The sequence below is a fragment of the Poecilia mexicana genome, unplaced genomic scaffold (assembly GCF_051168715.1).
Source record: "Poecilia mexicana isolate PSO_F unplaced genomic scaffold, ASM5116871v1 scaffold_7, whole genome shotgun sequence".
In the NCBI taxonomy this organism is placed as follows: Eukaryota; Metazoa; Chordata; class Actinopteri; order Cyprinodontiformes; family Poeciliidae; genus Poecilia; species Poecilia mexicana.
In genome coordinates, this window is record NW_028263376.1 from 23,541,470 (window position 1) to 23,759,029 (window position 217,560).

At 39.8% G+C, this 217,560-nt stretch overlaps 3 protein-coding genes, 2 long non-coding RNA genes and 1 other non-coding gene across 11 annotated transcripts; 3 read left to right on the plus strand and 3 right to left on the minus strand.

Moving 5' to 3' along the window:
- The first annotated feature begins 3,168 nt into the window (after positions 1-3,168).
- LOC106924575 (uncharacterized) lies at positions 3,169-58,014 on the plus strand. Of its 4 annotated transcripts, none has more exons than XM_014998362.2 (9): positions 3,169-3,541; positions 36,776-36,975; positions 41,426-41,480; positions 41,658-41,748; positions 41,891-42,330; positions 43,982-44,146; positions 44,609-44,770; positions 48,169-48,306; positions 53,427-58,014. In XM_014998362.2, the coding sequence occupies exons 2-9, from the start codon at positions 36,848-36,850 to the stop codon at positions 53,940-53,942; spliced, it is 1,695 nt and encodes a 564-aa protein (XP_014853848.2). In that variant the 5' UTR covers positions 3,169-3,541; positions 36,776-36,847; the 3' UTR covers positions 53,943-58,014. The 4 variants fall into 4 exon arrangements, with proteins under 4 accessions (XP_014853848.2, XP_014853849.2, XP_014853850.2 ...); XM_014998363.2 differs by having other exon boundaries at positions 41,661-41,748; XM_014998364.2 differs by lacking the exon at positions 3,169-3,541 and adding an exon at positions 37,638-37,707 and having other exon boundaries at positions 36,887-36,975.
- trnai-uau (transfer RNA isoleucine (anticodon UAU)) lies at positions 30,575-30,647 on the plus strand. Its single transcript has one exon. It is a non-coding gene; the product is annotated as a tRNA-Ile (tRNA).
- On the minus strand, positions 47,806-51,184 carry LOC148158434 (uncharacterized). The gene is made up of 2 exons (XR_015763816.1): positions 51,055-51,184; positions 47,806-48,295 (listed from the first exon to the last, which is right to left on the minus strand). It is a non-coding gene; the product is annotated as an uncharacterized LOC148158434 (long non-coding RNA).
- A 2,678-nt stretch (positions 58,015-60,692) lies between the features above and the next one.
- slc2a4rg (SLC2A4 regulator) lies at positions 60,693-101,871 on the plus strand. 2 transcript variants are annotated; one of them, XM_014998366.2, is made up of 9 exons: positions 60,693-61,162; positions 63,197-63,432; positions 82,378-82,478; positions 84,964-85,196; positions 89,739-89,839; positions 92,145-92,418; positions 93,181-93,330; positions 94,417-94,544; positions 95,366-101,871. In XM_014998366.2, exons 1-9 carry the CDS (start codon positions 60,911-60,913, stop codon positions 95,475-95,477), a joined length of 1,587 nt encoding a protein of 528 aa, XP_014853852.1. In that variant the 5' UTR covers positions 60,693-60,910; the 3' UTR covers positions 95,478-101,871. The 2 variants fall into 2 exon arrangements, with proteins under 2 accessions (XP_014853852.1, XP_014853853.1); XM_014998367.2 differs by lacking the exon at positions 93,181-93,330 and having other exon boundaries at positions 60,694-61,162.
- A 519-nt stretch (positions 101,872-102,390) lies between these two features.
- zbtb46 (zinc finger and BTB domain containing 46) lies at positions 102,391-190,253 on the minus strand. 2 transcript variants are annotated; one of them, XM_014998360.2, is made up of 9 exons: positions 189,711-190,253; positions 163,750-163,970; positions 162,709-163,642; positions 128,577-128,858; positions 117,820-118,157; positions 112,525-112,567; positions 112,314-112,439; positions 107,559-107,734; positions 102,391-106,632 (listed from the first exon to the last, which is right to left on the minus strand). In XM_014998360.2, the coding sequence occupies exons 2-9, from the start codon at positions 163,933-163,935 to the stop codon at positions 106,198-106,200; spliced, it is 2,520 nt and encodes an 839-aa protein (XP_014853846.1). In that variant the 5' UTR covers positions 163,936-163,970; positions 189,711-190,253; the 3' UTR covers positions 102,391-106,197. The 2 variants fall into 2 exon arrangements, with proteins under 2 accessions (XP_014853846.1, XP_087863414.1); XM_088007288.1 differs by lacking the exons at positions 102,391-106,632; positions 107,559-107,734 and having other exon boundaries at positions 108,433-112,439.
- Positions 190,254-213,369: 23,116 nt separating this feature from the next.
- LOC148158435 (uncharacterized) lies at positions 213,370-216,010 on the minus strand. The gene is made up of 2 exons (XR_015763817.1): positions 214,659-216,010; positions 213,370-213,958 (listed from the first exon to the last, which is right to left on the minus strand). It is a non-coding gene; the product is annotated as an uncharacterized LOC148158435 (long non-coding RNA).
- Between the last annotated feature and the right edge of the window lie 1,550 nt (positions 216,011-217,560).

The window sequence follows — 217,560 nt, forward strand, 5'->3', positions numbered from 1 at the left end:
GATTCTTTTGTTGATTTGCCAGTATGCTGTGGATCTTTATCCTGGATCATCTGAGACTTTTCCATTTTCAAGCTGAGTCCTCAATTTAACTTTATATATTTAAACAGTGGGTTAAACTATGTCTTCTAAAAAGGTTTGTAAGGTCCGGCCTCTCCAACAACAAGCACTGAAGATTTAGTTTGACCTTGGTTGACATCTGTTGGAGTTTTGACAGTTTGATTTTTCAAAGTTTGTTATTATTAGTTTATTACTTTTTTATTCATTTATTTATTTTTTACAAGGTTTTATACTTATTTACCAGAACTGCTAAGAAATATTAGTGGCACTGTGATGATTTCAGTAACTCAGCAACTGGATGTATTTTGCAATTGCATTTACAGTCTTTATTGCATCAGCTGGATTTAAAAATATAAACACTCTTTAAATAAGGGTTGTCAATTTATATGAATCATTATTCAAATAATGAATATTCTTAGGTCTTCATAAGACTTTAAGATTTTAATACACGTTACTTTAAACAAGTTAGAGCAGGAAGTAGGCTTGCAACCAGAACACAATCATTCCTTGCATTCACTATGTTCACAGCTGCATTTCTTATGAGAACATCTAAGTGTGTACCAGAAGATTATGAATGTGTGTGTGTGTGTGTGTGTGTGCATGTGTGTGTGTGTGTGTGTGTGTTCGGTGATAGCTGAAATAAGGTCAATGTTATAGTTCTGACTATTTGAAAGCCTGATGGAGGCTCTACTGTGTGTTCCCATTTTGCCCGACACCTCCTTTTCTCCTTACTCTTTGTTCGTGTGTGTGTGTTTCTCGACCATTTCTTTCATGACAAGTGCGGCCCTCCGGGGCTGCTGTTCTCCACGAAGACGTTAATATGAAGTGACAGGACAGCCAGTGGCGTTCTGCTTGGAGGGGACTTGCTTTGTGGAGGGGACCTGAGAGTCTCTCTCATAGTGGACAACAATAGAAAAAAAGACCTTCGAAGGACAGAGTTTTTTTCTTCTTTCTGAAAGCATCTTAGTGCTGTCATTTTTGTTTCTACTCTGATTGTCTCTCTTTTTCTTTCTCTTTTTTTCCACACGTTTTAGAGATTATGCAGACCTTCATGGTTCCTCATGCAGACACACTCAAGATAAGTATGTTTGCTGGTGATTAAACATCCAGTTCATCCTTTCTAAGGCAGATATGTGAGAGCAGAGCTGATTGTATCGACTCTCACACATAGGAGTTTGGACAAATCAATTTCCAAAATGACTATAGTGACCTAGAATTCATCTTAGACTGAAATGATTGTATAATTCATGCTGAAATACTGTGAGTCTCATGAGGGCCTGCTTTGGGTGACAGAAACAGGTCAATTTTCATTGGCTGAAGTCTGCTTTATCGGAACTAAAACAAGCTGCTCTGTTTGGCGTTTCAAACATCAGCATCAACACAAACTTGCTGACTTGCCTCAAAATTGTTGCCTTTGCTGGCTGTTGAACAAGCACATGAATGCTTTCTTTATTTAGGTCCATCTAATGAAACTTTAATATCATGCATGTGGCACTGGATGTAACAAGGAGATAGATTCTGTTCTGAGTTTTTTTTTTTTTTTTTTTCCTTTTTGTTCCACCAACATCCCAGACTTAATGAAGAATAAATACAAAGGACGATATGAGGAGGATGTCAATAATTCATGACTGGATTATGCTTTGCTGAGGAAATATTGGTGGAATCCTTTTAACATCTGGTGTTGTTCTACTGTTTGCCGCTTGGGGGCCTTCTTTCTGGGGCCGTTTTAAATTGAACGATGGTGCGTCAAAGGAAACACAAGCTAAAGCAAACAGGACATTGGGAGGTTTTACTTCAAAATAAAAGAAACATGAGCTTTGGTGGCCTTAAGGCGTATTTATAACACAAAACGAGATGAATCCCACTGGTGCAAATATTTAAAGTACTGCTATTAGATAGCAATTTATCAAATTCACATATACAGGCAAGGAAAGATTTGAACCGCAATAGCTCCTTAAAATATTGTTTTATTTCTCCTTAACTGGGAGCTGCTTTTCATGAGCCATTCAGCTGATTTAAAGGAAGATAATTATGTCTGCATCTTACTAAATTTACAAAAAAAAGAGATGTCTAAGGAGTTCAGATATATGATACAAGTCCATCTCCAAACATCTGTGCCCAGAGATGAAAATATTATTTAAAAAAACAAAACAAAACAAACAAAAAAAAACAGAAAGTTAATGTGACTCCCTGGATGTGGATGCAAGAAGAAATTCAACCACATATTTTCAGATTACTCACGTAATAGAAAAAGAGCCAAAGAATACAGTAATACATATTAATACCCATTGACAAGTCCCAAGGTTTGAAGAATGTCTTTTAACCAGAAAAGATTAAACTAGACCTTTTTGGTCATTCACATCCACTCTGCCAGCCCTTAAAATCTGAGACATCTTGTGTAGTTTGCTCCGAAATAATGAGAATAACAAGTTGGCAAAGAACAAAGTGAGGAAAAGTGGTCAGTGCTGCTAAGGTCAGTTTTGTTATGTTAACCAGTTAGTTTGCATGTCACAGTTCAGCTTTGGCCAATTCATCAGACTTCTTTTAAGGGCCATGTATCATAATGTGATTTGTGTGTGTGTGTTTTATTTTAATTATTGGGTAATTAAGCACACCCTTTTAAGAGAACAATTAAAGAAATCATGTATTGAAACATCTGAGAGTGTAAGAATGAATGGATTGAAGTCAAACCCAAGCTACAAATGTTCTATTCAATATAATAAATAAAATAAATCACACATCACATCTAATCCTTTTGAATCAGACAGCAGTTCCAGGCCTTATATAAGGACTTACTTCCACCTGAATATGTGTTTTAAAAATTACAATTCTCACATAAGCTACATTTTTACAAAAGGTGATCAGTTTGTTGATATTATTGATACTTTTACACATTCACAACAGTTAAATGTTTCCATAAAAATGAACATTGGAATATGGCATGTCTTGTATAAAAATTTAATAAACACACACAATAAAACATGCTTGTAAAAATACAAACTAAACGGTTGCGGTTATTTAGATGTATACCGTGATAGTTACATCTTTTTTTTATTTTGAAAGTCTCAACAGGAAATCAAAGCAGCTCCTGGATGAGCCTTGACAGCGATGTAAGTCACATGGTGTTCTTAACGGAGAGCTGATGGAGCCAGATGAAAGAGGCAGGAGGCGAGCCCCTCCGCTTGCGCGTCAGCATCCCCTCAAATAGAAATCCGCTGCTGTCACTTCAGCCCCGCTCGCATAGAGACTGACGGCTGCAAACGACAATTAAAGGCTGATCCCGTCTGGGTATGCAACGTTTTATTATTTTATTGAATTAAAAAAAAAAAAATTAAACGTGATGCCAGAGGAGGAGAGTAAAGGGAGGCTGTGAGGAGCGCTACGGAGAATGGTAGTGAGGATCAAGGCGCGCTGTCCCAGGAGAACTCATCCGAAGAGCTGTCCGTGAGAGACCGGGATGCTCCTCTAACACCACCCGGGGCGGGTGAGTAGCCCATAGCGCATCTCTTAATATCTGAGTTAACACGAGAGTTTAAGGGTTCTCGCTTCCTCTAATCGCTCGACATTACTTCCAACTACATCGATTCCACCTGTCTGATCAATCCTTAATATGCTTTCCCCCCCCTTTTTTTTAAGTGCACGCAATCGGTAGATCAACCGCGAGTGAAAGCGGCTCCTAACTAGAAGAAATAGTGCGCTCAGCCCGTGCGCACGCCGGTACCTCACCGTGGTGCGCGCACACATCCTCGGGGTTGAACGCCATGCAGTGCGCTTCAGCGGGGGGATTGCGGGGTCCGTCGTGTCTCTTTAAAGTTTTGATTAGAGTGAACATGTGTTCCACACAGCGGCCTCAGTGGCTAATTAATACAGCCTTTGTAAGGGGGGCTTCTCCTATCACAGACGCTCATCATTAATCCAATGATGGCCCGGAGGGCGTGGGTTGGTGTCCGCGCTGATAAGAGGAAGCCACCAGTCCTGCTCTCACACTTGGGCTGATTAATTATGGACTCTGGCTGTGATGTCCGCAGAAATGATGCACACATCTCAAAGAGTCATAGCAGTTCATGTTAAAAAAATTTTTTTTTACCATTTTTTATGCGACAGTTTGGACTATTACCCCAAAATCCACCCAAATTACCAACACTGGGTTCAAATGTAGGTCGTCCTTCTGTCCTGATGCCGATCTGGATGATTTTCTTTTCTTATTTCTGGTGAAAATCATACAATGCACACAGTTTTGCTAAATATGTAGGTGTGGGTGTGAGACGAACTTCCACATGAGCCCCAGTGCATGCAGATGAATAAAAATCCACTTACTATGCTGCAAGGGTCTCCGTCTGCTGTGTAGACGTGTGTGTGTGTGTAGCTCACCTCATTACACTCATTGTGTTGACTTAAGCAGTAGGGTCACCCCTGAGGCCCGTTCACCTGCCTTATTGAGGAGCGATGCCCAGAATTACACCACACACCGAGGTGGGAGAGGCTTTTCAGCTTACATGATCAAGTTCAGCACCGGTACTCCAGACTGAAGCGTCATGTATTAATCTGATGCGCCGTAAATATTCTGGCTGAACTGGATTAGGCTGTTCCCCAATCCTCACAAATGTGTTTTGACGAGAGGTGCTTAACTCTTTTATCTTGTCTTAAAAAAAAAAAAAAAAATTGTGAAAGAGCTCCAGGTCCTGTTTGACTCCTGAGAAATTATGTTTGCAGCCTGCCCACCCACACATTGCACTCGATTTCTCCACAAAGTGACAAAACTAAACCATCTCCACTTTACAGCTGCATATTTACAGAGAATTTCTGATATTAGACATCAAGCAAAATCAAACTGAAAAGCCTGGGGGACGAGGAACTACTTTTTTAAGATGGAGTCGGGCCTTCAGTTGAGGGTGATAGAACAGGTTGTTATATTTCACCAGGCAAAGTACAAATGCTGATGCAGTCAAGGTGACGAGCCAGGAGCGCGCCTTCCTCCTCATCTTATTCAGTTTCCATCCTTATGTGCTTTACAACGTTTCATCCTACAGAAATACTCTTCATTTGTGCATCTTTGCTGCGGTGTGTTTTCCACATTTTCGTTCCTGGGCTCCTTGATCGCTGTGATGCTGTTAACTAGCTAACAACTAATACTGAGATCAAGTAACACACAGGTGGACTCTATCTGCTAAGTAGGTGACTTCTAGAGGTAATTGATTAGATTTATTTCATTTGGGGATATCAAAGTAAAAATGGCTGAAGAAAAATGCATGCCACACTTTTCAGATTTTTTTTTTTTTTTTGGTATTTTAATTCAATTTTTATAGAAGTTTGGAATCAGACAAAAAAAACAAGCTTTTCCTTGAATGTGATAAACCATAAACTGAGTGATAATAGTTCCACCCGTTACAGTCGCTACATAAAACTCGTGTTGCTCTGTCTGTGTTGACCAGAACTGTTCTGTTTATTTGCCAGATTTGTTTTGGTTCGTCTGCATAAGACTTTAGAGTCCAACTTACAGAGGCGTTGTTTTCCATTCTTGTCTCCTGCGTACATCTGAGCCCTGATCAAAGCCAGATCCTATGTCTGTTAAAAATGGACCAACCTTCAAAGCCAACAACTTCTGGGCACCTGGGACTCAGAGCAGGCGACCTCTCAGACGAGATCTGAAAAACTTTCTGGAAAAATAAAATAGTTAATTCATTCACTAACTTTATCCATCAGCCTTAAGCTGTTCAGGTTTGTGGGCAGATGGAGATTATCTCAGCAGACAATGCATCGCAAGGTGAACGTAGAGATGTTGCTAAACATCAATTAAGAGTGACTAATTAGCGCGGCACGCTTGTTTAAAACTGCGGAAGGAGCCGGAGAAAAGCCAAGCAGACACAGAGATAACACGCAAACTCCACACAGAAAGGCTCCAGCTGCGAGCCGCTGGAACCAGCCACACATAAATCATACTCTGTTAATTCTCCTTTCAAGGTTAAAGGGATAGTTCAGATATTTTGAAACATGGTTCTCTGGAGTAGTTATCCGTTTTGGCTCCCTTATTTGTTGTAGACAGATGTCATGTTGCTCTGAGTTTGCATGAAAACGAAAACCTGTTCATTTGTGTTGCATGTGAGGAACCCGTGCAGCTGTGTGCAGGGGTCAAAGTTGAAGAAATCCCAACTTTTACTGTGACACATGGCCAGTCAACATAAAATATATCTATTGAACTGCTCTTGATCAAGCAGGAAGCAGCAACTATGTGTGAAAATGAAGCTCCTTCCTATTACAAATTGCCCAAATTGTAAGACGAGACGAACGCATTTTCATAACATAACATAAATCATAAATCATAGCCATTTTACATTACTGTTATTCTCATCTGCTCCATGAAACTATACTGGAGAAATCAAGGGTCACCGAGTCCTGCATCAAGTTCAGCAGGACATGCTGCTTTGGGTGTGAAACCACATAGCAACTAACCAAACAGGCCACATTTTAACTGTTAGCAAAGCTACATTTATCTGAGGGATACAATGTTATACTAGCAAATATCAGTTGTCTACACTTGCACTGCAAACAGTTTCTAGGTTTATGCCATTGGAGGTCGACGCACTCAGCTGTATCAATCTGGAACTTGTCAGTCTGCTTTTTGGTAGCCGAGAGTAAGAAAACCTCTTAAATTTCTCATCAAGCTGTAATTTGTGCAACTGAATCAAAGATCAAATTGCAAATTACTTTTACAGGATCTATAATTGGTCAAACATAATCTCCGCAACTTTGAACCATAACACAGTTCAAATGATAAAAAAAAAGTAAAGCATAAAATATGCTAATATAACACTGTATCCCATGTATGTAAACATTTTGAGTTTGAGTTGCTATAAATAGCTAAAATAACTCAAAGCAGTGGAACCTTTCAAACTAAATGTTAGCCTTTCTTCTCTCTGAGGATTTCTTCTCTTTTCTTCTAACACAGATATAATACTAGGTTACTGCACAATATCACTTCAAAGCATGAAATCTATTCTTTTAAGTAAATCAGTCTTTTTTTAAGACAGCTCAACTCAGTAGGATGGACTATTCCTGGTTGTCCCATTGCTTGTTGTGGCCACATTATAATTAACGTCTGTCAACATCACATGGTTGATCTGAAAGTCTGTCAACTTTGCAGTAGTCACTGTGTAACCACTTGCAAAACTGAGTAAGGAAGTGGGGTTTTTTTTTAAGCTTATGACTCTCATTAAGACAGTAACAGCTTTGTTTTGGTTTGTTCTTCCTAGGTGGTCCACAGCCCTGAAATGCGAAATAACAAAAGAACTGGTTCATTTCTGTTACAGTTTTGAAAGATATTCATGTGTTTCTAGTTGTTCCTAAATGTGCCAAGATGAATAAACTTCCTTTAAATGTAAATGTTGCTTGAAAGTCTGTTGGCTTTCCCAAAAACGTGGTGAGCCAATCAGAAACTGAGAATGCACCTTTCCTTTCAAGGAAGCGCTCTCCTACACTCTGATAATCCCCTCACTGTGCACAATCATCTTCGTTTCTCACATCATACTCATTTCTAATGCAGCCAAAACACTTGTAGTCTTCTGCTCACACTTCCGTTGCATACAGATTGCCAGTTTCATTCACTCTCACGTTATTCTTCTTTAAATAATATATCATCTCCGAATTGTCATCGGGCTGCCAAACAGAGAAGAGCAAAGTGCACGTTGAGCACATTGAGGGTTTTGAAAATGTCAGCAATTGTCCGTGGCCTTTGGTTCTTTGTAAAAGGTGCAAAATTGTGATGTGAGCTTCACAGATCACAGAGCAAATGGTCCATGAATCCTTGCAGCGTGCACGTGCACATGCTTGTGTACGCGTCAGCTGTCTGTTTGTGAACGTGTGATAGCGCAGAGACCACAGGGCGATGTAAATTGGCCAGTCAGCCGGACAGATGTGCCCTGGCCCGGGCTTGGGAGTGCGGGGCTTCGAACTGGCCTGCCATCCAGAATTAGTGCCATGGAATCAACAAGAAAGAGGAAACACTAAAACATAAAAAAGAATTATTCTTGTTTCTCCAACATGTGAAAATAAAAAAATAAAAAAACTCTAGTTTTTCACTCTGACAGCTGTTGAGCTTTGAATGCTTCTTTCTAATTGTCGGGATCTGTGTCGGTTCAACTATCTGTCTCGATCTGAGCTAAATACATTTCAAGCTCGGAGTGGCAATCGGTTGCCATAAAAGCAGTAGCACTGTAATTCATAACTATTGATTGGTGTCTGAGCAGCGTTTCAGCAAAACGACTCTGAACACAACTCCATACAGAAGCGAGTGGAGTAAATAAAGCAAAGTGGTGGTGATGATTTACATAGTTATGCTGTTATCTCCCCCACCCCTTTTTCTTAATTTGGGATGCACTCGTGGTGCAGGAACGTTAAATAGTTCTTCCTCTGAACATTGCTGTTGTACTTAAGGTAGCACAGATGATGCTGCACGTCGTCTGCTGCCTGTAACAGGGACTCAGAGCTGAAACTATTGAAGCATAACCCGGCTACTGGTATTTAAACCCTACTAGCTTTAAAAACATAGGCAACCTTTGAGCACTGAGCAGTGGCTTTGCATTTAGGCAGAAAAGGTGTAGCCATAATTACACAGTTTTAAAAATATATTTCTATGATTGGGGTGTAACATACTGACGAGATTTCAGAAAGTGAGTTAAAGATCAGCTGGAATTTTGAAAGCATTTCCCAAATGTGCTCAAGTTTTTCCCAAAATGTTGCAGGTTTAGCTAAACACTTTAAATGAAATATCCAGAAAATTTGATCACTTTAATTCTCAATTTGAAGTGTTACTCTACAGGGCAGCTGAGGGAATAGTTCAGAAAGTCCTGTTAGCATTTTGTTGAAAATGTAATTTGTATCACTGATAGCTTGTATGTCAACATGAAACTAAACATACATATAGCATTTTCTTTGGAAATAGAGGCCAAAACCCAGAGTGGAGGCTTGATATGTCAAAAAAGTCAAACTCAAAAAGCATTTCTTTTTTCCTCTTAGTGGGTTGAATCTTGATTATCATTTCTGACGTTTGTTTAGTTCTGCGGGATGTAGTGTGCAAAGTCTCTATTTTAAGCAAATCTATTTTGCACATATAAGCCTTAGGATATTTGACTTGCCTTGACCTCGGCACTGTGAATCCATGACACTCTGTTCACGTCACTCTTGGTTTTGTAGCAGAATTTGCTCCATTCAGCGTTCGGAGCACGCTAGAAAAAGGTTCACAGCTCAGCGAGTGGGGAAGAATGTTTTCAGCCATTTCTTACTCATACTCAAAGTTTGTCACTCACTGTGGGTGGAGAAGTGTTTTCCCCCCAAAACAGTTTAATCTGCACAATCAGAGCAAACCTTCGGGATCTCATTAGCAGGGATGGGATGCTCCTCTCAATTGCTGCTTCTTTTTTTATCCTGTATGTCACATCCGCATTCTCAAAAAGGCAAAAGAAAAAAGTTACACGCTCTCTCTTGTTTCAAGACAAGGAAGCATGTTACAAAACCAGTCTAAAGCACTCATTTAAGAGTCAAAACGTATTGTCATTGTGTTTCAGCATATTCCATCCATCCATTACCTAAACACACTTATCCCTGCAGGGCAGGCATTGGGTGAGAAGCATGGTACACCCTCGAAGGGTCACCAGTAGTCCATTGCAGTGTTTCAGCATTATTTTACACTTTAAAACGTTTAGAAAGAAGGCAAAACACATAGCCTTAACAAATGCCAACAGTGGCTTTCACAACTTTTTTTGACCCTGTAGAATACGTCAAAATGCTTTTCTGTTCGAAGGACACAAGCACAAAAAAGCTGCAACAACCTGGTTGCATAACAGGGCAGACTCTTGTACTAATACTTTGTGGAAGAACGTTTTCATTCAATTTTAGCATTCAGTCTTCTTTGGTTGGAATCTCTCAGCATCCCACATCTTCACTTATTTGTGATCCCACAGACGTGTTGTCGTATTTAGCCATGGACTACGGCTTTTCCACTCCCAAACTTAAGTTTCTCTCTTATGAATTTATTTTTCTGTGGATTTGGACAAATTTGTCGGCAAAGCTTAGGGGGGATTGTAGCCAGACAGGCATGTTTTTTTTTGGTGAACAACAAAAGCCTTCTGTCCTACAGCCCTACTCCTCAGCTTAGTCATAAAGCAAATACAGTTGGTTTTCAGTACATGTAGAACAGAACAAGTAGCTTGTTCCTACAGGTCCTTCAGTGTTGTTGTCAGTCTACTCAACCAGTTTCTTTTTGGGCTCATCAATAATTTTGGATGAACATTCATAATTTGTGATGCTCCTGCTGTCCTATCCATCACTCTTTCAGTATACTCAGGAGAATGGGAAAGCAGTGGGAGGGGGATTGTCTCATCAGACCAGGTAGCCTCTAGTAGCTGTTCTGTTGTAATAGTGGTAAGGAGTGTGATCTTTTGTTGAGTAAAGATTGCTCAACAAAAGGTCTTTGCAAAAGTAACTCCCTGTCTGCCTCGCTGTACAACAGAACAGAGTAATAACCAAGTACTGCTTCTGAAATGAAAGAAAAATTAAGCTTCTGAATCGCTGTAAATTACGGCAATCAGAGACAAAGAGATGAGATGAAAAACGTTATAATTTATTGGTCATAATCAGGAATCAAGATGAGTAAACAGAGGAGTTATCAAAACAAAAATGTTGTGGTCGTCCTAAAATAGCATGGGATGATTTACATGAGTCAGCTGGACACCATGCCCATGTCTGCTCATATTATTTATCATTAGTTTAATTTGGTTGCTTTTAATGTTATGTTGCCTGAAAGAACAGTGGATCATTGATTTTGAACATCACCAAGCTGGTGCTTGGCTTAGATAAAGATCTAAATCTACAAAAAAAATAATAACAAATCACTAATGTTCTATTTTCTAAACCTAAACGTCTTGAGAGTGTTGTCTTAGTCCATGTACGTACATTATCTAGAGATTAACAATTGGTAATGTTCATGTTATTATTTTAGGAAGACTGGATCCAGTATGTGTTAAATGTAGACTTCCTGCCATGTAACTTATTGACGGGTTGTAGGTTTTCAAAATTAAAGCTAGTGGCCAGAAGCATTTGCCAGTAGTTGAATAAAGAAAGTAAAAGTGTTACTCTGTTGGTCATAAAGCAGCTGTGAAATATTCAGCAAACTGAAACTACATTTCTCCAATATTCCTGCATGTGTTATCGTTTTTGTTTTTGATTTTTTTTTTTTGTTCTCCAAGATGCCAGGTGGGTAATTTGTATGTGTGTTTGATTGGCCAATTTAGGATTACTTTATAGGATTTGAGACATTCTGACAAATTAGTATTGCGTCATACCGTAGGTTTTATGTTTCTGCACATTTCTGAGCGTTTTGTCCAAGACTGTTTGAATGCATAAACTTTTCTTTCTGTTGGAGGCACAGAAGCTGGCTGTCTAGTTCACCTTTCCAACCTTAACTGTTTTATCGATTCCTTTGACAGTCACACAGGTGTTGCTGATGCAGGATCAGCTTCTGCACTCAAAAGATGACAGTGGAGCAGTCATGCTGAATGCTCCCTTTATTTATTCATTATAACGCGGTTCGCTGCTATGCACTGCACTCTCAGAGGACTTGTCTCACCTGCTTCACCTCATGAGGTGTCTGGGACGGTGAGGCGTTTGGTATCAGATCTATCTTGGGTTTATTTGATCAAAGAGTGCTCGCTAAAAAGCCACAGCCTCAGCTTGAGCTCGCCATGAATGAGAGAAGCCGTGGGGACAGGGAAACTTAGAAGAAGAATGGAAGGTGGAGCCTAGGGCTCGGGGGATGACGGCAAGGCAGATCCCGTATTGATTGGTTTAGTAAGAGAATCCTCCTTAATAAGAGGAGCTTGTGGAAAGAGAGATCACATCATCTGAACTCCACTCCAGAGGCTGTCTTCAGCTTTAAAAATAATTTACCGTGGTAACAAAACAAAAACAGAAAGGTCAATTCAATTCACTGCATGAGATTGGAAGTGTAGTAGAGAGAAAATGTTTTTGCCATTTCTTCTTTGCAAAGCAGCTCAAATTCAATCAGATCTGCAGAAGAACAGGAATGATCAAGTCTTGACGGATTCTCAACTGAATTCAGGTTTAGACTTTGTTCCATTTGAACTAATGAATGTTTTTTGATATTACTTTCCTCCTGGAAATTTCTTCACCTCAGTTTCAAGACTTCTGCAGCCTCCATCAGATTTTCTACCTGGATTGCTTTGTGTTTGGCTCTGTTCATTTTCTTGGCAAAAGCTTCCCCGTCCTGCTACAATAAGACATCCCCACAGCACGATGCTGTCACCACCGTGTCTAACGCTGGGAATGGTGTGTTGATTGCAACATGACACACAAAAGGTTTTACACTGAATCCAATAACTTTCATTTCAAGATTTTTATTTGTAAAAAAAAATATATATTGAAAACAATTTATTATTTTCCTGTTACTTTACAAACATGCGCCATTTTGAGTAGGTCTGTCACATAAACATTCAAATAAAATATACTGAACTTTGTGGCTGTAATGTGATAAAGTTTCCATGTAGTGAACATTTTGTGCAAGGCACTAAAATCATCACCAATCTTCTCCACATCTTGCAGCTGGTTTTTTTATGCGTGCTGTGGTTTGTTTGCACTGACGTATAATTTCCTCTTTTTTCACTCTGTCTCTCCTTCTGCACCCATGCTCTCCGTGTATCTTTGTGTTAAGTCAAGAGCCTAGTGTCAGAGAAACCCTGAGCTATTTTAGGAGGCAGCTGAATGTATTGAGCGAGAAAGCGAGGTGACACAACCGGAGTTGAGATTGCTCGGTGTCTGAAAACCTTGAAAATGTCTTGCTTTAGAGCCGTACAACCCCCTCACCCCCCAACCCCACTCAACACCTTGCAGGTTGCTCGAAGCCACCATCAGATAATAGCTGTGGAAGCAAGCTGCACATCAAAAGCCTGAAGATAGCAACCATTTCACAGACAACTGCTTTTCCACATTGCATTGTGGAACACTGTATGTGGTTCATTTATATTTTGGGGCGTCCCATATAATATTGTGCATATTTATGTTATCACATATCTATACCTATACTACACATATGCGGACAGTTGATTGTGCAAAAAACACCCCAAAAAAACAACAACCTGAAGAACATGGAGTATCGTCTATTTTTGTACAAAAATATCAGTGTGATAGCAGCTATTTTTAGGGCTATTTTGGATTATTTAATTTTATTCTGTATGTATTCACCTCTACATGAAAGAACTGCAGTCCCAAGCAATTTCTGTCTTTTTTTTCCTCTTCTCACACACTTTTCTTCTTTTCATGTGCTCTCATGAAAGCAGATTGGTGTTTGTGTGAAAAAAAAACAACACATTATCACATTTTGCCCTTGATTTGATGGGCAATCTACACACCTCTGTCTCCGCTGAATAGATTCACAATAGATTTGAGTATATATGCACTGCTTGTTTATTTATTTATTTATTTTAACAGTATGTGCTTGCACTTGTTTAATGAAATCATCATTCCCAAACAGACACTCAGCCTTCTTTCGCTCCTCTGATCAATAGCAAACTGAATCTGTCATTATGGTCACTGTCATGAAATCTTTGCAAACCCAACTTAACCAAACTGTGCACTAACTAACTTAGCAGCGCCCTCTTGACCTTTATAAACCCATCTTGCACTGGAAAACATGTAGCTCATCAAACCAGCAAAGCCAGCAGGTCAGAGTCTGGAACCGCTACTCATTTCATTAACTTCTTCCGTAGTGAACACCGATGTCTCTAAAATATTATATGTGATGTTGTGTTTTCACACTCTAGCCACACAGGATGTAATTTTTATTGGTTCTAATGTTGTGAGTGCTTAAAATAAGTCAGGGAGCAAAAATACCAGCCCTTAGAATATTTTTGTGTGGCCCTCAATCATAATTTAAAAAAAAAATTACAGAAATTTGGTTAGTCAACTCAGGCAGTGTCTACACACACACACGTATTAAACATGTTGGGGTGAAATTGTCACTAATGTTAACCCTTTCAAAAAAGATATTAGGAAATTAAAATCTTCATAAGATGTAAATGTAAGTTAAGAAATTTTTTTTTGCTTTTTATTGAATTTGATAGTTAGTAGAGCTTCCATTTGAATTCAGATACAAAAAAAATAACCAACTCTTTGGACCAGGAGTCAGTTCAAGTTCATGTGGTTCAGGTGACATTTTCACTGACAAATTAAAATCTTCTTAAGGTGGAAAATAGAGATACATATAGTATTGATATTTTATTCACCACATTGTTTGGCTTTAATTTGATACCATAGTAAGTCGGACCATCCAGAGACTTCTACTCAAAATCAAACTTGGGTACTTTGATTTATTATAACTGAATATAGAGACTAAAGTTTTTTTTCCACACACAAACAACAGAGCAATCCATCCCCAAATTAGGAAAGAATTTGCCTTTTCTTTTAATAAGAGAAAGAGACAATTTTGTTTCCAGTCTACAATAATTTACAGATACTTTTAGACTTTAACAGCTATGTTAGATGGTTTGTACATTGTTGAGAAATTAAAGAAAAAAAAGGATCTGAAAGTAATCATGTTTGCATATTTAATTATGAAAGAAATTATTTCGGTGCACATGCACTTTCAAACTTGTTAAAACGTTTATACGCTTCTGCTTTAGCACCTTGGACTCGCACTTCATTAGCATGAAAAGATTTGTAAGTTTACACTTAAACACTGAATGCTGTCAATTTGTACACAGATTGTGCAAGTTGCTTTGTGGACCATCAGGGTGCTGGTACACCTGGCAACTATGCAACTTTATGTTGTGGTGTCTATATATATATATGTGTGTGTGTATATATATATATATATATATATATATATATATATTCCTATTTTTGCTTGGTGACTGTGATCAAGAAGTCACTCATTGCATTTTCTCATTGACATACAAGCAGAAAACCTAAATTGCTGTAACAAGAATATTTCATTCTCAATATGACATTACTTGACAAAGACAACTGACATGGCATAATGATATCCCAACTAACATTTGTGGGTTACAGCTTTAAGGAGCTGCAGGTGATGTTTTTTTACTGTAGCAACAAGCACTTCAGCATGATGAGATTTGTTATCTGTGACTTTTCTGCTGTTTCTGAGGTTGTGAGTGGATGAGAATGCGTAGTAACTTGGCAGCAGCTGTGCGGGAGTGGAGGTGTATGGTAGGTGGCCTTGGACAAGAAGTGTAAAGAAAGGCAGAGTGACTCACCAAGAGAGGAGCCTTCAGAGTCCATTGACAAGCAGCCCACAGAGCTTTCTCCATCTGTGCTCTTGTGTAGGATAGTCAGAGAGGCAGGAGAGTGATGGGGAAACATGTATGTAGGTTAACGTTTCAGGAATTCACCAGGGGTAATGGTTTTTCCATAAGCTGCCATTGTCGAGGCTGACCTGGCTTTTAAGACTGAATCAAATCGATGGCTTCTCCGTCTTTGACTGGGGAGGAGCAGCGGCGGCTCTCTGTGTCTGCAGAGCCACGATAACGTTGCTCAATGGGCACTAACCACCTTTCAAATGGAAATGGAGCATCCAGTGAAATTAGACACAGCCATCTGGATGATACTAAGAACAAGGCGGTGAATGAAAGATGGTAGTGTGGCGGTTGAGGGTGTGTCACGCTTTGAGACTTTGTTGTGTCAGAGCTCAGCTCTGCTGAACATTTGAAGTCTGTTTTGCTTTGACTAGGGTTTGTTAAAATGTGTAACACAGTGCCTTCATATCCCAACCATAAATTTATATTGAGACGCGAATGTGATAAAAGAATACAGACTTTTCAAAATTTGTTTCTGAAAAATGTGGAAAGCACTGATATTTAGCCTCTTTAACTCTGATACCTGATAATACTTTACTACAAACCGTGAATTGGACATGCTAACCATGTGGAAGAATATGCCATGATCAGATAAGAACGAAACTGAACTTTTTGGCCTACAACAACACATGTGGCAGAAAATTAAGACTGCAGTTACACGGAAAATCGTCAGAACTGATGATAAGAATAATGGAGTTAAATACCGGACAAAATCTGTTAGAGGCTTTTTTGCTTGAGCTATTTTGCTAAACAAAAGTTTAGTCTATTTGTACAAAGCTGGTAGATATGCACCTGCGAAGATTTGCAGCTGTAATTGCTGCTAACGGTGGTTCGTACAAAATATCATCTCAAGAGGGCTGAATATATATCCTGCACATATAAAAATAAGTACAGGACACATTTTTAATTAAAAATACATTCAAATACATTAAAGTTTGTCATCATACGATGACTTAATTTGAAAAAAAAAAAAAATCATGAATACTTTTGCAAGTCAGTTTAGCACAAGTTGCGCTGCATTTATAGAGCCATTTCAGAATGGATGCATGCTTGCAAGTGCAGAGAGTGACTCACCCTAAACCACGGGGGGGGTGTTCAGCAGACAGGGTGCTGACTTACAGTACACACTCATCACAGTGCCAGTTTGTTCTTCCCATGTCCCCCCCCCTCTCCTCATAAGTCAACATCTATCTCTCTCTCTGTCCCTCACTAGGCTGCTTGCAAACACACATGTGCGGTCAGTCAAATTTCAGCCGGGGGGGATATGGGGGGGGTTTCGTAATTTGCTGACACAGAAAGCGAGCGGTATGATCATGTTGAGCACCGGCTCGATCCTCTAAGAGCCCGCAGGGAATCGTTCAAAATAAATCACTCACAGATACTGCTGGCCCTAAAGATTAAAGTGCATACGTGTGTGGCATCTCTGTGAATTAAGTCTGTCTGCGTGTGTGTTGGATGTTTTTATACAGTAAATGGCTTAATCCAAAGTCGCAATGTTTGTGAGCTTTGCATACTGTGAAGGCGATGCAAAGAGCCTCTGGGTCCGTGCTGCTGCCGTAAACGGTTGCATGGAAGTGTCTACACATGCACCAGCACCAATTGGCTCACAAAAGTTGTCCTCGGGGAAATAAGGGCTGCAGCACTTTGAGAGATACACAACCACTGTATTAGAGTTTTGTGTTGGTCTAGTATGTGCATTATTTTGTGTTCTTTTGTTAGTGAGAGAATGCAGGGAGTGCTTAAATTATGCAGACGGTGTTGTGTGTGAATTTATTTTGTCTGCGCATAATCCTGTCTCTATTGTTTGTTTGGGTTTGCATGTACAATATGCATGTGCATATGTTGACATAATGTCTCTGCCTAAAGGCCATGTTTATGCAGTGTGTTTTCTGAGGACTTTTTTCTTTAGCTCCATATGGTGTCAGAGGTGATAAATTGGCTCCAGGGGCAGCACTGAGCAGCTGTGAACGTAATGCTGAACGTCGGCCTTTACACTCCACGGTCCAACGGTCTGTGGCTAAGTGAGTGCTAATAAACCCGACATTCGGTTTGCTGTACTGATGCGAGAACAATTCCACACATCTTACTGCCCTCAGTCATTGTCTTTTATGTATTGAATTTCTCTTGTGGAAACTATAGAGTTGGTTTGGGTTGCATGGTGGCACACTTCCTTTCTGGTGTAAATTTCATCCAGGGGATGCATGGAGTTTACATATTTTTCCCATGCAAGTGTATATTTCCCCAAGGTGCTGTTTCTTCATCTTGCCTTCCAAAAAAACTTACTGTGTTCCCCTGTGCAACCCTGCAAAACCAGGCAGCCATAGAAAATGATTGAATTGATAGTGGTGTTGCTGTTTCATTAGCTTTAGGATTGGTTGAACCTGTATTGAAACAACTGAAATGCTTGAGGCTAACCCCAGTTGTGTCATCGCTTTAGTCAATAAAAGTGCATTAATCAGCATTTAGGCTCGAGCTAGGTCTTTTTAAGACAAGAAGCAATCTTCCATACATTAACCTGATTTGAACCTACAACACTGTGAAAAAAATGCCCTCTTACAGATTTCTTTCTTCTACTTTACCTTTTTTCGGTCGCACTTGCAATGTAATACTAATGCCTGTATTACATTTGTCCAAAAGGCATCTTAATGGTAAATGCCCTGTCCTTGTATAGTGCTTTGTCAATTCCAGAGAACCCTGATCCCCAAAAATATTCTGTGGACTATTGATGGAATCAAAGGACTTAAAAAACTTTAAAAAGTTCTGTATTAAACTGCTTAAGTTTTATGCAGCCAAGCAATGATCATGAATCACAACACCAAGTTAAAAATGAATGGTTAAAAAAAGGTTTCAAGTGGTCAAGTGGACCCAACCCATTCAAGATGCTGTGACATGACTTTAAATAAGTTGTCTCTGCCTGAAACCCCTTCAGTGTGGTGAAGTGGTTTCAAGCTTAACTTTGTACAGTTAAGTTTATCTTTGTAAACTTAACTTTAGAAAGATAAAGTTAAGTTTCTTTAAAAACAAAAAAGGGAAAATAAGACTGCCAAAACTTCAGTAATGACAGTAAATGTATGAATTGACAGAAGGACATATATTACTTGCACCATGTGATATTAGCAGCTGTTCAGCTCATGTGTGCTTGTGTTTTATGGGTTCTGACTTTGACTCCATTCTAATATTTGGAAAATAAACTTAACCAAACAGCAATTAGGGCATGCACCTGAGAGATTTTCCGATATGCATCAATAAAATACTGAGGGTATTCACAGCATCTATGATGGTACCAATGATGCCAACCTTCAGATAACTGCTTGAGCCAGAATGATCATATGGCGTTAATATCAGTATCAAAAAATTATTCTTCAAGACTCCACAAGGTGTCTATAAAATCTTCCCATGCATAAAGGTTTAACTCTATCGAATTTAGTTTTTTTTTTCTTGTAATGTAAAAAGTATTTTTTCTTTGTAACTGTTGATTGAGCTCAAGAGGATTGGAAGTTGTGCAGATGGCTTTGAGAGAAGATAAGGGAACTAATTCCTCGCCTTCTCTCCTCAGGCTCTTTGATCCTCACCTCCCGCTTCATATCCCTTTGATTGCCATGTTTATGACAGCTCCTTCTTCCTTTTCTCCCCTTCCCTCTTTGCGTTCTCACTGTGTGGCATTGGCGCGTCAGCAGTTCGAAGTGAGCTGCTCTCTCCAACGCACAAACACAGAGTCAGCCGCACATACTCAGAGCAAGACACACCCCGCCTCCATTCTTACAGAGGTAAAGCGAGTGCGCCAGCATCCGTGATGAATAATTGAGTTATCTGGCTCCATGCAGAAATAGCAATCTCTCACATAAGTGTGAAAACATTACTTGCCACCAGAGACCTGGGAACTGGTGCTGCCACGTGGGTCTACACGTGTATGATGCGTGTGATCCCGTCTGCATGACATTTGTAAGGAATTGTTCCTATGAATGTGAACATTTTGAAGAGGCGGGATTCTATAGTCATCAGCTTCATGACGTAATAATCCACCTGTCATAAGTTGGAGCTGTTATTCGTGTCATGGATAAGGTTTTGAACTATAGAGGAAAAGAGAAAATTGTGTGACAAAAACTTTTTGAACATAGGAGTTACTTTATACATTGTAATTATTTAATGGAATCACCACAATTCAATTTACGTACTGGTAATTAGAATGTGATGCATAACATCTAATTCAATTAAAAAAAAAAAAATTCAAAAACTAAATGACCAATAATGCCCAAAGTAGCCCAAGATAAAGACAGATTGGCTAAAAAAAAAACTAATCTAAGAAATCTAGTTGACTTCATCTAATCATTGACATAGCAACAATCTTTCAGCTGCGAGGAACGATTTTGACACTTCAGCCTGACCATGTAGGAAATGTGGTGAAAATGGTAGAAAGCTGGCAACTCTCAGCACCAAGAGCAGCAAAAGGATAGATGGTCTTTGCTCTGGAAGGCTGCAGCCATCCCAGCCACACAGCCCCTCCCCCAATGCCCAAATCTTCATGCTGTCTCCACAGGCCCCCTGACTAAACTTGCTGTTTTACATTTTCATGACATCCTTCTCTCAGCTTGAAATGGAGTCCCACATCGCCTCATCACCAACCCTTCAACTTACCCTCCCTTGGCCTAGCCTTCGAGGTCATGAGGGTCAGCACTCCCAAGGATGCAGCCTCTGAACGGGGACACAGAGTTTATTTTGAAGCAGATTGACTTTGCTTATAGGTTCTTCTACAATTATAACATTATATATTTTCATTTTTAAGTAAAGTAAAAATTTATTGAAGTGATATATCGTAAATTGTTTGCACACCAAGGTATTAATGGACATAGTTAAAGCATTTTTGACAAATTCACCTTTAATGCTAAATAAGCTACAGTGTCAGTGCAACACAGAGTTTGATTCTTGTCATTGCATCTTTAATTCTAGCTGTTTAAATAATCATCTCTATCATTTAGATTAGATAGAGCCTAGGCATCCCATCTGTCTTGGAGAGAACTGACCTGATGTTGATCAGCTCCGAGGCCTGCCATATACTCTCCGTGTTAGCAGCTCCCAGGAGCCCTCTGAAGCGATCCGACTGGTGACACAACAAAGCTGAGGGAGTGGAATCACAGGAAACTGACAAATAAGGCCAAATCTGACAGGCGAATCCTCCGAGCAGCTCCGGAGTCTGACAGATCCTTCAGCAGAGCAGCCAACGCCCCTTGCAGCAGCAGCAGAGACATTCATTACCACGGTTTCATAACACTACAGTAGAAATGATGGTGTTGATGAGAAAGGCGCGAAATGGTGATGATCATGTCACAGATTTGAGATAAAGTAGTTTGAAGTCAGTGTGCAGGTGGGGTTTAGTGGTGATGGTTGGTGTCCACAGCAATAATAATGAAAACTGGTATTTAGTGAGGTGCAGCGGCAACAAGGGGATGCGGGGAGGACGTGGGGTTAAACCAACCAGCTGTTAGGTCTAAAAGCTCCGAGCCTCGTTGTGGGGAGACGGTGGCAGATTAAACGGCAATCCTGCTGATCCAGCCCACACATATACTCTCCCCACTGTCACACACACGCGCACACACGAAAGAGGAGGTGTTGCTACGAGTGCTCAACTTATTTTTAGCTCTGCCGTAATGTTTTTAAGAGATCTAGTCCAAGTGTGTGACAGACCACTGCCATAATAGGTAACAGACTAGAACAGGCTGGACGGGACAGATGCTGGACGTTAGTGGGGTTAAATCTGGGGCAAGCCGCCCCAGCGCGGACGGCTTCAGCAGCTGCTGATGTAGTGGGGGTCGACTGGGAGAGATGCAGGGACGAAAGTGATGTAATGCTGACTCTGGAGATAGCTGTGAAGAACAAAAAAAAAAAAATGTTGGTGTTGGGATCTAGTTTTAAAAGCGCACTGCCCTGTGTTTGGTAGTGTTTGTCCAGCGACATGTCAGATTAAGAATGGGTCAGCATACATACTTCAGCTCTATTCTCCTGGACTCTCCTTTCCTTTGAAATCATTCATTAATCTGCTCTATGGAGACACATTTAGACCAACCCGGGAATATCATTACATGGAAAAACATCCCTGGATCATTTGAAATCCTGTTTAAATGTTTCGCTAGATTGCAACTTTAAAGTCAGCCACTCCTGGTTCTGCTATTCACTCTCACTCATACTTTTGTTCTGGTCTTCCCACTCTCCTTCGTTCTCTCTCATTCCTTTTCTCCCCTGATGTTCTTGCTGTGACTTCTGGTTCTGCCGTCTGCCTGTCTCCCTCTCGTTTCTCGTTTTTTTTTTTTTTTTGGTGCCAAATGGGGGATTGGGAGGGCTCCTCCAAATTGGCACACAGATGAATAATGCATCTGAAGCAAAAGCAGAGAGCTGGGGTTGGGTACAGCTATCTTGTCAGACTCTTTTCCACTGTGGTACAGTTAGGTAGGGAGTTCATCCGATACTTCAGTGGAGGAAAACTGTCTTCCTTCATATTGCTTTCCATTCACATTTAATTTTGTAACTGAATGTTTAATTGCATCAATTATGCAGTAAGAAGACTTGACACATGCTATGAAAAATTTGGGGTGATTTCTTGGCATGTTCTTGACAAGACCCCGTGTTTTTCTCAACAACACACATGCATAATGCATGCTTTCGTTTGATTCTGTGTGACTGCATGCATGAGTTTGTATTTTGCTAGACATTCCCAAACTGCAGAGTGGAAAAGCTAACCGCACTCGCGAGCATAAACTCACAGAAGAAGCATCATTAAAGTAATGAGCAGGAAGTTAGCACTGAAGTCTACCATAAACAGAGAGGAAGAGCGGCATCAAGGGAGAGAGACAGAGAAAGGGAAGAATTCCTAATCCCATAAGGATAAATCTTAATCCTGAATGTTGCTTCTGACTCATTCTGGTTAATTAAGTCGAGTCAAGTGAGAGGAAAATGGGGTCTTGCCTTCTCTAAGTCTGTAGGATCAGCACAATACTCTACGTGGAGCTTATGAGGTCTCTCATTGGAAGTGTCCTCTGTGTTCTCCAAAAGCAGAGATGGAACAATTCGTATCCAGGCTGTTTTCATAAAGCTCACTCTAAGCAGCTCTTTTATTTTACAGGAATTTCACTCTGGCTCCCCATCAGGTCTCATATTTACATACACATCACTAGTTCGTACCCTCATTCAGTGTTGGGTTGCAGGCTGTGTATGCTAACATTTTCATTTATCACACTTTATCATTTAGCCCCCATTTATCGTAGATGTTATTGCTCTGCACATCCGGCACTCAGCAGTTAAACCATGCACACACACACACACACACACACACGCACACACACACACACGCACACTCGCGCGCAGACAAACACACACGCGGCCTGAAACCCAGAGAAAACAAAGAAATCTGTTGAGCAACCGATGGGAATTTTCTTTTGTTGTATTATGGTGGAAAGATTTCGCCATGCGACAAAAGGATGAGGCAAACAACTGAAATGTCAAGATCCTGTGTAGCTCTAAAAATAAAAGACCTAAGGGCTGCCATTTGAGTACATCTTAGCCACGCCGTAGTGCATGAACAGAGGAAACAAACATTTTTCTCCACCCAGCAGCAGCATCTGAAGTAGAGCTGCCAACAGTTCTCTCCTAAAAATAGAAGAAAGTGGATTTTGAAAATGTTTATCTACTTAACATTTAGTGCCCTTAAGAATATAAATACATGTTTCCAGCATGTCATCATGACATATAAATGTGTATTTTCAAAGAACAAGCAACCTAACATGTTCAACAGCATTATGCAATTCATAGTAAAACTGTCATTATGCAATACAAGTTTCCTTTTCTCTTGTTCTACTTATTAATTTATAAAATGCTAACAATGTAATAAATTTTTTTTTGAAAAAACCCTAATTTTTCACGCAAAGAAAATGTGTATGTGTTCAAGATAAGTACAAATGAAACAACAATTTAACGATAACAAGTGGGCGAGGCCAATGCTTCATTAGTCTCCGGTTTAACAGTAGGAGATTCTTCATATGATAACTCTTTGAAAGGACTTTATTCTTTGGGAACTTTATGATAAAGAAATCATAGGCCTTTAAAATTTATACAGTAACCTTCGTGGGTTTTTTCAAGAACAATCTTTGGAGAAGAGAAGAGATGAAACACTAGAGTAAAAATAGAAATGTATGCTTGTTATTAAGAGGTAACCCTTTACTTGCCACATCAATACTTACTCATTAAGAGACGGATACTGCCTAAGGCTTTTAGCAGATTCCAAATCATATTTGTTCTGCTTATGAGATTAGAGCTTTAGTGCGGGACAAATAGATCCGCAGGTTAAGTTCATTGGATGTGACCGCTGGCAGCAGGTCATTTAGGGGAAGGCAATAAATTACAATCTGAATTTCCAAGTGTCTGCACAAAGTTTTTCTACCCCATGTGTAGGTGTCTGAGGGTTAGAGATAGGAGCCTGGAGCTGATAGCAGAAATGTCACAGGGTTAAGCTGCAGCCCATCTTACCTCAGGTTTTCTCCTTTTCTAACTCCCCTACTCCTTCATTTCATCTTGTTATGCTGTGGACACAATGGGATTTCATGTTCCCTCTTATGTGCTGATGGACTTGAACATTTTATAGGAGATATTTCTCCCCCACACTTCCCCTCTGTCGACTTTTTATTTTTGCCCAACACGGATTATCTGCACATCGCTGACTGTTAGCGTGATTGATTGACTCAGAAGTGGAGCGTAAAGAGGGCGCAACTGTTTTACAGGTTGATTTTACTCACAGATCAGTGGCGGCGAGGTGATGTGTGCAAATTTTTCACACAGGCAGGTCAGAGCTGTTGGCCTTTTAATGGTTTCTTGGCACGATGGGCACAGGCAGTACACAAACTCCTCTGTAGCCGGAGTGAAATTCACTTAAATGGACTTTTAATGTGATGACAGAGACTGAGCTCAGAATGGTTTCAGCCAGGTCAAAGTCTGTTTACAATTATGAAAATTGCAGAGATGCAGGCTTTTTAATCCAGCGTGAACCCAAAGGAACAATGTTTGCGGTTGGTTTTTAAATGATGAGTGAAGGCAGCTGAGAGAATGAGGAGACAGTTATGAGTAAAATTACAAAACTAATGAAAGAAAAAGAAAAAAAGCAAGTGAAGCTACATTTGAATTTCATGGGAACTTACATATCATCATTTATCTATCAAGACAAATGAAAATATGAGTAAATAGGCTAAACTGCTAATGGTTCCACATTACACAGTGATACATTTTCTGTGCATAGCTCAGAATAAGCCTCAAGATGTCAGTTAAAGAAGCTGACTTCTCAGACTGCTCTATCAGAAACATTAATCAGAACACTGATTGGAAAAGAAAAACTAAATAGACGCATAACTCCAGCAATGTGAGTCTTGAAAAGAAAGAGATCATGAGAGGTTCAATAGAAGCTTACTGCAGCTGGAAGCAGTGTTTCAAGAGACACCACAAACAGGCTACTACTGTGGCATTTATTGTGTATGCAACTTCTGAACCAGAATACCAAAAGTTGTGAAAACTCTACAGAGCCACCGTGGAGTATTGTCAAAAGAAAAATGAGCGACCAATCCAACAACACAAACAAGCTGAAGGTCGCACTACTAACGCGCTAATTTATTCAAAAGGAGCCCCTCATAAGTATTAAGTGCATATACTGAACAATGAGTAGACATGCTTTTTTTCAGAAGAAACTTATGATGTTAAATTCTGATTTGCATTACAAGAAAGTAAGTCATAATCATCAAAATTAACAGGAATAAATGTTTGAAATATACAGCTCCTTGATGATAAATTTCTATAACAAATGAGTACCAGTAGTAAATACACAATAATATTCAAATATACTGAAATTCATCTGTACATGCACTTTATTTCAGGCTCTGGGATTACCTGAGGGAATTAGATCCAACTAAATAATGAAGGTTGTCATGTAATGTGACCACATTGGGAGGTGAGATAAAAGGAATATTTCCCGTACTTCATGAAAACACATGATTGTAAATGCTATAAATAGATTTCTGAGAAGCAGATGTGTGCGTTGGTGTTATATGAATGTATTGTTACTTTATCTAAAGCGAAACTACATGCCTGTCTTAATGCAGATTTTACTAAACTAGAAAGCTATCTTACCTCAGTGAGAAAAAAAAATTTATGAGGTTTTGAGATATCATCTTTGAAAGTTTTGGGATGAATGTAAAAATGTATTCCATTGGCTCTAAATAGTGTCTTAATGTTGTGGTTGGGAGATATGTTTCATGGACAAATTAATTTAATTTTGCCTTCATTATATAGTCAGTATTGAAAATAATACCGCAAACAAATACCAGCAAGTTTACAGCAAAACCTAGAAAGAAATGCATTAATAACTGCAGAAAACAGTTCAAATAAAATGAGGATAAATGCATGCTTAATTACTGCATTTTAGTTTGTCAGGATCTTCTAGCTTCACCAGTGAATGGAAACAGTAGTATTTAGCATGAGATCTTAACATGAGAATGGTGTTCTCTTTTACCTGAAACCAAGAAGCTGCACTTCCTGAACCTAACCATAAGATTGAGTTGCTTAAGTGAAACCAAACTTTGCAAACCTAAAGTCTACAGTGTGACAGAAAGCAAGGGACAGATACACAGCAAAGAAGAAAAATCACAAAAACTCAAAACATTCACAAGTTACATCAATCCAAGTTTGTTGGTCAACTCAATGAGGACCCCTTAAATCATCAAAATAACCGTCATACCTTTTTTCTTTTGCTTCTCAGATTCCTGGAGCACAGTCCTGTTGAGCATGTGTCAGGAATGGAAAATATTTTGTATCTTGGTTAGCTTGGCAAAAAAATTCAAGGGGTATATTTAATTGAATAAGGATCAACAACATAAACTTCTGAAGAGCAATGTGTTGAAAACACATTTGAACAGCTAGCTAGCTAGCTATAACAGCTAGCTTACTGATATGCTAGGCTAACTGTGTTGACAGTTGTCAGCGTAGCAGGTGACGTGATACAGACAGACAACATGTGACAACTGCCAGTGCAGTCTTTCTTTAACTGTGATCATCACACTTAAAAAAAACTTTTATTGTTGGGGAAAACCCAGACTTCTTAAATCAGCAAAATAATGTACAGATTGGCAAGTCGAGCACACAAACGTAGGCCGTGGTTTTAATATAACGACTGTGCAAAATGTAGCGGCATTGTTTGCTGGCTAACAATATGGCTGGCATAAAAATTACAGCTAGAACACACACATCAGAGACTGATTATCAAGTTTATTAGAGGTTTTAATAGCTGTCTTTTACAAAGTTCATTGATAGGAACAATACGTTGGATCAGTTTGGGACATCTGACTTCCAACGTGTTTACTGACTATCTTCTGACCACGATGTGCACCAGTACAGACTGTCTGATGTGAATTTCAGCATTTCCGAGACTGTTTCTTCTCCCAACATTGCCAAGCAGATGTGTGTGTGTGCACCAGATAAGCCAGATTTGCCTCCTCAACATGGAGTTTTCTTTACATCTGTTTCCAAATTTGAGAAAACCTCCGGATGATTTTCCCAGAATTCCATTTCGCGAAGCTTGTCGATCATAAATCAGGAAGGGGAAAGGAAAGCCTTCCAGCAAGCAAAATCAGTTCTAAAAGTTCATAAATTTTGCATGACTTTAGGGAAGCACCTGTAAAAAGCTTAAGTTAACCTTAACAGGCTTTTGTACTCACCACTGTGCAGAGCTGCCCACTTTGTGCTTTCTTTTTCTTTTGGCTAGACCTGAAGTCACCGCTGTTTTATGCTTTGCCTTTCCAGTAATTGCCTTTCTGAAACAGGAAGCTGAGCCAACGATTTCCTGAAGATTGAAAGTTCTCCTGGAAACACAATGTAAATAAAAAAGTTAATGTCATCCTAGAAACACAGCTTAATCAGGTTAGTCCTATTTTTAAACCTTTAAAAAGAATGTCCCACTTTGATAGGAGTCCTGCTCACTGCCAGTGCAGTACTTCATAATTTAAAAAACTGTTTAGGGAACTGCTGTTTAATCAACACGTTTTTTTTTAAATATATATTCGCACATCAGATCTGTCTTTGCTTTCTGAATAATTTTAGCAGACTATGTACATTTTTTGGTGTCTTTACAGTTTTTCTCTGTCGCTTTGGTACATTTCTGAAATCATACTCAACAAAACAGTAAGTGCATTTCTCAAAACAATTTGTACAAATACCAAAGCACCGTGGACTGATTATATGCAAACTCCAGTCTGTAATAGCCATTGTTTTCATAGAATAACAATATTTTATGTTAAAAAAAACTAACAACAAAACTGACAAAAGTGTAATGCTCCTTTAATGCTGTGTCTCTTTTCCAAGGTTCACACAGACAGCCATTGCTTACTCACCAAATGTCATATTCATGAGATACTTGGCAAAGTATCTCATGAATATGGTTTATCTGGGTTTTGCAATAACCCACATGTGTCAAACTCAAGGCCCGCAGGCCACATGTGGCCCGCCATGTCATTTTATGTGGCCCGCCCAGCATTTTATAGGCCGATGATTGACTTACAATAGGTTTTGAGCACGAATTGACTACAAACTACATCTCCCACAATGCATTCCGATTGTTACCAGCTAACATTACGGCTTCTCGCCACTAGAGAGCAGCAGAGTCACCTCAAGCTGCTTATTGATTTTCCCAGCGAATAAAACTGAGACATCGACAAGCTAACATCAAAACGTCCAAGAAAAGAAAAATCGATTTACAAGTAAGACTGTGAATGAAGATGTGTGTGAGTTGGTGTCAGGGCGGCAGGTCGCGCTAGACGTTATCTTGACCGACAACATAAAAAGAAATTGGTCCTGTACTATTTTATCCGTGAAATTACAATCATATTAACATCGACTATTTAGTCGCATTTTATGCGGTTTACTTAATATTCACCGTGAATCTAGATCCCATCACAAATTAAGCAGATAAATGCATCTACATTTTTCTCGTAGTGACAAAAACCACCCCAATAACTTTTAATAAATTGAATTAAGCGACTTCACTTAAATTAGCATCACTTCACCCGCTGGGGTCTGAACGCACTTCCTCCTGGTTCCCATCTGCAGAAAAATCTGCGCTAATTCATCAGTCAGTTGAATCTGTCTGATCCAAACAGATCAACTGAACTCTGTGAGTGTTTTACACCTGAGTGTTTTACCCAGGTGTGCGCTTTTACCAGGATTATTTATTTATTTATTTATTTATTTATTTTGCATGGTTTCGCTTCTCCGAAACGGACAGATGTTACGTCTGCAGCTCCTCCAGACCGCCGCTCTCCTGGGTAACGTGCACCAAGAAGGCTCCATTTGTTAAATCCGCTGGATGAGTTTCTCCCAGCGGTTTCTAAGTCTTCGCAGCGGCGGAGCCACGTCCGCAGTGGTTGAGCTGCGGACTGCGCATGTTACAGTCTAATTAACTTTTGCATTGTCATTTATTTCCTCCAGATAAACTACCGGCTCCTCAAATGGATTAACACAACGTTGCATTCTCTTTAGTTTTCTCTGGTCTGTAATTGAGACTTGAATTTAACACGCCATTTCAACCAAAGGTTTGTAATGCTCTTCCTAACCATTTTTTATTTGTAAGTATTGATTTTATTTTTTAGCCAAGCCTCTGTCTCTGCTAATGACATCTTCAATACATTTTTTGATCCCAGGCTTAGTTTATGGACTGAACAGACAGAAAAAGTTACCATTATACATTTTGAAGTGTTGATTTTATTTTTGAACCATTTTTTTTTATTGTAAAATGTTGATTTTATTTTTGAACCATTTTTTACTTTAAAGTGTTGATTTTATTTTTGAACCATTTTTTATTTTAAAGTGTTGATTTTATTTTTGAACCATTTTTTATTGTAAAATGTTGATTTTATTTTTGAACCATTTTTTACTTTAAAGTGTTGATTTTATTTTTGAACCATTTTTTATTTTAAAGTGTTGATTTTAGTTTGAACCTTTTTTTAATTTTAAAGTGTTGATTTTATTTTTTGAACCATTCTTTTAATTGCAAAGTGTTGATGTTATTTTTGAAACCTTATTCATTTTGAAGTATTGATTTTATTTTTGAACCCTTATTTATTTTGAAGTGTAGATTTTATTTTTGAAACCTTATTTATTTTGAAGTGTTGATTTTATTTTTGAAACCTTATTTATTTTTGAAGTGTTGATTTTATTTTTGAACCCTTTATTTTGAAGTGTTGATTGCCTGAAAGACCTTACACATGAATTGGCCCATACGGGGTTTGAACTGATGACCTCAGCATTACCAGCACCGTGCTCTAACCTGCTGAGCTAACTCACCTACCTTACAAACTGTTGAGTTTCCATGGATTTAAGAACTTACATGATCATACCACAATGGAGATTTGATAAAAGTGCTTATATTCCGATGTTTTTCAAAACGACATACATAATATTTTATTTTCCAGAGATTTTGTATTTTGAAGTGTTGATTTTATTTTTGAACCATTTTTAATTTTCAAGTGATTGTATTTCAGAGATTTTTTTTATTTAATGTCTTAATTTTATTTTTGAACCATTTTTTATTTGTAAGTATTGATTTTATTTTTTAGCCATTTAACCAATTCTCTGTAGAACCATTTGTCTCTGCTAATGACATCTTTAATACATTTCTTTGATCCCAGGCTTAGTTTATGGACTGTAATGTGAAATTGGGCACAATTATAAGTCTGACAGTTTGTTCACCAAGTTACTGTGCTCTCTGAGAGGATCTGTGGTATAAGTATTTGACATTGTTCTATGACCATCGTTGACATTAGTCTCTAACAAAATGTGGATCATCTACCAGGTACACTGCAAAGAGCATGAGTTTCTGTAGTGTAGTGGTTATCACGTTTGCTTTACACGCAAAAGGTCTCTGATTCGAAACCAGACAGAAACAGATTTTGCATGTTCTATTCATCACAAGTGTTTACTAAAGGTCAACAAGGGTTCTGTGGTGTCATGGTCTGTACTCAGAATCCAGGCATCTGAGTGCAAACCTCAGTTGAAATTTTCATGCGTTGCATCTCACATCATCAACTTTGGAACCTCAAACTGAAACAAAGCAGAGATGTTCAGTTTCTGTAGTGTAGTGGTTATCATGTTTGCTTTATACGCAAAAGGTCTCTGGTTCAAAACCAGACAGAAACGGTTTTTGTAGGTTATGCATCTCTTGGGGTGCAGTGAGACAACAAGAGCCTTCCTCTTTTGTGATGGTTCATTTGCCAATCGACTTCAATGTAGGCTTCTTTGAAATCGAAGCTACTTTACTTCAATTACCAATTGGCAGTTCTATGGCGTAATGCACATGTGTCAAACTCAAGGCCCGCCGGCCACATGTGGCCCCCCAGCATTTTACAGGCCAACGATTGACTTAAAATAGGTTTTGAGCACGAATTGTCTACAAACTACATTTCAACCAAAGGTTTGTAATGCGCTTCCTAACCAGACGCTCCAAAGCGTCCGGTCCATAAATCTTCAACACGCTGTCAGCTCCGGTCAGACAGATGCATTTAGTTCAGAGACCATGAGATGATATTCAGAAAGGATTTTTTAAATTAATTGATTTCAGTTGCCTCTGAGACTAAATCTTTGCATAAAGTCTATAATGTCTGCCCATGTGACTTGTTTTTATTATTTGTTTGCTTACCTTTAAACACTGATTTAAATATTGTAATTTTTAAACTGAGCAGTAATTTTACATCCATGGAAACTCAAATGTAATATTTAAAACTTCAATACATAAAATCAGTTATTTAACAATATGAGGTGGTGCTTAATTTATTTTTAACATTGTAGTTTTATACATTTATGCTAGAGGTGCCAAAGTGTAGTTTTCCAGAGCTACCATCTGCAACTTTAGATGGATTCCTTCTCTAACACACCTGGACCATTGACTCATTATAAGCCTCTACAGAACTGAATGAGGGAAGTCAACCTTTTGTCTGGGGTGTGTTTTAGCAGGGATGCACTCCTGATTTGTACCGTCAATGTGGCCCGTTGAGGGGGGCCAATATGCTGAAGTGGCCCTCGGTGACATTGAGTTTGACACCCCTGCAATAACCTATAAAGAAATGTCTATTTTACTAATAAAGACACCAAAACAATCCATTTTGTGTGAGAACCATTTCAAAAAAGTCCAAAACACAATAAGTTCAAAGAGAATTTAATAGTCATTCAGCTTTTTCTCAGCTAGCTCAACACACAAGTATAAAGTCCACCAGCATTAGCATTAATTAGCCTCGAGAAATATGTCCCGTTTTATACACAACACTAATCATAAACTGCTTAATGTGACCATCAATTTAATAACCTCTTCAAGACTAGAAGGTAACCAATATACATTAACATACATTTTTGCTGACCTGTTATAAGATGAGATACACACGTTAAGCTTTCTTTAGCATCGAACAGGAAGGTTTATTCTTCTTCTGTGTGCCCAACCTTCTCTATGTTACAGGCGCCCTCTAGCGGTTGTATGTGGAATCACACTGAATAAATGAAATAACTTAGAATGAGAAATTAAGGATCGAAAAAGAAAAATAACATTGAGATGGATTTTTTTGTGTTTCCATTTACTTATAACTTGTTTTAAGTTATAATACAAAAGTATGCGAGAAAGTATACAAAAACAATGCATGAAGACCTGTAGAAATTGCAGTGCAATCTTCCTACCCTGGTTGTTAGGCTACAATTTTCATCCACATGACAATGGGTATTTTTTCTTGAAGTGTAGTGTGGACAGAATCTCTTAGAGTGTGTTATCCAGCCTCTTCAGGCATCTGCTGTGAAATTATCACATGCTCCAACCATGGCAGCCAGAAGGGTCATCTGTGTGTGTGGCTGGCAATCACATATTTTCCATCTACATGCTGAGAAAAAAAATCCTCAATGGGGTTAAGGAATGAGGACTAGGGTGAGAAGAACTCCATCAGCATCTTGTTGTGGGTTGCAAACCGATGATGGCATATTTATGTTCTCGGCCTCTTCTGCCTACTCTTGTGTTTTACCTCCTAACTCCTCTGTCACAGCTTAGCTCCTCTTCCTCTTCCTTTTCTCTCCGGCTGTTGACACCATCCAAATACATGTCCTTTTATTGTCAGAAATGCAATATCGTGTTGCGCTGTGGCTATATATCCCATACTACCAGTTGAAGGTTCATGAGACATACCTCTGAGTTGTTTCAGAAAGTTCATTGATCATTGGTTGATAAACCAGTTTGTCAAGCATTATATGCTTGACATATTATGACAACTTGTTTAAGCATTGGATGGATGGATGGATGGATGGATGGATGGATGGATGGATGGATGGATGGATGGATGGATGGATGGATGGATGGATGGATGGATGGATGGATGGATGGATGGATGGATGGATGGATGGATGGATGGATGGATGGATGGATGGATGGATGGATGGATGGATGAGATGTTTGCTAAAGTGAAAAGTGACAATTATTCAAGGTTCCAAAGCTGTCTTTTCAGCTGAAAGTAAATTTCATTTTCCTTTTATTCAAAAAAAATCAAGATTGTAGGGCCTGGAGAAAGGTGTTCAACCTCCTATATGGAGTTTCTGCAATCATCGGTGATTTGCAGAGCTTTGTCATCTTTTGGTCCAATTTGTTTTAGCAAATCCAAAGTCATCACAGTCTTCAACCAGAGTCTTAGAGCACTTCTTGCTTCCCTCTGCTGACAAGCTGTGTGGAGAAGGTTATTTCATTCCATCCAGCAGGACTTTGCACCTCCTCACACTGTCAAAAGTAACAAGGCCTGATTTAATAATCATAGTATTAGCACTATGCTTCATCTGTCAGCAAATATGCTCATCAGACTCTCTGTAGAGAATATTTTTAAGAAAAAGACTAGAAAGATCAGACTCAGCAATTATTTGTATCAAAACTGTATTTTATAGCCAAAAGTTTAAGTTTGATGTGTTGCAGCTGAGTAATTTTTTTCTTTCTCTGTCTCTCTGTATGCTGCCAGTCTTGGCCAAGTATCTCATGTAAACGAGATCTTTTGATCTCAGTGGGACAAACCTGGCTAAATAAAGGTTATTAACCTAGATTGGAAACTCTAATTAACTTAAATTAGACACATATTGATAAATAACAATAATCAGCCTGCAGCAGCCTCTCTTCCTTCACATTCAAGGTAAGTCGGTAAAAGTGGTTGCGAAACAAGACGATTTCTGTTAGATTGGCAACGGCGCCATGTATCATTTTATGCTGTGTGCGTTTTGTGCGCGTTTGTTCTGGTTTGTGCCGGGCGTGTGTGATCTCAGAGGAAACCTTCCACCCTGTGGTTGAGCTGCACTGCTGCATCCTCCTTTCTTCTGCTGCTCGCATCCGTCCCGCAGTGTGTCTACGCAGCGCTCACTTTGACCTCATTATCACCCTCATTACCATCAGTATTAGCAGCTGCACCCTTCTTCATCACCATCATCATCGTTGCCACCATCATTGACATCTTTATCATAATCGCCCCCAGCAGGCACCACTAGTGCCATCACCGCCCCTGCCATCACTCTCAATATGCTGCCGTTACCACTGTCATCGTTTTTGCTGGTAACGTTGTGAAATGGAGACAGATGCTGGAGTAAACACTCTTGCACCCTGACCGTGTTGCACTGTTGAGCGTGCAGCTGCAGGGGCGTCATGCAGAAGCCGTCTCCCCCTCGTCCTCGGTCCTTTTCGCCACTTGTGAGGGTTGCATGCTGTAAAAAGACATGCACTCCCATCTCGCATCACGCTTGCCGGAAAGGCAACCCTCGTATGTGTTTCTCCTCTGAATTTGTCAGGAGGAGGCTGACAAATCGCACACAAAAACATACCAGTGATGACCTCCTTCTCATTTCCTCCTCTTTTTTTCCCCCCTCACATTCTCCCATGGCTTGCCCGCTTTCTTTTTCTCTTACACCGTCTTTAGAGTCTCCTCACTATCTTTCTTCTTCTCCCTCCCCCACTGTTTATGATCCCCTCTCCTCCTCTCTCCTCCTTCATGTTTTAAGTGAGCTCCCCTCTTCCCTGTCCTCCTTGCATCTCTACCAACTTTCATCCCACTCGCTCTCTCCTGTCTGATTACCTCTCCCTTTCTCTCCCTATTTCATTCACCATTTTTTCCCCCATCTTTCCTCTGTGGTGTACTCCCTCTGCTTGCCGGCCTGCCTGTCTGTCTGTGGCATAAAGGGCTGTCTAAGGCCTCTGCTCTGTTAATTCATTCGCTGTGCATCGCCTCACATATCTGCAGGGTCAGGCAGGCAGACAGAGAGGAAGAGGAGGAAAGGGCATCTGGAAAAAAGAGAGAGAATGTAGAGGGATCAAAAGGAGAAGAAATAATTGTAAAAAAAAAAACAAAACAAAAAAAACATGGAGTGTTATCTGTAAAAACAGAAAGCCAGAGTCAGAACCAGTTGTTGTGTATCCCACAATCTCTCCCCCACAAACTTGCAGCAATGCATGAGTTATGTCATGACCTGCTTATGCACACTATGTGCGTCTCATTGTAAGTCAGACATGTAAACATGCCTGAATTTGAGGAAATGTGTTCTCATTTGTATAAGCAAGTTTAATTCACTGGTTGGCTCTCAGTCACTTGTTGTAAAAATATATATATATTAGTAGCATTAAAGGAAATATGTCTTATTATTTCACCATAATCCTGGTTAAATTTTGACACATCCAGTGGGGACAGGGCGGGGTCGGCAAAAATGTAAGTATATATGTATATATTTTTAAATGACTCTTAACATAAATATTGTTGCATTTAGATATTGTATCAGAAGAATTTCTGTGATTTATATTGTTGGCTTATGTATTTCGAGACTGAAAATAATAAAAGTTCTTAGTTTTGAAGGATTTAATAGTTGAGCGATGAGAGAACAAAAAAAACACATTTACTATTTGACCTACTGATTACCAATTAGAGCCAAGCAAGAAAAAATAATGGCCAATTTCAACCTCTGGCCCATTGATCAGTGTATCTCTAGCAAAATCACTTGGATTTTTGTTCCAGCTACAACTAAAAAACAACAAACATTCCTGGAGCTAAAGCTTAAACTTAAAAGTCAATGCAGTCAAGCCACTGATAGGAGTTGACAAATGTATGTTTTTGGTAGGAACATTGTTTTGTAGTCCTGTTAAATGAACCCAATTAACTCTGGGAGAATGTGATGAACCGACAGCCGACTGTCTATTCATCTGCAGGAACTCTGCTGCTACGCTTGTGCTCTAGAAAATGTTGATGCTAAAACCTTATGCTTGCTTCGTCACACTCCTCGTGCATGTTTGCGATTCAACATGTATCACTAAAGCGCCCTGCTTTTGTTTTACTTCCTTTAATCTGTGATTATGGAAGCACTGGCTGCATGAGTGCAGAGGGTCGCTGGAATAATGACGGCTTGTTAGCACAGCTGGGTAAACCTGAGCTGCTTTTAGAGAAGGTTCAGGGAGAATGGGAAGCTACTGCAGACATAACCTGGTTTAGACACTGTTTCTTTTCAATGCTTTGTTAAGAAAGTATACTGTGAATGTGCTCGAATAAAATCATATGCGATTTTTACATTTTTCATTATAGTAGTCAAATCTATCTCCACTAATCCAGTCGTGTAGGACCAGCATGTAAATCTGTCCAGAGTTAATCTTGTCTGACATGAATGAGAATTGTGTATGTTCGTGGAATAGGTTTTTGCGTCAGAAAGCTAAACAGGCTTGGAGTAAACATGCTCTCCTATCTTCTGTGCAGCAATATTACTATGGTGCATAATCTTGTCTTCTGTGCTTAAGCCTGCTGTGACTCGATTCATACCCCCAGCTGAAGTAGAGCCGCAGAGCATGCGGTCCCACTCTTGCTGCCTATAAGGAGCTCAGTTGCGTCTTCATTCCCCTGTTAAACTAACACAAGGTTCTCTCAGGCTTAGAGAAAGGATGATCAAAGTGTTTTTGGCATGCTAGCTGCTTCCTTGCAAGGTGTTCTATTTTCTGTGCATTATTCGAGAAAGTCAAAAATAGAAACTGATATGTCAGAAAAAGACAGTGATAAAAAGCCAGAGGCAAGTGTGTCCATGCTCACACACACACACACACACACGCACACACACACACACACACACACACACACACCCACACACGCACGCACACACACACACACACACACACACACACACACACACACACACACAGACACCATCTTTCTCTGTAGTTCATGCTGTAATTTTTTTTTTCTGTTTCCTTTTATCTCCCATGTCACTCATGTGTTCTCTTTTTCCTTGTGTCCCTGCAGGTTTTCCTGATCACAAGGTCCGATTTGCAGAACTGGCGCTTGACTGAAAGTGAGCAAGACAGAGTTTGTGTCATGGCTGACAAGGAAGACGCAGGTTCAGAGCTCACCTACCAAAACCTGCTGGTTCTGGGAGCAATCGCAGCAGCCTCCGCCTTTGTGGTCACCATCCTTATCGTCCTCGTCTGTGTAGGTTGCCAAAGGTAAGGCTGTTACTTTTAGTGAGAAATAAACCTTCCAAAAGTGCAATAACAGATCACATTGTGCTTATTAATTGTTGTTATATTAACTTATCATTATAAAAGTTAATATAAACTGATTAGAAACTAATAGTCACATAAAATCAATACACTTACTCACAATATTGAGCTCCCCCTTTGAAAGCCTGTATGTTTTTTTTTTTTACATATCCACTAGTATTTCTAAGATAATAGTGTTATCTTAGAAATATCAGTCCGAATAACTGAAAAAGATCAAGACTACAATACAAAAAAAGAAATGACCTTTTGAAGTTTTCTTAAAAATAAAAAAAGGTCAAATTCTGGTGAGTGTGTTAGGTTGCTTTATATATCAGTGCAATGGGAAATAGCGCCCCCTCTCTGTGTGGCTGGCTATATGCTGCTGCCTCCTGTAATCAGTGCCAGTCTGCGAAAGCTACGCGGTAAGTGAGTTGCATTTTTCAGCACACCGGGTAGAAAAGCGTTAGCGACACATAAATACAAATTTTTATGAACTTATATACATGGTGTGTGATGAATATGTACTGGATGTGTGCCTGGCACCAGCTTTTGTACTTTCAGTTTGTTTAATATTGCGAAACACTCCGCATGCTAAAGCGAAATGCTAATGCAATGCTCTGTTATAGAGTGAAAGCTGCACGAGAGTGTGAAACAGAGCCGATTGTACTGAGCAGAGCCCGATATGTTCTCATTCAGGTACATCATTTATTATTGTGTTTTTCATTGCACATTGAAAATATTGTTACTGTGAACTTGGCCAGTCTGTGAAAGCTGCACCAGAGTGTGCTGTGTGAAGCTGAGCCATTGCACTGATCCAAACCCCAATATGTTCTCAGTCAGGAAATGCCCGATCACCCAGAAACACCTTTTTAAAAAATCAACACAACACAGAGTCGTTGTGTTATTCAGTGAAGCAGAACTCGCTTTACATTAGGACACCATCACATTTAAAATAGTTAATATCACAAACAGAGGGATGACAACATCTCTACTTAATTTTAAGGAGGTTTGTCCCGTTTAAGCTTAGGGCATTTAGTTTGGTTTGCTCCTCTCTGTTAAAATTAGAATAAACAACATGGTAATTGGAAAAGAACTGTCTGAGGCCTTCAGAAAGAAGATTGTAGCAGCTTATGAGTCTGGTGAGGGATTTAGTCTCCAGTGAATCTGAAATCAGCCGTTCCACTGTAGGGAAAGTAGTCTGAAACTGGAGGTGATTCAAAACGACTACCAACACGCCCGGGTCTGGCTGTCCAAACAGGCAAGCTCTTAAAGCAGGCTGATAACAGAAGTCTCCACGAGGAAACATGTTGTGGGTGATGTGCAAGGACAATGAGACAGATGGACAGCATAGAGGTGGAAGTGTTATGGTTATGGTTTGAGAATCTTTTGCTGCATCAGGGCGTGGCTGGCTCACCGCCATAAAACTCAATGACTTCTACTGTTTGACACGGGTGAATTAGGAAAATGTGAGACCATCTGTAAAAAGCAAAGCTGAAGCAGATCGGACTCTGCAACATGACAGTGACCCAACACTTACTAATAAATCCAGTAAGGACCGACTAAGTAAAGCATTTCACTGAAATTACTTCAACAAGAGAGGGTAGGGCCGGCTACTTGGGTGTAGAGTGTGCATGGTGCATGGTGTGCTGTCTCAGCTAGTGAACGTATAGTGTCAACAAAAAAAAAATATTTCTGTTTCAGTTAGAAAAGAGGAAAAAAGAGCATTAAAGTTTTACAAAGCTTTTCCACAGCACTGGAAAAGAAAGAGAAAGAGATAACAGCCAAAGTTTTAGCAAATGTGCTGAAATCTTCCCTTGCCCCCTCAGATCCCTCTGATCATCTGCTCCTTTCTCTCTGTTTTCCTACTTCTTCTGAACTCCCCTCCTCCATTATTTCCTTTCCCTCTGTCCATTTACTCTCCGTCTCTTTCATCCCCGACTTTGAGCACAGTGGCAGTAATGAATGTTAATGGCTGTGAGTGTCAGATGAGATGAACCGATGCTTACAGGACAGTGAGGGGGAGGCAAGCCAGAGCAAGAGCTACCCGAAGTCACTGCTCTCCAGCAAACTCCACAGCAGGCACGCTCACTGGGACACCCCACGGTTTAAAGAGGATCAGACTCAAGGGAGGAGCTTTTTTTTTTTTTTCTTTTTTTTTTTTTCCCCCTTCAAAATCCTCAGGGACCAATCAGCAGCTGCATTGTGCCTGTGTTGCCATGGGAAACGCATATTTGGATGTAGAGAAATGTCAAACCAGCTTATGTCATCTAAAGAATAATATAGAATTCAGGCTCCCTGCTGGATGGTATTGGATGTTGAGTACTTTTCTTGTGCATAACCAGTTTGTCACAGTCAAGTGCTGATTCAGATCCAGATTGGTTTGTCATATCCTGGTAAAAACAGAGTCAGCAATGCAATGCAATGAGAAGAACCTTTCAACTTGCTGTAAAATCCAGACCTACTAATAGCATGCAGCTGAAGTACAAAAAAAATAAAATAAATAAATATATGTATATATGTATATATGTATATATATATATATATATATATATATATATATATATATATATATATATATATATATATATATATACATATATATATACATATATATGTATATATACATATATATATATATGTATATATATATACATGTATATATACATATATATATATGTATATATATATACATATATATATACATATATATGTATATATATATATATATATATATATATATATATATATATATATATATATATAATAAATATTATTTTACAATATTTATTTAAAATAAATATTTTACAATATTTATTTTGTACTTTGTGAATATATATATATATATATATATATATATGTATATATATATATATATATATATATATATATATATATATATATATTCACAAAGTACAAAATAAATATTGTAAAATATTCTCTGACCTATTAAAAATAATCTTCTAAGTTCCAGGGGAATTATCTTTTTTTTCCCCCATTTTGTCATTTTTCAGCCACAAACTTCAACGTAGTTTATTGTGATTTTGTCAGATAGGCCAAGTGTAGCATAACTGAGAAGGGGGAAGAAAATGAAACATGGTTCAGCTTTCCTTTTACAAGTTATGAAACTAAAAGTGAAGTATGCATTTTTATTCATTGCCCTTATTTTTGTAAATAAAAAATTGAGTGCAGCTACATGCCTTGAGCACTTTCCAGCACAGCTATTAGTCGCACATTCAAAACAAAGCTGATATTAAAATAAAGCAATAAGAAGTCATGTTTGAAATTTGGGGAACACAGTAAACACGTGGAAGAAAGCAAAATTAAACGTTTTGACATGCATAAAAAAGCGTTTGTGTTAGAAAATTATCACTTCACGTTATTCTGAATGCACAACTCAAACTCCGCAGCACAAACTCCAGAAGAAAATCCAATTTAAAATCCTTGACAAGCCTTAAAATGAGATGTTCACAGACTATACCCATCTAGTCTGACTGAGTTTGACTTCTTTTGCAAAGAAAATAAACTAAAATCTAAGTCTGCAAATGAGCAAAACTGTTTCAGACTTTTGTTTTGATATAATAATCGTAGCTGTTCTCTGACTTTGTACTTCACTGTCATCATTTCCTGTAAACTCCCTTCTTTGCATTGTTATGAAAATCACCAGGGGAGCTCTCTTCACCTTCCCAGGATCCCCCTGGGGGCATGATGACCATATGTTTGTACAAAATGGTTGCAGTTCGCCGGATGAGACAATATCGTGCTCCAGTAACATGGATCTGACACAGTCTTTTGCAGCGACTTGCATAATAGGATGACGCAGCAGGGACTCTGCACCTGTTTGCAAACCTGAAATTCTATTTATTGCTTCACTGTGTTTTTGCAGCACAGCAGTAGGATCTCTTGTGTTACGTGATGCACGGGCGCCTCACCCTCCAAAGCGAGAGAGAAGAGGCAGAGGGAGGAGCGCTGCTCACAGTCACACCTGCACAGCAGAGTTTTTTTTTTTCTCTCTCTTCTTCTTCTTTGACTTTGTCTTGTTGCTTTGGCTCCATATCAACTGTTTCCTGTAGTTACAGCCACCTCCAGGGATCTGCTCGCGTGCATAACACTTATCGGAATACATTTGTTTTACAAGTCGTCAACCTGAAGGCAGAATAGAGCAAAGTACAAAAGAACATTTGTGAATTTTATCTGATTTTATCTACGTGTAGAAAACGAAGGTCGTCTTTGCCTCAGTAAAAAGCCAGAGTCATGCTCCATTCACTGTTCGACTGGGCTCTTGTTATCAACCAAGGACTTCTATGCCCTGACCACAGTTAGATGCTGATGGTATCTATCTTCTCTCTGTGTGTGTGTGTTTTCTCTTTCTGTCCACGGGCCTCTGGTGACCTTCCTCACTTTGATGTCGTGTCAGAAAAAGCAAGAGCAAGCACCCCCCGGCCGGAGACAAAGGGACATCTGTAAATATGGTGAGACGTGTTTTCATTTTACAGGCGTCCCCCCCATCTCTCCCAAAACTACCCTCCTATGCCTGTCACCATCCACTTCTACTGTTTTCCTTCTAACCTCCCTTCTAACAGATGCACATGCATGTGTTTGCATGTTTTATGCCTCCATTAACAAGTCTATGTGTGTATGTGCGACAGCAGGGTACGCTTCGGCATCCAAAACTGAACTCCATGAGTAAATCTGACACCAGGCTGCATGAGATCAATCGCTTTCCCTGCAATGGAAACTGTAAGTGCTAACTAACAGGTTCAGTGTGATAATAAATAAAATACACATCCGAGCTGTTACACGTTCTCAGCAGTGCATATTCAAATGTTTTCTCTCTCCTTCCTCCTTCTTCTTCTTCGTCTTCTTCCCTCTCTCCGTGCAGCTGTTAGCAAGAGCCGCCCGGCCAGTATGGACCTCCTGCTCCTCCACAGTCGGCGCTCCCAGACGGACCTGAGGCCCTCCCATGGCCGCCAGCTCCCCCAGATCCCCACCAGTCCCCAGGCATCTGGCCAGGGAGGCGGAGGGGGCGGTGGCGGAGGGGAGGCGGGAGGTGAAGGAGGAGGCGGGAGCGGAGGTGGAGGCGGCGGAGCGGAGGCCAGAGACCACACCTACACTGAGGTCGGCCTGCGCAATAACCCGACACCCACCCGTTACCTGGACGATGGTCTGTACGAAAGCGTCGGGATCCGGGAAGGCGAAGCGGCTCCCAGAGTGCCCTCTGCTCCGCTGACGTCATCAAGCAGTACGCCATCGACGGTCAGAGCCACTCAGAGCCCCCCAACTCTCTCAGGATTAGCTCGTAGTGGGAATGGGCAAGGAAACGTACGTACACACACAGAGAAATTAAGCAGTGATGCGTCTATGGTCTGTAACTTAAGAGGAAAGAAATGTTGCTCATTGACTGTGGAACCTTAAACTGGATTTGTTTTAAGTAGGTTTTCTGTATGTATAAATTGGGTGTAGTACAACACCTTCCACACTTATAAGCACATTTGATAAAAATGTAAAAAATACTAATTGAATTGAATCAACGTTTTATTGCAGTTACAAAATATACAAAACTGAAAAAAATAAATAAATAAAAATTCAACCTTAAATTCAAGTCGATTTTATTTCAGTCACTGGCACAACTCCTGGCTCACTAACGATGGCTACAAAATAAATGTAGCAGAAGTTTTTGTAAAAATGCATTTATAATTTATTTATTATTAAAAGTTCCAAGTTTGACTTTTCATTATTAACCCATGACTTTGTTGTTCCCTGGTCTATAAAAACAACATTTTACTTTTCCACTGCTGTATCAGTCAGACAAGGAGCCGTGGTAATATCACCACCACACAAAATAAAAATGAAGATGAGGGGAGATTAAGAAAAAAATCTCCAAATCTCCCTTTTGGAGTACTGCTGCAAAAAGTGCCATCTCGGAGGGAAACCAGGTCTCCATAGTAACCATTAGACACTGTCTACATGCAAACTGGTATTTTGGAAGTCATGCCAGAGCAAAGCCTTTTCCTGCCGTTGCAAACATAAATATGTAGAGTTTGCTTAACTGGGGTTTCAACTGGGACCAACCTATGTTAAAATTAATCAAAGACCGAACTCTTTTGGCAGCAAATAGACCCGGCAGTTTTGTCATTAAACATAGAATGACTATGTGGAAAAGCAACTCCCACTCACTGTTAAGTATGATGGAGGTTTTGTGTAGATGTGAGTTTGGCTGGGTAACCCCACAGGAGTGCATTTCCTGATAAACGTTTTAAAATAATTAGATATTTTAAATAGAAGTCCTGTGGACCATATGAGAACACATTTAAAATGGTTGGCCATCGGATTATTTACCTTCATATTGACCGAAAACATGACGGAACCGAGACAAACAGGTTTATCAGAAACAAAATCAACCTTCTTCCATTGGCCATCTTGACACCCAGATCCTCATTCTGTAGGAAACCTGTGGGTTGACAAAGAGAAGAGAGAAGATGAGCAAACTAAAGAAACTGACCAAGATCCCACTATTTGCAAAGGTTGCAAAGTGAAAGGTTGTTGCAGAAGAATAAACGCTAGCCTATTGGCATAAGGAAGTTTTACAAACAGTATGCCAAAAAGTTTGGTTCCAATGATTTTGTTAAAAGAAAAGAAAAAAACCCCATCTTGTCAACATATTTATTTAAGAACTAGAAAAATTGAAGTTAAACTCCTGTGATTAAATAACTATTTAATGAAGGGCTTTTTACTCATCTTAACAATGGTTCTAATAAGTTAGAACGGTGCTGTAACTGTTGCTAATAAAACCCAAAAAATAAAGTCAAATTAGTTCTAAGCATATTGGAGCTACCGCTCCCAGCAGATTCTATTTGTTCGAAGATAAGCGGGATCGGTGCACATTCAGGATGCATTGCATCGGTTGTCTTTCTCTGTTTATGTTTGAGACAAATGATCAGTGAGAGACTAACCTGTCTGTTTTTGTTTTCAGGCTGGTAGAGGGAACGGCAGAGGAAACGGCGTCACTAATGGAACCATGGCAGGGAGAGGAAACGGAGCGAGCGGTGTTAGCAGATCTCCTCTGTCCTCTGTGAATTCCCTGGTCAATCAAGATCCAGCTGCAGCTGAATACGCTTCCATACGAAAGTATAAAAAGGTAGACATACAACAATTTCTTATCTATGGTTTAAAAAAAAAAAAAAAAAAAAGAGAAGAAATCTGAAAAGAAAACGCCGGAGGATTTAACTGATTTAGCTGGATATCATCAGCAGTGTTTCATCTTTGAACCTACCGAGAGCGTTAAAGACTGTCGTAATGCATCTTATGTAACTGTAACCGTGTATTAGATTTCACTTCTGAAAAAGAAATATTAACGTCAGGCTTATGTGAAGGTGTCACAGTTGCTGTGTTATCTTTAGAGACTTTGAAGAGCTGTGAAAACTGTCTACAAACTCCAGTTTGCTTTTGGTTTAAAATATTTTTGAAAGATAAATTAAAATCAACCTACATTGTTCAAGCAACATCGCTTACTGCTTGTACAATAGAAATGAAATGTTTTATGATATTTTTCAATAAAATAATTGACTATAATTTTGTCAATCACAATACAAATTTTTAGGTAGACAAGTTAAGTCGGAAAGAGAATAATGGAGCTGACAGCATGTCAGACAGCCAGTCGAGCGTGAGCGACTCCCCCTCCGCTGGTCCTCTTCCCCTACATCGCAGTCAGGAGTTTCCACGCAAGCCGCTGGAGCCGTTCCATCTGCACTCTTTCCCGAAGGTACCGAGAAAAAACAAAAAAAAAAAATCATATCTTCTTCAAATACATAATCTGTTACACTCCTCAACCAGCCACATTCTGACAGTTGTAGGAGAGCCTCATGACCACAAGAGGGCAGTGTCCACAAACAAACATGTTTAGCCATGCAGGTTAATATGATTTAACTGGTTTGGTCTTGGCATGTTCTCAGTTTTCATAGCTTTAGAGCACAAATATATTGAGTGTAGGTTAAATGTGGATACCCCATTAAGTTTTATTCACTTTAAGAAGAGTCGAATGATGTGCGTAAGATAAAATCACAAAAACTATTGTTTTGTTCTGTCACATACTTCATATATTCAGATGTCGATAAATTACATTATCATTGAAAACGTTCTTTATGTCAGCAATTCTGTTCAAAAATAAAACTTATATTAAATTTGTTGCTCACATAGTGATGTATTTCAAGCACTTCAATCAATTTTGAAAATAGCATAACGCAATTTTTTAAAAGTATTTTTAATGTAGAAATGTAATTTTGTGATGTACACAATTGTGAGGAAGTCTGTTCTAATTTGACTGTTATTCTGACATCTCAATTCTCTTAAGTGAAAAAGCTGTCTGTTCACAAACTGCTGCATCCAAGCATTTTATTGGAATATTAAGTTGAGGGAAAAAGTATGCCATGTGAATATGTTCAAAACACAGAGACAACTGAAGACTAAAGAGGGTTGTGAAGCAAAGCCTAGTTTGGTGAGATTTGCAGGATTTTGCAAGGCAAAGACTGGAACCAGTACTTTACTGATTGCTACTAGAAAAACTCATACCCAGGACAACCGTCACATCCCATCTGTAAAGCCTCTTCTAAACCAGAAACAACAGTGTGTCTCTCCTGGGCCAAGTAGAAAAAAGAATGAACTGTTGCTCAGTGGTTTAAATTCCCCTTTTAGTGGTTTAAATTTCCTCTTTTTTCATCTTTAAGAGGAAGGTGAGAGACACCAGACACAACAATACAAACAAGCTGAAGGCCGCTGTTAGAGCAAACCGGGGTTCCTCAACATCTCAGTCATATCTCAGGCTAAACGCCTTCATCCCTCGCCATTTTGATGCAGTAATTCATGCAAAATGAGCCCAAATCAAATGTGGAGTGCATGTCTTTTACTGTACATAGACAACTTTTAAGTGAGGCAAAATTTGTGTTGTAAAAATATTTTCTATTAGGGATCCATTTTATTTACATTTTCTAAAAAAATCTGGATGTGGCCTTTTTATTAGCTGTAAGCAATTATTAGAATGAAAAGAAATCAATACATTTATGATGACTTTCTGTCAAAATGTTAAGCAAAGCCAAAACTCTCTTAAGATGAAGAATAAAATCACTGCTGATGTGATTTGTTACTGACCAGAACTTTTAATGAGTGTGACACACCTTTAAAGTGTTTTTTTTCCAGTGTGTGTGTGTGTGTGTGGTGTGTGTTGCCTTTTGCCCGCTTTGCATCAATGCAGTGCAGCACACTATTAGAGCAAAGTGTGGAAGCATGGATTATCTAAGAGTTTGGCAGGCTGCCTGGTTGCCAGTGTGTGTGTGCGTGTGTGTCTGTCGGTGGGAGTGCTCCTGTTGAATCAATCAGCACGTAATCTAGAAACATGCTCCTGTTGAATCCATCAGCAAGTCTATCTAGAAACAGCCAACAGGTAGCCAGCAGCCTGAATGAGAATAAATACTGTGCACATATTGAAGCCATTTGCTATTTTAACTCAGTCGGGCTGCGTGGGGGGGCGGGCATATAAAAGTTTAATCATCCTCAGTCGCATGTGTGTTCACCAATTTGTGGTTCCTAATTGGTTACCAATTCCTCTTAAGACCTGTAGCTATAAAAAGTTTTGCAAGAGAAGTGTCATGTTGGGTCATTCTTTTATGACATCTATGTTTGTCTTAAGCCACCCATGCACAGTAATATTTTCCAGATAATGTTAAAGGTATTGAAAAGAGTAAGTCAACTGTTGCCTGTCAGTCAGGATTTGCTAAGTGCAGCAGTTAAAATCTATGAAAGGCCCAATCATTTCTCCTGAATACAGATTCCTATCTGACCTCTGCCTCTCCTCAAGTCTCTCTGAAATCACCACCACCAGCAGAGTTAAATGGAGGTTATGTTTTGGCAGCACTGTCTGTGTGCCACTAGGTCTGCCTGTCTGTCAGCAAGTCATATTTGAGTTTGCAGATTTGCATAAAATGTCTTTGGAACTGTTGGTCGCAGAGCAAGGAGGAACTGGGAAAAAAAACAACAACAAAAACAAAAACGCATTTATGCACAAAGCTGCCATTTTTGGCTTAACAGAAAAAGTGATTCAGTAATTTAATGTTGTTTTTATGACTACACAGATCTTACTCTGAAATCTCCATCTGAAGAGCCAGACAGACAGCTAATTTCAGGTTTTAACTGATGTCAGATGCTTGTTAACAAGACAAATCGACAACTGTTTTTGACATTTGTTTGATCGTCAGTTAAATAACCAACCTTTTGTCCAAAAGGCCATTATTTCATGGTGCTTGAGATGATGTCATAATGTATGTTTAGCCTGTGATGGACTGGCCACCTGACCAGGGTGTACCCTGCCTCTCGCCCATTGTCCTCAGGAGATAGGCAAGCAGCACCATTTTCAATCCCAATAGGACTGAGCATGTAAGATTATGGATATTTAGCTAAAAAGTTATGATTTCACTATTTCTTCAAAGCTTTCCAGTCAAAATGATCCTGCAGGGCAGGTGAAGCCTGGAACTGAGTTTCAAAGTGTTGTTTTTAGAGTATTGTGGTTATAACAGCAAAAATCCTAAATAACAATGCATAAACTTTTGGTTTTTAGAAAGAACAAGAAATGTTCCTGGTGCTGCTAAAAGAAACATGTTATTATATTATCTATTTTATGTTATTTTTGAGTTTAATACAAAGAATTAAGCAAAAATCTAGACTAAAAACCTGAATTCAGTTGTAGTTTTTAAATCAAGTTTCTTATTGCACAGAATATTTTATATTTTACCTTCTTGACTAATAGAATAATAGACTTTACCTATCTTTATTTCCAATTATAAATCTTCACATTTACAACATCAGATGTCCAATCCATAAACATCCAAATCCAGATGACACAAAATGGGAACTAGTCATGGTCTGAAGTTTCCCTGATCCAATCCAACTTTGGGTCCGTGCAATCCAGGACTGACTCCTGGAAACTGGCCCATTCCTCAAAAACACACATGAATAATTCACTTGTTTTTGTTCATCTGCTTTTAACTCACACAGAGGGAAATATTAAAACATTAGAGCTTTTATTTGCATGTGCACCTTTGCACAATGGCTCACAGATTCTAACCTCACAGCAGCACTTTATGAAGCTCATCATTTGACTTTGTTTATCAGGAAGCGGTGTTCATAGGCAACGGGGAGCAGTACATCTGGAAGCCTCCGGAGGACGACGACATCATCACCTTGCACCCACCTCCACTCCGGGCAGAGAACGGACAGCCGGGGCATCCATCGCCTCCAACTGCAAAGGAGGTAGTTTACCTACAGTATGTGTATTTGTGAATGGATACATGTGATTTTAGTGACAAGCTGGGAGAAGGAAGAATCAATACAAGACTGGCCGGAAACTCTCCAAGCAGGCAGGAGATTCAGTCTCTGATTTCTGCTGTGTTTACCGACGCCGGCACCCTTTTGATTGGGTACGTCGTCATAACACGGCTGCCTCACGACCTTCCTGCCATACGTGGTTTCTGCTTACAGAAAGAGGTTATGTTACATGGATCCACAACCCCCACCGGCCTGCCTGAACCTTAACCTCATTCGCCCAACCCCCCATTCATCTGTCGGCCTTCAGCATATATCTGCACAGACCAGGGTTGGCTGTCACCTGCTGTCCAGTATAGTGTGTGTGTGTGTGTGTGTGTGTGTATTTATGTATGTAAATGTATGCACACATCTGTTTATGTTTTAGACAAACTATGCAGTTAAAATAGAAAATTCCAACTGAAACTCGATTTAAGTGAAGTCTTAGTTTGAGTGCAGCTTTTCTGCAAACTCCTGGGAGGGTTCCTTACCAAGCAACCAGCATTATAATAAAGTTGTGCAGTAGTTTAAACCAGTCTCACATTAGTAGTTAATAGACCCATGATAACTCTAGAGGAGCTGCAAAGATACACAATCTAAATTAGATCATCTGTGAACAGAACAGTTATACACATATTTTTGTGTTGGAAAAGCCTTACACGGGGGTCTGCAAACTTAACAAACAGGCATTTTTGCCCCCAATTCTATTAAATTCAAACTTGTTTAGAGCCAAAAATATTAAATGAATGTGCCAATGTTTTGTGTGAATGAAGTTGGACCAAAATGGAAGCTGGAATCGTTGGGTAAATAATGAAATAAGTTACACTAAAGAACTCAAAAAACAACTTACAAAAACAGAGTCCGGAAAACATGAGGCAAGCAGAAGGAACCAGCGAGGAGTAAGTGAACAAGAGGTGGCTAATTACTGGGGTGTTTGATTGCTGGAATAATGGACCAAGACTAATTACAAACTGAATGCAGCTGTGAGGGAAGAGCAGAACGCAAGCTGAGAGAGAGAAAAAAATATTAACCGCAACAAAGACCGACTAAACTCAATAAATAAATAATAAACGTGATCTAACTAAGTTACCAAGGACAAACTGAACGAGAATATAATAGACACAAGGCTGATCTACTCAAAACAACCCAAGATCATGACACTTTGAAATAGGACAACTTAAAATTTTTGATTATTTTGAGCTCTGGTAAAACGATTTTTTTAAGTATGTTTTATTGGTGCTTTTAGGTTTTACAAGAAAGTAAGACAGAAAACACATGCACACACATATATATATATATATATATATATATATATATATATATATATATATATATATATATATATATATATATATATATATATATATATATATATATATATATATATATATATATATATATATAGCATATTATAATGAAGTATTATCCATATATGGATAATACTGGAGCCAAAGGTTGCAGACCCCTGGCTTAACACATGACCTAAATCCAGTTGGGAATCTTGAAAACTGATGTTCACAGTCACTCTAGATTTAATCTGACTAAGATTGAACTATTTTGCAAAGACGTACTGGACTAAATTTTCGGATCTAGATGTGCAAAGTTAAAAACACTTGTTGGTGTCTCCATATAAACCCTGCTTTTCAGATTTAAGATTTTACTTCCTTTTTTCCCACTTAACAATTATGCTCTAGTCTATCTTTGTCTTTCACATGAAATCCCATTGAAATACATCAAAGTTTCTGGTTGTAAATTGACAAAATGCTAAAACTTTTAAAGAGGTGTGATTACTTTTCCAAGGCATTCTATATGTTTGAGTGAGTGAGCTGTAAACAGTCTGCCTACAGGTCAGAGACAGTCAGTCTAAATAGCACAGGGGTCCCTAAAATAGACAAGTGTTTATTTTTACTCCATCACCACACTTCTCCATGCGTCCCAGTCTCAGCTTAAACACTAAACATTTTAAACACTTTATGATTAAAAAGGCATGTTATAACAAAGCAGTAGTTCTAAAGGGTATTGTTGTTAGTGAGCTTATCAAAGGCATTGATGAGTTTAGACCCCCCAAAAAAAAGGATGATTTATGTAGTAATGAAAGGGTTAAGTCTCTGCGCTTTACTGCCAGGAGCACTTCTACGTTGTATGTCAAAATGCACCACAGAGCAACTGGCCTTGACAGCGTTTTGCAGTCTCTCACAATTTCTTTTTTTTTTTAACTTCTTTCTCTATTTTTTTTCCCTCTGTATTAATGTTTTCCCCACTCGTTTTGTTTTCTCGCTTCAGATCTTGTTGTTGCCCTAACATGCCCCTATGCTCTGGAGTTTGTCAGTTGCAGCCGTCAAAAGGTGTTGAGTTTCCACTCCCAACCAAGTCTCCTCCTCTCCTTGGTGCTCACTCCTTCTGCTCCACTCCCTTTGTGGCTATTAGGAGGCCCTGCCCTCCCCAACCAGTCACGTTGCATCAAGCGTGTCCCAGCAGATGAATATCTACTGCTGCAAGATCCTTTTGAAAACTCTGCGATCCTTGCAACTCGCAGAATCACGACCACGACCAGATGCGTGAGTGGCGCACATAGCCGCTGTATGCAGAAAGTGTTGCTTATCGAAGCCTTGCTCAGAGCTGGAAGCTAAGAACAACATAAAGCAGTACAGTCTGCTGAGAAGAGAAAAGAAAGCATACAATAGCAGGCTTCCTCACCAGCTGTAGCTCAGTTTTGAAATCCCCATCATCTTGTGACTTCCTTCCTTCCTCTGTGCAGAGTTGCACACTCTGTGTCCACATAAATACATGCACTTGCGCACACACACACACACACACAGCACGTTGTCTGCACGCACTTACAGCTTATGCCGGGGTCTTTGTTTATCCAAAAAGGTCACACCAGAAAATTGTGGGGGCAGGGTGTGTGCGTGCTCCACTTCAGCTCTGCCTGTAACACAAGGAGCGCAGAGAAACGGCGAGAGATACTCACAGAGGAAGTCTCAGTCACATGCACTTTATTTACTTTCCCCCCAGCACGACCAATCGATGTGACATATAGTGCAAGGTGAGCACACATAAAGAAAGGGAGTCCTGTCATGATTTTGGAGGCAGGACAAAAACAAGGTTAATTTGTATGTGTGGTGGAAAAAAAGAGTCTGCATAGGCAGCGTTTCTCAGGCCCAGCAGAGCAGAGCTACTGGTGTGGGTGTGAACGATGAGGGTAAACATCACCACGGCCCACAATCCTTTGCTCTTTTTCACCACTTGTGGAATTTTGACACAGAAATGCCAGAGGTCGCGGAGCTGGTTTATCAGAATTCCTCACACATGCTTTTCAGTTGTGAACCCTAGCTATCGCTGCAAACCAAGCACGTATACACACACTCTGTGCAAAAAAACCCGGCATTTATGAATGAGGACGTGCAGTCATAACACCTGCAGTGCATGCACAGCAAATCTTATACCTACAAAGGTCATTCAGGAAAACAAAACTTGCTGGGCCTTTTTTTTTTTTTTTTTTTAAACTTGGCTCTCGTCCAGATAATTCAGTCCATGCTTTGTCGCCCTGTTACCAAAGCAGTGGTGTGGAAATTTTAACAGGTTCATCCACTGCACAACTAACTCTGTTGTTGACTAGAAATCCAACGGACTGATAACAGAGTTTACACTGTCTTATCCTGCTCGGTTAAATTAGGTCAGGTTACAGCAAAGAGCAAGAGCTGTTAATGCATGTGCAAACCTCTGTGTATAAACACACAATCCATGCTCAGGCAGTTATTTGCATATTCCATTTTAGCAACAGTATACTTTTACACTTTTTATCACATGATGCATGTCGGTGATATTTATATACTAAGACGTAATAGTTAACGAAGCATCATGAGACTTGCGATATATAGCAGAAAATGTTTAATTTAAGTCCGACTCCAGTGCAGCATGTGCATTCTGCAGTGCCTTGAAAAAGTATTCACACCCCTTGAACTTTGTAACATTCTGGACTGCAAATTAAAATGATTTTATCCTCTAACATCAAACCCGGGGCAGCTAATTTTGTTTAAATTGAATCTTATTACTTAATAGAGTTTACCTGTGTGCAATTTAATCTGAAACGGTTGTTTTGTGAAGGCTGCAAACTTTTTTTTTGTATTATTATTTTACAGAGCATTATAATTAAGATCAAGCAACACGCAGGAAGGGTCAGAGATACAGTTGCAGAAAAATTTAAGTTGCAGAGTTAAATAATGCTGCAATATCTGAACATCTGATGAACCACTCTCCAGTTTGCCATTTGACAATTGAAAGAGCTTGGCTCAAATGCAAACTTACCAAGACATAACAGTCTACCTATACTGACAAGCCAAGCCAGGAATTTAGCTAAGAAGCGGCTAATGAGCCCATCATCTCTCTGGAGGGGTTGCCGAGATCCAGAAGTAAAATCATTGCTGAAAAAAGCTATAAAAAGTTTGCAGTTTTCCATTAGCTAATACCATGCAGTGAACATGGTAAAAAAAAAAGAAAAAAAAAAAAAGTGCTCTTGTCAGATGAGACCAAAATAAAAATTTGCAAAGCAGTGATTAATAGGAGCTGATTACAAATGCATGCCCCACTGATTTTCATTTTTCAAGCACAAATTTGTGTGATTTTCCTTTCACCCGCCACAATTTTTTTTATGCAGCCTTCTAGACTCTAGAGGGCCACTTTAATAGACCCTATTTGATAACTGTGGTGTGCATGAGTATTATTTAATCAATCAAAGGGGAGCCATTCTTAACTGTGTTCTGACAAATTACATCATTGTATAAAGATGTTCAGTATTGTTGAATTTTAAGAAGTGAATGCAGAGGCAGCTACTTATAAATGTTTCAGCAGTTTAATGTTTTGGTTTTTTTTCTCACTATATTCTGGCACAAGTGGTTTGAGGCACTGTTAGTAGGTGGAGACGTTGGCCCTTATGAACACTGCAGTGAAATCTTATCACAAGATATGTCACCAGTAAACAACAGGATAGGTTTTGACTGTAGCTCTGTGCTATTAACTCATTAACTGACACCGTGCTGTGTTCTCGTCCTGTCTGTATGTGCCATCAGATTGCAGACACTTACTCCATCGTGTGCAAAACCCAGAAAAAAAAGCCTCCCATGGAGCACAACGGAGCAAAGACCCTTCCGCGCTCCTTCGGAGGGGACAGGGGAAACCGAGGCCGAGGCCGAGGAGTCCAGGGGCAGGCCCGTTCTCAGGAGGAGCCATGCTACGAGCCTGTGGGGGACCGGTCCTGGTCCTCTCCCGTGGCCGAGTCAGACCCTGCATACGCGAGTATCGACGCCCACAGGAAACGTGAGCAGGGAGCAACCAATAACAGCACAGGTGGGGGTAGCGCCACTCTGAAGAGGAAGAAGCAAAGCCCTCCGCAGCAGCAGCAACATCAGGCAGCACCAGCAGCACTACAAGGCTCAGGGCCCATTGCTCCTCCAGCCAAAGGCCTCCCCGGTGGGGAAAACTTCTATGAAACCATCAGCGATGTAAAACAGGGAGGCAACACTTCTGGCACTACCACCATCTTCACCTTCAACGATGGGATGGAGATGTACGTCACCGGCCTGTAGCATCCTCGTAGAAATCCACTGGTCCAGATTTCATGGATCTTCAAGCAGGTTGCTGTACATAGACACAGGCCCTCTACAATCAATGAGGATCCATTTTGTGTTGACATCAGGTACAAACAGGGTCTTAATCCAGGTTCAGACTTCCTTCGATTGGTCTGCATTTCAGAACCAGCCTAAGCCTAGTCCAGCCCAAAAATGGACCAGATACATTTGAAGAAAAACAACAACAAAAAAAAAAAAAAATATATATATATATATATATATAAATATATATATGTAACTGTGTCACTTGGCCATACTCACCCACTTGTGCATCATTTTTCATTATATCTTTATTTTTATATGAACACTGTACTCTTGAAAGAGTATGTGTTTCAACTCACAACCTGAGAAGAACACTCTTAAAATATATATGGAACAAAAAAAAATAAGAAAAATGTGCATGCATTGTGCAAACTCACACAATAGTAGACATGAAAATAGACATTAGTAGCAAAGAAAGTGGATGTTTACCGAGTATAAGGTAAGCAATCGGGTCACCGGTGCACAGATATCCCTCATCTTGGGGTGGAGAATAAGCGCATTAAAGGCACAGTTATTTGTGGTGCTCCGCTCTACCTACGCAAACATAAAACAGGTTCTGACGCTCACTGACCTGTCGTCTGGAGGAGAGTGTTTGCGGTGCTTTGTTCAAACACAGGCCTGTAATTTGCAGGCCCCCTGCAAATTACAGGAGTAAATTACGGTCATCGTCTTCATTCTGCAAATTGTCATCAGTGTCAGCTGCTAGTAAGAGCCCTCGTGATAAAATTAGAACGTGAGCCTTTGCTCAATAAAGGCTTTAGATTAAGACAAAAGTTGAAAATGTTCCGTCTCGTTTGGCAAACTGTTGATGGAGGCATGCTGACGCCACCCAGATGCACACGTATTTGGCAGAGTCATGCAAGGTGAAGTGATCAGGTCGAGGGCAGCAAACGGCTTGTGCAAGAATTTCTCCAGTGTGATCATTTCCCAATGAGAGAGCTTAACTGTACTGCAGGGATAAATGAGATTAGTGTTTTTAAAAGAAAATGGAGAAGTGAAAGAGTTTCAATACCACTGCAGGATGCTTCATTCTGTTCAGTTTGTGTCATTTCTTATGCGGATTGTAAACATCTTATTTCATAGTCTCTGTATTTTTGCACAGGACAACTGCCTGACTGCTGAGCCTAGCTGTACCCCTGAAGGGAATATTAAAGCACATTTTTGATTTGCTCTGAGCACTGAAAAAAAAACAACAAAAAAAACTAGAGCTCCACGTAGCTCACTAGACTTGAGTCCTGTGGTTGAAATAGTAACAGAGGGGTCTGGACTCCAAAGAAAATAAAAAGCTGGACACAGATATTACCATTTAGTGTCTTTTTGAAAAGTTGTTCATCTCTTTCTCCCCGGTCTCGTTTCTAGTTTCTGTGCTGGGTTCTCTTCCATCATAAACAGTCTTTCCCATGTAGCTTCGGGAACCAGTAAAAAAAGAATGCAGGAAAAAAGACTTTTAGGGCTTGATGCAGTGTTGGGAGAATGTATTTGCCCCTTTATAGATTTGCCCTCTGTTTTTTTGGAGTTTTGACTAACTTCGGTCTTTCAAATTTTGAAGCAAGTTTAAAAAAAAAAAAAAAACTACTGTAAATACAAAATTCAGTTTTCAAATGATATTAAATATTAAAGAAAGTAAAACATCTAAAGCTATCTTGGTCTCTTATGAAAACATATTGGTCTTAAACCTTATAGCTAGTTTTGCTACTGTAATCCGTCAGTCTTTTACACCTCTACAGATGAATTTAGAATGCTCTTCTTTGCCGAATTGTCTTAACTCAGCAACATTGGAGGATTTTTGAGCATTAAGGGCCTGTACAGAGATAATGTTGCAGTGTATGTTTCTAACCTAACCCCCCAATTTTATCTACTCCCAACCCTTCAAAACATTGTTTTAATGTTAATCCAGGAATGAGCTTAGTCTGCTAGATAACCCAAGTCAATTGAGTTTAAGGTCACAAACTGATGGCTGGATCTTCTCCTTTAGGATTTCTTTTTTGCTAGAGAGCAGAAATCATTAATCCATCAACTAAGGCCACTTGTTCAGGTTTTGAAGGTGCAACCTGCCTCATTACCCCGACTATGTTCACCACTGTTCTTGGCCAATGTTTCCCCCACTTATGGATAATGGCTTTTGGTGAGACTACCTGGTCCCAAAGTCTCAGAAATGGCTTTTCAACCCTCTCCAGATTGGTTGGTTTTTAAGGACCTTAATTTTTGTTTGTTTAGATCATTTAGCCTACTTCATGGTGTTTGACAGGTTCTATTTAAGTGATTTTCTAATTGTCTTGGTTCTCACAGTAATCAGGTCAGGCTGTGTAAAGTGAAAAAATACCCAAACGAATGTGACTAATCAAAAACATTTAATGATATAAGAAGGGGGTGAAATTTTATCTTCACGCTTGGTTAGGTTGTTTTGTTCCCCTAAGTAACTGAAATCAACATTAGAAAACTGCTTTTGTATTTACTCAGGTTTTCATTGTCTGATATTAACATTTTGATCATTTGTGTGTGACAAAGAAACTAAAATAAAATAACTTTGTTTAGGGGGTAAATACTTCTTTGCAGTACTGTAAAGGGAGAATTGATTAAGTTTATTTTCTATTTACTTGCTGTGTGACAAAGATGGGTTTAAAGAGGTTTTAAGAGAAATATACAAATGCTACTGTGTCAGAAAGTATGTAAAAACAAATGCACACTGTATTTTGAAGCACTGTTTAATTTTTAACCTAACTACTGACAATACATTTGGTTAAATAGCTCACACCACTGCCATGAAAAGAGTATATTTATGTTGTTGATGCTACTTTTCCTTTCTGCTTGAGCAAGTAAGTGCATGCCTTGATATATGGAGATGAAAACAAATAGTGTGTTACTTATCTCTCGTTTCCATTTTATGTTGTACTTTTTGCCATGTAATGTAAAAGCAGCATTTTGTTTAGCCAAAGCAACAACTTTAACGAGCAAAAGAGAGAGGAAGGGATGGCGAGGAGCCATTGGGAGAAAATGGAAGAGCTGTTTATTCTTTTCCCCAGAGGGAGCAGGAAAGCAGGATAGCGTGGGGTTGGGGGTGGGGGGGGTGGGGGAGAGATGCACAGCTAGTGTAAAGCCAGATGAGCGTCAGTGCAAATGGACACGGACCCAGAGGGCTTGCCCCCTTCCGGATTTGTTTTTGTTTTCCACATAGAAGACACTCCCTCTTTCTCCTGCTGTACAGAGGAGGACCCTTTGATGTCCTGTTCTGAGGGTCTCCAAGTAATACAGAGATCGAGGAGGGGAGGTCGGGGGGGTTGGGGGGGGGGGCGGGGGGTGCAGGCAGACCCCAACCTCGCATCAGCAATGCACCAACGGCTCGCCTGTCTGACTCATGAGAAATGGCCAACAGCTGAGAAGTGATCTCTCAAACAAAATCGACTGGAAATTGCCGCCGCGCTCCATGTTTTCCCCGTGTGGCTATCACCTTATGTGTTGCATTTTACTCTGAGAGAATGGACTGATCTGAAATACATTGTTGAACAATGTTATTCACTGACAGAGACAAATGTTCGTTGCACAAACAGTACGATGATGTAAATGTGTAAAATACTCTGTTGCTGTTCTAATGTTGTTCCAATGTAACATGCAGTATACAGTATATTTGTTGCCGGAAAAAAAAAAAAAAGAAAAAAAAAAAAAAAAGAGATGGCTATCACAGACACGTAGTACTTTGTGTATGAAAAAATGAGAAAACATTTCATGCTTTCCATGCAGATACAGATGCTGTTTATTAATTGTCTTAAAATATAAATACGGGCCAGTGCTGCTGTGACAGCTGTAGCCAATGTTGTATGTTCTTAAAGCACAGGGTTTAATTTAAAAAAAAAAAAAGAAAGAAGTAAAATTAATAAATATAATATAGCGTGACAGTGCAAATATGCAAAAGATTGTAATGTTTTATATTACCCTTCATAAAATATTAAAGTGAGTTTTTACTTTTCTAATAAAGTGGCACATTATAACATGCTTGTGTTACCTGCATTTTGTTGTTGTTTTGCAGAGGGAATCCAGCTAAGCAGAGGTTTTCCCTCTTTGCTACAGCCTGACATTAATAACTCAATCTTGCAATAATGCAGGATGCAATAAATGTGTGTTTGTGAGGGATTGGGCAATAAAGCAGAAACCACTGGTGTGCACATTCTGGATCATTGAGCAACAGGTGTGATTTTATTTTCACTAACAAATATACACTGACAGCACAAACAGCTGGATAATGTAGTAGTAGTAGTACATCATGGAGTGAGAGTAGGGATGGAGATTAAACTCTAACTTAAAATGTCTTACTGATTAGATATATTTATTTCTTCTCCCCGTTGGGGTTGACTGCAGTGATATTGAGGCAAGTGGTTTTTAAACTTCCCAGTTTTTGACCCAGAAAACATTGCTCTACTCTGACAGTTTATATCACAATTTGGCTCACATTGAAAGCAAAATACATTTCTACATTTCACAGTGAAATCTGTGTTTGTTTGCATGTGTCTTTTTGACAATTTTCCTTAAACTTTAATAAAATCGACGAAGTCTTCACACAGAAAACTCAGATGTTTTGCTGCAGTTATACAGAATACAAGTAAACACATTTAAGGGTATGTTTTCTTAAAAAAAAAAAAAACAACTGTCACCTCCAAAACACAAGCCAACGGGTCGTTGAGGACACCACTGTCCTTATGAGAGGTAAGCAGTTTTAAATAAGATGCTAATGAAAATAAAAAGAACTACATTATGTTCAATCTTATATGATGTGACTAAAGGACTGCAGAAAAAATACTGTGATTCAACAACAATTTTTAATTTGGAGCATTACAGTGAAAACCGTAGTACAGCACTTGTGAAAGAGTAAGTCTGTTGGGCTACTCTTTGGCACTCAGACAACAATTCTGAGCTTAACACTGCTGGACAAGGCATGTTTTTTATTTTTATTTTTATTTTTTTAAAGAACAGCATTTTTAAGCCAACAGAAACCATGGCATCCTGTTTTATAGGCTCCAAAACTATTTCTATTGTTTGGAAAGCATATGAGTATGCTTTAAAATGATTGGTTTCCAAAAGTATGTCATGGAGATTGTTGTTTGAAAAGAGCTGGAGATTTTATAAAATATTTTCTAATCAAACCATTTACTTTACTTTTAGGGTATTGTAAAGTTAATGAAACTTTAGGGACCCCTGAGATTGCATTGAACTCAAACCAGTTGTATTGATTGATTTACCAATTTTAAATTCATAAGCCAGAGTTTGTTGTGTCTTGTTTAAACTCATTATGTAAGAATTTGAAGCTTTACAGCTGAAACTAGTACACCCTTTACTCATGCACCAGAGGAAACTTGCAATTTTCCTCTGCAGAGCTACAGTGCATCCAGAAAGTGTACACATTGCTACACTTTTTCCACAATTTATGTTACAACATTATTCAAAATTGCATTAAATTAATCTCTTTCCTCAAAACTCTACACAGAAATACTGTATTATGACACTGTGAAAAAAGGTTTTACAGATTTTGGCAAAGTCATTAAAAATACAAAACCAAGAAATCACATTTATGTAAGATTTTGCTATGACGCTCAAAACTGAGCAGTTTCCACTGATCATCCTTGAGATATCTCTACACCTTAAATGGAATCCACTTGTGTCAAATTCAGTTGATTGGGCTAGATTTGGAAAAGCACATAAGGTCTCTATATAAGGTCCAACAGTTGACAGTGCAGGTCAAAGGTCAAACACCAAAAATGAAATCAAAGAAATTATCTGCAGACTTCTGAGAGAGGGTTGTCTGGAAGCATGAATCTGGGAAAGGAAATGAAAATATTCTGCTGATTTGGAGTTCCCAATGAGCTCAGTTGAATCTCATTGGACATCTCTGGATTTGAAAATGGCTCACAAGCATCTCCATCCAATATGATGAAACTTGAGAATCAAGGATAGGTGTGCTAAGCTTGTGGCATCATAAAAGACTTGAGACTGTAACTACTGCTAAAGGTGGATCAAGGTGTAGGCTGTGGCTTAAATGTGATTCTTTGGTTTCCCATTTTAATGCATTTGCAAAAATCTCAAACTTTTCTCCACATTGCCATAATGAGGTATTTCTATGTAGAACTTCCAAGAAAGAGATTAATTTAATACAATTTAGAATAAAGGTGTAGCATAACAACATGTGTTAAAAGTGAAGTGCTACAAATACTTTCCACATGCACATGACTTCCTTACAATATGTCGCACACTATTTTTGTTGTGTCTAACTACTTCCCGACCTTACGTGAGGAGACAAAAAGCATAGTAATTTGAATCAACAGTTAAAATAAACTTTATCTACCATGATTTTAGATCCACTATGTCGCCGGTTAATTTGCATAAGCGTTACTGCGCAGTTTGCTTCTGGGGCTGAAGGCTGTTTCCCCCCTGCTCAACACCGGCTCTTCGTCGACAAACACCGGCCGGTAAACTGCTGCTCACACCCCCTTTTCTTTTCCTCCCACACTACTTGCGTAAAAAAAAAAACGTGATTGACACGAGCAAAACAACCAATCAGAGGCAGTCTCGATGTGGACGCGTGCCAAAGTGACATGTTTATGTACGAGTCGGACCAATGGGAGCTCAGATGAGGGGGCGTGGCATTGGTTTGGAGGAAAGAGGCAAAACAATCTTTTTATCCTCCTAACCGGGCGGCTTTTTGGATATCCTGGGCTGCGGCGGTGACGGCAGCGGTGGAAAAAACTTCACATGTAGACTAGAATAGAAGTTAGGATTCAAATAGTTCCCATCAAATTGCGACAATCCCGATAAATGTATCTAATTCCCGCAATTTGCACTAAAACCCTACAGAAAGCCGACATTCTTCCTTTAGTCTCCACTCTCCTTGACTAAATATGGAGTCCAAATGCATTTTGGAAAAGTCGTCGGTCGGGACAAGCGTCGGCGGTGTCGTGGACTTCAACTACCGGCCGGGTCGCTACAACAGCCGGGTCCCAGCGGTGGCAAAAAGCAGCTTCACACCGGGGCCCATCTTTTACAAATGCGTAACGGACGGAGGCTCGACGGCGGCGGTTAAAAACGAGCGAACTTCGTCCGTCGGTAGCGGGCACTCACCGGGCGTTGGAATATTACAAAACGTGGAAAAAGTGAGTTCTTTCTCTAAGCTTTCAAAGTCACATGTATACCCACGTAGCCACGCAGATATCACAGAGTCAGACGGGGTTAACATGAGGGTATAGTTTGACATATGCCGCTGATGGCTTGTAACGGTGACGACCATGATGCTCGCATGAGAAAGCTACAGCTGTTGGCTTGTTTTTACATGTTTTTTTATTGGATAAAGTGGTTTTTTAAAGGGCCAGTTTCACTAAAGAGTCAATTAAAGTGTTTATCTTGTGTTTTAGCCGCTTTAAATGGCTACTTATTCTGTGAGCAAAGTTTACAGCATAAAGGGGGGCAGGGATTCTAAACTACATGATTTACCCCCTCCCCCATGACTTAAGGGTGGAGCTACAACGTGAGCTTCCTGGCTGCGCAGGCCCGGTTCCTTCACCAAACTCTTCAAAACACAAATTTGATTTATATGATTATTTTTTTTATATATATCTTCATTTTGTCCTTTGCTTCTGCTTTTTATTTGCACCACGTTTGGATTTAAATCACATTTTCAGCCATTAGTTGCTTTCTGAAAAGAACAAAATAAAGACATGTTTTTAGCAGTAGAGAATAAATTCGTTTTATTAATGTATCAGTCAGGTTTTTATGGAGGCAAGACCGTTGCCTTGCCGCGTGTTTATGTCAGTGGTTCTTGCTGGGGGCGGGCCCCCTGGAGGTATATAGTTACTGTAGGAGGGGGTGGGGAAGAGCAACAGACCGACGGCTGGAGAGGGATATTAAACAAAACTAGGTTAAATCAATATGATTTATTCTATGGTGTGACCATTTTCATATACCATATGCTGAGCTTGATTTTCTGTGCTAAAATCCACCTAAAACACACAGTTCCATCACAGTTGTTAATGATTGATTGGGAGAAAAAAAATGAGCCAGCTACAGTACCGTTTGGGGTGGAGTGAACTTTTTATGGCTTCTGCAAGAGAGAGAAGGGGGGGGGGGCAGCCTGCCAAAGTTTTGAAAACGTTGGTTTATATTAACATAGCTTTCTGGCATTATCTCAAAGGGATAGTTTGGATTTTCTGAAGTGAGGTTCTGTGAAAATATTAGTGATAGTTCTACCCGTACTGTAATAGAAAAACGTGACTTGCAGTGAGTGTGTGGAAAAATGAAGAAATCTTCAGAGTGGCAAAATGCCAACAGCTAGTCAGGCAGACCAAGTGTTTAGCTGTTTTGGGGATTTTGTAACAAGTCAAACTGAAAATGTTTATCAGTGGAAAATTGGGCCGTAATAGCAGATATTAAGCACTAATATTTTCATGAGAGACAGTTGCTAGGTTTGTGATTTTTCCCAACCAAGCAGCACGGTGTTATTGACATTGCTTGCTATCTGTATAAATCCACCTAATCAGCTGTTCCACCTGATCAACATCCTCAGGAGACCTGGGAAAACACAGGGATGTACAATTTTCAGTGCTGTTGTACAACTGACAGTCAAAAAATCTATAATGTTACTCAATTCTTGGCAAACTTAGAATGATGAGTAACATGAGGCATATTTATACAGTTGGTAGTGTCAACCGGAAAAAAACAGTGACAAACTTACCAGTCGTGTGTTGTGAAAGTCTCTATTACCCACCAATTTACCAGTGTCTCTTTAAGTAGCATTTATTAAACCATAAATGCTTGCTAACATCTACTAAACAGGTTGAATAGCTCACTGTGATATGATATCTATTTACTACAGGTAGAGGAACTGTTTCTGATAATTACATTACGGAAACATAATTTCAGTATATCTGAACTGTCCATTTACGCATTGTAGGTTTTGTGAATTCATTTTTTACGTAAAAAATTTCATTTTTTCCAGAGACTTCTGCAGTTAAGATACTGTAAAAAAAAAACTGTTTCCAACAGTTTGAGCTCACTTAAATGAGAAACAGATCTTCCAATCTTCCAATATATTTTTAAAAATAGTTTTTGCTATCCCAAATACAGGTTATTAGTACTTCAACTACTTGGGACTGATAAAGGGAAGTTCAGTTTGTTTCTGCTTCATTTTCCAGACAGCCGTCAGAGACCAAAAAGACATTGGTTCCACTGGGATCCTGAAGAGGGCCAGTCCTACCCTCTGCCTTGGCATGGGCAGGCAGTTGCCAGGCAGCTCCATAAGTTTGGACATCAGAAACCCAGGAAAACAGGCAGAGCTGGCCAACAGCATCAGGCCAGCACAGGGGCAGAATGTCCCACAGGCGGAGATACAACCCCTTCCCTCCTCCCACATCCCAGTCCCCAGAAACAGGTAGGAAAACTGAGGCCAGCAACAGTTGTGGACCCATTTATTTTTGGTTGTGTTTGTGGACCGCATCGTTTAACTTGTAGACAAAGCCCCATTTTACATTTTAGCACAAATACACTCCTCCTGCCAGCTCATAGGATTCTGAAGCACAGAGGTATTTTGCTGTGGGTGGCTCTTGTGCCCGAGGGTAATTTGGCTGTGACTTTGTTGTCATAAAAGCAATTGGCTCTGGCAGTTTGTGCATTCAGCTCTGACTTGTGTTCATAAGGTCTGAAGAGAAGTGAAATACACCATCTGCCTATAACCGTCCAGTGGTTTTGTCTGAATGGTGTGGGAGTGTACTGGTTAACTGACCGCATGTTTAGTGCTCCATCCAGAATAGTTTCGAAATACTATTCCTTTGGAGAGCCAGAGTTTGCAGTCAGAGCCAGAATTGCTCAATCTGCTTGACCGAAGGAGGGGAAAAAACAAGGAGGCAGGCTACTGATAAGTCAGTTTAACTGCTTTTGGGAAAGTTTTTTATTAGTCCAAAGTCATCATATTGACTGTTTTAAGTTACATTCCTCTCCAGAGTCCAGTTGATGTGTTAGCTGCTTTCTTCATGTACATGGGCAGATAAACTTTATCGTTTCTTCTTGTATATGCTGGCATTGTTGTTTGCCTCTGTTTTAGCTGTTTCTCTTCATTTTCCAATGCAGTTGTATCCACAGCCTTCTCGGTGTAAGCTACACACACACACACAGACTGTTGTCTGAAAAACAAGCAGAACGAGCATGCAGCGATAAGCTTAATGCACTGATAAGTGATTATGTAATATGAAAGAGGACTGGGAGTGGATATCGGTTTAGCTTTAAAGCTTTTAACCTTTTTCTTTACTTAGCTATTGGTTGCTCTTTGTGTCAAGTTCCTACCCGTTTGTCAGATGACTCTTGGAGATTATTAAAATGCCTGGAGGGCGTACAGTGTAAAAACTAAACAACTTGATATTTTTTCCTTATTGTCTGTGAGCTCAGTGTAGTAGATGTATTCCAAAGTAACTTAAAAAAAACTGATTGCTGCTGCACTGAACAAACATAATATTTGAGAAAGGGTGTGAATGGCTAAGGGGGTTTCAACACCACACTCATTTACTTCCATCTCGACACGTGAATTTCACGTGTCAGTGATCATTTATACTATGTTGTGAGTGAAAGTCTCTTGGGAGCCTGCAAGACTGAGTCTACTTTTAAATCGGAACAAACTGCTTGAATTCAACATAGTGCCTATGAGATGGCCAAGAAAGCATCTATTTTTGTCTCTTATGTACACATGCTGACCAGATGTAAAGCTTTAGCACAATCATAGCAATCTCACTGAGCACACTGCTACCACATTAACAAATTCAGCGTTGACATTATTCAGACTGTAAGAGAGATTGCATAACATTATATAACGGTGTGGTCATAAAAGTGAAGTCTGTTTGTTGCACTGTTGACCTTTTCTAATATTGCAGTGAGTTTGCCAGACTAAGATTTGTGTTTGTTTTGCATTCAGTGTCAAGGAACTATGTTTTTTTTTTTTTTTTTTTTACAATTAAATCATATCATAGTGATGATACCTCTTCCCTAAGTGGCTTCTAATCAAAACCTATTAAGTTTGTTTTAAACTGGATACGTTTTCATGGATTCTGTTAGTTTATCTTTAAGTTTTCTTAGATTACTGAAAAGAATGACAGTCTGGATAAATGTATCTAACACCTGTCGAACACTAGGGCATGTCTTCCTGCCAACTGAACAATGCATTTATTTTGAATTTCTGTTTAATTTAGCATGAACTTAAATACATTTTTGTCCTTGATACCAGCGATTGAAGAAAAAACTATTTTGATGCTACTTTACCCCAATATTGCAATAAAATGAATTCCCTGAAAATGCTTCAAAACTCAGTAGTTTGAAGTTAAGTATGCTTACACAATTTGATTTAATTTTGTAATACAAGATCTACTGTGATTGTGTTTTTCTTCACTCGTTCACCACTGACTTTTTAGACTCTACGATATCCGTTTTTCTTGATGGTGAAAAATATTTAGTCACAAGAGTTTCTAGCAGGAAAGCCTTTTGTTTCTATTTATACCCAAGTAAATCTAGCTACAATCTGCAACAAACTTGTGTTTTACTTCTGTTGACAGTTTTTATGCAGGGATGTTTTTGGAAGTGCTAAGCTATTGCTAGCATTTTTACTTTCTGTTTTGATATGACTTGTTGATAATTTAGCTCCTGAGATATTTACATGGGGTTCAATCAGGAAATTATCGTGCTTCATAAACTCAGTGATGTCTTTTGATCATAGAAACATTGGTGAATAGTTTTTAATAGTTTTTCATTGTTGTTGTAACTCTAGTGGGTTTGAAACTTTCCTTTTGATGAGACAAACCACAGTAGTTTCAAGAACCAAAATAATTTGCACACAAACACACGGATTTAAAAAAAAAAAATCACAGAGGTATTTTGCTGTGGGTGGCACAGCAAACTACGAAAAAACGAAAAATGCGTAAATTGCGGGAACCTGATATCGATCATTTAAAACACTTTTACTTGGACATCTTAGATATTGAAAAACGAGCAAAAGTTTATCAACAAAATAGCAGTCTGATTTAAAAATTTGCGAGTTCATTTAAAGGTATTACTTTGGATTTGGTGTATCAGGTGAATAAAATGTACCTTAAATGGACCAAGACTTCATCTAATTCTGGCTCTGTTTGTTAACCCGATGAGTATGTGGTATTAATCGCAATTTACTGGAGACCCACTGGTCAGGCTTTTCCTGGATGATACAAATTTCTGGTTTTGTTAGAAATGTGACCTGATTCTGATGTTGTGCTCTAAGAACTGTATGGGAAACATGAAACTTTTTTTTTTTTTTTTTAGAAAGAATTTTTAAATCCAACAGAAAATGAAAGAAAAAAAAAATTGTATCATCCCCCATATATTCATCAGTGAATATATGGGAGAAAAAGTACTTCCCAAAAATCAGATTTTGAAAAATTTCACCTAAAGAAAAAAATTATTTAATTGTAACGATGGGGAGGGGGTGCATGAAATATCAATCCTGTTAAGTTTGCAAGCTTCTGCGTTTAATGGGCGTAACCAGGAGTGCGTTTGCTGCACTCTGTAACCTGCTTCAGATAACGTCAACAAAACCATTCATCTTCATTTGTTTCCCAACAGCTTAGTTAATACTATTTCTGTGTCACAGGATTATGTGTGCTTAAGGAGACTTTTTGCTGGAAAGACGTGGCTCGGCCCTCTGTGTGTTTTGTATTGGTTCCCTTTTCTGCATTTTGTATCTTGTGCAAAACTCTTCACTTTCACGGTTTGTCTTGTTGGTTTGCAAACCCTGCAAAGTAGGTCACTATCCCTTCGACAAGTCTGGGCAAAAACCCTCGCAGGATGAGAGAGAAAGAGCCAATGCACCCACTCACATGTGTGCTTATTCGATTAACAAAACTAAAACCCCCTGAAACATCTTTCAAAACTCCCACCCATTTTGTCAACTGCACCCCCTCCTCGGGGAGTCCTGTGTCTGATTAAGTCTCTCTTGCACTCACACCCTAAAGCAAAGCGTGTTCGACCTGTCAATTCTCATCAGCATGGGATCCAGTACCCTGATATTGAACAGAGACTAGTTGAAATGAGCAAGAAAAAAAAAAAAAAACAGTAAGGCCTGATGAGATGAACAGGGGAGGGGTTGCTTTATTTTGATGAGAAGAGTTTGTCTCTCTTATCTGTCCTTGGTCAGGTACACGGTCGGCTAGCATGAATGGAAAACACTGAGTTGGCATAAACAGGACACCAAAGCAATCGGCAGTGAAGGGAGGGGACAGAGGATAGGATTTGTGGTGTATCTCCTATATTTACTGATGCGCTGTTTGGATAAAAGTCAATGGGACTTTTTGGGCAGGAGGGAGTGAAGTCCACCTCTCAAATTCACCTGGCCATGACCATTACACCTACCAATTCTCCCCTCCCAGAGGAGACCTTTCAGCTGGTTGTTGAAGGTCAGAGTCGCTGAAACGGCGCCCCACCCCCCAACCTAGTCTGGGATGACTAACCCACATTCAAACCCCTGACATTGCCCCCTGAGAAAGACAATCCACTGCTTTTTAGGTGACTGCTTTCTTACATTTCAGTAGTTTGAACTTGTCAGTGTTATCTTTAGTTTTAAAAGAATTCCTTCTGAACCTGATGATCCGTTTTCACATGTCGCGTCAGCCCCTTTTTTTTCCCTCTCTCTCTCCCACACCGCAAGAGGTTGAAGCTTTTGCACTGACAGGCAAGGGTGAAAGGTCGTCTCTCAATGAATGGAGCTATGCAGGAGGGGCGGGCCCAGATCAGGACGCAAACAGGCATCTGGCACGTCTGGTAGGTCAACCTCAGGATCTGGGTCGCAGAGCTGCGCCGGCAATTTAAAACCACAGATGATAAGTGACAGCTCATCATTTAACACTGCAGCTTCATTATCTCCAGATTGAGAGGCGGGTGGACAAATGAGAAGCTTGTATGTAGTACATATTTTGACAGTGTAGTATCATGTTTGTGGCTCAACAACCACTAAATAAACCGACTGATAGAAGTTCAATTTAAATGATTGTATTTAAAAAGCAACAGTTCACAACAACATATAAACAGACTTTACTTTCAACTCAAGCCTCGTTATAATACAGTGCAGTCAATCAGTTTTTAGTGCAAGATGACTGCTCATCCTTAGTAAGCATGTAACACTGACAGGCAAGCACATTTTTATTTAATTTACTGTGTGCGAGCACAGTCATCAAATTAGTAAAGGGCTGTTTTTGGTTTTTTTTTTAGCAAATTGATGTAAATAAGGATAATACCAGGTCCAATTCAGCTTGTTTTGTTGCAAAAATATTTTTAAATGGAGAAAATCTAACCTTCATATAACCTATGAAACTGTACATTGGTGTAAATCAATGCTTCAGCACTGTGTATCTTTTCTTTAGTGCAGCATCTCTTAAGGACCAAAAGAAGAAGAGGAACTTCCTTTTTGAACAGCTCCTGCAGTCCTGCAGCAAAATGCTTTATCTCTTGCTCACCCACACCAATAGTCACTCACATAAGACCTCCTGTTCTGCCACAGCAGCGTTTAGAAACAGCTCAGTCGACTGTCATTCCTTCTTCTCAGTAGATCTTTCTGTCCCTCTACCCAACAAAGTCTCCATACCAACCAGCAGCTGTTGTGCGCCACTCCCCCTCCCCATTTCCACCAGCTTCAGCTGCATCTAATTTTTCGCCTTCTCTCAACTTTACAGTATCTTTCACACAATTGTTGTCACTCTTTCATCAGCTCTGGTTTCCTATGACTGACATGCATGCAAACAATAAAACTAGGTGCAAACAGATTTATTTAACTTATGATTTTTTTTTTCCCTGTTGCACATTATTTGTAAAAATGAACAAAATTGGTTTAACACTTTTCATTTGCCTTTTATAACAATGCATCCAACTTTGTTTCTCTTGCCCTCTTTTTTCCTAAAAGGTAGTAGCGTAAATCCTCTTGAAAGCCAGAGAAGATGAAGCGCAGTATCCCATCTTCCTGTTTTAGCTATCAGAAAGTTTTTTTTTTAAATTCTTCATTAAAATTTACAGTGAGGATAACAACTGTATTCGCTGGAACCTATGAGATGGGAGCTCCTCTGCATTAATGTATTATTGTATTCTCTCTAACCCTCGATATTAAAATTCATATGTAAATTAAAACATCTGTGTTATTTCCACTGTACTTCTCAGTACAATGGTGAGAGACAAAGGTAAGAAGTGAAAGAATGTAGGAAGATCCAAAAAGAAATATGCAAACTAGGGTTAATCATTGCTTTTGATGTTGAGGGTCGGAGACTGGAGCATAAATAAAGTTTAAAGTAACGGGAGGGACGTACTAACAATATGTGTGTTACAACCTGAAACATGCCCATGCTCAGACATGGTTTTTATGGAGAATATTGCAATATTCATCTGCATAAAAAGCTAAAATTAGCTAGTTTATAGCTTTCTAGCAAATATAGGGTAATTTTAATGGTACCATGCATCTCTTCCCTCTGTTGTCCGTCATGTAAAAATAAGTTTGAAGAACTAAAAGTTAACGCGTAACGCTCAGTTACCTTTTTTTTTTAAAATTTGTGCATGAGGCGACTGGTATTATGTCCCATATGTGAGCTTGTAATTTAGACACTGTACCCTGTTTTATTTTGTAGATTTGAGTAATTATTTAATTTTATTTGTGTCTCCTCAAACATGTCAGCTATACCAGCACCTCACAAAAGCAGCGTTTAGGAAGAGAAAGATTCACTGTAGAGGTTTCTTTCTACACGCTGAGAAACTTCAGCTGTCCGTGACCTCAGTTCCACCTGAAGGATTATTGACATTGCTGTCTTTTGCTTTATTGCGGAAGAGAGCAGTAGTGAACTTCTGCCATTTCAATCGATTTTGTGGTGTAAAGTTAAACATTGTGGACAGTGATTTGTCAAAATGCCAGGGCCTCAGAGGGAGTAAGTCAATCAAAAAGTGAGGAAACAACTCAAGGGGAGTGTGTAGATTAAATATCTTTTCTTGTGCTTGAAATAACTTCACCAATACTCCACTTTGAAGATTAAAGTTTAAATCAGCATATTTAAAAAAAAAACATACAAACATGCCACACCCAAGCTGTGAAAACCAGTAAGCCCAGTTTCTTTTAAGCTCCTAGAATCCCCCCGTGCTTTGTGGAAGTTTCTTCAAGTGTGCGTTTAGACATGCACAATAGGGCTTTGTTGGATGGGATAATGAATTATACCCGTGCCCTCCGACAACTAGTGCTGACAGACGGGCATTGAGTTCTATAAATGAAAACGGTTGTGTATTTTCCAATTTTAACTGACATTGCACATCAGAAGCACAATGCTAGGATGGCAATTTATGCACAGAGTGACATAGTTGGGCTTCATTATCACATATTTGCTAGTGTTGCTGTTGTCCTCTAAACTCCTGGCCATTGCATCATTGGAGTGTGCTTGCTATGTACTGCTGAACCACCCCAGCAGCTCACCTGTTATCATATCGGGCCGGACACATTTGTATGGTTCTTCAAAACATTTCAGTCTAGATCGTGACTGAGGTGACTAAATCCAGTTTTAGTTCAAGGTGTTTACCAAAAATATAGCAAGAGTGGGTTGAAAAAAACCTGGTCTCTGATTATTGCCTTGATAAGGTAGAGTGGTTTGTCACTTGGAGAGTTCAAACTGTTGTGCTCAAACCCAACATAAACATAAATTATGTTGGCTTTGAGCACAAACATGCCACTACACAGAGCTTAAATGTGTGAAGCTTACCTCTCAGATGCAGATCAGTGTCCAAATAACCTCTAGAAGTCTCAGCTCATCTGCGGTGAAGCAACACTGAGAGGTTTTACATACTGTATACTCAAACTGTTTCCTCATCAGCTGCTTTTCCACCCACAGTGGGCTTTAATACAAAACTCTAAAAGTCTGTTGTTTTGCTTTGATGGAGCAATAAACACTGTTGTAGTGATTCCCAGTTTAGAAGAATTGAATGAAGTCTCTCTTGTTTGTAATTTGGAATCAGAGCGGAAGAATGATGATCCAGTAAGATGTTCAGCTGCTTCAGTTTTTCCTCGCTCTTGCTCAATCTGCTCCAATCCGGTTTGAACCAAGAATCAACACCGCGGTCTCAGTTGGTTGGATTTACACTATGTTTTACTCACCATAATTGCACCATAAGGAAAAGATGGAAAGAATGAGGCTGGGAGAGACCGGAGTAAGGGAATAGCTCAAAAGTCTTTGGACACTTACAGAAAGAAATAGATACATCATCTTTGAATGTGAACCATTAAATTATGTTCTTTATTTGGCATTCATAACTTAGCTTAATTGGCCTCAAATTACTGAATGATGAACTGGCAATCTCTCCAGGTAAACCCCACCCCAGTGACCGCTGCAGATGCCCCCTTCCTCCCCCCTACATCCCCACCCTCTGGTGACCCTGCAGGGATTAGCGGATACAGACGAGATTACGTCTTGTGAACAGTTCAGTGTATTCACAAATAGAGTAAAGATGTCTTGAATTATTCATGGTTAAGAAGTTAATGAAGATCATTGCTAGGCAAATTTTATCAATAAATTTGAGAGTGATTTGTCTAAATTTAAAAGGGGAGTTGCCAGGGCAAGGGGCTGCACAGTGGCGCAGTTGGTAGAGCTGTTGCCTTGCAGCAAGAAGGTTCTGGGTTCAAGCCCCGGTCTTTCTGCTTGGAGTTTGCATGTTCTCCCTCTGCATGCCTGGGTTTTCTCCAGGTACTCCGGTTTCCTCCCACAGTCCAAAAACATGTGTGTCTGCATGGTTGTTTGTCTCTGTGTTGCCCTGCGACAGACTGGCAACCTGTCCAGGGTGTACCCTGCCTCTTGCCCAGCACGATAGCCAGAGATAGGCACCAGCAAATTAAAAATTTTAAATTAAAATGCATTTACCTTGTATGTTTAAGTCTGAGAGAGCAGGGTAAAACCCGACTGTTCAACAGACGGGACTCTTCAGCCATTTACAAGACATGACTTTTTTCTCTGGGCCAGAGCTCAGCTTGGCAAGCTCTCCCATCTGGCTGTCAGTTGGAATTTGACTGCATGAAAATCCACAAATGTTGCATGGCGACTCACCAGTTGTGTCCAGCTTGCAATGATTCTTTTCCATTTTTATGAAAGTAAGTAGTCATGTTTCAGCTTTTCTTGCAACAAAGAATAAAGAATATGTTAATAAACAATGGGTTGTATTGCCCTCCCAGTCATTTACAAGCAAATTTCTACCTCTCGGCTGCGGTCTGCAAGGATTATGCTCATTTTATGATTATTGTGTCTTTAGTGTTTCCATAATATGCTCTTATTGCTTCCATTTTTCTTAATAACTGTCCCTTTGTTGGCACAGAAGGTAGAAATTGAGAACCTATTGCTTTATGTATTCCGAACAATCAAAATGTTCAGTGCAACATTGATCCAGCGATAAGTTACGTTAGTTTTTGGGACTGGTCTTTATAAGTTGCTACCTACTGTAGTTAGGAGTAGCCAGGGCTTGATCTTATAGAAATTATGTCACATGTAAAAAAAATCCAAACAAAACAAAACAAAAAAAATAAATAAATAAATAAAAAAAAAAAAAAAAAGATTTAATCTTTTAAAAAGTTAGCATTAGTGATATATGAGGGAGGAAGTGCTATAAGCTGAAATTTTTTCAACTTTCTTGTACTGCATTTTAGTTGAATAAAAAATAAAATAGCATAAACTTTGGTCATTTAAAATCCATGCCAATATCAAGAATAATCCACACCTGTACAGGTAATCAATCACCTTAAATGTGTATGCATGTGTTGTGTAAATCCAGTCACTTCTCCACTAACTGTGATTGATTTAACTAACTGATGGAAACAGCTGCTCAGATTTCCTCTCTGACTCTCGCTTAAACCCGGACATCTCACAAGGTTTAGTCTTCTGTCACCACTAAAATGTTGGCAAAACACTTCAGATATTGATTTCGTTATCAGACATCCTAATAATTTCTTACTTGGCCTACATAGACAAATTACTGTACAAAAAAGAGTAATATTAAACTCAAAAAGGCTAATAGTTGACTAAATTAAAGTAAGTGTTATGTTTCTGGCATACCATCTGAATATATAAAGAAAAAACACGATAATATGCACTAATACATGTTCCGTTTGGACGTTATCGCCACCTTGTGGTTGAAAATATGCATTGGAGTCGGTGGCTGGCCTTGCAAAGTAAGCTGCCCTCTTACTGGAAATGTCATAAAACATTGTCGACCCTTAGGATTAGCTGCAGCACATTACAGGCAGCTACCATCGTAAGCTAATTTATGAGGCTCAAATGTTACAAATTTAATTATCCAAAGTTTTGCAAATCAGCTGCCTTTTAGAATAAATGTTCAAGGTTCACTCTCTTCAACATTTTAGTTGGTTTTTATTTATGAGATATATTATAAAACAACTAAGCAATCATGGATTTGTCTTTGGTTTGGAAATGTACATAGAACAACACGAGCTATTCTTGATGAAAATAATGCAAGTAACATCCACTTTACAGTACGTACCAGTCTGCTGTGTCAGGCTTGATTGTGCTGTTTTCCTTAAAGGAAATGCGAACATTTTGTAATGTGCTGTGCTATCAAACATATTGTAACTTCTTAACTGTTTAGCTGGTGGCTTTTATGCTTACTTTTTGTGGGTCTCCACCTTCCTAGCTTGCACTGTCTATAAAAAAGATTGTAATCAGTTTTTTAATGACTAGAGACTTTCTCTATCTGACACTCGCCTGTGGATATTTGGCTTTGTCGGAGAGGGGGGAGCAGAATGGATTGCTAACAGCAACAACGATGGTTTCCTTTCACAAAACACAGGAAACCAGGCAAGAACCTGCCCTGGCTTGTGGTGGCAGCAGGGCAAATCTCAGGAGTAGTAGGCATGAGTGGGAGTGGGATGTGAGGATTGAGAAACAAAGTTGGAGCATGAGTGGAGAAAGACAGCTGACCGCAGTTGAGGGTCTCCAGCGTTTACATTCCTTTCTGTTTCAATTTAGTCCTCCCTGTCCTATTTCTAGCTTGTATTCGAAGTCAATGATTTTCTCCCAACTATTTCAATTCTAAGACACGACAAAGGGGATGGCATTTTTTTTAAAACTATGACTTAGTTTTTCAACTCTGTCCATAAATAAATCCAGTTTTTCCATTGCTGGTGCAACCAAGGATGGTTTGGTTTGTTTAGATACATGAACAGCTAACTTGAATGGATGTCAAAATAATGAAAAGAAAACAGTAATTTGGCAAGGTTCTGTGGCTTGCCTCAACAGAAATGAAGAATGACATGCTGCAAGATAAGGAAGTGGTGTTATTGTAGACAGAAGGGCCTATCTTTTTTGTGGGCCTCAGACATAAATAGGAAAATCAGGCTAGAAAAGCTAAGACCCCTGCTCAAAACAAATTCCTTGCATTCCCTTAGTAATGGATATGCTGGTAGAGAGGAGTGCCTGAAGTTTGGGAGGACATTAATTTAATCTACTATTTGATATTATAGCATTGAATGTACAAGACATTGGTTCACTGTCTTCTGCCCAGCAAAATGATCACAAATGGTGTCTTCTGAACGAGTTACTTGTAGATGCCTTCATTTACTTCCTGCATTTGGAGGCAAAGTTCGAACTTCTAACTTATTATTTGATGAAAACGGCACTTTAAAATTGCCTTAATTAGCAGCTTGCATAGCAACAATCATCAATTCTATTGATTTGAGCTGTACAATTCAGAAATGTTATGTCCGTTTTCCAATTTCTATAGCTTTTTTTTTTTTTAAGTTTCAAGTTGCTTCCATCAGAACTGATTAGCTGATTCCAAATTGTCTTTAAGGATAAGAATGCCACACCTGTGAAGTTTTTTTTTTCCTTTATTTTTTTTCCTTACCTTTTTGCTTCACACAGTAATTAATTACTTCAGGTTAGTTATATTACAGGTTAGTTTTTCAGACACATCATAGAAATGCCTTTTTAAATGAAAATAACTTATTAGATACCAACTTTCTTATGACTTTATTTTAAACATCCTACCGATACCACAAATTATTAACTTTGAGTCTTCTTAACTCAGTAACACCATCCGAACCCAAGACTGTGGTTGTTTGCATGACCTGGAAGGTATGATGCGTTAACTAAAATTGGATATTTAAGTTTTCAGCGGACAGATCGTCAGTAAGGGCAGATTAAGCTAAAAATTATCTGACCCAATCACCAGCTTTCACATTAAATTGTTTTCATCTACGCATTTGCATCTATATGTGTAGTTTATGATACATTTAATAAGATGGAATTGAAGGAATCATCCTTTTTGCTCCATGTGTGTCCTATATTTTTATTTTTTTATTTTTTGCCAAAACAAGGCTGTTTGTGTTCATGTCCTGAAGGATACAGATTGCATTCTAGGATCAAGAGAGAGAAAGAGAGGCCTTTTTGTGTTGAGACTGAATAGCCTCCACAGTGAGAGGCCACATTAAAGAGACACGGCTCCTGCCCAACAGCCCTTCCCTCTCCGGGGGTTCACCGCCCGTGGGCTTACGTAAGGCCTGACATGTGCATGGACTGCAACGAAATGGACGAGTTGTAAAAGTAGGAAAGACAGACAATGAAATTCTTCTGCATTTTTAGACATGAATTTCGATTTGTTATATTTTTCCAATATTTTCTAGCTAAGGTTGTGTAGAAATACAAAGGATCACTGATGTAGACATGGGTTCTTGTGTTGAGTCACTGGCAGACTGTTTAGCTGTCGATCATTACGATCTCCTGCAGCTAGCCAGCGACCGGGGCTCCTGGGGGTCAGATGACATTACATAATGCTATTGGGGTCCAGGCAGAATGATGGGGCACAGAGGAGGTTGCAGGATTGAGAGCAGTGTGTGTTCTATAAATAGTGGGTTTGAATGAGGCGACACGCAGACGATTGCCAACACCAGCCTCGTCAGACCTGGTAGATTCCCAACATTTCCCTATTATGATATTCCAGTTTGACGACAGCTCATCTCTTTCTGACACCTCTTCTCCACTTTACACGTCAAGTTTTCCTAAAGTCCTCATCTACATCATCATGGGTTGTTATGATTTGAAATAACGTGCGGTGTCTCTCGTCTTTATAAACAAACTATAGACAACCAAGATCCTCAAAGCTTTGAGTTTGAGCAAGCTGAGAGGAAAAGGACTGGGATGCATATCCTGGCATATGAGAGACAATATTCTGTGGCTTTGGGGGTAGCATTCCTGTCAGCCTCTTTAACTCTTAAGAGGGCATAACTATAAATGGTAGAAAACAAACAAACAAAAAATCCACCAGATCAAAAGTGCAACTGGAAACATGCCCGTGTTTATAATCTGCGATGCTCTGGCCTGGTGTGCATTTGCATTTGTTTGTGTTCATAATAGATAAAAAGAAAGCGCAGTGGATGTAAATTTCACCATGACTCCAACAGAGAGGTGCTTGATCGCTGATTTTAGTCATGAGTTTGCGAGACGGTGTTTTTAAACTTTAACTATAAAGGTCAAACACCAGCTGCCTCGACACTGTTAGGCACATGCAGCTGCTATGGATATTAGGAAGCTTCTACACACACACACTGGGAAGGCATACAAGCACTACATTATGATGTTGGTGTGGGTGGGGGTCGTGTTGATCACATGATCACACGGGATGAATAAGTGATATTTAAAGCAACTACAGCTAAGCTTATAAGAAGACGGAGATCATTGTTGCCATTTTGCTGCAACAATGCGATCTAGACCGTCCATGTTCAGCAGATATTCCAAGCAATAAAGCTGCCCACCAGCCTTCCATCTGTCTCTTCTTTTCTGTTGACCTTTAAACTAACCCTCATGCAAGCGGCCTATGCGATTCGGCGGAGTTTCCTGGAAAACAAGATACACATCTAAGTCTTGTCTGTGGTTTTCAACTTTATTGCACCATAAAAAGGAAAAAAAAAATAAATGAAAAATTGCAAGAGGAAGCCGCTGGAAGTCTTGCTATGGAAAGCAGAGCAGAGGCTTTGCCAGAAAGGTGCAACAAGCAAATGAGTGTTGCAACTCTATTTGGTGGAGGAAAAAAGTCGTTAAATTCACTCAGGGTTGATGAGCTATCAAATAAAAAGCCGATTTCTTCATAAGTCTCTATAAAAAGAAATAAATGCATGAAATGACTTGTTTTCATTTTATTTGTCTCTTCGTAAGATGAACTATGTTGGGTAAGATAAAAGCAAAGACCTTCAGAATACCAGCTGTATAGGTTAAAAGAATGTGCAGAGTTCCCTGAGTGGAGCAGCTGGAGGAAGCTTGCAGTGCCCAGAGATATGGTCTTTCAGGATATGAGTTCATGACAGTCCAAACATCCCCACAATGATTAGCTTTGTTTTTTAGCAGCATCTAGGTCTAATGAAGAGGAGAAACAACTTAAAAGCTTTAGAGCTGCTGGTAAAACTTCTGCTTTCTGTCTGATAGGGTAACAATATCTTCACCACCCGCTTGATAAGATCTGTAGTGGTACTGCAATGCAATTGAATCCTCATGAGCATAAAACTGCTCAGTAAACTGCAGCATGTACAGTAGTATACTAGGTGGAAAAAACTCTGCAGCTTCAGGATTTTATTTTTTTCCTCCATAAATGTTACCTAAGCTCTGCAAGTTAATTGAATCTGCTATGAGATGTTCCATTCAGACAAACTTCATCCAACTGTTCCAGGACGTTTTCCTCTCATCATCAAAACATGCTGTGACAAATTTTATTATTTTATGTTGAGCTTGGGGTTAAAAGGTTTTGTATTCATGATAAAAATGGCAAAATCTCACCGTAATGTTGGTTCACCTCTCTATAGCTCCAATTTTTGTTCTCTAAAATGTGATCTAGAGAAAATATTTTAAATTGTTAACCATTTTTCTGATCTTTCAATGAAGGGGGGGAGGAGAAAACTGTAGTGGGCCTGAACAGTTGTTGGACAGCATTGCAGTTATTATTTGTAGTTTCCAACATTTCATTTTTGGAAATTTTTGAAAATTACAAATATTTTGTAACCTTTTTACAAAATCTTGTAAAAAGGTTTTGCGGTTTTGCGACATAGTAATATCATACTAATCTGCAGCTCTTCTCAGTGGATACAGTACTTGGATGCAGGATGGATCGGACAGTGGTTTCTTCTTTTTGAACTCTGAGCTTGTTGTTGCTGCTTCTTGTCTTGGCTCAGAGCAGAAGTCTCTATATGTGCCTGGACCTGGCATGTTGACTTTAGCCGGCCCATGTGTTGTGCTGCTGCCAGAGAGGTGTGTTCTTGGCTCAGCTAAGGCCAATCCAAATTGAAAGTGGAAGGAAGGTAAAAGTGTGTTTTGAGTGTGTGGGTGTGTGTGAGAGACTGACTGTATGGTTCTGTTTGTGCATGGACTTAAATGGGCCAAATGTCACACATACAGGGCCTTGCAAATGCAATCCTGCTACTTGAACCTTTTCACATTTTTCTGCAGCATGCATGCATATTTATTAGGATTTTATGTGAAGGACCAACACAACATAACACACAACTATGGCACAGAGTGAAAATGTTGCATGGTTTTCAAATTTTGTAGCCTCTAAAATTTTTAAAAAAGGTATTTTTCAACTGACAGCTTTCCTGACCCCACTAAAGAAAACCATCTCCACCACATAGTGCTGCCATCACCTCGTTTCACCTTGAGATTTGTGTACTCAGGGTGATATACAGTTAGTTTTTGTGTAGCATTTTCAATGTAGGCAAAAGGTCCCATATTTGTTTCATGAGCTGAAAATCTCTGGAGCTCCTCCAGAACTGGTGTCTTAGCATTAGTCCTTCGGGATGCACCGATTGCAGTTTTCTGGCTGCTCGCCAATTACCGACATTTAAAAATCCTGATGTGCCGATTCCGATTTTGGCCGATTCCAATTTTTTTTGTCTGAAATGCCGCTAAATATAGCAAGAAAGTTGCTGAGTTGGCAACAGGGTGGTGACTTTTGTTAACTGCAAACATGTAGAGATGATCGGGTGGGCTGGTCCATCAGTCAAACCTTTGTCACAGGAGAGCAGAAGAGGACAGTGGTTGATTTTTAGACCTATGTAGATAAGATCGGTGGATAATATCAGCTTCACATTTAAGTATCGATTGATCAATTCCTCCCAGGTCTCCCAGAATTAAGGAAATTGGTCTGATCCCAGAACTTTTTTTGTTTCGAGACAACAGCGCCACTTATTGCAACATTGTGCAGAGATTACATTTTCAAATCAATCATTAGTTATACTTATAAAGCAGTTAGTTGACCTGAGCTTTACTCAAAGGTATCCTAGAAAATAGTAATGCACAGTTTTCAGGTTGTTTAAAGACAATTTCAATAAAACACAATTCCTTTCCCACTGCTTTACAATAATGTACATTTTATGCACAAATTTTTCTACCACATAAAGTACAATAGCGATCAGTTTAGTTCAGTTAAATTCTAGTGGCTGCATAAATTTGAAAGGTGTACTATGTGTTACATAGACACACATGTACTAAAATGGGATTAAGCCTTCTCACTTAAAGTAACTGGCACCTCATGAAACCCTTGTCATTGACGGAGTTAAATTTAACATCTGCCATGAATGGCTTCACCACACCCAGCAAAATAACATAGTAACCACAGGCTACTTATGTAAATTCATTCAAATGAGTGTAAAATTTATCATATTATCTTTGAGTGAACTGTGCTTGCAAACATCCAAATTTGAAAAGGTAAAAAAAATTCCCCAAAACTTAACCTCATCATCCTCTCAACCGCATGTCTAAGTATAAGACACAGAGACAAAGTTTGTCTAACGCAATATCTGCTTTCCCTAAAAGCAGAAATTGCAGGAAGCCTAAATAAAACTATGTCCAGTTTAACTTGCTTTAAAATAAATCCTGCTATTAGAAGGTGTAAACAGATTTTTAAAGACCTTGTTGCAGTTTTTGTGCCCTCCTCCTGTTCTGCTCTCCCACAAGCTTTAAATATTTCATAGTTATTCCACAGACAGATGAGACGAGGGACCGTGTCATTTAGGGCCGCGCGTCCATCGAAGTGAGCGATAAGCGGCGATGGTGGAGCAGTTATATGTCTGAGTTAATTTTTATGATCAGAGTTGGCTTTTATGATGGCAGAATGTGGCAGCCATCTGCTGTAAACACTGATATCAAAACCGGTCGAGGAGCATCAGTAAATTAGGTCATCTGTTTATTAAAAAAAAAAAAAAACGAACATCAGTTGGCTTTGTGTAAAAAGATGTCTAAAACATGTCCATGTGTTGTTTTGCTCATCACATCCATACAGAGAAATGTGCACCAGATGTAGAAGCTGTGGTGACTGTTAGGGATCATGGTTGTTCTGGGAAGCAGAGGAAGGAAAGTGCTCAATGTCAGGAAATCGGGCTGGGGATGGAAGGTGGGTGGTAATGGTGTCGGTTGTGTCTTGGTATCTGTGTTTGCAGGCACACGTGCACTAGAGGGAGGAATAATAAAATTTTGATTAACTCTGGTTTCAACCAAAAGGCTAGCTATACTTTTAGCACATTTGCTTCCTTATCCCCTCTAAATGATATGCATGTAGGTTCCAGAAAACAGACTAAAGCGGGCTTAACTCTCACTTTTAAGAATAAATTTTACTTCCATGTTCAAACTGATAACACATCGCCTGTGTTGATGATGAAGTGGAAACAAACAGCAGAGAAATGAGCTCCATAAGTCATAACCGTGTCCCTGGCTGGCCCTGTTTAGTACTGAAAACATGGCTAATGACTGAAACAGGACACAGCTAATCTTGTTATCTCTTTATCTCTTGGCCAGACTGTATGTGTGTGTGCCTACATGTATTTGTCTGTGCTGTTTATACATATTGCATGTTTACTCATTTTTCTGTAGTTCTGGTGTCCTTTTCTGCAGGACTATTATACTCTGAATTTTCTTCAATGACTGTGAGCACTCGGGTTCGATTTGACAATGTAGAGGAGTAAAAGCTAACATATCTTAACACTTTTCTTTCTGTGTGGAGTGTGGTGGAGTGCTTTCTTTCTGAGAGATATCTGGTACATTCCGTTGGGATGTGTTTGCTCCCTATCCAGCAAATTCTCATCAGCGTGGGAGCTCAGCCACTTACAAACTTTTTTTCTGTGCTTCTGTAAAACTCTTTATAAAGTAAACTTTTATTACACAAAGTGCTGTTTGTGCAGGTAGATGGAGGGTTGATCACTTGAAGCGCACTTCTAGACATGTTTGTAGAAGTTTTTTTTAAATTGATTGTGTGCATTTGTGTGCGCAAGCTTGTATTAAAACTCACTGTGGAGCTTAGCCAGGGCTTAGGGCTTGGCTGAGAGAATGCCTCAAACCAGTTTACTCTGGTTGAGTAGTGGAGATGTCAGGGGGGCGGGACAAGAGCCTTTTAAAGCGCCAGGCTTCCTTTCTCTTCACAAGAGTTGGAGATTTCTGCCCATTTTTATTGGTCTATATCGCATATATACAGTTCTAAAATGTGCCCACTTGACTACGTACACTAGGAGAGCTTGCTATTCTACCTAACGTAACTTGATAAAACAAATCCTGTTATGTGCGTGTGTGTGTGTGTGTGTGTGCGCGTGCAAATGTGCGCAAGTGTGTGGGTGAGTTCTTGGACCGGCCTTAAACAATTTTCCCCACATTTCTCTTTCAAGGACGGCAGGAACCGCAGCGGAGATTGCCAAATACAAGCAATAGAGAGAAATGGTGTGTGAGAGGCAGATAAGTTTGTTAATGTTTGCAGGAAGCTTTTCAGTGACTGTTCTGCAACATTTTTTTTTTTTCTGAAATTGCCGCATGTTAAAAACCTCCACTCTGCTGGAGCTGTGTTGCACGTGCATTTGTCGTGGTTCCACTGAGTAGCATAAAGGTTTAGAACGAGGCAGGCTCTCTCAGTATTGAGCTTAGTGGAGAGGCGGAGGAGAAGGCGTCTCTCTTTAGCTTCACCAGCAAGGTTCCAAGGCAGAGTAAAAGGCACACTATAAGGCACTTTCACCCTAGAGGCTTTCCATTAGAGTCTCATGTATACACACACGCAGCAAGTTGTTCAAGGCTCACTGAAAGTCTGTTAACGCTCTTACTTCTTGTTTGCTTTATTTATTTTTGCTTCATGGTTATTTTTTTTTGCTATGAAGGTTATGTTGTTTAGCAACAGATATTTGACATTTTTACAGAATTTAAAGTGATGCTGTTGTGTTTTCAAATACACAGTTATATAACTTCTTCAAACATGAAGTGAGCGCTTTTTTCTCTTTTTTTTTTTTTTTTTTTTTTTTTTCTTCACGTTTTGTCATTGTTTGTGTGTTTTCCAGGAATCCTTCAGGTCACGCCGATAAGGAGGTGATGGCTGCCACCGTCTTGACCTCACTGTCCACATCCCCCTTGGTGCTCTATCCTTCCTGTGTGCCCACAGGTAACACCATAAGCCTTTAGGTTTCCTTTCCACCCTGTAGCTACAGCTCCCTCAGTAGGAGCTGCATGATCAAACAGTGAGTCATCCTCCATGTTAAATAAATCAAGTACATTTACTTTAAAACCTGCCAAAGGGTGCTAACTCTAAGCTCTGAGAGGCTGGGGAGAGTGCTCATCTCAAACCGCTTGATGTTCCTCTACCCTGAATCAAGTTGAGCTGCTGAATGTTTATCCAGGGGAAGATAGAACCTTGTAATGTTATCAGCAGTATTTCGTTATCTTCTGATGCATTTGTGTTCTATTAAATTTTGACCCCATAAACACAGCTCCTCTCACAATGTCTAGCACTGCTGTTGTTGCCCTTATCATGCCAGCTTAGCCAGACGGTCAAAGTCCTGGGAGCATTTCATTTACGTTGGTGGTAGTTTCTTTTCCCCTTCTCAATAAGAGAGAGTGGATCATTTTAAATTAGAATGCCAAGAACTCTAAAGAAATGGATATTTTGAGGTCCTGAGCTTTCGTTGTCTTATCTGTAGTATAGAGTATAACTCAATGATCAACTTCAGTTTGGCTAAAAGAAGATTAAGTTTACCTCCAGAAGCAAAGTAGTTCAAAGCTGGTCAAGTGAAATCATGTCAAGACAAAACCTGTTAGACTTCCCTTGTTGCGTAACTATTCAAAGCAATAATGATAATAAATTAAGATAAAAAAAATTTTTTTTATAGCATACCAAAATGCAGTAACAATTTAAAATTAGAGCTGCTCTTCTCTGTTTTTCATCTCCACAATGTCTTTGCCGCTCATCCTTCTCACAAAGAATTAGATCTGCTCTGCACACAAGGACATCAGATCTGGCCAAGTATTTTATGGCTACTTAGTGTTTGAATTTATCTATCAGCAAGTCATTACAGACCCATATCCAGTCTACAGCTTCTGACAGATAATTGAAAAAATGGTTTATGAACAAATTTAAGGTAAAAAGAGAGAAATAATTCCTTTAGCGCTGTAGGCAGACTTTTGATCACGCTACAGAACCGAGACACCAGTGGTAAAAGTTCTGATCAGTAGACGTCTTAACAATGACGGGTCTAGAACTTTCTGTCTTGGTATTGATTAACTTCATTGTTGCCTTTGATGCAGTTGCTCATAGCATAATAATTGATATGCTGGAAAAATGTGTGGAATTGTCCGGTTCTTATACTTTTTAACAGACAGGAAATTTGTGTTTGATCATTTTAAATCTGGGAGAATAGAAATGAATTTTTGTGATTCCTCAAGGGTTCATTTTCAGACCACTTTTTTCATCATCTATGGATCCAACTAGACTTTAGAGGACTACATCTACTACTGTATGTATGCTGCTGACAACAAACTACTTTATATGTCCATGTCGCCACATGACCACTACATTCACTGAGTCAAGGTGACCATATTGTAAATGAACATAAATGAGGCAATGGGTTGATATTTAACCCAGGTTAATATAGATGAGACACTGTGGTTTTTGGTCCCAAAATGGGAAGATTAAGATCAGCATTTAAACCCCAAAGCATGTGAGAAACTCTGATTATGTTTTGGACTCAAATATGATTTTTAACAAACATAACGTTTGTTGCAGAAATTAGCTTACTGGTGCTGGCTCCCTGTATATCTAATGATAGATTTTAAAATCCTGTCAGTTTCGAACTTTGCGGACCCCTCAGGTCTTCAATACCTGTTCACTGGGCGTTTGTTGGACCACAAACATACAAGGTGAGGCAGCATTTAGTCTCTCTGCTTCTAAGTTCATGGCCAAACTCCATGAAAACCTGAGATGTACAAAGCTGAGAGGTACTAACAACATTTTTGTTTACAGCACTTTTTGGTAAAATAATCTGAGTAATTACCTGCATGAAAAAAATGTTTCTTTTTCTTATTCTCCATCAGTCACTATGTCACTTTTTAAGCACCTTCCACAGCTTAACGTATGAATGGTTCTATTTAAATAAACTAACCTTGGATTGCTCATAGCACCCCTATTCAAAGAATCTGAACTATCCCTTTAAGGTTTTGTTGTGGTATTCAGCTTTCATTCCCCTCAGAGGACAGTTAAGTTAGGAGGAGCTATGTTTTATGAACTGCTTACATAACTCACCACATTACAGAAGCACGAGAATGATAGTTGATCACAGTTTTATAAGCTGTTAATGTGAATCTGTTATCTGTATATTGTCTGACATATTGTCTTAGCACATAGTGTTTCTTTTTTTTTTTTGGCAGTTAATACATTTGGTCTGTGATTCAGCTCCATGTTGTACTTGGAAGTAGACTGTATTCCACATCTGTCAATCCCATTCCATATTTATAAGCTTGGATACATGTTTTGATCTGTTTCCTTAAGTGAAAAATTAGTATTTACTCAGGATAAATTTAGGGAAAAAGAAACATTTGCTTGTAAGTAGTGTTTTGAAATATCTTAAACTCTGCTATTTGTTTTGTGCATCCAGAACCAGCCAGCAAAACATGGAAAGAGGTGCTTTCTGCGAGTTACAGCAGCTCGACGAGCGGCAACTGGAGCTGGGACGCCAGTGACCAATCAGTGCCCTCCACACCGTCCCCACCACTTTCCAAAGATGCCAACACGGGCTTCCTGCACTCAGCCCAGGGAGATGATGCCAGTGAGGATGTTTCAGAGAGCACGCATTTTATGTTTGAGGACCCCATCCCTCGAAAGCGAAAGGTAAAATTGATCAGCATCTGACACGGTGAAGATTAATTTTGTACAAATTTGGGTTTGAATTGTGAAGGAGTTTTCTTTTTTTTTTTGTTTCCCAAAGCCAGTTTTGTTTTTAAAAACAGCAGAAAAACTCCAGAAATGTCAGCACTGTGCAGTTTACAACTTCTGACATAAAGCCTGTCACATTCTTCTTGTGTGAATAATAGATTAACTTCACTCTTTCACTTCCCTTCATCTTGTTTTTGTTCTATTAAGACAGTCCAGAATGTGGAAGTGTTTTCACTATAAATAAGCTTCCCAACTGATTCTAGGCCTATCAGGGGAAAAGAAGCTTTAGCAAGAACGAAGGAGATGATTTAGATTTTCGTGGAGGGATAAAGCATGCGTTAAAGAAAAACTTTAAAAAATACAAGAGCAGAAGTGTGTTATGGAGGAGGACAGATTAATATTTCCTCTGCACTTACAGTGACTGAAGAGGGTTAATATACAGTTTGTGTGGGAGTTTCTCTTTTCAGTCTCCAAGGAGTAGTAGGAGAGATTATATATTTTATATACATCTTTGCAATACAGTAAAGGTTTCTGAGGTTTCTGCAAAGCTATGCCTTTCCTTTGATAACCAGTCATGATATTAGGTAGGATGGTGCTTGAAGGGATAAATGCAAACATACATATTGATTAAAAAATAAATGCTGCTTCTCATTCTGTAAGCCACTTTCACTGTAGCCTCTATGACCCACAAAACATGAAGGTAATCGAACAAAAAAGTAGTAAGTGGCTAGAGACGTAGGCTAGTGTAATCTTGTAGACAGACATCCTCACTATTTCAGCTTCCTGATAGAATATCATGATGGTCAAAATTTGTGTGGTTTTCTGCACAGTATCATCAGAGGTTGAGCAAAAATATTTATTTAATTATTTTTGCTCCTTTCAAATTGTTTCTAAAATAATACCCACTCTTGGGTAGATTATTTTGGGAAAGGATGAAAAATATGAATAATGAGAAAAGTCATATCTGTGTGTCTTTTCATAGCATGCAACTGTGCACCTGCAATCATACCTGGACAGGTCTCCTCTCTTCAGTTTACCTGAGCCGTGCACTCTGCAAAGCAGAACACATTACACACTCATCAGCTTATGATGAAGTGATATTTCTGCTGTTGGGCATTGGCAGTTTTAATCTGTGTTCATATTTTCCAAAGATGTTGATTCAAACAAGTTGGTGTCAAATGTCAAACATGCAGGGAGTGGCTCTCCTTTCAACATTGAACAATGATCTGTTTGATTTTGAGCAGCTGATGTTAGGTGAGGACAACATGCACATTGTTCTGTGATTAACAGATTTAAATTCACCTACTTGTCAGAGATTTTCTCTCATTCATCCTCATAGAGGTTAAAATCAACAAATTAAGCACATTTTTGGACACAGTTGTGCCAATATTTTCTCTCAAGTACAAGTGTCGCACACGTTATACTTATCTCTGAAGAGGCTTTGCTTTAATCTTGGCTGTCAAAAAATGTGCCAAGTGTGCCAAGTCATTACTTCCCAGTAGGATCAAATGTAAAGCACAAAGGGGGAGTGCAAAGGAAAAAGAGAGAACTCATTAAATATTGTATGATGCTATGCGACTAGTGGCTATTGTTTAGTTGAGTCTACCTATCTTACTCACTTCCAAGTCTATCATGTTACATGACAGGGTTTCAAGGCTCAAACAGCTAAAACTATTGTTTTATATGTTTTATTGCTTCTGTAGGCAGCAGTCAGACAGGAAACATGCAAAGAGAAAAAATGGGGAGGAGTGGGAGGGAGACATTCAGCAAAGGTCTTAAGATGGAAATCAAACTGCCGGGAGCTGCTCTTTCACTGCACCACATGCCACCCAAAAGCAATGCAACTTTGCTGTAATATGTGCAGCCTTCCTGTTGTCTGTGGAAAGTATTGCTCTCTCCCGCTCTTCTCTTCTGCAGCCCAAATGAACTTCAAATATATAAAAAAATAAATAAATACAGATTTCAGTAACAACTACCACATCTGAAAGTGTTGTCAGTGCGCATCATGTTACACCTCACATATGGTGGGGTTCGCTGAATGGGGGGAAAAATAAATCAGATATCTGGATCTCCAACTGGCTGATAATCAAGCTGAAAATCATCTGATTCTGATCAACAGCTGATGTTTTGGTGCGTTCCTCGTTACGACAGAACTTTTAACGGGCTCTTTGGAATGTACACGTAAGTGCAGCATTTCTCTGCTCCTATAGGGTATATTAGATTTCCCAGTACTGCACCCAGAATCTTATCTTAATCCCCCAATTTCTCTGTGATTGGATTATACCCTAAAGCAGATTTTGTAGAGGAACAGCCACATGTCCAGACAGAGTCACCTTAAAGACCTGTCTTAAGTCTCTATTTATTATCTTCTTTGTAATGCATAATATCATTTGAAACAACCCCCTGAAAGCAGTGGCATCTATTGCTTCCATCCTTATTGAGCCATGAAAACACTGATGGACAGGGTCAAGGTCATTAACAGCAGCCTAGTCGTTCCAGACCACTTGTTGTTCCAGCTACTCTTTCTCGTTTGTTCTCTTGTTTTTATTCCACCAAGTGAAACTGTCCTCAAGCACAACTATAAATGTTTTGCTTCTCTTTCAGAGATTTATTGAACCAGCAGTTTAGCTCTAAAGCAGTGGTTCTTAACCCGGGTTCGATCGAACCCCAGGGGTTTCATTGAGTCGGTCCCAGGGGTTCGGCGGAGCCTCTGCCGCGGAGGTAAAGACACGCTGTGTTTAGTCATGATGACGCCCTGTTTTGCCATCACTTGCTGCAGAGGATCACGTCACATTGCTTAGCCAATCAGTGCTGCGGGAAGGAGTTCCACTCTCATGGATTTGAACTTCAGTAAAGCTCACCGTTTTTACCAAATTCTATAGTCTAAATCTGTTCCTTAGTCACATCTTTTCAGGGTTGGTACTGCCTCTAGTTGCGTGGGGGAGGTAATACAACTAATATAATTACATTAATAAATCAGAATACCGCAAATTATTTTCTGTGTTGGGGGGGAGGGAGGGGGTTCGGTGAATGCGCTTATGAAACTGGGGGGTTCGGTACCTCAAAAAAGGTTAAGAACCACTGCTCTAAAGGTTTAAAACATTTGCATGGCAAGCAGCTGTACACTGGATTGTAGGATGTCTGATTTTGGCAATGACTTAAGAGGATAAATTAACAGCAATCCCAAGTCCTACTGTAAATGTGTTAAAATACTGTATTAAAAGGGAAATCTCTGAAGGAATTAAGTGATTTGTGATTGTTAGTGGGATTAAACACTTGCTTTGCCATTTCCTTTTTTTCTATGAACAGCAGGATAGCAAACACTACTCAATACAGAGCGTGTTCCAGTTAAGAGAGAGGAAGACGCTTCAGGAAGAAGAAAAAACAACAACAAAAGTGTTCATTTAAAACATGTTCTATTGGTCTTTTTTGGTTTTTTTTTTGCATGTTTGAGAGCAATGAGACTACACACACCCACCATCTTTCATTAGCACAGATGCAGGTCTCTGCCTGCTAAAGGGACTGCTGCCAGCACTGGCATGTGGATAAGAAAATGAAATAAAACCAGACCACATGTATTCCATCTCTCCATAAAGGTTTGCTTAAGAGTCAAGTAGGAGTATTGTGTGTTTTGTGATAAGTCTGATGTGAAGAGAACTGGACATTATTCATTTCTGAGGGAGTTATTTAATGGTGTGCTCAACAATATAGATATCATCCTGGAGGTTTAACTTATCAGTGAATCTTTTTCAGTGTTGTCAGTCTCGGAGTATTTATGTTCTGTCATCTCTCATGTTTATCTGTCATATTTATCTTTTGTTTTATGTGTTCTAAGTTATCACATAATGTACAACTTCTGTTTTTATAGTATTACTACTCTGAAAGCAGAGATGAACCGATCAGACTTTTATTGGCCAATACCTGGACTTTGATGAGTATGGTAGTTTTACATCCAATAGAAAGGGAAGGAAAACAAGATTATCCCCATTTATGCACCTAAGCATATGCCCATAATCTTTATCAGATTTTTATTCAATTAAATAAATAGTACTGCTTGTTATTGGATTTAGACATTCAAAATTATGCCAGTTCTCACTTTTGATGCAAATGGGGGGAAACAGATTGTTTTCAAATTTGATCTGCTTTTCACCAATCATGCTGAATCAAGGGAAAGCAGGGAAATCTCTTTACGATTAACTGATGCATCTTTATCTAAAATGTGTGATGAGGACTGCTTTTCCTCTTTTGAGAAAAAAAAAAAGCTGAACTCCAATTAGAAATAATTAGCTCAAACTGCATAAAATCCTAAACCTTTGTAGATCTGCAAAGCAGTGTTTGTTCGATGATGAGATGGTTTCACTTTTTTTTTTTCCTTTTATCCGATTTAACGCTACATCTTTTTCTCTTATCCAATCAATAATGTGCAGAAGCCGCAGGGCCTCATTTTTAATGTTGCTAAAGACACTTCTATTAAAATAAAAATTCGTATCTCTTCAGAACTCCATGAAGGTGATGTTTAAGTGCTTGTGGAAGAACTGTGAAAAGGTCCTCAGCACCTCCTCAGGGATCCAGCGACATATCCGCACCGTCCACCTGGGGTAAGTTTTTATAATCATCACAGGAATGCTGAGAATTTCTATCTTCCTCCAACTCCTACTTTCATTAAACCAACAAAAGCAAAACTGTTTCAGATGCAGGATAAAAAAATATTTGTATACATTAGATAATAACTTTATTCATTGTTTCTCTTCTCACTGTATGATGCATATATATCTTGCACTGCTGTTTTTATTCTCACTGCATTTCTGCACACACACACACACACACACACACACACACACACACACACACACACACACACACATGCACCACCACCAATAATAATTTAAGTAATTTGATTCACACAAAAAGCTTTGATGTGACATAGTCGTAAATGTCTACTTGTCCTCAGAGTTTTACTAAATGTAAACATAATCATTATATTTGACAGGAGTTTTGAGTTTTTGCTATACATTGCTACCATTTATTCTACCACAAGAAACACTTTGAAGAAGAAAAAATAATACATGTTCATGTGAAACAACTGCAAGAAGCATGATGTTTGTTTTTTTGATGTTAAGAGTGAACTGCATCTTTTCCTGTACCTGAAAATATAACCATCTGCAATTAAAAGTTAAATATACTCTGAAAACCCAATAACCCTGAGAGAAGGAAATATCTCTGCAAAATGGTTAAGTGGCCATAACAGTTTCTGGATATTTCGGGATAGACATTAAATTTAGGTTTGGATCTTAGGTTTTGGCACATGATCAAACTAGCTAGTAAAACAGGGCGTTGATTACTTTTGAGACATTAGCTGCCATCTATCATGCAATCTGGCATTTAGCATAGTAATATTATGGTTAATTTTCCAGTCCCACAGCTTATGAACTGTAAAAAGCCTGCTTACCCCGAAGGCATACTACACTGGGCATGGTCTGCACTGCTCTGAATCCGTCTGCACTGGGTGAGAACAATGAGCATAACTAGTTGGCACAACAGTCTGTCAGCTTGTAAGGGCTAAACACGCACAATTTATGAAGTGGACCCAAATTGATCTCAGTCACACAGTCAGTAAAACGTGTCTGAATGTTTAGAGCCAAATCTGGATGCTGTTGTGTTGCATTAACAGGCCCAACTACAAACATGTTTTTCCAACAGCTAATTAAAGAGAGTACAGCAATAAAACAATTGTCATCCATCTCTGTTGACCCGTTTCTTAACTGTTTCTTCTCCTTTAAAGTTTTATCAATGGCAAACAAGAAACTGGTGCACTACTGCCACCAGCAAGAGTGTTTGTTTATTCTTAAACCGTCACCCTCTCAAGTGTGTGTTTCAGCTGGCTTCAGTTGGTTTCATAAATCATGTGGTCTATGAGCCTGCGTTATACACAGTTAAGTGTTACTCAGTCTATCAGTTGTCATAAAATAATCTGCTGAAACCAGTCTGTTGGTGTGTGCTTCAGGCTTTTTCAAAATCTCTAGAGACTGTGAAAGTTGCATAGTCTATTCCCAACTTAACCTTTGTGGAAACACTGATTCTTTTTGCAAAGCTTTAAAAAATGATATACTTACCCTAGAGACACACAGACCAAGCTTTTCTCCTCGAAGATGCATATTTCTGCTTGTATTTAAGGCTTGACTCACCGATTCCGAGTTTTTCTAACCAAAAGATGATAAAAGTGGAAAATTTACTACAGGATCTTTTATAGAGTTGTTAGTTTTAAATTCAACAGAAAAAAAAACATATAGAAGTTCATCATAGCATATGTCCTTAAGTTTGACAATATAACAAATATATAATTTCCACAATATAAGGTGTTTATAATATTAATCTCGCAAAGGAGCGGTAGTTATGGAATTATTGTTTTCTAATGTATTCTAAGTGTCACAGTTGCATGGCAATTAAATATTTATCCTTACGGAGTCTGGCCTGGATGAGAGGCCTGAAGATGCTAACACTCACAGAAAGTCCTGGAAGCGTAACTGTAGAAGAGAGGAGAGAGGAAACTCGATCTATCGCAACATATGTTGTCATTTTCACAGTTAACGTTGCCCCCACATTTTTGGGTTGCATTCAGTGGTAAAAGTTTGCCTTTCAATCCCACATTGAAAGATAAAGCACACTGACAGGATTGTAGAATTTTGCTGCCCCCTCCTGTTAAGATAATGCAGTTTTTTTATTATTATTATTATTATTATTATTATACACAGTAATTTGTTGAAGCAGGGCTACCAAACACTTATATGTATAATTTCTCAACACCGAGGTCTTTGGGTTCAGGATAAGATAAAAAATAAAAAAAAAAACAATTCTATAATATATTTAAGCTTTTGAGGAAGTCTTGATTCTTTTTCTCTGCAGGCGAAACAGCGACTCAGATTACAGCGATGGAGAGGAGGATTTTTATTACTCAGAGATTGAAGTCAACATGGACAGCCTGACGGAGGGCTTGTCCAGCCTCACACCTACCTCCCCCACCACGGCCGGCCCTCCGCCCATCTTCCCCCCGCCGCTGAGCGACGTGTCCCGCTCTGAGTACGTCGGCGTGAACGGTTCACAGAGCCACACCTCGTCGCTGCTCAGTCAGTCGGCTCCCTCCACACTCTGCCACATCCGCACTGACCATGCCTACCAGGTAATTCACACACGCACGCACGCACACGCACGCACACATACACACTGTGTACAACAAGAGTTGTAAAGGTTTTAGTTGATGATGTCAATGCTGCAGCTGTTCCAATTATTAGGTTCAGATTTTGAGATCAGCAGGTAAAACCAAGAAAGATGATCTGCTCCAGCATAGATGTGGGAGGTTAGCAGTGACAGAAAGAACATCTCCCATTGTAAATTTTTAGTTTTATGTTATTGTTATGTAAGTTTTTTTTTTTTATGTTAAAGTGAAACAAAGTGTCATTATGATTTTGCTATTTGCTTTTATACCTTCTTCCTCATCTTCTCCACGTCCCTCTGCTTTTTCTTCCTTTTCATTTTACTGCAACACTCCTTTATATATAAACAGAGGTCAAATTAAATTATTTAAACTGCATTTGTTGAACTCTGTCCTTTTCTGTTTCCATGACAATAAAAAATACACATAAAAATACTTATTTTCTTAGTTTTCTAACTGCTTCACCAGTTTTCTTTTTGTCCTACACATTGCACAATTTGTGTGAAGTCTTCTGATATCTTTCAATGCGTTTTTGATCATCTTTGAGTCATCTTAAAAACTAAATAAATCACAAGAGTGAAGCTGGAATGAATACCTTCCTACTAATTGTACAATCTGTTTCCACTCTGTTCTCCTCTCATCTGTTTTTCCCCCCTGCACATTTCTTGTCCCTCCTTGTTTCTTTGGTGTTCCTGTCCTGTCTGCGTGGGGTGGTTGTCCATGTTCCAGGCCACCGCTCCAGTGAGTATCCCAGTGGGTCCTGAGCTGGCTGGGATAGGCAGTGGTAATGGGATCGGGCCTGGAACTGGAACAGGGACTGGGAATGGCATCAGTGTGTCTTGGCAGCAGCCCCCTCCTGTCATTTTTAAAGGCGCCCCGGTGAGTGAGGCTTTGTCTCACGCCTTTTTATCTCAATCTTCACTCCTTCCCTGCAGTTTCCACTTACAGCCATTTTTTTTTTGTACACATTTTTATTGGTCCTTGCTGCACTAAAGTAGCTGTATTTGTCTACTTTTACAACATTAGGGGTTTTATTCCCTACCATTCCTGTTTGCAATGGCTTTGTACTCATTTAGAGATAGAAATATTTTCAAGGAACCGGATGTTCAGTATTTGAATTCATACGTTGAATGTGATTTAAATCATGTAGGTAGTTAAGTCAAGCTGTAGGCAGGCTCACAGTGAATCAGTCTGTGCTGAGCTTCAACATCCTCAGACACAGACCTCTTTAAGATCTGCAAAAACACAAAATGTAGTTGTGAAACAGACGTGTTGCTTTCTAATAACGTAACACTTATGTTAACCATGCAGTTTTGCAGAAAACAGTAGGGTAAACAATGAGCTGATGTCAGAAGCGCAGCTGTGCAAAGTTGGATGACATGTGACTTGCGGCTGCAGAAGACGCTTCTAGATGTTGCTCAGTTCAGAGTTCAGCAAGGTGACATCGTGGCTCGAAGAAATTCAGGAAAAGAGGGGAAAAAGTATAAATATCTGCAAGTTTGCAAAATGCTGTGGAAACATTTTTTAATAATACATAAATATTTAAGTAAAACTCGATGAAATAACATGCTATGAACCAGTCACCTTGCAAAATAGGCTTATTGTTTTTTCTTCACAAGTTGTTTTTACTTCTTTTAACCTTAGAAATAAATCATGTTTCTGTTTTAATTAAGGTGCTTAATGTGGGAAATTGAGAAGCTGAAAATCCAGATTTGTATTTCACAGGTTTACAAGCAATTAGTCAGGTCATTGTTAGAATATCAGTAAGATCTCTGGCATAACCATTTTAATGTTATTATTTATGACAACATAATTAATTAGGCTTCAGTTATTAAAGGGATGCATAGCATAATTATTCTTTTTTTTTTTTTTTTCCAGATGTCTTTTTCTCATTAAACCTGACTCTGTGAGACCTCTTTGTTTTAGCGCGTCACTGAGTCAGTAAATGTTTTACAATTTGTGCAGGGCCCTGTGACACATGTTCGCACTGTTAGCATTGGTGAAAAGCGGCAGCCGGCGGTCAGCACACATGCCACAGTTAGCAAGAACCATGCTTTACTAACGCCAGCAACTAAATCAGCACCAGGAACCAGGTATGTACCTGCCATTCCCCTCACGACCTATTGTCGTCATCAGAGTCTGTATAATTCTTACCAAGATATAATGGTTAGAGATCCTTACTTTTAAGCGCCTGCCATATTGCACTTGTTTCTTTGTTCTCTGGGCCCAGCAGTAAGGATTTTTTTCTTGAAGGTTAGCAACAGATATTTTGACCCAACAAGAGTTTCTGCAGAGCAGACCGCATTACATCCAAGATACATCTGAGATGAAACGTACTTTTCCGGAATTGTCCATGTTAACACTATTTTGCTCGTTCTCTGTCTTAATATGACCTGTTGATAATTCTGCTTCTGACGTACTACAGTACAGTTACATTTACTTGTGGGAGCTTAAAATAATGTTGTTCTCATCTTCTTCAACGTAAACGTTTTGCATTGAATGTCTTGGAATGTAGTGACCAGTGTTGCAGCAGCTCACCCCCACACAGACAACAAAGTCATATGACACAGACGGATAGGAAACAAATTTAGAGATGTTTTCACTGTGAATGTCATTTTAACAGGCGAAAAACCAATGAGTCATTGATATTATTATTATTATTATTATTATTATTATTATTATTATTATTATCCAGTGGGGTAAAAATAGTTAGGGTTGTATTTTCAACTTATTGAAAATTATTTTTTAAAAGTCTTTTTGGATTCATGCAGATGTAGTTTAATTTCAGAAGACTGAATATGCATGTTTTTTTTGGGTTGTTTTTTTGTTGTTTTTTTTTTTTGTGTGTGTGTTATGAGAAGCTGGATGACGTCTTTGTGCATGTCCTTACACTGTCACATCTGCTGTTTCCAAGGAAACCCCGTGGGGAAGCTAAGAAGTGCCGAAAGGTATACGGCATGGAGAAGAGAGACATGTGGTGCACAGCCTGTCGATGGAAAAAAGCCTGTCAGAGATTCACCGACTAATCCAGTTGCCTTCCCCTGCTTGTGGGAGATGAGCTCCTCCTCGCTCGGAGTGACAGCGAGGTTGACTTTTTTTTTTTTTTTTTTTTTCCACGAAGAGATGAGGGCAAGGTTCTCAATGCTGCTTCCTCTGGGCCAGCAGGGGGGAAAGGGCCAGCATGATCTCTTTTCAGTTTCCAAACACAATGAGAATATCAAAACAAAACACAAAGAGAAACGAATAACTTTATCCATATCCGGAGACTTTTTCTAAGACTGAGACATTTTCACTCACAGTTAAATAAGGAAAACACAACAAATTGGATGCTGATCAGATTCTTTTATTTCCCACTTGCTTCAAATCAAAGCGATGTTTGAAGAGTACAGATAAGCTTTTTGTTATACCCTGTTGTTCATTGTAAGAGCACTATGTAAGCTACTTTTTGTTTGGTGGGTCGTGGCTCTTTTCCAAGGTTAAACGGTTAAACTCACACGTGCTCAGTGAAATCACTGTTGCAGATCAGTTTCTCACGGCCACCTTTTTAGGGGTCTTCATCAAATCTGCCAAATTCTCAACTTACAGTCATAAGTTTTAGATTAAGACGTAACGACACTGTGTTCTGCCTTTTTACTGGAAATATAGACTGCAAATCTGAATACATATAATTTTAGGATCAAACAGCTTCGTTACTCCAATCAAGTACAACTTTTTACATCTGCAAAACTGCACTAAATCATTCACAAGTGGTACAAAAAGTTCTCATTTGATGTCCCAAACTATTTTAGAAAAATGCACAGTTTATAAAGTATAAACATATATATATATATATAAATATAAATATATATATATATATATGCCAATATCTTGTTATGCACCCTTCAGAGATAAGTTGTCTTCTAAAGTAGCACTGTAACCCGAGTTTGCCTGCGAGAGTTGATATCTATTTCCTGCATAGTTTATTTTCAGCAGTGAGCTGCTGAACCAACTTGCATTTGCATTGTGCAATCAGAGGAACGACAGCATTTAATAATTTTTCTTTCTCTGTGGTTATCAGTCACAACTGAAGCTAAAAGGCTATTTTTTAACAGCTGACGTTCTTAAAGAGACTGTTTACCATGCTGTGTGAACTGTAACCGCCATTTGACATTTTGAACTTGATAGTTTGACTGATGACGATAATTGTGGATGCAGGGAGAACACATAGAGACTGCATTCTCACAATCTTAACTTAAACAAATCTATCTTTCACAGTTTTCTAAGATAAATTGCCTTGCAAGTTTTAGAATAACGACTAGAGATGCACCGATGTAAGGTTTAGTCTCCAACCTCCAGTTTTTGTACAGGCTTTGACCCTTTCGATACAAATTTTAGATTTCAATTCCCTCTAATAATTTTAATTAAGAAACATGAAAGATATGTCTATACTTATTGCTCTAAGCTGTCTTTAGAGTTGTACTAATTTAAATCAAAGTCAAAATGATTTGACATTGGCATTTTATTCATTTTTTTGCATATTATATTAATGATAATCAGTCTCTTTGTGTATTTCCTTGAAAATGGATACCATTACCTTAACTCTGCGATTTTCTAACTTTTTTTTTTAAAGCCATCACATTATCATCATGTCATCAGCGCAACATGGTTGCAGTTGCATAAATTCTATGTTCAGTGATAAAAGGAAAGGCTGAAGTCCAGACTCAAATCACCAGTCGAGACTGGTCAAACTGAATATTGTCAAATTCCAGTAATCATCCATCTTCTTAGTGCATCTATAATAATTTTTTTGTAAATACCAAACTGAACTTAGCAGGGGGCCAAGGCTGTCCTGTTTTTTTATATATATGTATATATATATATATATATATATATGTATATATATATTTAATCCTTGAAGAAAACAAGTACAAAGAGTCTACAAATCAGGGAGCCCTTGATTTATGTGTAAGCAAATTTAGCAAGAATCTTTCTTTTTTTTTTTTTTTTTTGGCCAACTGGAGTCTTACTTAGAATAAACATTGAAGTCAGACAGATGTCACAAAAATAAGGGCAGGGATAAAAAAAAAAAACTGTAGGTGTGCTACAGATGGTGGAAGTACTTGTAATCTGTACCTATAAGAACAGCTGACTTTAGAGCCCATTTTGTTACCTGATTCATTTTTAATAATAAATACAGGGCAAAGAAACAAAAAGTAACTTTCTAATATTAAAAATTAAATGCTGTCCACCTCTTTAAAATGTAGTTTTTTCAAATTGTACATTTCCAAAGTAAAAGAGAAAGAAAGCACTTACGATTGGCGCATTTAGATAGATAGAAAATCTTTTAATGAGAGAAAAATTCAAACAACAAAAAAAAGTTGGCTGCCACTCGGATCTTTTCAGAGTGGCATTGTCTGTATACGTCCATTGTTAGTAAATTTTTTAAATTTCCTCAGTTGACTCAATCAGTTTTCAACTTGTGTATGAAAAAAAAAAAACTATACCTTTTTATTTTTCTTTTCTTTTAAATGATACATTAATTCTGAGGAAAAAGTTAGCTGAACTATTTATTCCTATTGTCCTAAATCTCAAAGTAGCCCCATACGGCTTTAAAGTCTGTAGAAATTTCTGACTACCTTTCCCCCTCTCATCTTTTGACCTCTGATTTAGACATGAAATGATAAGAACAAACCCTTTCTTTGTGTGATTTTTTTTTTCTTTCTTTTTCACGTTTGCAAAGATATAGTTCTGTCAGTGGGTGTAAATTCATAGAGACATGTATGCTGTACGTTGGCCTCCTTCGTCTCACAAATTGTGATGCACGTTTTTTTTAAATTCGTCAACCTGATCAGATCTCACAGAGGACGTGTTCTTTGTTTGGCACGTATTTGCGTCGACGGCGTCAAACCTCTCGTCTCCGTGAAAACATTTGTATTGTTTTCTAGCATCGGCAGGTCAGATGTGCTACAAGAAAAAAATAAAAAAGGACCTGTAATAATTTTTTGATGAGAGCTAAGGAAAACATTAAGCAGACATTGTCACCATCACAGTTCAAGCCTTCATGATGCTCCGTTTAAATTTTTTATATATCAGTGTGTTCCAGATAAGCTAGGTCAGCAGGCCTCTTCTAGTCACCAAATTCACCAAGTGCCAATAAAAGTTAAAACATAAAGGAAAAGGGTATTATGACCTTTAAAGAAATTGCACTACGCTGTACTGCGCATAGACATGTTTTTTATACATGAACGTTTTGTATTTACAGATTTTTAAGTGAAAAGGTCGGGTTTTTTTTTTTTTTTTCCTCCCCCAATGAGTCTGGAGGGATCCATTCATAGGCTGACAGTGGGGAAATAAAGGGGGCCGAGCACCCCTCCCAAGGGGTTTCCCCATTAATGGCAAGTGATCTTGACAGCCACAGTCTCGTGCTCGGTGTCAGATGTTGTACTTAACACTGTAGTGCTGACAGTTGGAGTTGCGTGGTACTGGAAGTACAGTGTGGTACTCGGCGGTCGTCGATCTCTTTGCCTTGATCCTGGGATGAGCGCCACTGGCTGGAAACGGTTCCAGCCTTATTGCAGTGATGGGGAAACACCAGTTTCAGTACATAGCTACACGTTATCATCTCGATAACAGAAGATGCTTTAAAGTGTTCATAGCCTGGAGTTTTTTTTTGTTTTGTTTTGTTTTTTTTTCCTCACATTGTTCACATGCTTTTTAAACACACTGCTGCAAATTTGCTCTTCCTTTCATTTATAAAAAAAAAAAAAGCTCCTGCTTCTTGACATTTTACTAAGATAATGTATTTCATATATGTACACACAATTGTTAGTGCTGGATACCACTTTTTTGTTCAGTACATTTGGTTTGGTTGTCGATAAGAGTATGAAAAGCCACCCATTAGGTCTCTCCATCCCATACGTAAACACCAGCAGGTCCATGTACCGAGAGCTTCAGTTGGCAGACAATGGGACACATTTAGAGGAAACGGGGCTTTTCTCCCCACTGTTCCGCTTAGTGGCAGTTTTTGTTATGAGCAATGTGGCTCACTGCCCAGGGCACCACAGCTTAGGGCCAGCCTGAAGATTTTTTTTTCTCCCATTTGTGCACCAAACAAGTTTTTAGTTGCCTTCAGAGTTGTAAATATGGCTGAACACTGAGGCAGGCTGAAGTTGATCTTTGATTTATAACATCTATTGTGGTGCAGTTGAAAAGGGCTATTTCACAGGGTGTTTTTGTTTTTGAGAAATTGGAACTACATTTGATTATCACTCATTTAATACCTAAGATCCTTAGACTGGACTGAATTATGCTATACTGCACAGAGATGTTGCAGATGTTGAGATGTTGAGAACTATCAAACCTTTATTTGTTAAAACACACAAGAGAACTCTTATTGCTCTTTTGGCATTAGGACCACCTAAGGCTATTGCTGGGTGCCATTTAAGCAAAAACTGCCACTGGATCCTCCCATGTTGAAATTGGCCCCATTAGCTCTGCGCTTCACAATGGAGCTGGGAACTCTTATTTTCAATAACTTTTTTTTTTTTTTATCCTCAAAGATCACTCGCTCTTAAACTAGAGACGCACCAGTCAAATAACCAGAGATAATAATGTACCAATTTTCACTATGATACATCTATTTTATTCCACATTTTTTAAAATGTTTTAAGAACTCGAACATCGGTATTGTCCAGGAAATGACTGATCGGCGCACCTCTAGTTTAAATCGAAGTTTACTTCCTACAATGCATTCTCCCTAGAAATCAGTGGATGGAGATTGACACTAACTGCTGACGGGTGTGCGGGAAACGGCAAAGTTCACACACAACATGCGGTGACGGCATAACATTTGCAGTTTCAGGGCTTTGTTGTAAATAAAGCAAGATAAAGAGTTCTGTGAGGCTTTGTCACATGTTGTTTTGTTGTATCTTTGTTATACAAAAAGGAAACTTTCTGTCTTCTTTTTTTTTTTTTTTTACATTACTGTTGCTCAGAATATGTTTTTTTTTTTTCACTTTTAAAGGCAATTGCAAACCTATAGTGAACTGATTCGATGTATATTGTAGCTTAGTGGCAAAGGGGAGAAACAAATTGACAACCTGTTGAATGTACAACTTATAAAAATTCATTTTGTTGTTTTCGTGTAGTTGCTGGCTAGCTTAGCCATTTTGAGAAATTGTTGTGCGTCCTTATTTTGTTTTGTTTCTTAACGCCTACAAACAACTGTCGCCACACTGATGAATCATATGGAATAACACAACCATGCAGTATTGCTTTACTATCTTTGTGCAATGACTATTTACAGCGGAACAAAAACTTTCATGCCTTTTGGTGACATTTATGATCCACTTTTATCATTTTGTCCTCTATATTCGGCCGACTCGGTCATTTCGTGTACTTTTGTTGTCGTCATGAATGTTGTTTGTGGTTGTGACAGGAAGTTGTCCTCAAGTCAGGATTGCTTTCAACCTTTTCGGTCACAATGGAAATTGTTACCTTTTGGGGCATCTTTATCCTGCCCAGCGCATTCCAACAGACAGCATGCTGTTCGTGTCTTTCCCCGCTTCTCATTTCACCGCAGCAATTCCTTTTTGTGTGCTATTCAGCTTCACTGTGGTTCCACCCAAGCCTTTAGCCAGTACATTAAGCTAAACTAAACCCTTGAAATGTGCATCAAAAAAAAAAAAAGCCTTTTTGTTCTCTTACCAAATACGTCAAAATTGGTGTGCTGCTTTCCTGAATGTCAGTTTTCATTTTGTTCACTAAAGAGCAGCAGCAAAAAACAATATATATATTTGTTCAAAATCACATGTATTTCATTGCAATGGCAGCTCCACACCTCCCTCTCCTGTGCTTGTATTGTCTGTCCAGGTGTTTGTCAAACCCCATCCTCTGATGACCTTTTTTTTTTTTTTTCCAGTGCTGTTGTGTTTTTACTGAGCCTTACGCTTTTATTTTTCTCCCGATTGTCTGATTGAGTTTGACGACGTTGTGCATGTCTAGCATTGCTCATTCTTTTCATATTCTTTATTTTTGTGTGTATGTTAGGAGATACAACACTGAAGGGTTTTGTGTTAGATTTCCCCTCTCAGTATCCAGGAACTCAAGGCTGATGGTGGAAGCAAACGTACTAGGAGCGGCCTGACTACGCTCAGTGCTGGAAGAGTTTTTTGGCGGAAACGTGACATCAGCCTTTGGGTCTTCACTGGAGGCCAAGATTTCTCCTGTTTTTTGGGTGGGCTCTGCTCCTGGTCTTCATCAGCAGGCCCACACACACACACGGAGAAAGCACTTTCTGAGCAGTGGTGCACTCAAGGAGTACTCGTATGAATGTCAAGCCTTTCACTAGTGCTTGAAAAGATGGATGAACATGTATGATGCTTATAATGTGATCTGTGTGATGTAATGTGACGGTAAAGAAAAATAAACCTGAATGGAAGACGTCTGGCATCAGATTTTTTTTAACTTTTTTTTTTGACATCCTAGGTAAAGATATGTGAAAATCTCTTAATAGTACTTAACATAGAAATACTTAACCAAATTCATGTTGCAAGAAAAAAAAAACTAATGCTGGTACAACATAAATTGTACATTTGTGTTTTGGATCTCAAGTACTTTTGAGAGCCCTAGACTTTGCCCTGTTAAACTTTTATGTTTAGATGTCTAACACATAATCAAAATTCCATTATTACAATGCATTTTTCAAGTTTATAAAGATGTATTGCAGTCCAGGTTTTAAAATTCTAATACCAGGGGTCACTTTTTGAAAGGAAATAGAAATTAAACTAGAATTTTATTTAAGGATGTTTTTCTGGAGTGCAACATGTCTGGAGATTTAGACAAGAACATTTGACAAAAATGATCCCAACGGATTTTTTCCCCTTTTTCTAAATTGTCTATTGCGCCCCCCAGTGGACAAAAGGAAGCAAACAAAAAAAAAAGCACAGTAGACACTGCTCATGTCTTTACAGCAGCAATTTCAAAATTTATTGAGACTGATTGGATTTTGCAAATAATAGTCAAGCTAATTCTTCCACTAAACATGAAGTTAGAAAGAGGCTTGGACAACTCGCGGGCTCGACCCAACATCGAAACAGAAGGCTTATGGTTGACCGTAAAAATGTTCTGTGATCAGTACTATCAACCAAAAAAACAAACAAAAAAAATAAAAGATAAAAGTCAGCACAAGAGCACTTAAGTCTGCCCAAAAAACAAAACAGGAGTAAAAACAGGACAGTTTTTTCTTTTTTTTTTCTGATTACCACATTTTGTTACAAACACAGGATTATGATAATAATCATTATAAAGTCAGTATCATATTGAACAAATATTCCCAACAAAAATAAACAAACCTCAAGCTTCAAGTGTGACCTTTTACAAATGAAAGACCCTTTGAAACTTGAAAGAGTAAATAAATAATATATAATAGTAATATAAATTCATATATATGAAGGTATACACACATCACTCTTAGTAGAAGAACAAAATCTAAAGTAAAAAGCGCCAAATTTTTTTGTTTTGTTTTTTTTTTTTTTTAAATATAGTAGAATATAGATATACCCATATCTATGGCTTCATGATTTTCACGTGTGAGTCAAGCTATACAGGCTGAATGAGGATTGCAGTTTGTACACGTCAAAGAATACCCATATTCATCTGCAAAAAGAGCAAACAGTTCCAGTTTTGCATTGTGTGGAATGAGACCGCCGTGCGCAGATGCTGAAGATGTCGCTTTGGTATGACAAAAATGAACACAGGCATGCAAGTTAAGACCACAGAATCAGGGCACGAAAGGTCAAGGAAAAGGAGGGAGGATCTAGTTGCCCCGTTATGATTTGTCTTCTCAGGAGAAAAACAAAAAAAACAAAACACATCTCCATAATCTCTATCCACACACACAAATATTCATCTCGCAAGCACACGGGTGAAAGAAAATGTCATTGAGGCACATATTGAGGGGTCGATGGCGGACGTTTTCCTGAAGTACAACCCGGAATGAGGAAGAGGACATACAGCACAGGTCGTGAGAAGAGAGTAAAGTGTGGGGTGGGAAGGGTCCGGGGGAATCAAACATACATCCAGATGTCTCTCAGTGGCCATAACAGCACCGCAGGACAGAGATTTGTCACTGATCATGGGCTCCTTCCACACCCATTACTAACATTCATCAAAATTTCTACCCCATTGTCTTTTTTTTTTTTTATTAACCCCAGAAATAAAGAACAATTTGATAAATGGATCAAAAACACATTGAATAGCTGAGCTGCTAGAAATGAAGAAAGCATCACAAGTTGTGCTGAGGGTTTTTTTTTTTTCTTCTTTTTGATGAGAAGTACAGTCCATGGCACTGGCAGCAGAGCAGAGAGCCTGATGTGTGCAACTATCACAGGAGACATGTTACAGCTGCAGCACTTCTTTTCCATTTTTTTTTATTTTTATTTTTTAAGATTGAGATCCAAACTGCAGACTCAACACACCTGCGTTAGAGAGGAGTGTTTAGTCTGCAAGCTGCTTCACTGTGTGTCACTTTAACTGTGAAGAAATAAAATAAAAATCTAATCTGCTTGGAGTCTTCAAAAAACTAGCTGTTCCCTCTCACGCAGCCCTTCATTTATAACAACAATAATTAAAAGAAACGACAACAAAAAAAAAAACGTGCACTTCTTTACTTCTTTAATCCGATTGTGATGAATAGCGACAGGCTCGTGGGGAAAAAAAAAAAAAAACTAAACAAAATAAAATAAAAACAACCCAACAACGAACCGTTTACCACGACTATAAAGGCAAAAAGCACTCGTTAAAACACAGACCGCAAAACAAAAGCACTTCATGTATACAAAAGTACTAGATTGATATATTTTTTTCTCCTTTTTTGGTTCCATAATAATCAATTAGTGTACATTAGTGGTGTAAAAAGCATAAGCTGAATAAAATGTTTCAATCAATATTCAACATAGGAGCAGGACAGTGAGTGTGTTTTACCCCCTCAGTAGTAAAAAAAAAAAAAAAAAAAAAAAGAAAGCGTAAACCGACACAATAAAAGGTTGATAAAAAGCCCCATGGCTTGCTATCCACAACAAGGCAAAGTATAAAAGCTTTCTTTTTGTACAAGATATAAAATATCAAAAAAAAAGAGAAACACACAGTAAAGCTTAGCATCCAGCACTTAATAAGAATAATTAATAATAGTAACAACAACAACAATAATCATAGTTATTCATAATAATAAGACATGTTATCGGCCTCTCTTGAATTGTCAATAACTTTTGCCAAAAAATTCAGAAATAATCTTAAAAATCAGTGTAGACTCTTTCTAGACGCCAGACTCTCATTCAAACGTACACGCATGCGCACAGACACAGACACACACACACACACACACACACACAGACAAAGACACAAGAGAGGGGAAAAAAATGGTTCTCAATAAATAACAAATCAATATTACACTCTCTACAAATACTGAAATCTCTGAATTTCAAGCACAACGTTGATCCTTTTTCTTTACACCTCGCAAAGCAGGAGGAACTGGAGCACGCAAAAGAGTAACCACGAAAAGTGTCTGCATATTCTGTGTGGAGAAACTGGAATTTACACGTCTGAGTAAAGAGGAAATCAAACAAAACAGAATAAAACCAGGGAGAGAGAAAAAAAAAAAGGTGTGAGAGACTTGGCTCACAGGTCCTATCTTCACAAACTTCAGCACGAGAGACAAGCGAGAGAGACAAAGAGTGTTTGTTAGTGTAAGGTAGGTCCACTGTGCACTCGCATCGACTGTCAGAGCAGAAACGTTTTGTTTTAAACTCCCCAATTTGTAAAAGCAAAGTTCATTCTCTGTCTCTCTCTGTCTCACACAGCCTTCATTTCCCCTTTCTTTTACATCTTTATGTACAAATCTCCAGCTTCTGTTGGAATGGATCAATAGAAACCAGGTGGTGAACTTAACAGAAGAAAAGATTAAGGACCCCACTGAAAAGGCATAGGCTCTATGATCAGCAATCTGCACAAAGATTCAGTGATTTCTATCTGGCGATAACAGTCAGAGAAGACATAAGGTACATCCTTAAAGGTAGGTGCGGTCACCGAGTTGTTCAGGTAAGTAAAGATCAGATTAAAAATGTAAACCATGGGTTCAGGACTTTGATAGGAGTCAGTTGTTATTAAAGTGCAAGTCTGTGGCAGTAGGACTCAAAAAAGAAAATGTGTCACTTGGGGCATCGCAGTCCCCCAACCCTGACACTTGATCTTTGCAATAGATTTAGACTCTCGCTTTGAGACGCCCTCGTTTCCTGGCTGTCCCCTCCCCTTACTCTGCCTGTGATCCTCGGTTTCTGCAATGATTGTGATGGCAAACATCAAAGTTGCAGTCTAGCGCCGGCTGCGTCCTTGGCAGCCCGATACCTGTTGTGACAGAGCAGAAAACAGCTGGACTCCAGCCTGAACCCTCGAGAAGAAGAAGAAACACAAAAACACTGCATCTGAAGTGGAGGAGGTAAGCGGAAAAAAGCCTTGCACTCAAGCCATCTCTTGATTACTCTTCTTCTATGGCGGTCAAGCTTGAGAAAGTGTGTATGCGTGTGTGCATGTGTGTGTGTGTGGAGTGTTTCGATCATTGTCGTGCATCACCCTACAGCATCTCCGTACAAAGGAAGGCCTGCCCACAGTGGGTGGGCGAGTGGGTAAAGTGAGCAGAGGAATCTGCCTGAGAGATCAGAGGAGATCTCCAGAGATTGGTTGACGAGCCACAAGCAGGAGGCTTGACGGGTTCTACGAGATCCAAGCAAAGTCCTTCTCACTCCCATTCTGCTGCTCCCCCTCCTGAGCCGAGGAGTCGCTCTCCTCCTTCTCATTGTCCAGTGCTCTGTGCGCCTCGGCGGCCATCCCTGAGTCCTTCCACTTCCCCGCCTCTTCCTCCCCTTCTCCCAAAATCTCACCGTCCCCTTCCACCATCATCTCCTCCTCCCCGTCCCCATCGCACTCCGCCTGGTCGTCGTGAAACCGGTCCCCAGGATAAAGCTCCTCCTCGGGGGAGATGTCCCCGCCCGTCTCCCCGTTGTGGTCCAGCAGCGCGGCCATGCCCCTGCCCGAGCAGTCGGCGCAGACCCCATGCCTCCGAGAGCCGTGTTTGATCCCAACACTCGCAGCGGACATGAAGACCCGGCTGCACACCTTGCACACGTACTTCTTGTCCTTGCTGTGGACCTGTGGGACGGAGACACAGCATTGTGTGTTTTTCAGTGATACTTTGGATTGCAATTATTTTTATGTTTTTAAGTTTCAGTAATTCAGTTCTAAAAGTGAAGCTCATCTAAATAGATGCATGATACACCATGATTATGTATCATGAAAATGTATTTCAAGTATTTATTTTTTGTTCATTTTGATATTTCTGGCTCAGAGCTAATAAAACACATTTTCTAAGAAAATTTTAAGATTACACAAGCCCATTTTAAAAACTTATTTTTTAACAGAAATGTCATATTATGGCCCATACAATTACGGGGAAGAGTAGCAACTTGACAGATGTCTAGTAGATCAATGACGAGGGTAAAACACAAGGTCATTACTAAAGAATCTGCCAGTTCACAGAATGCGCATAAAGTCACCAAATCCTAAATGTGTGGGGTCCAGAGTGAGGTTCCAGGTTCAGAGTGTGTAATCAGTAAGTCAGTAAGACATGACTTACTGAGGAGTCATGTCACCTGCGAGTTTTGGTCCAATGTGTTTTATCAAGGATGAAATCAGCACAGGTGTAAACCTGAACAATTTAGAGAACTCCATGGCTCCCTCTACTGGCAAGCTTTATGAGGAGGCAGATTTCATCTTCCAGCAGGTCTCGACTCCTGCCCACACCATCAAAAGTATCAAAACTCAGCTTAATGACCACATATGAGTGGCTTTAACTTCTCTAGCAATTTTTATTGGGCGGGTGTAATATTAAAACTTTCTAAGAATTAAAATTTGGAGTTTTCATTAATGTAAGCCATAATCATCGAACGGAACAGAAAATATCAATTTTGTTTTTTAAATTGAATAACTGATTTTTATTTTTTTTGTCTTTTTTGATGACACATGCACACTTGTAACAGGACACCCCTAGGGGGCAACGGCTGCAAGATAGCACTCACCAGCGTGTGCCTCTTCATGTGTTCCCGTCTGGTGAACTTCTTGCCGCAAATTTCACATGGGTATGGCCTCTCACCGGTGTGGGATCGCATGTGCCTCTTAAGGATGCACTGGTGCATAGCAGAGAAACTGCAGTATGGGCACTTGAACTTTTTACGGATCACTGTGAAGTCGTTCACTGCAAGGACAGAAAAAGGAGGGAGGAGAAAAAGAAAAGGAAGAGGCAAAAGATTAGCTTTGAAAGAAAAAAAAAAAACATGACTTCTCTTTTCAGTTATTGCTTTTAATTAGCAGCATGGGCTAGAAATGTAACATCAATTCCCATGGTCATCCCAATCCCAGGCAAAGCTACAGTTGCCCTGGAAACAAGCTCTTCCTCCATGCTAAAGCAATAAAGGCATAGCGATACTATAAACACATGACACTACATTGAGTCTGCCTAAGGTGCTCTAGAAGGTCTCTGGTGTGGACTGCGAGAACACAGACAGAAAGGCAAACACAGACAATGACAAGAAAATCAGCGACACGATGGAGGGGAAACTGTATTTTACAGTGACGAGGGTTTAAAGGCACAACACACACTGTGCACATCTACTGCATATACAAAGGAGGGGGGGTCATCGCTTGTAATTACCTCCATCGGCTTCGGCTCTCGTTAAACATTTGACAGCACATCAAAAAAAAAAAAAAAAAAAAAAAAAGGAAAGAAAATAGAAGAAAAAACATGCAAGGACAAATAAACCGCACAACAGATTCAGGCTTTCAAATTCTGAAGTAGACGAATTCTCGTGAATGTCAGTGTGCATGTGTGCAAAACACAAATGTTGGTGGGGGGTAGAGGGGGGGGGGGGGTAAAAAAAAGGAGCTGCAACAAAATTTCAGTTTTCAACCATAATTTAATCACAGCATGAATTCTACAGTTTAAAAAAAACAACAAAAAAAAACATACAGATGTCTGAACAGTACATGGGTTTTCAAAGATACATTATTCAGCCTAAATCTGGACATATCTTCCTGTACTTACATTTATTCAAACGCACAGATACCACAGCATAACAACTACCTCCGCAGATTTCCCATTCAGTTCCTGAGTTCCATCAACCTGTGACTCTGTTCAGCTGCAAAATGTGCTACCTGAAGATGGGATTTCATAAAGCATTTGGCAGTTGGGAGTTTTCTGTGCATTTGCAACAGAAAAGGGACAAATTATCCCAATGGGCTCAAGTTTTGCTTTAATAAAGAGCACCTAAAAAGACAAAAGCAGGTGAATACCTGAATCATGGGTATCTTCTTCAAGGTATAGGTGTATTTGAGAAACTTTTGCTGTAACAAGACAATGTGGCAGGAAAAAATAGGAAGTGAACACAGTTTTTCTCAGTATGTTTGTTTCTAATGCTTCCACAGACAAAGTTCCAAAGCAGATGTTGATAAAAAAAAAACCCAAGTAATCCACTACCACAAAGAAATGCGTCTATGAATTATGTTGTAGGAAATAAGGTGAAATAACGCAGGGTAGTTGTGATGAAAAGAAGCTTTAACAATACACAAAAACACAAGAGAACAACTAAAATCTCCCATTATTTAGAAAGCAAATACCCTGCCTATCATTGTCAGAAAATATCAGTTGTTTTGGTCCTGAGTGACAGATTATAAAAAGTTTTCTCTCATTACCAAGATATCACACAACAAGCTCCAAGACATCGCTTATGGAGCCCTTTCTAAATCTCCTAAAGTTCCAATGCGTACTGCACAGGTTAAAAATCTGGACGTGGAAAGATTATGACTTTACAACATGCCAGCCGCATCCTGGTGCTCAATGCAAGACAAAACCATTGCAAGACAAAATCAGAAGAACAATCAGAATTGTCTAAGGGTCAGGGGTCACTTACAGAGAACTTTAGAAAGCCCAAAAACAAAAAGGCAAGCACACTGCCAAATGGCCACTGTGCACACTCACTGACACTCACCGCACAAGGCTCCATTGTTGGAGGAATAAAACTATTCAAAGCTCTTTCAAAATTAGCAGCAGAACATGTGGACAAGCTAATGAAATAATACAGTTTGGTCATATGGGACTAAAATGACCCTCTTTGGACGTCACTGCACCCAGTGCGTTTGGAGACGGAATGGCGCTAAACTTCACCACAAAAACTGCACCACCAGTGACGTTTAAAGGTGCGTATGTCATGTGATGGTTTTCCAAACACAGCAGACTTCATACGGTTAAAGGAAGGATAGATGGAGAAATTTACCGAGACATCCTTTATAAGACCCTGAAGTGAGTGGCATGTTATGTCCTACAATGTTTCCAAACACACAACAACAAAAATCCACAGAAAGCTTCTCGATTGGTCCAGTTAATTACTTGAGTTGTGCACAATTTATCTGTGTACAGAACTAAAGTGCCCCTCTCTCATGACCCTCTTTCCTGTCAAACTACTTTCAAATAAAGGCCACTAGAGCCAACAAAACCTTAAAAAAAAAGACCTCCTGAAGATTTGAAGTCAGTTTTTGTTGAAATATGGGTCAAAATTACACCAGCGTGATACATGCCACTAGTTTTTCTAAAAAAAAGATGTCCTCAAGATGTTATTACCAAAAACGATTTTTGTAGTAAATACTCGATTCGTTTCAGTAAACGTGTCTTCGTACTTATGGCAATTCTTTGTCAATCCACTTTATCATACACACATTTTTAAGTTAATTTGTGATTCTTTGTAGGTGTGTATTGCTTAGGTCGTTACCAACATCTGACATGAATTTCATTCCAATAGCCCAGTGACAAATACATTTACTGAGAAAGACAAGTTTTCAATATCGGGTTCTACTGTATTTTGCTGCTCAACTATCGTAAACTCAAAGCAAAAGTGTTTTGGCAGAAACTGGTGCGAATTCACATTAGCAATGATTGTCAAGCTCTTGTTCAGTCCAACTGCTGCTCACCAACACAGCCCTCACTGTCTCCCTTATTATTATTCATATGCGTTTTTCCACTTGTCTCACTTGATTCCCCATTTTCTGCCCGGAGCACACCACAGCACCATTATCGCTCTGCATCCGTGACATCACTGAGCTCCACTGGTTTAACAGGCCTCTGCCCCTCGGCCCTCGCTTCCACTTCAGATGTGGGGGTCAAGAGGTCAACAGGGGGGCCAAAGCCGTGGAGGACCGATTACTGCCCAGGTCCTGCCCTGCTCGGTCACTACAGCACTCACAGATCTGGATCTAAGAAGGTGGCCGGAATAAAGAGAGAAAATGACACCAACCAACCCCCATCCAAGCTGCTGCTGGCCTATTGTTTTAAGCAGGCTTTGTCTTCTTCGGCACATCCTCTCCATCTGTGCTCATCTGACAGCTTCAGAGCGTCAGAGCGACTGCTGTGAGTCCATCTTATCTGGACCTATCACAGGATTTTTTAGAAACTATCTTTCTATTCTATATAATAGTGACTCGGGTGCAAAAAGTCTTATTTTCTTCTCTTTTTGCAGTCCTGCAAAGTTCCTGCAGGTGGTGTGGTTGTTTGGGCTTCAACCCACTATGCCTGACAGGTATGGGTTCTGTTTTAACGTCTTTGTGCGAGTAATGCATGGGTGGACACAAAGATTGAGATCTCTCTGCCTAAAAAGGAGATGAGAGCGTTAGTCACAGTGGTGACTGGCGACAGAGAACCAGGCAAGTGGTTCAAGTTGAGGAAGTGAAAATACACCCCCCGTCTGTCGGCTCGGCACGGCAGTGAAAAGTTATTCACCTGGTTTATGGGTTCAGATAGTTCTTACTAAAACTATTCAAACATTGCATAAATTATGGGTCAAAAGTTTAATGGGTGTTCCGTTGGATTCATTTTGCATAGCAATTGTGCACTTCTGACAAATTGTCATAAGTTTAAATGGGTTATTATTACATAATACTAATGGAATGATATTTAACAAGGTGTAAAAAAAAAAAAAGAAAAGAAAAGTGCTCCATACGTTTGATCATAAGGAATTCTTCCATTCCGAGAGAATAACACCACAAAGCATTTTTGGCATGAATGTGAAACGCAAGTGAAGGTATAATTCTAACTACAAATGGGTATGAGTGACTCTACAGGCCTTCCACGTCGATACTGCCATTGTAACTGTCAACTTTCAGGTGTTGGTTTAGCCGCCACAGCGGGTCTGTAAGCCCACCCTGAGACATTTCCATTCCAGCGCTGCCTCCCAGTATGGCTCCTGGCACTAAGGCCACCTGGCAGCACACTTTAACGTGCGTTGCCAGGTTCTTCTGGGTGCTAAAAGCCTTGGCACAGGCCGGGCAGGTGTGCCCTCTCTCTTTGGAGTGCACAGAGGACAGGTGCCGGTGCAGGTCTGTGCGATCCCGAAAGTGCTTCAGGCAGTACACGCATTGCATCAGCTTCTTCTTAAAGTGGATGGTCTTCTCGTGACGGTCCGCGTTGGATTTGAGGGTGAAGCTGGCGGGGCAGTGGGAGCAGAAGTAGCGGGCCGGAACGGGCTCACCCACTCCGGGGCGGTAGAGGGTCTGCCCGAAGAGGGGAGGCTGGGGCTGCGACTGGTGACGCGGCTGGATTGGCTGGTGGAGAGGACCCGGCATGCCTGGCCAGTCCAGGGACAGGGCCATCAGAGACAGGGTGTGGTGGTACTCGTGTTCCCTGAGATGCTCCAGGCTGCTGAACAGCCGTTTGCACAGGGAGCAGGCGAGCCCCTGTGAGAAGCCACCGTGCTCTGGCAGGACTTTTTCCCCTGATCCAGCCTCCTCACCCAGCGCGAGCGGCCCTTTAGATCCCGTGCCAGGTACGGACACTGACGCAGGCACTGACGAGCCACCGGCACAACTCCCCTCGCCCATCTGATCCCTCTCGACAGGGGACTGGTCATCTTCCAAAGCTGAAATAGCAAGGAGTTTAAGTCAGAAACAAAAAGGAAACTCCAATTTTGACACATTCTCTATATGTTAAGTTTTGAACTTTACCTGTGCTGTAGTCTTTCATGTCTTCTCTCTCCTTTATGCTCCCCTGTAAGCACAAAATATTCCGTTATGCGACACACATTTGTGCAATCTGTAAGGAATGTTGTCTGGGCATGCAGAAGGCAGGAAGGGGGTAAAGCTGTGAAAGCAAACCCTTTTTATAACATGCATAAACCAGATATAAAGAAATAAAAAGTTCAAAGAAGGAAAACATGGTCATAATTATGCAAAAACTGGTTAAAAGAGGGAGAAACAGGAAGAGAGCAAACAACAAAATCTGCAGTCATAAAAGAGTTTAAGATACTACATAATTTTAGGGGCTGACACTGATAAGTAGAGATGTTATTAATGGGTACACTAAGGACTTTTAAAATTAGGCTTGTTGAAAGGTTACCTGCAGTTGCTCACTTTAGCGTGAGTCTGTATTACTTGTCCATGAGGCTAAAGCTAACAGCTAGCCAGAGAGGGACAAAGACCAAAGTTCCAAATATTTTCATATTTCTAAATCAAACACTTTCCTAGATTAAAATTTCTCAATTTTTCTGTCAGTTTTGACAACATTCTGAACATTTCATCGCAAAACATTTAGCTCAGTTGTTATTATTATTATTATTATTTGTACATTTTACAAATCACGAAGCAACATGATGACCTTTAATTTGACAGTGTGGTAAAAGACAGTTTAAGTGTCACTGATTTGCTTGCCCTCTGCAGGTCACGCTTAAAATCCTCAACAAAACAGGTTTAGAGGAAAAAACGTAGCGAAAATGTTCATTTTAAAATTTTGAATAAGTGGGAATTTATTGGTTTATTCCATCAATAAGTCAAATACAAAATAGCAGACTACGATTTTTGACAAAACAGGAGTTTTGGCAAGTCAAACACAAAATAAGCCACTACATACAGATTAAATTTCAAGGTCCTTAATTTTACATACAACTTGGAATTTGATGGGAAGAATAAACCACGGAACATCAAAGTGTCTATGCAAACACTGTTTTATGAGCTTAAAAAACTGTGGCCACAGTTGTAGTGTGTGTAGATTTACATATAAGCTGAGGATTATTTACACATAAAACAGAGGAAGGTGGTGGTGCAGCACCAATGATCTTCCTGTGTGAAACACAGAACAAAGCATGTAAAGAGTTTCTGGTCAGGGCAGCGACCTTGCAGAAAAGCACGGCGGTGTAAAAATCAATAAAACAGTGTTACCTTAAAGCACAAGAATAATTTAGTTTTTCACCTTTATATTATACAGTTACTCTGACAATGCTTTACATGTTCTGTTCTTTATAAAGTTGCAGCTGTTGAATATTTTAATAATCAAACACTCAAGTAACCGACCAATCAAATATGCATGTAGTACACCCGGTGTCCAGATTTTCGTGGATTTTTTTGTGGAGTTTGCCTATTCATACTTATGATGACAAAAGAAAAATAAGCAAAAGCTGTGTTCTTGCTTCCCCCTGTCAGAACTGAATCTATATTTAAGATTGGGCAGGATTTGATTACACGCTTCTGTCTATTTGTCTTGCAAAGTGAATTAAAATTAAACTTCTTTTGAATTGGCCCTGTATAAACAAACTGGAATTAACTCAGTAAAATGGTGCACATTCCCATGCACATTCAAATCCATCATCTACGGCCCAATTAGAAATGCATAATCTTGATCTTATGTCTTTGTTCAAAGATGAGTTGTCAGGATGTCTTGAGCATCAACTAACAGGTTTTTGTTCTTTCTCATAAAATCCTCCCCAACAGGTATTTAGAAAGTGAACAACCTAAAGTTGTTCGATAGTTCCCAATATTTTCGTCTGCGTTGTTTTGGAAAAATATTTGGTAAAAAAAAAATAAATCTAACGGCAGGTGTGCTGGTCATAGGATCATAGGAATTTGAAATATAGAAGACCACCAGCTTGAGATTCTTTAATTTGAATATGTCAGGTTCATTAAAAAAGGGATTGGTAGAAAATCTGTATTTACAGGCACTTAAAGCCACTGGATCGTTCAATCTGAGGAACAGGGAATCTGAGAAACTGTGATAGTTGTTATCCATGAAAGAAATGACCATGTAAAGAATATACAACTGTAGAGTAGGGAAAGCAGTGAATTTAAAATGCTTTCCTACGGTATTTTTAGAAATGGAGTCATTTGAGGTATCGATTCAGACCGATGTTTCCGTGCATAATTCTCACAGGAAGATCACTTTTGGCACCCCACCTGCCACCTTCATTAACCATGCAAAAGAGTTGTTGGTTTTGGTGAAAATCATCATCAAATGCAAACATTACCACAGCTTAACAGTTCATTTTCATTAAACCTCTGGGATGTTTTTTTCTTTTCTTTTTCTTTTTTAAGACTGGAGTTATTTAAGATACTAAAAATCAGCTTTGGTTTTGTACCCCCTGTGCAAATCATTAGCTTTAGGCTGCAGGACCAAATAAAATTGACACTTAATGAACTTCCCCAGAGCGGTATCTGCTGCAGGTCACCTACATCTCACTTCGAAAGTCCAAAACTATCTATTTAATGCAGGGATGGGAAACTACAATCCTCAAGTGTCGGGGTTCTGCGTGATTTCTTTCCATGCTTCAAACGATTAAATTACTTCCTTGCATGTCTTTAAGTTCTAAGGAGGCCTGGTAACAAACCATTTGATTCTGATGTGTTGAACCAAGAAGAACTAGAAAAGATGCAGGATAACAACCCTTAAGAAATGACTTTTTTAATACCGTCTAACTAATGCTCGCAGATCTTTCGAGGTCTCAGTAAGGTGCAGCCAAAACCCATCTCATCCCTTCTGCACCAGAGTAAAACTCTACCCCCGTCTATCCACACCATACCCGTGCCATTCCTTCACCCCCGCCTATTTACTCAGCTCCTTCACTCTTCCTCCTCCTCCTCCTCTCTAAGAACAGAACACCATGCACTGGGCAAACAGATGGCTTGTCCGTAGAGATAGGAAGGCTTGTTGGGAGGCAGGTCCACTGAAATCAAATGCTGCTCCTAAATGCTTGCTCACACGCACACAAACTGGCACAACACACACACACACACACGCGCACGCACACACACTCCCACTCTCCTCCACATACACACAGAAACACTCACACACACCTACACACACACACACACACACACACACACACACACACACACACACACACACACAGCAGAACAAACAATTTCCTGAGCCACAAGACCAAACCTCTCTTTGTCTTCTAGTATTGATTCTACTCGGTCTCATCACACTACCTTTGCCCGTTATCTGCTATCTCTGGGCGCATGCTGCCATTGTGACTAAAGGTGCCATCTCTGATGTAACCACTATAAACTACATTATCTCTAATGCCATGCAAAGACGCCCTGCTTCAAGGCAAACTTGGGTCTGGCTATATTAAAAGACTGACTGAGAAAGGAGACTAGAGGGAAGGGTGACAGCGATCTGAAAGAAACAGAGTCAAAAGCATAAAAGAAAGGCAAAAGAAAAAACACAGGCAGCTTTGTTAACTTCAGTGCAGCAGGAAATGTAGCATATTTACACAAGAAAGAGACACAGAAAAGGGCTGAATGAGATATAGAGGTGCAACATGATGAAAAATTACCCCGCATTAACTTTTTTTTTTTGCACCTCTCAACGAGGCATGGGCCGGTAAGAGATTCTCATGGTACGATAACCTGACGTTAAAGTGCCACTAATTCACAAAATTGTTGTACTGAGACAAAAAAACAAAAAACAAACTGTAATTGCTTTTTGTTATGAACAGAAAACTACAATGTTACCTAATGGATTGTTTATATCTATGCATAGCTCGGTGTTCTGCTGGTCAGGATTGAGCTGCAGGTTTTACAGGTTTAAGAAGGGAACCTGGACATTCCTCTCTGGCTTGTTTTGGTGGGATCCCGAGGCGTCCCCAGGGAAACGTGGTATCTCTAATGAGTTCTTGGTGTGCCACGTGGTTTCCTCCCAGTACGGCATCTCGAGATAACCTCCAAAGGGAGGCATCCTGATTAGATACCTGAATCACCTCAAGTGACTCTTTTCTGTGTGCAGCTCAGAACACTTCACCCCAACGCCAAGTCTGAGATCAGCGACCTTGCGGGGAAACTTTATTCAACCACTTTTTCCCCGGGTCTCATTTTTCTGCATCTTTTGTCTATAGGTGAATGCCAAAACATAGACAAACAGGAAATTAGAGAGCTTTGCTTTATGGCTCTTTCCCTCTTTCCACAGACTGGAACCGCAGTAAGGTAAAATTGTCACCAATGTTCCTGCTCAACCCAATCAACTTCTAACGACAAGATACTCCTCACCTTGAAGCTTCGGTTAGAAACTTTTTTAATATGTTTTTTTTTTTTTTTTTTTTTTTTACATATTTGTTAAAACTCTCTCTTTGTCATGATATTATAGTGTGTGACAGATAAATTGTGAAAAACTCAATACTTTTTGGTCAAATGGTCATCCTACTGCCATTTGCAGAAATACATCCCTCGGTCAGAAACAACCAATCAGAGCCAGGAGGAGGGTCTTTACGTGCTACTGATTGGTCGTTTCTGACCGGAGTCATGTATTTCTGCAGATGGCAGTAGGACCACAGAGGAAGGAGGCAGGGGAGCTTGATTTTTTTCCCCCACAGGTTATCTGGATCATATTATCCTTCCATGACATAGTGTCAGTTTTGACAAATATATAAAAAACATTAAAAAAAACTTACCAACTGCAGCTTTATGGCATAAATTGACCTCCGACTTTGAGGAAGCAGCCCACCTACTTCTATTCTCTCAACTGAGAAGCTTGACATTAGAATGTTTTCCTTTCTCTTTTAGTGTTTACTAACTGTTCTTGGAAAGGTAAAATATTTCCAAACGTCTGAGTTTGTCTTTGCTGTAGCAAAGAAAATAAGTGAGATATGCTTCTTTCAGCCATCTTACAGGCAGTGTGCAAAAACAGGTGGAGAATGGGGGAACGTGGCACTACTTAATGTTCCACAGGGGAGGCAATATTTTGGTTTGCCTTGGCACTCTTTCTGTAGCATCTAATTTCACTCTAAACCCAAGTAAATATATGACAAAAAATCTTTTGGAAGGATATTTAAAAAAAAAAAAATACATATACTTATCAGACCTTCCCACCAGTAACCGGCCCATGCCTAGTCTCAACCCCCTTGAGTGTGTAGAAGCAGGCTGAAGTTGCCCCCTGGGTGCTAAACTCCTTGTTTCAAACTTTTATCTCTCAGGCGGAGTGGCACCCAGTGAGCAGCCTGCACTGTGGAGCTGACCTTAGTTCGGTGTGCTTACCTCCGGCAAGGCGGAGGGCTCTGCGCCCTCGGGAGCCTCTTCTACTTCCATGTCCAGTCCTTCTGAGTGCAGCGGTGTCGCCCCGGCCCGCAGCCCAGGGGCCTCCAGGGGCCGAGGCTCGGCTAGGTGCAGTGGTGTGGGCGGAGAGGGTGGGCAGTATGCTGATGTTGATGATGGCAGATGGGGTGGTGGTGGTGGTGGTGGAGGTGGTGGTGATGGTGGTAGATGAGGAGGAAGAAGAGGAAGAGGAGGAGAGGAACCAGCGCCCTGTTTGTTATGAACAGCGGCCCCCGTGGCCCCTGGCCGGAGTGCGCTGCAGTAGTTGTTGGAGCGGAGCCCTGAGGAGCACAGGAAACGAGTCTCACCCACCCACTCACGTACAACTGCAACCCTGCTAGCAGCTGGGCCACCAGAACACAACGGGAGAGAGTGGGCAGGGGGGCACACAGAGGCTGCCAGTGCTACGCTAACAAACACTGCAGAGAGGGGGAGGAAGAAAAACTCAAAAGTTTCACTTTCCACCAGCTGAGGGGAAAGGGTTAGGACTTCTCTTCTCTCTTTCTCTCTCCCTTTTTTTTTTCCTTTGCTCCTCTGCTCTCCTTCTCCTTCCACCCACATGTGTGCGCAGAGGATGGCAGCATGTGTGTGTTTTGGGAGAGCATGTGCGTGTGTGTTTGTGTGCGGCAGTGAAATGCTTATAAGGAGAGAGGGCTTGAGGATCCTCTGTAGCGTGGAGGGAAATAGTTTTGGAGAAGAGCCATCTTGCAGCTCAGCTGAACACTTTTTGTACAAGCTGGGCAAAGGATGACTACAAGAAGCGTGTAAGATGTTTACCAGCAACAAGTGAAGGCACGCTGGCTGGAGAATTTGAAATTTCAGTTCATACACACGAGCGTTTCTGCTAACATTAATATCACCGTTAGCTCACAGCACAAGTGAAACTATTTCTCTCGTAACAAGATAGTCTGTTGCAAGTTGTCCTGCAGTATGTTTGTGTTTGGGGGGGGGGGGGATGTCTCCGGAGTTATGCAGTGGGTTCGCCACTCGCTGCCCTCCTCTGCACAATGGATAGAATCACACATACATGAGGTTTGATTCCTGGAATGTTAAACTACCACGCCTGACACTCCCCACTCCCACTGAATGAGAACACACACAAGAGTCGAAATCCCTGTCCTCCTTCTCGCCCACCCCAGCAGAGGCAGAGGGAAAAACCTTAGGAGCGTGGAAGGGGAAGTGGAGGCGGAGAGTAAACGAATGAGCCACAGGTGAGGCAGAGCAGCTCATTAACTAATGGCGTTCTGGCAGAAGACACCTGTCAGACGCGTTATTATGGAATAACTCCCGTTGTTAGCTGGCTCTAACGGCGTCTGAGTTTTACTGAGTTAAGACAAACTCAGGTTGTGGCGTGACTAGGCCATCTAATTGGACTGCTGTCCTGGTATAAGATATACAAGCATTTCAGGGGAATCAATTTATTGACAGAAGTGTGTCAGCTACATTAGTTAGCAGCACGTATCTTCTATTCCACCTTCCTTAGTTTGCCAGTGTATGGTTGTTGATTTTTTTTTTTTTTCCAAGTGAACTACATTGCTTATATTTACTTTTAAATTTTCCAACACACCAGGCTTTTTTAATGTCGCTTACATTTAACAAGATTTGGATAAGCATCTTTAATTCAAGTCAGAGGTACTGACAGACATAAAACCATACAAGAACATATGGTTCAAATGTAAATATAGTCCAAACACACATTTCTATTTTCATTTATGTATATGTACATTTAACCACAAGTTTAAATGAGGTTTCAAATGTATTAATGTATACAAATACAGTTTTTTTTTTCTCACTGTGACATCAGACTAAACTTTTCTTGTTTTAGGTTAGTAATGATACCATAATTATTACTATTTGACAAATGCCAGAATAAATAGGTTTTAAGAGCAGTCTGTGGTACTTTCTGTACCCTGCTGTACACTACATATTGTGTCTTTAAACAATACTACTATTGTTTAAAGACATAATGTTTGTGAAAACTTGGATCATGATGATATCATGGCATTTTAAGTTTCTGATGGGTTCATTAACAACATTTGAGTAAAACAATGACACCACTGTGGATGAATGCCGAGTCGACACCAGACACATATTTGAGATATTTGGATACTTGTTGACCTTTATAAATCTGGTTAACCCTCGGGTGTCTTTCATGACTGAAAGTGAAATATTCATTTGTTCAAACACTTATAGCAAGTATAAACGGTGTGGGAATGCCCAGCTGTCATATTGCATCCAGGAGATGGATATTTTTGTGGTGTGAAATGTGCATCTAAAAACCCAGAACAAAAGCAAAAGGTTGGCTGAAGTTGGTGTCATTATACACAATGACACATTGACTTTTGTACCAAAATGGGTTGAAAATTCAGTCAGGGAGGAAAGAAGTCATAATATCAAAAGCAAGATAAAAAAAAGACAGATTTCAGCTTGCAAAGGCACACAATAATGGACACCTCTAATTTGTGGCCTCTGGTATTTGGCCACTATGACAATTATTACATTTGGAAGAAAAAGGAAGTTTTGGAAGCTGAAGAACACCATCCTAAGTGACAAAAAAGAGGGTGGCAGCATTATGCTGTGTTGATTTTTAATTATTTATTTTTTTGTAAGGCTTTATTGGCTCTAGTGGCCTTTATTTGATAGTGAATTGACAGGAAAGTGGGCAATGAGAGAGGGGGAAAGACATGTGGCAAGGGCCACCAGGCCAGGAATCGAACTTGCAACAGCCGCGTTATGGGCCACACGTGGGCTGTGCTTAACCCCTGTACCACCACAGCACCCCATAGTGTTGTGCTGTTTTTTTTATTTTTTATTTTTATTGTAAGCACGCTTCATTAAACAGATGGCATCACAAGGAAAGAACATTTTTTGTAAATATTAAAGCAATATCTCAAGACATCAGTCAAGCGACATTAGGAGTAACAGCTTGGCACAAATAGACATGTAAATGGATAACTAGCCTAAGTATACAAGCAAGGTAACTACAAAGCAGCTTATGGCCAATAAAGTTAATATTTTGGAGGAGACATGCCAATGCCCTGGTCTCTTTTCCATTTGTTGAAATGTATTCAGGACATTTTTTTGAGGGCAAAAATATATTTTCTTTGGATTTTACTATTGTTAAGCACATCATTCATTTTTGCCCTTTGTTCATTATTTATAATCTTGGGGTTAATTTTTATGTCTACATCCAGCATCTGCCCATCAACATAACAATCACTGTTTCCTTTAACCCAGTTTAGGTAATCAGTACTTTTTTTTCTCTAGATAGTGCTTGTCTATTTGTTTGACAATGCCTCCTGTTTGAACTTTGTGTTAATCACTTTGTTTTGAACTTCACCATGTGTGAGGGCTCTTTTAAAAAGGACTGATGGATTTCTCACAAATTTCCGATTTTTCAGAAATCTGGCAAGCTTTAAAGAATAGTCATCATACCAAAGTGACTTACTGCATGGAAAATAGAGGTCATAACAAAAAAAAAATCTATTCCATGTGACTATAGGCTGAAGCAGCAAGCTGACCTTGTAAGAACCTGTTTCCTTTACTCCATCTGCCACTAAAATGGGGTCAAGACTTATACGGTTCTAAGCTTTAGAAAAGCAGCTCCCTTAAGTTGAATATCCTAACTAATTACCTAAAACTTCATAAGTTTGTTAGTAGAAAAAAGGCTTAATGACATCTTGTTAGCAATGACCCTTTTGAAAGTTTATTCTCTTTCAGAGTTTTGAAAATTAACGCAAAGTAACAAAAACTGTGCAGTTTGGAGGTACATTCCCGTTCTGGTGTCATGCTACTTTCCAACTCACCAAATTTCTACTTCATTCATGTGAGCACTTTAAAAGATTTGTTACCGTTACCTGATTTTTGATTTTGTTTAGAACACAACGGTGGATCAAATTATGGCATAAATCACAGAAATGAAACGTTGTGTTTCTATTTTCAAGCATCTTAACAAAAACCCAGATAACAAAAGTCATTTGAATGTTGAGTAGCCATGGAGCAGAGGCTGCCACATTTCAAACCACTCTTTGGATAATCAACCGAGCACCAACAGCTCCACACATCAGAGTTAACTGAAAGCATAGCACTACGCTCTAAACTCTGAAGCAGAAAAATGAGGACCAACCACACAAAGTAATAAGTTTGGTTTTGTGTAAAGTGTTCATTATTAAAACAAGTCAGCAAACTAACTACTGTAAGTTACTTAAATCCAGTGTGTTTATTTTTACCTCATGTGGGTCAGCAAGCACTAACTTTAGCAAACTGTGAGATGCGAAGGGTAGCTTTTATGTTTTGTCCCAGGCTACATCCCTGTAGCCCCAGAATTTGGACACTTCCATTGTAACTAGACTGCAGCAAGACTTGTGTTTCAGATGAGCAACATCTCCACCTGGGTTTTGATCTCCTTTGAATTTTCATTACAATGGCCATAGAAAAGAACTGGCAATCACAATCGAGATACTACAATTATGTGAATTAGAATCAGTTGTGCAAACTATACTGTGCATTACTAGTCTTAATTAAATTCACACAAGGAAGGATCAAATCTCTCTAAATGTGATATCTAGAGGTTAGGTACAATTTCTTCTAAAAGCATATTTGTTCTCTTCGGGTTACCTTTACTGGGATATTGTCACTTCTTTGTAAATTAAGGCGAAACCGTTTTCTCACCTTTGCTTTGAGAAAATACCTCTTATCATTACTAATGTTATAAAGAACTTTTGCTGTGAATCATTTGCCTGGGAAGTGGAAACTCAGATATGGAGTGATATTACACCCAACACTGAATTTTTTCAGTTATTGTACAAGTGGGCTAACTGTTAGAAATACCAATCAACGAGGATCTATTTCTCTATATTTTCATGTATATCTGCCTGTGAATGTGTTCCCAAATAATTATAAGTGCAATTGATTAAGTGAGATGTAAGCTGTGAAAAGTGAAAATAAGAAGCTAATGACTAAAATGTTTACAAAGTCTTTATTGCGGGACACATACACTTTATAATGGATTTTGGGTTTGAGATGGGTGAGAAACCTTCCCAAATCTAGATAGTTTCAGGCAATTATTCTGACCAATTCTGACTTCCTGTAACTGGAGTCAGGTCCCAGAACCTTTGAAAACTTTAAATAAAAAGGCACAGGACTTAAAACACATCCAAGACTTTTCAGAATCAATTTCTTCCTAGTGGAATCAAAACTAAACACTACAGCTCCTCTTGTCGGTTTGTGTGCGACTCAAAAGGTGGAGCAAAATTTTGTTCACCAAAATACATTCAGAAAGTCTTTGTGAAAGCGCCCGCTTTTACAGGCAACATTGTCCGTGCTGAGTCAATTTGAAGAAGTTGATGTGAAATGATGAGAGTTGACAGTTTATAGAAAAGTTCAATATTGTCAGTATGATCTCGGCGGTTAATTGGATGTTCTTTGCAGCCTGTACACAGTGGCAGTGTGGACAGGTGCACCGGGATGGTCCGACACAATCCATTGTTAGACATTGACTGCCTGACACACAGACGGGTAGTGGGGCTAAATCCCAATGATCCTAATTGGATTTTAGAGACTGATTGACATGCAGTTCGGTTCCACTGTATTTTTGGCATTCCACATGCAAGGAGGATCTAGTCCATGTCCCATGCAAAGAATAGTAAATACAAGGGGCTTTGTGTCGGAATCCCATGTAATGTCAACAAGGTGGCGGCTGGCTCAGATTAGAAAGAATTAAGCGGAACAACACAAACTGTTTTTGTCAGATTTTGTGTGTTTATGTATATATTTAGTGCATGAACCACACAAGAAGGTGACTTAACAGGAAAAAAAATAAGAGCAACAGAAGCTCTGCATCAAGGCCTTTTGCAAAATTTCCTGGACTCTCTTGAATCAGAGCAAGTGACCTTGCTGTACCTCCACTCTGCCCAGATCAATACTTTCCCAGGATTTTACAGCAACATGCTTTGATGTTCCCCAGCCGAAGTAAAAAGAGGGGGAAAGGGCCAGAAGAAAATAAAATGAGAAAATGCAGGATGGGAAGGAATGGGTGTTAAGGTGGGGTGAAGGAGAAATGTATGGAGGGGAAGAAGGAGAGAAACAGCACGAGAGGGATGAGATGTACATCGGGGGCGGAAGAAGAGAAGACAGGCGAAGGGGCGAATGGAGCCGAATGGATGGAAAGAGGGAGGGAGCAACGATGGGAACAGTGATCTGTCAAAGCAGGCAGACTTCTCCTCCGCCCAGTAATCTGAGGTACAGTGTTTGTTTATCCTCTGTCCTCATTTAGACACAGGGACAGACCTGGGGTGGGAGGGGAGGCTGTTGGCCATCTCAGCAAGCCCATTTCCCCAACCCCTATTGTGTAGTGAATACAAAATAGTATTTGGCTAACCAAAAAACCCTCCCTGAGGTTTCTTTGGTGACAACTGAAATACAGATACAGGGCTCATTCAGGACACTTTCCCATGCAGGGAACAAATGATTAACATTCTCAGAATTCTCCAAATCTTTTATTCAGATAGTCAAGGCTGACTGTATCTGTAAAGTCTGAAAGCATATCCAAAAGCCTCTACTTGTGTTTTCTGAGGCTGTCTGTGCTGCGACAGCATCTGATTCTCCTCCGTGAGCCAACAGAAACATCTCAATCCCACACACTTAACACTCACACAAAAGAGGTGATGCGAAGGGACACGAGCGCGCGAGCGTGCACGATGGCGAGTGTGTGTTTTGGTCTATTCAGGCTTGGCCCTGTCTTTTATGGCTTAGGTGAGTGGGGCTCAGCTCAATAGATGTGACTGGGCTCGGAGTTGTACCCTTTCTCATCTTTTCTTCCACTCACAAAAACAGGGAGAACTCAGGACAAAAGATCCAATTACATGGCAGTAAAAGCAAAAGAAACAAACCCAGAAGTTGAGCTCACAAAATGTGCCCACGCGGACCTGGACTCTAGCAAATACACGCTCACACTACCATGCACCCACACACACACACACACACGCACACACACACACACACGCATACACACTGACAGTTTAACACGCTCCACGAGTAGCAAAGAAAATGGGAAAATACAGAAAATCTCTTGTTACAGACAAATTACACACTCGTTCTGCAGGGCATGAATGTATTATTAACACGGATAAATATAAAACGGTTTAGTCAACAATGACTTAAGGAACTAAATTCAACGTTATTACTGATGCAGTATGAAAAGTTAAAACATTGTGCAAAAACAAAACAAAAGAAAAACATCTAATCAAATGCAAATATAAAGTAAGCAGAAGAAGAAAGGAAAAATGTGTTTGATTGATTACTTTATTTTTGTTTCAGTGTTTTTTCAGTAATAATTTTTAGACTGTTGGAAAGGTTTATTCTTCCTTCTAAATGGTGTGACTTTGGTGAGGAAGACGCGTTTGTGAGTCGGGCTGCGGAGTTAACTATGTGGGCTGCATTCATAAAAAACTTGCCAAATCCTCTCTGCCAATGCCAAAATGCTTATTCAGCTATTGACTTTTGTTTGGTGTAATTTAGAACGAGGCAAAAAGACGACTTCAATAATTCATAGAGAAACAGAAAATGTAAAGTTCAATAAGACAGTCAATACATGAGGGTTAACAGGCTAAATGTGCGGCATCACGATTTAAGAATTTTTGTAAGATGGAGTAGAGGCTGCAAACAATTGTGTGAACTTGATTGCATTATTTTCTGATTGTAGTCAAACATATATGCATTTGCAAACAGTACTTTAAATGGTATTTGTACATTTTTATAGCTGACATTGGCATGATTAATTCACTAACTCAAATTTTTAAAGAGAATTTAGTGCACAGTTTGACAATTTAATCTCACTAGTTATTGTTAATGTGTATTTTGAGTTTGCATTTAAGCCAATTATATCTTAGAAACAAGTCATTTAATTTGAAAATGCATCGTGATAATTACTGAAACCATTCAATACAGAAAGAGATTTTTTTTTGCCGGCATCAATCATTTATTGGCTAAAGAATTCAAGTTTGTAGAAATGAGACTTATTGGTAATTTACAACCGTACCCACGTGGCAAACACGGGTCTTAGCGATGCATGGGAAAACCGTATAAAAATGACAAAAGCCTGGCACCTCCTTCCCATGCTAATCACTAGCTTGGTCACAAACTGTTGTGGGATGGTATCCTATTCTTCAACCAGCATTTCCCACAAGCCATCCGGCATACTTGTGTCGCTCTGTCACAAAGAACACACCCAGAATGATCCCACAACTGTTTAATGGCGTTGAGGACATGCTATTCCATTCTCTCCACTCCTCGTATGATCACACTGTCACACTAACTTCACTCATTTGTATTGGCAAAGAGGATTTACCAAGGAAACCACCAACTGAACTCTCCTGCTCAACCCACAAATGCGCTTTCCTTTCAAATACCCCATTGAAAAGGAAATAAACCAGCTTTCTGATAGTACGAGACTAATTGCCAAGAAGCTTGATAGAATGTAGATCAAGCTTCTTGATACAATTTACATTGTAGATGTATCAACATTTAAATGCAGATGTATCAGCATTTAAATGTAGATCCTTACATTTAAAGACAAAAAAACAACAACATTTTGTGCAAATTCTAAAATAACTACAAATAAACTTATTGTACAACTCTGCAAAAATCAGATTTAAAGTGGTAGACATACATGAAATTAAAATATGTATTTTAAGGACATTTGTCAAGAACAACTTTTTGGAATCAAAACAAAAGACATGTTTGTGTTTGAAAGATTTTTTTTTGGAAGCATGCAAAAGTTGGTGTTTTTTAACGTGGCTAAGTGGAGCAATATGAGCTTATGTCAGTCTGAGTGGTTGTTCTGCTGGTTTATTTTGCCTCTGTGAAGTTCAGTGGCAGACCCACCGACTGGCTACAAAAAAAAAAAAAAAACTGTCACAGAAAAAAAAAAAAAAAAGAAAATTTTCTCGAGACAGCGAGAGGGAGCCTTGCAAAATGTTCTCTCACTTAGTCACTGCCGAGTAGCCATGGCATCACACACACAAACACACGCGAACACACACGCACACATTAAAAACACACATGCATTGAGGTCTAACCTAGTAAACTGGCTCATAGTCATTTAGTGCTACTAAGGACAGAAACCGCTACATACAATGCCTTGCAACAGTACCATGTCAATTGTATTTGTTTTTTGTTTTGTCATGTTACAATGGAGCAATTAAAGGAAAAGGAACATGGTGTTCAATTGCTTTTTTTTCTTCTTCCATAAAACCTTGCAAAGTGTCTCTTGCATTTGGATTCAGTCATCCTGAGTCAACACTTTGCAGTTACCATTCAAGAGTTTTCTCTTGTATCAGGGTTTTTTCCATAACATTTTTGCAATATTATGAATTTTTTAATATTTTAAGAAGCACATCATTCCATTTTAATTTATTGTTTCAGTTGTATTAAATAATGACTTAATGAATAAATAAAAACGTGGGTTTTTTTTCCCCACCACACACTTTTAAACAGGAAACTATTAGGTTGTTGAATAGGGAAAAAAAGAGGAAAAGAATAGAATATGTAAAACATTTAATCCCCAAAGAAAACTATAATTTAAGTTAAGGACTAACTCAAAAACAAACTATAAAAATAAAAAACAACTTTAAATATCCCTGGGAGGACTGGTAATTGCACATTATGCAAAAACACTAACAGGCTTCTGGTTATAGTGCGCCTTTAAACGGGCGCTTATTGTTGTTCTCAAAGAAACGATAAAAATGAACAAGAAAGCCCTTACCATTGACCCTGGTCATTGGTACTACGTCGTTATGATGTTAAAACGTTTTTTTTTTGTTTGTTTGCTTAATGCCATCTATGTCATCATTAAATGGAGTACAATAATTCCACACCCGACTCCGTTTTGGACCGTTTCACCTTCCTCTGTGGGATACCTCTGCCACGATTGTTTCTCTTACAACCATCAGCTGGCTTCGTTTAAAAATGAGCAGTGGTTCCCTCTTCTGGATGGTGGCCACACTACAATCCTGAAAGGACGTCTATCTAAGCGAACGTTATATGTTAATGAAATAGAAAAAAAACTTTAACCTAATAAACCAATATATATGTGCACTTATACACAACAGGTATATATCCAACAAACATACATGTGCACACAAATCCATTCACATAAAAAAACCAAAAACAAACAAAAAAAAAACTTTAGATGCCTATAGTCAGCACTCACAAGTTAACACACCCCTAAATCCTCCCAAGAGTTACTTGTGTTTAGCTCAATCTACCTTCTAAACAACTTCAATATCTCTGCCGGGGAAAAAGAAGCATTCTCATGTCATGATGCTGCTGCCACAATGTATCACTGTGGGGATAGCGTTAGGGTGATTTGTTTACGTAAAAATTTATTTAGGAGTGTCAAAGTAAAGGGGGATAAATACATATGCATGCCACATTTCTCAGGTTTTTATTTGCAAAAAAAAGTTGAAAACCATGTATTCTCTTCCTTGCATGCCACAGGTACTCACTAGTTTGTTTTGGAGTGTCACAGTAAACTTTGGTAATGTGATAAAAAAAGTTTAAAGGTAAAATTTAAAGGATTGTGCAAGGCACTGTATGCTGCATCTAGGGGATCGACATATGCATATACTGTGAGTTAGATGGCGTGTCTCAGATGTGCGAAACAAGCAGTGTGAGCACAGCTTCTGTAAATAGATACTTACAGGACAGGGAGTGTCCTCCTTTGGGCAGGTACTCATACAGCAAGGGGTTATCATCTCCCATCATCTCAGCCCGCAGCGACAGCAGGCTGTTCTTACTCATCAGCGCTGCCTTCAGATTGGCTACGGATGAGATGCCTCCGCCTCCCGCCCCTCCGCTGGGCTCCTCCGATTCGTTGGCGCCCAGGAAGCTCGACTCTGTGGCGAGAGTCTCTTCCTGCTTGAGGAAGAAATCGAGGCGCTCGCCGCGGCTGTCTGAGCTGTTGGGTTCGGTCACGTCTGCCCCTGAACGGGAAAAAAAAAAGGGAGGTAAAGGATGAGTATGCACATCTGACTCAGTGACTCAAAATGTTTTTAGTGTCTGAAAAAGAAATTTAATAACGTTTGATGTCTCCCAGAGAACACTGATAATTAATTTCAGGGATTACACGCTTCTCTACAGGCTGAAAATCCTGTCACTCTTGACAAAGCGGATGAAAAAGGCATGTTAAAACCCCCAAAACTCTTACAATGTGCTCATGAAGTTGTCACTTTGGCAGTTTAAGGGCTTTGACCTGATGATGGAAACAACTGAAGTGCAAAATGCAAAAAAAAAAAAAAAAAATCAACATTTACACACAGAGGTTTCAGAAGCAAGTACCAAAGCGTCACAGCTCTGATTCATCTCCCTCTCTGCTTGACTCCCTAACATATCTCATCATTACCAGTCAACACTAAAAACAAGGAGATCATAAAGAGACAGTAAGAGAGAGAGGGAGAGAGAAAAGGCAGACACAGCCATAGCGTGCTTGTGTGTTTGTTGCGTCTGCATGTGCGCATTTAACTATCGGAGTCACTGAAAGCAGGGAGACGCTGTCAGCCGTAGACGTTTCGCTGTAGATCTACAAGACTGTCAGACAACGGCGCACCAAACACACATGCACACACAAATCTACAGATATACACTGTCTCCTAATTGACATTTACCTGATGCAAGGCTGCTTTCTCTTAGAGGGAGAAAAATACAGAAGACACATCGCTAGCTTAGAGACTTTGAAGGAAAAGATTGTCTACATCTAAAGCAAACACAGACATCTGAGCGATAATGCAGATTTGCCTTAAAGGGGGTGGGAGGTGGTGCATAATGATGTGTGACTGCTCCCAACACAAAGCTTCAGAAATCCCGGTATGCAGTGACTTGCAAAAGTATACATACCCCATTGTGTTTAGCATTACAACCACAAACGTTTTTGGTTTTAAAGAAGTGTTTTGGATGAAAGGTGAAATGCCTTCAGCAAAAAAAAAAAACAAATATATATATATATATATAGTCCAGTTACCCTCTACTTAAGCACTTAGAAAAGTCTGAAAAGTGTGGTGTGCTTTTATGTTCAGCACCATTTATTCAATACCTCTGTGTAAAAAAAAATCCAATTCAGACAATTGCTTTCAGGGTCCACCTGCTGAAAATAGAAATAGGAAAAAAAAAAAAAAAAAAAGCATCCCAAGATATGACTGTTTACCTAAATTTACCAACTGGGAAAAGAGAGCAGCAATTAGAGAAGCAGCCAAAAGACCTTTAGTTATTTTGAAGGAGGTGCAAATATCCACAGTTCAGGTGGGTTAATCTGTCAAAAGGACAACTATTAGTCATGCAAGAGAAGCAAGAAGAAAGGCATTGACTGATGTTTGCTGCCATACTTAGGACAGAGATGGAAACAGGAGACCGAAATGCTGATGTAAATGCACAAATTTAAGTGTAGAGAAACCACGCAGTGAAAAAGGTGGTGGTAGCAGCATCATTCTGTGGGGAATGGGAGCCTGAGGGGAGTATAAATACAGGACAATGCTGGAAGAAAGCCTGCTAGAGGCTGTGAAGCACTTTGAACTCAGGCAGTGATAGTCAGAGCTAAAATGGAACATTTTCATCAGTGTGTTAGAATAAAATTCAAACTTACATCCAACTCAAAATCTGTGGCAAACTTGGTCTGATGTGCACAGATGCTCTCCTTCCAATCCGACTGAGCTTGAGATTTTTTTTTTTTTTTTTTGAGTAGAAAAAGGGCAAACATATCCACCTTTAGATATGTAAAGCTGTTAGAGAATTACAGCCCAAAAAGACCTGCGGCTGCAATAGTGGCAGAAGGTGGTTCTTCAAAGTATTAACGCTGGCCTGCTGAATAAAAATGCTTCCCGCTGTTTTTTAGATTTTCATTGGAGAGCAAGTCTAAAACTCCTGTGCGATTTTCTCTCGACTGCACAATTATGCATTACTTTTTGCTGGTCTATCACACACAATCCCATTTAAATAAATTGAAATGTGCGGTTGTCACATAACAGACAATTGAAATTTCACTTGCAGCAAATGAGGAATAAATAAAGTGAAGGAAAACACCGGTTTGATGAAGGAGCGTGCAAAACAGAAATGAGCAGTGAAGAAAATGAAAGTGTCTCTTCCAACTACGTCGAGCTCGGGCAAAAGTGTCTGCTGTGCAGCTCAGAGCTGCTGTCTACTGCAGGGGGAATCAAGGTGGTCAAGGTGACAGAAACAGTAGTTTCCCTGCACGTCTGGAATACCGATGGGTCTACAGTGTTCACACACATACACACACACACCAGACATTTTTCATGACACTCAGATCAGTCCTGAGGATGGATATCCTTTCTGTATGCATGTACACAGATTTGAGCAATCTTGAGATCACAATTAGATTTAGTGGCTGGAAGAAGAGGATGAGCTGTGACAAATAAGAGTGACATCCATATAAAGTTGTCTGTTCCTCCATTCAACTATCAGACTCATCAGATGATAGGAAAAAAAAGAGATATAGAGCTAAAGCAGAGGAATAGAGAGAAGGCAGATAAGCAAAAAAAAAAATGTAGGGGAGAGAAGAAAGCGGGGGAGTATAGCTAGGGAGGAGGCACAAAAAAACATACTTGCGTGCATCCACACACACACACACACACACGCACACACGCACGCAAGCACACACACACACAAATCCATCCCACCTGCACTCACACCCACACAAACACACAAAGTTAATTAAGAAGGGGGTGTAGGGGTTGGCGCAAGGGGCACGAGGTGCAGGAATTCATTAGAGCTCTGCCCCCTCCTTCAGTGGGCAGCCCAGCAGCCAAAGGAGTCAATCAATAACATAGATCTGCTGTTGGCCAACAACAACAATACACACACAGAGAGAGCAAGGGGAGGATGACAATTGGAGGGAGAAGACGGGAAGGAGGCAGAGAAAAGAGCATCATCTCTGACCCCCATGTGTCCCACCACTCATCTGTTTATTGGACGACTAAATGAACCCTGACCAGTCTTTCCCGCGTCTTCGGAAGACGAACGTCCACAGATGGAACATGTCAGCCCTCCTCGCAGCCATACAGTAACAATGAATCAATCGCGAGACGCTCGATTTAGTCTTATGGAAAATGGGTCACGTCAGGAATGTCAAACTTGTTTTAAAAAAAATGAAGGTGTAAATTTGCAGGTATTTTACATAAGAGTGACTGGAAGGGGTCTGTTGTACAGCAGAGTTTATGTTTTGTTTTTTTAAGAATACAGATGAGCTTCAATTAAAAAAAGCTCTTATTTGAGTTATTTAGTTTAGATTAATCACATACATGTAGGTTTCAATCACAGGTCGTCACTTAAGAAGCTGGCTGTTCACAGAGTGCTGTATCAAAAGGTTTGAATGAGAAGTTGAATGAAAGGAAAGTGTGAAAAATATATTTTTCAAGAGTTTTATAGACGATCACAAGATGTGGACTACAGCATGGAGTCAATGCTCCAAGAGCCCCTACACACAGGACATGGGCTCAATGTGTAAACATATTCCTGAACCACAGACAATGTCACAAACACCTTAACCTGAGGAGGAAACGGACCGGGCTGCTGCTCAGCTGCCATTTTTCATTCATTTTTAATGTTGCAGAGTGGAGAGGCACACAGTCCAAACTGATTGAGGCTCAAGATGAAGTTTCTAGAGTCGGAGATGACTGGGGAGCCGAGGGCTCTGCTGGTTTTGGTTCATGTGAAAAGTCAGCAGGGCCAGCTACTGAGATATTGTAGAACACTTCATGAGAAGATGGAGATGCTGAATTAATTTACCAGCACACACTGCAAAAATGACCAATTTATGCTGTTACGACCAAGGTATGACTGTGCTTTACTGGACAGCAAACTCACCTCAGCTACACTGAACAAATCTATGGAGTATTGTCCAGAGAAGGACACCAGAGCAAACTAAAGGAGCCCCAACCAAGTATCGAGTGAATACACTGTACAGTACATGAACATGCTTTCAGTAAGTGGACATATGTGTGAAGAAAAACATATTTTTATTGGCATGGTGCAATATTCTATTATTTTGAGGACAGACATTTGTTTTGTATTAGCTGTAAATCACAATCATCAAAAATGACTGGAATGAATCTAAATATCAGCCTTTAAACGAACTTTTCAAAGATATTCTAATTTATTGATGTATACCCATAAATAGATACCCACACATCCAAGACGTGGGGTAGAGTGAAAAAAAGATAATTGAGCCAAATGCAAACAGTCTTTAAAAACACTTAATCATAATGTGTCCCGTAATCCCCACTTAAATATTGAGCTTTGACTGGCCTGTGCTGGTGGTGTTATCCTTAAACAGCCCTCTGCTCGGACAGATAATATCATTTACGGCACCAGAAACAAGTCGCAACTAATCCCGAGCTTCCATCCTATGGATTTCATCATTCCTGCGCCTGGTTTGGTTTTCATCGAGGATTTGCAGACACACAAAACGCGGCGTCTTTCAAACGCAATAGGTTTATCTCGTGTTGTAGAGACACTGCGGTTACATCATTCCTTCATGCACAATATGCTCAGTGTCATGAGACAACCTATGAATTTCAATAGCAAGAGATATGCCTTTGAACTACATGGTCAGATCCCCCCCCCCTCAAAAAAAAAAAACAAAGACGTTTTCTTCATCATTTTCTTCCCGCTCTCAGCTCCTTTCTTCTGCTTTTACACTGAAGCAGTTTCTGTACAGTGGAAAGAATTTTCATTTTCCCCTTCATAAAAGAGTCCGAATAATTTAGATTTCTGCTTTCTGAAGAGATCCTCCGTTTAATTTGGTTGCCATGGCAGCCGGGCACCCTTGGCTTCCACATTTATGCTAAATAAAACCCCCTTTTTTTTTAAAAAAAAAAAAAAAAAAAAAAAAAAGGAGAGACAAATATGTAGAAATGGTGGTTCTCTTTGTTAATGCGAGCGACGCTGTAAGCTATGTCAGAGCTGAGTGTGGAAAAAAAAAAAAGGACTGAGACTCGGAATAAAAACTGTGCGTTTGACTGTACTTTATACGTGTTGTGAGGAATACTGAGTTATGGCTAATGGATAGAGGATGCAGTTTTATATGCTGTGGTTGGAGGCTGCACTGTATTTCTCATTGATGTGTGTGTGTGTGTGTGTGTGTGTGTGTGTGTGTGTGTGTGTCAGGGGTGGTGTGTTGTTACAGTGAGACACTTTGAGGCAGTAAAGAGGAGGTGAGGAAGGCCTGAAAGGGGAGGAATAGGTCAGCTGGCCTAGTTTGACCTCTGATCTTCTGTTCTGATTATGTGATCTGAACGCTGTCGGGCGAGAGAGTTCCGATTTTAACAAAAGTACACCCGCTGACGGATCGGCCCCCCCCGCCCCCCGAACACACACACATATCTGCTACTTTCCCACAAAAACAGACACTCGTGGCCTGGCTGTTTGTGGATGCGCATTTTAACACTTCAAAAGACAGCAGAGAGAAGAGCTATTAATCTAGTTAATGTTACAGTAGATATATTTACGATGAAGTCGTTCAAATGAAATACACACCAAACATCCCGCAACACTCAGTGACGCACACTTAATAAAACGAAATGAAATCAATGGGATTTTGACTTGCTCTCTTACACCAACTGTTACCTCCTTTGTGCAGTTTGATCTTCAGTTCTTTCCATAAATTCTCAATTGGTTTCAAGTGAGAAGATTCAGATTCTTTTTGAGGCCGTCTCACTAAATTTCTCCTTTCATCCTCTCTTGAACTATCGGAAATCTGCCGGTACTGCGTTATGCTGAAAAACAGCTTCAAACCCTGATGTTCCCACCTCTAAACATCATTGTAGCTGTGGTCATTTTTGAGGGCGATGTGTCTTAAACGCTTATTTCTTGAGTTATCCCACTTTATGCACTGTTGTGCTTAGATTATTTTTTACCAAGTGGATTACTTACTGTCTGAATGACTTGCTACTGATATATTTATATTTCCAATAACTGCAGAGTGCTATTTCTACTTCTAATAACTGCACAGTGTTTTCATGTTCTAATCGTGTAGAGTATATTATTATTATTATTATTATTGTTAATATTGTTTTTTCTCTTTTAGAACTTTTGTGTAAACCTACATAGTCTTGATCCTGCTGCTGCATCTGAATTTACTCTCTGTAGGATAGTAATTACTTTTTTCCTACTATGTTATATTAGAAATATATTTACTGAGAAATACATTGATGCATTCAATACTTACTTTACCGGTACAAGAAAGGTTCACGCCATCAAATCAACAGAGACAGTAGCCAAACACAATGGAGAGAAAAAAAAAGGCTAGGGTGGTTAGGCAACGAGTTACTGAGGCTTGTCGACCACAAGAGAGCTGTCAGAAAAGAAAGCAGGGCCCTGTGTGCATGTTTGTAGGGTGAGTGCAAACAAAGGAGAAAGACTCTCACTGAGTATATTTGTAAGTAAATGTGTGTGACGGTGAAAGACAGAGAAAGAAGCCTTGCCTCAAGTTGTGTGGGTTAATGGCTTGGGCAGCCAAGAGTCAGAACGAGGACAGGGCACTACAAGAATCTACTGTGTTGCACGCGCGACATCGCAACATCTCGTCTCCGCGTTTTTTTTTTTATTGCGACGGACGTGCGGCCGAGGTGCGTTTGTTCTCAAGTGGACGAGGAGGAGTGGGGAGGGAAGGTGAAACTTGCTTCCTCAGCATGCCAAGAGTTTGAGAGGGTAAAAAAGTAATTTCAGCTGAGAAGGGGGAGTGAGGCACTAAAACAGCTCAAGAATTCAGAGGCAATTTAAAAAGCAGTGTGGGAGAGGGGAATGAAAAAAATGCTGGGTTAAAAAGGAGGGAGGATGGAAAGTAAAAAAGAAGGCTGTTATTCTCTTCTCCCTCTGTTGTTTTTAGGGACTAGTCGGGCCACAACCTCCTGGAGAGATAGGGAAGGGTGGGTGGTGGTGATGGTGGTGGTGGAAGGGAGGGCGAGCATAAATCAAGCATGGCCTGAAGGCTTTAGAGGGAGGGAGGGACAGAGGGAAGAAAGTGGTAAAGGACAGTGGAGAGGGATACGATGGTGCTGGTAGTGATGGTGGTTCTGCTGCTGGGGGCTCTGAGGAAAAAAAAAAAGAGAGTGTGGGTGGAGGGGAGGAGAGGAGAAGAGAGGAGCACGATTGCAAAAGTGGTGGGGCGAGAGGTGAGCGGTGGGGTGATGGAGTGTGGGTGGATGGGTAAGTGAAGGGGAGGCAAGGAGAGGTGAGGGGGAGGTTACAGAGGCTGTGGGAGGGAGGGCATTGTGTGAAAGGACTTTTACAGTACACCCGGCAACTAAATATGAAAACGTCTTTCATCTCCGTGTTTAATTCCACGTCTACATTAATGTGGTAAAGCATGTTATGAATATGTAAGGCAAAGCCTTGGAAAAGTATTCATACACTTTGAACTTTTTTGTTTGTTTGTTTGTTTTTGCATTCGTTATGCCAGAACCACAAACTGAAATACATTCTTTTTTGGGGAGGATTTTATGAGACAGACTCACACCAGTTAGTACAAAATTACTAAGTGGAACAAAATTAACAATGATTTCCGGTTTTTATCTATATATAGAAACGCCTAGATAAAATCAGTTCATACTTTCAAGTTATCAAACAGGCGAATAGAGTCCAAGTTTGTAAGAAGAAATCCTGTTGGGTAAGTAACACAGCAAACAGGTACATGTGCTAAAAGGTGTTCTGCTCAGATGAGACCAACATTTAACTTTACAGCCTACGTGCAAAATATTATGCGTGTCTAAAAACAAAACATCATCTTGAACTTACATATATAATCTGGTACAGAGAATCATTTATGTTTGAGCTGTTTTTTTGTCCCAAAAAAACGTAAAGTTTTGGATATTGTTGAGTCACGTGAAAAATGAGTTAAATAATTGGTTGCAATAAGAGCATAGAAACAAAAAACCACTCTTTTCTTTATTTTAAAGAACATTGAATCGGTCAGTGATTTTAGACAGTTGGTTGTTTGCACAAAGAAAGTTCAGTGGTTGAATGACTTTGAACTCTTAAAATCTTTTCTCAGTTTAGAAACTACCTTCTTGAACCATTAGCCACAGTTCATGTTTGTTTTCAGTCAGGGAGTCATGTCCACGCATTTTAAACCAAACGACCAATCACAGCCACAAAGCAAACACAGACTGGAGATTGAGCTGCAGGTTTCTTATTTCACACCTGCAAACTGCAAAAAGCATCTGTAGAATTTTCGGACTCAAACGCGAGTCTTTTGTAGGTTAATAGGTTAATTATGAACTTCTTAGCTGACCAGCTTTCTCTAATTCTCCTAATCAGTCTGAACCATCAATGAGTCTTGTACATCCTGCTGGTTCACTAGTCTCTGTGTGCTATAATCCACTCTGACAACAGTGTTTGAAATAAAGTTCTTCAACTACAAGCAAAATGCAGACTCTATGCCATATAAAAAAAAAAATCCCCACAGCTGAGATTTTTTAGCTACATTTTCTCTATTCTGCTGTAAATTTAGAGTGATTTTTCCCCCTCAAAGTTAACCAATTTCCCTTTTACAAACTGATCTATGCTCAAGGAGAGTACTGAAAATGTGTGAAAGCCTGAGGGGAACATGCAAACTCCTTCTTGTCGCGAGGCGACTGTGTTAAGTGTGATGCAAACATCCCACCAGCATTTTAAACAACTGTGATTTGATTCAACGTCCATCTTCATGCTGAAGATGCTTGCGTACTTTTCATGATTTTTTTTTTTATTAATTAATTCACTCATACTTTTTGCTCACACAATTTGGTGCTTCGTTATGTCCTTTCTTGCTTGTACTGAGTTGAGCAAAAGGCTATCATTCGCTCTGTTCCCTCGTCATATAACGTGTTACAAGAAACTTTAAGATTGACTGAACTCATCTCGTTTAAAATCTAAATGGCTGATTCTATGACACGTGTCTCTTTTTCATAGCTTGACATTTTCTTTTAGCTGTGTATTTTTATGTGCTGTATTTGTTGCTGCCTCTTGGAATACCTTGAAAAGGAGGTTTTTAATCTCAGTGGGTTTTTTAACCTGGTAAAATAAAGGTTAAAAAATAAAATTAGCACAGAAGAGATGAATGAATAGGAAGCACATGGTTGTTTGCTTGTTGTTTTGAGGGGGAAGACCTGCAAAGACAAAAACCATGAGCATTAAATTTTCCTCTTCACCTGAAGGCGCACGCAAGCATTTTTCCGTTTTTGAAAAACATGGTGGGTCTTAACGTGTGGTAATGCAGGGGATTTTGTAGAACATCAAGTTTGTTCTCACTTAGGCTGAGCCCCTGTTTTGAATAGTGACTAGTCAATGGGATCAGTGGGGCAGAGTTAACAGTGTTCTGCGGCACCATCAACTGGAATTTCAAATCTCTGATTAAACTGTTTCTATAGTGTCTGCATGAGATATCACAGCATGTCATTGCTGTGATATCTTAGGTGTGATTGGACCGGTTCTGTAGAAGTGGTGCACATGTGTGGTTCACATGTTGTTAAAAAAGCTGGTATGGAATTCTTGAAAACGTCCACAAAATCTGTGGTTGTCTGGCTCATCTACAGATCAAAGTGAATGTCACAGTGTTGGATCTTAAGTGTTGGGCTCCAATCCTCCAGGGCCTGGTGTCCTGCCAGTTTTAGTTGCGTCTCTGGTCCAGCAAAGCTGCTTTAAAAGGTCCAACTACCTCCCCAGGTGTGTTGTTTTTAGCATCTCGCACCAGTTATTAGCTTGCTTCAGTTTGGTAGCATTACAAAACAGCGACACGGTGTGTATTTCCTAGACAATGTAGCCTGCTCTTGAGCACTGATGTGCTGCAGCTTTCAGATGTCTCCCTGTTTCAGCCCACCTGGCATAAATACCCAACTTGCCCCCTCAGGATGCAATAAGGGTCTGTAGAGACACCAAAAGTTGCACAACAGCAGCCCTTGAGGACTGGAGTTTGAAACCCCCCGAAAAAGACCCTCAACTTACCGAGCTATCAAGCTGAAATAACTCAATCATTCGATTTCCAGATAGGCTACATCTCTACATATTGATTTATTTGATGACTGAATGAAGCAGGGAAAACATCACTGTTCACAGAGTTAAACACTAGCCTCCATGGCCTATGAACAGGTTTATTATCCATAAGGTGAGGTGAACCAGTAAAATATGTACCTTAAATGAACTTATCAGAGTGTTAGAGGGGCCATTAAAGAGGTGACAGGACTCAGGAAATTAATTTGACTACCTGAGTCACTTCACAGATGCTAGAAGTGATATAATAACTCTGTTGAGGCCATAAAGCACACAAGTATTTCTTTTTACAGGTTAGCTGTTTAAGTCCCAGTGACGTGGCATAAAAACAAAAAAAAAACCTATACACGTTTTCACAATTAACCACCCTGCTGTGGACTGGGGGCGTGGGGGGGTTAACACGAGCAAGTGAATGAGTGAAGGAAGGGAGGGGAGGAAGAGTGGGTGAGTGCGTGGGGGATGGAGGATTGCAGGGCTCAAGGTAATCTGGGGAGTTAATGCAGCTTAGAGGGACTGAGAGGAGTGGGAGGGAGGCAGAGAGAGGCAGAGAGGGGGAGTGATGGCAGTTAGAGAGAACGAATATAAAAATAATAGGGTCAGCAGGGAAAGAGCGGGAGCGAGGAATAAATGAAGATGTATCAGAAACAAAAGCCAAAGCAACTAAGGGGGGAGAGAGGGAGGAGAAAAGAGAGAGGCAAACATAAAAAGCTAGAGAGATAGGAACATGAGGCAGGAGGTGGGGGGGGGGCGCAGAGAGGCAGCAGAGTGAGTGTGTGAGATAAAGAGTGGGCTAATGAAAGGTAGGGTGAGGCTGAGCAGCGAGTTGGTGGGTAGGAGGGAAGTCAAAGGAGAGAAAACGACACAGAGCGGGGGAGAGGTCTGCATGGGGAAAGAATGCTGGGTGGGGAAGGAAGGCAGACACGCTGGGCTTTGTGCTGAGAGCAAAGAGAGACAGATTGAGAGATTGAGAGAGAAAAAGTGAAGTTATTTTCTGGCTCCCAGCTCAGGGGAGGACCCGACGAACGAGCCCGAAAGCCCCGTCCGACTCAGTCCAGGGCCGTTTTGAGGGTGAGGTTGGACACAAAGAGGACGGATAATGGAAAGTAGATGAGGAAATCAACAAAGAGTCGGGGTCTGATTGTTGCTTTCAGTCTGTGATATGCGTGTCTTCATACACTCTTTGACTCACACTGACCATCTAAATAGCTTCACCTCGGCTGAAATCGCAGCTGAGGAGAAGAGAGACAGTGAATAGACAAAACACTAAATCAGTTCAATCAAGACAAACGTTACTACTTCTTTACATTTTTATTGCTAATAAAAAATGCATGCAAGTAACGACCGAGTGTAACTGCACCTCTGTCCCATACTTTGGCTGAAATTAACTGTGCAAACCAACAAGAGTTAGGAAGAAGAAGAGGAAGGTAGTCCTCCTCCGCAACTCTTATCCTGGAACCTGGGATGACCTCTCTACAACAACTGCAGCTACTTTCTGCTTAGGTAGCTACTACTGCGAGTGTGTAAGGCTAATATTACTTCCAGCAGAGGCTCCTCAAGAAACATTCTTCTTTCTGGGTTTGTATACCTTAAAATGCTTAGAGAGATAATGTGCATAATCCCATGAATGGGTGAAAAGAGTTCCTATCTTCTGTTTGGCACCTGTATGTTGGAATTAACAGCACAGCTTAAAGTGTTCGAAACAAGTAAAAACTATAAAAGCAGCACGTATGTGGCACAGCCCCCACTGTCTGCTGTGCCTCGGAATAGTATACAAGACTGTTACATTTTGTTGCATTAAAACAATTTGCTTCAATGTATTTATAGGAATTTTATGAGACACACCCAGCCAAATGAAAGTGCCCTCCAAAGCCCGATACTTCCCCTACTGTCGTTCACCTCAAGGATAGTGTCTCTACTTGATTCACAGGGTCAATGTTCCACCAAACAGCTTGCTTTCCCTATGTGGCTGGAGCTGAGCTGCGGATCGCTGCAGCTCCTCCAGAGGTACCACGGGACTCTCTTTCACTATACTTTGTTTTGGTCCAACACATTCAATCAAGGTAAAAATGTTATAAAGATAGAAGGTGGATTAAGATTGCAACTAGATAATGTATGCATGTAGCTATTGAGCTTTAAACATGAAACTGTTGTGACAAGAAACACTAAAATAAAATCCATAAAATCTTATCAGCATTTTCCAATTTTGTTCAGATGAGAAATTATTGAAATAAAAAAATTGAACAATGCTTTCTGTCATCATATTTGTCTGTTTTTTTGTTTTTGTTTTTGTGTTTTTGCTATGCGAGTCATTCTGTGCAAGTATTTTCTCCGGGTGATTCTTTTTAAATCCAGATTTGGGTTGGAAAAAACAAAACAAAAAAAACATACAACGTAATCTAATTGAAATTCATAAAACATTGTGTGAGAACACCGGTATGATTATCCATGTCTGAATCTTGCAGATTTGATGACGCCTATCTACAGCAGCCACTGGACATCCTTTCACATGACAAAACAAAAAAAACAAAAAAACATAACCTACTGAGATGTTTACCGTATTCAAGTTTAAACATCAGTATTTGGTCAAATGAAACCCCACACAGAACTCATTATAAACGTGACTTTTCTCTTTTATTCTCATTTTATTTCTGCAAATATTCTTAAGAGTAGAACAGCTCCTCCACCAATAGGGCTGCCTGTCAAATGTGCAAAAACACAACGCATGAAGACTTTTCACTGCACTCTTACACTCCAGTCACAACAGGTGAGCAGAAAGTAGGCAACTAGTACAAAAGGTTCTCCCACAGGCAGTCAGTCTCATTCTGCTCCATCCACTTAGGGACACACGTTAGTAAGCAGGGGTTTATTACGTGTTCTCACGAGAGCCTGAGCGTGCTGGTGGGGCTGCCTGGTGGCCAGATAAGCTACTTCCTCCCTTCTCTTTGCTCATCTCTCCCCATCTCTTAACATTAAGATTGTGCCTCTGTGTGCTTGTATCCCTGGCAACCTGCCTCCAACAATGGAGAGAGCTCTGGCCTCAGCATGGGAGGAGTACAGTGCCATTTAGAGGAAAACCGAGGGGTGAGGGAGACGGAAAACTGGCAGAGCAAGGGGACGGGTCGCACCGTTCCTCGTGCACACACAAGTGCGGGGCACGAGGACGGAGCGGCGGGTTCAACAGGCGGGGGAAGTGAGAGTGAGATGAGATGTAGATGAGCTTGCCAAATCTGTGCTTGGTGTGTGCTAACCGGTTATAGATCAGAGGAGACCTGTATGAGTCTTGAGCTGAACAGACCTCAAGATGAAGCGGGGGGAAATTGGGCTTTAACCCTCAAACAAGTCGGCAATCCTCTCAAAGGTCTCAAGCCAACAAAACAGAAGGTCTCTCCATATGCAGCCCCTTGTTGCATAATCTGAATTTATTGTAAGTCCAGATTGTCCTCCCCCCCCCAAAAAAAAAAAAAAAAAAAAACATTACCGGCACCGATTAAGTAAATCTTATTTTTATTATTTCCGCTATATTTTGAGTCAACATATGATTATCTGTCTCTCATGGCACCTGGACTCAATAACAGCTATACGTTATAAAATTTAATGAAGAACGGCACAAAATCACAACATGTGCACAGAGGGAGTCGTCTTTACCTCCCTGACGCAGCCGAGCTGGGCTACTGAGATTAATTGCTAATGATCAAATCAGCAGAAACTATGCAAATTAAAGAGTGGGCCATCACCCCTTCTCCTCCTCCCTCACCTACACAACGCCCCCCCTCCTCCCCTCTCCAGCTTTCCCCCGGAGCCAGGTCCCGTGGGTAGTGCGTGTGTGTGTGTGTGTGTGTGTGTGTGTGTGTGTGTGTGTGTGTGTGCGTTTGTTTGTAATACCTTGTGGGGACGATTTTCCTGACATATGCTACGTTGTGGGGACCAATCGCTCCTCGTGGGGACCTGAGCCTGGTCCCCACGAGGGGAAACCCTGTTTTTGGGTCAGGGGTCAGAGTTAGAGCTAAGGTATGAATTGAGTTTTGGTTAGGGTTAGGGTTAGGTATGTGATGGTTAGGGTTAGGAAAAGGGTAAAGGTCAGGTTTAGGCTGTAGAAATGAGAAAAAATGAATGGAAGTCAATGGAAAGTCCCCACAAAGATAGCAAAACAAACGTGTGTGTGTGTGTGTGTGTGTGTGTGTGTGTGTGTGTGTGTGACGAGCTCATTCAAGGGTACAAACGTGTCATTTCCTCTTTCCCCAGAGTGGAGCACGGAGCACAGAAAGGCCTCAAAATGGAGCAAGGGGTCAGTCGTACAGCACAGGCATGTGCACAAAGCACACACACACACACACCCATACATACACACACAGTCGGCGCTGTAAGCAGAATCGCTGATATCTCACCCAGCTTCTCCAGAAAGCTTCTCTCTCTGCTTCCTTCTCCCTCTCCAACTCTCTCATTAAAAAACTATTAGAGAGAGGGGCAGCAAGAGAACGCATGACCCCCTGTTGACCTCTGTAACACAGCCCCAAGAGCGGGAGAAAGGGAGGCAAGCTGGGACAGAAAGTAAGGGTGAAAATGTTATGGGAGTTAAAAATGGAGCATAAGGATTAAAAGCAGAAATATCAAATTAAACAGAAGATTTTAAAAAATGAGCAGCAGAATTATTATTCTCAAACTTTCACACTGTCAAAAAAAATGACATCACTACATCACACTGCTTATTGTGAAACATTTCAGATATGTAGAGAAGCTGTCTATGGTTGAGCGATCCTGAAGAAACAAAAAAAACACAGTAGACGGAGGAGGTCCGTGGGTGTAATATTGGATGAGAGAGGTAGAAGGGCGTGCGATAAGTATGCAGTGACTTTAGGAGAAGGGGATAATTTGGGAGTGGAGGGGAAGACGGCTGGGCTGCTTCCTTAGCCGGACACAGGAATGCAGAGCGGGCGGATCCCAGCGAGGGTGCGTGCGTGTTTCTGTGTGCTGGTGCGACTGTGCCAGACAGGAATCCCTAACCCCCACAGACCACGGCTCCTCTTATCAGGGCCCGAACAGAGGGGTATGAAGGAGAAGAGCGGGAAGAGGGGTGCTATCAAACCCACCTCACACCACCCTGTTGCTGTCTCACTCCTCTGTCTAATAAAAACACCCAAAAAGACACATGAAAACTACACACTGAGGCTGGATGTTTCAAGGCCAGATGAACTATGGGGAAGCTATTAAAAAAATGAGGAAAAACTGCCAGGGCCACAGTTACAGCCACCATGAAACCATGTTATCTATGTCTCTATTCTCAGCCCAAACAAACACATGCACGCACACATACACACACACGCGCGCGCTCATCACATGCGCTGTAAATCTGCCGTGGTGTTATTGGAAGCAGTGTGGACTGTGAACCTTCTGGGGAACCTGATCTTCTTCTGCTACAAGAGGAACTCTGCCTGTATGAGTTACTCACCGAAAACTAAGCAAGGAGCAAGCTGAAAGGTTTGGAAATGAAATTTTAGTGCTCGGTTTGGTGCGGTTGTGGCTCACCAACAAAATGCTCTTCGTTGAATGTAGCCTTCCTTTATGAGTATAATCGGTATATCGCTCCCTAAGTATATCAGTGAGGAAATAACAGGAAAGGGTGTGTAGACTGACAGGTGATATCAGGTAAATGGGCTGGGGAGAAAAAGAAGTGAAGTGGAACAGGGTGAGGACTGGAAAAGTTGCACTTTCAACTTCAACTATGCGAAGAAACCGTACTTCCTCTCTACGGTTAGGAAAATATGCATATATTTTTGTCTTCAAAATAATTTGTTCATGTTTAAAGGTGAATAAAAAGAATAAAAAGTCCTCGATGCAGCCGTCCGGGGGTTCGAATCTCTTCTGACCTTTTCCCGTCTAACTACCATTAATGAAAGTCACAAGCACTGAAAGATTTTTAAAAAAGAAAAATTGCCTAAAACTTATTGTTCAGAGAAAAGGTGTGAATTAACTTATTGTTTAGAGAAAAGGTGTGAATTATGCTTAAATATAAACTAACCCTTTTCCAAAGAAGTTTTCTTTTTTTTTTTTCAGAAAACTGTACCAATATGTGAAAAAAAATATCTTAAAATCTCTCTTTTAAATTGGCTTAAAGGGTGAGATCACAAAATACTTGAACTACAGTAAGTTCAATTGAAAAGTCACAAACAAACTGAAGTTTTTTTCTTTGGACCTAAAGAGAAACGATCAACACTCAGCATGTAGCTTCAGTTAGTTGACCGCCATGAAATCTGGATGTGGAGATGGACTCGGACCTGAACGTACAAAAACACATACAAACAATTACAAAGTTGGACTTCTGTCACCCAAAGAGCATTTGTAGGATTAAAGGACTAATGTCCCAGCAAGATCTGGAGAAACTCAGTCATGTGTTTATCTTTAGTCGCATTGATTACTGTAACTGTATCTTCACAGGTCTGCCTAAAAAGTCAGTTAGACAGCTGGAACCAGAACCAACAAAGAGAAGCAGCATTCGGTTTCTGTGCTCCACTAATCTGGAACAAACTTCCAGAAAACCACAAAACAGCTGAAACACTGAGTTCCTTCAAATCAAGGCTAAAACACACTCGTTTAGAGTTATCTTTGATTAAAAACAACTGGAACATGGATTTGATGATTATTCTTTATGATTCTGATGATGCCATATGAAAAAATGTAATGTTTGCTGTTTGTTTTATGTTTAGTTTGTATATTATATTTTTATCATGTAAAGCATTTAAGCTAGATGCCTGTTGCTGAAATAAACTTGACTGGACTAGATCAAAGCATATTTATGTCTTTAAAGGGCCCAGTCAAAGTCTTAGCACAGATTTAGTTCGTAATCTACAGATATAGAAAAAAAAAACAAACTGATGGTGGAAGACATTCTCCATCCAATCTGAATAAGCTTGAATTATTTTGTGAGAAGGTTGAGCCGCCAGCGGTGCAAAGTTGAGACAAAGTATTGGCATAACACAATCTTTAGCTTTTCACTTACAAAAACAATTTAAAATCGCGAATCTGTTTTTTTTTTCACTTCACAATTAAATGCTACCATTTATGTATTACATAAAATCACAATAAATGACCATATACTTCATCTATTGAAATATCCCAATAACTTCGACGTCTTAATTTAGACCCAATTTCAGAGCATAATATTAGCAACAAGATTGAAGAAGGGGTGACGTAAGGCATCTTGATGCTTAAAGTAAAATCAGATTCAGTTCTTGTGATCTCTAACACAATGGTTACTACAATGTGATGAGCTGAACCAATAACTGGACTTGTACAAGCAAATAAAGGGCCAGAAAACTACTGATGGAGGGGAGTTGAACCCACCCACAGTCCTGCCCTTTATTTGTAGTCAATGTTAAACCATAAGCAGACACACACACGCACACAATGGATTGAAAAAGTGGCTGTAGCTTCAGTGTATGAAATGAGTGGAAACAGAAGTGACAGAGTGAACTGACAGGACGATAAAGAAGGTCCAAAGAGACTGAGGGAAGGAGGGATAGAGGAGAGAACGAGGGGATGCATTGCTACTGAGGACAGATAGTGGCTTCCAGGACTGTCTTCAGCATCTCTGGAACTATCAAACCCAGAAAAGAACCGCACACAAATACACACACACGCACACAGACAACCCAAGCCATAATTGTCCCCTGTGGTGATTTTGGCCTCTCCCTCTTAGATTCTCATTCCTGTTGGCCAACTCTTCTGTATCTTTAACACTTTCTTTTTTCTCCTTGTTGGACAAAGAGGAAGAGCGGTGGGGGCTGTCACAATGGAAGGAATGAGGGATGAAGGAGGGAGAGAGAGATAGAGTGAGAGAGGTTTGAGGGAAGGAGGTGTGGAGGGGTGTGATGGCTGGCGGAAAGGGGGAATGAAGGGAGAGGATGAATGTGTAAGAGGAAGGGAGACTTTGCCCTCCAGCGGGAACACTCCCACAATTGTGTGCACATATGTGTGCGTATGTGTGAGCTTTGTGACGGCCAAACTGACACACCCACGGGCTGTAGACCTCTATATCCTGTTCGGGCTGTTCGTTTGTCCAAACATCACGCCCCCCCCTTCGACCCACTCTTCCCTTCTTCCTCCTTCTCGCTCCCCCTTTTCTAACTGGTCCGACGAGGAGGGGAGGCCTCCGAGGGAGTGGGTACAGTAAATAGAACAAAGCCACCTTTCTAAAATAAACAAATCGGGGGAAGAGGAACTTCAGGTTGACTGAAACTGAGAGAGAAACAGAGCACAGACTGGGTGAGCTTCCTATAAAGCGCTCTAAGATTAAACTTTTCCCTGCCAGGAGGCCTGCCGATGTGTGCAGTAGGTTTGCAGTTTGTTCTCAGCAAACTCGGTGAATGTTGGCTGAAGTGTGTTGTTCGCGTCTGCAGCGAGCTGGTAGATGTTTAAGCCTATCTGGCCGTTGCAGAAGAGAAAAAGAAGCTTCTTAGGTCACATCACAGCGCTTCTCTTATCTCCACAAGACAAAGTCAATCATTGATCCCCCTCTGAAGAGGGAATAAAGCTTACTGGGTCTATTACAACCATTAGGATCTTTAAAATCACTAGGCACAGAAGATTTGATAGTATTCCTATTCCAAAAAAAAAAAAAAAAAAAAACTGACCACCAAAGGGTACAAAAACAGAGATGAGTCGCTCAAAATTAAAATTTTGGCAGTTTTGTGCACTTATTTCTTCTAATTACCGCAGACGTTTTCAGATTTGTCACATAACCCTTTGACTCCAACAGTTGCTCAGAAGGAACCAGATCAAAGGACTGGTTATCCTGATGATGATGTTTTTTTTATTTTTACTCCCCATCTATGAGCAGATTTAGCAAATGTTAGCTGAAAATGCTTTCAGGTTCATGTCCAAAAAGTCTGTGGTTTAATAAGCACCATAGCTGCACCTGATTGCTTAATAAATCATTGATTTATGATCATTCACAAATATAGGTTCTTAAATTGCTTTGTTTATGTTGATAATCAAAGTGATTTTCTAGATTTTTCCTGCCTATTTTTTTTAAAGATTCTTACATTTGTGTGTAACACCTTAGAAAAAGAAGTAAAAGCTTATAATCTGTGTGTTCAAAAACTGTAAAATAACCCGAGACTGAATTGAGCTTCCAAATTGGTAGTGCGATAAAGAGCTATTTTACTACTTTATCTAGCAACTAGGCCAATTTACATCAGCTCTGTTTCAAAATCGACAACACCTAAATTTGATAAAATGAAGACTTGATTGCTCTTCACCAAACACAGATCATTTAAAGCGTCGTTTGTGAATGTAGACTCGTTTATTTAGGTTTTGGGAACAGAATACAAGTTTGAATATTTCATGTGGCATCTGAACCAGGCTCCTCTCAAGAAAAACAGCTCTAGATTAAAAGACTAAAGAGGTTGACAAGAGGTTAAAATGTTGTGAACTTAATCCAATTTTTAGTTTTAGATTGGCATTTTATGGCAATTTAAAGCTAACAGGTGTCCTTTAAACAGATCAATTTCAAAATAAATTGGAACAAGGAATCAAATCTGCAAACTGAGCCATATTTCAATACTTATTATTTGTACCTATTTACTAATTCTATACTTTTCAGGACATTTTATCTTTGGAAACTGATATTTAGCATCTGGAACACTTTCTCTTTCCTTGCAGGTTATGATGGTATATCAAAAAATTTGTTTTAGGATGTTCCAAATGTAAACCAAATTAATTACAATTCTTTTTTAGATATTGTGTCCAGTGTGTCTGTTTTAAGATGAGAATGGACAATTCTGCTTCAAGACTTCAGAACAATCTACGCAACATGTCACTGTCTCATTTTATTTATGCTATTTTTCATAATGAACTAGAGGTGTAAATTGTACAAGAATGTTTAATCAAAGTCAATCGGAGCAGGTTGGGCTGCCATCGCCTGGAGCCAATTGAAACATTTACCTTGCTAAGGTAAGTTCTGCTGTGTGTGATTTGTCTCAGACATCAACACTCAGACTTCTGAATGACAACACTTCCAAATGTAGTAAAGTATGAAAAATAGAAAATATTGGAATTTCCTTTTCTTTCTTTTTTGCAGCTATAGCTGCAATTCGCAAAACAGGCCAGTGTAGTTCACTGTATTTACTTTAAAACATCAAGCATGCATGACAAGGTGTGTCAATAGCTAATTGAGATACATATTGTCAGAAATGCGAATAAATGGGTCATACCAGCAATTTTTAATAAATTCTGCAATTGCTCAACTGTTTCGGATACTGAACTGGGGATTTTCAATGAGCTCCTACTTTTGTCAGACCTTAGACATCAAGGGTTGTTATTTTCCCAGAAATCTTAAAAAAAACAAACAACAAAAAAAATCAAATAGATCACATTAAAGTCTTCATCAGCGCAGGTAAAGCATCTGCATAACGTAAAATGACTTTATATATCGGCCAAATTATGCTACATTTCAGCTCTTGCATCATTGTCCTGTATACAACAAAGCGTTTCAGGGTTGTGACGCTCATGGCGCAGAAATGTTTGAACAAACCTAAAAAAAAAAATAAAAAAAAATCCATGGAAAGTTTCCTGAGCCGAATTGTTTATGTGATAATGTCAAATGCGTGGGAAGGCAATGCTGGAGCATTATTTATTTAAGAAAAGTCATCTTCCTACGCCACTGAAAGGCATTGCAGATGCACAATAGTGTCAAAAGGGGTATTACCAATCAGAGATTGAAAATTCCACTCTGCATTGCAAAGATCACTCAAACAAACCAGGTGTTGTTTAAAACTACACTCACAAGCAATAGATAAAAGAACTTGCTTGCACTGTAAAGGAATTCAGAAAACATCTGTGGGAGGATCAAACATTTACTGGAAGTAATGTCTTGAGCAATGACTCTGAGGTGAAGCAATGACTCTGAGGTGACTCTGTGGCTCTGGAAAAGCAAGCTGGTTGTTTGCATTTAGCTCTACAACAATACCTGTCTAAAACTTTAATGACAATAAAAAACCTATTTGTAGATCATAGTTTTCTGCTCCTGTAGCTCAAAGTACAGGCCTAGTGGCAATTCCTATACCATATATAGACTATAATAGTCATTCAAGTTCCAATACAATTATTTTAGCGATATTTTTGCATGATGCACCTAAAATAGCTTGACCTTATAAAAGAGAGGCTTCAGGGGACAAAATTATGTTCATTTTATCCAGGGTGGGGATTTCCAGTTTCCAGTGTCAGACTCTGAAAACCCCTGGCTTAGAGGATCCCACCAGTAACAGAGCCAAAACACAACAGGGGGAAACATATTAATAAAGCGAACACAGTAATAGTTTTTGTTTGATTGCAAAAGCATCGGCTTCTTTGGAAATGTTAAAAATATTGTTTGACTCAGATGCTGCCATGATAAAACTTTCAAGTTCTAAAATAACTAGGACATGTCCCTTACATCATCGGCGTGAAAGGAAAAGAGTGTTTTAAAAAATAAGTCTGTGTTCAAAAGGTAGGTGTGTTACTTACCTTTTTTTTGTTTGTTTTAATATATTTATAAGAATATAACAAAATTACAATTTATGTTGTACATGCAATTGAGATAAAACAGTGCATGCTGATGTGCTGGGGGCCAGGCCGTAGCCGTGGGGGTACTGCTGTGAGTCTTCAACCACAAAAACCTCCTGACCCACCCACTCTATATTGTGCCAACAGGACATCCTGTCAGATTGCATTGTGGGTATTTTAATCCTCAGACCTGAGTGTTCGAAGGCTAGAAGTGTGTGTGTGTGTGTGTGTGTGTGTGCGTGTGTGTGCGCGTGTGTGTGTGTGTGTGTGTGAATAGAGTTGAACCACTTAGACATTAGCATGGAAATTGTGGAATTTGCTACATGCATGGGATATCTGTAGAGATGAGAGCACGCAGTGGTGGGAGGCTGACTGAAACACACAAATGAGCCCGACTCAGGTCCATTCAGGACGGGATGGCTAATCTTTAACTCCGTGCACATGCTCCCATTCTTCGGTTCTTTCTTGCCTTGGTTATCCATTTAGAAAGCCTTCTCTTGTCTGTTCCAAGGCCAGGAGGTATGGGTAGTAGGGGGTTCTGACGTTCTGGAAAAAAGCCACGGTCAAGAACAGGGAGGGGGCAGCTTCCTGTCCAAAAATGATTCTTTTCAAGCCAAATACTTATAAATAGAGCAGGTGTCAGTATTGAGAACTGCTGCGAGGCAAAAAAGACTGACAGCAAGAGTGTGAAAAATTGTGTGAATGGGTGTGTGGTGTGATGCCATCGTGGAGTGGGAGAAGGGGCTTTTTTAACTGGTGGGCTACCCATAATGTCCAGCAGGATGTGAGGTCATAACGCAAAGATGGCTGGTGGGTGGTGAGAAATTATTGCTTTCCAAAGAAATAATGCAACATTTTTTGAGAGAGAGAGAGAGAGAGGGAGGGAAAAAAAGGGGAGGAAGAACAGAATTATCTCCTTTCTCTATTCTCCAGAGGATAAATTGTGCATGGTGCTTTTCAAAATATGTTACTTGGAATTTTCCCCGTTAAATAACACAACTCCTAGACATTTCAATGTATTGTATAGTTGTATATTGGGATGAAATAAATATGCTTCCTTTACAGGTTTTAAGAGTGAAAATCCTAAAACTGTAATGTACACTTGTCTTTCTCTTGAGTCAGTAATTTGTCGAACCACCTTTCGCTGCAGTTAGAGCTGAAGCTCGACTTTGGGCACCACTGCCCTGAGTGAAATTCTTATGACTTTATTATCACCACTATTCTCCAAAAGCCAGATTTGTGGAGCACCCAACAAAAAATTAGGTGCTTTTTGTCTCCACCTGAGCTGTGAATCTTTGTAGCTTCTCCAGAGTTACCAAAAGGCCTTTGATTAATGCTCTACTTGCCAGTCTTATCAATGTCATAACCTATTTTTGGCCTAAATATGCTTTTACCGTCTCCCCAACTTTATCTGAGAACTGTTTGGTTTGTTCATCAGTCTTCATGATGTTTACTTTCCAGTAACTTTCTCCTACAAACCTCTAAGGCCTTCGCAGAACAGCTGTATTTAATTTATACAGCATTCACAAATGATGAACTGCATTTACAGATTGAGTGACTGCTGAAGGAACATAAGGGATAAAGATGACTGAACACAACTGCATTCCACAAAAACCCTGCTTCCGTTTCCTTTAACTTTATGCCGCTTTGTGTTGACCTATTACATAAAATCTAAATAAAACATGTGGGGGTTTGTGGTTGTAATGTTGCAAATTCTGGAAAACGTTGACCATATGAACCCCATGTGAATTATGTTTACTAATAATATGAATTCTGGATTCAGAAAGGGTTTTAACTAGATTATATTTTGGTGTATGACTGAATATGCCAGGCACACTTTGTTTGAAAACTTTTCTCTTTCTTTTCTACATTATTTTGTTTTGTCTACGATGTAAAATCCCACCCGAAACTGAAGTTTGTGGTTGCAATGGGACAAAATGTGTAAAAGGTGGGTGTGAGTACTGTTTTTGAGGCAGCAGGGGACAAAAAGCGTAAGGAGCTGAAGGAAGTGGAGTTAGAAGGATACGAAAGTCAATTGGGAGGAAAGGGCAGAAACCATCTAGTCAGTCAGAGGACAAAAAGGGAAAGCAAACAGGGGGTGGAGGGACAGCATGAGCCAGAGAGGCTGGCAGTTCAATGATGGTGAGAGACAGAACTGATAATAGACCCACGGTGGAGAAAGTGAGATGGATGAGCCACAGAAAAATCCAGATAGTGAAAAAGACAGACAAAGGAAAAGTCTTAACATGACGTAGGTATCTAACTCATCGTGTGTCAGACACCGAGCCATGAAGACAGGGGTTAAAAAATTAAGTCCACACTCTGAAATATTAAATCTATTTTGGCTTTTAATGAAGGAGAAGTGCATTAAGGAGGAAATAAGGGAGTAGATTATTAAAGAGCGAGGAGAAAAGGAGAAGAAAAGTGGAGAGGTGTGAGCGGGTTGAAATCTGTTCACGGTGTTTTAAATATTAAACCTATTTCAAGTTTAATGAAGTGCAAATACTATAGGGAGAGTCTTAACTGGAATACAGAAAGGAAAGGGGCGAAAGGGGGATCCGATTCATTATTTCAAGTGTTCACCTTTATAGACAGCAGAGACTTGGGGAGAGGAGCACAGGGAGTGAAGGAGAGAAAGTTTAGGCAGAAAATAGAGGGCGGCTGTTCAAGCACCTGTCTGCAGGCCTCGGGCAAGTCCAGGAGACTCTGCAGCTCAGGAGGACCAGGATCTGAGCTTGAACAAGTCAAAACATGCAGCGTTAACTGCAGCGCTCCCGAGATCACATGCAGGAACACGACACAATTCTGTGGAAAAATGATTTCATGTTGTTGTTTTTTTTTTTTTTTGTTTTGTTTTCTTCTTTTTCTTCAATGTGCGTCTGTGGGTAGGTGTGAGTTTGTGAGATGTTGTTTTGTATCAGTGGTTGGGGAGGGGAACTCTGAGGCCACAGAGCAGAGAGGAAGAGAGTCAGATAAAGATGTTGGATTTCAAAAAAGATTCTCGATGTAATCAATGTGCAACAGCTAGAGGGAAATGGAAAGAACAGCCCACGTGTGATTAACTGTTCACGTCTACATAATCAGATGCTCTAAGCTTTGTGTATGTGTGGATGTGTATCACACTGGCCATGTACCGGATTGCCAAAATCCCCCAAGCTGCTGGTAAAGGTCACCGTATGCATGTGTGTGTGTGTGTGTGTGTGTGTGTGTGTGTGTGCGTGTGTGTATGTGTGTGTTTTAATATCAGCAAACAACACAAACAAAAAGTATTTCCAGTGCTGTTATTATGTGGGATACAGATCAAGTTTGGTGTTTGCGCAAAGAAGAACAGCAGGAGGGGAGAAATCAATTTTTAACTCATGTTTTTGTCTACATGATTTCTCAGTTTTACAGCAAAATTTTAGATCTGTCTCCAAGAAAGACAACTAACTGTTTGAAGAATGGACAGTTGACTCTTTAAAATTAGAAAAAAAGCACTTAATTTAAAATAGAAAAAACAAGAATTTGGCTGCGCTCATAAGTTTTCTTGGCAGTTATCAATTAAAACCTTGTGATGATGTTTAGAGAAGTTACTAAAAAAAAAATACATATATAAACTCATTTTTATAGAATGAGGTTATTTTTTATATTTTTGCGTGTTTTTCTTGCTGTGGGAACCTGTATTATAATTCTGGATGGGCAGCTTGCGAGAACCTAAGGTTCAGTGTTTTCCAGAGCAATTTAAAATGAACACATTTTAAATCACCAACCAGCAATCAGTGCTCTGAAAAAAAGAAACAGTCAGTGGTTCTCTTCCTCTTCGCCAAGTTAGGTTTAACTTTCATAACAGAAATCCTCACGGGAGAGATTTCAGCTGCACTGATATTGTTTGGATAATGTCACTGAAATAGAGCATGATTACTTTAGTTTCTTCCACCTAGAAACTGAAGATTAGAAACTCAACTTTAAAGAAGGAAAAACCTCAGAACGCGAAGCTTTTCAAGCAGCCTTGGAAAGTATATACTCACAAACGATGATGTAGAAAGCCTACAGCGTGTTTCATTGTTTAGACTGATAATTTTAGACATTTGCATTCTTTACAACTTTAAGAGGCTTTAAAACAGGACAAAGATTCAAGTAGACAATTTCTCTCACATGTGGATAATCCGTGAGATGTAGCAGAACAATTATGTTAGTAAAGGTGCAATGTAAAGTGATAAAATGCTAGCAATTCTTTTCTATTCCAGTGATGTGGCAAATATACTTTGATAAACCTTCTTAAACCTGCAGAAGGTACGATTTTGTATCTGTTAAAACAGCAAGAAATGACACAGAAAATCTGTGAAAAAATTAAGCTCCTCTGCCTCCCACTCTCAGCCAATAAAAGTCAGGAGGAGATCTCATCACTTGTCAATCATCCCTGTGTACACGCTGCCCACACCCTCCCCCCTGCTCTCCGCTATGCTACAGCTCCTTCCCAACAACAGGGATTGCCATGAATGTGCAGGCTAGTTAGCATGACGGTGGATAAACATTTTTTTGTTTAGCAGTAAGTTATTAATATGGCTGCAGGGGGTGCAGGTCTGTGATTGACAGCGCTAAGACCCTCCTCCTGACTCTGATCGGTAGTTCCAGGAGTAATGCATTTCTGAAGATAGCAGTTGGACCACAGGGTGGAGCCAGAGGAGACCGATGACATAGTGACAGTTTTTACAAATATGTGCAAAACGTGCTTTAGAAAAGCTACCTGCTGCAGGTTTAACTTCAACTGCTCTGTTTTGCAAGCTTTCTTCATGCTCTTTCACTGTGGCTGCGTCTCACAATTCAAATCTAACCACTATGCACACGCCTCACTTCCTGAGTGGACCAGCAGCTCTATATGCAACCCTAGTTTGTTATATGCCCTGGATTTGTTGAATCTTCTTCAAAGTACTGAGTTCTTAGATTTTGGATCACATGTCAAAGGGCAGAGAAGTATAACCTCAACATCTCAAAGCATCTCAGTAAGGAGTGCAAAAATGACTACACAGCTTCTTTATCTCACTAAATGGAAAAACCAGCACCCTGTTTTTGCTAACGTTTTAAGATGTTGCAGATAATGAGATCAACATCAGATTGGTAGCAACACCTCATGCCACAAGATATGGCGTAAAGAAACACCACTATTTCTTGTGAAAGTGAAACCTGTATCATGAATGTAGTTGTAATCAGCTTGACTTTGGTAAAATGTAAGTTATTGTAAGCGAGTCAAGTTCGGCATCATAAGGTTGACGCCTGGCAAGTTTTTTTTTCTTTGCCACCCTATACGAAACTGTGACAAAGTTAAAAACAAGATTGCAAACATTGTAAGGATAGCATGACTACACCATAGGATAGTTTGGACACGAGAAGCATGAACTAAAATATTTTACACTAATTTCTGATTCTAGATTTGAGATTTACAAAACATTTCATCTGTTTGTAAAAAAAAAAATCTATTTTTCTCATTTTGTTCTTATGAAACAATCATCATGCATCATCTTGTGTTTGATGTATTGTTCCCAATGCAATTAGCAAAACAGCAACATATTGTCATTTAGATGTTGAAAGGTAGGAAACCGTTGCTACATCGAAATGAGTTTTCCTTTAGGCAAAAGACGCACAGGAAACTTTCTGGTTGTAAACCGTAGCATCTGAATAGGGTAGGGTAATTACTGACTCTTTGCTTCAAAGATTATAGTGATGTGTCAGCACAACCATTTCCAAAGGCATGAAAAGAATGCTTCTCAAAAAGTAAACAAAGTTTGAAGTGTTTGACACCTTTATTTGGTTGTCTTATGGTAAAGGAAGCTATTTTATCAAGATTTCTGGAAAGCTTGTTGCAAACGGACTTTATGCCATGCAGTAAAGTCTGTTTTTGTACAGTAAAACTCATCAGGAGTCCAACTGTTAATAAATGGAAACCTCTTTGCAGCTAAATGTAGCAATTAGCCACTGAATTTTAATGGGTAAAATTGTATTTTGCTGTCGTTTTCTTACTTATTTGTCAAACTTGACTGGAAAATGTAAATTTCCCTGTGTTTTGTAAGTGAACTGCTAAATTAGTTAAAACTGCAGCGATGCCAGCAGGAGGGAAACGGAGCGTATTTAAAGCTGAGATCTTTAGCCGCGAATACATTTGAAAAATACCATAAAATAACAATAAAATTGTTAATTTGATAAATTACTAATTATTTACTTGAGCACTACATAGATCACAGAAATATGAAATAAAAATGAAATTTAAAATAAAACTAATATAGAGAGTAGATGAGTAAAAATGATTAAACAATAAAAGTTTCAGATGAGCCACCAGTGACTCTTGAAATTCAAAATGTTTGCCTTAGATGTGCAGAAATGTTTTTTCTCGAGGTCTTAGAGAAGCAGCCGAAGCAGCAGGGGCCAAACTAAAAATAATATCAGGTAATTATTTAAAGGATCGGGAAGAAAAAGCAGTCAGAGCAGAGACTATTTAAAGCTCTCTTTGTCAAAATATGTCACCTACAATAATTTACCTGGGAGAAAAAATATACACATGAGCATTTTGCATGAAACGATGATTTTTCCTCACATGTAATATTTCAAACATGCGTCTCCGTAGGCAAGGTGAGCCTAAGAAATAAGGAGATCAAACGTTAGCGAGCCAGAGAAAAGGCAGCTGGACGCTTAGAGGCCTCAATAATGACATCCAATAACCACAGCAGATGTTGGTGGGAGAAGAGGATCGGAAGAAAACAAATCCTAATTCCTGCAGCTGTTTATGTCAACATGGCCACATATTCATACAGATGCATTAAAGGCTGTGTGCTAATATGCCAAGCCTTTACACAGGCAAGTATTAATGGCGGATCGGAGTAAACTAGTTAAACACTCGACCAAGCCGCCCCGCATTGTGTGTCGCATGGTCATTTCTAACAGCAGAGCATGGAGACTGATTACAGATGAATGAGAGGGAGGGAGAAAGACAGTGTGTAGGCACTTTTCATCAATAAAGAATGAAGCAATTAAGCTAATCTCAGACCGAAGGTGCCCTTTCTCCCCCAGACGAGCCCTTCATGGAAACTAACAACCGGACTCCGTGGAACGTCTTTTCCTCCCCAATCTAAACGTCTCCGACTGTGAAGATTATAGGCAGGGCTTCTTCTAAACACCAGAGAATAAAATTGTTGACATTGTTAGTTAACTGACCAGTAAGATGCCCATCTAAACTTTTGCCTAGTTTTGAAGCAAGCAAACTCAGAGGCAATGCACATTTCAGTTAAGTAGATTTTGATGTACAGTGACTGTGAGGTTCATTTATTATAACCTCACTTTCCTGTATTGTCAGATGTTCTTTGAAAATCTTTATGTGTCAGTTGCAGAGAAATACTCTGATTGCACCGTCTTTAGATTATGAGCTATAGGACTAAGGTTTGGTGCTTAGGTGCTCAGTAATCAGCCAAACTGAGTCAGAGTGAAACCGAAGACAAAATGTTTTGATGAAAATCAGATCAAGCAAAAAGATAAAGAAAACAGATTACCTCTCATCTCAGACAGAAGTACTGGAAAAAAATGTTCATATCATCTTTTAATGTCAACTTCAAGGATCATTTATAAACCAGTGTTTTCAATAAAACTTTTGTGATGTTATTCCTTTACACTAAACCAAATCTTGTTCATGTCTCAAGAATACTACGAAATTATTTGAGCCCCCTAAGATTAGGCCACTGAGTGGTTTTTAAATGCTGTTATGACTTAACTGGAAGACTAAATACAGATTCATTAGTACTCTTGTTGTTGGCCAGATATAGGACAACTAAAAAGTACTAGGCCTGATTTTTATCATTATTACCTTTAATTTCACCAGTAAAATGCCATTGAAATTAAAAATAATCTCTTTAACAAGAGACTATGTGGCCAAGACTGGCAACACACAGAGTTTACATAACATTCGCAACAAAACAAAACATAAAGTTTAAGCAAAAAAAAAAAAAAGCAATTACTGCCCGAAGGATAGAATTAAGTATTCACAAGAGGCCTGTATAAAGTTTGATGTTAAATCTGATTGCGATGCTGTGGCATCCCCTTAAAAAGGCTATTCAGTTTCAATAACCTTCAGTGTGACTGAATTAAAACAGTTCTGCAAAGAGAAACTGGCCAGACTTTCTCCCCAGAGCTATAAGGTTGTTTTTTTCAAAAGGTTTTGTTGGCTCTGTGGTTTTATTTAACAGTTGTCAGACAGGAAAGAGGGTTGTGAGAGACAAGAGGCAAAGGTCATCAGGTCGGGACTCAAACCTGTGACCGCCACGACGATGATTTACTCCTCAATACATACACTTTAACCCCGAAACAGCTTTCAAATCAATGAAAGCATTATTGAAAACAGTGTATTTTATACTTTGCTTGAAAAGTATAAAAGGTTGTTTCATAATCTGAAACTTTGTGACAAGGTAGCAAAAAAAGAAATTTGTAGGTGAGATTTAATAATGGATTTTTCCTTCACATTATAAAGTTGTCTAAAACTGTCTTGTGACTGAAAGCTGAATAATTTACTGAAAATTCATTTCTACACTCATTTAATTGAATGCAGTGCCACCCCTCCCCCACCTGTTGCTGCACACTGCTAGACAGCTGTCTGGCAAAAGGCAACCACGTTCCTCCACCCATAAAATAGAGACAAACTCTTCTGATCATGAGAAATACTGACAGGCACTGTGTGGAAATCCCCTGTCTTAAAGAAATGATGCATTATAAATGTAGTTGACAAGCTACAAGCACAATTTTATTTCGCAGCTGACTGCAGGCTCGCTACCTGAGCAGATCGCCTGAATAAATGAACACCTAATAAGTTGAGCCCTCACAAACTTCTTAATTATTTGGACCACAGCAACCCACAAATAGCTAAAATCCACAAATACTTGAGACCCATCTAAGAAAGACTTTGAACTTTTTATTTAAATAGTTCAAACACCAAATATACCTTAATGTGCATTTATGTTCACAGTGGAAACCGTCTTTGCACTACTGGAGAAGCTTATATGTGCAGTCTGTCTTATCTCCGCTATTGTAGGTAGAGCTAATGAGTACTGAGCCACGAGAACCAGGGGGCCTCTGCACCAGCTTGTCCTGCTGATGGAATGGAATAATTAAAATATTGCAGATAAAATTCAAATTTACTGAACAGGAAAAAAAAAAAGAAGCAGATTTCATTTTCACTTTTAATCATGAATTTATTTTTTGCTTATGTCATAGTGAAGTTGTTACCAAGCATTTTTCCTTCATCGACATCAATCCACATTCTGCTGCCACCAGAACAAATTGTTTCGGTCCTCTTGCCAACTGCATCTTGCAAATCTCAGCAATATATTAATCCACAAAATCTGATCACTTTCTAATGCTTTGGCCCTTTAACATGCATGTACATCTCATTTAGATCGTTGACTAGAGGTGACAAAATCCTGGGCTTAAGGAGACTTAAGACTTAAGGACTCTAACGCTCGTAAGCCCACCAGAGCCACTGTTTGTACTTTTGACCCACAGTTATTTAGAGTTGTGGACCAATTGGACTCTAGGCTGTAAAGCTAAAATTAAAACCAGGATTGCTTGCCACTATGCACAGACACAAACTACAGCCTCAAAGCTCAACAGTGAAACTATGAAACCTTGAGCGGTAACAAGATGTTTGCTCTTAAATATCAAGTCCGTCACTCTGAAGGAGACTCGATTGTCTGAGTCTTTACCCAGTCGATCTTGGCCAGTAGCACTCAAGAATGATTGGTTGCCTTTTGGCAAACACCAGGTGAGTCTACACCAGCAGCAACTCTACACTTCCTCTAACCTTTAGGTGGGCAAACACAGCTCCCATTAAACACTGCTTCACCACAGCCAGACTTAAAACTCTACCTTCTACCAGAACCATGGTTCTGGCCAACTGGCTTATTTGTACCATTTACCTGTGTGACTGTGTGTGATTATGCATTGATGTCTGACAATCTGAGACTCAAGACAAGTTGTACTCGAGCAAAGTAATAAGGTCCAACTGCGGGTCATAAAATCAGGGACTGAAGACACGTCAACTGGAGAAGACAAACGCTTCATAGCCCACAAGCATGCACCGTTCAATTCCCATTTCCTTCTTGCTCCTCTGTATTTTTGTTCTCTCTAATTACCCCTCCAATCTAGCGCTCTCTCTTTCTCTTCCATCTTCTCGCCCTTTCCAGAAGGTCCTTCCCTAAACCCCAGAGAGAGGGGGAGGAGCCCGGGATGGCGAGGACGCGCTGGTAATCCGTGCAGTGACCCAGGTCAATTCAATTATCCTGTTTTCTTTCACTGCGCGACGTGTGTGCCCATTTCACAGCCAACTCCCTTAATGCGCCCAGGATTAGCTTCTCTTACTTTTAATAATCTACCTATTGACGCCTTGGGCCCACAACATGCACACAGACGCACAAACACACATAGGTAACTTTATGATGTATAAGTTTTGGAGAAGAAGAACTCGCTAAGCAGTTCTGCAAGGCCTAGGATCAAGGAAGAAATCTCAAAATAAATATGCATTCACCACTGTGTTTGTGTGCACATTTTCTCGTCTGTGTAAGTGGGAGGGTGGCTTAAATAAACTGCAGTAAAGAAAGGATTGTATTATCCATCTGCATTTACCCAGGCTTCACCTCACACCTTCAAGATCTGAGATAATCATCTTAGGCCTGACACGTTAGTGTATAAGCTCACTAATCACAATGCCGGAGGAGAGAGAGAGAGAGAGAGAGAAAAAAAAGAGGTCAATTTGTACAAACTGTGCAAAGAGATGATTTTCTCTAAGTTTCTGATGAAGCACTACAGGATGCTGCACGTGAGTTCAGCAGAACTAAACAGCAGAAGTTCAGTTACTTCCAGCTACTGACCAGTTGGTTAAACAGCCTTAAAGATAAATTAGATTTTGCCACAGTTAGGTGTTGAGACGACAGTTTCACCCAATTATCTACCCTAATCTTGTAACCTCACCAGACAGTCGGCAATTACATTCAAAGAAAACAAACTTATAGTCCACAAGATTAAAAAAAAAAAAAGGAAAATTCTAGCGGCGCCTCCTCGAAGTCATCAAATCGGCGCCCCACACCCGGAGATAAAAAGCTTTTCTCGACCTTCATTCATCCTTTCTAGTCCTTTCCGCTCAATGTTGAGACCTTTAACTGTTAATCTGAGCACACGATTAGCCACTAAACACCTGGTTTGTTTCGCCTATTGCTTAAATCACTTTTCTAAAAATAGAAAGATGCTCCACTCCAGTTAATTCTCGGAAGTCGGGTCTCGTAATAAACTTATATAGCTGTCTCGGCTGCAGGTTAGAAAAGCAGGACTTGCTAGTGACCAAACTACCTGTAACCAACACAAGCTATCAAAATGTGTGCAGTCATACACTGTAGCAAAATGTTCGACCATAGAAATTTGCCAGTAATATGTATGTGACTGATTTAATTTATGCACCAAAACTGGACCATTTTGAGCTTGGCCTGCCAGTCACACACTCAAAAATATCATTCTTTTCTCATCAGTGAAGGCACCATACACGTTAGCACTGCTGGATTGAAATAACAACACTCTGCAGTGTGGAAGCTGAAGTTGAAGATGTAAAGTAGAAAATTTCAGCGTTGCCTGCAAAAGGATATTTTAAATTTTTTTAAATTACACCGGGACATGGTACTTTTGTCAAATTGGCAAAGGGACAAACTGACCTCTTCTGCAGCTAAAAGGGAATCTCTGTTTTAGTTTTGTAATCTTTCGGCCTCTGTTTGCATTTGTTCAGAAAATAAAGTTCAAACTATTTTACCAAAGTTTTACATGAGTAAACCTAGTTTTACAGTAGCTGCTCTCTGTCAGAAGCAGCGACAGAAAGACTTTGTCTCCTACTATAAAAAAGTATTTGACCAGTCATGGTTGAAAAGCAATAAAATAATATTTTGACTATTTATTTTTTAATGTCTTGGATAGAGGATTTGAAATCAGCTAAAATCAATACCAGTAAGCCGGAGATTAAACCCGAGACTGGAAGTCAGTCACAAGTCTCACAAACTGAAGGAAGTGGGAAGAGTTTATGTTGGCTTTGGCCAGAAACCAACTACATTGGATTGTAAGGAAAAAGTTAAGAAACCTCTGATTTTCTAAGGCAGAGCTCTGATTTCAGTGTCATTTAAATTTAATTTTCAACCTGTAGCTTGAATATATTTAATTCCAACATTACAGCTGGTGCACACTGACCGTTGGAGGAAGGCTTGGTCTTACCTGGGATGTCCTGGCCGTTGTAGTTCCAACCAGTGACAGCTAGCATGGAGGGCAGAGGCGATCCAGGCCTACTGTCCCTGTCTCTGTCCCTGTCCCTCTGCCGATCCCAGGTTCTTTCAGACTGCTGGGTGATATGTCTGACTGTGTCCTTGTTCTTCCGGTTCTTCCTCCGCCCGGACCCTGATAGGGGCTGCCAGGGCCCTTCGGCACCTCCACCACCAGCTCCCCCTGCCCCTTGTTCTACTTGGCTTTGGGTTGACCCCTTGGGAGTGTCCCTTGGATGAGAAGAGGAGGCAGGGGAAACCTGTTCTTCTTTGACATTGACCGGCCGATAGTCATGAGGCCAGGCGGGTTGAGAGTCATGGCATGCTTCCTCCTGGCTCTCATGGCTCTTAGGGGGTTCTTGGTCCTCCTTCCCATACGTGCTGCCTCCCTCATGGCAGCTGGCAATGGCTGAATCTCCGGAGGAGTTGGCTGGACTAGTTCGGCGTGCCAGCCAGGGAGAGGTGCTGCGACCAGAAATGATGGACGCCAAAGCTTCAGAGGCTATACCTACTATCCCACCCCCTCGTCCCAAACTAGCTCCTGGAACACCCCCGGCTCCAGCTAAACTGACCCCTCCTCCATTCCCGGAGACTCCACCTCCTCCTCCTAAACCTGCGGCAACAGCTCCCATTTCAAAGTCAGCCAGCTCATCGGCCATCTCCGAGCGGATGCTGATGTCAAGAGCAGCCTTGATGAAGCTGTGGCAGGCCTGGACGATGTCCGTCATCTGCAGGTAGCTGGCGGCCGACATGACCTCGATCACGTTCTTACTGGTAAGGGCAAGGTGCGCTGAGTACATGAAATCCAAGATGGCTTTGAAGCCGGTCGCCGTCACAATATCGAGGTGCGTAACAGTAGTCTGATGGGGAGGCTCGGCTCCTTTTTTAACCTGCGGGATGACAAACGGACCCCTTTCACTTTTTATTGTAATGAGAAAGTGACGGAAAAGTAAACATATACTCTCCCTGAATTGCTTTAGAAAATGCAGTCCCTCACCTGGCAGTAAAGAGTCTTGAAGTAGCGTGAGGAGCCCAGAAGGACGTTCTTATGGGCCTTGAAGATCTTTCCATCCACGATGACACAGGCATCACAGAGGATGCCATGCTGCCTCTGTTCATTGAGCTCTCTGAGGAGCTGACGGTAGTGAGATGAGATCTCCATGTCCTCCTTCCTGTTGTTCATCTGTGTAGCTGAACAAAAGCCTCTCCTCAAAACATCTGCATGAAGATAAAAGGAGACATACGAGCATTAAGCAAAGGATCTGGTGTGCCTCGAAATATTTTCTGTTTCACAAATTCTACAAGAGGACGTATCGAAAGTGTACATCAGCAGAAATGCATAGTATGGAAGTAAATGGATCTAAGACTTTTAGGGTATTTATGGAGAAGGAAACAAGATTTGTAAAATAATGCATTTCTTCAAAAAAAACTGCATCAAAATCAATAAAATATCAGTACTGGACTGATATTAATTGATATTTTGGTCATTTATATGCACTCATACAGTGTTAACACATACGGTGCTGATGATGTCCCCGCCCTCCACTAACGCCACTTCTTTCAGTAGTTTGTATCCAGATTTAGCAGTTTTGTAGCTGACAAGAAGGTGAGTGATTGGTCAAGGGTCATTCTTCCATGTTTTATTCATGGCTTTATGTCATGGAGATAAAAACACCAACTGCTAAAGTAAAATCTTTTTGGTTCAGTAAACATCTGTACCAACAGATATTCAAATGTGGACACAACAGCAGCACAATATGTTGAACTGCAATCGTCATTGCATCACCAATGTTTGCAATATGACTTTTTTCCATGCACTATGTAATGGGGTATTATATTTTAAATGAAATGCATACAAATTTGGGATACCGGTGATATATTTAGTCTGTTGGTCAGACTTACTGATTTTATTACCCACGCCCAATGTGCATTTTTCGTGTTCAGATGGAAAGATATTTAAATTCAGTACATTCGTATAGTTTATAGTTTTAGGTGAAACCTAGATGGTTTTCTTTTTATGCAAAATAAGAGGAGGAAGATAATTTAACTGAGGTAGTCTCTAAAGATGAGGATATGCGAGTGCAATGACTGTGACATAAAAACAAAGACATCAATAGAAACCACATCTCCACCACTTGAGTTTGATGTCTAAAAAAAGCCTGGGATCGAATAATCAAATATCTCTGTTTATGAAGTGCTTCTGACAGGTGTGTGTGTGTGTGTGTGTGTGTGTGTGTGTGTGTGTGTGTGTGTGTGTGTGTGTGTGTGTGTGTGTGTGCGTGTGCGTGTGTGTGTATGAGAGTGTGAAACAGAGTGCATACACTGATTAGAAATGCCAGTTAAAAAGTGAAGCATACACGCAAAAGCATTTCTGAGGAAAAAGAAAGACGTTTCGTACAGACTGCATTACAATTAATTTCATCAATAAAAAAAATGTCTAAGTTGTTTCTTTAATCTCGTTTTGACACAAAACCTGCTGTGTGCACTCCTGAACCTTCACATTAATGTTTCTGTTGTCCAACATCTCAATGTTGGACAACAGAACCTTTGTGTCCTTGCTTCAGTCTGAGCAACAAACACAAACGCTTTATGCCTGGAAAAAGAGAAAACGGACCCGTAATGATTTAGGTCCTTAATTTGCAGAGGTGCTTAACGGTCAGAGAACAGATGATGAAGAAAAAAATGCCAGGAAAAAAAAAACACTCATAAAAGACTGCAAAAAGGGGGACAAAGAAAGATGTGAACATCACCACGTCAACCCATGCAGAAGGTGGCAGAAAAGTACGTAAATCCCAGCAAAGGCAAACCTGCGCACACGTTCTCAGAGGTGAAAACAGACACACACACACACACACACACACACGCACACCCACATACACACATTCACGCACACACATCAAGGTAGTGCATTAGCTGGAGCATTAGCAGCCGCCGCTCCCGCTCTTGTCTCAGCGAGGGCTAAATCGCGCGGACGCAGGGTGTTACCAAACGCAGCAGTGATTTGTTTTGGGAACGCTACAGCTGTCAGCTCTCATGGGCCGTTCTGAGAGATGACAGCTCGGGCTGGCCAAGGTGACAGCAGCGTTTGCTCGGGGGCCGGCACACTTCAGGTCATGTTTAGCAAAGCTCTGCTCAACCTGATGGCTTGTAAGATCAGATAAATCCACATTGTCTCCCACGTCCACTTGGACAAACACACCTCCCATGAACAGCAGTGGACACGCCGACCGAGCGATTGTGACAGCAGCTGAAGTCTTCTCTATCAATGCATGAAACCTTTCGCTTTGATTGGTGATTCTTGAAGTTACAGGAGAATAAAAAAAAGAAAGAAAAAGGAAAGTTTGATGTGAGTGCAGAAAAACAGCGTTCCTGAGAGGCTCAAAAGGCAGGTTTTGACGCAAACATTTTTTTTTTTTATCCTAGGGCTCACATATTTCTTTGAAAAAATAAAAATATAAAAAAAATCTGGCTAACCTTGAGATATTCTTTCTTTTCTGTATTGCTCTGACAGAGGTATTGAGAGTCTTCACCTCTCACCTTTGGAGACAAACCGAGAGGCTTTAAAGAGACTGTGGTTGTGCTTGTCCTCTCTCAGGGCCACTTGTGCATTCAACTGCAAAGTCTGCTGTATATGTGAGCTACATTAAACACAAAAGAAATCACTTATTCAAAAGAAGTCACTGATTCACACAGACATATTCCTCCTTTTTTTCCTCATTTTTTTATGGTCAAAATTAATGGTGTAGCCAAAGGTCAGTGTGCATCACAGAAGATTATGCATCTAGACTAATCATTTAGGTCCACCCAACCAGTCCATTTCTCAGTATTACTCTTAAAATCTCAAATCAATAGTGGAAATCTCTTAAAGAAAGCAAGGGCTAATCATAGCTAAATGAAAAATGTTTTTAAAGAAACTCAAGTATTCTGTCAACCAGGTAAAAAACAAAAACAAAAAGAGTATCAGGTGAGAAACTAATTTATAAAATCCTTGTTTCCACACAAACACTACCATTTAAGTCAACTGAATTTAATCTGAAGCCTCCAAAAGCACCCAAAAAAATTTGTATGAAAGAATTTATCTGAGGTAATCAGGGTTGCAGTCTCTCTTAATGTGAAAATTTCTCTTTTTCATTGACAATGGTACCATCAATGTTCAAGGTTTTCGTAGGTTAGTGGGGGGGGGGGGGGAGACATTTGAAGAGTTTAATTCTGACGTTGGAAAAGTCAGTGTTCTTTTTAACTTATTTTTTGACATTTCTAAGCAAGTATTACAAATATCTTTTCGCAAAGAACTTCATTTCAGAAAATAATAACCCAGTCCAAGCTAAGAAAGCTGCTTTATAAGATGTAATGTTAAAAATGTGTGCATTTGAAAACATACCTTTTAACACTTTTTGATTTACATTACTGCCATATTTCCTGTTTTTGTTTGTCTGAAATGATTAATGGAGAGTGAAAACATCCATCTGCAGTACACGGTAATCTAAAGGGTGATTGTTTTTGTCATTTCGGGGGACTTTGATTTGTCTTTTTGTTTTGTCATAACTGCAGCCACACGTAGTATTCTATACAAACCTTTACTTTTCACTTTGTGATGTTGCTTCAGGTTCTAACCTGACTTCTTTTGCAAAGTGGTGATTAAATTTTGCTAGGCAGCTATGTTGCAGGCTTAAATAAGACAAAAACACACAAAAACCTATTCTCCTAACAAATTCATAGATTTGTAAAATAAGGTAAAAGAGTCTTACTGTCTATTTAATACATTACTATTATGATTGGGCTCCATTGATAAAGACTTACACCCCTCCACATTCGTAGTGCTAAATGTGGTTGACGTTTAGCCCCGTCTTCTGTTTAATTTAGTAAATAGCTACTTGTCCGCTCATTTGTTTTCCCTGTTAAAAATAGTCCACAAATTATTGCCGTTGCTTCTTTCTCGTCCGCCATGTTTGTTTACCCTGAACTTGCATTCAATCCCAAGAAGTTTTGCCATATTTCCTTTTGGAATCCCATCTAAATTTTCATGAGTGAAATCTGCCTGTGTGTGGCATGTTATCTCTGAAATGTGACTGGACACCATACACTGTAGGACCAAACCTGTAATACAAAACTTATACAATCTACGATGGTTTTAACGTCAAGTGTGTGGAGTCTCTCAGGTTCTGAAAATCGGCAGGCATTAAACCTCCAGTCCAAGATGGCCAAGTGATCACTGTGAGACTTTAAGATGAGAACAATCAAGAAACCTGTAAAGTTAAAATGGGGATCAAACCCAGTACCACCAAGGATTACCTAACAAAGTGCACAGGAAACATATATATCACTTAAAGATCAGGGCCTGGTGTCCTGCATCACATGCATCTGCTTCAGCTCACCTGAGCCAATAATTAGCAGGACTCCTTGGAATCTGACTGCATGCTGAGTAGCTCGGTCAGTCATTTAATTCAGGTGTGTTGGACTACGGATGAATCTAATAGTAAAGGGGAACTGGAGTTTGAAACCTCTTATTTAAACCAATAAGGGAGCACAACCAGGTCTTAAACACAGAAGAAACTTTTTTCATAAACATTATCTTTAGTAGAGATGGTAATACAGATTTCTCAAGGCGCAGACAAATACTCCAGTCAATGATCCAATGTTATGTTTGTGTGAATTTGAGCACCCATGTTCAATGGTGCCTCAGATTTCACAAAATGCAGCGATCAGCAGAGGGCAACTCAACAGCAGGGACCTGAGAGAGAAAGCCAAGGAGATTTAATCAGATTTATTGCTTCAGCAGACTAAGAGCCAGACTGAATTAGAAGTTAGGTTGAGAAGAGGAGCTTTAATGGGGCATGCTTTGACCTCTAAACTCTTTGCTTCCCTAATTGGCTCGTTTAATTTCAGCGTATCCAATTCCCTCCAGTCAGAAACCCCTTTTGCAGAGGGACCCATCCCAAGCTCCCCCCCATTATACGATACATAAACACCCATCCAGTCCTTTCTCCTTTTCAAAAACTTCATCTTAACCCATGAGCTACAGAACCAAAGCCTGCACCTTTCACCAGTACAGCCTTGATTCAAAGTGGAAATGTACACTTGACACAAGATGGAAAAGTAAGGTAAAATGAACTTGTCAAACAATCAGCTATGGAGAGGGAGAGAGAGGCAGAGATATTTATGTCTAAAGCATTAGCAGTCTCACCAAGGTTACAGAAACTAAAGCCTGCTTTCAGCATGTCACACAGCACAAAAAAGCTTTTCATCCCTCCATGAAATCTTAGTGCTAACAAAAAAAAAAAAAAGTAAGGAGGAAGTCATCAGGAGGCAAACTGACAGTCTGCGGTGCTTATTTGTGGTCAGAAACGACTGTTTTAGTACAGAATGCCACCAGAGTTCCCTAAAACCTTGCGATACCAAATCAAAAGTGACCGCCCTCCTTTAACTCCTCCTTTTCCAAATACACAGAACCAAGATGATATTCTCCCTCAAACAGGCAACACAGAGTCCCCACCTTCAAACACAAGCTAGAGCTAAAAACATCCACATTCGCACGCTTAACAGAGCCGTCATGGCATCGCTAGCTGTTTGTCCTGGTCACATCACGGCAAAGTCACTTTAGGCCCCGGACACAGAGACAGCTAAAGAGATGAGACGTGTGATGGAGCGAGAGAATGGGGCTCCATCCTTCCTGCGTTTCCTTTTAATGCAGCCTGTCCCTCCGAGCCACTTCTCTGCCTCCTTGACCGCACAGGACCGAGGGGAGACGGAGCACAAGGTCCTTCTGGATCAAATACGAAGCGGTACTTTGTTTGATAGGAAGGCTTTCGGAGTCGTGTAAACCTAAGCTTTCAGAAGGTGATCTCACACTGTGCTCGTTGTTAATGTCACAGCACTCAAGCCTCTTTTAAATGGGATTTTAAATAAATTTGGCAATGAAAACTCACTTAAGGCACAGTGATTCTTCTGTATCTGTTAGCTGGGTCTGTACTAATCAATAGGTACAACGTTTAATTTCTCTTTTCCAAGGAGTTAATAGGCAGTAAGTACTCGAGCTTTTGTTATATTAGTTGTTTTTTTTTCTAAAAAAAAGAACATTCTTAAAGCCCATGTCAAACAGGGCCTAAAGTAACACTTACCACAATCATTAGGATTCAGGATGCAGTTTATGGAAAAGCAACTGGTCAAATCCATTCCAAGCATTCCCATTTAGATGCTGGTCATTTTGTTCCTTTGACATTTTGTACTTTTGATCATTTCATGTTTCATTCCTTGGGCTATGAAAAGGAGCCTTCTTCCAGGGAGCATGTTGTACTGACCATGCTTCAATTTGTACTCACCTCAGGGAGATTTTCTACAGCTGATTATTTAAAGTAAATGTGGCTATGTGGATCCAGTGATGGCATGTACCAGCTCAGAGCTATTTAGGTTGGAGCGGTGTTCTCAATCTTAAAAAAAAATAATAATAATGATCTGCCAGAAAAATGAATCATAACCAGAAGCAACTGAAAAAGGGGTGGAATGCAAAATCTTCACAAAATGTTATGCAGTTATGTTTATTTAGTTAACTACCAAGAGAAATCGACTGTTTCGCTACAAGGTAAAGCACAAGGGCATGGAATGGTTTGTCTAACCACTTCATGGTTTGGCTCTAGTGTGTCTTCAGTGATCAGATCATGTCCTGGTGGCTCTTAAAGCAGGTATGAACATGATCAAAATGCACTGAAGACATTTTCCTTCAGACCACCTTCGAAGGCAGCCTGGGACACTTGCATCACTTTGGTTTGGCAGCCTTAATGAAATCCTTCCTGGGACACATTGTGGAAACGCCCACTGAACTGACTCTCCTCGAGCAGAAGAATTACCTGCACAGCTCTTTACCAAAATCAGTGCAGATGCCAACTATTAGACAAATAAACAGCTACCTGGAAGAATGTAAAAGAAAAAATAAAATTTTAAAAAGAAAGCTGTAGGCAAAAGTTTCACTCATCACTCTCAGGTTGTTGATATCAAGATATTGCATAAATCATGTATTAATTTATCATGTCAGCTAGAAATAAAATTGATTCATGCACTGTCCAAAGTCCTTCTATTTAAAATGAACAGGAACTTTTATGCAGCTTAACGTGCATTAACAAATAACGGTGTGCATGCAATTTATTGTTTTTCTACAAGACGTGCTGATTTACACAAATATGCTTATAAAGTGTTTGCAGGTGAAACACCGACACAATACAGATGAAACAGCAATGTTGATTAATAACATAGCTGAAGTTACTGAATGAATATGTGCTCTTACATAAACATCAGAGGATCAAGCATTAACTGTGATCTGATCACTGGATGGTTTTTATTTGTCAGGTGTAAATGGTCGTTGCTATTTTTTTCATTATTATTATTTATAACAGGATGAGCCAAAATGGACGTTAATGCCACATCTGGTTGGCTTGAAACCACTGCAATAAAATTCACTTTATTAATTAATTTCACACATAAAAAGTTAGCCTTTTTACAAATTTTGTCCCCAGGACTAATATTTGAAAATACATTTTAGATGTTTTGAAAAGTGTCTGCTTTTAAGGTAAACATGTTACTGCTCACGTACGATTTTCACAAGTCTCATTTGTTCTTACCTACACTAATTGTTATGAATGGTGACAATGACAGCAGAGGTGAGTAGTCATTTGGGAAACATTCAAGCAGTGGTAGAGTCCATAGACTCTGCGAGCTAAAAGACGCATTTAAAAGGTGGTGAGCAAACACTTGCTGATTTAACAGGAACTGATTTGTCAAAAGCCTATAATAGCCTCAGTGGTCCACTAGAGACTACAACATGGCAATGAACTTTCCCCAATCTGAGTCAGAAAATACAATAGTTTGAGATCGCTCTTTTTACAAGACAGGGACATGACATGGAGGGATCTGTTTTTGGCCAAGGCAAGACCCACAATTATGTAGTTTAGAGCCCACAAACCCAGAGTGTAGATTAAATTAAAAACAAAGATAGACAATTTCTAAAAAGCTGCCCTGCAAACTCAAGTCAACACATATCAAACTGCATCAAACCTGTGATGGAAAGGCTGTATAAATGCAGAATTTCTTCTAAAAGGAAGTTTATTTAAAGAAAGTTTTTCAGCGATGTCATGGTCTCAGAACAACTGAAACTGTTACAAGGGTGGAAAGTTATTTTGATGAAACACTCAAATAATTGTCAGAGTGACAAAGTGAGGGAGTTATTTCTGATTGTATTAAGCACGGGGTCACACATCTCTAACCCTCCCCCACCTGTTGTTGTGCTATGCTGCTCTGTGAGCTGAGAAAGGGTGGTACATGTTTTCATTGGTTACAAGAAAAACAAATTAAGTTGGTTGTACATTGGAGTGCACTAAAACACTGTTGCTGGTAAAAGTTACAGAAACATTATTTTGAATGTTGTATAAATATGAAGTATTATACACATAAGGAGTAGGTATAATTGGATTTATGTTTTAAAATAAAAGCAGTTAGACGATGTTATAGATTTTTATACATTTAGTAAGTAAATGCATAGTAAGTACCACATTATGTTAATCCAATTCAATATACAGCAACATTCTTACGACACATTTGTTCAGTTTAACATGATGTTACTTCATCTCACAGCTCAAATTGTTTTAAAAAAGCACTAGCCCTGGACTACACTGAATCTAGCATTTTCAGGTATTAAAAACGTGAGTAGTTAATCTAATTCTCCATAAAAAAATCTGTCTGACTTATGATGGAATGATTTATTTTAGCTGGAAAAGTGCAATAAAATCTGGTTTTAAGAATATGAGGGCAAAGGGAGGTGAAGGTAAGGTAGAATAGTTAGGAGCTTATGTTGTCAAATAGCTTCATCTTCATGCCCAAGATTTAAAAATTATAAAGTAGGATTTAAAAAAAAAATAAAAAATCAACATCTTTCATTTTTAGTATATTTTGAAGTCTTAGATACAGCAGCAAATTACAAAAGAATATTGAACTAAACAAGAAAAGAGAGTTTGGCTGAGGGCAGCCAAACTCTCTTTTTTAAGGGACTTATTTTACTTTCCCAAAGTAAAATAAGTCCCTTAACTTCAACAAGTCACTTTTATTAGACCTCATACTGTTCGCCTATTATTTTCAATACAAAGTCGAATAAATGATGGAAAACACACTGATGTTCGCCAAGTACGAGCACAGTGGTTGCCCTTGAACTGCTGCTATGAACGCAGGATGAGTATTCAGAGAGAAGGAGCAAGGTGAGGAGTCACAAGTGAGAAAAGAATAAAACCTCAGGGAGATAAAGACGAGCAGAAAACACACGAGCGCAATCAGATGCAGGAGGGACAGAGTGAAACTGGGGAAGACAGGAAGAGAGGAGAGAGTGAGTCAGGGAGCCAATATTTTTTTAAACAGCTTTGCTTCCACTCAACTGGGCATCAAGGCCATTATCCCGGGGTTAATCCCCAATCCGACGGAGCTGGCAGCCTTCCGGGACAAGCCAGGGTGGCAGTCCATCAACAAGGCAGGCGCGGACAAAAATAACACACACTCAAGCGCATGCACATGACAGACACAGGCAGGCATGCAAGCTGCAATTAGAGCAAAACAACCCAAAAAGCTATTAGATGTAAATGGCTTGTTTTTTTTTTTTTTTTTTTAGATGCTTTGTCGTCTTATTTTCTGTTCAAAATAAACTATTGTTCACGTCTGTCTCTGACTTTTTTTTTTTTTTTAAATATCTCCCTGCACGGTTTTGTGTTGTCAGTCTCCCTTGCTTCTTTTATCACACACCCTCCATCTGTCCAGCCTCCTGAACGGCTCCAATCATGCCCACATTTTGCAGCTCCACCTCTACATCACTCTCCCTTTTTCCCTGTCCTCTCTCTGTTACCCTGGACAGTGTCCAAGGAGGCAAGGTGGAAGAAGAGATTGACTCAAAGAAGGATAGCCATGTCATGTGGAGAGGGACCAAAGAGGATCTAAGAGGCTTTGAGAGACTTAACACTATTCCCTTCATCCCCTGCTCCGCCCTCCTAGGGTCTTACCCCGCACCCGCTGTCCCTGAAACAATACCTCCGCCCCTCCTCATTTACACCTGAGGATGTCGGCACAGTTGGGTTTTCATCACGCAAACATTCATTGGACTTCGAGAAAGCTCTCTCTCTCTCTCTACAAACAGGTCCGCCCCAGCTTATGACACCAATGTGTCACTTCTGTAGCGCTGTGTCTTCTCACCTTCAGCCACACAGGTGTTAAACCTATAGTGATCTAATGGAAATCCAGGATGGAAAGGGATCATCCCAGAGTGACCAGAAAGGAGGTGTGACATTGCTGTAGATGTCGTTCAGGCCAGAGTTTTGCCTCACCTTTGGTTTCCTGAAGCCGCTCACAAACTACTAGCGAGGGCTCCCCCCACCCCCGAGAGTGGTGAAACTGCATCCTACCATCTCTCAGACGTCATTGGCTCTGCATTTTCTTTCTTTGCGCTCGTGGAAGAGTGCGGGAGTGCATATAAATGTGTGGTTTCTGGGCTATCTTTCTCTCTAGGCCCCCTAAGCCTGCTACGTCTCCCGTGGTAACTCCCTGCCTGACGACCCGGGGCTTAGCCTAAATTCTCTCTCTATTAAAAGCTGTGAAACGCAAATAATGAAACATCTCATTACCACTGTCGGAGAACCCAAAATGAAAGGAGGGGGCGAGAGGGAGAGTAAGAGAGAGGGGAATAACGATAAAACAACCAGAGAGGGCTGTAGGTGAGAGGATGGGGATAAATGAGCTGCAGCAGAAAATAAAGGAGCAGAACCAGGGGAGGGAAGAAGAGAGGATGCAAGGATGGGACCAGGTAGCCTCTCAGTGAGTCTTCTGTTTGATGCATGTTGCCGTTGCACTGAACATATACATGAGTTACCAGCAGTGCAGAGACAGAGCTGGAGTCCTGATGGAGGATGGCAGTCACTCGGGTTTATCTATTCCCCACTTCAATTCTAAAACACCTCATTAGCTTTCCATTGCTATTATGAATGATCAGATGCAATGCGTTTCTGCTTATCTGTGTAAGGGTTATTAGTTGCTCCTTCATATTTCTCCTCGCTCGGTCCAGGGAGAAAAAAAAGACAGGACATCGCTCTGACTGTCTTAATTGTTTTTAAGAATAATTTGTAGAAATACATAGAAAAAACAGTTGGCTTTTCAACAGAATCTGATTAGCTTCATCTCAATCAGTGATCAGCTTATCAAATAAAAACATAGCACAATTCCTGAGCACTACCAAACTGTGTTTAACACTCTTAGGGGTGCAGGTCGTTACTGAGTGAATAAGACTCAAATTTAGTTATTTTCTCCCTTAGTAAAGAATTTTAAAATAAAGTCAGAAGGTGCAAAGATATGTAGAAAGCTACTGAGAAGGAAACTGTATTTTCTACATGTCCTGCTGGCGGTTCATTTAGGCTCTGAGGGAGCAATAATTGAATATATGAATAGTTGCTGTTTTAACCTTTGAAGCTCTCAATCTCTGTCAGGAACCATGATGAACAAATGCTACTTATGGAAGTTGTGCCAACTGTAAGCATAAGATCATGTTGAACATTTTAGATCAAAGCTAGATAAAAACTGAAGATCAGATATTATCCATAAAATCATAATCCATGTAGCTCCAATAAGCCATAGACCTAACTCTTTTCATTATAGATTATTGTTTCCACATACAAACAAACAAAAAAAACAAACCCAGAATTTTAGCATTTCTAGTAAGAGGAGGCTGATGGCGTCGAAGGGGAAAGGATCATGTGACAACACTACATCACTTCATGATGTCTTCAGCTGCAAAACCCCCATTTGAATCATTGCAACAGATTCATCGACTGATGGTCCAGCCTCTGCTAACTTAAAATGAAGTCATGGTAAAGGGAGTTTTAAGGCATGATGTAGTAAAATACCAGGTTGAGTTCATGACTTCAAGTCATGAACTATATATATATATATATAAGTATATATATATATATATATATATATATATATATATATAGAGGAATCAAAATTATAGCCACACAACATACAGAATTGCAACACACTAGAACTTACAAAATTAGGTAACAACTTTACGATGAGGAAAAAGAAAGACAGATCACAGCTAGGAACATGTTGGATCATTATTATCGTGGCATAATTCAGAAACACTATCACAATTAAATATTTTTCTGATGTAGTGTAGTTGGATTTAAAATACTTGACAATGAAGAAAGATAAATGGACATACTCTATGGTTCAGGATTATGATGTGTGTTTAAAAGTAAGGCAGGTATGAATAGATCAGTTGCTCTGGAGCCAATTTATGTTCATCACAGCTTGCGAGGCAGCGATGCTACACAGCACCGCTTTTGAACAAACACAACAAAAACCTGCACGTCTTATGTCCCCTAAAGTACATCAAATCAATTTATGAAATATTTTTGCCATCCACATGTGAAAAAGTGTAGGCTTGAAATTCCCTTAGAGATGTTCTTTCCTGTTTGACAAATTTCAACTTTGTCTTCTAAAAGCACACACACACACACACAAAAAAAAGGCTTTTGTCGTTAAAAGTAACAATAAAAAGTCTGCGGACAGGCACAGAACTTTAGCACCTTCCCCATTTTTCCTCCCCTCTTCCAGAGAGCTACTCGGCGTCTCTGTGCGTGCCTTGTGTGTCGGCAAGTGTGTGCGGACGTCCAGAGCCTCTTGTAGGTCTCATCACAAAACCTGTCACAGCAAAAAAGCAACCTGTCACGACTCAGCCAGACACGACTGTACATGACTGTACCACAAAGAACACAAGCAGCCTGTTCCCAAGCTGTTAAAACAGTCACCAGCTCCAAAGGTCTCAGACAAAGAAACACACACACTGCAAGAGAGAGAGAGAGAGGGAGAGAGAGAGAAAGACTAAACAGTACAGAGAAAGGTTGGAGAAAGAAAATAAAAAGGTGACAGAGTGTGTAAATAAATAAAAAAAGATCATATGGTACAAAAATACCAGTCCTCTGGGAATAAATGTCTGAAGCGTCTGATGACTGAGAGCTAATTGTTGTTTGTTAAAATGTGCGGCTTCTGAATGACTGAACGATGGTGACTCACTGCTGGTGGCCAGTCGCTCTCTGGTGCCGAGGCGGGTGTCCGGGGAGTGCGTGTGTGTGTGTGTGTGTGTGTGTGTGTGTGCATGCAGGGGTAACTTAGTGTGACTGTCACTCTGTCAGACAGCAAACAGAGGCAGCTCTCTCAAATCCACACTGAGCACCAGATTACAATGAACTCATGCACAGAGGGAAGCAAAGAACCAGAGGCTTAAGTGTACACTCGCAAGTTCAACAGGCACGCCCTGCGTCCACCAGCCCCCCCACGTCCCGCCTTCCCTGGAGCAAATATTAAGAGAGACTTTACTCCCAGCTAATCTAATCCATACACACTCCAAAACCCGCACAGCGTGAGGCGAACTTTATTCCACCGGTTTATTCTAATAAACAAACAAGACTCACTTATACCTGTTTTCACTGTGTACAAAGCAACAACTAAGCAGGAGAGATTTACATATAGATAGAAAAGCATTTATAAAAGCACACTTGTATATAATAGCCTGAGGCTGTGTTGTCAGTCATCAAGCTGATCAAAAAGCAGCTACAATGCAACACTGATAAATCTTGGAGCGCGTGTGCGTATCTGTCCTTCAACGACAGCAGAGAGGGAAAAAAAAAAGGAGGTGAGATAAAGGAAGAGGAATCAAGGGGAGAGAAGAAGAGCATCTAAATATAGAGAGGCTTGCATTTTGGACTCAGAAAAGAGACAGTGAAGGGTGAGGGAGGAAGAAGATGGGATGGGATGGAAGGAAAGGAATGGGATGAACGTGGAAGAAAAGGGAAGCAAGCGCAAAATGGAAAGACTAGCTCAGTGGACATCTGGAGAACAGGGCACAGGCATGGTGGAGTTCAATAAGCTGCTCAGTGCATTACTTCAGGTGCTCATCAATGCATAGAGTCAATACTGAAGGTCTGGCCTTTGTATGGTCTCTTCAACAGTTTCAGCAAACCGTCCGCGGTCCTTAATATGCTGAGTGGAACCCAGCGGCAATCAGCAAAGATGCAAAATCATTAAAGGTCTTTGTCTCTATTGTCTCCGTGCTGTGCCCTGATTGGCTATTTTGCGTGGGACCAGTCCTGCAATTTTTTTGCTAGATATTTTAAATCTACAGTGTCTTGCAAAAATATGTATCCCCTCTTGGAATCCAACACATTGTGTCTTATTAAATACACAATGTACATTACTACTTAATGCACAACATAAAGTAATGCAAAAACTGTTAATTTAAAGAAAATACTACATGATTGTTTTTTATCTAAACAGTGTGATGTGCATTTGTGTTCAGTCCCTATTAGTCTGACACCTCTAAAACAAAATCTAGTGACACCATTTGTCTACAGAAGGCATTCAAATACAGAGAGAGCAAAGTAAAACTGCAAACCTAGAAAAACATAGTTATCATCTTGAAAGGTTGGGTAAAGACAGACAACAAAAGGGTCCATGGCAACTCTAGAGGAGCTCCAGAGTTAAAGAGATCAGGTGGGACAATGCTCTGATAGGACAACTGTTAGTCATGTAGTCCAGAAATCATATGGAAGAGAGACAAGAAGAAAGACATTGTCTTATGAAGAGAGCCATAAGGCGTTCTGTCTACAGTTTTCGATAAGCCATGTAGTGGCACTGCAGATATTTGAAAGAAGGTGTTGTGCTTACATGGAATCAAAACTGAGCTTTTTTGGACTACATGCAGGATGTTATGTCACTATCCAAATAATGAAACATGGTGGCGGCAGCATCATGCTCTTGAAACGCCTTTGTTTAGCAGGTACTAGCTAGAGCTGGTAGGAAAATGCAATTAAACATCCATGGGGAAATCCTGCAAGAAAACCTGCCGGAGATTTTCAGCAGGATATATATGGAAACCTTTTAGATCAAAACATATTTGCTTCTTAGATTATCCTTGTCAAACTACAGGGGTAAATCAAATTTTGAATCTGTAGCGAGACTTTAAAAATGTTGCTTAGACATTTCCATCCAATCTCACTTAGCAAAGAAGAATGTGCAAAAACTTTCTACCAAGATGTTAGCATCGCAGTGTTTTGTCTCTAGATGTGCAGACATACCACTAAGATTTGCATTAGCAATTCAATTAAAACATAGCACTACTTTTGATATTCTAAGTTTGGCAAAGAATTAAAATAAAACCATTTATAATTTTCTTTCCACTTTTCAATTCTATGCTTTCACATAAAATCCCAAATTTCAAAATATATTGAAATTTGTGATTGTTGCATGACAACACACAGAAAAACATTATAAATACTTTTACAAAGATACTGTACATGAAAAGAGCTGCGTTAAGACTACATAGCAAAGTATCTTGCGCTAAAGCGAAATTCCTTGAAAGTAACTGTGGAGAGCACATTTGCATGTCTGCCTTGGCCGGACAGCTCCAGGCTACTTTTCTGACTGTGACTGACGAAGAGCAAGCTCTGATCGGACAAATGCCTCACCTGGATCCACGGGTTTCTTTTAAGATCTTCTTTTTTTGTCACCTCAGCACCTATCCACCTATTTTCCACATCTGTCAATCTGCCTTTTACTCTGGCAGCGTTTATTTTAATGCGCTTTGACGTTTGACTGTCACCTGTTGACTAGCATTAGTGACTGCCATGGCTCGCAGGCTTTTTGAGCAATTACTGCTCCACCCACTCCCCTGCAAGTCACAAAAAAAAAAAAACAACCTACACAAGTACACATAGAGAAAATGTTACACTTCCCATCCCTAAAGACAACTCCCAATGAAGAAACGTGATGTTGAAGAAGTCCTCCAATCCCCACATTGTGAGGCATCATCAGCTGTCCTGTAAAAACCCCCCACCAATCATCTACTACTGGCCTTTTTGTGACAGACACCAGGGCACACATCAACATAACCCTGAGATGGAAGACAGGATGGAACAGGAGGGTGAAAAAGAGAAGGTAAAACGTAGAGGGCACAGGAAAGAGGCAGTAAGAGACAAAGGCAGGCAGAATGACAATGAGTGAAAAGAGGAAGAGTTGGGTGGGAGAAAAACGGAAAGGAGAGAGGACAAGAGGTGACAAGCATGCTCTCTCTTCCCTGTGAAAACATACAGAGCAGAAGGAGAGCAAGAAGACAGTAATAAAGATACTTTCATCCATGTGCGTGTGTGAATGACTGCGTGTACTCGTGCATGTGGGTGTGTGTGTATGTGTGTACACATTTAGAGTTGAAGAGAAGTGCCACAGGACCGTTGGGGAAATTTGCCCCTTGCCATTGAAAAGGGGATGTGAACCTACTCACTTCTGTTCACACTTGGATCTCCTGTTTTTGTTTTTTCGTTGTTTTTTTTTTAAAGGAACTAAACTTAAAAAAAAAAGCTTCTCAAACACCTAGAAACCAGCTCTCAATTATCACTGAAAACAAGTTTTATTTCAGTTATTCAGTTTTAAAAAGTGAAACTACTACATGACATAGATTAACTACAGAACGAGTCATTTTAAAATGTTTCAAGGTGATTTTGTGTTCTGATCATTATAGCTTGCAGCTGATAAAAAACTGTAATTCAGTTTCTCTTAAAATTAAATAAGTACACAAGACCAGTAAAAGACCTTGTTATGGTCTACCAAATCATAAGGAAACTTAATGATTAAAGAGGCAGGTGGACAGTTACTGACACCATACACAAGGAGGGCAAGGCACAAAAGCTAATTGTGCTGTATTCATATATATTCATGGAAAGTTAAGTGGAAGGAAAAAGTGTTTCAAATAGATGCATAAGCAACATAGATAACCACAGATTTGAGAGGGTTGTGAAGAAAAACCTATTCGAGAAAATCACAGAGATGTTAAGAAGCGTAAAGGTACTTGTGTCACAAGAGGGAGACGACAGACAACAATAGATATGAGCTAAAGGTAACTATCAACGCAACATAGAGTTCCTTTTTTTTCTTCTTTTTAACGTGTTAAAAACGTTATTAGAAAGTGCTTTGGGTTTATATCAAATGAACACAGATATCTTTACTACCTCATTACCTAAAAGGCTGACTGCTTCCATGCTATGCTGCACTGATGCAGTAAATCTTGCAAAAGGAGCCCCAACCAAGTAATCTGCTTATAGTGCACACCACAGCATTCCTTTTCTATTGTTTTTTTTTACACAATATTCACATTTTTAGAGCATCTGAACAAACGTTGCACCCTATGCTAATTAAAATGAACAGAAATTAACACAAAGTATATGAATGTGTTTAATAAATCTATGATTTTACTTTACTGAAGTGAATTCCCCCCAAAAATAAATAAACTTTTTGTTAATTCTAATTTCTTAAGATTCACAGGTACAGACAGAGAGTGAAACCTACTCTCCATAAACTTCCTCAAAGTAACATGTCTGAACTGAACAGACTGCATCAGCAAGACATTTTCTTTTCTTTTTTGGGGGGCGAGGGGAGGGTTGCACCGGTTGTTAGCCGCTGCTTTAACAGGATGTATAAATATGAGCCGTAGGGTCAAGGGGAAGGATAAAAATGAGAAAGGGAGCAGCGAGAAGGTAAAAATGAGAAAAAAAAGGAGTAGAGGAAGGGTAAAATGAGAAATGGAGTAGGGGAGGCCACAGGAGGCACCTGGCCCACTTAGAGCGGAGGAGGGGGTGGCGAAGAAGGAGAGGTGGAAGATTAAGGAGTAGAAGGGAAAAAAGAAAAGGAGGCGGAGGAGATATACCAAGCCGAAGTAGAGAAAAATTAAAAAAGAAAAGCTAATGAAAGTGAATGGAGGGGTTAGGGTGAAGGAAAAGGCAAGAAGAGAAAATAAGTGAATGGTGAAGGCAAAACCAGAATAAAAGGTAAAAAATAATGAAAACACGGAGAGACAGGGAGAGATGGGGTGGGGGCTGGAAAGAAAAGGTGGCCTTGTGACGCCGAGGAGGGAGGTGGTGTGTGCGTGAGCGGCATGAATGTGTGTCTCTCTGTGCGTGTGGGTGTCTCGAATCATGACGAAAAACTAACACCTCTCCCAAAGTATGAATAACCGACCACAACAGGCCAACGTAAGTTCAGTCTCTTCTCCCGGTACGCTTGAGCAGCCTGCCCGTACCACTAATATCCCACTAATACCACCCACAGTCCTCACTCCACCTCACATCAATGAATATTTCATGTCCTGATGGCACTTTTAAAGCAAAAAACTAATTAGCAAATCCAAGTTGATCTGGCATTAGTCATATCAGGCCAATTAAAAGCCCAGTCCTACTGTACATGTTAATGGCAGCGAAGTGGAATAATTGTATGTTGAGCAGGGGAGAGAATGTTAAACAGGCCTTGTTAGCAGCACTTTAGCACTCTAGCCTGAGTCCATGGCTGGATTACAAAACTCTACAAAGCGGACTAATGTTCAGCACACACACACACGCACAGACACACACATCTTTAAAAACTCTATCCGTTAATTAGTGTGCCACCATCATTTCCATGAGGTCAGCTCTGATACTTATGGCTAAAGAAGAGAACTAGTTCCAGGGAAAAACAATGGTTTTATGCTTCTGTATCAATATTAAACAGGGATCCAAATATTGGCAGAGGCTGGCAGGTCAGATGTTACGCACCGTTAAAGGGAGAAAGCCCCCCTCTGCTACACTGGGAGTCTCTGCGGTCAGACTAGAGGCGATATTTGTGGTGTATTTGATTCGGGTAAAGGTGCGCGTATGAGTTCCCTTCGTGCCGCGTGTGTGTTTTTGTAAAGCGGGGAGTTTAGATTGAGACAGACAGCGCTGACACACACAGACTAAACTGTGCTGCACAAAGGAGCGACACAATAACAAGGCATGGAGATCTTTTTTGGAGTAGATGTCTGTTTCATCAACCCCCAGCCCCCCTGCCTACTTCTCCTGCCTCCCTCTGCCTCCCCAGTCTCGTTCCCTCACCTGGGCTTTGATATGGAAATCTCTCAACAGCCAGAGCCCGAGGCCAGTTGACTGTTTCTAAAGATGTATTTGCTCAAAGACGTTCAATTTCTCATCAAATGCTCCCACTGCGTGCATGAAAGACAAACTTGTTCGCTAGGAAAATAACAACTAACAACCTGGTACTCTCTGCAAACCACACACTTCAACCAAGAAGCCCAAACTCTCAACTTCTTTGCGGTTCATATTAATTTGGCTAAAAGGCAGGTGACATTTGTGCAAAGTGCAAAAGCTGAGGACTCTCGTCACATTACTGATGGGGTTTTTAAAGAGAGCTCCTTCCCACCGGTTTACTTCTCTTTTCCTGTCAGATAATTACATCGCATTAAAAGACTTCTAACTAGCATGTCTCCAACTATGAGTCAAACAGAGAGACATTTTCAACAGTTTAATGGCACGAAAACATTTTAAAATTAGGTAGAAATGAAATGAATATACAGGAGAAAGAAAAAATGAGTCTGAGAGGATTAAATTGTTCAAGAAGTCAAATCTTTTGAACAGCAGTAAACAGTCCCGGTACGGGAGAATGATATCAGTAGTTGATGCGTAAAACGGTGTGAATCAGAGTTTTGCACATCAGTCTGATCTTTCAAATATTTTTTTTTCTGTTTTTTTTTTTTTTTTTTTTTTTACAACAGGGAAAAAACAGTAACTAGGGGCTTATGTTTGGAAGGCTTACTTCTTCTTTTTGCTAACACTAATAAATCATTTGTGAGGGTTAGACAACACAACAATATCTAAATTCTGCAAATAATTCAGACGTCATCTAAAAATACTAACAAAAGATGCACATTGTAATAGTTCAAACACAAAACATACCATACCAGTGGAAACTGTCTTGGCACACAAAAATTAACACCTGCAGTCTTTCTTATTTCCACAGGGAACAGCCAATCAGCGGCAAGGAAAATAAATGGCACTCCTGGATTGGTTGCTTTACAAAGGCCAGTCAGTAGTGTGTCTGAATGGTGCCTAAATAAGAGTGAATGTCCTCTTTATGTTAAATACTGTTCACCAGTAATGAAACTGTATTTACTTAAAGACTTTAAAAGCTACTTTAAATTAACTGTGAAAACAAAGATATGAACTGAAGCACCTTCACTACAAGGTTTACCTCAAAATTCAGTTATGATAGGACCAAAATGCAAAACTAGTGAAGGATTAAAATGACCTGCACACATAGATCACATTACAACAAAATATGTGCAAAAATCCCCCGCTGTCATCACTTTGAATCATGCAGATTTGTTTTAAAAAGTAAATAAATAAACAGTTGTAAAGTATCTCTGATTGGCTCATGATGACAATTAGCTTTGCATGATGACAAGAAGATAGGATAGCAATTGGGGAAAAAAAATAAAAAATCCCTGCTCCACATTCCTTAAGAACAACGAAAAACACACACCCTGTGAAAAATACACAAAGTTAAATCCCACATCTGTTTTCTGAGGAATGCGCAATCGAAAAGGTGTTTTGCAATATCAACAACTCCTCAAATAAGATAAGAAAAGCAACAATAAAAAAAAAAAACATTCCTTTTCAACTATTCTCTTTTACTTTTGATTTTTATCAGCAGCAAAATCACATGTTTGAGTGTGGAATTTGAGAATAAAAAAAAAAAATGCAGCTGAAAATCACATTTTAATGCAAAACGTGACGACAAAACAAGAAAGGAACAGAAGAGCAGGATTATTATTGTCACTCTCATTATTTTGTATAGATGAGTACGGGGATAAAAACACACACATACACAAAACGCTATGAAATATTCATTCAAGGGAAGCGGGTGGTGGAGAGTGTCTGCAGATGCGGTCTGCAGAGGAAGGGGCGGGGGTGGCTTAAAGACTCACCTGCTCTCTCTGCTGGGGGGGAGGATGAGCATGTCAGATAGGTGAATACACACACACATGCACACACATCCCCCACATCACCCATGTAACCCCATGGCGATTAGAAACACCTGTATTCAGCGCTGCACAATGAGCTATAGCAGCAGTTAAGCCTGGGGTGTTATTGGGTGGGTGGGGGATGGACAACGTTTAGACCCGGGGGTTAAACATGTATCGCGAAACAAATACCTGGAACGCAGCGGAGAGACGGAGTTGTTAGAAAGCTCCAGAGAGAGGCGGTGTGTCTTGTAAGATGAGTGTAAATGGTTCATTTTGCAGAGTGTTAGCCAAACAGGTGTTCTCATTAACAAGTGAGCCCTGAGGGGCGATCCAGATGAGAGAGCCGACAGAAACACAGAGGTGAACACAGGTTGTTTATTGGAAAAAAAAAGAGGGGGACTTTGTAGTGCTTTTGTCTTTTTTGTATTATTTTGCAGACTAGATAAAGTGACTTAAAAAAGTTAATACACCTCAAACCTTAGTTTGTTTTCTTGGGATATTCTGTGTGATGAACCATTGTATAATGCAGAACTTTGATAAAAAAAAAAAAAAAGAAAATAGTAAGTACTTGATTTTCTTTCTTGGGGACAAGTAAAAATCTGTATTTAGAACCACCGAGTGAATACTTTGAGGAGCCAACATTTATTGCTTTAGCAGCAATAATTATTGGGAATAGACTTTGACTAGGCCATTCTAGCGCAATATGCTTCATTCTAAGCCTTTTCTTGAAGCTCTAGCTATATGTTTACTGCTGTTGTACTTAAACAAGTTTTCCTCCAGTGTTGCTCTGTATTAAGCACTTTCATCCCATCATCTATGACCAGCTTCCCTGTCCCTAGTAAGGGCAAGCACTCCCACAGTATGATACAGCCACCACCATACTTCACCATAAATAGGGTGTATTCAGAGAACCATCGCAAAAAAGTTGAATTTTTGTTTATCTGAACTTCTTCCAAATAGTTTCCGTGCTTTCCCTAACTTACTTGTGACTATCAGTGAATCGTGTTTCTTCATAGAACAATGGTTTTCTTCTTTCAGTTCTTCAAAAAAAAAAAAAGGCCCAACCTATGAAGTGAGATTAAATTAAACATTTGGTAGCCTAAATTTACTAGTTGGTTGAATCGTATTTTATCTTGGCATATCAGGGAGGTGAATACAAATGCACAAAACACGCATTAGATTTCAACTTGTGGAAACTGCCGAAAACTAAATGATTTTCTTTCCACTGCACATCTATGTGGTACGAATGCTTTTGCAAGGCACTGAGTTTGTTGGACTGAGACACAAGCGTGCACCGGGGGCGCTGCAACCCCTGGGTTTGCGTGGCTGAAGGCTAAAGCCGACTAACCTGCAACCACACAGTTCAGCTTACAACCTGCATGGGATCACTGAGCACCACCTACACATCAACAAAGCTCACACACTCACACAGTGAGAGACAGGTGTCGAGCTTCAAGCCTGTCCACCACTGAAACCAAGCCCCTACTTCTCATTTCCTCAGCGCCTTTACTTCACCGTCACCACACTACCGCTGCTTCCCACAAACTCCATAACGTCAACGGATGAAGTCCAGCGCATCTACTTCCCGACGCTTTCAAGAAACACAGAATGCAACTTTGGCTTTGGCGACACAAAAAGAGATCAGAGAGATTTTAACCGGTGAACATCACTTAATCAACTTCAAAAATCCATTCATGACGGATAAGACAAGAGCAGAACGCTTCCATTCCTGCTCTGCAATCCCACGAGCACACGTGCAGCTAATATTTTTTTTTTCCCCATCTTTTGGCCGATCTCGCCTACACTCCTCCTCCACTCATCCTTGAAGCTGTTGTCTTGGTCTGTGTTGCATTTTTTTTTTCCTATGTGGAACACACAGATGGAGGTGCAGACGCAGATGCACACACATACACCACTGTTCTCCTCTAAAAAGACAGCACTACATGACCCCACCTGGGAGAGCAACCTCCAAGGAGCAGAAAGGGAGTGGATGGGGGGAGAAGGAGGACAGAGCCAAAGAAACAAAGCACTCTGAAAGATGTTAGGTCTTTAAGTTGACAGCGTGCCATGAGAGTTTAGTTGTTCTAGTGCTATTTGGATTCTAAGCATTAAAAGCAGATAATTGAGCTTTATCCTGCTCATGACGACACACACGCACACACACACTCTCAAAGGGGCATGCACAGGGAAACAAGCCGATGGTAATTGAATAACAGCATAAAGGACTTTGGAGGGTTTATCATATCAAGTGCCAACCCTTAACTCAGTAGTTGGAAGGACAAAACAACCAGACAAATCCACAGAGGGCTAAGACAATTTGGAAAAATGGCTTGATGGTCTCCTAATCCCGGAGATCTAGTTAGCAACTGTCCAACAAAAGGAAAAGGCCTATATCTTACAGCTGTACACTAGTTGCGGCTGCCAAAAGAGTGCACGTTAAACCGCGGCAGAAAAAAACAGCTCAGTGGGACCGTACAAATGCTCCAGAATAACTGGAAATCTATTTACAGCACAGGGGAGATAAAAACTTCTCAGTGTTTTAAGTTCAAATATACACTGTGTTCAATATCCATACATGCATTAAGTTCCACAAAAATATAATTTAAAAAGAGTTTAGTTAAAAAAAAAAAAAAAAAAGGTGGCACCACATGTGTGGTTTCCAATTCTCACTCTTCTAGAGTGAGACTCGAGCTTTTCCTTTATTTTCCACACAGTGTCTTCTCTGAATGCTCACTCTGAACACAGTGGCTATATCTTTTTGTAACAGGCAGGTCTCCCCATCTACAAACCATCTTTTTTATCAGAAGTTGTGCAATCTAAGAGCAAAAAGCTCAATTTAACACAATGGACAATCAAGGAAAGTTGCCTTTTGCAAGAAACAGAAGGACCCTACATTTTGGGTTGTAAAACTCCCAATTAATAAAGCACGTTTTGTCAGGGTTATATTAATCTATGGATTAACAAGGTTTACAACCAGTTTTTAAAGTAGCTTTATGTTTCTTTCGGTATGTTTGAAACCAGTAGGCCCTGTTGCGTGTAAAATATGACAAAAATCGAAACTTTCCAAAGAGAAGAGAGCAGAGATGTTTTGTCCATAGCTGGCATAAATAAAAAAAAAAAAAAAAAGATAAAATCTTCTCGGTACTTCACTCCTCTGATGCTTAAGGTAATGACTTGTTTGATAAATCCTGAAGAGAAGGAGATTGTTGATTCCACATGATTATCACAAGCGCAAAAAATGTAGCTATCTCTAGATTTCTTTTTAGGATCACGTTTAATAAAGCAAAGTTACTGAGAAAAAAAAAAACAAAGCTTAGTAATAAAGCATATACTTCCATAGTGAGCTTTCACAAAAACATAGTCCTAAAAATGGGCTAAAGATAAACACTGCTAGTTCTGCCAGTTTTGTAAAACACACAGAAAGCAAATATTTTACTGCAGTTCTAGCAAATTCATAAATCCTTTGTAGGGGGCTTTGATCCTGACTGAAAAATTAAATAAACAAACTGAAAATAGCCCTTATCACTTTCCTTATGTCCTTTGTGATGTTACTAGAGGTGTGTGTGTGTGTGTGTGTGTGTGAAAGCTTGCTTTTAAGACAGGGTACTTAATAATGATTGAATACCAGTTTCTACAAATAGGCCAATACACATGTAACAACCCCATGTTGAGTTTGACTGATTTCTTCCATATGTCAAGCAAATAGTTTTAAAAAATAATAAGAGATACTGCTTACAGAAAACTTTTTCATAGTTACTCCCAGCTCTGCTCAAAACTTGGCAGCCCTGCTGCGATTAATCTGTCACCTCCTTGTACATTATGGTGAGCATCCACCTGACTGTGGTTAAGTCAGTGCATGACAGCCAGGCGCACTCTGACGTCCATATGCACAGCTTTTCAAACGAAGTGGGGTTGTTCCCCCGCTGTCACATGGTAGAAAATGGAGGAAGACGGAACTGACCGGTTAGATAGGACAGACGTTGGCAGGAGACGCTTTCAGGAAAAAAAAAAAAAAAAAACACTTGACGCGGGTGCTATTCAACTCTCATCTAGGATCAGATGATGATCCTACTCAAATATTTCTACATATGAATATAAAAAAATCGCGCGACATCTCTATATATTCAACATAAAAAAGCCTCCCTTCATATTTGTGTCTTGTCTGATAAGTCTAAGGGGCTTGTCGTTGACGCAGCAAAATAGAAATCCCCCTTTCTGGGGTTAATCGCGGTGAAAAGGGAGGAGGGTTCAACCCCCCTCTGTCTTTCAGACGCAAAGCGCTTTCATTCTGAATCCCCTCCAGGCGTCTGTAGAGCATCCCCCGTTTTCTTCTGCGGTACGATCACGATCATGTGTGCACAACAAGTTTGTCTCCCAACCCCTTTCTCAGCAAATATGGAAATCAAAAGTTTGCAAAGATCCCCCCACTGATTCTATCAAACACAAACAGCTTTCTACGACAGTAAACATAAACGTGTCTCAAAAAGATTATTGAGGATTTATATAAACTCACATTTGCACATTCAAATAGAATTTTAATTTTAAACAGTTTGTTATTTTAAATCAGTTCACTAAATGTGTGGGCTAAAGTAGTCTGCGATCAATAATTTGAAACAATCCAGGCAAAAAGCTTGACAGCTTCTCCAAAATATCAACACGCGCAGTAAGGCAGCTGGCTGTCACGTATGGAACAGGTAGGCGTACTTTAAGACTGCCGCCTGCTCGATAACCCGTCTGCGTTACTGTCGAAATATTCACTCCAGCTCTGAATTAACATGATTCTAATGGCAATGTGGAATAAAAAAAAAATCCAGATAGGCCTTTGTAAGAGTAGCCAAGAGTTGTATTGTGTCATGTCTCCAACCTGTGCGCAGCGGCAGCAGCAGCAACTATATCAGCTGTAGACGCGGCGGCTCCGTGAGGCAGAAAACTAATTGTTGACATGACGGGGGGGTGGGGGGGGACCCACGGTGTCTGGATGAAATCTCCACTCCCGATGATGCCCCGTTGATGGGCAGCGTGGCTCCCGGTGGTGGCTATAGGTAGGAAGTCAGACATACCTGTTACCCCATGGGGTCTGGGGTGGCCGCCGTGTCGGTCCTTCGGAGTCCAATCTGCTTTGACAGCCTGAGGGAAGAAAGCTGGGGATGTCCAACGCGCCGGGTGCCGTCCCTCCTCTTCTCTGTGCGCTTTTTGTTAAGTGTTATTCCCCGATTTCTCCAACTCCCCTCTCCTCTTCCTCCACCAGCCCCTTGTTCTTTCGCTCTTTCCCTCCCCTGCTTTTCCGCGTCTTGGTATCAGGAGCCTCCCCCTCCTCTCCCTCCTCCCCTCTCTCCTCCTCTGTGCATGTCTATCTCTCTCTTCCTTTCTCCCTGTCTCTCTCGATCTCACCCCCGAACACAAACACACATACACACACACACGCACACACACTTTCTCTTAGAGTCAGGAAATGAGACAACGTAAACCCACACACCATGCGTAGACTGGGATATATCATTTCATCTCAGATAAGCTCTCATATCAGACCAGAATATGACACAACAGCAGCAATAATAATAATAATAATAATAATAATAATAATAATAGCAACTGAATCTTGAATGTCTTTTCCAATTTCTGCATCTGTTGCCATAGGACTCCTTAATGACCAGTTCTTTACTGTAACTTGCCCCCTCTTGTGGCAGTAATTGGAAAACACTTTCAATGGGAAAAAAAAAGCCTTACTCTTACAATGACAGTGGCTGGAAAACACCTCTTAGGCCATGTGATGTGCAACACACAAGCCAGTTTTATTTTAAATCTTTGCCAGAAGTTCTGGGGTAATTCCACTTTGGCCTGACCCGTTCCTTTGAACGAGAGAAGGATTTTTTTTTCACTGTATGTTTCTATGTTTGGGGATTTGGCACATACGTAAGCGAGTCCTGTGTCACTTTTACACTTCCTGTTGTTATTGTTTGATATGAGGCTCTTCTCAGAGAGTTGGAGTCAACATGAACCTAAATGATCACATTTCTAATGGTGGAGGTAAACAGATCAAACTCTTTCACTTAACTACAGCACTTCTTTCACATACACTCTATAATCACTTTCTTTCTTGGTTACACACATTGATAGTGCTAGGTCCTATTCTGAACTGCCTTAATTCTTCATCTGCCTGTGGAGAAAATATCCTGTTTCACCACAACCCATATGGAGTATATTGAATTTACTCTCATGTTCAAGAAACCAGTTAGAGATGATTTGAGCAATGTGACACCATGCATTATCATGCTGGAAGTAGTCATCAGAAAAGGGGTACACTATGGTCATAAAGACAAGGACAAGGTCAGTAATAATTCTTATTGAGGCTGTGGCATTTTAACGATGTGGCATTTTTGCTGCTAAGAGGTCCAAAGAGTGCCAAGACACTATGTCCCACACCATTACATCCCCACCACTAGCCTGAACCACTGATAAAATGTCAAATGGACCCTCTGTGGAATTAACCACTTTGATGTTGCTTAATTCTTACCCTATTTTTTACTCATCACAGTTGAAATTGAGACTCACTGAGCCACAGGATTTTTATATTCCTTATTGTGTGATTTTGTAGTACTAATTCTAGCTATTAAAGGGATTCACGATAAGTTGAACATATTGGCCTAAATATGTTACTTTTCCTATTAACTATAGAAAATAGCTGTTTGTGAAAACTCACATTTACTTCAAAAAAATGTATATTTTGGAGGTCGCCATTTTTTCATGCTTTCATTTTTTGAAAGCATGAAAAAAATGCGTTTTGGTCCATTTTTTACTGGAATCTACAGAGTAAACACAGGAAGGTTAACTTTTACCTCAGTTGTTTTTTTATTATTATTATTATTTTTTATTATTATTATTATTATAGCTTTTCACTGGTGTAAATTTAGATAATGCCACACTGATAATGTGTCGCTGTTTGGTAGTGATTTAAAAATAAAAAATAAAAAAGGGAAGTTTTCCCACATAAAAAAAAAAATGGGAAAGAGTCCAATACAACTTCCGCAGGATCTACATTTTCTCTCAACATTTCTGTCCCGAAGACTCAATCATTTGTACAAGCGAAACTGATGGGAGCCTTCGCAAGCTAAAACCAGCGCTCTGCACGACAGTTTTTATTCTCAAGGCGCCAAATCCCGCTACCTGTGCTAGTGAGTGAAGACGCTTGGAAAATACCAGACAGGCAGCGCTGGGACGATAAAGAAACGATAGCTACTGCTGCTGGTAGTGAATGTGAAACGGTCCCGACACCAGACCCGGTCACAGACCTACAGAACTACTTACCAGCTCAAAAGGTCCAACCAGAGGTACGTATCGTTCATTGTTTTATTCACGAAGCTGAAAGTGGCAACAGTAGCAAAACATCAGATTCTTCGCCCAACTCTCTCCGCTTCCTCCTTTTTTTCCTCCTCATCTTCATTACCGCCTGTGATTTCTACATTCCCGTCGATTTAATTAAGTTACTCGTTGCTGTTTTGACTGGACAAAGCTAGGGAAAACGGACAAACCATACCTCATTTACCCAGAATGCATTGCAGCATAAACAACATGGCGCCATCCATGTGTCAATACTTTATTGTTTTTACATCTAAAATAAATATTTCTCAAATAATTGTATATTGTTACAACTAATTGTGGATTTCTAAAGCGCAGTGTGTCATCTGAGACCTGTCTGCTGCTGTAGCCAATCTTCTTTAAGATTCAATGTGTTGTGTACTCAGAGAAAATATTCTGGAAAACCTGCTTATAATGAGTGACAAGAGCTAAGAAAATTGTAGCCGCCTTGAAAACAGTTCAATGAAAAAACAATTCAGAAATCTTACTATAAAAATCAAAATTCGGACACAGTTTCACATCAATATATTTACGAAGGAATTGCGAAAATTGTTGTACCAACCACATATAAATTAGTTTAAAAAATGTTTAAATTTGGCTGTGTAAAAGTTGTGGTATAAATTGCCACATTAATCAATTGAACAAATTTAATGTTACTAGTGTTTAGGTGTTAACAGAGTTGAGATCACATAATTCATCACAGCTCATAATTAATAGTTTTTTCAGACTGCAAACTTTTAATTTACTTCTGAAGGCTAAAGCGGAGTTATAACAGCTTTAGTTGTAGGAGTTGGTTTGTGTCTCAGAGTCAGTGCATACAGTGAACTTGGTGTGTTAATGTGTTCAGTAATGAGGAACTGTGGACAGGCTTGTTTCTTGGGAAATAAGAATATATGGGCTGTAACCAGGAATCGTTGGAGGTTTGAGGAAGTGGGAAACATTTATGGGGAAGAAACCGGGTGGCACTTTAGAACATGTACTATGTGTGTCTCTGGTGCGTGTGGGTGTTTACTGTGTGTGTGTGTGGGGGGAGAGACAGTGATGTGTAGACTAACACAGCAGGGGGTTGAGCTCTGCCTCTATTAGGCCGGGTTGTTGGCAGCCGAGGGGCAGATAACAGAGAGTGTCAGGCCATGTGGATTACGGCTGCCGGGCTGCAATGCCCCTCTCTCACTCATACACACACAAACCCACTTCCAAGCAGGGTCTGCAAACACAATCCCTTCCTGAAACAAGCTGCTTTACTCAAAGCTGTGGTCCCTTGTGCCAACAGGGCTTTCCAATCCGCCTGACACGAAAAGCACGACCCTAGTGCCTCCTCCTCCATGCCACTCCTCCCTGACTGTCGCGCTCTCCCACTCTGCCAGCTCAAGGATGGGTTTAGGCAACATTAGACCACTTACACATGTATTTTCCCCCAGGAACACTCATTGTAGAAATCCACACTGACTACCAGGGTGAGGGAAAAAAAACAACTGGATTTTTGTATTAGAGTGCTTTTGGCCTACGTGTGTGTGGTGTTTAAGCTCAGGTGCAACATGTGGGTGTGGTGTGGGCCTATACTGTACAATTCTAGTTCGACATTTACCAACACTTTTCTGGAGCAGGAACAATTACGTGATTTACACTTGTTATCCTAGAGCCATTTCCCATTTCCTCCTGCTTTTTGAAATGCGTAAATTTACTTTTTTGGGGGAGGGAGGCTTGGCGGGTAGTGAGTAATTGTAAAGGTGCTGGTTTGATTCTGACTTCCTCCTTTACTACGTATCAATATGCCCTTAGGCAAGGCACTTAGCGCCAAGTTACCCATGGTTCTGCATTCTGTGTATGAATGTGTATGTTTGAGAGTACGTAGGCATGAATGTGTCTCCAGTGTAAAGTGGTTTGAGTGGTGAGTATGACTGGAAACATTACATTTAATAAGTGTCTGAGGATGTGCTCACAATAAGGGACAGTACTACTGACAAAAAAAACATATCTTTAAAAACATTTATGTGCTTAATAATTCTCATTAGGTTCAATTATTGCAGAAATATTAACAAATTAACATTATTCAATAAATGAGTTTTTATATCATGTATTTTAGTTTTAAGTTATTGCTGGCCTATTGGCTGTCATAAAATAGTAGAATACATTTTTAGTACCTTTATGTGTTTCACATAAAACAAACTTGATTAAAAAAGAGCTTTGCCTTTGGCCTGATGTAACCAAAGGTCATAAAGTTACATTTGAAAGGTAAAATCCAAAATAGTGACTTCATATTGGCATTTAGTCCATTTTGTAGCACTATAGTCCCCATCAAATGTCAGTTCATGGTACTTTCCAAGACAAACAGGTCAAATTTACATACAGCAATATGTAATAATAATAGCAATATATTATGAAATACATTAGTCAAATTGTGAATGAAGTTACTTTGGTCACTCAAGGCCAGAATTGTTTAGTCTATCTGCAAAATGTGTGTTTTGTCAATAGGCTGCCAGAAATATGTGTTAATCTTAGTCCTTTGCGAAGGAGGTTCCTCAGTTTTTCTGACTATTAAAACACTTTTCCCCCCAAAAAATGGCTGCTAAGTCATCAAGCACTTGGTTAGCGACTGATATTGAAATGTTTGTTAAAGAATGGCTCAAAAATGTTGTAACTTCACATTATGTTGGTCAATCCAGTGTGTGCTGTCAAATAATTTTCTTGCATGTTGGCACCGAGGAGTCACCAGCTGTAGTCAGTCATGTTCACGGACAGGAAGTGAAAAGGCTCTTGGTAAGTTGACAGACATTTTGGAAATTTCGCTGAGTGAATAATTTGAGTGGGTGTCTGAATGTTTTTGGAGCTAATATGTAAACATTCAACCATATGCTCATTTCAGAAAATCATCAGCATAGAAAACTTTGTTTTATTTCTCACTAAAACTTCATTTGCAGCTGTGGCTGAATTGTGCTTGCTTTGAGGGAGAGGGGTGATGGTGTCAGACTGGATTGTTGTCTTTTTTTAAGAATTCTCTTGTATTTGCTGTGTTTGCTTAAATTTGAATTTTAAGTAATGAAACAGGGCTGAAAGAAGTATAATGAACAGAAAATACGTTAAAAAAAATAAAAAAAATGCTTTTTTAGTGAAAACTCCACAACAGTGGGAGGATCATTAACAAACTTTTAAGAAACTTTGTCTTGCCGCACACAAACAGAGCATTTTTAAAGACTGAATTAAACAAGAAATGTACAAGTGTCATGAAACATAAAACAGGGTATTTTCAAAGCCCCATCCACAACCCTCCGCTATCAATTTAGCAAGGAGAACAGCTGTGTGCGGCTTGTGCCATCCCAGGCCTGCTTGTATAGACAGAGAAGCCTCCGGCTGGATGAACACTATCTCTACCAGGTGCAGGCAGAGGATGGGGGAAGGCTTCACAAAGGAGCATTTGGCACAAGGTGAGAGGCATCAACATGTGTGAAGGTGCAGCTCAGTGATACTCAAATCAGTATTGAAGAACGACAAGGCTTTTTATAAAGAGCCCTCCCTCGAGGAGAAGGAGACCAAATAAAGGGTCCTGGAACAAAGTTCACTCGAAGTAGGAGCTAGGAAAGGAAGGGCTCAAGAGTGCGAGGGAAGGGAGGGAAGGGAGGAGAATAATATAATTTCACCAAGAAAGTGCAAATGAATGAAGGTGCATTGAAGAATGACACCGGGAAAAGCAGAATGAATGGAGGTTATTGGATTTAAGGGCTGTATAATCATCTGGAGGATACAGAGAATGTGTTTGTGCTCGCTGCCCACACATTCTGTTCCTGTGTGAAGGCAACGTGCAGAAAGGGAAGGTGGAGGGGAGCGACTGGAGCTGTTCACACCACTGCCTGTCCTTGTGTCACCCACAGGACTTTGTGTCCTCCCCAAACCTGCAGGTCCTCACATCTACCTTATATATTTATATACGATATGGAGGAGCCTCTGGACATGGCTGCAGAGGTGTTCTTTGATAGGAATTACTTCTTGCTGACCTCTGTGCATCCATCGGTATTTGCGGATACAAAAGAAGAGTGTCTTTAAGATAGTTCAGGGCAGAGAAAGTAAAATAGGAAGAGTTATTTTGGTAGATTTACCTCCTGGCTGCCTCAGTCTAACCCTCCGTTTCTCTTTACTTCAGGGGAATTCAGATCTTTGCTGTTTATCATATTCAGCTTCTCTGTTTTATGAATTCTACATTAAGCTGCCCTCTCTCCATCTGCATCTTGCCATCTCTCTCCGTCTGCATGTCTACCCTCTTGATCCCTTCCTGCACTCTTCTATCCCCTCCAAATCTCATTTACTCAACTGGAAGTAGCAGGAGGAGAAAAAACTGAGAGACAGAGAGAGATAGAGAAACAGAGAGAGAGGAGGAGGAGGAGTACAAAACGACCTTCTCTTCCCCGAAGCAAGAACATCTTCTTATTGTGGAGGTCACCGTCTCAGTTCAGCCCCACGCTCTGAACACTACTCTGCTTGTTTTAATGATGCACAGAGCGGAGGGAGAAGGAGGGAGGAAGAGATCCAGATAGGCAAACTAACATAGTATCAGAGAAGAAGAGAAAAGGGAAAAGAAAAGAAGGGGGAGTGCATGAAGACAGGAGGTTTGGGCTATTTTTTTCCACCACTCACCCCCCACGCTCCCCATCTTCTCCTGCCTTCCTTCCCCCTCTTCAAGTGCAGGAAGTGTACCTCTCTTTCCACATTCATCTTGAAAGGTCCTTCTAAGCTGTCTAACCTCTCAGCAATATTATATATATTGTTGCACGCCTCAACCCACACTGAAACCTGGGTTGCTATGCTACAATAATATGACCTCTCGTCTTTTCTCCTCCACTACGTTTCCTTTTGCTCTGCTTCCTCTCGTTTTACATGGCAGGCAGGGGAAGGGGTTAACAGCAGCATCCCCCTTTCAGTGTCTCCTCCATCAAGACTGCGTGCCTCTTTAATGGCCTTCTTCAGCTTTGTCCCACTGCTTGATTTGACCCCGCTGACCTTGCATGGTCACGACCCCCATTCCACACCACAACAACTGTCTGTCTATGTATCTATCTGTCTATCTACGCTCCCTTCCTACCATGGTTCACCTCTCTCCATTCTTCCTTCCTAGTTTCCCTTATTTTTTCCCTGTCCATACATCTTTCCATGTTCCATCCATTTCTCCCTCTCTTCATCCATACATCTGTCGTATCGTCTTTCATTCTCTGTCTAGATGGTTCAGTCGATCTTGCACACTCAGATCTTTACATTTTTTGTTGCTCCAATATCTGTCTTCTATTCTCTTCTTTATGTATTTATTCCATATTTTTCTATTAGTCCTTATAATATGTTTTCATCAGTCAAGCATTTCATATATCCTTCCATCCTTCTATTGTTTTAGTCATTCTTTTATGCATTTCTCTAAGGCATTGTGTTTATAGTCCCTTTCCTTTCTTCATCCGATTGACTGATCTATCTATCTATCTATCTATCTATCTATCTATCTATCTATCTATCTATCTATCTATCTATCTATCTATCTATCTATCTATCTATCTATCTATCTATCTATATCGGGCTGAATCAATTCATTGAATTGAATTCAGTTTCAATTAAAGCCATTTTTAATATGCACATTCTGAATTATGATAAAGTTTTCTTTTTTGAAAAAAAAAAAAAAAAACCTGCGGCACATTTCTCAATATAGTTCGTTCTTTTGTACCACACTGATACTGTCGATGGATACAGACACGCTTTAGTGAAAACTGCTGTTCCTGAAATACTCAACCCAAATCATAACGCAAAGCCAAAATTCTTCGTTACATCATCCATCTCCAATCCCTTCCTCCTCTTCCTCCTCCTCGTTCGCTCCCTCTGCCATCCTCTTCTTTCTTATCTCTGCTGGCCCCGTCTCTTGGGGGTCGTTCGTTTTTGTCATAATCACCTTGGAGATTGGGGACCGGTGCCCATGGCAGAGCTAAGCTGAGCTGAGGAGAGGAGGTGGAAGGAGAATGAGGGAGAGAGAAAGAGAGAGAGAAAAGAGGAGGGGTGTCAAGATGAGCAGTGGAGGACAGTGTTGCGGAGGGGAGCGAGGGGGGGGGTTGGTGGTGGTGGAGGGGGTGACGGCTTGTCGGGCTCAGCCCCAGCTAATGTGAGGGGACAGCCTTGGCTTTGCCTTAACCGTGCTCGCACCGTCGGTGCCAGGCAGAGCAGGGAACAGAGAATAGACGAATGAAATGCTCTCCTTTTCAGCGCTGCCTTCCTTCCGCCTGCTCTGACTGCGTTTGGAGGCGCGTGGGGCCCCGATGTCACACCCTGTAGGTGTTTAAGCTGCTTACTTACACCAGCGAGAGAAAGAGAGATGAGGCAATGAAAGAGGCAGAACAGGGAGAAGAAGCTGCAGGGAGCAGGAGAGAGGGAGAATGGGGAAGTTGGAAGAAGATGAGGGCGGAGGTCACGGTTGTAGGAGGCTGTGATGTGTAAGTATTCAAGTTATTCTAGTCTAACTTTCTTTACAGCTAAAGGGTATTTCTGGGGGATAGTAATCAAGGAAATCACCAGTGCAGTTTGCGTGTTTCCAGGGGTGACAATCAGATCCAGAACTGGCAAAGACGAATAAGAAGAGGCAGAGTTATATCAGGATTGTATAAGTATTCTTCTACAGCCCACAAGACATATACACTCTTCGATAAGCAGAGGCTGACTGGGAAGACGTGGGATGCTCCAGTCAAGAGATCGAGGAGTTGTTTGTGAATTAAAAAAAAAAAAAAAAAATCCTACAACCGTGACTGTCTTTGCGGTTTGACGGGAATGACAGTCACATGTAGTGGGGGGTAAAGCTGCTTCAAGAGTAGACACTTGCTCAGATAACAAAGGGGTCAAAGGGCAGCAGCCGGACAAAGGCACCCCACAGCAACAAACTTGTTTGACAGGGAAAGAGTTGCTCTCCCATTCTTTTCAATGTGAGCTGCTTTCACTCTTGTACCTTGCATTTCTGCCCTCTCAGCAGCCTCTTTGTTGATGCACGCTCCTTACGTTCTCAGACATTCCCTCCTCAGGTCACTGGCTCCGTTTGTCTTGGTCCTCCTCTTCCTCTCCAACTCCTCTCTCTCTCCTCCTCGCCTGACCAGCTCTTCTAATTTAGTTTCTAATTTTTTTTCTCCCTTCGTACCACATCTCTCCTCTCCCTTCGGCTACGCGGGAGTAAAGTACAACCACTCCCATGGGCTGTGTTTGGATTTGATCTGTGAGCATGTGTAATGTGTAACGCGTTTCCACCCGTTTCAATGTAAATCCCCCTAAGTATCCAACCCATGCGGTCCCTCCTCGAAATGATGGAAATTCTGAATCATGTGGCGTGCATGTGTGTTTAGTCACGTTTAATCGAATATTCTTAATAAAATCCAGTGCAATTAATGACTTATAAACAGTGCCTGAAGAAAGACGCCACAACAGCAAGATTGCATATTAGGGAGAAAGCTGCAGAGGGTAGGATACAACAGTCTTAAGATTTGAACATGTTGTGGAGCACTACTTGAGTACGTTCCGAACAAACCTATCAAGAGACAGGAGATCACTGGGTTTTGAAAGAGACTGTTGATCCAAGAAGCAACAAATCCAGCATTAGTGGGAGAGTGCAGGAATAAAGTCAATGTGTAAGAAAAAACAACACAGCAAACATGGAGTAAAGTGCCCTGGTCAGATGAGACCAAAATTGAAATTTTTTGCATGTTGTAAAATGCTTTTTGTGGCAGAGGACTAATTTTCCATGCTATCCTGAACACAACATCCCTACTGTGAAACATGGTGGTGGCAGCAATATTTTGTGGGGATGCTGATATTTTTCAGCAGGGAAAGGCAAACTGGAATATAGATGGAGGAAAATTTAGGGTAATAAGAAAAGGAAATCTGATAGAGCCAGGAAAAAACTTGAATTGGGAATGGAGGTAAACTTCTAGGAGAAGAGTGACCATAAACAGGCAGATTATTTTTGCAAACATAGCCAATATTGTGTCAAGTGGCATTGCACCAAGGTATCTCAGGTTCCCAAGCTCCATTTTCTTTTGAATATTTTACATATTCTCTACAAAAAAAAAAAAGAAAACCCTGAATAGGCAAAGCTTCTATAAATAATTAGGAGCTACGTTCCACAGAAAAATCCCCAAGTAAGCAAATCCGCAAATACTGAAGCGTAAATAGGCAGGGTCCACTGGACGTTTAAGTAAAGCATTAAAATGTATGAAAGTTCAAATAGTTTTGCAAGGTACTGTAACACTTTCATGTCACAGAAACTTGTGGATTTATGTGATGCGTGCAAAGTGCAAACACACAGCAATGGAACACAGTCACAGTCAGACTGCTGTCTTATTTTTTACATATCAATTTTTCACATCAACCTGTCAGTGTGTATAATATGATATCTATGTTTCATGTGTGTGTGTGTGTGTGTGTGTGTATCTGTGTTGCAGCCCGAGAGCTGGAAAGAAACTGAGCGCTGCATGGAGGTAGAGCTCAGAGCAAATGGAGACATTTAGGAAAGCAGCAGACAGACAGATGCAAACACATGGATCAAAGACGTTTGAGCATTACAGTACACTGGGGAACAAAAAAGACTGGGGGGAGTGTATGGGATGTTAGTGGAGGCGAATAGAAACCCCAATCAATATGCCAACCAAGAGCAGCTTAAGCCAGCGGAGCAGTTCAAGCACTGGAACAGAGAAAGTAAGGGGAAAGTCTGTGAAATAATGAGGCAAGAAATGGTGAGTGTTTAAACTGAAGAGAAAGAGATGAAGGGGAAAAGAGAAACATGGTTGAAGGCGTGAGGTCAGCAAAAAAAGAGGAACGAGCTTGTATGAGGGAGTCATGAGCTCCTGACCCACGTTGACCCCTGAACAAGCAGGACCTGAGGAGATCAGGCCAGGGGAAGGGTGACGTCTTGTGGGAGTTTTGAAAAAGGATGGAGGAGATATCGATGTGGCAAAAAGATCGGGGGAAGGGTGGTGGTGAAGACACCTCTCACACCTAAGCACACATTTTCTTTCAGTGTAAACTCAGACATTTGTAGAATGCAGAAGTTTAGGGAAGTGGTAACTAAGTACATTTAGTCTTTAAATATTTATATCTAAAACAGAACAGAAATAACTGAAAAGTCTTACTATTTTAAGCTTCTGATGTTCTTTGTCTTGTCAGATTATGTGGAAACTAATATTATTCTAAGTGCTGTGTTAGAATACACAGTTGTATAAGGATTTAATTTATTAGGAGCAAAAAGCTATCTAAATCAGCCTAGCCCAATGTGAAAAATAGCATAAACTCATTTAATTTAATTAGTGTCAAAAGTACTTTAGTACTTTAGTTTGTTGAGGCCTCTTGTTTGTTTGTAGAAGCAAGTGCATAAAAAAATGGACCAAGATTTCTCTATGGTGGTGTAAAATGTCGTTGGCAGATATCATCAGTGCTTGATGGCAGTTTTTGCTGGTGAGTGCGTTTTTAGGTTGAGGGGACAATTACATTTTCACATCAGAACAGGTTGTATTTAAAGACTTTTCCTTTACAAAATAAAACCAAAATTTGAAAACTGCTTAACATATTTTCTTTGGTTTTCTTTACCTGGTAATGAGATTATGTTGATGATGATCTAAAGCATTCAAGTATGGAAATAAAAGGAAACGAGAATCTGTAAGAATGCATTCTCACAGTCCTGCATAACTTTTAAAAAGCTTTATAAACCTGTCTGCACTAAATGAAGGATGAATACGGAACATCATACAGCAGCTCCTTTAATGACAAACCAATGAGTTTTAATTACCAAATGCAACAACCTCAGCCCTCTGGCATAGCATTTTTCAAGAGTAAATTTGGTCTAATCTAATTGCTTATCTCATAATCAAAGGATGTTAGACGATTAAAAAATGTTTTTTCTCTAGAAATTGTCAGGTCTCTAGAAGTCGGTTGAAGAAGCAGCTGGAGAGACTGAACTGGAACGAGGCTGCAGGTCCACACAATGTCAGCCCTGAAGGCCCGAAGGCCTGTGTGGATCAGCTATGTGGGATTCCACAGCTCGTCTTTAACCTTACCGTGACCCAGGGGAAGGTTTCTGGTGCTATCTAAAACATCTCGCCTTGTTTCGGTACCTAAGGCGGTTCATCCAGGAGTTCCCAATAACTATACTTCAATTGCTCTAACATCACACATTGTAAAAATTCTGGAGAGAATCATAACCTGACCCACCGTCTTCTGCTTAGCAAATCCTGCTGATAGCATGTTGTGGAACAAGGCAGGGAGAGCTTTGCATATTATTCAACTTTAGAAAACTCACACCATGCATTGAATGAGCTGCTTTTGATATTCAAGCTGATACTGTAATTGTAATAACAGCATAAGCAGGACCTCCATATTTGTTTGGTCTGTGCTCCCATTGGAACATCGATCGTCAAACACCTAGCTATGTTTACAAAGTATAGTTCAGTCGCAAAGAAGCACAATGTGAGAACAAACAAGCAAACTAAAGAACTTTCCTGGTGTGAATACAGCCATTGGGTTAACCTACACTCCAGACTGGACTGGAGACACAAATTGGTGATCTACTGTAAAACAAACTTCCACAGAAGATATTTCCTCAATACAGCTTTAATTACCTATACTCAATCAATCAAATTTATTTGTATTGCATATTTCAGCAACAAGGTAGTTCAAAATGCTTTACGCATAAAATGAGTCTTTGAAGAGACTTGTCTATGTTACAAGAACATTTAATTTCACTTTGGGATTATTACAACAATATCTTATTAAAGTGAATAAAAATATCACATCTTAATAGTGTAGCCTTGGATAAAAATCCTCCAAGAATGTATCGCTTCACTTTTTGGTAAAAAAAAAATCAATTGTTCTGTTCAATGCAACAGTCATTGATTCAGACTCTGACTTTAAGCTGTCAGCCTTAAGCAGGGAAAGGAGAGATCAGGTAAGCTTACCGCTTTACATCTTTCTTGTTTTGTTTTTTTTCTTCAGCTCCAAGACCTCACCTGAAGAAAAGTGTCAAAAGGTGATGCGGTTTTAAGATGTCTTTACACTTCTCCCCTCAGGCTAAAATCTACTTTATATGGTTTGAGTAGCAGCAACAGTGGAAAGCTGTAAATAAACCTAAACTTGTAAATTTGATCACAAATGCATTGTATGTTATAAATTTCATATAACAAATTTTAACGGGTTTGTTATCTCTGTCAGGTTTGGACCAACAAAATATTTTTTAAGTTACACAATAATGAAATATGAGCCGGCAAACATTTTCACTGCATTTACTAATGTCTGCCTGGTGCAGAATAAAACTGAACCAGTTTTATTTTAGCATAAGCATTGCGCAGACACCTAAGAATATAAATAGAAAATGAACAAACAAGCAAATGAGTAATGCGATGAGGTTAGACAGAACTATGACAGAATGTCCAGAAGTTAAAGTTAACCATGATTTCAAACAAAGAAGATGATTTTCTATCAATTTCCTGTAGAGGTGGGTATTTTCAAGCCTCGAAAAACAAACGCTTGTCAATGTTTCCTGTGAAGTTGGATTGCAGCTGCGTTTCTTTAAATCATTTTTTTGTGTTGCAGCTCCAAAATTCAACCTAGCTGCATTTGGTCACTCTGCATAAAGGTTGGATGCATTTGCAATGGATGACCTTCTGAATGGTGGCCTTACCTCCACCACTCAGGAACAAGGAAACACTGTTGTCCTGTCCTAAATAACCATTGAGTACCTCTCTGACTTCTTTGGACTGACCACCCTGAATTTATAAAATTATTTTAAACATGTCATCTTTTTGGGATATCATAGATTTTCTTTTATACTTAACCTATACGTAAATGAAACTGAGATTACATTTTTTAACATAACCAAATGTGGAAAACAATTGTTTTGCGACAGCGATGTTCAGCCTCTGTATTGGCTTTTCGACTAACTAGTTGATGCCTAACAAGCCATTAACAAGTGGCAAACATGCACAGAAACCAATCAACCCAAACAATACAAATATTGCACTTAATTAATTCTTACCAATTGATTTTCTGAAGATGATTGTCGACTCTATCACTGTTTGATTCAGCTCTTTTGTGATTAAATTGTTTCATTTGCTACCCGAGCTGTGTTTATTTTTTATGATTTCTGCATAGCTAAAAGTAAAAACAAACACTTTTAGTTTTAGTAACATCAAACTTAGCTGTTTGTACATCTTTCTATACTCCACGTATTCACATCTTGCTTTAAAATGGCCAGAATAGATATGAAAAAATAAAAGCCTAATTTGGAATATCTTATCTCATTCTTAACATATGTTTCTTTGTTGAAAAATATTCAATCAGCCAGCTCAAAATAATATGATGGTCTGATTTTAAAAAAAAATCTGTCTTTGTCTAAGTTAATGAGATGACGTTTAACAATTTCAATGCAATTTACCAACTAATCAACAACAATCACAAATTATCCCACACCACTGAAAAAGTTTCTGTTTTTAATTTGGTTTTGCTTAGGAAATTAGGACACATTCACTCTGGTGGCAGCTAAGCAATCATGCAGTTGGTGTCATGGGCATAACAGCGATGCAGGACACCCTGAAAGCACATTCAACCAACAAAAAAAAGTGTAAGAGTGCTGTTGCTTCACATGTCAATGCACGAGAAACTCTTCAACAAAGGAACAGAGTGCAGAAAATAGTTGATGCAACTCATTATTCATTTTAAAATACTAATATTTCTGTCAATACACCATGAATGTACTATATGCAGATTTAAAAACACGTAAAACGCCATGTCAGTTTTAATATAGATTATAGTTTTAGATTCAGAAAGGCTTTGAGGTGCTTCAGGTTGGGTCCACTACAATAAAATATTCCCTAATTATGAAAGGTGAGGATACAGCTATGATTTGTGTGTGGAAGATGTGTAAAAAATCTTGCTAAACATCATGAATTATAGAAACACCAGAAGGATAGAGGGATTTTCCCTAGCACTTGTAATATCCTGGTTTACAGTTAATAAAATGTATTTGTTTTAAAACACGATGGTTTAAAAACTGTTGTCGTTGGACTACTATGAGCTTTGTTATATTGGCACTTATAGCAAAAAGAAAAAAAAATAGCATTGCCATTTAAATACCAAGCTAATTGTAATGTCAGCTAAACTGTGGTGCTAAATGGTTCACCAACAATTGGATCTTAGCTCTAAAGTGTAAACAACTTAGAAAATAAATCTGATCAAATGGGATAGAATCACTCTGGGAGCTAAAGTAAATAAGGAGGTGCTAGCAGCTACTTAGCTACTTACAGAAAAGGACTCGGCACCTACTAGCAACAAAAGGAAGAAACTGGAGGAATTTAAATCAAGTTAGTTGACAATAATTTTATATTATTTGTATTTATATAAATGCTTTTTAGTGTATCAACCAACAGAGAACTGCTTCAATAGCACACTACTTTTTCTGGGCCTGTTAGCTGTCAGGCTCTGGCAGTAAGTGGTGTCTCACATTATGAAGTTTTTGCTCAGTGTTAAACATATAACTTGAAGTCAGCAATTATTTTACCTTTTTTGAGGTTTTGCTTCAAATCTAGCGACAGTCAGGTGAATATTGATCCTGGAATCGGCTCCCTTTAGTTGTTAGGTTTGCAGTGATGCATTTGCACAAAGCTGCACAAATCAGCCCACTCTGCTTTTGTCACGTTAAATGCATGCCCACTCACAATAGCAAATTTGACAGACAATGAGTTTTTCAAAGGGAAGTTTTATGTTTTAGGGTCATGATAAACTTTTTGTAGGTTCTCTCTTCCTGAATGTAAGCCACATCCGTTCTACACTGGTCCGTTTGTGGTTGGAGTGACAGTGGACTCAAATGACCCACATTCTGCAACTAGCAGTTGATGGTAAAAGAAGTTTCCTGTATGTAAGTAGCTGCTAGCATTTCCCTGTTTACTTTAGTTCCTTTACCAAAAGTGCGGTTGTCAATGGATGAGAGACAGAGTACTTGATAGATTGTCATGCATGATGAGTTTGGACATTGAGAGTAACTACATGCACAAGGAGCACTGCAACACAGAAAAGTCTGTGCCAGGGGGTTGTAAGTTGGCCTTCCATCAACTGAAGAACATTTCTAGGGTTAGAGGACTAATGTGTCAGCAAGATCTGGAGAAACTCATCCCTGTCTTTAGTCACATTACTGCAACAGTTTCTTCACAGGTCTGCAGCTGATCTAGAACGCTGCTGCTCGCGTTCTCACTAAAACCAGGAAGATGGAAAACATCACCCCAGTTCTAATGTCCCTACTCTGGCTCCCTGTAGTTTGTAAATCACTTAACGGCTTAGCATCACAATACGTTAAAGATCTGCCGTTGTATCAACCCCCCAGACCTATCAGGTCTTCCGGTTCTGATCTGCTCTGCATCCCCAGAACCAGAACCAAACATTGAGAAGCAGCATTCAGCTTTTATGCACAACAAATCTGGAACAAACTTCTGGAAAACTGCAAAACAGCCAAAACATTGAGAAGCACAATGTGACGGCAAACCACACCTAATAAAAAATAAGAAAATGGAGTCCACTTTTGGCCTGGGCCAAACAAGTAGACCAACGGACCTTCCTGGTGTGAATACAGCCTTAGTGTTGACCTATACACCAGACTGGACTGGAGACGCAGATTAGTGATCCACTGTAAAACAGACTTCCACAGAAGATCCTTCCTCACCACAAGTTTAATTACCTATAATCAATCAACCAAGTTTATTTGTATCGTAGCAAGGCAGTTCAAAGTGCTTTTCATCATAAAATGACTGAAGCTAAGGATGTCTGATGATGCACTGACAAACATTTTTTTTTTTTACAAATAAATATGTGAAAGGTCTGGGGTTCATTTGTAATGAGCTTTATTTACTTTTTTCCCCCTACTAAATAAAAGCCAGAGCAACCAGTTACCTTTGATGATCATCAAGAGAGTCATTAAAGTCAGCATGTGATCTGTGAAGGCCTCCGAGGTTTTTCAGAGAACGTTAGTATCAATAAGTATCACGAACGCAGCAGGTGGGTCAAGGATAAAGTTGTGGGGAAGTTCAAAACAACATCCCAAGCTTTGACTCCTACCACGACTTGATCGTCCACCTAAACTGAGAGTGAACACCACAGTGAGATCAAGAGAGCCGTCTTAGGCCTCCAGGAAGAGGATTGTTGCGTCTCGTGGGTTTGGCAAGGATTTAAAAAGCTCTCAACTTAATTTTAAGTAAGTTATTCCTCTCCCCTGAAAATAGCGTACAAGCACATCTGCTAACATGCGTAGGTCTGGTGATCCATGCACAGACCTTCAACCTGGAAGAAGACCGCAAGGTGCTAAAACACACTAAGTTACTAAAATGGCAGAACAAGACCTACAATGGGCTCTTGCTGCTGTTAATATGAAATGAATATCTGTACATTCAGAAAAAGACTGCAGCAACTGGAACTTTAAGGAGAAGTGTGTAAAGAGAAAACCTTTCACACAAGAAAATCACCAATGTCAGACTAACGTTTTTTTTTTTTTTTATGAAAATAGACAAAGACCAAGAAGAGAAATGTTCTGAAAAATTAATTTAAGATGAAAACATTTGGCCACCAGAATTGATACCAACTGCTTTAAGGTTGAAGCAACTGTGAAGTATAGAGCTGACGGTGTCATGGTTTGGTCATCTTTTGGTACAGCAGGACTTGGCCACCTCATCATCATAAAATCTATAGTAAATTGTTAATTTCAGAAAAATGTCAGACCACCCGTTAAAAAAATCAACAAAAAAAACAAGCTAAAGCGGATTTGGAACAAATTGAACCAAGAAAACCACCAGTGAATTCACCAAGAACTGTGTAAGAACTTAAGACAGTGGGCAGAGTAAAATTTCAGAAGTTATTGTCCTTGTGAGTTGTTGAGCTGTGGGGTGACTGGAATCAAGAATTTGTTTTCAAAATACCTCAGCTCAAAGTGAGGAGATGGAAAACCTTTCCTCAGACTGATGTTGGAAACTAGTAGATGGAAACAAGTGCTAAAAAGATACTTCTAGCTTTCGAAAAGTACGATATCCTAACTTTTTACTAAGTTGGAATTCACACGACAAAATGTAATGCTTCAGTTTGTGTGTGTGCTCTGTCTTTGTGTTTTTATGATGTAACTTTGAGCTGCTGAAATGTGCTATACAGATAAACTTGACGTGACATTTTATTGTTATCTCAAGTTTAAAGTCTGTATTAGATATTTAGCCGTAATTACATTATAAGCAGGCACAAATTTTAGTCCGTAGAGCTACAAAGCTGATGAGATCCATTGTGGAGCGTTAAAAAAAAAACCATGTCACACTTTTCAATATATATTTTTTTAAACATTGAAAAAAAACATGTAACCATTTTATTCAATTTCTCAATCACCCACCACATTTAGCTGATCTGTCATTTAAAGTCTCCAGAAAATACATTGAACTACATGGTTGTAATATGACATAAATGTGAAAAGCTTCAAGGCAAAGCACTGGGATCTAGCTGTGCCTTCTGAAGCATTCAGCGGGATGCATCTGATGCATCTTTTGTCATAAAAGGTACTTGTGCAAAAAATGTTTTTGAAAAAAAAAAAAAAAGAAATAATTTCATTTAGATACATATTATAGAGCGTCTGTGTGATAAGCAATAAAATTTTATCAACCACGTTTTTGTTCTGAAACCTTAAGGAATGAGGGTTGGGGTTAGGAAAAAATGTGAAAGTACGGTTATTTTATTAACTAACATTTTTCTCATATCTGTAACTGGGCAAACTAAGATTATTCACTAACAACTTTCATGAATTATCTCTGTTGAATGAGTGAATGTGAAAGCTCTGAAATGCCTATAGCTCATTTCTTCTTAGCCTACGCTCACAAGTGCGTCGTGTCTGTAAAGAAAAATCGATACATTTTGGAGGATGCTGTGAAGAGGTCTTCAGTGGAACATCCATAAGAAGCGTCCCTCCTTGTGTTTGTTCTCCAAACTTCATTCCTTCGCTTTTTCTCAGAGAACCTCAGTTCTGGCTCTGCCTCCCTCTTTTAATTTCTCTTCTCATCCTTCGTTCGTGCTTTCTCTCTCTCTCTCTCCTCTCTCTCTCTCTCACACACACACGCACACTCGCATACAAACACACTCTCTCCCTTTATTTCTTCAGCCTCTTCACAGTCCAGATGGCCTAGCTGCCCCCACACTCACTCCCCCACATACACTCACTCCAACCGCTCCACCCCACTCCTACTCTCCCCCCTCCACAGGAACAGCCCTCCCTTTTCGAGGAGTAGACCTCACCCTCCCAGATAAAAAAAAAAAAAAACACTACCATTGTGCTTAGATTCACGATCTGCACAAACACATACACTCAGATACTCTCCAATACATATCTACTGTCCCTCCACAGACCACAGGCTTACAAACGCCCACTCTCTCACACACACACACTGACACACGAGATCTCCTTCAGAAATCTGAATTTGAGCAGCACAATGACTGATGGGAGCTGTGTAGGAATGCTGGTATAGTAGGTGTGATGCACGGCACAGAAAAACAAGTCATCGGAGCAGATCGTGGCTCAGCTCTGTGTTGGATGTTTCATCATTGTTCAGACAGCAGAGGAGAATAAACTCGCAGACACCCTTCAGTGTTGATTCACACGGCGACTGTTTGTTTCAATGAGACGTGCATACGCGTGCGTCTCGGTGCTGTGGCCTTAGCATGAGGAAAAAGTGCCTTAAGAGTTGGCACGTACAGTAGTGCTCATGTTTTGTGACTGACCTACGAGGGGTTCGGACGTATAATGGACAGGGCTGTCGTTGGAGGTGTTGTCTGTTTGATGGGGTAGGAGGGTGGAGTTGTCTATTAGTGTTTTAGGGCTTAGTGTCGTGGCGTAAGGGGTTGGAGGGTAGGGGGGGCTGTCGGACAGAAAGGAGGAGGGTGTGGTTAACGGTTGCAGCGCTCACAGGAAGCCGTGAAGCAGGGAAAGGGGAAGTGAACCACCCCCACAGTGTTCCAAGGCCGTGGCGGTACTCTCCTCGAGGTTGGAACCAACTGACCTCAGCTCTCAACTCACACCACACCTTTAAAGCCTCTCTCTCTCTCACACACACACACACACACACACACACACGCACACACACACACGCACACACGAAAACAACTGATAGCTAAATGATACAGAGTCTCTCTCTCTCTCTCTGCCTCACGCGCACACACACACACACACACACCTACACACACACACACACACACACAGATGAACACAACTGATAGCTAAACGATAAAGAGTCTGTTTATCTTGTAGAAAGCTTTCAGGGCAAACAAATTTAAGAATTTGTGGTGCATGGAAACCAATCGCATTTCATTTCAATTGAATTCAGGTCAGAACCATTTCATTAACATGCCACCAATTCAAAGGACTCATCTCAAAAGGACTTTATATAAGCAACTCGTATTCATGTTACATTATACAGAAACATAGGCAACAACTCCAACGCAGTTCAAGCCAATAACATACGTAGACATGCATTCACTGGCAGACTTCTGAACTGATCCTACTTATATCCCATTGCACGCAAATTCAGTTTATATATATATTTTTAGAACAGTTTACCAGAAGCTAGAGTACCCAGAAAAAACACCTGTGTGCCACAGGGAAGCACGAAAACTTACAGGAACTTCCCAGAGAGATGAAAGGGGAGGCAGTGGCGTAAAAGGTTTTGCATCCACGGGATCCGAGGTGATTGCATTCAGTCACTAACTGTGCAGCAGTCCCTCCTCCTGAGAAAGCAACTGGTGATAGTGGGGGGAAAGTGCATAGAGTTGTTTCTGCGTTCAAATTCAAGGTAAACTGTCCACATAAGTAAATAAACAAGATCAAAAGCTGAAAATCTGAAAATGTAAAAGTGCTTTTATTCTTTATTATCTTGTGTTTATTTCACTTTTTCAAATGCCAATAAATAAATAAAAAACACACACTCACACCTACAGAAAATGGGACAAATTAACCAGAAATAAATAAATAAATATATATATATATATATATATATATATATATATATATATATATATATATATATATATATATATATATTTTAGAACAGTTTACCAGAAGCTAGAGTACCCAGAAAAAACACCTGCGTGCCACAGGGAAGCACGAAAACTTACAGGAACTTCCCAGAGAGATGAAATGGGAGGCACTGAGTGTTAAGTTGACAATACCACTGCCATGTAAGGTGTTTCTGGAAATACTGAGCTTTGATATGTCATAAAACTAGTTTCTAACTTAATTAGTGTGCTAACTCACACAGCATAAAAACAACCTAAAATTCTTTCTGGAAGCTCTTGGTATTGTTGTCCCATTAAGGTCAATGCTTTTTATTACAGGTCTTTTTGGTTATAGTTAATCATTGAATTGTAAGAAAAGATGTAATAAGATCCTTATGATGTGACGTTTTCTACCACTATATATATATATATATATATATATATATATATATATATATATATATATATATATATATATATATATATATATATATATATAATTTTACTTTATATTGTATCTGTAACTCAAAGACTTTTGTGGTTTACGAATCAGATACCACTAACTTAAAATCATACACACACTCTGTATGCTGACAACCTTGTACTCACACCCACACACAGACTGTAGGCACGTATATAAATATACAGCTATGTTCAATAAATGTTCAATAAATTAGAATCCAATGGGGATGGTTAAGGAGATTAAAAGAAGCATTTGAAAACGGCAACCTTGAATTAAAAATTCTTTCTATTAAGACCGATTTTCTGTATTAAAATATTTTTTATTGGTCTAACATATTCTAATCTTAAAGTCTGTGTTTACATCCGCTGTAAGCAAAAAAAACCAAACACAATAGGTAACAGAAATTGTGTTTTTAAAGCATATGTAATATAGATAATGTGTTTAACTTGAATGAGCGAATGAAGCTGCTAAAACATTATTGTCATACTATTGTCGAACATTCCCAATTATATTTAAATGGAATTATATAGAATCCTGTCCCCATGATTCTATAAAGACAGAGATTAGAGATAGTGCCCCATACATTTTGGTGCGCTCTGTTTATGAAAATAACATAATAACATGGCCTCACATTAAGGTGCAACTAAAAGCACCGGGGAAGTAGGTGGCAAAAAATCAATTACAGTCTACTCATCTTTTTAGAAGAGTACAAAAAGGTCAACAAGTCGTCCTGGGAAGTGATTTATTTTTCTGTCAGGCGCATGACTGACACGCTGTGAGCTAAACCGATGCTCGGACCGCGTTGTGCACCTGCCAGCACGGCCTCACACTTGGACACCGTCTTCTGGCTTCTCAGCCCCTCCACATGTTCATTCTCAGACAGATAACCACAGGCAACGCGCCTCAAACGCGGCAGCCATTATTGGCTGATTCACACATACAAAGTTGTGGAGCAAACAAAGATTAAAACCAGGAGGGAGAGCATGCACATACAAAGATCATCCGCTGGCACCTCAAGGAACATTTAAGAAAACTAAGTAAGTTTTATTTTTAATGCTTTTTATCACCGTTTAATTAAAACAACAACAAAAACAAAACATAAAAACTAAAATGATGAAATTATTCATTCGGTGACTTCTTTTCTTCTTTCAAACCTGACCATTAATGGAAATGAAGAAAAGGTTGACTTCGTTATGTGCCAATCAGTTCCTTTTTGTTTGCAACACCTTTTGTCAGATTGGAGGCTTATAAATTAAATTCAGAGTTTCTGCAAATTCATTAAACTGTAATAGAATCACAGCAAAACACACTAAAGACTCGGTGGAACCAACAAAGAGAGCAGCCCAGCGTTGTTCTTTGATTATTGACCACAGTTCACCAGTTTCAGAGTCCTAACCATGCTATCAGAAATTAAACTGCTCTGTTGGTAACTTAGGAAAACAGAGAAGTGAAACTATTTCTTTATTGCATAGCTGTGAATAAGACAGATATTAAAATCCCCAAAAGTAGAGAATGATCTTATTGGAAATAATAAAAGCAATTAGTTTCATTTTGTATGTAATTTTTTATTTATTTATTTTTTTTTTTTACTGAATTACTGCCAGTAGAATAACTGGTTTATTATTACACTAAAATGTATAAAACCTCTTTTGAGATTTCTTATCTGGGGAGAAAAAAAAATCGAAAGCATCAGTTTATTGATTGCGCTGAAATGTAAAAGAAAAAAAAATGACAGAAATGTATATGACGCATATGTACTTAGATATAGTGCACAACGCTGTATTGTATCTCCTGTTTCAGAAAACGACTTACAGATACGTTTAAATGAATGACAGTAAGCACAGACACAAATATCCATTGTTGTTTCATTGGTTATTTATTAAATTCAGAAATATGTCGCCATGGGTTTCCACATCTACAACATGCTAAATGGAAAACATTTTGTTTTGGGATTTTTTTGTGCACAACTCAAGCAAAAATGCAGCAATTTATGACTGAAACATTTCTCTGACCTCTTGCTGGGTAGAAGATGGATGGATTTCAGAGATAAATTTCTTTTGCAGCCTTAGAACGTTGGAAATCTAACCATACATGCGTTGCTTCAAGTCAGATTAAATTTACATATGGATGAAATAAATACGATCCAAACTTTACAGTAACTGCCTTTTCACCTGAACGCCAATCAATTCAGTCGAGTTTGACTCAGCAGCGCCGATTTACAATGAAAATGTCTCCCTAGGACAGTTTACAGGACAAACAGGTCCAATTTGCATCCTCAAAGACATACTCAAAAGACTATTGTTCAGTTATATAGATTCTGATGCATTTCCAACTTTAACCTAATTATAGTACAGTGTAGTCTGATTTCCGGTATAAAGCCAATGGGTTTGAAGTCAGACAATTTTCGAGCGTCATTGTCCTCTCTTGTTCTGAAACAGCGGTCTGCAGAAAAAACACACAATAACTGAAAATGTCCTTCTGTACAAACATAGATGAGTCTGACCAACTTTCTTTGATTTATAGGCAATTTTTTCACAACGGCGAAAAAGTTGGGAGAGTGTTTACTCATAATCTTAAACTGAGGGAAATTGTTAAGCAGATAGGAGAGGGCCCTGATTTTCACAGTCTATGCAAGTTCTACGTTTCGAGACTGAAATGATCATTTTAGACAAGAAAAAAAAATCAGACCTGAGTAATAGTAATTGTCTTCTAGATTAAAATCAAAGGAAACTTTATCATGAATTTAACTGTGACTGACAGCATGCTTCACTGCTCTTTGGTTAACGTGCACATTGCTCCCTCTTCTGGTTAACAGGCAGCAGCATTTTAGAGGAGGAAATGGCTGTTCTTTGTTTTAGAAGAAGAATTGATGTTAACATTAACTGTCACCTTTTTTCTTAGGAGCTTACAACTTATAGCATCGCATAAATGTATTATTTGACAAGCATTTTCTTCAAAACGTAAAGTGAACTCTACATTTATTTTTACCAAAATTATAAAATACCTAATCTTAAAATGAGTAAAACTTCAGCTTTCAGGCTTTTCACTCAGTCTGGACAGCTTTGTGGATTTTTTTTTTTCTCTTTTGGGGTTTCTTCATACACTGTGCTGAGGAGAGTTGGCGTTTCATGGGCTGACGAACCTGAGATTGAGCCTGAAATCACCATTCTCAGGTTGGACAGTCCTGGAAAGAACCACTCAGTAGTCAAAGAGCGGCCGGTGGTGTCGGTCAGGCCGCTCCGTGAGCCTCAGCTCGCTGAGTCCAACAGGGAAGGCAAAATGTCCTGACAAACATAAAAACAAAACAAAAGAAAAAATCCAACGGGTGAAAAAATGGGAACTGTGTAGCCCTTAATAAAAAAATTAAAAAAAAACTGGTTTAGTTACATCTTTGCAAATGTAGAATGGTTCAGACAATTTTTTTTCACTCTCAAGGCCAAGTTTCTACCTTATTAAAGGTGCATCTTCTTTGTTTTATAAATTTTTGCTAAACTGTCTACTGTCTATTTGTCTCGTTTTAGACAAATGTACCTAACTTCAGTAGATGTGAGAATAATTCACCTGTGCATCATGATAAAATGTTTCAGGTCTGTGCTGAATGCATGAGATTTTGGCGGGAAGAATCATCATTCAGACTGGGAAAAAGAAAAAAAAAAAAGTGGGAAACTCCTAATTAAAAAATACAATCAAAAGATATTCTCTCTTTGTTTTTTGTTTTTTTTTTTACTTTTTTCTGCTTAATTGCTTCACCCATTTTCCGTAAATGAGTCTCTGTGCCTATAAATTGATATGGTTTATAAGTTTTAGCGTCTGATGCCATCATAAAGGTCGATTAAGCGAGATAAGAGGTGATGGGCTTTTCTTTTTCTCTTTTTTTTTCTTTCTGTTTTTAAAATTCGATCTCAGAGAACTTAATGCACAGTCTCTGAAGCACAGCACCACATTTGTCTTTCTGTTGCCTGCTGACCTGCACTCACAGAGCAATTAAACACTCAGCCATCTGAGCGTAATGCACAAACTGCATCTCTCACTGGAAACATCTAAATCACCCTGGCCTGGCTTGATGAGGACTGTCCAGTCTCTCAGAGATCCTACTCTCATATTAAACTATGCAGATGGAGAGAGCACGATGAGACGCGCAGACAAAGAGAGAGGGCGAAGGGAGAAGGAGGGTGTGGGGGGTAGAAGGGATAGATAGTACTTTACCCTCTCAAACACGCTAATCTAAACCCTCTTCATGTGATTCAGAAATACTTCATCGTCTGAATAATTCATTTTCAACTCTGAGCACTGAGCTGCTGCTCTCCGTTGGCCTACATCACATCACATGTCCAACCCTTACACCCTCACAGCCTGATTGCGCACTAAACCAAACAAATAGCAGCCATAAAACATAGTTATCCCCCCCACACACACACACATTGCTATTGCAGTAATCATGGTACCTTCGCAAAGCCTAATCCTGAATTAAGACCCTTGGAAGTGTTCAGAGCATGCTACGTACCCACATGGCAGACCCTGAGGCTCCTCACACCACAGTTCAAGACAAGGCAGGTAGACGCCGGCATGTGAAGCACAGAGCAAAAGACACAAAAGAGAGCAGAGGAGTAACCTGGTTGAAAGCGTGTGATGTGAGATGAAAAGAAGAAAGACAGGTCTCTGAGTTTTAACGGCCACTCCTGCAGTCTTCAGCAGGCTGTGACCTCATCATGCTCTGTGCTACCAATGGGGATGCAACAAAACACACAGTGACACGCCACCTTCCTGTTTGTCAGTGCCGGTGCTGAACTTTCCACTGACAGCTTCATTCATATAGTTTTCATCTATTTTGCATGGTTGTTGTTTTTTTTTTTTGTTTGTTTTTTTTGTTATTTTAAACAATGCTTCCTTTTCAAGCGATCACTTTTACTAAATAGAAACAGAAAGAGATTTCTATGTGAAATTATTCAATGAATTAACATTTGAATAAAAGCACATCAATCAAAACTGGAAAAAAAGTCTTTTAATTGCACATAAAAGTGTTGAATTCTTTCTTTTTTTTTAAAAAAAAAATGCTGCTGCTGAATGTTTGATATTTTTATCTCTTGCATGTCTGCTCTCCATCCCCCTCACGCCTCCCCTCTAAGAGAAAAATCGTGCTTCGTGCGTGTCGATACCCACCCAGCAGGCCGGCAGTTTGTAATTGTCTCTCAGCCTCATGAGATGTGTGCCAATCATATTTTATGGTGACTGACGTCTCGACAGCTGTCAGGGCGATAATTATGGAAACTAATGGAAGATACTGAGGTTACTTTCCATGAGAAGAGGACAACCACAATATCCTTCCTGTTCTTCCTCTGTAGCGCAGGTAATGTGCGCCTGTGCTGAACGGCTTAATATTAAGTCTGTTGCATTTGCTGAGGTGCATTTCACTTGCTCTGTTTTATAAAAGTGATGCAAGTGCAAAATTCACCTTTTGTAGGAAAGCTCGGGGAACTCAGTTTTTGTTGCACTATTTACCTGCAGCTGCTTTCAGATACATTCACACTCACTGAACTTTTTCACATTTTTATCACATAAACTATGATGTTTTGGGGGTTTTTTTGTGGTGAGATTTTATGTGAAAGGTCGACAGAATAGTGCACGGTTGTGAAGGGGACGGAAATTAAAAAAAAAAAAAAAAAAAACACTGCTGAAAAGTGCAGTGTGCATTTGTGTTCAGCCTCTTTTACTCCGACACCCTTAAATAAAGTCCAGTGCAACAAATTGCAGTAAATATTTTCTAAATGTGTTCAATTTAATCTTAGTATAATGGTTCTGCAAGGCCCTCGGGGTGTTGTTGGAGAGCATCCTGATCATCTCGCAGGTGAGGGTTCAATCCATCATCCTAAAATGAATATTTGACACGAACGCGCACCGACCTCAACTGACTGGAGAGGCATAGAGATCATGAATCAGGGACGGAGCTGTGAGGCTCATAGTAACAGAGACCCACGTCTCAGGTGTGAGAATATGTTCATACATTTCAGTGGGACACTCTACAAATCTGGCCTCCATGTAAGAAG

Excerpts from the sequence above, each read along its gene's own strand:
- slc2a4rg (XM_014998366.2), top strand. The coding sequence starts at position 60,911 with ATGGAGTCCAAATGCATTTTGGAAAAGTCGTCGGTCGGGACAAGCGTC. Across the intron at positions 63,433-82,377 it reads ATCCCAGTCCCCAGAAACAG|GAATCCTTCAGGTCACGCCG; the intron begins GTAGGAAAACTG and ends TGTGTTTTCCAG. Across the intron at positions 89,840-92,144 it reads ATCCGCACCGTCCACCTGGG|GCGAAACAGCGACTCAGATT; the intron begins GTAAGTTTTTAT and ends TTTTCTCTGCAG.
- zbtb46 (XM_088007288.1), bottom strand. The coding sequence starts at position 163,935 with ATGAACAACAGGAAGGAGGACATGGAGATCTCATCTCACTACCGTCAG. Across the intron at positions 163,643-163,749 it reads TCAAGACTCTTTACTGCCAG|GTTAAAAAAGGAGCCGAGCC; the intron begins GTGAGGGACTGC and ends GTCATCCCGCAG. Across the intron at positions 112,568-117,819 it reads AGCCCTCCGCCTTGCCGGAG|GGGAGCATAAAGGAGAGAGA; the intron begins GTAAGCACACCG and ends TTGTGCTTACAG.
- LOC106924575 (XM_014998362.2), top strand. The coding sequence starts at position 36,848 with ATGGCTGACAAGGAAGACGCAGGTTCAGAGCTCACCTACCAAAACCTG. Across the intron at positions 42,331-43,981 it reads GTGGGAATGGGCAAGGAAAC|GCTGGTAGAGGGAACGGCAG; the intron begins GTACGTACACAC and ends TTTTGTTTTCAG. Across the intron at positions 44,147-44,608 it reads CCATACGAAAGTATAAAAAG|GTAGACAAGTTAAGTCGGAA; the intron begins GTAGACATACAA and ends ACAAATTTTTAG.